General features: G+C 39.5%; 2 protein-coding genes and 1 long non-coding RNA gene across 8 annotated transcripts; 2 read left to right on the top strand and 1 right to left on the bottom strand.

Moving 5' to 3' along the window:
* Positions 1-14778: 14778 nt before the first annotated feature.
* Positions 14779-209517, bottom strand: GRM1 (glutamate metabotropic receptor 1). Of its 5 annotated transcripts, none has more exons than XM_039569370.1 (10): positions 209431-209517; positions 207015-207912; positions 171622-171871; positions 86053-86288; positions 60266-60512; positions 54161-54329; positions 52148-52274; positions 46235-47165; positions 29125-29205; positions 18455-18541 (listed from the first exon to the last, which is right to left on the bottom strand). In XM_039569370.1, the coding sequence occupies exons 2-9, from the start codon at positions 207775-207777 to the stop codon at positions 29145-29147; spliced, it is 2784 nt and encodes a 927-aa protein (XP_039425304.1). In that variant the 5' UTR covers positions 207778-207912; positions 209431-209517; the 3' UTR covers positions 18455-18541; positions 29125-29144. The 5 variants fall into 5 exon arrangements, with proteins under 5 accessions (XP_039425300.1, XP_039425301.1, XP_039425302.1 ...); XM_039569369.1 differs by having other exon boundaries at positions 18488-18576; XM_039569366.1 differs by lacking the exon at positions 29125-29205 and having other exon boundaries at positions 14779-18576.
* On the top strand, positions 33605-45383 carry LOC109145717. Its single transcript, XR_002047371.3, has 3 exons — positions 33605-34152; positions 34924-35046; positions 44790-45383. It is a non-coding gene; the product is annotated as an uncharacterized LOC109145717 (long non-coding RNA).
* Positions 209518-229143: 19626 nt separating the features above from the next.
* Positions 229144-280288, top strand: SHPRH (SNF2 histone linker PHD RING helicase). 2 transcript variants are annotated; one of them, XM_039567997.1, is made up of 30 exons: positions 229144-229227; positions 231606-232275; positions 232667-232796; positions 239426-239644; positions 239966-240044; positions 240828-240978; positions 242283-242388; positions 242898-243154; positions 244526-245221; positions 247728-247979; positions 248775-248853; positions 250729-250892; positions 250982-251238; positions 253978-254099; positions 256607-256695; positions 258473-258562; positions 260009-260116; positions 261098-261240; positions 264128-264301; positions 264620-264682; positions 265722-265947; positions 266816-266959; positions 268222-268323; positions 269166-269237; positions 270931-271119; positions 274557-274649; positions 275199-275285; positions 275743-275921; positions 277997-278077; positions 279297-280288. In XM_039567997.1, the coding sequence occupies exons 2-30, from the start codon at positions 231637-231639 to the stop codon at positions 279391-279393; spliced, it is 5088 nt and encodes a 1695-aa protein (XP_039423931.1). In that variant the 5' UTR covers positions 229144-229227; positions 231606-231636; the 3' UTR covers positions 279394-280288. The 2 variants fall into 2 exon arrangements, with proteins under 2 accessions (XP_039423931.1, XP_010397590.2); XM_010399288.4 differs by lacking the exon at positions 229144-229227 and adding an exon at positions 229436-229920.
* Positions 280289-288358: the final 8070 nt, after the last annotated feature.

A 288358-nucleotide genomic window follows, 5' to 3' on the forward strand; every position in this document is an offset into this window, starting at 1 on the left:
TAAATTTTTTCATTTCTTAAGTTTGTCGATCTTAAGCCAACCAGTTCCAAGGACTAAGGAACTCCATGAGCTGAGCTGTTTGTATTTTTTCTTATGAAAGAAAAACTAAGGAAGATGCCATCTTGGTTTTTGGTACATGCCTGTGAGGAGTTCCCCAAGCAGTTCCTCCGTGTTGGTCAAACACCAGCATGGGACAGGAGCCATCCCCAAACGTAATCCAAGTATGACAAGCCTATGTTGAAGAATAAGGAATTTTAACTGCTGATATTCAAACTGTGCTGTTCCAGTATGATTCAGGGCCAGATACTAGATCTGATTTATTCTCTTTAGCATTCCTGTAGCCACTGGGGCTCCTGCATACAGCAGCACACGTTGAGGTGGAGTTGAAGAAGCCTTGCCCCTTCCTGCTGCCGCCTGATACTCGAACCCGACAATTGTCCTTGTCACATTTGCTGTGTTCTACAAACAGCCTAATTGCAGCCTCTGTACTCAGAACACCTCTGACCTGCTCCACGTGGAGTGAATTTGAAAGGTCATACAGTACCAGGCACCCAGAAAGCAAATTCCCTGGTATTGGTAAACTTTGTGCACTTGGGAGGAAGCAAGACGAAACCCACAGCAATGTCTCAACCTCCCATCAGAGAGGCTGGTCTGCAAGGAGAGCTCTGTAATGCCAAGCTGCCTTCTCACCTGCAAAAGCCTTTATCCTTACTGGAATGTTGGTGTGATTCTGAAAAGCCAGCTTCCAAACTCAAGAAGAAATTGTCCTTTGGGGTAATATAGATGGAAGAAACATCATTAAGAATATTAGCATGGACAAAGTCAGACTGGGGATTCCTCCAAATACTCTTAAGAAAGCAGATTGTGTGCAAAAGCTAATGGCCTTCTTTCTATTAATGAAAAAATTGTGATTTACCACCCTGTGCTTTTTAAATCACGTCTTAAATTATTCCTGTGCCTATGTTTGGAATTGCTTTTCAAAGAATACTGATGCCATTAATAAAAATGGCAGTTCAAATGTCACTGTTAATTGTATACTTTGATCTGTGACCTTTGCATTTTAATATTGCAGTCTGTTGAATTGACATCGGGAGGACAAAAGCTTTTGACAGCTGATTTTGCTCAGCTTAGATTCAAATGATATTGTGCTTTATAAATAACCCAGTGACATCTTTGCCTTTGTCAATCTTTCTGTGAAATATTGTCTATCTAACAGAAGCTCATTTCTGACTTATTTTTTGTTTGTTTTGTTTTGTGGTTTTTTGTTTGATTTGTTGGGGTTTTTTGGTTGTTTGTTTTCATCTAAACACCAAAATAGTGGAGTGTCTGAATTAAAAACTGAGTGATTGAATTGTGGTTCAAATTACAGCACATAATTAAAGCACACTTGCCTTCACTTATTCTAGCATTAAAATATGTAGTGGTAATAATAACTTCTTTTTTTTACTGAAAGAGTTTTTGAATTATTTTGTCCAAATGATAGCAGTAATTTTAAAGTTCACTTTTTCCACTTAAAAGAGAATGAAAAATGTATTTCTTTCTACAATTATGCAATCTGTAGACTCAGTATCCCACCATCAGGTTCACATAGCAATTTGGATATACAATGAACAGTAGCTGGGTGTTTCAGCAGTTCTAAGCTAATCTCCAAAAGCAGTAACATCAACCCTCATTTTTGCAATACCCTCCTCTTTAGTCTAGACTGGTCATTTGTCTTGCTCTCAATAGGTGTTTTGGCTAATACCCGGTCAATTGTGTTATTATAAATCCCAATTTCCAAATGTTTACACAAAGATTATAAACATCTTACAGTTTCTTATGTCTCATAGTTTTTTTCAGAATGTTTCCTTCTACAAAATCTATACAACCACCCTGACCTCAGCACCAGCAGTGCAATCGTAAACGTATAAATAGGAAGCTGCTGCTGCAGATGGTGAGAGATGTGCATCAGATGCTGCCTTTCCTCTGATGGAAAATGTGGAGAAAGGAAGCCATGGAATAATGGAAAGATACAGGGCTTGGTACAAGGCTTTGCCTACTGATGATAAATAAAACTCAAAGCTTTCAAACTATAGCTTTCATCAGGCACAGGCAGATGCAGATTAGCAGCCAAACCACTCTAAAAAAAACACTCTTGTAGTTTCTTCATGCAAAATGATGATAGCTCCTCAGTACTGAGGAATATTCCATATGAACTGTTTTAAATGTGCTTAATGTTCATCTTCCTCAAATTAAGCAAGATGCACAGTTCTGAGCAGTTTTACCTGGACATTTTAATGGAGCAGCTGGTGCACTACTTGGCCTGGAGGCACGGAGAATTCTCTTGTTTACTTATCCTTAAGTTACGATGTGTCCTGTGGTATAAAAAGGTAGTAATGTAAGACATTAAAGACATGAAAGACACTTAACTACTTAATAGATATTTCCTCCCTATCTGATCCTGACTTACAAGTGGCTGACTGGCATGGAGCTTTTAATGAAGTACTTATTCAGGAGGAAAAGATATTGCTTTGTCAGTTCCAGGTCCCACCTGTCTTCATTAAACCCCTGTTCTCTCTCCTAGGTTCAGAAGAAAGACATTTAATAAACACTAAGGAGGTGTGAAGTTTATGGTCATGACCACGTGACCACTTGCAAAGCTTCTGGGCTCATTGCATGTTGTGGTCAAAGACTGATTTTATTAGTTTCCACATTTACAGTCACACTTGCTATTTAGCTTCTTGTTTACCAAGAGAAGAACCATTAGAACCTTATAACTTTAGAACTGTGCCTTTAGATAGTGTTCCTTTGCCAGGAAAGTGGTAAAAGCAACAGTTGCCTTCAGAACAAACTTAGCAAATAAATATTAATTAATAAATGAACTCACAGCAAGTTTCAAGAATTATTAAAAGCCATTAGCTGAAAAATATGTTCACCTGTGTTTGTAGTCTCCCTGTTAGTGTGGGAGATAATGTGTTGCAGGGTACATGGTGCCCTAAATTTTGGAAGAAGCTGTAAGTCTTTTTGGAAGAGATGCCTCCTGTGCTGTGGCAGTAAGGCAGGAGATGTGCTTGGAGCTTGGCTTTTTATAGAATCTCACTCTGGCAAAGTTTCTGTGGACAGGGGATTGCCATATTCTCTGCAGGCTTCATGCTTGTGCCAGTTTGAATCATTTAATATTATTTGAATAGGTGTTTAGATGTATATTGAATGTGTGTGTGTGTGTGTGTGTACGAACAGATATTTTTATCTTATTGGAGACTTAATACTTTGGCAGTCAGCTCTCAAGTGCTTGGGAGTGCAGCCAAGATAATACTTTCTGAAATCTTTTTGAAGTTTTTCTATTTTGAACCGTGAAAATGCTTCATTTTTTTTCACCTCAGACTACTTTTTTTTTAAGAGGATACTGCCAGCTTTGTCAGCCTCACATTATGTATCACCAGCCACGCTTTGTGAATAACCCCAGATGAAAGGAGGTCTGGAATTCAACTGTATGTGTACATTGGTGTCCTGCAGAGAGAATGTGCTCAAGGACTCCCTGTGGATGTCTGGAGTCTCAATGCATCACTGTGGAATAATAAAAGACTACCTTCTTAGTGATGTTATGAGACCACAGTCTCTGATCAATGACCTTTTTAGGAATTCCACTGAATATCAATGATGTACCTGTATGACTGGTATCCCACTGACCCTGTAGGTTGGATACAGCAGTCAAAATGGATTAGTGCAAAAAGCTCTGCTTTTCTACCTTCCAATAACAGAAACCTTACTTATTTATTCAGGAATAATGAGCTCTGCATTAATGGAGTCCAAAAATGTGCCAGGTTCTCCATCTATAGAATAAAATTTGCAATTCAGAGAGAATTATAAAATAAAAGAAGACGGGAAGGAGCATCCAAGCAAAAAGATAAAACCACATCTACTGTTTCTTGCTGGTTACCCCCAGTGCCACTTGCTGTGTACTTGCAAATTACATAAAATGCCATTTTATTTATTTATCTATTTATTTATTTCTTATTTTCCTATTGGTTGATATATACATTTCTTTTAAGTTCAGGTGAGTGAAGGGGGGAAGAGATGGAATCTTTTGAAGCTGACGAAAGGTTTAAGTAAAATATTAAAAATTCTGAGCTTTTTGTCCCTTACTTCTGATATGTTGCTAAAGCTATAAGGAAATTGCCTAAGTAACCAAAATTTACAGCATTTTCTCTTTTTTCTCTCCCTGTTTTTCTTCACTGAGATGCTTGTCTGTCTTAATGAACATGGGATATCTTTTATCCCATTTTTGAACCATAATACTATTTGATTTTTAGTTCTTTTTAGATTACAGTTAGTAATCTAAACTAAACTACAGTTTAGTTCAGTTTAGATTACAGTTTTTCCTTGCCATGGAGAAGCTCACTGACTTTTATTTCTAGAAAAGAAGAAGTTGGCAGTGCCAATTATTTGTCACTTGTAAATTATCCATTAGAGGCTGTTATATCATGTTACATCTATCTGCACTAGGTAACTAGCATTCTCACAAATAGTGTGTATTATGAAGTAATATATTAGCACTTCCTGGTGTTCTCATAAATCTGCCATTTATTTCACTGAAACAGAGACACCAGAGACCTGATGGCTCCTCTGTGGCTTCTTACATCATTCCCCAGCAGCTCATGCTCCCTTCCACTGAAAGGATCTGATGAAACACCAGGGCCCCACTGCACATACACATAACTAGACCAAAGGGAAATGGATGGGAATGCTGTCAGGTGGAACAGACTGGGTGTCCATGGCTGCCAGTGTCTGTACGTGTAACTAGCTATGGGAAAAAAGGAGCTTTATCGGTCTTTGCTGCATTTTTTACATCCTTCATTTTGTGTCTTGCCCATTAACTCTGAGTGTGTGACACTATTGAACAAATAGAATCCTTCTTGCTAAACTGATAAAAACTGGCCTTATAATGGGACGGAACATCAAAACTAGCACTACTTAGCAAAGGAAGTTGCCAGATTTCTTAAATGAACTGTAACATAGGCAAAAAAAGAAAACAAACCACCAAACTGACTGCTTCTCACTTGATTAATTGTAGTGGCAACAAAAGCTCAAAATAGCACCATTTATCTTGTCAAGTGATTCCCAGATGAATAACTTTTCTTTCATCTTAATAGCACACTGTCACAATAAACGTCAGGGGATAATGAATGCATCTAGATTTTCAACCAGAAAGACTGCTTGATGGTAGTTTGGGACTGCAAAAAATATGCCATTGAACAGGAATTAGAGCAGCAAAGGTGCTTTCCTTTACTTCTGAATTTGGCTGATGGTCTGCTCCAACATGTGTTGCTGAAGAATGCTGCTTGGCATTGCCTTAAAGCTTTAGATTATCTCCTGCTGTAAGATTTTGCTTGAAGCTGTTTGAAACATCGTTAAATTATTTGGGCTGTGATTTTCCAACAGTTCAACCAATCTCATATTTTAAGAGTTCAAATAGAAGACTTCCTTTTGTCACTTAAAAGAAAAGACATCCAACATTTTCTTTAACAAGCACTGAAATTCAGTCTGAATTTACTGTGGGGAGTGGGCCTATACTGTGTCTGCCAAAGGGGTATGAGGTACTGGGCACAGAGACTGGGACCCTCTCCCTGGAGCAGAGAAGTTCTAGGAGAACAGTGGAGAAGCAGACACATCTGACACAAAGATCACTTCTCCCAGAGTGAGCCAGAGATCCCAGCACATGCTGTAAACTCCCTGGCAAAAGCACCCCACCATCCTGTAGCAGTGGGCTGTGGTGGGGGTGAGGATCCCTTGTTGCCACTCAGGCACTGCAAGGACTGAGCTATGAATCGGCACAGCCCAAACCGTGAGCAGCAGCCACAAGGGTGCTGCTGCTCTGCTGCTGAGTGCAAACCCAGGCCGTGATACAGCTTGAAAAAGATGGTCAATATTCCCCATATGAACATATTAACATGTTTAAAAACCATAACCTTGTTTTGTTCCTTTTGTATAGAGAAGTGAAGAGAGCTTTTAAAGACAGGAGCAAACACCATTCTTCTATGGGCTATTTTCCTATTCAATAATGGGATTAACTTGTTTTAGGAATTAATGAGGTTTATGTAGTAAATGAAAAGTATGCGGTAAATGAAAATCATGTAATAAATGAAGAGGGGGATTGAAAGACATCGGACAACTGTCTTTCATCGAGTTAAAACGTTAGGCTTTATTTCTGGCTCTGGGCAGTTATATGTGGTGCCAAAGTAGCAAAGCTGTAATCTTATGGATGACTTATATATAATATTATAATTTTATGTAAATTGTAGTAGCTTGGTCAAAATGAGGACCCACAGTTAACGGTGTAACCCTTCTCTCCCTGTCTCAGTTTTATATACATCTTTTTGTGAATAAGCCCCTTGTCTCACAGGAGAATTATAACATAAAATTAGTGTGATTAATTTGAAAAAATTTGAATAAAGAAAGCTTGCTTGCCTTCTCATCAGTGGAAACCAGTAAAGCATTGGGAAGCTACTCACTCTCTCAGCACATTCCCTATCTCAGCACTGCAAGAGAGGAAGAGCTCCTGTAAACGGAAGATGGTCATGTGGTGACATAATTGAAGACTTTGACCTAAGGAATGTCAAAAAAGAAATCTGAACTACAGATGAATAATCAGTCTTGCTTTGGGCATGCCCTATTCCAGAATGCCGGGTCTGGGGCTAGATCATACCAAGGGATATTAGTGCAGGCTTTCATGTTCAATATGAGTATTGATAAATAATTGTAGGGTAGAAAGAGAAGAATCTCTTCTCTTTCTGCTCACTGCCATGAGTTCTCATTTGTGCTAGAGAATCCTTGCCTTGGAGCAATAGTTTGAAACATTTTTCCAGAAGAATACCTAAAACCATTAGAAGTGAGCACAACAGCTCACATTTTATATATGTGTGCTTAATATCTGTAGCTGCCATTAATTTCAGGAGAAGACGAGAACTGAAACAGGCTATTTTTTTTTTTTCTTTAAATGTCAAAGTAAGAACTTAGTGCTTAGCTTTAGGAAAATATTTGCAAATGTTGGTGTTAGTATACGATGTGTCAGCCTCCTCACCTGCCAAATGGGGAGGACAGTGCTACTTCCCACCCAAACATGCTACATTACAGAGAGACTGAATCTGTAACTATTTTATGCTCTGTAAAGCTCTAGGAAAGGAGTGCTCATAGCCTTCCAGAAGTCTTTGAAGACCTGGAGTGTCTTGTACTGGGATGAATAATGACATGAATATCAGAGGCGGAAAGGACTTGGGGCTAAGCTGCTCAAGCTGCTCAAACACATATTCTGCAAGATGCCATGACATCTGTTTAAAAAATCTTAGAGGTACTTGTGACAGAGAATGCAGATGTTCATGAGGCTTAAATCTCTCTTGACTAACTTCAGTGTTTCAGTAGGCATGAGAAGGTAAATTTGTTTACTGTCTGTTTTTCAATTAAAGTGCTGTTTATTGACAATTCAAAGGGGGAGTCATGTCTCTTAATTATTAGATTTAAATCAGTGAGTACCTTTTCATCATGGTTTGATGTGATTGTCAATGATGAAGACAAGTGTAGTTCAATCTTTTGTTGAAAAACACCTAATTATGTCTTTCTAGAGAAAGATATGGTGCAAAGTGTAATTTCTTTATGGTTTTATGCAGGGCTTTCCTCTCAAAATAAAGGAAGTAAATGAAACCCAGCCTTCTGTTAAGGACTCTTTTTCTTAACCTTGGTAACTACATGTTCGCCACTCATGGCAGGTATGAGTTCTCTGCAAGAGAGAGAGCTTTTGGAAAAGTTAGCACAACTGGCCTGCCTGGATGACTAGCATCAGGCTTTAACTGAACACATCATGTGTTAGGCAACATGGAAGGCCTGCATACTGAATCTTTATATGTAGTTGTTTTTTTAGAGAAGAAAACATGACCAAGTGCCTCAGGAAAAATCCTTGTAATTGGAGAATCCTCTCCCTTTCCTTCTTTCAGTAAGGTAGGACTTAACTTGCCCCCTGGCTGATGTGAGAGCTGTGATACAATTTCTATGTAGACCCAATGGTTTGCAGGAGGCTTATTTTTTACAATATGGTAAACTAAATAATAACATTAATATTTCACTGCTTGAGTGAACCTTTCCTGGTAGGAAATTATACAAGTTTCCTTTTAATTATTACACAGATGCAGTTATACTTTCAAATATGGATTAAAGAAGAAAAAGACATTTTACCACTGTATTCTGTAACTCTTATATTAGAGGCTGGATCCTTATTCCTCTGTCCTGGTCACTTGACATTAGCCATCCTTGTGAAACTTGGGTGTTAGAGTACCACTTAAAAATTTTTTTAAAAGGTTCAGATTTTCTTGGAAAAGCAGAAGATGGAGAAATCCTTGCCATGGTGTTATTACAACAGAACTATGACTCTTCTCATTTCTTGATACTCTGCTAAGCATTACTCCTAGCCTTTGGCTGGACTGAGCCTAACACATTAGTAGAAGAATCCTGAAATAACTTGTAACATCTCAGCTATTAAGTCAGTAGCTCTTTCAAGAATTAGCTCTTCTTGCTGAGACATGCACTCGTTGCCTAATGGGGCTCCTTCTCTTCTGTGTTTTCCTTCTGTTGTCTTTGCCAGTGTGATCCACTGGGACAGTAAGTAGAGACTCAGAGAGAATTCACAGCTGACAGGGATGTCTGAGCTTGGTCCATAAGGAAAAACACATAAAGGTCTAATGGACAGCATGCACCACTTCTCTCATCCAGCCCAGTCAGAACTCTGGATTTTCATGACTTAGACAGGATTTCATAGACATCAGAGTGAAACAACTCACAGAGGCCTTTCATGCAGCTTGTCTCCCTTTGTTTCTATCACTGTGTGCTGTGTGTGCGGTACCCAGATGGTTGGGTATTGGCACCATTGTTCTCCCTTCCCAGCCAGGACAGGGACAGCAGACCACCCACTGGCTCCTGTGCCTGCAGGAACAAACAGTGGCTCCCATTTCAGCTTGCATTTTGCTTAGAAGCCAGATGAAAATGCATCAGCAGAGACCTCTGGAGCAAGCAAAAAAAGCAGCCAGAATCTTGCAACCCCCTGCAGGCATCTTCCCCTGGGGAAGGAGAGAAACCTCTGTGCAGAGCCAGGGCTGGAGCTCAGGAGGGTCTGAAGGTGAAGGGATGCTGAGGCTTGGTGGGCTGTAGGCTGTCCCAGACACAAGTGTCTATGTGAGTGAGCAGCAAGTCCTACACTCACACAGACACTATGACCTGAGTCCCTTGGAGGAGAATGTCAAGGGGGAACTTCCCATCCTTGCCCTTTTCAAAGCTCTTTGTCCCAAACTGGTCACATATACATCTTGATTGCATTGGTGAACAGCACCTGTGAAATTCCCTGTGGTCTCAAAGAACCTGAGAGGGCTCCATCTGCCCTACCTGACATCCTCAGCCAGTGTGGCAGTGTGGGCACCTTGTCTCCTGTGCACACAGGGGACTCTGCTGTGGGATGCGCCTGGCCTCTGTAAATCAGCGTTCCCAGGGCTACCTGTGTTTAGTACCAAGAGGTCTTTGCACAGAAAAGTGTCTGTCTCCCCTGTTTCTTCATTCAGGCTTGCTCCTTTGTGTCACAGGTGACAAGCTGTTTGTGACAGGAAGATGGGGCACATAGGTAAGGGAAAGTCCTAGCAACTGAGCTGTGGAACTGAGGTCAAAAAGTAAATACTGCTTGCTGTGGTGTTTTTGCCAGCTGTGTGTTGTTCATGCCGCTATGAACAGAGGTGCTGAGCCTCACAGAGCTCTAAATGCAGAAGGAAAGCACAACACAAATGTGGATACAAAAATGCTGTTAGCAAGGAATTTTCCTGCTTCTTTCTAAGCCGTGGGATATTTTTCTCTCTCATGGAAGATAGTAGCAGAGTTCTATGAATTGTGAACCCCTGCGACCTTGCAAAGCCTTGTTTATAGTACAGTAGAAAAATATTTTGACAATGGATGTTTAGGATTTCTAGCCAATCACCCCAAGGGGTTTCTGATCCTTTGTTCAATTAGACTATGAAGAAAAAAGTCTATAAAAGAGTTTGTAAAATAATTAAATAAATCAATCTTGCCACACAAATCCTGCCTGCTGGATCTTCTCTCCTCTCCTCCCTACGGCTGTGGGATACAGTAATACACAAATGTCTAAAAGCAGTGCACTGTGCAAGAAAGCTTTTGCTACCCAGGTCCTGATCCTGCTCCAGCACTGCCCCATGCCTAGTCTGCTGTGGGCAGGGTATGCCTCGCACTGAAGTTGATGACACCTATCTTAAAAAACAGCATTAAGGAGAGAAAGGCTTGGAATGTTTTGTAAGTGATGGGGAAACATCTGTCCAGTAAAGATGATGATAGCTATCTTAAATAAACAACCCAGCAATAAGTAGAAGAAGGGTCTGAGTGTTTTGCAAATGATGGTATTGCAATCTGGCAAACATCATTGTTCTGAAGCTGAGGCTCAAAGCCTGGACCTTGCTGGGAAAATTAGTTCTCCTTAGACCTGCTGGCTTTTCTGTCCTCCTCAGGGTTAACTGTGCTGTGGACTGTGGTCTTATTTGATGATTTATATGGCTGCAGCACCTGAGCTTGTCCCAGCTGATGTGACTGTTGTGCCTTCTCATTGTGTGATCTTTTTATTCCACAAGCGTTGACAGACATCCCAAATATTCCTTTAACACTGATCATGAGGTTACTGGAAATAAGGAAAATGAGGGATCCAAGACTAAATTATTGCACTGGATGGTGCCACTTCCACAGCTATGCAATATATTCGATAAAAAGAGGCTGGGTAAGAATGAGCAGGAGTGAACTGGCTTTGAGATCAAGGTGAGAAAGAGAATAAAAGGGCTGTGAAAATCTTCCTTTATTTATACACCCCTCTCTTGTGTCCAGACCTGAGTTGGAAGGAAAGACCGGCTGAGTTTTTAAAGGTATCTAAAGGATTTCTAAGCCCAGGTTTCGCTTGTGTCCATCGTAAATTGTCACCCAGCTCCGTTATACGGGTTTGAAACACCCCTTGGCAGATGAATGTCCTGAAGTCACTAAAAGGATCAAGAGCTGAACTGGGGACTCAGGTGAGGGCTGGGCTATGATGCACCAAGTTCATGCCCAACAGTGTGACTTGTGCCACACTGCCCTGTAGGAGCGCTGGATACACACACCTGGGAAAATGCTGATGTCAGGGACAACAGGAGGGCAAAACTTTATCATTTTGTTGTTTTTAAAGTGAACAACCATATTACCCAAGCACAAGCAGCACGCTGGAGAGCAGGCCATGCAGCATAACCACTTCTCAAAAAGGGAAATGGAGCTCAGAAGGAAAATCTCTTGGCACTATTGGGGAACTGCAGCCAGACAGGCACTTCCCCCTGCAATTGTGCCAAGGCTGGTGCAAAGGCATCGCATCAAATCGTAAGAACAATGAGCAACAGCACCCTCAGAAAGAGAGATAAGAACAGGATCCTCACAACTGTGAAATGGAGCTTGGGGTGGGAAATGAATCTTTAGGAAAGTCAAAAGTTAATAGCATAGGTACTCAGCCAGCTTCTCAAGGAAAATGACATAATTCAGGACTTAACACTGATTCACACACATTGAGGATCTCGGCACTTAGAGGCTTCAGTTTCTAAATTAGCATCACGCAGATGCACATGAAAATCCTGGCACAGTTAATAATCTTGCTAAGTATTATAGGCATTATTTTTAAGCAGAAAAGAAAAAAAATCAACCCAACCACCCCCAAACAGCAAAAAAACCTGAATAATTACCAAGGTACCTGCCAAATTAAAATACAGTGTAATTGTTCTGTGTAAGTGTTCAAACAAAACGTATAACACCTCCCAGGAAAACACACTCATTCTTGCTTCCTTCCCCAAATAAAAAGACATCCATTTGTCAGTGCATTTTTAAGTCTAAAAGACATATTAAAAAACTCCTGTACCATACAGTTTTGAAAACATTGCTCAGATTCAAGCTTCCATGAGACACATCACTCCCAGTGGTGGTACTTAAGCATTTTGCCTTGATAATTTTGCAGTTTGCCTATTTTAGTGTTACCTAACAAGAGTAGCTAAAGAATGAAGGGCCAACTCTTTGTGTCTGTGGAAATACAAATCAGAGCAGCTGTCAGGACTTTGTCAGAAGCCATAAGGGATACACTGCTGGCTCCACAGCACAATCCTGCCTGCCTTTCTTGCAAGAGAGATAAAGGCAAGTTGTTGTCTTCCTTTTGCTCTTCCTCTTTCTCTGTGCCATTAAGAACAGTGAAGACCACAGCGAGCCCTCAGTGCCTTAGACCTCTGAGCACCAGCAGCTCAGGGAGCAACAGTGTGAAGTTTTCAGCAAGCACGTGCTCAGGGCTGTACGTGCACTGTTGGCATTTGGCAGCATGGGCTGCTGGGCATTCCATAAAGCAACAGCTCATCATCCCCTGGATTATGCCTGTAGGACTGACAGGTCTGTTCAGCTGTAGTGGAGAATGCCTCACCATGGGCTGTTGGAGGGAAGCTGGGGAAACAGCTCCTTTTCAACTGTTGACTTATTTCGAGGCACTACACAGCACTGAAATCCCTCATCTGTAGGTGATGCTTGCAAGGAAAATACATTCTCAGTGCATTGCAAAGACACCCTGTGTTAGGAAAACAGGGAGTTAGAGGGGCCTGACCAAAGACTCACCCTCCCTGAGCCAGTCCTCCAGGTACACCATCTTTCCAGGATCTGTCTTGCAGATCTGTTCCTGGTTCAGCCTCAGAGCAGCACGGGGAGGTAGGAGTCCCACACACCATACCGTGGAGTGGGTGGGGGAATGGATCTCATGGCACCTACACATTGCACGGTGTGCAATAAATAAAGTGGGTGGATTAAATGTCATAGATACATACCACTCCTAAACTCTTATCTGTCTGCACTGGTATCTGTGCCAGCTGCTTCTCCACCTACCTAGAGGCCTTTTGGTTATGGAAACCCACAACTCACAACGATATTTCACTTCTGTAGAGATACATTGCTTACACCCACCTTGAAACCAAGTGGAAAACAAGTGCTCTTACTTGATACCAAAGAGTGACCTGCTCTCTCAGGTGGGGAGCAGTCCCCTTTTGTGTGATTTACTGAGACCTGGAAGTTGAATTATCAAAGGCAAAGAATAGCTTGCTTGTTTCTCAGTTGGATACATTTTACCTGTAGCACTGGAAATGCATCAAGTCACTTCTGCTCTCTTCTACTATCTCTGCTTGGGAGCTGGCAGGGTTTGCCAAAATGTGAGTCCAGGTCCAGATATGGGGCCTGTGGTAGTACTACGCACTTGGCTGCATGGCACTTGTTATCTTCTTTTTTGCTAATATCCCTGTTGGGAATCTTACACAGATAAAAATAGCCTACAGTGTCTGCTTCTCCTTCCCAATGATTTGCAGACAGATACTTGCCAAGTGTCTAGTGACTCATTTATTTGGGAAAAAAAACGACCACAACAATGCAATCTGCAAACCCACATTTTCCCACTCCCATATAAGAAGCATTTTTAACGGTTACTCAGACCTTGTGTAGAACAGATATTAGCAACCTGCTCCTCTGTTTTGCTCTAAAGAGTGATGGAGAGAACTCCAAATTTCCATTGCCTTTTTCTTTTGGTAGCCATTTACTCCATGCAAAGCATACATGACACCAGTCTGGAGACCCAAGCTATTGAGCAGAGCTTGGGTGGACAGTCATGGACTGAGCTGGTGGAGCTGCCAACACTCTGTCCTTGGCAGGAAGCTGAAGACTAAATCTCAAGTATGCTTTGCTGCTCTATGGTTCTGGTCCAGTCATCCATTCACCCACTGAAAAGTTGCTTTAGATGTTTTTTTCAGCAGCTTGTGCAACATTGCACTGGGTACTCTGGAGGGGAGTTAAGTGCTGTGTTTCTATGAGGATGTTTTTGTAATTGAATTGTTCAGCAGAACCTTTACTAAGACAGAGATGGAAAAGGTTTTGAAAACAAAAATATAAGGGGATAAGAAAGAAAACCTCTATGAACCAAGAGACCAAACTTTTGACACTTACCACTGAATGCAATGCCATTGTCTGTACTCCTGCATTGCAGTAGTTGGAGGTGGACTGACTCCTCAGGCATGGGCTCTTGCAAGGCCAGATCCAAGCAAAGGAGCCACAAACCTATTCATAAGTGTAAAGACAAAAATATCTAGATTTTCTATGTTTTGTGCCACTCATGTCTGAAATGCAGCACTCCAAAAAACATCTTGCTGGGGCGCAGAGCAGTTCAGGAGTCACCAAAAAGCCACAGTGTTTGTGAGCTGCAGAGAAGAGTCATGAGTCCCTGTAGTTTGCTCTATACAGAAGCAGTAAAGGTAGGACACAAAATGCTGGGATGGATCAATGCCTATCATTTATAGCTGTCAAGAAAGCATATTTCAGTTTCCCGGATGGGAGAAGCAGACATCTCAAAGACTATTTTCAGAGAAGGGCTGGTGTTTTCCCATGTCCTTGGGAAGCAAAATTTCCTGTCATTTCCCATTGAATTCCCTTCTACAACTTGTCTGCCTGAATGCATCGTTACAGTTCTTCTGAATTTTATTAGGAAGCCAAAAAGCTGGGGGTTTTTATCCAAGCACAAACCCTCCACCCCTCCACCATCTCACCTCTGTGACACAATTCAATTGATACCTACCTCCATTTAAATATCCCACCATCTCTTATTCATGATGCTGAAAAGCCCTGGAACAATGAACATGACTATTTTCTACTCAAGAAACAAGAATTTTAAAATTTTGGCATTCCATTTTTAAATAATAAATAGAAAATATTTATTTTACAGCATTTTCAAGATCATTTTGACAAAAAGGCAGTTTTCATCAAGCATTTGACAGATCAAAAAAAAAAACTTCTACAGAAAGCTTCGTAGCTCATACAGCTGCATACACAAGGTGAGTTCTTGCTCTTTAGATATATTTACGTATGTGTATGTTTCCAGTTTTAACAGTTACGAACTAAAAGCTAATATACTGAATTTCAAGAAAACTCCTACTCATGATATAATTACATTGCAGTAATAAAATCAGTGCTTAATATGTTCAAAACAGACAGATATGAAAACAGTATAGTACCTTGCCACATAGCCATCTCCTTTCCTATGCAAATCTGTTCTATTTCTTTTTCTTATCTCAGGTCTTCAAAGACTGGCTTCTTAGTATCAGCTCTGTGCTACTGACAACGTATGTTTTTGGAAACAGCACAGCAGATCTTATACTACAATTATTAGAAGATAGAATTCATTGCCAGTGCAGTGATCAGCAAAGAAGATACAGCATTTTCCTCACTGCTTTAATGAGTAATCAGCATTTTAAATAAAAGAAACAGCAACAAAAAATATCCCCCTAAAAGCCCCAAGTGGAAAAAAAAATCAACCAACTAACCCTCAGGTGTCTTCAATTCATCATAGAGACATCAATATGCTAACAAAAATGTGTCTTTGGGCAAAGTTGTTTCATGCTTTGCACATCAGCATGATGATAGCATTGGCCACGAGTAATATTGAAAGGAGCAAAGATTGTGAAAAGAAAATGAGGTAAAAAGACTCTATCTGGTTTTGAGCATAAGCCAGACCTTCCAATACCAATGCTACATAATTAAGGGAAAAACTATGGGATTTGGATCTTCAGAGAAGGATTGATAAACGAGCAGGACTTCTTAAAATTGAAGTGAAAAGAAAGAAAAAGAATAGAATTATGATAATTCAGAAAAACTCTGATAGAATATTCAAAAGAAGCATGGTTAAAATCAGGGTTTGTAACTATACTAACAGGAAGAAATTCCTATAAAATATTTTTCTAAATGAAGTGTAGAACTGTGGGACAGGTCCTCATCCTCAGCTGAATTCAGCAGCCCAAAGATCATAGCAGCTAAAATCCTGACCTGTGTATGTATAATAAGCACATTTATAAATAGGGTAATGATCATTACAGTTAAGTTCAGGCCACAGCAATTGGACCTGGACTTTGACCATGCCAGTCATTAGGGAGCTTTGGATTAGGCCCATCTCTAGGAAACACATGAAAGATAGAGGAGGAGGAGGAGGAATAAATGACAGAACTACAACCGCCTAGAAGCGACCTTTAAGATGCTATATTGTATATTAAATACAAGAAGTGAAAGCATAGGGAAAGAACATGCAACTAAAGATGATAAAGTGTTTAAAAGAACTGTTAATAGCAAAACCTGGGAATTTAGGCACACATTAAGCACTGATGAAATTTCCTGTCCTGATGTGATTTCATTTTAAATTATCTGAAGCAGTGAAATAGCTGAATTACTTTTCCTGTCTCTCACCTGCAAGATTTCTAAAACAGACCCTTTTCTTTTTGTTTTGTCTTTTTTTTTTTTTTTTTTTTTTGTTAACCACACTTGCTCAAAACATGTAAAATAGCAAGTTCTCAATGCACTGGTTATTAACACCATATGTGTACTTCATAAAATATCTGCAAAACAAAACAAAACCCTATTCTAAGGGTAACGACTGTCTCAGCTTGTATATGAAAAAAGGATGTGTTAGCACAGCATACAAACCTTCAAAGATCTATTGAATATTCGTAACAATGCCATATAAAAACATGATTTAAACATAAAAATATTCATAGTATATAAGACAATCTTCCAGTGGTAGTTATTGGACATTACTCTTCACACATACCGTACCCACACATACAGATACACAAACGTACGCTCCCTCTCTTGCCTGGGGCCTCCGTAGCCCCCAGTGTGGAATTGCCTTTCTTCCAGATTAACAGTTGTTGCTCTAGGTAAACAGCTGTTTCTCAATGCATTTGATTCCAAAGTAACACAAAGGAATGATTCAATGGCATGGCAAAATATGTTGTTTTTTGAAAAGATAGTCAATAAATATTGTTCTGCTACAGGAAATGTTGTGTACAGTTTAGCCACATGGTTTGCAACCTTATACAAAAGGGCAGTTTTTCTAAGTCCTTATCTCATTACAAGTACTATGGCAAGGCTTTCTTCAGAAGCCTCTTTAGTCTTAACTTGATCATATTTCTCACTCTGTTCACAATCAGCATTAAAAGAAGCCCAAATCCCCCAAAAAGTAGCCCAGGATGAAGAACAAGTCATTCAGATAGGAGTCAGTAAGAGCCATGTGCTTTCACATTATCTCATCTCCTCACCCCCAAACAACATTCCACAGTTTTGCCACCTGTGGAAACCAGGAAAAAAATATTTATGCATATATGTCTCATATACAAGTATCTTTGTTCCCCTTCACCACACTCTGCCCTTCCATCTCCTGGGTGTGTTACTCCCGTAGCAGACAGACAGCAGTCATGAGGTGTGCTAATGACATCTCCAGGTCACACTTCCCAGAGTCCTTTTCAAGCATTGCCAAGAGAGGGTGTGACTAAGTGTGATTATATTTTTTTTTCCTGCGCGTTTATTCTTTTTTTTTTTTGCTATAGAAGTTGTCCCTTTAGTTTGTGCTTTGTTATGGTTTCCTAACATTTTCCCAAAGTACAATATTTTTATTTTGAACAGATAGACAATCTTGAGCCCTCAGAATGGATTTTTTATTTTCTTTCTGTTTCATTTTAGTTATTTAAGTGCAGGATGAAATTTTTGCCCTGTCATTTGTCACTTTGTTCTCTGCTCTCTCTCCCCACAGCCCTGGGAGACTTGTCTCTGCAAGTCCTCCCAGTGGGCAGCTGCCAAAGTCCTTCCCATCTTGTCTCTTGCAGCATCTACAGGGTGGACGAGCTTTGCTTATAATCCCTCAGGATGACAGAGGCATAGGTCACATCTGGCGGTGTGCAGAGCACTGACTCCGACACAGGGGAGCTGGGCACGGAGCTGCCTGAAGCCACTGAATCCCGGAAAGGGGACGGGGGCGTCAGTGCCGGAGAGTCTTCTAGAGTCATTTTGCTGGTTGCCGGCTCCTCGTCCTCCTCCTCTGTGTTCTTTTCATAAACATATCCCTGAATGAGCTTCACCTTCTCGCTCTCTGCTTCCTCAGCCGGGGGAGACAGGGGCTCCTCATTGAAGGCAGCCACCTGGAAAGGCTGCAGGGCCGGCTGCTGCAGTGGCGGGGGCGGGTAGGGGGTCCGCACACCATTCCCTGAGCCAGGAGGGGGGAGGGCAGCGTTGAAGTCAGGGATGCTGGGGGCAAATTTGTTGACCACTCCTTGCAGCTGGTCCATGAGAGACTGTGGCTGCAGGGGCAGGGTCTTGGGGGACTGCTCAGGCAAGAAGAGTTGGGTTTCCTCTGCTGTGGCCTGCAGCGGGGGGGTCATTGCGACCCGCCTGTGCACCACCATGGAAGGGCTGCTGGACTGGTTGAGGCGAACGGGCTCTCTATCTTCTTCCTCCACCACATTGTACAGAGTCTTACTGCTGATGTCGGTAAAAGTCAGACTTTGGCCGTGGTAGTCTTTAGTGAGGGGTTTGATCACCGCTGTCTGATTGCACCCTGTCTCCTGGTTCTTCACATGCACTGAGAGTCTGTGCCACGTATGTTCCCCCTTTGGATCTTGTCTTCCACCTGGTTCAGACCATGACACAGACTTTCCATTAGAACTATGAATAAAATAAAGATGGGTTTATTTGCATTTACATTACAAAGACACAGGCAGTATAACAAACAAGCCTACAAAAATACTGATTGCTTTGCCTCATCAGTAAGCCTCCCCCCTCCAGTTTTTCATGTCCTCCCAGAAATACTACATGAGAAAACAACACTGTGATTTTCATCCAAAAGTGATTACTTCCTGTTGGTTATCCATCCTACAGCCAACCTGGAAAGGCTAGCCTGCGGGAAGGGCTCCGGGAGAGCCATCTGTGGTTTGAGGACTTGAGCTGTCATTTGGTATCTAGGTTTGCTCACCATTTTGCAGGGGGAAGAAAAAAAACAGGAAAAAAGTCACAGGAAAGCTTTAATTAAGCCTGATTTGCAGCTTATAGGAAATATTTTCAAGCTGTTGGAAGAAAAACAACCCCATAGTCATAGCCTTTGGCAAACTGGGTAGAGAGAGAAATTGTTGCTAACCCCTCCTTTCCCTCTTATTCCCTCTCCCCCTTTTTGCACTTAGAAACAGATTAGCTATCAGAGAAATGAAGGGCTCCCAGGGCTTCTATGAGGTAGGAGGCAAATGCACTTCTTCCTGGGTGGCTGTTATTTACGAACCAGGCTAAAATGCTGGGACGAAAACAGCTGGTTTGTGTGGGAGGCGGAACAAGCAGCAGCATGACCATGGTGAGTCAAACCTTCTGACTCCTCGTACGGGCTAGGTCCCATCGAAACTCTGGGCAGTTTGGCTGAGTGAGGATCTGAGGGTCAGGTCTGACACTGAGGAACTGTAGGTTTTTGCATTTCCCTGTACCCTTGAAAGGAGCAGCACTCAAAGCTGAGTGGCAGCTTGTTAGCAGCTGGTGGGACAGGGAGCTGAGCAGTGCTTTAGAGGACCAATAAACTGTTTAATTGCAGGTCAGGCAGTACAGACAGTTCACAAATCATAAAATACATCACCTGGGTGGAAACCAGAGACGGAGAGAAATTCTGAGATGATTTATTCGAAGCAGCCTTGTCTCAGGGTTTCATCCCTCAGGGACCAGAGGCAAACAAAGAATTAAAATTTCAGACTGTGTGATTGTGGTGCAGATGGGAGACAAAGTGAGTAGGAGGCTGGCAAAGCAGCCTCACCTCCTGCTACTGCACACACCAGGGGAGATCCCTTCCCTTACAGTATTGCAGTATTTTTCTAAGCATTTCGCTTTCCTTGCTCAGACTCATGGTTCTCCTTTTTAAGGAGTAAATAATTGCCACTTGAATTTTATAAAAAAACCCCATATTGACTGACTTTTTCATAGCTGGAAGAGACTGGTACAACACAGATAGTGTTGTAAATCTGTCAAAACAGAAAAGAAATGTACATGACAATGTGTCACTTTTCTGCTGAGCAGTAAGTACTCCTGGAGAAAAAAAAAAAAGAATTTAGGTGGATCCAAGCTGGGAAACTCATCTCCAACTCCAGACTCCAAATGCTGGACCTGTGACTCACCACCTCTGTGGGAACTGGGGCACATGAAAGGGCCAATCTAAAAAATTCATAACTCCCCAAAGCAGGTAGTTGGTATGACCTGGAGCTGTTTGGATTTAGAGTTTTAACCTAGAGAATAAAAAAGCCAAGTTCCCAGCTGAAGAAACAAACGTCTATATTATAGTGATCAATGAAAAGATAAGAATGAAGGTTTAGAAGCATTCCTGTTTTGGTTAAAATGAACTGTGGATGGCTTTTTTTTTTTAAGTGCTATAGAGATAAGCAAATGAATATAACTCTGGAGTGTGAAAGATTTTTGAAGTAATGTTTTAACATGCCAAGAACTGCAAACTCTTCACACAGAAACACATTTGGTCTACTTTAACTTCAAAACAAGTCTCTTCTTGTAGAGAGAAAAATAAGTCAAGTGCTCTCGTATTTTGCTGATGTTATAGCTTATAAATACTGCAAAGGGCTTTTCTAAAAAAATATGATGGTTATCTGCTGCCTTTTATGCTAAGTCCACTTCTGCATCATTTGTTTCTTCATATCTAGTTCTGGTGCATCGTCTCACTTTTGATTCCCTCCTCACACCATCTGTTTAGTCTCTATCTCATTTTATTTCCAAGATTTTGTATTTTACATCAAAGGCAAGCACAGCTATTTTAAGGAACTCACTACCTCTGTCTTCAAGTCTTGCTCCTCTTTAGTTCATTTCCCTCTCCCTCACTCTCAAATTCTGCTCCTCTCACTTCTTTCTTCTGTAGCACACTCCATAGTCCCAAGTCAATGGCCATGCTTAAGCTGTGCTAGGACTGCAATATCCAAATATGAGCAAACCATTTCATCAGGATATGTCTGGTACCAACTTACTCTTCAGGGAGAGCTGCTGCTGCTGACAGACCTTGCCTCTTGCTTGCCAGACCTTAATGCTCATGGCTCCAACGGCCTCATGACAAAGAGTTTTAGGGCTGCAGTGGCTCTCTGTCGGATCCATTTGGTGACATCCACTGATTATTCACCTCAGACTGTTGTTTCAGCTCTTTGCCTCTACTTTCTCTGTTTGCTATGTCCAAGCACTGCTAGCCTGTTAATGAGTCACATTTTGAGATGGAGTCTCAAGACTGCCACAGAAATACCTGGGCTCTGTCTTGCTGGATGGCTGGCAGGGAGTCACACCGAGATTGACACATTCAGGCAGAATTCATAATTAACATGCAAGAAAAGCACTTGTTATGCTGGAATGAAGAGCAGCCATCTTGAATATCATTAATTGACATTTAGACAAAAAGCAAAGAGGGGTCTCCAAAAGCTCAGACCTGAACTGAATCTCAGTGAGAGAAGGAGTTGTCTCACTTGTGCAAAGCAATGATGACAATCCTGACTATGTGGTGACCCTTCGCTAAGTGATTGTCATCCCCTCTTTTGAAGGAAGCACCCCTTGGAGAAGGTCAAGATCAAAATAATCTGCCTGGCATAATGGGAGAAGGGATGGTTTTCCACACAAAGGCAAGAGAGGGCACCAAGCTGCCAAGTTGGGGTATTGAAAACCTGATGTTCAATTGCACAGCAACGAGATGGCACCAAGTGGTGGTTTCTTCATTTTATCAATAGGATGATTATCCAGTTCATGTCCACCAGGTATTTATTTGTCTTTCCTATCTCTGTCCTTTCTCCTGTTAATTTCTCATAGGATTTAGTCTTCACAATTTCTGCATAGAAGTGAACTTCTTGGAGTCTCAAGGGATCTTAAGGTTTGTACTTGAGCATACCCAGTGTAACACTCCAAGTACTATTTCTTCAAATCCTCCCATCTAGTCCGCATGTTCAGACAGATTCCTGGATATCCTATCAGCACATAGGATGGGTTTGCTTTTGCTTATAAGCAAGAGCATACATTGAGTTTAGATGTTTTTTCTCAACTTTCACCACAGCTTTATCTATGGGCTTTGTATTTTGGGGAAAATAGAAGTATATTTTTTGTGTGAGTTTTTATTAGTTTCATGAGCAGAGCTGTTGCTATTTTTGGTAATTCAAAATTTTGCTTTTAATTCATGCATTGATCTTTATAACATACTCTCTGCATGACTCTGGGGCAGTCATTTTGAGGCACTTTCAGCTGTTTATTATAGACACTAAACAAAATGGAAAACAACTTCAGATCATAATAGTTACTTGCTGAAAACCTTTAAAAGAACTGATGCGCATAATTCTGAGACTGTGGTTCAAAATATGCCTGCCCACCTGTAGGACATGCCTATAACCTGTCAGATGGCTCACTGTTCATTGTTAAGTATCTCCAGATGCTCAGAATCTGGCTCCTCCTTGTCACCAGGAGTTCCCCAGACTCAAGTCCAGTTTCAGACCAAGAACAGAGGCCTGCTCTTGCCAGTTCCTGCAGGATCTGACCTTGCTGGTTTCCTCGGAGCAGTGTCAAGTCTGAGTACCCCACAACAGTTGGTTCCTCTTCACATTGCAGGAGTGTGAAGATGCCTTACTTTAGACATTGGATAGAAAAGGTTCCTTTACATTTTAGGGGCTGAATGCTTCTGAAGTGAAAAATTATTGTCCCATTGGTCTAAGGTAAGTTAGTCTGTGCAACTCTCTGATCCTTTCACCAGGGAAGTTTTAACCTGAGATCCAGAGCACAGAGAATTAAATCACCTTTGAGTCCTGTGTGCTTGCAACTTTGCCTTTTTTTTTTTTGCCTTGAATATTTTATGTGTAACAATCCCTAATTGATAGCATATGAAATTGTTAAGCAGACTGATATGTGTTCTGATGAGGTTAACTCCAGGAACCCAGAAATTGGAAAATGGCTTCAGACGCAGTCCGGCAAAGCGCTTGAGAAAGAGCCCTTCCTGTTAAAACAGGAAGGGACATTCCTTGATCTATTAAGAGTTCATCCCCTGTTTCATCCTTTTAGGGTGCCAGAGTGGTGGTCTTCTCCAAGTGGCCACGAGCTGAGGGAGAATCTTAAGCTTGCTGAGATGAGTGATACAGCCATTTGAGCCAGCTTGGTGGTGTTAGACAAGACATAGAGTACAGATTTAATGTATAAGGCTGTTTTTTTAAAAGCAACAATGGCAATTAACCAGATGAAAAGTTATAGGAGAAATAATAAATGTTACCTGTCTTTTGTTGCCAGACCAATGATTTGGCCCAACCTACCTCCTTGTAGTCACTACAGTAACTGAAATGCCACAGCCAGTAGAAAGCACTGGGATAACCTGGCAGTCCCTTCTATGACAATAAAATCTTAGGAATGAACATAAAATGCAAACTGAGAGGCTTATCAACTTTGTCAGCAAAAATTAACTCTGAAACAAACCTTGAACTATCTTACTAGCAACCAGAGGAGGTCAGTGTCAGGTACTGCCCAGTCATCCAATGCTGCTCCTCCCTTCAAAGAGCAGGGCACATTTACAGCCACCCAACAGCTGGCTCCAGAGCACAGCACATGTGGGGCTGTCCCTGAGCACTGACACAGAGGTGACCAGCCTTTGGAGGCAGTGGGACACAGGGCAAAAGGAAATGTCCTGTTCAACAGCTGTGCGTTGGACAAAACCTTTCTCATCCCCACACAGCATTTGCTGATGGATGCCATCCTAGGGAAGCCAGTGGAGGAATTCCTGCCCTGCCCACAGAGAGGCAGTCAGTCAACTACAAGCTTTCTCCAGCCCTGAAGTCACGTAAGTGGTAATGAGCCTGAGTAAAACTCTGTCCCACTGCGCCTCACTGTTCCCAGAGACCAAGCTAACAAGCCTAAAATTTAAGGCTAATACCTGCACTGCAGCACACTGCAGGTGCTTTGCTGGTATCCCCAAGGTCTCTTCCATTATTGTTTCCATTTCAGTAAGGCCACCGGGGCATGAAATTTGATTAAGGGAGTGAGCAGATTTTAATCCAGGGTAGTGATAGCTCCCTGCACTGAGCAGTCTGTCCTCTCAGAGCTTCAACAGCCAGCCCTGATGCTCATTAGCAAAGCAAGCCATGCTGGTCTGCGTGTTTCTGCAAGCCTAGCTTCTGAACACTGGTTCTAGGGACTCATCTCTTAAACCTGGGTTGGTAAAACTCCTCTGCACTCTCTCACAAGTGAGGGAGCCATCATCAACCGCAGTCCCTATCTGGTGTATGCTGAGGATTTTTGCCTGACATAATCACCTAAATGAAAAACAGAATCACAAACCAATTTCAGCCTTAGTTTGTTTACACTATAATCTCTATCTTGGTGATAAGAAACAGTTCTCACAGCATGGCTCCAATACTTTTGTTAGTGCTGTATAATTAGAGCAAAGTTTAACCTCCCACTTGTGTTTCTGGAAATTTAAATTACTTAACTAACTTTTCCTTGTTGCTCCCCTCCCTTTTTTTTTTTTTTTTTTGGACAAAATTGCCTTGGGCATTGGGTGCATTACTCTATGTGAATTAGAGCACTACTTTAAATGTATGATGAAAACTGCTTACACAAAATACAGGAAAACATAATGCTGTTACACTGTCTTGCCAGGGCAAAACCTGATAATACTTAGGGGTATTGTGAGTGAGCTCAAGTCCAGAGCTGCCTTTCCAACTCTCTGTCTTGCCACTGGTTTATGTTAAATAAATGTAACATACTCATTTCCTTCATAAGTTACTCTAATGCAGAAGTTAAGTATCTATCTGAGTTACACATAAGCTTTCTAATGTATATTGACCCTATTGATAATTGGGGTATTTTTCTCTTTTTTTTAATTGAAATCTTAGTATTATACAGTCTGTAATGTGGATGCAGTAGCTATGTCTAGACTGAGTACCCTAGTGATGAGATCCTGGTTTCCATCCACAGGGTCTCCAGGTTGGGGTCAGACCCTTGGGCAGGATCAGAGGTTGGCAACCCCCCTCACGTCTCTGCTGTGGTCACCCAGATGGGGAAAGCTGGAACCACGACTGGGGTCACTCACTTTACGTTTGTGCAACCATGGAACAGGGTTGCTGCTAAGCTCATACCTGGCCGTAGGGGCAGGGAATTATTTCCAAATCCAACAGCTCAGATATAGCCAAATATCCCCAAATCAGCAGATTTATTCTACATACACTTTTATGTACATAAGCGCTTTTATACGGCTGTGAATTTGGGGCCACTAGGGGGTGGTGAGAGAAATGGTCGGTGCATTGCTTCAGTGTTGTTGAAGTCCCACAGCTTCAGCATGTACCACAGATCTAACCTACCTAGCTCAACAGAGGTGGCAGGATATTACACTGATAATGTGTATGAAGGTCTGACCACTAATTATAATTACTACCAGAAATCTGTAGTCTCTGAAATACAGAAGCTGAGTCACATTTCAGTCATCTAATTATTAGTGAAAAGATTTGGTTCACCTGTGTGTTCATTAGGTATTTTGAAAAAGTTATCAAATAACTATGAAAATGTTGCTTTGAGAAAACAATCTAATAAATAATACGAAGTTCAGGATAATAAACAATTTGTCAGAAACAGCAATAAAATTCATCCAGTGTTCAAGAAATGAAGATGAGAAACCTGCAAATCAAAGTGAAATTAAAAAGTGCTCTTAAGCTTTTGAATCTGTTTATTTTGTTCTTATTAATAAGTAAACCCCACCAAATATTCAGAATGACTTCATCCTACTGAATCACTTTTGTAATTATTTTAAGGACAATAAAGATAATGCATGGGAAAAGCGCGGTGTAAATCATCATAGACTCTCTGTAATCAATGAAGAGGCACATTTGTGTTATCTGAAGGTGTTTCTCATGCTACACATTCAGATAAAGGTATATGACAGTGCAGCCAGTGCCAATGCCTGACCTGAAGCATTTATTCTGACAGGCTCAGAAGGGAGCACAGTTGATAGAACCTGAAAACTGAAAAGTGCAAGGTTTTGAGCAAAGTACAAAGTACAATGTTTTGAGCAAAGGAACCTGGAAAGCTTAGGAACATAGGAAGAAAATGCTAGAATTAAATTCACGTACAAAAAAATGGAGGTGGTTGCAACGAAGGCAAAATAGTCTGTAGGACTGGGAGGCTGTGAAGATCAACAACCTTCAAAAACCATTGCATCAAAAGAAATGCCATGGAGTTGCTGTTGAATAAGAAACACTCATTAATGAACTTTGAATATAATAAAACCACAAAAATTGCCCATGAGTTCTGTGTTCCCCACTCAAAAGCACCACACCATGGTGCAAGTAGGTCTTTCCTATGAATGCAGTTTGGTAGTAATTAAGACAGTTGGAGGTTTTTCCTTGCTTTCTGTAATCCTGTGTGGTTCTGATGAAAAATTATTTGGGCCACCATGTTTTTTGCCAAAAAATATATTGACAAACTGAAAGCTGTATAGTGAGCAGCAATAAAAAAGCACTGGGGACATAGAATAGAGAGCATGAGATAAAACTAAAATATCTGAATATATTCAGTTTTTTTTCAAGCATCTCAAAGGCATTAGCACCAAGACTAAAAGGTATTTCACATGGCATAGAGATGCCCAACTGAGACCCCTAAATGAAGCTATGAAAGGGCCAAGTTATACTGCACACCCAGAATATTTCCTAGTCAGTAGCTGTATCAGAGCAGGAATAAATTCCTAATGAACAGAAAAGCCTGTTGCCCTGGATATTTTCTGCCAAAAAGTGTGGAACCCTTGCAGGGGTAGCAGTCAATGAGGTCCTTCTCCCACTATAACTTGTCAGATTCTCTGGTATGCTTGAGAATAAAATAAACTCCCAATGGTTTAAACAGGGCTTAAAGAGCCATCAGACTTGCCTTAGCATGCCAACATTTTGAGTGTTCCACCCTGTGGCAAACTTAACCAAGTTTCAACAGGAAGTTTGGTCATGAGGCCTCTTGTCTGTAATGTATGGCTCTCCCTAATATGCTGCAGCACACAGAGCAGCCTATAAAGCCTGTGGGTTTTTTGGGTGTATCCAAAAGTTTCCATGGTAACGAATGTGCAGCTTCAGAAGAAAAGAGCCCTGAAACTCAGAGCTGATGCTTCTGGGGTTTTTTTTACATGATAATAAAATTTTATGATTCTATATTTTGATGATTCTGAATTTCTAACCATCTCCAGGACTGTACAGAAAATGGAGATGAACATTAGTGAAAAACACGCTGCTAAGTATTATATGCATCAAAACACAAGACAGTTTCAAGACTCTACATCTACTTGCTTGTAACTGGGAGCTGAGGGAAACCATAGCATGCATGGTGATTTCTAGCATGTTGGGGTGGTGAAGCAGGGCCTCCTAAGGAAAATCTGGACTTGCAAATTGCTGCAGTTCTGGTGAGTGAGACTGAGGCTTGAGACAAGGTGGTGCTGATGGACAGCTGATGATATGATAGACACTTATCTACTGCTCAGACTAGGCTTTGTGGCCACAGGGAGCTCAGGCAGTCAGTTGCTGATGGAGGACATGCCCTTCCCTGGGTCACAGTGCAACACTGCCAGGCCTCTGAACACATCCGCCCTGGCTGGAGGGAGAGGGAAGCCTGAGGGGAAGGGATGGGCAGAGAAGCCAAAATAGCAAGCTTCATGCTCAGCAGGTCTGAAAAACTCCACTGTTTCTTAAAGCCTTTCTTATCTGGGCAGCTGCCACAAGCATTTGGAGACCCGCTGACAGGTTGGAGCCCCACCAGAAGTGTTTCTCAGGAGCTCATGTGGATAAGGATTCTTTTTTTTCCAAATTGAAAAAAAAATCCCAAGCATTGTCATGCAAAAAGCAGGAGCTTCAGCCTTCCCTGTGGTCAGGAGTTTCACAGCCTGTGCCCATGCTTTTTTTAATAGAATCCATTGTTGCATTTGCTTTTACCTCCTAATAGTATGCCTGTGTTAGACTCCCGTTTGAATTTCCAGACAAACAATCGGTGATCTGTACCCTGAGAATCTGCAGCACTTGTTCCAGTTCAGAAAAGAGGGGCATATTGTTCTGATTAGAAGATAGTAACAATATGTTTGATCTGCTCCTTACACTGCCTGTGCACAGTTTGCCTTTCAGGGTGCCAAATCTGGTTGCTGCACAAGCCCTGTAAAGCCATTGCTACTGCTCCAAATGCATATATGATGCATTTTGGGGATTTCTTCTGATCTGCAAATAAGAGGGGCAGGTTGGATTGAATTAACATAATTGCTACATGCCCACAAATTGCATAGACTCTCAGAGTCATACACAGAGCTAGAATGCTTTGCACTGCTTGGAGCAGTGCAACAGCATCTCTGGTTGCAGCAAGCAGCACTGCTCAAAATGCTGTGTCAGTGGACCACAAGCATCTTTCCACCGAGTCACTCTACAATCTTCCCTCGGGCAGGGAATGGGACTGTTTCACATCTGCTGCTTATCAGATGGAAATGATCTGGATCTGGAAGAAAGGAGGTGAAGCCTTTCTGGTTTTGCAACAGCTTACGTGTTTTCTCCACCGTGTTTGTGTTTGCTCAGAGATGGCAGTATTTGCACTTCTTGCATCTGAATAGCTGAACTTCGCTATTGTTTGCTGAATGCAGAATTATGCAGAATCTGAATGTCTTTCAGAAATTATAACAGAAAAATAATTCACTGCTATTGAGATGCTGTTTGTTCCTATGCCAAATCCTGCTGGTTTTATTTACACGTGCCTTCTTGTGATTTCCCTGTTTTCTGTAAATCCCACCAAACAAGTGTTTTCTGTGTTCCCTCTACTGGGTCTGCAGCCACAGTTTGCTAACAAACACAGGTAGCAAGAGCTGTGCACAGCAAAGGTGTCTCGCCATGTAAAGCACACAGGAAAATGTCATCTCTATGAAAAACTATAAAAAAGAGAAAAAATGTTGGCTGAATGGAAAAAGAAGGTAAAATTAGTACCAAAAAGAGGACATATTTGCAAAGTTGTAGACATTTAGAAATAAAAAAGTAAAAGCTGCAAAAAAATTATTCAGTGTCCTCTTCATCACATCTGGACAATGTTTAAAGTATTGTGTGAAACAAGGGGACATAAGCAAATTTCCCATCTTTAATGGCATGCATCACATTTGTCCCATCATTAGACATGATAAACCAATGAGAAAGAGAAAGCAAGGGGTAAAACCACTCTTTGTCATGCAGCTTCTCTTACACATTCACTGCAGGGATTTTTCAAAGCTGCACGTGTGCCGACGGACACTGGCTGGTGGGCGAGAACTCTGGCTGCCTCTTCCTGAAGATTGAAAAGAAAAACACACCCAGTGAGTGGTTATACACATGTGCACACATGGTGGCTATACCACTCAATAGGTGCCTGTCTCTGACCTATGTCTGTGGGCTTTCCCATCTTTCCTCCTCTTGTCACCTTAACTTCCACATAGATTTCTCTTTGGCTCCAGCACAATACTGTTTAAAATAGGTTTTCATGATGTTCATTCTGCTTCCTGTGCTGAGCCTTGATGCACTTTACATACCAGATGGCAAGGGCTGCTGTGCATCTAGCTGTCAGAGGAGCTTCGCCCCTGGTATTCTCAACACAGGATGAAATGATGAAAAAAGGAGCATCTGCCTTTCATATCTTATTTACAAAAGCATCACCAAAAGTTGTTGCTGGTGGAGTTTTTAATATATACTCAGCTTCTGCTTTTCCCTTTGTCTCTCTTCCCCTAATCTGTTTTTCTAAATGTTTCTTTTACTTTTGGAGCTCTGGCTGAATAGTCACTATCTTTCATTATATGTGATTTCACTACTGTGCTTCTTTTCTTTTAAGGGAAGCATTGGGCTTATTGAGATAGACACAAAATGAATAGTCTCTTAAGCGCTCTATCTGCAATGGTAATTCAATATGGAATTGCAAATTGCAGTTTGGGTCATTAACACAGGGCAATTTCCACTTCATTTTTCTTTTCTTCCTTGCCCTATCAAGCAGATGCAAATTCTCATTTGTCTTCCCTATTATCAATAAAAATAATATACACACACGCGCGTGCTTTGACAAAAATCTCAGGTATTTTTGGACATGGAATGTATCACTGAATTTCTGCAAAAAAAAAAAAATCATCATTGTATTGCAAATAAAATGCAAATCAAAATTCAGCATTTTCCCCCATCGAACAGTCATAGTGCATGCTTGCCAGACTTCTGTGTACCTCAAAACAACAGATTCATGGATGGTGTGTGCATGTACTACATACTCAGTACATGAGCCAAACAAGCCATTCCTCTCACTACATACTAAAGCATGACATACATGGAAAACATGCATACCCATTTTGGAGCGGTAAATGCCTTGAGATGACTTCTGAACTATTATGAATAAAACACAAATAAGACATTCTGCTGAGCAATTTTCCCAACCTGATCACCTTGAAGCCTCTAGAAAAATTAAATTCCTTACCAGGTGTAATGAGATTGCTGAGATTTGAAAATTTAAAAGTGATCATGACTAGGAACTAAGCTACCATGCTCTCTCCTCCACCCTATTAAAATTACAGGGATTATTAGGCTTCTGATTAGACAGAATATTCAGCATTTCTACAGTCTTCCAGTTTTCTTAATCAATTGAGAGAATAAGAGCTTTCTACTTCCTGTACTTTTTGTTCAGTCACAGGAGCTAATTTTACAAAACAAGTAGCAATATGCTGTTGATTATATGAGATAAAAATCCAGAGCTAAATGTATTTCACACACATGTAGTTCTGTACACTCAACTGAGGGCACACAGCCACAGACAGCCCTGCTTAGGGACTGTGGAAAAAGTGAAAGACTTTTCTTTCAGAGCACTGCTTGGAACTTGGATCTTTCTGAGTCAACAGGCTTTGCCAGCCATCATTCCTCGGCTGCTGCAGTTTGCTGTCACTTATGGCTTGCTTAGCAGCACCCTCTCTGTATTTCTTCTTATTCATACATGTCTCTGTAGTGAGTTCAGAGCATTTTGCTCTCCAGGCTTTGAGCATTTGTAGGTCTTGTTATGAAATCTTCCTAAGTGAAAGAAAAAAAGAAAGAAGCCTGCTTCCTCAAGCAGTTCAAAAGGCCTCAAAACATGTTCAAAATACAGCAAACTCCTCTCTTACTGTGACCACAGTTGTGCTCCTCAGCCAATAGATATTAATCTAATAGCATATGCAACCCCCAAATGCCTGGCCAGGTTTCTGTTCTGGAGGAGGTTGTTGTTGTTAAAGTGATGCTAAGCTCCATCAAAGCAGTTGTCCACCTTTTGGTCAAGGTCAAGGGTGATCCCCACATGGCGATGCACAGCTTGTACTCTACAGAAATCACCTAAATCTCAAGGTTCATGCTTCAATAGAATTTGAATTTATAGTGAAATCTAGATTTATAGTTACAGGAAATGTAGTGCATGTGTTGACTGTATTTCAGTGAATTATTTTCCAATTTTGAAATTATGAAATCAATGTTAACTGCATAAATAATAATAAACACTTTTGCATTGAATATTAAGTATCCTTGCAGGCTTTCTTTTATCTTCCTAGTAGTGTGTGCTAATACTGCAGAGCTGTGATTCAGAGTTAATGCCCAGATCTCTATACCCTTCTTTTTTTTCTTTTATTTTTAATGATGACAGTGTATCCCCACTTCTTTCTCCCAGCCTTGCAGGCAGTAATGGCACTTCACATACATTTCTCTGGTTATAAAACATTAGATACTCTGCCCATCTTTACAATATGAGGATTAATGAGTCATTTTGGGGGCAGTCTTCTCAAGGGTAATTCCTGCTGAGTGGTTATTTGTATCCTGAGCCCAGAGGCACGATGGATCTTCTGTGCATTTGAACAAGGAGCTGGCATGCCATCATGAAAGTGTCTGAGTTGCTTTATAACTAACCCCTGGGTGCAATAACAGGGAGTCTGGCAGAGGAAGCAGGGAGGCAGTGCAGAGGGTTCCTGAAAGAAGTGGATTAATTGCTTTACTTTATGTTCTTTGAAGCAGAAAAATGCTTCTGGCTAGTCATTCAGAACAGGGTAGGTAACAAGCCTGTTGAAATTTGCAGTGAGGAATATGAGGATACAAGGGAAGTGTCACTCTTGCTACCATTTTTTCTCTTAAGTGTAAATGAATCATCCCATGAGGCAAACAGCTGTGTCAGGATTATAGGAAGTGTAAATTGCTATCTGCAATGTTTTATATCTGAACAGCTGTGAAACTAGAAACATTCACCTTCTGCTCTGGAATTATTCTCTCTGCTCAATCAGACTTCCCAAACAGATGCATACTGAATGAATCTGTCTGGTGCCCAAGAAAACTGAGGTGCAGTACACTGTGCTACTTATCATTTGAAGTCATGGTCAGAGATCCTCCTCACTAGATGTAGTCCAAGCTGTAAAAAAATCTTTCACATTCCCCATGTGAAAAAAGTACAGAATAGCACATCACCAGAATTTGTACAATCTCATTTGAAACAACTGACCATCAATAACATTAGGAATAAAGTAAAATGGGGAGGATATTCAAGGAAAGTTAAGTGATAGCCCTGAATCAGCTTCTCATTTTAAAGAACTTATTTAATACAGGAAAGCAGAAGTCTTGTACCATGTGCCCTTGGCACACTGCCTCACATTCAAGAGCAGTTCCTGCTCCAACACTCAGACTGGCTGCCTCTGCACTCCCAAGGAATAGCTCAGCAACACCACAAACTTTCTGGCCTGCTTTTCATCTCCTCAGTGCTCTAGCAATCTGCAAGGTGACTGGGAAGGTAAGCACCCCTCATGTGCAGAACCAGACCAGTAAAGTGTTCAACTCAACTCTCACCCCAAATCCTCTTGCCTCTCCAGTTCTAGCATCTTCCTAGGAAGAAGCATGTTCCTCTTCAGATGTTTGTGTCCTTGAAAGGTCAGGTTTTATGTATGGTTGTCATGGCTGCATCAAAAGATATCTACACAAAAAGAAGCAAGGGCATGTCGTTTTCCTGTAGGATGGGGAGCTGAATTTTCAATGCCTTTCATATGAGCTAGGACCTGATAGAAGATTTCTAAGCCAATAGATGAAGTTGGGAAGATGGACAGATTCTTGGTACAAATTAATTTTTAAAACACAAGTACTGAAATCCTGTCTAAGTGATGTCTGGAAATAATTGCTCTGGGCTTTAAGTTAATTATGCTAATCAACAGCACAGCGACAGGTTTTGGAGAGAAATTAAGAGCCGTGGTGCAAAGAGCAGTACAAGTAGAAAGGAGTCTATAGGGTTATTCACCCTTGCCCAGCAGAGTGAGGCATTTGGATAATTATCACCCACAGAGGACTGAGAAGCAGGAGTGATTTCTGTCAAGGTGTGAGCATCTGCTGAAGAGGACAGAAGGGTCAAGGTAACCAAAGAGAACATAATCCCAGAAGGATGCCCAGAAAGACCTTGCACTGAGCTGGAGAGTGAATATGGAGCAAAGGCTGTGTGTACTTCAGGTCACCCCAGGGCAGCAGGAGCCAGATGTGTGCTGGGGGAGCGCCCTGGCACTCCCCAGTTGCTCCCTTCTGCTGCTCCACCTTCCCCTCTGTGTCAGCACAACCCTTGGTGCAATTATTCAATCATCTGGCAGGGAATGACAGGGACAACTAATCTGGGTCACAACTATGCCAGAAAAAGAAAGGGAAAAAAGCCCCTTTTGTTTCCCAATTTGAGTTCACAGCAGATTCTTGTCCCTGCGTACACGAAGTGATGGCATGGGGTAAAGGAAGGCTTTGAGTGTCACTTCTGGCTTAGGGCAGCTTAAAGCATTTGTGGATTGACAGGCTATGATAGCCCAAAGTAGCTGCAGGAAAATCTCCTGGCTGTCTGGGATGGTGGCCGGAGAGATTTTTGAGATAATTTACGGAACACTAAGGATTAAGAAATGTTTATAGCCTTATGTTTCAGAGGATATGGGAAAGTAAAGGAGGAAGGACTGCTCACTGACTGGGGAGCACAGAGATGCCTGGGGCCACACTTTGTGACCCCCAGAGCCTTTACTGCCCAGGCACCCAAGCTCCGACTGCACACCCACGCAATCCCGCGCTCCACCCCGTGAGCCCACGAATGAACCTGCCAGCTGGGAACAAGAGCCGCGGCTCAGCGGGGCTGATGCCACCCCCACGCCTCGTCTGCTCTCTGGGCACTTGCTGCGGCTGGCTGCGCTGCTGTGGCTGCGCTTTCAGGCATAGCTCCCTATCAGTCCTTGTCAGTCTGCTCAAGGTAGATAATCCCTCGGGGGGCTCCACAGACTACGGGATTTGCTTTTTTTGGTTTGATTGGTTGTTTCCTGGGTATGTTGGCTATCTGGTTAGTTAACTTGTTTGGGGGGTTTGAGATGCAAAAAATTAGTAATGTGGAATAAGTCCCAATTTCCAGACAATCTTTTCTCCGGGAATGCAAGGCTTGCAAGCCAGCCAAAATAGGCTGAATGGAACTATCTGAAGATTTAGGTTGTGCCAGGAAAAGAAATGGCCAGAAAATAACATTAAAAAAAAAAAAAATCATTCAAGTAGAGGGGAAGACCAACAAGAACTCTAAATAAGAAAGCGTGAACATTCTTGGCTTTAATACACCAAGAATGAGGAAAGATTAATAGTGTTGGGTAAAGGGAAGGAAGATATACTAAAGAGAAGGTGGCTTGTAGATGGTTATTTAAACTGAACCTGTGATTCTCTGGGGCTGATCAGACTGAAATTGCAAACACCAGCAAATAATCTACTAGTGAGGGGTTGCTATAATCAGATCAAGGGGCCCTTGTTTTGATAGAGTTTATGATAAGCTTTGACATCTCTGGCTGTGGTGCTGCAGCACAGCTGTGCTAAACTAATAATTTTCTGCTGAAAGGGACAACTCTCACCCCTGTTCCCCAAACCATGGACATTAGGGACAGTTTGTCTTGTGCTGACATTAGTGTTTATCTGACCTTGAAATCTGGCTCAAGGAATCCAGAAGACAGTAATTCATTTTCTTTTCTTTTTTTCTCTTTTTAAGGTTAATTTTATAGGGTGGAAGAAAGCCACATCTTGCACACCACAAAAAAAAAAACCAAACCCAGAGAGCAGAGAAGGGGAAACAGCTTAAGAAGAGATAAACTGAAGCAGTAAACTAGAAATGGTAAATTGTCTATAACGCACTAACAAAAAACTTGGAGTTTTTAGTTTTCAAGTGGGCTTTAAAGTAACAAATTGTGTGATTACTTTCAGCCTGCACAATTGTTTGCAGTTTTCAGTGATAATGACTTTTAACCTATGCTTGTCAGGTGTGGGAGGCTGAATGCCAGAGCACATATACACTCTGAAGAATTAGTTGACTTGTTATTTCAAAATTAAATAGTCTCTAACAACTTTAATGTGGAGGCAGATGTTTTATTGATACAATATACTTTCAACCCACGCTTAAAGTGGTTTCTTAGAGTTCCTTTGGCACAGCAGAGAACCCAATTTCTCATGCTGGCCATGTTTATTAGTGAGTCTTTGACAGTGTATGTCTTCTGTGTGTGGAGTCTGTTCTACAGATGCACCTTGGTCTGAAAACCCTAAAAAAAGATCTGACAATGACAAATTTGCCCATTCAGAGTCTTTGGGGTACAGAGCTAAGAACAGGGAGAACAGAGAGGAATGTTGTCACACCTCTGCTCCGGATGGGAATAGTTTTCAGTGTGTTTGGGACAGATGAAAAACAGAATCAGAAGACAAGTGCAAAAAGCATCACACTATACTAACGAAAAAAAAAAAAATCTAATTCAAGTAGAAAGCCAAGAAAGAGATTTTTAAATTCCTTACTCTTACAAACTCTTAAATAACCAAGAACAAAAATATAAGAAAGCAAATTGCTCTGTTACACACATCTGAGGGATGGACATTTAGCAAAAACTACATCCCGATTTTGGACTCAGCAGTGCAGCAGAAGTTAGCCTCTGCTTTGCCATATCCATCATATCCTTATACAGGTATTTGTAAATGAACATGTCTTGATTCTGCAGATTTAATTTCTAAGAGGGTAGAGAACCATACCCACCTACATTCCCTTAGCAGAGATGGACCATCTTCTCTCTCAGGGGGTAGGATTCATTTGTGAATTACAGAGTCTGGCTAAAAATCAGATGCTTTGTCAGCATGTGATCATAGCATCTGCAGTTTGTCTTGTGGTGTTTTGTTTTGTGAGTGTCTTGGGGTGACTTAATGATGTGCATCCCCTATCACCTGCTCTGTGCCAAGACATTAATCCTGTGCTTTCCTGCGCTTTTAAAACTGGGTCCGAGAGAAAGAAAAAAAAGCCAGGCCAACTTTTCAAAGCGGTTTTTTAGTCAAGGACACAGATACACACTCCCCTGCGTTCTGCTGTGGCAGCAAGAGGGAGGAAGCGCCCTTCCTGCTTTTAGCCTGCCCTCGGCTCCTTTTCTCAGGAGAGAGACAACCTGCTAGCAGAGGCATACTGTCTTTTCCCTGGAACTTCAGTTTCTTCTTCTACTCTTCTGGACTGTTCAGCAAAACCAGAACATCATCTGGGAGGCCCGGAGGGGCCCACGCCCAACCCCAGCTCCGGAGAGGAGTGAGAGAGACCATACCCAAAGAAAGGACTGAAATTTACCAGGTTCTCTCCACAGCGAGAGGTCTTATTATTTAGCATTATTCTTTCCCCGTGCCTGAGTGCATTGTGTTTGTTAAATAAATAGGTTTGTTTCCTTTCACTTCCCTCCGAGGAAAATTTTTCCCGAACCTGGTGGGGGAGGGATGGCTGTAACCTGCCTTCTATCAGAGGACATCCATTTTGGACGTTCCTCCGAACTTGTCTCAAACCGGGACAGTGAGGCACCCCTGAGCAAAGGAGAGTGCTCATCACAAGTAGGGATAAGCTTGTGAACAAGCCAGAATGCAAAATGCTTTTCACATCAGTGAAAGAGATTTGTCCCCTTCTTAGGCTCTTATGTGCCTCTTATGTGTCCCTAAGCAAGGAAAAGGATTGAATAAATAAGCAGTAGTTCTTCATTTCACATTAGTAACTTTGCATTAAATTGTTGGTATGAATCAAAAGTATTTTTCAGATGTCTTCATTTGAGGGAAAAAACTGTATACAGATGTGAATACTACTTTTGCTGTTTTATAGCCTTGACCTTCCATAAAGAATATTAGAGATCCACATGATATCCTTCAGTACCCAAATTTTTTCACCTCCAAATTAGCTCAAAGATGTATGAAATCAAAAGGTGGCTCAGAGACCCCTGCAGAATAAATGCTTGCAGAAAGAACACCCTGCATGTTTATTCTAGCAAGTATTTGTACATGAATTAACATATGTTTTTGAAATGTCACGGCTCTCTTTGTTTCTGCTGAGGTGAGGTGAACAACAGTGGCATGGCTGAAACATCACACTTTGAGAACAGAAGGGAGGTAAATTGCATTCTTGACTTTAAAAATGTTAGTGACCTCTAGAAGACTTGTATTTTAGTTCTTTATTCCATTTCCATTTTCTATTTCAGAGCACTACACAGAGAACATAGGTTTGGGGATTGTTTTGTTTCCTGAGAATGTGCTTATGAGAGTTGGAATCTGATTTCTACATGTAATGGTCAGAAACATCCAGGGGTTTAGGTGCTTAACTGGATGTAACCACCTTCAACACCTACTTATGTACCCGACACTCTTAAAAAGTGATGTTTTCTTCCTTATTTTTCTCACAGAGACAATTGTAACCAAACCAATGTGAGAGTATGGTGCTAAGCAGATAAACAACACTTGCTTATCCCTACATGTGAACGCAGTTGTTTGTATCACTCACTATTGAGTTGGTGCACTTTTGCAGCGTCCTAACTGGATGTGAATAATGTATATAAATACCAAAATACAAGGAAATGTAATAAGTGATCCAGTCAAGCAAGAAATTAAATTACAAGTGGTGTCCTCATTCCTGTGGTTTATGCCAAGAAAGATACTAGCTTTCCCCAGGATTTCTGTAGTGCTGCCTTTACTTCCCCTCAGTCAGGAAGCAGAGGTTATGGTACATAACTGTAAAGCTCCCCTCTAATGTGACTGTGTATCTATTTGTCATTGTGCTTAAGTACTGAGAGTTATTAACAAAGCTACAGCAGTGCCCCCAAGCAGAAAAACATTTTTTGATTCAGCATCCTGAGAGCTGCAAAACAAGAAAAGGAGTAGTAAGGTGAGGTTCTCCAGCAGTCCTTGGGCAAGAACCAGGCTGGACTCAGAGACCATGCCTTAGATTTTTATCCTGTCAAAATCTCCTGGGAGAATGAAGTTGTGAGTGCCCATGAAAGGAAAATGGCAAAACTGCCATGGACTGGAAACTTCTGAGAAAGAGAGGAAATTGCACAAAACCTTACACAACAGCCCTCTCATCTAAAGGGACCATGCACATAAAACGTGGCTCTGACTGGTGATAAAGAAGCAGAAGTCTGGATGGGAGGGCAGGGTGCAGGCAATGTATCCTGTAAACTTACTCAATATAACCTGGGTTTTGCCTGGGAGGGGGGTGGTTTATCATCACTACTCTTACTGAGAGGCCACTGCAGAACCTCATAGCTTTTCTAAGTTATTTCTCCCAAATGTAATCTCAGGCAGCCTCTGTTTGGCCATGGAAGCAAACCCGGAGGACTGAGCTTAAACTGACTGAGCCAGGCCTTTTGGTTTGTGCTTGATCACAAACATCCCAATTATGGTGTGTATCTGTCCCCACTCCTCCTCATCTTGCCTTAGGAATGGCATGTGATCAGTTATGCATAAGCTGGGACTCCCTTTAGTTGGTATAATTTGCAAGGAAAACTTATGTTGCCTTATGCAGCTATGCCCCTTATTTCTCATTAGAAGGATGAAAAAATCCACTATCACCAGACTGGTTATTTTGCACATATACACACAGATAGACAATTTGGTATATAATTTGATATATGCATATGCCATGCCTGATTTTTAAATAAATATGGGTTTTAGTAGTTATTTAATTGAGAAGAAATGTAGGTGTGGAAGTGATATCTGAAAATCTTTTATCTCCTATTCTGTATTTAGTTTTTGGTCTATGGGCCAGAACTACAATATATGTGCATCACAAGCGAATGCAAATTCAAGGCTATGGAAGACAATATTAGATATAATTACATAGATCAAATTTAATAGACAACCCTGCAGCAGAGCTAGAAGAGATTACCATTGGATTGTTCAGTTTCACACTCCCCTGTTATTTTGTGTTTCTTCCCAGTTCTTTAACATTGGTTCTAAGAGTCTCTTTGGAACCATGTAACTGTCTTCTGAGAGTTTCAAATATTCACTTAAATCAATATACTGACATGGACTGAACAGCTTGACTGGGTTTGTTGTATTTTCTTACATGAAATTCACATCACATCCACAAGAGAACAGGGTAAGAGCTGCAACATGTCACAGCACTATGTGTCTGCAAAATCATTCATGGTTTAAGACCAGTAAACAGCCCAGCAAAGCCAGCAAACATACCAGCTGCTGAGAGAGAGACGTTTGGCATTAACACCTTCAGCTGTCCTTTGTGAGCATGCAAGAGGCTTTCCCAAAAAGCCACTGCAATCTCAGAAAAGGGTGAAAGACTACACTGAATACAGAAGCTGGGTAAATGTCAGGGAGGGCTGCAATACAAAGATGAATCAGGCCAGACCAGGGTGCTACCTGCCTTCCCTGTGACAGCTGTGTCACCAGGAGCCTTTCTAGAGGTGCCATATCTGCATCAACCTGTGAAGGAAGCAGACTCCTCCATGACATGCCCTGGGTGTGATGTAAGGGTGAACCAAATATCCAGTGGTTTTGGAGCCTCATGCCCTGATGGGGATCTGGGAGCCTCAAAGCCACGGACCAGCGCACCACCTTGTGCCCCACGGTGCCACTGCCCTAGAGAGTCAGCCCCAAAACCAGAGTGTGGGTGTCAGCATTTTATTGGAGGTTAATGAAAAGATCAGATATACAGCAACAAATTGTTTAAATAAACAACCGAATCTGTCCTGTACAATTTTGCCAATTTTTTTTCTTTTCAATCTCTGTATAATTTTTCCCACTGGCAGAAGCTCACATCCTTTCTGCTGTTCCAAAATTGTCTTTCATAATATGCCATTTCCCCCGGGGTAAGCTTCAGTAGGATGGCTGTGCAGGTGAGGAAGGTGTAAGGGTGTTCTTGAAAATACCTTGGAATGTGGTATTTTCCAAGGTCTGTAATGGTAAAAATGAAGGTCTTTCTTATTGTGTCTGCAATACTACTGCAGGACATGAGAAGTTTACCCACTGCATCAGTTTTCTAAATTGCAAAGCAAGGTAGTCTATAATTTCCTGTTGGATTCAGCAATCATCTCTATACTGGTTTGGCACTGCTGTATGAAGGTAAAACTACACCAGATGTTAATCTATATAAGAAGCATTTAAAGATAATTCTTGTGTGCTGCAGGCTAGATGACACACTTTAGACCAAAGAAAATACTTCTCACGTTGGTGTTGTGTCCTGAAGCACAGGATTTAATATATTTCTTTTACAGGAGAAGGTACAATGGTGACCAGTTTTTTTTAATCCTCCTCGCATTTTCCACTAAATTGACTTGTTTCAGGTGTTTTGATGCATTTCAGTCAGACAGAGGGAAATATTCCCTGTGTGGCTGTGCCAGGTTGAGATGGATTGGTTTGGTTCAATTTCACCTACTTTAGCCTGCAGAGATCAGGACAAAAGGCATTGTTTTACATCAAAAGTGCTTTCACATCTTTTGTTCAAACTTTTCTCCCTCCCTCTTGCCTCCATAACCCCTGTTTAAAGATAGAACATTGACTCCACAAAGTAATAACATAACTGGAGTTATGTTATTAGTACATGGAGTACTCCTGAGCACCTATTCCTATGACAGGGCAGTCAGGTTGGATCAAGTGACAGGCTGTAACAGATCTACATTTGAACAACTGCAACTGAGCAGGCTGAACATTTACTCTCTGTTTCTGGAAGCTCCAAGTCTTGCCATGCTGCACTGTGCATTTGCCTCCTCCCACCACCACGAAAACCAGTGAAACAAAATCTTCTGGACATACTTGTGCTAAGATTCCCCTCACTGTGTGTCTGTGGGAGGCTTGGAAAAAGAGGCGAAGAGCCCAAAAGCCTTTGTGGACTGTGAGTGGCCAAGGGAAATGAGTCCAGAAAAGCACGACTTGTCAGTACAGCTTGCTCAAGATGAAATGCCAACTCAGCAAGTCAGTTCAAAGAGAAACACTAACTTAAGAATAACTGGAGATAATTTTATAACTGGCAAGACGAAAAGGCAGGTAGTTCCCTAAGCCATGCTAAGGGAACAGACATGGTACTAGAGGTTACTGAGAACCCTGATTCCCAGTTAAAAAACTGTACGTAGGGATCCAGAACAGAGGGAGAAAGGACAAAGAGAAGCAGGAAGAAGTTACTAAGGGATGTTGTGTTGTCTGGAAATTTTTATTGGAATAAAAGAAACCAAATTTTAGAGATCCATGGGCCAGGTGACTGCCTGGACACTGCTTAGAGTGGATGCCTGTGACAGCAGTTTAGAGGCATGGACTGCCGAAATGTGTTAAAAAGATAAATTACATGTTTGGAAGTACTTTAAATCAGCTATTCATTTCTAAGGGCAGACAGCTGGATGAAAAATAATTGGATGTAAATATACTAAAATTACAAAGGGAAAGCAGGTGGCCTATGCATTAATGTGGAGTCTTGGCCATTCACTGAGTCTTGCTAGTTGGCTTCCTATTAACTCAGATTTTGCTACACAGTGTATATTGACAAATAAATCCTTACTTACTGCAATAAAATGGTGTCCAGACCTGGGTTCTCAACCATAAATTTAAAATAATTTATACGTGGAGACTGAGGGAGCACATAAGCATCACTGCCAAACCTGGAGCTAATTACCCAATGATAAAAAATGAACTTTCTCCCTGCAGTCACTCCTGCAGCACTGATCCCTTCCAGGCTACTGCAACCCACAAGAAGCATGATAGAAAAGGTGAGCCTTGCTGTGTGGCTCAACTCTATTTGAATTGTGTGTGTACCACAGAAAAGCAACACAACAGACCTGCAGACTGCAGGCCTGACTTCAGTCTCCTGCACACTGAGTAGGGTCCTTTTGAAGCAGTGGCTGGAGAGGGTACTTCCTGAAACCTCATCAGAATCAGTATCTGAAGTGTCACTGGCTATTTTTTCTGCATGTAGTACAGAAGGGAGCATTTCTTCTCCAGGGAAGGGATCATACAGGCACTGTACACACGTCCTTCTTATTGACCCTCATAGACTAAAGTAACATTTGTGGCCAAGAACAAGGCTAAAGATCACAGCAAGATCCATACACAAAAGTTTTCATCTTGCATCTGGAAAAAATAAAAAATAGATGCAAAAGGCTCTCCTAATAAAAGCTGCTAGGCCATCATCCTATAACAGCCAGGATCTTGTAATACCATCAAGTAGCAAACTAACAATAAATGTCCCCACAAAGCTTCAATACAAGCAGCAGATAACAGTCTCTCTTCATCTCTCCTGATGGAGTTGCTCCATTTTTTATACATATTTAAGTATTCATTTGACAAGACGGTAAGACTGACAGTTGCTTGGTACTGAAGACATTCATGAGGGATCTCTCAGACCCAGATTCAAGCTCTCTCACAGAATAATACAAAGTATTTCCCTAGTGTATGCATTACAATGTTTTTTCTCTGTTCCAAAATGCTACTGGACAGACAAGGACATAGAGAAAGGAGGCTTGCCCTGGGACAGTGCATAATCCAGTTATAGAGCATCCACCTGGGAAATAAAGGAGATGCTCTTAGCCTAAGTGAGTGCTTTAACTTTTGTGGTAAGATTCCCTCATGATTTTCCAATGTCTTCTCTCCATGGGAAAAAAGGAAGTCCCTCTGGACCAGGGAAAATCCTTACCAGCAAAGCCCGATTTGATGAAACATTTTGAGAGGCCAGAATTTTCTGGAAACACATATATTCCACTGGAAAATTCCCAACCAGCTCTATGGAAAATAATTCTGGCTGTAATTGCTCATAGTTTAACTCAGCCAAAGTAAGAGAGAGTTCAAATCCTCAAGGCCGCACGTACCATCTTCAGAGTGCAACAGATCAGTAAAAGCAGTGTGCTTTATTTTTTAAGTGAAGACCAGTGTTACTAAGCAATTTATTTTCACTGAAAATCTGCGGCAATGCAACTGAGACAGACATTTTTCAAGATGATGTTTCTGACCTCTAGATCAGCACCAGAGGTAGCTGAAGGTTTTGAATTGACTAATAAATCCTGTGTTAATAGACTTCTCTGGTTAATTATTTTGCTTTACTTGAGGAAGGAGAAAGGAAGAGTGCCTTGGCTTGCTCTAATCCCCAAGTTATACTAGTTAAACTAACAGCACAACATTGCATGAAAATGCTTTATGAAGGCTTATATAAGTTTGATTTGCCCTTGTAAATGTAAAAAAATGTCCATTTTTAAAACTAATTCAATTTAACCCTATATCTCCCCACCAATTTAATTTAGATGGATGCCACTATTCTGTTTAGAAACTGGAATTCAATGGATTAAGCACAGAAGAGATTTGATACAGAGAGCAAAAGAGATGAAAATTGAAAAGCAGAAAAACAAAAGCAAACTAGGAAGAGAGAGAAGGTATAACAAGAAAATAGATGAACACACCTAGAAGAGAAATCTTTTGAGTTCAGAACTGCTGGCCACCTATAGACAGAAAAACATGGCCATGGGGAGAGACTATTGAAGACTCTAAAACAGAGCAACATACTTACAGGGATTAGAATTACTGAAAATGTGGCAAATAAATCCCAGGTTTTGATAGGGAATTAAAACAAAAAAACCAACCAAATCAAATTTTAAAAAATCCACCCAAAACCAAAACCAAAAAATAAAACAAAACAAAGCCCCCACAAAAAACCCCATAGAAAATCAGTCTGGAAGTCATTCCTGTGGGCACTGAGCACGTACCAGTAGCTTTAAGTCCTGTTTCAGGAAGGACCTGACTACACATTTGAGTTATCTAGGTGCTTCAAAAGCTGCAGCAAATTCTACTTTTTCTTTCTTGATTTCCCCAGTGACTCACTTTTTTATCTGTGTTGTCACAATGTCCTCAGAAATTTTGCAATGGACTCAGCTAGGAGCTAAGGAAACCCTCCAAAGCCCTGAAATTACTTTTTGTTTTGCCTTGTGACTTTATTTCCAAGGCTTCATGTTTCTGTATTAAACTTCTTTCAGATCTTCATGCCTATGAACAGAGAGATAGGCTGTCCTTTTCCATCAGCAATCCCAGTGTGCCTCTGCACCTGTGCTGGTTTGGGTGAAGAACATGCAGTAACTGTACAAGAGGTTTAGGCCAGGGGTGGGAATTTGGCTGTATAAAAGGCAGGGATGCTTAACTTGAGGAAAAAAGGCATATTAACTAGGTATTGAGCTTTTAGTTTAGAAAAGCAACTTAAAACTCTGTAGAGCTTTTTTGCTTCATAACACTCACACAGGCTTAACAGGGAGGTCAAGAAAATCTTACTAAAATTGTGTAACAAACAAATTGCTAAAAAGCTCAGGTAAGCCTTATTGTATTTTAAAGGTGACAGTGATGAGGGGGAAGCTCAACTTTTGAATGGGATGAAATATTCTCTCATATTAAGAACTGTGTTCTAAGTATATTGCATATCTAAGTATATCTAAGTGTATTTTAATATTTTAATAATTTTTAATAATAATTTTAATAATAATTTTTGATATTTTAATATTACTTTTTTTTTAAATAAAAGTAGAAGAAGAACAAGCAGAACAAAGAATTAGTTATTAAGTTTCTCATGACCTAAAATACTTAAAAGTCCTCTTTTTTTGACAGACAACATCTTAAAGAAACCAACAGCGTTAGCCTGAGACCACGCTGCAGGGACACCACACTAGTTTCTTACAGATGCCTGAGTCCCCATCCAACTACCACAGAGTCAGAGGAAGTCTCCATCTTTCTATTTGCATGGAACTCAAGCTCTTGGGCTACGGAGATTTTTGGCCATCTCCCTGGAGGTGGTGGCTGCTAGGACTGCTTGCCACTCCCTGCTCCTTCTCCGTCTAGCCCAGGAGCTGGCAGCCTTGATGTGGCCTCTGTGGCACACTGAGCTGTGTATTTGGGTCACTTTGGTCTCCATTCCCTTCCCTTCTGACCCCCCGTCAAGCAAAAAAATAAAATGTATTGAAGTAGCATAAAGACAAAATTGATCACAGCATGGGTTTTCTACAGTATTACCTCCATCACCAGGACAGATGAAAATGGTTCTTATGCAAACTGAATCAAAACCAACTTGAATGACTCACAGAAACCTACAGATCCCAAAAAACTGGAAATTAACTCAGTTTCAATTCCATTGGGAAGCTCAGAAATGTAGGTTTCACTGGTGCTTTATTTATTTTTTTTTTAATTGGGACAAAAATCATCTAAGCTCATATCTAGCCCTGTGGTGCTTCTTTAAAGATTAAAAAGCAATAAGATAATAAAGAATGCAAATTTTCAGACAGCTTCTCACAGGGAGTTGCTGTTTGAAGTAACAGTTCTCTCTCCCGCTCTGCTGCATCTGGGTTGCTTTTAATTATTAGCAAGGAAAATAACAGGTTCAATAGATGTGAATGCAAGTTCATTTTCACCATCAGTTGACTTCTGCAACTTTCACACCAACGCTGAGTTTGGGAACATGGAGAGATTGACACGAATGATGAGTAAGAGTATTGCTCATAATGCTGAGTATTAAATAGAGCATAGGGATAGCATGGAGAGTGCTTTTGAATCACAATCATGAGGGCTGTCACAATACACTCCTTAAAAACTAATGTTCAGTCCCCAGCTTTCACACACATTCCAGTGGCCTTAGGCAAGTACGTGTGATTTACAATCACTCAGACAGAGATTTCTTTTCTAAAAGGCTACAGTAGCACCTCAGTTTGAACATAATGCAGAGCAACTGCACATCAGGGCACGAGATCCCTGTCATAGGCACATGTGACGGAGATGCAAGAAGCTGCAGATGGAGGTGGTTACTCTGCCACTGCCTGACTTGCCCCAGTGGTACAGGGAGCTGTGCAAAGGGCTGACTTCAGAGTAGGAGAGAAGATAATAAGGAACATGTCAATATCCATCTTAGGCTTGGAACTAAAGGGTCATTTCCACCTTCTCTGCTACACATGAGATGAAAAACTGTTACATACCTTACTATTCAGCAGACTAGTCAACCAAGAGAGAATGGCAAAGAGAGGAACATATACAGATAGATGTGTACCTGCAGTCAATCCACTTACTTTGGATTTCCAGCCCCTGGCTTCTTTCTCCGGAATATGTTGAGGAAAGTGTTGGACTTGCAAGGTGCCTTGCCATCCCCGACATGCATACGCACCACATCCGAGGTGGTGAAGGCACTGCGGACGTTCCTCTCAGGCTTGGCTATAATGATGTACATCTTAGGAGTGAACATGCACCCCAGAGCCACTGTCACGCTCAGACTCACTGCGAAACAGGTGGTGATGATCTTGTAGTTGCTCCCAAAATAGATGGGCACGAAGGCCAGCCAGATGATACAAGTGGTGTACATAGTGAATGCAATGTACTTGGCCTCATTGAAGTTGGCGGGCACATTGCGAGTCTTGAAGGCATAGTATGTGCAGCTCATGATGAGGAGTCCATTGTAGCCCACGGGAGCCACGACGCCCAGGTTGCTGGTGTTGCAGATAAGGTAAACTTCCTTAATGCTGGGGTAGGAGAGGATGGGCATGGGGGGCTCCAGGATGATCAGTGTGATCACCAGTGTCAGCTGCACGCTGATCAGAATGGAGGCGATGACCACCTGGGCCCAGGCGCTCATGAAGCGGGGCTTGCGGGTACAGATCTTCTTCTTGCTGCCCGCCAGGATGCGCGCGATGCGGTTTGTTTTGGTCACGAGGGCGGAATAGCACATGGCGGAGGAGAGGCCCACCAGAAGGCGCTGGAGGTAGCAGGATGTCGTGGTGGGTTTAGCTATGAGGGTGAAAGGGCAGACGTAACCCAGAAAGATGCCAGCCAGGATAATATAGCAGAGCTCGCGGCTGGAGGACTTGACAACAGGGGTGTCTCTGTAGAGCACAAAGATAAGGGTGACAAACATGGTGACCAGGATTCCCAGGCAGGAAAAGACCACAGCCACAATAGACTCTATATTGCTCCACTGGAGGTACTTTACAGGGATGGGTTCGCAGCCTGCAGTGTACAGAAGAGAAACAGAGAGTTAGAAAGGCAGCTCCTGGAAGAACCCTCTTTTCTGTATCTCAATATAATACAAACATTAGCATATGGCTATGTAACATGGATTATTAAAAACATTTTACAAAGAAATGATCTGCAGCATGGAAAAGTTCACATGAAATATGTTCAAAAATCAGCCATCCATTTTGGGTGTCCCAAACATTTTTTCATGATCCTACAAGAGGAAATTAGATTTGGAAATACCTGCTTTTGGAGATACCTGATTACAAGCCCAGCATATCAAAGGCACAGCTGGGAACAGAACACAGACAAACTCAGCATCATCTCTTCATTTCAGCAGTGAAAGCATTGTTGCAAATCAGAATGGGTAGGTTTTTTACCTCCTCAGATTAACTTATTTGATCATTACCACAATCATTATCGTTGGATCTACTACATTCTTTTGAGAGTGATTTTATAAATAATATAAATTAATTAGAGGTCTACGGACAGAAAAATGGTAATAAATCCAAAATTTTAATGGAACTGTATCATAGATACCATACCGTCTTAGTACATTTCCTTTTTTCTCTTCACATTACCTTATTCTTATTTTGTCAAACCCTCCCTGCTCTTTGTTTTTCCACTAAAAAATATAATTTAATTCCCTTGGAAAAGCCAAACCCACAGAATATGCATGCCTTCAAACAAAAACTGGAAAGACTCTCCTTTCTGACTAGTACAGATGTGCAAACATAGGTATCTGTTAAGATGGTGCTTAACTGCTCTCTCCCACGCTCAAGTTTAAGGAATCTCTGGGTATCTTCCTCACTGTGCTGAAGAAGTAATACCAGCAATAAACATTACAGAGAAAATAAAATCATTTGTGTTAATAAGATGTTATGGTTGTGAAGCTGTTATGGAAAACCTTCATTCTGGCATTTTCTAATTTCTGTTCTTCACTTAGTAGTTCCAAAATGCTTTTAAAATGTTTCTTTATCCCAAGGGAAGTATCCATGGCCTCTTCTACTTCTTGTTTCTGTCCTCCTCCAGTTTCCCTAGGACACAGCTCACCTTTTCTGCCTTTCCCCCACCTCTCAAGTATCTTTCCTGCCAGTCCCTCATCATCACTGCCTCAGTTCCCCTTACAGTTCAGTTTTTTCTAGCCACCTCTCCACCCAGATGTCTTCATCAAAACCGCTGGTCCAGATTTTCTCATCCTGGCCTGGCTGCTCATAAACTCTGCCTATCTGAGTTGTTGGACATGCCTGAAAAGAACAGGGAGGAGATGGTAATGTCAGCAAGCTTGTGAGAGAGGCATTTTTTCCTCTCAGTTTTGCTGCTAAATCTTAACAAGGGCCCTGATGTTGTGATGGGCTAAAGTCATGCTCAGTCCCTTCCTCCTCAGTGTGGAGTATATCTGCAGAAACCACCTATGAACTAAAAGCTTCTGAGTCCCATCGTTTTGCCTAATTTATATGCATCTTCCATGGGGTGACACAAAACTACCAACAGATACCTCTGCTGTAATGTAGGTACCTGTACTGTAATGTAAAGTCCTTCCTTCCAAATAATAGAGAAGTAAGCCAAGGTATGGATCGGGGTTGAACAGTTTTACTGTAACCTCATTTTGAGAAACAGAAGGAGAAAAAATGGTTTTTGTTGAAATTAAAAAAAAAAAAAATCAGCCCAAGGCAAAGTCCTGACATGGAAAATTTCTGCTTGAACTTTTAATATCTGCCAATGTCATATGAACTGAAAGAAGGTCTTATGATTCTGTACACTTTGTCTCAAAGAATGCCAAGCTGACTTAAGTACAGGTGGTGTTGTTACACATGCTTGTAACATCAAAAACAGTAGAAATTGTAGCCGTAGCACCAGAGGTCTTATTTTATAAAGAAAATATAATAAAATACAAAGAAAACTTTATAAAGAAAATTATAAATTAAGAAAATTATAAATTATAAAGTGGCCTCTGGAACCACATTGAGACTGAAGGAGGATACCCAGGAAATTGTGCACACATTAAAAAACAAAACAAAACAAAACAAAACAAAGAGAAAAAAAAAAAAAAAAAGCCCCCACAGCAACTAACCCAAACCTCAAAAAAATCAGAGCAAAAGCTTCACAGTTAAATTTTCTGGTAAAAATATGTCTGGTAGTTTTCATGCACTATTTTCCCTGCATTTAACGATGAATAATTCCCAAGATCAAAAGGCTAATAATTTTTTTTATTTTTATATTCATAGTGCAAAGCTAATAAGAGAATCTGTTATGTTTTCTGGGGTCATTAGCACATCCCAGGTAACTGACGGCCCCAAAACCTTATGATTATTTTCATAAGTCTGTAAAACTTCTTATCCTATCTTGTATTATTGCTTATTTAAGGTGTTTTTTGTAAATTGAGTTTACTAGCTTGACATTCATCCTTTTTACATTATATTCTGGTACTATAAAAAATTTCTCTTGGCACAAGGTCTAAGGTACTGGCTTGAGTGACTATTTCTCAGGTAAGATTTTCATCATCTGTGATGAGAAATCCTTTGTGTCTGCTGAGTCCACTTCACTGAATTCATATGTAGGGGAAGCCAACTAAAAAAAATTGTGTACATTTAAAAATAAAATTAAAATGTCAAGAAGTGATTGCTGAGCAACAGAGACTGTTTTCAAATGGAGAAAATGAGCACCTTGAAGTGCATGTCTTACAAAATAGTTTAGTATGTGCTTCACGTTTCTTGAAGGGATTAAGGATTTTAGAGCCTCCATCTGTAATGGAAAATGAGTCTAAAACCACATACATGTTTAGCATTTAAGATTTAAGGCAAAGGGAAAAACAATCTGCACTGTGAGATGTTACCGTCTGTGTCTAGATGCTATGGTGACTGTCAGGGTATGAATACAACACATAAAATAAGCTATAAAAACATGTTTGACAGGAGTCCTGGCAAGAAGAGAGAATTCCAAATTAAATCATACCAATGGTGACTCCCACAAAGTTCAAGAGACAGAGTTTATCTAGATAAATCACCCTCTTCTAAAGATTAGGATGGCATCAGCTTCCCTTCACAGCTTTGGACTTTGTAGTATAGTTCAAGTAAATCAATTTTAGGGGTTAAAAAAAGAAGGTTTTTTCTTCAATAAGACAGACTGAAGAAGCTGTGCAGGAGCAGACTGCCATTTCAATGTTCTCTAGGAAATAAGTTGATGGCTATGCTGTCATTTGGCTGACGTTACTGTGATTTTAGAACAGCAGCAGTCCAGTCTCCTTGCTGAGAAGAAACACAAATCAGCAGGTCATCTACTGATTTCATTAAAAGTTAATAGATTGCAACATGCCCCGGAGATTTTTTCCAGCACTGATTCTTTCCGCAACTCTTTTCAGCAGTGCCTGTCATTTCGACATGACCCCTTTTGAGCCACTTTAAGCAGCTGGTAGCACTGAACCATATTACCTCAAGTGCATATTGATCTCTCACCAGGTTCTTGTTCTGGCTTCTTTTTAATCGCTAAGTTCTCTTTTCTTCCCTGAAGAGAAGATATGAACAATTCTGTGAACCTCCAAGATCAGCAAAAGCTGGTTGTCTATGGATATCTGCTTTAAAATTAGCAGACACTGGTGTCCTAGGGGCAGGAATTAAATATGAGCTTTTCCAATGGTCAGGACACTTATGAAGGGTTCTGTGGATTTTTTGGTTTCTATTATTACCAGATGTTTTTCTGTAATTTGGGCCCTTACAGAATGTATTTTTCATTAACTCCTCTCCCTACAACCCACTGACATGAAACTTGAAGGGTCTGAATGATCACTGAGATTTCTGTATCCTGGCAAGTCTGTTTGTAGGTTCAGCTGCACACCAGAGCAGGGTCAGGGCAGGGTGGTGGGAGTGGGAGGTACGGGATATAGACATTTACACATACATTTTGGGCCATAACCATAACTTATTTTCCATAGAAAAGCAAGACAGACAATGGGTCATGTTTCCCAGTCTCCTGTGATTAAGAGAATATTTTTACCCAGAGAAGTGGCTAGCTTTCACTCTCAAAATGCATCCTCTGAGAGCTCATTTGGCTTCAGTGACTAGCTTGAAGTATCTCATAGAACAATTTAATCAAACTTTGAGGATTTTGTCTACGTGCTAAATGTTGCAGCAACATCTAGCTGCCAGCCAGTCATGGTAAATGACAAAGATGTGATAAGTTGCATATTTGATCTTTGGCTAGGGTGATCAGGTTGTTTCTCTGATTGCTGGCATCCAAGATTTGCAGAGGTGACATGGGGCAGAGGTGCCTCTAGTCATTCACAGTGATACAAAGCAAATGCTAAGGTCAGGGTGATGCTTCTCAATGTGTTGTAGCTATTTTTTGGGGGTAATGGTTGCTTCGAAGCTCAGAGCAGGTGTGGAAGTTGACCTTCACAAGTAAAAAATAAACAGAAGGATGCCACAGCGTGCAACTCATCCAAAGCATATACACAAGGGAGACCAATTCTAACCCTTTCTAGGCAACTTTTCTCAGGATTTTGTTGAAATTCCTCTTGCTGATGGGTGCAGTGAGAATGGTCTTTACACCAAACAAGAGTCCAGTAATCGGTTACTGAAGGTCCTGAAATCCCAGGTAAAGTGCTACTAACTGCATGGTAAAATGATCAGAAAAGCATACCAAATCAATATGACAAGAATGAACTGAACACTTGATAGTCACTGCTAAATTGCAGCAAATGCTGCTGAGTTCATTAGCAGTCTTAGCAGCTTTATTAATACTTGTGCTAAATGAAGGAAAGGAACAGACAGACTATAACATTTCTTCTTGGCAGAAATTTTGCTGTATGTATTGTCTCTGCTGTTGCACTAATCCGAAAGACACCCTAAACTGCACTGGAACATTTGTCCAAGTATGTACCTTTAATATGTCTGCACGCTGCCATCTTACTGTCCTGCACACGGCGTTCTCCTTGTGCCCTGTAGAAAGGGAATGTGTTTGGAGGGACACATCCCTACCTGTCAGGTCAGCATTCGGCCACCAGCCAAGCTCACAGGCTTTACACGTGAATTCATCCTGAACAAATTCATTCTCCTTGCAAGCAGTGCAAATCCAGCAGCAGCTCACTTCTCCTTTCCTGATCACCTGCAATCCAAAATACATCCTCAGTTCTGATCCTCTATCAGACAACAAAGAAGCACACACCACCACCCCCCAGCAAACACATAACACATACAACTGTTTAAAATATGACAGGATTCCTGTGTATGGCACATTTCAAACAGCTAGAAAACATGAATAATGATTTTGTATCTATTCCTGCATGTTAAAATTTGTGCTTAGGAGTTCAAGGATAACCTCTGGGGATGATTTTATTTTGTTTTGGGGAAAGCAGTTCTGAGTTGAAAGTACAAAACCATTTTCCCTCTGGTACAGAGGCAGGGTGAATGTCATATTTTCAATCAAACGTCAGGTTTTCTCTGTGAGATGGCAGAGGTCAGGACAAGTAGCTCAGCCCATGCTTAATATATATTGCATAGTAAAAAGCAGTAAACAAAGTCAAAGTTTAGAATAAAGAGTAATTCATGCATATAAATACATATATATATATATACACGTGTACACACAAGCACAATCACATACACATAAATTCCAATTTATGTTGAAGTCTCTTTAGGGCTCTTTACACAAGCGTAAATAGAAATTCAGACAAGAGCAGATTACAAAGCATCCTGCTAAACGAAAGTATTGGGTTCTAGCAGAAAAAAAACATTAAGCAGTGACCAACCTCATGCTTCACAACAGCTTTTTTAAGGACAAATGTCCCTGAAAATGTTCTTTCTTTGCTGTGAGGGCTGCTAAATGTAATGATCCAATGCTGAGAAGATTATTTCCTTGTCTTGATTCCTAGTTTCATTACCCTGAGGCTGAAAGGAAGATTAAGGATATCTCCAGTTTCTAAGGCTCTGACAAAGACTCTGGCCTTGTTTGCCAGGAAGGAGGAATCCAGCCTTCTCTTCCAGATCTTCCTATCCATCTATATGCAGAGAGAAGTACAGTAGTGAAATGCAAATGTTTGTTTTATTGAATACTGGCTTTGTGGGCTTTTTTTTGTTAACATTTCCTCCTGCAGTCTGTGGAGAGAGTCCAATAGACTTCAAAGAGAGCTGAAGCTGGCATTTTGTATGCATGGTGTTTACATATACACATATACACAAACTGCACAATCTCAAAAACAGGGAAAAGATGTTTGGGAGGGTAGTAAATACCAATAATGTTTCTCCTCCAAGTTTGTTGAGTATGTCACTGTGCCTTTGCCAAATCATCAATCGCTTATTGCTTAGAGTAGCAAAATAGAAATAAAAAGCTGCAAATGTGCTTATTAAATGTAAACAGAAAAGAGGTCTGCTCTAATGAGATTTTGCTGAATGGGCTTCTTGCCATTTTAAACTTAATGCATCCATACCATTTTGATAGTAGTGAAACATGTCTATATGTCATCCAGACATGACTGGTAGCAAATTATTCATAGCCTGATGCAAGTGCTACTCTTTGGTGAACATAGAGTGATTTCATTTGTGTTTCCATTCCTCCTGTTGTGAACATGAGATACAAACAGGCGTGGGGGGGTTTTATTTTTTTTTCAACTTTTCCTTGCAGGTGTTATTGCTGGAACAAAATACTGGATTCCCGTGGGTCACGATATTTTCAAGATCAGCCCCCAAGTGAATCACAGCTACTGAATGTTGTAGGCAATGACTAAGTGAAAATCTTTCTCACATAAGGTGAAATTCAAATTCTGTCACATTAGAAGATTCTGCATCCCTACAAAGAGTAATTTTAGAAAACATGGGCCTGGATATGGTATCATTAAAGAAAGATGTTAATTTAGGAGTCTTTCTACAGTTTTGGCTTTCCTGAACGAAAGGAAGTCCTACCAATTGGCTTGAAAGAAGCTTGCTTGGGTTTAGGGAAAAACACTGACTAGATATTCATATTTCTATAGCAGAAAGTAATTGTCTGAGGCACACCTTAATCTGGCCCTTCAGGCAAGGCTCGCTGCACACCGATCGGACCATTCCGCTCTTATTCATCTGAATTCTGTAGTCGTCAATGTTGAGCACGCCCTCGTGCCAGGTCCCAATGAGGACGTAGTCGTAGCGGTTGGGCTCTATGTACTGCAGGTTCATGATGTCATACCTGAAAGGAAAAAAGAGTGAGTCACTCTCCTGCAACATAAAGGACAAAAATTTACCTCACTCTTCTCCTTCTGCTCTAAATATTCATGTTATCTCTTAATACCAGGGACTTGGTTTTCACAAAAACCCCAGATCCTGTAGGATTTGCAGCAGAATCACAGGAAATGTCAGCTCTGATTGACACACAACTGCTGATTGCCTGCCTTGCATAAAACTGTGGGAAAAATTTTGTGTGTCCAGGAAGAACTGCACACCAAAGACAGTAAACTCTGCTAAAGATGCACATGTAGGCAATATCTGGATGCCGTGTTTTCAAAAAATTTGTCAATAGGTCTTTAACCTTCACTTGGTGTCTCCACGCAGGCTGGTTGTAGTATAGCCCTTGCTGGATGCTCTTAAGTAGAAATGCTCAAACCAACTGAACTGGTTTGCCGTAAGTTAACTGTAAGCTCTAAGTTCAACCATTCATATTATGTAGCCCAGTGATTCTGTCAGGAAAAATTAGCACCTCAGTCACTACAGTAACTTCCTCACCTAGGCAAGCAGGAGAGCACTTCCCAAGGCTAAGGTAAGGGAAGCATAAAGAACTGCTACAATAAACATCCGGCCTCTACCATTGCCTTCAGTGTGTTGGACCTGGTGTGTGCACATCCCTTATTGATAATTATTCTATTCATTCTTTTACTCCACAGAATGTGGCTTGTTTCTTAGTATGAAATAAGCAAGAATGAAAGAATGAATGTTGGAGCACACAGAGGAAGAACAAAAAATGAGGCTAAACCTACAGCCTGGTCTCTTAAGATGAGAAGGGGGAGGACTTTGTTTAATAAATGACCGGAGAAAGAGCATGGAGAACAAGGAATCAGCATTGGAACTGAAAATAACAAAGCATCTTCTATTTTCCAAGCCTGGGATTTACTGCCTTGCTCTTCTGTAATGGATTGCCTCAGTCTCTGGAGATAAAAATCTTTTGTTTATAATGGGTGTTGCTAATCTGTGCATTAAGAATGCTTTAAGAATGAAAGGTAAGGTAAGCAAATTATGAGCCATAAATAAAATTGGGATGTTTGGTTGTGAGCAAAGAGAGACATCTATTTCTTTCTTTTCCATTTTGAGGTTCAAACATGCAAAATTTCAACTCTCTCTGCACTTCACAGAGGGAAGAGGTGCCAGAATTATTCTCTAGGGTAGAGCAGAGTAATTTTCTTAACTAAGTCTTTGGGTTTCTCTAGTTAAAGATGATTTACAGAAATGCATATTTACAGCTGTAATTAGACCTCAGTGTTGCAAATATGCATGCTCAGTTAATGCCAGTGCCACTGCAGAGCTCCACTGGTTCACATGTGAAAACGGATCCCTGCCACTGAGTTCAATGGAGCTCCAAGCAGGAGGCAGCTCCATTGGTTGGCAATTGGCCACTAATCAAGGCATTGCTTAGGAAAAGGGCAAATTTCAAATTCATTAGTGAACAATTACTTCTCATATCCCAGTTCTTCTAAAGGAAGTGCCTAAAAAAAGAAATTCTGTTTCCAGGCTTGTGAAGAATTAAGATAGCAAGAAGCAGTGAGAGTCAGGCATTTCATAATGGATACTCAACAGACAGGAGTAAAACTCAGCAGAAATGTACATGCCTCTTCCTAGCAAGGAAAATGTACTTGGATTTTAGTTTGACCATATATTAGACTGATACAAAATCAGTTACTCTGGGCTGGAAAATTAATTCAGGAAGGGGAATAGAAGATTACTAAAACCTCATATTCCCTTAATGGAATTTTTGAGCCTGCACACACTGTTTTCATTTTTACAAAAATACATTATGAGGCACAGAGTGACATTAATGCAATATCAATTAAGAGTTTCTTCTGTGTTCTTGTAACACTATTCTCCTTCCTATAGGTTACCTGTCAAAGAATAAAGTAGGTAGATTAAAAGCTCTTACACAGTCTTGCATTATGACAAGTTGTAGTACAATGTTTGCAGCTTTGATATGCAGCTTGAATTTTAAGTGGAAAAATGTGGTCTATCAAATACACTTGGTATATGGAGATGTGCTTAAGTTCTTTATCCTTTCCTTCTTAATGAAAAATCTGTGCTTAGAGCAAGGAAAAGTTCAGTGCTGGAATACCTCCTCCCATCCCCTTGCTCACATATGTACAACTTTAATAATTTTGAGCTGTGTCCATGCTAAAAATTATGATCCCAAAAGAAGTGGGTTTGATGAGAGTTGTGAAGCTCTCAGAGAGTGAGACTTCTTGGAGGCAGTTGTATTTGACACACACATGGCAGAATTTAAAGAAGCCATTAAAATATTCTGCAGGTAAGAAAATTAATCCTTTTAATAGAAATGCAAGCTCTCTGGTGTATTGGGAAATGATGTGACCCAATAGGTAGTGTCATATGAACAAGTTACTTGTAAGGCAAGCCAGAATATTAGTCAGCTGGTCACAGGAACACTCTTACTCTAGTTAATCTGAGACAGCTGAAGTTACCTTTTTCCAAAGCCATAATACCAGACTGGTACTGATGTTTGCTATCCTGGAAGTCAGGGTGTAAAAGAGCAATGCTGAGCAATGCTGGGATGTAAATGAAAGAAAAAAACACCCATGAATTCAAACTCCAAAACAGAAATGCATATTTGAAAAAAAAAGAGATCATTTACGTTCAAGTTTTAAGGCTTTGCATAAGGCAAAATTTGATTACTTACTCAAAGCATTGGCATTGGTAGCATTGGCAGCATTGTCATGACTGAAGCCAGAACAGTTACTGGAAATTTTGAACTAAATAAACTTACATGGTTCTAAGCACAAGTCTAGTTAAGACAAAATGTTAGTTAGGTGAAATATTCCTCTTAGTTTGTGAACTTCAGCATTTCTCCACATATCAAAGGTCCATTGTAGGGACTGAAATTTCTCCTGCGTATTGTCAAAAAGCATTTTATGGTCAGAGGTGTATGCAAATCGTTGTTCTAGAGAGGTAAGGGTCTTCATACCAGCCACAAGGTAAAAGGAGGCAATTATCTAGAATAGACCAGAGCTAAAAAGGTATCTCTGTATCCCAGAGAAGGATGTTGTGTTGACTATTGCATCCTTCACATCTTCTCCAGCCATTTCTGGAAATTTGAGTGATATGATTGCTACAGAGAAAGGAAATGGGAGCTACTCAATGAAAGTAAAAAGTGCAGCAAATTTACTAGCATGTTCTTAATGACAGTATAGCAAGCACATACAGTTGTGTTTCCAGAGTTACATCCACGTCATTTTTTCCCAGAGGCAGCACAGTCAGCTAAATGACTGCATTTGTGCCCTTCCAATAAAAGTTTGCTTCATATTTCTGCATAAGAGATCTTCAAAGAAAAGTTTCTTCACAGAAGAAATACACCTTTGACAACATGCTTTGTGTCTTCTAATCTCATTTTGATAAAACCTTGAAACGATTAATTGAGCCTGAGAGAGAAAAAGAATTGTATCTAAACAAATGGTTAAGGTTTCCTGAAGCTGCAAGGGTTTCAAAACAGGAGATTATGGGAGTGCCAGACAAACATAACTACAGGTAACTCTATCTGCTCCACCCATGATTGCAATTAGGAGTTTGTGAGAGTCAGCTCCTTGAAGAACCTCACAGATTTTGAAAATTATGAGAAAGGTTGCTGTCTTCTAAGAAGGAATATTATCCCACCTTTTGAAGTTGCTTTGTTCACATGATTCGAGGGCAGGATATCTAAAAACTTTTTACACATATGTGTGACATTCTTGCGCTGGCATAGAAAAGCCAAAAACTAGGAAATTTCATAGCAGGCTGACCTTGGTATATTTAGGTGTTTCTGTGGTGTTTATCTTTCCATTTTGCTGAGATTCAAAAACTCTTTTGAGCATTGACACAGTGCTATGGACTGTTCACTGATCCACAAAGAGACTTTCCACAAGAAGCTGTGGAAACACTACAGCCAATCTGAAGCTACAGACAATTCTGTTAAACTACTGCTGGCATACAATGATCTGGCAGACTGCAGATCAAATTTCATGTACACATAACCATTCTCTGATATGATATTGCCCATGTCATAAATGCCACAGATTGATCCAACGATTACAGAATGAATAACAAAAAGGTTAATTGAATTTCCTTGCCCAAACTTGCTAGCTCCAGCTGTGAAAATATAAATGAGGAACAACAACCAAAAAAACCCCCTACCTAAAATAACCTATCAAATTCTAGGTAGGCCAGGGAATCAAGAAAAATGAACCTTGCTGTAGACCAAAATGATGGATGGAATAAATTCTATCATTCTGGCATACTCAGAGAAATATCCTGATATAAACTCTCATATGTTTTGAATTCAGCAGCTGTTCAATCTAATTCTATGCTTGGTACTGATGAGAGTTGTGAAAATGCTCTTGGGTGACAAAATAATAACTAAGAAATAGGCTAAAATTAGAAAATTACATCTAAATATCAAACCAAATAGCTAACAGACAGAAAATGCAGATATGCAAAGTTGGAGTAATGCTTTTATGGACACAAATAGTGTGCAAAAAGCATAAAGCTACACTAAGCAGTAATTTCTCTGTATTATCTAAATTATATGTGCAAAGACTTGATTTATGCATTTGTGTCGATAAGTATGGGTTCGAATGTAAGCGAATTGCTTGCTTCTGCTTTCAAAGGCTGACCAAACTGATCTGTATCTTTGACTAAAAGAATCAACACTGACTAGCTTTTTATTACTAATTAAATGTAATGAACTGTTTAAATGTATATACTGTTAAAATATGACAATAGGAAAAATATAACACTATAGAAAATGGTAAAACATTGGCCGCTTTTGCTAATAAAGCCTAGTAATAGAGATAAGAGTTGCTTTAAGACCTCTGTGTCTTATGAATACTCTTTGGAGGCAGGAAAAGACATGAAAACTCCTGTTTGGTCCAGAGCCCTCACTTTGTGTGGTGTTGGCACTCAGATGCACTTATGCAATAAGCCCAAAGATGGAGTGAGAGAGTCTTTTATAACACTCTAATAACTCAGTAGGAAAACAAAATTCAGTGAAGCAATCCTTGAGTAGGTTTCAATTCATAATGAATTTTGTACTTTGGCAGCTGAATTAAATGTATTTATAAAACAGAAAACAAACAAACAAACAAAAAAATCCACGTGTTAAAATAGTTTAACAGAACCCACAAAACTAAATGAAAGGACAGCTCTCTGTCAGTTTGCTCCCATAAGAGAAACAAAGGTGACATCCAAGTCCACAAAGGTGCTGCCTTACCTACTGCTTGGGTACATCCTGAGTCTGCTAGAGGGGCTAGACAACAGCAGCTGCCACAGCTGGGACCAGACCCCAGATGAGTGAAACACAGAAACTTCTACCAACCCCCCCCCCATCATTTGTCCTGCTCTACACAGACCTATCTTTAAATTCTGGGACTGGTCTGATTGTATTTGGAGTGAAACAAGTTAAGGAGATCATACAGGAGCTTACCAATCAACACTAAATAGTCTCTGGCAAGGTTTCAGCAGAGCTCCAATTGGAAAAGGATGTGCTCCTCCCTTTAAAACCATGGCAGGTAAATGCTTCATTAAATTCCAATAATTTGTAATAGGCTTTATACATACTAAAACCCTGGTGCTGAGCCCCAGTAGTACCTTGCACACCAGAAGTCTGTGAGTTACAAGGTCATCTCCTTTTACAAGGATTGATTACAAGATTGATTTTACAAGGTTTGTCATCTCCTAAAACACTAGAAATTTATAGGCTATACTGTAGTTCCTGTCCCAATATAAGATACCATGTGTTACCAGTGTTATTTCTGGCTGTGGGAAAGACTGGTCCATGCTTTATGTTTCAGCAAAACAGCCAAAGAAATCTACACCACCAAATGCAGTAACATTCCCACTTCCCACCCTCTGGTTTAATTAGTAGAGAAGAGACCTCTTTACCTTCCAGGAGCATCTCCCTTTTCATCAAACCAAACTTCTTCTCCAGAAACACCAATGAATGAGGATTTGAGGAGGAACTCCAAGAGCTTGCTGCCGTCAATTGGCTTCATAGCATCACACAGTCCAACATGTCCAGGGCAAAGGGAATGATGCATATTTTGTAGCCCGTAAGCCATAGCGTATATAGCATTGATGACAAATCCCATTTTACTGTCCTGCACATAATTTTCTTCTAGGCTCTCATTGCCTACAACAGTAAGAAAAAAAGTGCTGTTAGAAACAAAGACGAAATGACATGAAAATATGAAAAAGCAATGACACATAAAAAGAGATTTCCTTATTTCTCTGATAAAGCTTTAGAGGCATAAGCAAGGTTCCAGTCAGGGATTTAAAATAAATAAATAAATAAATCACTTCCCCACCACTACCCCAGAAATCTTGAATTCATTGAAAGTTAAATGCTCCATGAGAAAGCACCCATTTAATCACGTTGTCATCGTTCGTTTGTTATTTTTTGATTTTTTGCTTGTCATTCCACAATATTCTTTATTTTAGGGAAGGTTAATCAAGATAGATTTCAGCTGGAAGTATTTATAAAAGTGATTTCCTTGCAAATTTGACTTTTTTTACATTTGAAGTTTTTTTTTTTTAAATCTCATGTTTTTGAGGATCAAGATAGCAATGTCCCTTTCAGTGTTAACAAGTAAACAATGTAAATCAGCATCACTTCTCGAGTTATCAGAAAGAGTAATTTTAGTTAAAAGTAGCAGTAGATACACAACTGCTACAGAAAGTCAGCCCAAGTTTGTTGTACTGAGTTTTTGTGTAACTGCAGCCTGAGCGGACATTGAAGTCTCCTCCTTTGATCAGAAACAATGTGGCAGTGAAGGTTTTCTCTACACGTAGGTTTTCCCTCTGACCTGCAGGTGGGCTGGCAATGTCATGGGTGCTGTTTTTCGTCTGCACTTCCCATCAGACCCCGCTGGGTCCTGGGCTGCGCCCTGCTTGCCATCTGCCAGCCAAACTGCTGCAGAACACTGCCAGCGCCGTCCCCAAGGCACTGCAGACCTGTGCTGCATAGTCCTGAGGCAGCTGGAGGTAAGGAACCTCCTTATCTTCTGTCTTTCCCCTAGTCATTCAGTCACAATGTACTCCAAACTGCAAGTCGCTTTTATCTGGAGGCCTCCCACGTTACTTGATGTTTAGCAGGCAATTGCAATCCAGTCTCTGTTATTTTGTCTCAGTAACACCTTGTGTATACCAGGAAAGTAGGATGTGTGAGAGACTAGGTGTTAACTGACACTCCTTGAATCCAGGTTGAAGAAGATATTTGTTATTTTAATATGATGAAAGGAGGTAAAAATCTACAAGTTCACCAAAACTTTCAAGTTAAAAAATAGTTCCTTACCCTAATGTAGATATGATATGGCTTTCAAACCAAACCATGAAGACTGTCCTTACATTTATCATTGGAAAAGGCTCTAATTTGGTAGGTCTTCTCAGTTTCTTCGCCCTAAAACTCAGAAATTTCAGCTGGGAATTCACTGAATTCTCTGACAGCAGAGATCCCAAATGCAGGGATGTCTATCTTGCTTTCTCTGGGTTGCATTGCAGCTGGGCAAGAAAATTTTGCCTCAGTAACTATTTTGCAGATGAGCTGAACATAGCAAACAGATGTGTTGGTGAATTTAAAATGCTTTGTGAATATAGCATAATCTGACTGAATGAGTTCATGTGCTTCTCACTGCTATATATTCACCACCAGCACCACCAAGCAAGGAGCAGCTGAAGAAATTCTTTCCAGAGGCAAGGTATCTGCCTCTTTCTTTGTGAGAGAAGGTTCACAGCTCCCATTCAAATCACCAACCACCAATCATGAAACCAACACCTTTCAGATTCATGCTGAGAAACACAGAAAGAATAAAAACCTTATATGCAAGATGACAGAACATTTACCCAGGGAAGCAGAAAGTGTGCCTGTGCATGTGCACCCTCACTTGTGTACAGCATAGCCTAGACATCTGTATGCCTGTATATGTTAATATATAGCCTCAAAGTATCTGTTGGTGTGTTTTATCAGCTGATTTGTCCCATAGAATTAGCACACTGTGAATTTATCACTGATTCTGCTTTCTTGTAGCTAGAAAATGAAATTGTTCTCGGTCCCTAAGTGAATGAAAGACAGAAAGAACCTGGGCTTGGCACAGCAGTCCTCTCTTGAGAAGCTTCTGGGCAGTGGGTTGCGGAAGAGATCACAAAAACAGATAGTGCACAGCACTCACAGTCTACTCTTTTGAACCTGAAAGTTTATCTCAGATCTTCCTTTTTAATTAGTTAAAAAAAAGGAGCATAAACATCAGTAAGGCTTGCAGGAGAAAAGGATAGCATCTGTGTGTTTCCTGAGGCAAGCCTTCATGTGGCTGCTGGAGGTAGAAAATGAAATGTAACAGCGCTTGCCAATGTTTAAAAAGAAGCCATTTCCCTTAAGTATGTATTCACTCAGCAAAACATGCTTTGGATTATCATATTTCAATATAATATGCATACTTCCAAAGAGAATAAGTATTTGATGGTGGAAGGATTTGCTTTTGACTATTTTGGTATGAACACCTAAATTAAGGTTGCAAGCATATAGTTCCACACTGCAGAGGTGACTGCCTTAATGTCACCTCTAGAAATAATTGTATTGTAGTGGATAGCAACATGAGAATTGTCTGAATGAATTGTCTCCCAATCAGCAATATAAAAATCCCTATATGTAAATAAGATATTTTCCGGTAAATCCAGAATGAGAAGTCATTCTTTCCCTAAACATGACTTCCTAGAGTCAGAATCCACTTATTTCATTTTCATTGTTATGTCATCAATACATTATGCATTTGAATTTGTAAAATTCACTCAAGACAATCAGTAAGAAATGTGTATGTTTTTAAAACAAAAGAAACCACGTAATTGCATTCAGCCACAGACAAAACAATGTTCACTTAGGTTTCAATAAGGCAAGTTTTCGATAAATGCAAGAATTTTACTATATTTGTCATGGGGCTTCTCTATGAGTTGTATTTTGCCTCAGTAAGTCTTTGAAATGTAATAAAGAGTGAAGCAGAACTCGGAACAGTGAAGCTTTTATTTTTTCTTTGTCTCTCAGCCCTTGGAAGAAAATATCATTGATCTACAAAGACTAATAGAAAAATATTTTGTTAGCTTTCTTCCTTCTTCCTTTTTTTTTTTTTTTATTTTTTTAAATTTTTTTTGAGACCTTAGCTTTTACTAAGCAAAGAAAAATTGTAAGCCTTAAGTCATATGAGTGACTCAAATTAGAACATTAATTTTTGGATGACCTTGAAGAATTCAGGTGTCCTAAATATCAAACTTACTTAATTTTGTATTGGGTGTAATGCAGATCTTCCTTTAATAATTCAAGTTTAACAGCTTCTCAGTAGTCTGGGTCATTTTTTTTTATCACAGTTTTGATTTTAGCCTTTGTTCCTGTCAGTACATCTTGGAGGATGAGGGCATATACACACATACACTACAAATTGGAAAGGAAAAGAAGAAAAAAACAACAAACAAAACCCAACAAAAAATCAGACATCACATCCTGGCTGCACACGACTGAAAAATGCTCCCAAGAGTGCTAAAAGTGATACCACAGTACAGGGGGAAGGAAGGAAGAGAAAACAGTCCAAATTTTCACGAAACTCACTGTTAATCTTTCCATTTACTATTATGCACCTCACAGCTAACTAATACTAGCTTCAGCTAAGTCCTTAGAAGGATCTGAGTGTGAAGCAGCCATGACTTTAGTTTAGTGCTTTTGCTGTGAAATCAACTCTTGAGAGCAGAGAGCGTATTTTGCAAATCCCACTTGACAAACTGAAATAAAGAAAAAATATGCTATTGGAATTATGGCAAGACAAGAGTTACCTTTCCTGTAAAAGTAAAGTTAGGAGATGTCTCTTCATATTCAGTAGAAAACTCACCACCAAGGATTACTTGTTTGCAGTCCTTAGAAAGGTTAGGCCAGGAGAGAATTTGTGATGGAAAGAAATGTAAAAACATTTTCGTTGGGGAATCTGATGAATACCTAGCCAGTTGGCAAATTTTGAGCAAACACAGACATTTGATAAAGAACACAGTCTGTTCACAGATGACTCTTGAGTAGCTTAAAAAGCCAAAATCTCTTCAGCAATATTGTTATAAAGGGTAATATTTCATGTGGAATAGGCAGACAGTTTTATGATTTCCTACGGTCACCTGCTGAATATTTAGGGTCACATAAAAAGTTAGCAACTGTATGAAAACTATCTTCTTTTCAGGTGGTCCTGACAGAGGTATGAAGGTATTAAAATTTGTATATATTGCCTTCTTTATTTGTAGTGGTCCTTTCCAGAATTGCCATGCTTCATGGGTAGGCCAAACGAGATTTTATCTTTGTTGCAAGTTACAACATGGGTGATGATTGCATTCAATGGTGATGGTTGGTAACTTATGCAAAAAAAAAAAAATTCTGGAAGGACAATTGGGGCAAAATTTCGTTGGGAAAATGAAATGAAATAAAATTAATCTCCCTTACTTGGGTTGCATATGCCAAGGAGTAAATAGGGCTCCCCCCAAAAAATGCCATGTATGAACTGGTAGAGCAGTACCCAGGCTCATAGCAAATGTCCATATGTGTTGGACAAATTGTGGAGGCAGGTTTCTTATGCTCCCCTTTAGTCCCAACATACACTGTCTATACCACAGGGTGGCCAAACACTGGAAGAGGCTGCCTAGAGAGCTGGTCAATGTTTCAAGCCTGTCAGCAGTTGGAACCATTTGGACAAAGCCCTTAACAACCTGCTTTAACTCTGGTTCAGGCCCAACGAAACTGAATTAAGAAAACTCCAATGAAACAAAAGAATCCCCAGCAGCTCTGAGAAAATTTCCACATCTTCCTCTGTGCAGGTTTGTGTTGAAATGTGCTGGTGTCATAGCATGTCCTTGCAAAACAATGGAAGTCACATATCTTACAGTGTCTCATGCTAGAGAAGACCTGCAAACTTCAACCACAGCAAATTTGTGTCATAGGATCTTGCAAGAAGCAGGGCAGGATGTCAGCATTTTTGAACTGATCAGTCATTTTAAATCTGGGACCCTAAAGGTAAGAAATAAAGATTATTCTGGAAACTAAATGACACATTAATGGTGATGAACAAACTTAGTTAATGGTGATTTTTGTAAACTTTTAGGATATATGGCTATTAGAAAAATTGGAGCAGTTTTAGTTAGACAGTTAAGTATTTAGTTATGGTTTTATCTTTGTGTACATAGGAGAGAAAATGTAACCAATTCTACATTTCTGTGTTGTCACCAATCCCTTGAAAAATTTTAATTTTTAATTTTATTTAGAACTATAGAATAATTTAGGTTTAAAAAGAATTTTAAGATCATTGAGCCCAACCATTAACCTGACACTGCCAAGTCCACCACTAAACCCTTTAATATCTTTTATGATAGCTAGATTGGGTTCTAGTTGGGCTTTGGCGCTTCTAATTTTCTCCCTGCATAACCTCATGAAATCCTTGTAGTCCTTTTGAGTTGCTTGCCCCTTCACTCAAACACCATAAACTCTCCGGTTTTGACCTGGGTTCCAGCCAAAGATCTCTGTTCAGACAGGTCAGTCTTCTTCCCTGGCTTATCTCTCCGCACATGGTAACATTCAATGATGGCTAATCCTCTGAGAACCATGCCAAACTATGATTGTATAAAATAATTTTTGCAAAGAGGTTCATTTGTTTTAACTCATTTGGCATTATTGATTCAGATGTTTTAGAAATATTGCCAGTTCACTCCCTCTTATATTCTATTTATAGCATCTTTTTACATTATCTAACTTCAAAGATAACAATAAAATTATTTAACAAATTTCACTTCAAGGCACTGAAAAATGAGTAACAGAGATTATAATGTCTCTAAGTGTGATAAGTACAACGATGGTGTGTTTAAAACCTGTGCATCTTTTGTTTTTTTCTCTCCATGTCACTTGTTTGTTAACAAAAACATTCTGATAATTAATATTGTATGGCTGAATGAAATGTGCACATCTTGGGGGTAAAAAGTGAACTTTTGTTCATGCTACTGTACTCATTATGTCCAAAAATAAGTCACAGGCAAAAAGTAATTTATTCTATATGAAAACATCCAAAAACCTCTTCCAGCCCACAATCAAATATACAGTAATAAGAAATTCTGAAGTTTTATTTTCTTATGTAACTGCCTGTTTTCAAAGGCAATTCAAGCTGTAGCTGTCTTCCTATGAGGCAAAGGCCAGGAGATATTATTTGGTGACCAAAACAAGCAGTTGTGGATGAGGGCCACAGGTTCCGCTTGTCGTGGGCTGTCTCAATGACTTTGCTGTCTCTATGTGCATGCTAATGTGACCACCAACAATCTGTGGAAAAATTATCTGGGGGCGAAGCATATTTTCCAAGCCAAAAGATGATCAGAAAAAACAAGGCTTTGCTTCATTCTCAATTAAAAAAACATTTACAATTTTTGTGAGAGAGAATTGATAGGCTTAAAAATTTCTCACAGACCATAATAAATGTTTCATTCAACCTACAACAAATGATCCCATCATGGTAAATTACTGTTTCTTTTATGGCTTCTGCTCCCAGGAAACCAGTTACTAGACTGTTTTCAACCAGAACAGGATACGTGCAATTCACTTCCTACTTTGATGTCTGTATCTTTGCAGCAGGGAGGCAAGTCCAAGAGGCAGCTAAATACGGTGAAAGAGAGGAAAGATCCCTTACAGGGGTCACATATATGGAGGATAGAGCTGTCAAAAAGGCACAAGATGAAACAGCTAACTAAATTCCCACTGTATGTGAACTTTTTGTTTGACTATTTGTTGGACAGAGCTCCTTTATTTGTAAGGTAAGGCTGAGGAAGGATGTATTATTTTTATATAAGAAAAGAGATATTTCCTTAACTTCCCCCTGAGCATCATTTCACCACTCTATAGGAAATAATGCATTTCTCTATCTAGAACTGCAAGTTTCTCCACTTTTTGACAAGAAGAGAGGAAGCAGAGCTTTCACAGGAGCAGCGAAAAGGAAGGAATAGCTTATAATATGTGGGTTCTACACCAGATTTTAAAACATGCTGATAAACATTTGACATCTTACAGTACTCATGAAGCAATAAACGGAGTTCACAGGGTTTCAGACTTTGTTTTCAGGATGTCATTAAATCAAAAAGGTTTTGCTTCCATTCTTCAAATGGTTTTTATTTCCCCAAGCAAAGAGATTCAATTCATGCAATTACATTTGATGTATTTTTCCCTGAAAAGCTAGGATACAATTACAGTTACCAGTGAGATACCCTGCTATTTTCTTTCTGAGCATGGTAAAATCTGAAAGACTCTCAGATACTCCTGCTTTGTTACATCTGGTGAATGTTGTTTTTAACTGGGATTAGTGTACTTCTATCCTTGTATGAAACTAGAGAGAAGAGAAACACCCATTTGAAAGCTGGATGTTCAGCAAAAGCTCTTCAAAAATTTGCACTAGAATTCTCTAAGGCATTAACAGGATGACAGACATTGATTGCAGCAATGTTTGTATACAAGGGGTTATTTTTTATCACTAGCAAATTTAGTCAAATCACTGATGAAATTTCTTCTCTTGGAATAAAGTTTATATTGAATTTAAAAGGATTTGGGTTTTTTAACTTATTTTTACCACCATATATTTTATAGATGCCAACTCCATGGCTAAAAGAAACCAGAAAGTGTGAATTCAGCCATCAAAGTACAGGTTCTCCCTCATTTCAGATATCTAACACCTAAACCTTGGAAGATTAGTTCCCATTTTATATATACTATACACACACCACCAGTGTCTTCGGTTTCCTTGTCTGCTTTTGTGAGTATGCCACATTATTCCCCAGTGTTCAAAAAGAAGAGTCTTTCTTTTGTCTCTCCCTATGTGTCAGAAGCAGTGAGGAAAGATTTTAATTAAATTTACTTTCTTGGTTCTCCACATCATGTTATGTAAGCACATTAGGGCTTTAAGAGCTTAGTATCAAAGACTCTGGAATAAGTCTGGCATACACAAATACAAGAGTGCCACAGTGAAGCTGAAACATTATGAGGAGAAATGACTGTACAAGTCGATGACTCACTCATTAATGTAGAGGGAGTGTCAAAGTCTCTAAGTACAGGGCAGGAGAAAGTGGACTCAGCAGTGCTGTCAGCCCTATGCCAAGTCTGAACTCATGGGTACAACCCATACACCACACAACTTGGGAGCAAAGCAAAAGGAAACTGACCTAACTCCTCCTTCATTTCCCAGTTTGCAGACTTTGCTAAACAGATACAAGAGTCTGAAGCTTGCTCCCCCCTCTACCCTCTCTGCCTCTTCCCATGGACATTCCAGACTCTCACATAACTATATGACTCCAGGAGGGGCAACAAGTGACAATGCACATAACTCATGCTTACACTATGGGGGATGATAAAGACGTGTTCGAATGTGTCTTTGTCCAAGAGAGCAGAGAAAGATTTCCTCTTGCATCTCCTTTCTGTGACCCAGAGAAGCTAAGCAGGGGATGAGAAGACTGTCAATTTTCCTAGGGCTGGCTGCAACCTTAAGTGATTGTGAAGATTGTGTGCCTGATGCCACACAATAATGCAGGGGTGAGCAGGCAGGGCACATCTGGGTGAGATATGGCACACTGTCATAGGTTAGCAAGCACAGTCCCGGAAGGGATGTCCTTGCTAAGGGGTGCTTACAGTTTCCTCTGGGACCCGACAGAACCTATCAGCTGGCCAGTTTGAATATGGACAATTCTCTAAGCCACTTAAAGTTGTGACCACCTCTGTGATCCACATTTAAGAATAGGCAAACTCTCCCCCAAGCTCTCTCTCGTTTCCGGCGCTGGGACAGGTGGCTGCGGGCCCCGAGTGGGGGCCAGAGGGCCCAGCCAGGCCCTGCTTGGGCCAGGCCAGGCTGGGCCACGGCCATCCTGGAGCTGATGGACCTGTTCCAGCCATGGAACCCCCCCCACTGCCTTGCCGTGGGCAGCCGGAGCGGCTCGGCTCTCCCCCCTCTCCACTGCGATAAGAAAAATTCAACATTCCAGCTGCAAAGCTGCAAGGCCGAGGTGAGATTAACCCTTTTATTGCTGTGAAGAGCTGAAAACCTGAGGGAAGAGAGAGAGGAGATGCTTAAAGCTGAAATTCTGTTGTGAAGCTATGATATATCAGAGTATCCTGTTGTAATTTCATGAAGATATGGGGGGGGAGTGTTCAACTGATAAGCAAAAGCACCTGCGCTGAGATAGGCAGATGCTGACGCAGCTGTAATTTCATGAGAAGTTTGGACAGGGAGAGATGGAAGTGATGAGGACTTTTGCTCCAAACGGGAAAGGAGAAAACCTCAGTTCCTAGAGATGCTCCCAGAGATAGTCCTAACGATGAAGATGATGAAGACCCTTTGCTCCCAGGGAAGGAGAAGGGCCTCTGTTTTTGTTTCTGAACGGCTCAACCTTAAAATTGTACCCCAAAAAACTTCAAGAGTGGACCCTCGAAAGCAGTTGCGGGAAAAGCTGCAAGTCGGGGGAAAGGACTCACACACAGGCAGAGAGATTCCTCTTCCTAAATGGACTGAACGTATTTGGAAGTGGGTGGCTGTCTCGTTGTGATAATGTTTTCATAGCATGAGCAAGAAGAGACTTCTCTTTCTAAATGGACTGAACAAGGTTATTATGGAAGTGGTAACAGACTGAACATCCTTAAGGGTTGTCTTTGACATTGTCAGTGGGAGAAGGGAGGAAGGTGGGGGGAGGAGGAGAGTTCTGAAGGTGGTATAATTTTTTTTTCCTTCTTTTAGGTCTGTTAATAAACTTCTTTATATTCTTTCAAGTTTGGTGCCTGCTTTGCATTTCTCCTAATTCTTATCTCACAGAAGATAAACAGTAATGAGTATTTTAGACCAAACCACTACACACATTCAGCAGCCCTCCCAGCTGATGTGCAGTGCTGCAACCCCTGTCTGCCTTCAGAAGAGGCTGGAGGAAGGCTGGAGGCCTTTGCAGCAATTGCCAGCATGGCTTTGCCAGAATTGCATCACTGGAGTGGGAGGCAGGTGAGGAAAAAACAGGCCTGTGTTGGAAAAAAAGTTCCTTTTCCCCTTCTCCATAAATCTGCATTGCCTGCTCTGTCTCTTGAGTTGTTTAGCAGCAAAAGAAAGGACTTGAAGGGAATATAATGCATCACCTAAGGGCCATGCTAACAGCACAGCTGTCTGTATGCCAGGAACCCCAGGAGAGGAACCCCAGGAACCTTCATTAGGCTGCCCCTGGCAAGGCGTAGCTCTCCACCAACAGAGGTTTTGCGATCTACACAGATTGTTCCCATGTATTTATAACTCCTGTCACTGAGAGCTGAAAGAAACTGATCACAGAGTTGAAAAGTTGCAATATATGTCCACAAAACTACGTATAGCAACAGGAAAAGGAGCAAGAAACTGGATAACAAGCTGCGAGATTCCACAAGAAGTTCATCTACAGGGGGACATGCTGTTAAATGCAGGTCTGGAGAAATCTACTTAGAGCAGATGGCTTGACAGAAGCTCATCAACCTAATAAAGCTTCTGTAGGGGATGACATTACAGCCTGAAGCCTCTGTGTTTCTTCCCACTAGGCTAAAATTCCTCATAAGAAATTTTTTTTACAAAAAATCCTAGGATTTATGGCCCTATGAGGATGACATGCTGAGATTCTTTCCCTTCTAAACAAGCCTGCAAGCCAGCATTTGAAACCTCTTCTGTACACAACCACTGCTATGAACTGTTAAAGGCTTGGCAGGAAATTTTAGTATTGCATCCCCTTGTTCCTAGCTTTTAGTGGAATGATCTTGATGAAATAGCTCTGCAGTGAAGCCTGGTTTTTAATGAAAAAGAAATGGAAGGATCTACAAAGTATAGCTCAGTGCAAGGTGAAAAAACTCAACCCACTTCAAAGCATAAAAAAGAAAGATTTGTACCCGTGATATTTGTATGTGTACTTCAATGAAATCAGCTTGAGAAGTACAATTCACAGAACATTCAACAATGAAGCAACATAACAAAAAAAATGGCCAAAAATTCTAAGTTTTAAGGTTATTGATTGCCTCATTTTGGCTATTATCTTAATTCCTGTTCTTTGGAATTAACAGACTGGAAAACAACAGAAGAAAATAACTGCCCCTATTTGAAACAAATTACTTTCTGGATCTTGTACTCTCAAGTAAGCATCAGTTCAAATGGTTTGAAAAGAAACATGACTTTGTATTTATTTTTATGGCTGCAGTCATGTGCCAAAAAACAGAAGTATACTTAAAAATGCCATAATGCAATAAAATGATGAACATTCATTTTTATGCATGCTCTAACAAAAATGTTTGGAATTAACTCCATTGTGAAGCATGCAAGCTGTAAAGATATTTCATCTACTTTCTGATCATAAAAATAATCAATATTTGGCCATTCTAGCTTATGGAAGTTCATCCCTGATTAAAATACTGTGATCATGTATTGGAAGGCTAATGGAACTGACCAGGAAATCACATGGAAATAGAGTGGCTTATTATGGTCAAATACTCAAACATGATATGCAAGGCTTTAGACTGGGAATCAATAAAACTTTGGTAGTGATTCTGAACTTGGGAATCTATCAAGTCAGAAACAGTTTAGGCTTAAAAGAAATCTACGCTAATTCAGAGAGTTAGGACGTAACATTAAATTATGTGTTCATTCTAGAAACAAACAACGTAGAAGACAATGTGAGGTGATTCTAGCATCTTTTTTTGAAACAGAGAGTAATTATTATGAGAGCTTGACAAATAATTACTGTGATTAATTTTTTTTCCTTAAATGCTGGACCGTGTGCAGTCTGCCTGCAAAATGACCACAACATGTTCTTTTACTTATTTGAAATTATTATTTACCTTCTGTAGCAACATATTATCTCCCAGATCCTATTTTATTTAGAAATTAGTATTGCATCCTATAATCAGGAATAAAATATGCCAGATGATTTTTTTCTTTGATTGAATAGTTTGCATATGTAATCAGCAAAGACACTGATTTCAAATCCTAATATACCATTTGAAATCCATCTTATTATTTCATTAGCTAACTAAGATTTAATGCCAACAAAGGCATTTGAACGGTCAGGCTCAGTCTTTGTGCAATTATCTCAGTCTCAGTCAGCAGCACAGTTATTTTAATGGAAGATTCACAAACAGGGGAATGGAATGGAATGGAATGGAATGGAACGGAGTGGAATGGAATGGAATGGAATGGAATGGAGTGGAGTGGAATGGAATGGCTTTTGATCTGTCTCAGCCTGATAAGAGGCCATATTCTCATCTGGCATCATGATACCCCAGTCCCAATTTATTCTTTGACTGATTCTTTGGAATTTCTTTTTGGGGCTTAGGATGGGTTTTGTTGGGGGGTTATTTTTGGGGAGTGGTGGTATTATTATTATTATTATTGTTGTTATTGTTATTTTCTCTTCTTCTGTCCCCTTTCTTGGGAATATGACAGCAGGGAATTTAATTTGTTGCTGTTACTGTGTCTCACATAGCTTCTTCTGTCAGTTAGAGCTCAACAATAAACTGTCTCTAAGCCTCTATCAGACACAGGGTCCAACAAGTGTCCTTACTCCCAAGGCCTCATGGAACCATTTTAATCTGATTATTATTTAATGTGGTTATTATTGCAGAGACTTTGGGTCTGCCTTCGTCTCTTGCTTTCTTTACAGCCTTCTCCCAGTGCCATGTGGATCCTCACCAAGATTCTCTAAGGACCGGATTCCACAGAGACAATTTTCTACATGACCTGAACTCCTGGGGAGAAACAATTAAAAAGAAAGAAACCCCAACCTTCAGCTTTCCCCTCGCCCTCAGGTAGCAATTTAATCTTGCAGCCTTACTCGTACACTCAATTAAAGACATATTTAGAACTACTATTCTTAACAGATCAGTTATTTGGAACAAGTCTAGCAGATAATAAGTTGCTGCTACTCTTACATGAGACAGGAATGAACACACTTAAAATCAAATTCCTTTACAAATGTAAAGACATGTATGCAGATTTTATGCTATTTGGCTAGTTTTAATGAAGCTTTTCACTCTTAATAAAAAGAAAAAAAGTCAGGCCAGATACCCTTGTAGATGTCCTATTGTAACACACTATGGTAGAAAAATGGAAAGTTCAGGAAATAGGACTGATTATGTTTCAGGTGTCACGCTTTTCATATGAAGCCTGAGACCTTATCTGAAAGAAAGAGATGGAACTCAGTAATTGTGCTGCAGCTTTCAGAACATTAACCACCTTACAATACTTAAATTAGTAACCTGAATACATATTCAGGCACCTAATTAATTGACTTGATTAATGCCTGAACTTCTCTAGCTGCTGTTGACTTTCATGGAAATTATGGGATATCAGTACCCTTAAAAATCAGGCCAATTTATCTAGGTCTCAGAGCATGCACTGGAGGAGCCTAATTTTGAGCATTTTCATCAGAAAATACTGGTTCAGAGTTGAAAATAAGCAATTTCATATTGACCACAGAATGTATTATCACCAGATAGGGCAAAGGAATTAACAAGAAATCCATTCTCAGTGTATGTTAAATATTTGACAGCAGCGCAACACCCAAAACAAAAAGTCCACGTGGAAAAATATGATGATGGTAATAAAAGACACATATTCATCTGTGCTCCTGTCTGGCATGGAGACAGAAAATGGAACAAATGACAAACTCTCTTCCCTCCATTGAGCTAGATTTGTAAACGACTAAGTAGTGGCAGTGGTTGTCAGTGTACAGGCATGAGATTCTGAGGACATCAAAGGTATGAGTCAAAATCTCATATTAACAGACCACATACTCCCCGCATGGTAGGACATAGACTAGCTGGCATAACTGGTCTTTGCCTATCTTAAATTCCAGTGGTTCTACATGAGTATGAAAAACAGCCATGAAAGATATCTAATATTTATTGCGCTTTAAATCACTATTGCTTTCAGAGGGGCTTCAGAATTCTTGCCTGACAGTGTACCACCCATCAGCCAGTACTACTGCTTTTCTCTTTCTCTTTCTTTTCTTTTTTTCTTTTTTATTATTCTAAGAGAACAAACCACTTCTTCCTCACTCCTGTTCTTAATGCTAAGGTGGTATTAAAACCACCAGGATTAGCTGTCAGAATACAAATCCATAGGAACACCAATGTGCCTTACTTCTGCAGAAATATAACTTACTCCAAATTTCTCCTTTGCCAAGTTTGCTGTTGGTTTTTGGATTTTGTTTTGTTTTTAATAGTCTGTATCCTCACACAAGACAGCCTCTGTCTGAAGGACTGGCTTCCTGGAGCCACATGTCTGCAGCTGATGGGATAGATATCCCATGTGCAAGGCCCAGGCTACACAGCAGCCCTGCAGCCATGCAGTTGCTTCCAGAAAAACTCCTGGCTTCCCAGGACCAAAGCCAGATGCTGCAGCTGCTCTGGAGCTGAGGAGCTAAGTGGTCTTGGCCACCCTAACAAGCTGGGCCATGTTATAATTTAACAGAGTACACTCACAGTTTTTGGTGAAATTAAGCATAATTTTCAAATGATTGTTAGGACGATCCAAATACTCCCTGTAACCCTTGTGATATGCAGTAATTTAATCACAAATATGCAGATCACAAAGACCTACTTTATTTTCCCTTTAACTGGACATCTGTCCAGAGCTGTGTTCAGTATGACAGAAATTATCCTTCTTAAAGCTAAGCTAAGATTAGGAGTTTCTGAACAATGTCTCCACGAGGACAATGCATCACTGATTAGCAGCAAACTAGAGCTAAGCAAATCAGAAGATAAAGTAAGTGGTCCTAATCTGTATTCACATGTTAAATTCAACAGAAAAACAGAAGCAGAATTCTTTCTGATCTGAAAGAATTTTAAAAGCATTCATTTTAGCCCACCTCTTTTTTTCCTGGGCATAGCCAAATGTGACAATGCAGAAAACACTGAAGTACTTGAGATCGCTCAAGAAAATGGGCCTTCATGATGTGAATTTTTAGACAAAATAAGCCTAGAAAAAGGAGCAGAGTAAGCTGGCCTTTGCAGAAAGTAGACAGTTCACTGAATAGCATGATGTGTACAGTCCTACTGCTTTAAAGAGAACAGCCCTGCTTTTTCATTCCTGTAGAGCTGAGCCTCAGTGCAGAGCTAAATTGAAGCTTTGAACTAGCGGGTTCCTCCAAAGCTATTTTTTACTGTATGAATCTCAAAAATCTCTGAAGGAAACCTTTTGAAATCATCTGGTCTAGTACTTTGCTGTGCTACAATGGATTTCTGGCTCAGCCAGCAACCCAGTTTAGCTGCAGTACCTTGTTGCTGCCTGTTCTGAGCTTCCCCTCCCCCTCCCCAAGACACTTGCCTCTGCCATGTGCTCTGAACCCCTTTGTTCTAAGCGCGGGCAAAACCAAATGTAACTCAAGCTCTTTAGCAGTGTCTCATTGGCCGGTCACCCCGGGGTCCGCCCCCAGTCCTCCCCCTTTCCCCTTCTCCGAATAAAAGAGATGGTCGAGGGAGGCCCCGCCTCTCTGGCTTTGCAACTCTTTCTGCGAACATCTCTTGTTGTCTGTTTCTTTTTGAAAGCTGCTAACTGCGGCTTATCTATTCTAACTTAGGCGAATCGAGAGCTATATTTCTCCCTCTTTTGCTTCTGCTGGTGGTATTAGCTTTGCAGCTGATACAGTTACCGATTTTAGAGCTACTAAAATGCTAGATTGCCTGTGCTACCTCTCTAGGCTGCTCGAGGCTTTCTAAGGCATTGAACTACAAGTGCTAGCCAGTAAAAAAGCTGAAAAGATACCTCCTCAGTATCTCACCATTTTTCCCTAGCTCTCTCTACACAAGCAGACTTCTGCGCTTCCCCAGACACCCCAGTATGAGTGGGAAAACAGAGATTTATTCTAGCAGCACTACTCTTCAGAGCACACACCTTCCATCAGATTATTCTCCCTGTGTATACCAATACAGCATATTCTGACTAGGAAATTCTGTGGCTTTCATGGTTTAGGTTTTACCACTCAGGCTCATAATTTATTGTTCTTTATGCCACTGCTTGCCCACAGTCTTTTAAGAGGAACCCATTTATTTTAAGAACTCTGCTGGCTATTTTTCAGAAAATATCCTTGTGTACAAAGAGCATCTCTGGGCTGCAGCTAGACATGTGTGAGTGTGTGGGTCTGTGCCTACATGTGTTAGCCTCCACTGCATCTCCTTTGCACCTGTATTTATGGGGTAATGCTGCCAGTAATGACAATCTGTAAAATTGCAAGCTGACTTAAAACTTTCCACCTACAGGTAAATGAGGAGAGGGAAGATATCATCTAATAAAAGACATGGGGTGCTGACAGAAGGCAGTTTGCCTCGTGTTCAGATCAGATACTTGTGTTATTTCGTCTGACTGACTTACTGGTTTGGTTAAATGTTATCTCTCTGCTAATTGTTTTGATGCACAACCTGCACAATTGATTTCTAGGAACAAGACAATTTATTTTAATTGTGTGCTTTTGTCCTCACCATGCTCCTGATAAAAGTTAAAATCATCTATGGCAATCTGAACAGTCAGGAGTGCCCTGTCTCTCTCTAGGCACAGGAGACAGGAGCCCTAAGGAGGCACAAGGGAGCATGATTCAGGTGTCCTCTTCCTTAGCAGCACCATCAGTTTACCCCTGTAATGGAGAAGGGTGAATGTCACAAACCTACCTGAGGATTTTTTTAATACCAGAAGCGCAAACTTCTACTGTTAAAATCCAAAATGGAAAATGCAGGCGTAGATTCAGAAAACTTTTGTCATATGCTGCTATAATATGCATGGTTCTGCAAATTGTCTTCTATGCTGTTTACAAAGGCACATGTATATTGCTCCTCTCCTTTATTTCATGATGATCTCATTTTTTGTTATGGATCCCCAAAGAAGAAAGATATTTTTTTTATTGTATATTGATAGACAGCCTGGTTTAAAAGTATTTTTGGAAATAAAAAATGTAAGCTTAATATAGCTGCTTTTTTCCAAACGTGGAAACAAAAAGCTAGAACTAAATGAACAAAAACCTGGCCATAATGTCTTCTCCAAATAATTAATATGATTTATCACAGATAAGCACATTATTAATCCTCCTCATCTTCAAGCCTTAAAAGCTTCCTGTAGCATTGCCTGGGAAATAAAATGAGACTACAGCTCTCCCATCTTATCTGCTGTAAAAAAGCCTTGACTAAGAAAGGTAGCAACTAGAATATTTTCAGACAAGTTGTCCTCCATGGGCTTCATTCTAGGTGCCCATTAAATTGAGATCAGTTTTGAGCACTGCTGTGATCACTAGGATCTTCTGCCTAATGCTGAGGAAAAAGAGTGTGATACAGCACCTAAGTATGTAATGAGAATGCAAAGCAGAGGAGAGCAAGGACAAGTCACAGGATACTTACTGTAAATACATATTTAAAAGAAATTATGGCATGTCAGTAGCTTAATTCCTTCTTCAAAAGCTTAAAAATATGTCTCCTATATATCACAAAGGTGATTGACAAGCAGTGGCTGACTTGGCAGAGTGCACACCAGGCTGTTGCCTTATAATTAGTTTTTCTGAATTATTGCAGTGGCAGTGCTTCCTACTGTAGGTGCTTCTGCTGATAAAAAGTCTCATGGGACAGGTGCTTCATGGGGGAGCCCAGCAGATGTTGAGATTAAAAAAATGTTCTCAGAGAAACACCTACATGCTTGTTTGACACAGCAGGATGAGCCCTAATAATGTCTGCTGGGTCTAATTTATCCGACTCTGAAAACAACTCAGATCAACTCTCACTGGAAATGCATTCACTCCTTCAGAAAAGTGTAGAAAAATCAAGTAGACATCCTGGAGTGCATTGTCCACTGAGATGAGAAAAGGAAAACCCCATGTCATCTCATATAGATTCATCAAAATTGGGTGGGTCTTGAGAAGAAGTTCAGAGAACCTCTGAACTACATTACTGGTGGCCTGGATGTAATCTGAAAGATGCATTGGCCAAGTATAGCTGTGTCTCAGGATGGGAATAGGCAGCCATCAGTCTTCTATCTTCCCATCTGGTGCAGTAAGTGCAATCAAGGAGAACTTCACAAACAAAAACAGAAAAACAATCATGACAGGCATGAGCAGAGGCCCTGTAGATCTCCTAAAAAGATGTTATTATCCTTGCCCTTGTTTCAGCCAAAATCAGTGGAATGGGCTGTAGCCAAGACTGTAATGTTATTTGATACCATCTTACATCATTGCCAAGGTGAGGGAAAGGGCCTTGTTCTTACATTCCCCTCCCGTGGGAGAAAAGGTGGTGTGGTGGGGAAGAGTTGGTCGGTATTTGTTGCAGTTTTCCATGTAAACCATCTCTTTGTTTCTTTGTCTTATACTTTTCATTCTTGTTGTTCTGCTATTGTTCACTTTCTTATTTAATTTTTATTTCCAGTAAATTTTTCTTATCTTAACCCCCTTTCACCTTCTGTGCCTCTAATTCTCTACTCCATTCCTGGACTGGGAAGGGGTGGGGGGGAAAGTGGGTGAGTGAGTGAGTCGCATCAGGTTTGGGAGAGTCTTGGTTGAGGCACTGAATTGGGGAGTACCATTTCTAAACCACAGATATCCTATGTCAGAAAACCCCAAACCTTTCACTAAAATTATACGAACTGCATGTCTGGATGGGATAAAACCAGTCACTTTTTAATGAGTGGGTGATTATGGTGGCAAACACTTAGGGATGCTTTTCAGAGAAATCTTAACTAGAGGCAAACAACTCCACCTGACATCAGAACCACTTGTTGAAATGAGTCGATTTCAAAGTTTGGGTATAATATTCCACAGACATAAATACACTATTCCTGTACTTGAACTGGTATTTTCATGTAACACTGCACAGATTTTTGTATTGCTGTATGGGTCTCTAATATTTAAACCACCTTTGCACAGGGCTCCACATCTCTTTCAGAGTATGGCTATACCAAATGTAGTCCAGTGACAAAATAATGTATATTCCCTGACATTTTCATCTCAAGAAGTATGAGTCTGCATTATTTATACCAAAGCATAAATGCCTCTTCTGGAATATTTAGCCTTCTTCCCAAGATTCCTCTGCTATCATTATGTTCTGCCCATGATTTGATATGTTAGGAGGATTTATGGTGGTCATCCAGAACTGGTTAGGTGTGATGAAAATTTATGTCTGCTGCAGAAAGGAGATGGGAAAAGATACATCTTCCTAGGACCAAATTTGACACAAGAATAGGGTGGACGTACAGATCCTTGGTAGGAATGATGGCAAGCAGCATCCTGTAAGCAGGAAGGTAACAACAGCACAACCAGTGACTGAGGCATGTGGTTACCTAACCACTACCACCATCCTTTACTTGGCATGCATCAGGCTGCATCTAGAACACTGCACATGGTTTGTGAATCCCTAATAAAAAAAGACACTGATAACCTGGAGTGCATGCAGCAGAGGGCCATCAAGATGATCTGGAGCTGCATTCCTTGCCTTTGAGGACAGACTGAAGGATCTGAGCTTGTTCAGCCTGCAGGGGAACCTTACAACAGCCCCTCATACCTATGGGGTGGTTATGAAGAAGAGAGGGACAGGTTTTTAATAGTGAAGCCTGGTGGAAGAATAAGAGATGATGGGCGCATCTTGAAACAAGAGAAGTTTAGACCGGATATGAGGCCAGACTTTTTCACATTCAAGCAGTGGAACAGGTTGCCCAGACACACTGTGCAACCTCCCAGACATGCTGTGCAGCCCTGGAGGTTTACAAGGCCTGATCAACCTGGTCTGAACTGATAACTTACACTGCTTTGACAGGGAGTTGGACTACAGTCTTCCAGAGCTACCTTCTAGACAGTGATCCTGTGATCCTTGTGACTCTGGATGCACTCAGACTGATTGCTTGCAGTTCTCTTGGACCAAGACAGGAATTAGCAGATAAAGCAATCCTTATGGCATGACCAAAGTATGAGTAAGCATCCTAAAGGGAACTTGGACTATGACCTCCTTTGGAACAAAAAATATCTACATTTCTTGTTCTTGTCTGCAACAAATACATTCACTGACAAATAACCCTTCTTCACAAAGATCAATTGAATCAATGAATGAATCATGAATTGCCCACTTTGTTCCACTTTGCTCTATTGAAAAATGTTTGTGCTCATTGCCTGCCAATGTATTTTGTTGTCCCAGCAGATGAAATGCTGTGAGCATAATCTGTTATTTGCATCAGTTCCATTACCAATTTCATAACTGTCTCTTGTGGTGCAGAGGAGGACTCATCCCACCTGGTTTACATAAACTCCAGCCATTGTATTATCTGCCAGGAGGAAAATAAGGCATTCTGTAAAAAAGCAGTTAGACATCCCTACAAGTGTTTGCACTGCACTGAGTTTTACACCATTTCTGTGTGAGTATGACTTGCATTTAATTTTGGTCAACGTGGGCTCACCATGTACAACAGAAAGATTTGCCAGTGAAATTTTGTGTGAAAAAAACACTTCCCTTACATTTGAGCTATCCCATCAGGGAGAAAACGTCCTACAAATTTATTAGAAAAATATTTGAACTCTATTACCTCACATAGACAGTCTATCATCTAACCTTGCTGTCAGTGTACAATCTGCAAAATGTGGAAAGGGCTGAGTTTTCTAATGAACTGAGACAAGTAGTGACTGTTCCTTGGGGCAGTGCCTGAGGCTGTGTGCTAAGGGAACCTTCTGTCAGGTCAGTCCTGAGTCAGATAGTGTCTCAGTACCTCAAATTCAGAAACAGCCTTTTTTGTTCCTGTTAAAACACTTTGTTCTGTTCTGACTTTTCATCTGAAGGGCATGAGGAATGATGTGAACTTCTGAATTCCACTATGAATAAGGGGTCCATGCAGAGCTGTAGGACATGCTTTGTTTCCTACGGACTGTAGCAGCTACATGGGATACATTAAAAGTACCTTAGTGGCACAGGCAATTTAAGAACAACTCTGTACTGGAAGTGGTTTTGGCCTGCTAGATATCCAGGAAACTCTAGGAGAATATCCATATACAAATATGTGTTCTCTACTGTGGTAAGTTGACTTCAACTGGCTGGCAGGTGCCCACCAAGCCACTCTCTCACTCCTCCTCCTCAGCAGGACATGGGAGAAAAATATATAAAAAAATTTTAAAACCCTTGGGTCAGGTTAAAGGCAGCTTGATTAAAAAAACAATGACCATGTATAGAAGAAAAGGAGAATGTATTCTCTAACTCTGTCAGCAGATGATGTCCAGTTGCTTCCTGGGAAATAGGGCCTCAGTATGTTGCTTTGCAAGACACATGCCTTAATAACAAATGCTCTCCCACCTTCTCATCCTTTCTCTCGTCTTTTATTGCTGACCATGACACCATATAGTGTGGAACCTTTCGTCAGTTTGGGTCAACTGTCCCAGTTATGTCCCCTCCTGACCTCTTGTTCGCTCCCAGCCTACCAGCCTTTGAGGGTGGGGATATGGGGTGGGAGAGAGCTTCAATGCAGCATGAAAGCTGCTCAGCAGTACCCTAAAAAACTGGTGTGTTACCAACCATTTTCTAGCTACCAATACAAAGTACAGCACTATGAGGGCTGCTGTGGGGAAAGTTAACCCCATCTCAGCCAGATCCAATGCATCTACATATAAGAAAGTTTCTATATTTGAGCCCTACTGAGGAAGAACATCTCCTATAGCAGCTGGAGAAAGAGGGAAGGAAAGAGAGAGGGATAGGAAAAGTCATTCCCTTACAAGAGCCACTTGGCTTAAACATTGCAAAGAATGAGTCAAAAATAGCTCCCACTCATTTGGCTGCCACCCAAGTGGGAAAAGTAAGTTGTTTAATTTTTGCAAGAAGGGATGATCCAAAAGAGCAGTAATTGCAACAGTCTTGATGGATTTCTTCTCTTCCCAAGAATTTGTTGCTACTACAACATAGTTCTAGTAATCCAGACGAGCTATTTTGAAAATGTGGCAAACTGTTAGGCATCCTACAGCCTACACAGAATAAAACACACTTGGACTTTCTTCCTTCCAATAATGCTTAGACCAGATAGACCTTTTTTCCCCAAAACATGCATGTACATTCAGAGCTCAGTGTAACATGAGAGTTTCTGAAGGACACCACCAGTCTTCTCAGAGACTGAATGAGGGAATTCAAGCAGTAATTCCTCTCATCTCAGAGAACGGAGATTTCTAGGAACTAGCTTTCTCTTGCTTGGTAGAGAGTATGCAATACCACAGTACTGCTGAGTCAACAGTAACAGGGTGTGAGAAATTGCAAATGCAGCAGCTGTAATTACTTGAGGAGAAGTCCTTGCCTATCCATGAATGATAAAAATTGAACTTCACATGCCAGTGGCAATTCTAAATAAATCACTCAGTAAACTGATTAGATTGTATATAAGTAAATTATAATGGGCAGGCAGTAACTGAAGATTCTCAATAAATACAAACTTTGCTATTAATCTCCTTTTTAAAACAGATAGGTTCAAATATTGTGAATATTTTTTAATAAGGTATTCAAAGAACAATGCTGTCTTGTGGGTTTTTTTTGTTTGTTTGTTTCTGGCTGCTCCTAGCAGCCTCTTGATGGGTAAATACAATTACACTATGCTTGCCTATCACAAGAACTTTTGTACATGGTTTTCTTTTTCATTATACAGTTTCCCGAGAAGTTAACTCTCCAGACATGGAAAATGAACTTGAGCAGTATGGCCTTTGATAAGTGCTGTCTATGCTAAAGTATGGGTGTGCTTTGTTCTCAGTAAGGACTAGCAGTGCACTTCTGTAATACAAAAGAGACCATGACCCAGAGACAGTCACAACACATGCTAATAATATGCAAGGACTCCTGGGACCACAGGGGACTCAGCTTTTTCCATGGTGCAGGGCCCTGTGTGCCTTTTCACAGGAATATTGAGGGTATACTTGAGGTAGGAGTAAAAGCTCTTAGATATACTGGAATTGATACCAGTACTGGATACTGATTATTTTCCTAGGGTGATATAGGTGTGGCAGCAGTACTTAAATCTGTAGTACCACAAAAAGTCAGAACATCATCTATTGGCACTTTTAATGGGTTTCAAATATTAGTGCTTATTATTTATTGAGCAGCATGCATTTTCTCCTTCAAATTTGTGTATGGAGATACTTTGTGAAGGAGGAAAGAGGCAATCCAGACTCATTTTATTAACAGAGAGTTTGTGAAAAGGCCTGCCTCCAAATCTGTGAGAAGTAAAGAACGTGGTTTCTTGGCACTTTCATACTAGACTTTCTTGGAGAGAAAGTCTCCACCAAACAGCTTTGAAGCTGCTAGTATTTAAAGTGACATTCTTAACCTTCCAGAAATGTCAGATAAAGACATATGCACAGAAAGCTCTGGAGGTGACAGAAAGTCAGCAGTCAGATCTGTGTAGTTAAAGAAAAATAAATATTTTATTGCCCCCAGATTTGCTGGGGACACGTAGATCTCTTGATTCTGTAGGTATGTCATTATTGGGAAAGATACCTTGTGATGCTTCCCTTTGGTGATTTGAGACATTTATGAACTTTTTAGTTGTGTGTGATAAGTCTGAGGGTTATCAGTGGTACACCACCAAATTTAAGACCTGATTGCTTTCCAGCAACGACTAAGAAGTACCACATATTTTGAGGTTTCATGCAAAAATTTACAGCTTTCTAGAGGAGGGAAAGATGTCTGAATGCCTGACTTGACACTGATAACTGTTAGAGTCTACCAATGTAGACAAATGATTTTGTGTTTCACTAGTATTATCAGAATGTAGTGGTCCCTGACACCTTGAGAAGCCCAGAACACTAGGCAGGCATGTAATGATACCTCTTCAGACCCTCTGCAATGTCCAGTGACTTCAAACCTGGGACATCCTGAAAAGTTTGGGGTGGGGTATTTTTTAATAAAGCAGCTCCCATTTGTTTTCTTCTGTGAATTTTTTTTTTTTTTTTGCTTAAGTACAATTTTAGAATCTACAGCGATTGCTGTCTGAAAACTCACCTACACATTCTATGCAGAAGTGCCCCATGTTGGCCATTTTGAACTCACCACGTGGTGAGTTCTCTTGCCTTTGATCCACCAGATGAAGGGTGACTATGCCGGTTCAGACTCAAGTTTTTAGTTTCATAACCAAAGAGAGGCTGGATAAAAAACTACCCATGTTTATAACAGCTGCTGAGATGCCTGAAAATTAAGCCTTTTCTCATCAGCATGAAATTTATTTGTGTAAATGGAATGAACGGAACAGTGCAATTTTAAGCTTCTTTTCTCACAAAAGAAGGTTGTGTATTTGCACTGTGCATCAATCACTCAACTCTCCTTAGCAATTTTTGCCCTTGTTGGCCTATATTAACTCCTTTGTCTGAGTTGAAGCATTCCTAAAGCCGATTAAATATTTACACCAAAAATCAACATTTTGGTAAAGTCCAAAGTTAGTAACTCCTTTCAGGAAAAATTATCAACACGGATTTAGCCTGTCTGGCTTGCCATTAGTCCCGCAGCACCCAGACTGGCCAGCCTGCCTGCTGGTCAGCACATCAACCCAGTTTTAAGTCAGTGACAGTATTTGATAATGTGCCTCAACGGTGAATAAGGGAACTGGGGAGAAACAAAAGGTACTGTGGAAGTTTTTATTAGGAAGTATTACTGATGGAGAAGGAAAGAACTAGAAACTGTGGGAATGCAGCTCAGGAAGCATGTGAAGACCAACTGAGATTACTGCTAGGGGATAGAAGAGGTCAAAATGTAAAGAATATGACTGAAATAGACAGGAAGCAAGGCTTCATTAGTTTTGTTTCTAATGAAATAACTTCCTTAATATCAAGTATACCCTTTTGACTAGAAATTAAGCATTTACAAACTACAACCAAAATATATGCAAAAATCATTCAGCAAGGATTTCATAGAAATGTAATCATCACTCAATTTACTAATAAATTTAATCTTACTGAAACATTTCAGTTTATTTTCTTGGATTTTGAATGAAAGAGAAAACCTGTCTATGCACAGGTACACTTCCCTTGCTATGAGGTAAGAGTTACTTCCATGTGTACGATGTGTTTTTTATGTGAATGCTACATAGTAGAAGCAAACTGTGTATGTTTTACTGGGTTAAGAAAAAAAAAGATAAAGCAGATTACTGGCCAAGTTTAAGACTCATCAATTTTCCTTAAAATTGGTTTTCTGCTGTAATATTGTCTGTGAAATTCCTGATCACTCAGTTGATCAGAAAAGCTGACTTTGAGGAAAAAAAGCATAAATTTGTTCTTATTTTTGTTAAAATTTCATGGTTCTTTATTTTTTACAAGCCATACTACAAACTTAGGCACTCCTGTCAGCCTTAGCATAGCCCTAAAACAAGAAAAGGGGGTAAGTCACTCTATAACAGAGCAGAACTAAATTGAGAGGAGGCTGTGCAACCAACACCAGACATACTCCCACCAGGGCTGGGATTATTATCTGTACAATTTGAGGTCATCATCTTTCTTTGCATATAAACAAACAAAAATAAACAACAACAAGCATTTAATTAAAAACAAACAAGCAAACCAAAAAAATCAAACAAAAAGCCAACAAAACAATCACAAGAAAAACCCAAACCAGAACCAAGGACAATTTTTTGCCAGGGCACAGATTCAAAAACTGGAAAAAAAATTTAAAATATTTGACAGGTTACCAGTGCAATTCTTCTGGAAGTTAGGATTCTCTTGAGGGTGCCCTGGAATGCGGCACTGAAATCTGTGCTGCCAGAACTCAGGGAACCAGGGGTTGCGCGTGTTGGTGTCCAGACGCAGCTTCAGGTAGTAGTCATCAAACGCCAGCACCTCAGGAGACTGCAGTTTGATAGTAATGCCTCCATTTGCTTCGGGTTCATAACCTTCAATGACTTCATCTCTGTCTGCCCAACCGTCACTGAAAAGAGGCAAAAATACCCTTATTACACAAAGACAGAAAGCTTGTTTTGAAAAAGTGACCAGCCAAAGGCAGGCTGGCACCCTTGGAAGAAAGTGTTTAATGGGGAATCTAAAGATGTAAAATTCAGGCAGAGAAAGCAGAGTGATAGCAACTTGTAATGAGCAGTCTGACTGATTTCATGCAGAGTCCTCATTAACTCATCCAGAATAATGAGGATTTATCCTTGTCCTTCTGGAAAGGTTATTTTGGCATAGCTTGTGCTGTGATGTCTCTGTGACTGAAGAGATTCTGCCTAATTTCTGCTGTTCTGTAAGAGGTGGAAACTGAGAAAATTAATGTTGATGAAAAGGAAAACGAGCCAGGAGCCTGGATGTTTTTCAAAATAGACCTCAGCGTGCATGGATTATACAGCTGGAAGAGCAATTCAAATCAAACATGAAGTGAGAAATGCATTCTGTTGGAAGAGAATTGAGTAAGACTACTCGACCAAACTAAAAAGAAAACAACATGCTATTCTCACACTGCATGGGATTTGTTACAACATGCTTTTTTCCCTCTCCTCCTTCTTTTTCTTTCTTTTCTTTTTGGTTTAATTAACAAACAACAGCTTTCTACTTCTCTGTTCATATATGAGATACTTTTGAAAATCGGAAGATAAAACTCTTGACAACATTATTTTGTGGAAAGTCTATCTTAACAGGTTTGAACAAAGTCCATTGGGCTTAGCATCTGAGCTTTAGTTTAGTTCTTAGTTCTTTTTCTCTTTCTTTAGGAGTCCATTGATTTAGTGTCATTCTCCAGTTCTTATTAGGGTCCCCTAAGAACAGTGCTTTTACAGTCTAATTTAAGTGCAAATAAAAGTCAGCCATTGCTTAATCTTAAAATGCTGGGCATGTAATGAGAGAAATAGATTATTCTGGCACCTCAGGTCTAGGAATATTGCACTCAGAATCAAATCAGCTGCACTGCTTCTGTGAATACCAGACAGATGAAGCACTTCCAGCAGCAAAGAGCTCAAGAGGAAAAATGCAATTGACCACTGAGATAAGTCTCAGAGTCACCCAAAAGAAGATTGCATCCTGAATTACAAACAGACTGAAACAATGTCCTTGTTAGAAGCCTCTTACACACAGCCTTGAGAAGAGTGTTGTGGTGCAGACCATTACCAGCTGAAGGCATTTATGAGACACTCAGCATACAGGTGCCTGGGAATCCACAAAGGAAAATAGACATGATTTGAAGTAGCAAGCTCTGGCACAGTCCTAGTCAAACAGCTGTAAGGTGACTATGCACTGGGCATGTGTGAGCCTCTGGTCCTCGGCCACAAGACTAAATAGATGCATGGTTTAGTTGGCTTTCATACTAACTTCTGTATCTGTCTGTGCTCTAAGCACCTGGAAAGAAAATGGCATTTCTCCATGAAAATACAGGAAAACCCATGTGTAGTGGGTTGAACCTGAGCTGATGGACAGGTTTTTAGACTAATGACGCTTCTCACAATTTACATATTTAAACCACATGGAAAGGCAGGAATTGTCTTTCGTTCAAGCTGGTCTGCCAGAAGGTGGGGGGGCCTTGGAGCCTCCGGGCCCCGCCGGGCCAGGGCCCCTGCACCCCCTCCTTTCCCAACGCCGCGGCACAGAGCCTGTGTCACTGCTGGGGGGGAACTGTCCCAGAGCCGCAGGCAGCTAAAGCCAGCCATGGACTGCTCACAGCTAAACCCATCTGGCATGGCTTCCTGGGACCGGCGGATCCCTCTCCTCCATGCGGAGCCGGCGGAGCCAACGGGAGCTGGCGGAGCCTCCTGTCTGCAGCCAGCACACTTCGTGCTGAACTGAAGAGGACACCACGCAGCCAGCAGCACAAAGGGAGCGAGGCTTTCCCCACCGTAAAGCCTGAACAAGAACACTCTTCAAGATGGCGGTGTCAGAGTCAGAGAGAAAGAGAAGTGAGTCACGTGGGACGGAGCTGAGCATGGCGACGGGAGAAAAGAGGGCGGTGTCGCGATTCTCGCGCGTAGCTTAAAAAACTTCTTGCATGCTGTGGTAAGAAACTGTAATATCACAAACTGTCTCTTTAATCCATTTGGAGTACATGGAGGGATGAAAAGTTCACGTGTGGCCTGTGAAAATTGTGAAGAGTGCCTACACCAGGCTATACAGAATTATTGAGAGGCTTTTTAGAGACTTATGGCGAAAAAAAGCCTTTGTGTTCAGGCCAAAGTAATTCATCCTTAACAAGATTAATAACCCCATGCGATGGCCCATGTGTGTCAGTGTGTAGGAACTGTGAGATTTTCATGGAAGAGATGTTTTACACCACAGCAGATTGTTTCTTTGCAGGCGGGTCTGCAGTTTGGGAACCATGTGCAGCTGAAGAAAACCCTTTTTTCCTTAAGCATATGAAAGAGACTTATCAAGAACTGCAACACTGACTAAAATCCCATGTTCTGTTACCCTTTGTGTGAGTTGGGTAAAAGGAAGAAAGTGCTGGAAAGGGGGAGGGGGTTTGCTTTAATTTCTTGTTATTTCTCTTTACTTTTAATTCTATTAGTAATAAAACTCTTTCTTTGTACTGCAACTGTTTAAGGTTTCTTAATGCTTTCTCCTAATTCTTATCTCACAGAAGGAAAATAAGTAATGCATAGATATTTTGAACCAAACCACTACACCATGTACTAAATTCTTTCCACATGGCAAACAAAATGCCAACCTCTGTTATGGAAGTTATTTAAGCCATGGACATATGGCAGTGCAGAGTGATCAACATATTCCTTTCAACCTAGTCTCAGGAACTCACAAATCTGTACTTTAGCATGGCACCTTCAAGGCAGGATTTCCTCTCTGTTTCCCCCTTTGCCAAGGCCTTGCAGTAAAACTGCCCAGAATTTCCGAGTTTACAAACTGTTGACCAATATCTTCATGCAGCATGAGATACAAGTATGTGCATGTTGTATTTCGTGTATAAAAGCGGAGAGCTGGGGGAGATACAGGGTGTAGGTCACAGGAGGGAGACAGTGATTTTGGAAGTATCCCAAAGGGACTCTCTCTGTCAAGGTGAACAGAAGCTGCTGGTCATTTCTTCCAACAGCCTGGGGTGCAGGTTACATAGTATTTTGTACTAATACAGCCCAAGTGATACCCACCTGGTTCAGCCTTGGCCTGACAGCTGCACTTGAATTGCTACAGGGGTGCACAGAGTCAAAAACCTACAATTTTACAGTCCATCCCTGCTCCCTGCCCCAGCAGACTGCCTGAAATTCTGGAGAGGGAAAGAAACCGCAGTTCAACATCTCTGCATCCGCTGACTCTTCACTTGTCCGTATGCTGAGGACAAATAATAAAATGTACCATGCACCCCTGACCACTTCATGACAGACCACAGTCTAGATAATCCTGGTCTAGATAACCTTACAAAGGTAAAACCATGAAAACTAACTTTCTAACATAATTCAAGATGGAAATTTTCACTAGAGAGGACAAAAAGACACAATACTTATTTTTTCTTATGTGGAGGAAATGTAGGAAAGAGATCAGTCTTACAGAATGAGTAATTGAGTCCTAATTGCATAATTACCTCATAATGTGTCACAATGTTTTTGGCTTTCAAACTATAGACTCAAGCAGAAACATTAGGAAGTCAAAAAGATTAAGTAAATTGAGCCATTTTTTACAAGAACTTCTTGAAATGAGGTAGTTTCACTACTGCTTGGATTCCTACCAGCCAAAGAATAATTATTTATTTTTCCTCCCCCCTTCCCCAAGATGTTTAGCTTGGAAAATTGCCACATACACTCTGAAGGCAAAACAGAGCAAATCTGCAAAGACAAAAGAAAGTGTACTTTGAGTCCTCTGAGGACAGCTCATTGAAGAGTCCCCCTAAACTGGAACACAGATTTTCACCTAATGTTTGTCTCTTTCTGGCCCCAAATATTTTTTATTCTAAATTGTTAAATATGTCTGATAAGTTTTATCTTCAGCAAAATGGGAATAAAAAGCACTGGAATCAGAGAAAAAAAAGTTCCTATGTATTGGAGCTCACATGGGAGCTTTACTCTATTTTCAGTAAAGTCAAGGAAGCAAAGAGGAGTCCTCTGGTTTCTTAGGGGATCTGTGCCATCCTGGCAGCTACAGGGTGACTGAGCTGAAATGTGCCCTAGGGGGATGTGCAGCCCTACCACCAGCTGTGGGAAGATTACTAGAAACCTAAGATCCTGTTATAATACCTTTTTGTATTCCTTTTAGCTGTTTATATACATGTTAAAAAAAGATTGGCTGGAAGAATTGCACCCTTGGTGTCATATGAATAAATGGATAGTGGTCCAGAAGATGGTGGGGAAAAAAATGATGGTGTTTTGCTGGGCAACAGCACGATACTGATGTCCAGATGACAGTGAGAATGTCAGTGACAGAATCACGACCAATAGCTGAGTCAACATAAAAATGAAATTTCTTTTTAAAAAGGAAGCACATACTATTCTTTTGTTGTCAGAACAAGTACATTCCACCTACTATCCTTCTTTCATTCTTCTGAATAGCAAGCAGCACTACACATAGCACTTTTTGCTAGCCCATCTCTCTGTGTGCCTTTAATACAGATTTCAGGAGGTGGCCCAATATCCATTACCCGAACTGTCATCCCTGGTAAGTGTCCATGCGAGTGACTTTCCAGCCTTGAAATGTGCTGGGTGTCTTGTGCAACTGTTGATCTGAAGCTCTGTGAGGGGGCTTAAAATGTGATGACAGAAACAGTGAGGGAGGGAAAAGCATGTGGGTGTCAAACTAGCAACCACTCTTTTTGCTCTTAGGAGGGAAAGAACAGCTTTTGTTATGGTTTTGTGGTGTTTATCACAATCAAAATGGTCAGTGATACTCTGCAAGCTGCTCTTGGTCCAAGTCCCAGTCTGGTGGCTGACATTAATGATAGCAAATCCAAATTTCAATATTCATTCACAAACAAAAATTGGAGGAAAGGGAAAAAGCCCAAAGCTACCCCAGAGCACCGCAAGTCCTATTTCTCATTATCACAGATGCTATTTTTTTTTTCAGTCAATTTACTGTTCTGTTCATCTGTGACAACGGACATCAATGAATTGTGGTTCAAGCGTCTTAGCCTCCCTATATTTTCTGAACCACAGTCACATATATTCTTGTGACTGAAACACTGGGAGAAATGGAATGGATTTCCAATTTCCTCTCCTCTTCCAAACATGAATAATGTCAGCTGCTTTTCACAAGGGCTGATGAGACAACCAGCAATCAGCCTTTCTATTTTCATCTCTTCAGGGCTTAACTCTTAAATGATGCAGCAGCAGCTCTGCTCTGCTTCTCAGCACAGCCCTCAGAGAGTTACTGGTCCAGATGCTTTTTTCCAAACAGGCAAACCCACAAAAGTAAACATGCTTATGAGGATTGCTTGCCCTGTGACTATTGTGGGAGTTAGCACATTTCACAGGTAAAGAAAATGAAACACATTTGTTAGTCATGGATACTGACTGGCAATTTGATCCCTGCACCCTTGAACAGTTTGATCTGACTGACCAAAGCTGTAGAGGGCAATTGATTTTGACTCCTCTGACTGGAGAGCTGCAACTCCCTTTGCATTAGCTGAGGTAATGTTTTCTTAAGAAGTTTTCATTCATGATAAGATATTTTCTTTTTCTTTGGACAAGTTATAAAAATAAAAGAAATTAAGAGCAAGAAGCCCTTTTAAAATGCTAAATTAATTATTTCTGCAATAATCCTTCTGCCTACAGCAGATATTCTTGTCATTATAAAACCAAATAAATCAGTCATACTAACATGATTTCCATCTCTTTAGTTTCCAGTGTTAAACCTTCACAGAGGCTCCCTGCAGATATCCTATTCAAACAGGGTAGCAGGGAACTAGGTGACCATAATTGTCACACAAAAGGCTCAGAATCAACCTTCTTGCCTTGTCTCCTTTCCACAAAACTAAAGTCCATGTCAGTACACCTTCCCTGTCATGTTGATATTCATCCCTGCAGACCCCACTGCTGAATTCCTTCTTGCCACGCTCCCAAGGCTCCCAGCTGGCCTGCTGTTGTGTCAAACTTCTAATGCATTTACGTATGAGGACAGCACCACTCAGAGAATTCAACATTCAGTAAAGTGCCATGACATTTTTATGTGTCAATATCTGTATTTTTAAAGACAATTATTATATAAGGATTATATACATATATTTTTTTAAAGGCTGGACTATGTAATTGGAAGGTACTTTTTGCAAAACTGACTTTCTGTGTGGTAGTCAGACACTGATTTTGTAGAGGCTCAGACACTGCTTATGTAGAGGCATTTCAAAATGCTACAAAATCCAAAATAGTGGTAAGTGGCATTTAAATAATTTGTTATTTGATTCTGGAAAATGCCAGTGCTCTGGATTTCCAGAGCTGGTCAGACATGGAAGCCTGCAAATTTCACTTTCTCATTTTATAGAAGTTTTTTCTGACAGCACCCCACTGGAAAAGCCAGCACAGATTCTCCTGTCTGCATGCAAGAGTCATACAGCTGCGCTTTTTTACTGGCAGAATGGATGGAAACTCAGAGCTCAGCGTAAGACTAACCCAAAAAGTGCCACTGTGGCAAGTGGAATAATTTCATAGGCCAAAAAAAGAGAAAAAAATCAGTGTTGCCACATGCTATGATCACAGGTGGCAGAATCAGGCCCAGAGTTACTCATGAACAGCTCCGTAGCTGACTGCTCAGTTGCCTTCTTCTGGGAGTAGATTTTTTTAAAAATTCTTTATTTCACGCGCCTGATGTGAAGAATAAATACGATTACCTTATTGTGAAGGAGGATGGGCCTGTTCTCTGGCAATAAGGAACACTACCAAAGATATTCAGTGTCTGTGTAATACATGCCTTAAACAGAAGATGTCACGTAAAGAAAATTGAGACTGTCCAACACTCATAAGTCAGCAACTCATGAAGTGACTTTCCTCCTTAGGTATATGCATTTTCAGTCAATCCCAGCAGTCAGCAATGTCAGCTAAAGAGTGCTGATCATTATTCCTAGTGAGTATTGTTGCAAACATGATAAACAAAGGGCCATTTTTGCACTTACTCATTTAGCTAATTCATTAGTATTACACACTTGCATCGAAGGGTGGGAGAGCTTTCCTCAGTTGCCAACAAGGAATTTTTAAAAAGGGTAGTTTTACTTTTACCTGTGTTATAAGTCCTAGCAATATTAGGAGAATAATCCCACAGCTACAGATAAGCCTGTATGTCACTGCGGGCAGGAGCAGGCTGAACGGCTGTGTACTGTCTGTCATTCTGTAACCTGAGGCCTGCTGAGAACTGACTGACCTCCTCAAAACCAGAAGAATCAAGTTCACTAAATTTTCTCAGCTGAAAGGAAAACGAATAGGTGATAACATACAATCATAGAATGGCTTGGGTTGGAAGGGACCTTAGAAGTCAATTAGTTGCAATTCCCGTGCCATGGGGACACACTTTGCTAGACTAGGTCGCTCAAAGCCCCACCCACCCTGGCCTGGAACACTTCCAGGGAGGGGGCATCCCCAGAATCTCTGGGAAACCTGCTTCAGTGTCTCAACACTTTCACAAAAAATAATTTCTTCCTAACATCTAATCTAAACCTATCCTTTTTAAGTTTAAAACCATTTCTCCCTGTCCTATCACTGCATGCCCTTGTAAAAATTTCCTCTACATTGTCTTGTAGGCCCCCTTTAGGTACTGGAAGGTGCTGTAGCCTCTGAAGTCTTCACTTCTCCAGGTTTAATAACCCCAACTCTCTCAGCCTGTCTTCACAGGAGAGGTTCTCCATCCCTCTGATCATCTTGGTGGCCTCTTCTGAACTTGCTCCAACAGGTCCAAGCCCTTCTTATGTTGGGTACCCGGAGCTGGACTCAGTACTCCAGGTGGGGTCTCACAAAAGTGAATAGAGTTGAAAAATCGCCTCCTTCAATACAGGCCTCAGTTGAGGCCAGTAGTTTGGCTCCTACATGTATGGATGGAGGTAGGCAGGAGTTATCACCTTCCCGAGCTCCCGGTCTTTTTCAACCAGCATCACAAGGTACTGTGGGATTCCTATCTGTTTCCTTTTCCCACAAACTGTGCTGGGATCAAATGTACCCCGAATTCCAGCCTTTAGATTTCTCCAGTTTGCTCACCTCCACAGGTCAGTCTTGACTAAAATGAGCTGAAAGCATGGGAATATCAGTTCTGGACACTGGAAGCATGAGAGAAAACAACTGAAGGTCCTTCTGGGAAAGCTTTAGAAATTAAAAAGAAGACTGCTGCTCTGACGATCTCACACACACGCAAGAGAAGGTACAAGAGGAGCATTTGGTGCCAGACTGTGCAGATTTTAGACTGAGAACTCACACAGCGCTACTATGGCACTGTGGGCTGTAAACCACCCATGGACTATAGACTGAAGAGCGTGTCAAACCTGGGGATGGTTATCTCTCGAGAGGATCAGTGTGACTGAGGAAGAGACTGGTATGATTTACCAGTTAACCCTGCTCCATTTGAGACAGCTCTGTACCCATTATGGTTTCAACTCTAATGTCCTACAGGAGGTGCTATTTCCTGAGAGAAATTGACATATGATGTTTAAAAATAATTCCCAAGGCCACTTCCTGCAAGTGATTTGTCACATTTCTTGGTAAAATTTCTGTTCTTGTCAGGTTCTTCTTCATGACATTGCATACAACATCTTTCGCTTCCCATTCATGATTACTGAAAACTCTCAGTCACAGTAGCACATTAGTTATCATATTTCACACAAACAAAAAATGTTGGTAAGGGCTTGAAATTTTTATTTAGTCAATCAGGGATTTTTTTTGAATGAATGACACTCTGTAAAGAACCTAAAGTTGATAAATGATAGTTCACTGTTTCAAATTATTATCATTCACTTCTGTGTGAATGTTCAAAGTTTTTGCACTGTTCATTTAAAAATGTAGATTATAACCTTGTGGACCATGATGGATTGTATTTTGCAAATATGTATTTACAAAGGTTTTAATTATCATATGTGGTGCATATATTTGCATGCAATTTGCATAATGTAATTTATCATGCAGGCAGTATCTTGGAGAGTCTTTACTGTCAAAATTCTTGATACGTTTGGCATTTTTAAATGTAGTTCCTGCTTTTATGCAGGAAAGTTTTTACCATTCTCAAGGGTGTACAATGCTGCATATCTTGGAAAATCAGCAACCATACACATATTCTCTAAAGCAATGGCTGATTTTTCAAAAGGGATACACACATGCTTTCACCACAGACTGACAAGTGGATTAAATCCTTGCACTGCATGTTTGAAATTCATAACACAAGGCATCATGATGAAAGCACAGTATCTTTTCCAAATGGAAGCATGTGTGTAGAGAAGAGTATCTAATTTTGAACAAACACACACAAATAGGAAACTTTAATCTTAGCATTGTGCCTCATGTAAGGTGCTTCTGAGCTCCAATATCATGGAAATACAGAATCACAGAATCAGATGAATTGGAAGGGACCCACAAGGATCGTCAAAGTCCAACTCCTGGCCCTGCAAAGGACACCCCAAGAGTCACACCGTATGCCTGAGAGCATTGTCCAAATGCTTTTTTAACTCTGTCAGGCTTGGTGCTGTGACCAGTTCCCTGGGGAGCCTGTTCCAGTGCTCAACAACCCTCTGGGTGAAGAATCTTTTTCTGATATCCAACCTAAACCTCCCCTGACACAACTTCAGTCACATGGAGTCAAATCCAAGATTTTTAACATCTTATTAATACACATAAATTTGAAAATAGAAAGGTTTGGCTTTGCATCTCTGTACCAGTTCCAGGGGATTTTTTGCATCCCCTTGCTGCTGCTTTGCTTTGAAATATGTGCAAGAAGACTTCATTGAAGAATGAGTATGGATAGAAAGGATATGGTCATTCCTGCTATGAAGAGCCCAACTGTAATCCCTTTTCAGAAGGGATAATTAGGAAGGAATATTCCTGCTAAGACTTCCAACCTGTCTGAAAGCTAGAGACTGAGGTCTTTTCTGTGCAAGCATGTAAAGGCATGAAGGGGAATAGAATCCTTCCTACCTCTGCTCTGGCCAACTACAGTCTTCGAGTCAGACCTGAAGGACTGGAAAGACAGATAATATATGGAGGGGAAACAGTATGGAAATACATGGAAAGGTATATATATATATATATATGAATACAGGAGAGAGATGAGGTAAACACACATTCCTCTTTGCTCCATGCCACTCCAGCAGATCTTTCTGGATGCTTGGATATGAATTTTTTGCACTTATGAAAAGATTAATTTCTAGATGTCTTCCCTAACCACAAGCAGAAAAAGTGGAAGCGTAGTTCCTTTCTTCCCTCCTTGCATTGTTTGTTGAGGTCCTGCTGAGGAACAGGAAAACAGAAAAACATCTTAGAATCCCGTTTCCATTTCCATACAAACTGTGCTTTCAAAACCAGCATGAATTGCAGCCTTTAGATTTCTCCAAGATATTTCCTTATTTTCACAGGATAATCCAAAATTTCCCTTTAGGGTTTATATTTTTAGGTGATTCCCTCAAGCCATCCCTTACTGTAACCATCTCATATTACACGAGTTAAGAGAAATGCACAGCATTTATAGGCCTTTTCTCAATATAAATCAAATTTCAAATATGAAGACCTAAAGAGGACATCCCACATCTTGCATTAGCTTGCCATTCGTGGTTTGCATATAGACTATTTTTCATACCCGCACAAGGTTTCTGGAATGCCTTTTCCACACTCATGCTTGAAAACTGAACCTTTACACACATATTTGTTTAGGAACTGCTTTTTGCTTTGCTAGCCCTTTAATGAAGCTGTGTCTGCAGAGGAAGTGGCAGCTGCAGGTAAGAGTGCATTATCCATTCCATACCAATGCACACTAACAAGGGCTTTGAAAATCAGATTGAATAAAATGAAGAACAAAAATGAAGTATGATTGAACCCATGATAAAATCATAAAAATCATTGAGATATTAATCAAAGTTATCATATATTAGAAGAATATTTCCCTAAACAACTGCTTCCACCAAAACAATTTTAAATTTGTCCTTATTTGCCATTCTCTTTTTCACTTTCTGTGGATAATTGAACATTCAGATTACTATGAATGTTTATGAATAATATAATTTCCTCTCAAATATTTATGAGTCATTCATTTGAAATAACATATTGATATAGGAAATATCAAATTCATATTATGCTAATGAGTCTCCTAAGCACCTAAACTATTCCAGGGAGAGAATCAAGTAATACTTGAAGGCTTTCACAGAATAAATAAAACTGTTAAATTTCAGTAACCTACTAGCATAGCATTGTATTGTGTCAGTAAAGAAAAGCTCATGAACTGCTAGGAAACCAAGAAACCAATGAATAATTCCAATAACAAATTCACCTGAAAATTAGCCAATCTTTTAATGAACAATTGCTGAACATTACACAGGTGTAATACCTTGAATTTTTTTTTTATAAACCACTTTGTTCAGACAATTCTGTTATACTTGACCTGAAGCAAAATGCTAGAGAGCATTTAAAAATATATAAAGGTGTTACTGATTTATCCTTCTGCAATTACTGATGTCTTAAAGTCATGTTTATCCCTATAGCTATACACTTATTAAATGAGAAATTTAAGTACAGTCCTATTCTTGTCTAAACCAAATTTAGTTCAACACCACCTGGCTAACATCTACACCTTAAGAGTTTCTGCTGTAGCAAACAGAACTAGAGTAGGACAGTAGCAGCCTTTTTGGCATTTAGGTCTCAGGTATCTAGTCCATATTAAAACCAAATAGGTCCTGAATATAACTGGAAATTATCAGATATCTTGCTCACTGAAATGTGCCATCTTGTTTAAATGTACTTATTTAAAGATTAGATCATGAGTTTATCGTTCAGATTGTTCAAGTGTTATTTATTCCTTGCAGGTGTCATGCTTGCATCACTGAGAAAGCTAGGATGGCAGATACTTGCTGACATAAGGAAAGGTTCGCACAGGCTGCTGCTAGCATGCAGAACAATGTTACAATATTGCATCCCACAGTAACCTAATTTTGTAGCATGTGGGGCATGGAATAGCCATAGTGAGATGCATACTTAAATACTGAATTTGTATGCAGCAATACCTGCCTACCCTCCTGACTATCTAGGGATAGGAAAAAGCAGCTATTGAAGCCTTTTTCTTTTTAAAAAATGATTAATATGCAGACTTATCCAAGTGTAAACATAAGTGAGGATTTACTAAAAGAGATAGGCTTCATACTGAGTTATGCTAATCAGAAACATATATTGAAGATTTTATGAACAGAAAGAGATAAAACTCACTTATTGGTTATAAACATTAATAAAAACTGTGCACAGATGTACATTTAGAAAGAGTAGAATGATTTGCCAAAATCTTGCTCACACTACATGTATTCTTATAGATACTTGAAACATGCTTAAAATTGCAGGAGTAAAATAGCTCCACGTACTTTTTACAGGGACAAGCCAAGCTGAAATTAAGTAAATGGACATTGAGTAAACTACTGACATTTCATTAGACTAAATAAAATACCAAAATGCATCAAAGTCACAACTCAGAAGGCCTCCATTCTTCAAAATGTCTAATTTACCAAATCACCAAATTAATGTACAATATAATCAGATTAATTTCAAAATGGACAAAACAAATATTTATCCTAGCTAGTTCTGTACTGGAAATTGAGAAAGCATCTTTTTTCCTACTAAGCCCCAAGTTGTACGTGAATTGGAAGATTTCTTCCAGGCAATATGTATGAATATCTTATCTGATATCAGATATTTTCCGGATGGAAATTTGTCTTAATGATCATCTGTTCAAAAAAAATATGGAGCCTCTGCTTCTGATGCAGTCACGGAAAAATTCAAGTTGGAAGAGACCCCTGGAGATCTTACAGTTTAGCAAGATATATGGTCCATGCAATCTCCCTTTAAGTGATTTGTCTCATTCCTGTCATTTTCTTGGGATCATTAGAGAAAGTACGAGTCATGTAACTCGGGAGACAACACATCTGCTACTATAAATTAAGTTTTACACTTTTATTTAGGAAGGCAAAACTTCTTTTATATTTCATTAATCTATTGACCTCAGAGCAATCAAAGTGTTCCTAGGATCAAATTCTATTAATTAGTGATGATATTACAACTCACTAATGGAAAACTGAAGCAAGCTTTTTAAAAATAGAACCAGATTTTGTCTGGCTTTTAAACAAAGGCACAACTGTGAAACGCTAACTTGACTTTCCTCCTACATGATACAGTGAGACAGAATTCTTTCCTTTTCCTTTCATGAATCTAGCCAGAGAAGAAGAATGTGCATGGACCAACAGAAAACACATGCTGTCAATTGCTTCATGCAGTATTGGGATATGCAAAGAAAATCTGAAAGGCAATGTGCAGAAACTTGTCTTGAGTAAAAATGCTGCCTTTATGGACATAGAAAGGTGGAAGAGTAAAAGCCGAATGGAATCAACTAAAGCCTTCTGTCAGGATGCTGCATGGGCCAGCTACTCCTTGAGGGCCGGGGAACCAGGAACTGAGGGGAAACCCTGGGCAGGGCAGGACAGGGCCTTGCCAGACAGGGCTCAGTCCAGTGTGCCCAGGCCAGGTGAGCCAGGGACACCCAAGTGCCATGGCCAAGTTCAGTCAAGGGTTTAGGTCAGTGGGCTGAGTGTCAGTAGAAGAGCTGATTGATGCCACAACAGAAACATCCCTTCTGTTTTCAGCTTTTTGGATGATTTTTAAAATCTGTGAAATAGATTTAAAATCTCTGAAAATGGCATGGGGCCAGCCCGGCCCCAAGTAGTATCGGCACGGGACTGGCGGCTGCGCCAGGGAAAAGCCCCGGCCTGCCGAGGGTATCGGCAGCTCTGTGTGCTGCACGGCATAGAAACGGCGGCATAGCCTCCCCCATTTGCCACACTGCATGGACCAGAAGTGAAACAAACAGCAAACCAAAAAGATGCCATCCTAGCAGACTGAGCACAAGAAAGAACGTGGTAAGCTACAAAAGCAGCTACTGTGTGAGAACTCAACCAGTACCGATCTCCAAAGTCAACACCAACCAGCCGCCTCATCATTTTAAATTTAACTGTTTTGCATTGTTTTACCATTTTTTATGTTGTATAAAAATTATGCCCTTCCCTTTTCAATTTAATATGAAAGAGGGAAATGTGGTTATCTGTTTACCCACTGCTTTTCTGATCCCATATTGTTCCCCGCTGCTTTTCCTTATCCCTAGCCCTGGCCACTCCCTTGGGCTCTCCCTATTGGTTCCAGTACCCCAACTCCACCCATGTACCGCCCCTGAGCCCCTGACAAGACCCCCTGTGCCCGGATCACGAGGCGTCTCTGCCTCTGGGGATCGCTGGGACAAGACTAAAGATTAAAGATCTTCGGAAGCCTAATGAGGGACCCTTCTCTGCCTCTTTTGTCATCACTGTGTTGTAGAGCTGATAGCTGCCAGAGCAAAACTGAGGAGCCATCCAAAATGGACTACGGGAGGGCAAAATGGTCGCACTGCCCTAAGCAGCTCCGCTGAGCTCTCAGGGAAAGCTGCAGCTTGTTAAACTAAATCTAGCATTACAACAGGAAACACTGCCTTCTTAATGTTTCTGTCCCACAAATACAACTGCTATAGTCATCACAAATTTACAACATGTGCAGCCAGAAGAGACAACGACCCTCGTGACAACAAACTGGACCATTGCCATTTCCTGAAGGTAAGAAAGAAAAGGAAATTCAAAACCATTGAGAAGGTGACAAGTACACAGTAATGTTATTTCCTTTTACTCTATGGCTGGATTATATGCAAATCTCAAAGAAACCACTCACAAAAATCTACTCTACCTCTGTCAACAAGCTCTGAAAGCTGGGTTTTAAATCCATGTTTATATGTGAAAATCAGAGAAAAAACAGTTACTTCTGGGGAAGCATTCAAAATAAAAAATGCTTTCTTATCCGTTGAAATACTAACAAAACCTACAGAATTTAAGGTAAGTCACATGCAAGAGAAAAGAAAAAAGAAAGAAAAGAAAAGAAAAGAAAAGAAAAGAAAAGAAAAGAAAAGAAAAGAAAAGAAAAGAAAAGAAAGAAAAACCCAAAGAGAACAACAACGACAACAAGAATAACAAAACCCCAAACAGAAAAATGTGGGGAGAAAAAGGAAAATAGCCTTTTCAATAAAAGTAATCTTGTGGGATAAATGTAAGAACAGTAGTTTGAAATTTTGAATACCAGGACTGTTCCTCACAAAAAAGTAGAAAGGATAAAGGAAGACAAATTGTTGGAGGTGGAGAGAGCCAGATAAAGCACTCTAGATTTTCTGTATGTCCCGGGCTGACGTAATGAAGCCGCTTTATTCCTTACCCACCCGCTCATTGCCCAAGGACGCTGTGCCTTTAGGATGGACCCGGGGCGGGGCCGGAGCCAGGGCCCGAGGGGGCGGTTGAACGGTTCAGCCCAAGGGCTTCAGGCTCCGGGCAGGGCTCGGGAGGGAGCGCGCCGGGAGCGCTGTGCTGCTTTTTGGTTTCCTTTGGGTTCCAGCTAGCTGGGAAAAGGTTCTGTTGGGGTTTTTTCTTGTTCTTTTTTCCCTTTCCTTCCCCTTGCCTCACTGCCTCCCTTCCCTCCTTGCTGGTCTGGGGAGCCTGCCGGGTGGTCCCAGCTGGTCTGAGCCCGGGTGTCTGTTCCCTCTCTGGGAATTTGTTTTATTTTGAGGTTTTTTTTCCCCGTTCTACCCTGTTTTGTTTGTGTGTTAATAAACTGTTTGTTTTTTTCCACTCTCACTTGCTGTGACCCACTTGTCTCATTGGTGGAGGAAAAGGGGAGGCCTTTTCCTCCTGAAGTTTTGTCTCCAAAACCGAGACACTGTATTATGTCCTGTGAGCTGTAAGTAAAGGAAGATTGCACAGCTGGTACTACCTTGGGAGAAACCTGGGATGTGATTAAAAGCCAAACAGGCAGACTGCTTTCAGCTGCTTCCTGCCATCTTAGAAAGGACAAATGTTTGAGTTTTCCAAGTTTCCTTTAACCTTCTACTGGTGGCCACCTGTGCTTAGTCCTATACTTTCCTCTCTACCCGATTTCTGATGCATTAGAACTCCTTCTTTCCCATCCCAGTGAGAACTAAAGCATGGGGAATTTTAATGTGCCCAGTCAAGAGGAGTGGACACAAAGGACAGTCCTATAGAAGCCTGAGCCTTGAGGGACCAGCAATTCTACATGGAGCAAATTACTTATCCCTCATGAATACCGTGGAGTTGATTCTGGATCCTCTAACAATGGTCTGGTAACACCCACTTATCTGAGGGATACAAAAGGAAGTAAATGAGGTTGCTCAAGATTAGTAAACATTGGTCAGTTAGAGAAATGAAGGAATATGAGGATAGTATCAAGGTCACTTCCATCATGGTGCTTTTCAGAAAGTCCATAGCAGGCAGAGGACACAACTGTTGGGAAAGAATGCAGACGCAGTAAATTCCTACAGGACAGTCAATGTCATTTCATATATAAACAGTTCATAATCTATCCAATACATATTAATCCTATTTCCAGTTGTAAGAAAGGAAAAATATTTAACCTAATGGTCCATTTGACAATATTTAGGAAACAATGCTGATGGAAAGAACAGAAAAAAAATTGATACAGGATCTTTATGAAATAATGTTATGTTTTTATTTTAAATGGAGTAAAAATATAAGTATTCACCAAATTAAACATTATTTAAAATCAAAAATTGTTTACTAATTAACTAGAGTCATATATTTTTAAAAATTTGCAGTTAACTTCCCTCTGCAGTTTTGGGGGAAGAAGGAGGAGGTGGGAGAGCTGTGCAGATGTGAAACCTATGTATCATCTATGTAGCAACCACAGATAAAAGCTAAAAGGGAATTTACATGAATGGGAATTAACTCTATTTGCCAATCAATTTTCACTTTGTCATACCTGCCCTCTAAGTCTTCCTTGTTGTGATATAGGGCCATGCACTCTGTCCTGGGCAGTGACCCCCACTATGGCCAAGCAATTCTTTGCCACCCCATCCTTTTCTCTTTCCCATCTGCTTGTCTGTTATCTCCCCAGTTATTCTTCCTTTCTACACTACACAGCCTTCACCCTTTCACACTGTCTAGATACTGGGACTTCATTCCATGAAAGCCTCTAGATACTGCTCTAAGTGACACAGGAACATAAAACTTCTCAGCCACTATTTTGTTCATGAGAGTATCTCTGCATGCACAGTCAGCGACTGCACACTGAAAACTACATTTTAATCCCTACCGAAATACTACTAAGTAGAAGAATGCTGCATCAGTTAAAAATAATTAGCTGTGAAAGATTGGCATTGTATTAGTGGGAACTACATAGTTTTGGCAGAGGAAGAACAGAACTATCCCTGGAAGTTTGACCCAGTACAAAAAATGAAATGACTGCAACAATGTTACTTATTTCCATCAGCATCAGGTTTAATTGTACTATAACACACATAAACACCAATAAGATATAAATGCACGTCTGTGTTCTGAAAAACAATTTTTAAAAATTAAATACATCTGTTTAGCAAAATTAGAACTCAAGCCAGGATTTGTCACGGAGATGCTTGAACTAAAATGTAAGTGGTAGAACACAGTAACACTCTTACTGTGAATTCAGTTATGACTTGCAACCTATATTTTTGCACAGAAAATAGAAGGGAAACAGAAACTATGTCTTGATGATAGAAGTAAAGTATCACTCCCAAAAAAAGATAACATTCTGTCATATTCTAGTCATGTATATATATAATTGTTATATATGGTATATATGTGTGCCATTTAATTCTGCCAGCCAAGAAAACAGGAAGGCAACAAAGAATTATGGGGGAAAAGATAACTGAACTAATAGACAATGAAAGTAATATCTATTCGGTCAGTTTTTACTACCTTGGCAGGGATGTATTTGCATTAGGACTCAAAAGCTGTGGACATCAATGAATTCCAGCTTAGGACTGTGTTGTCTAATATCCAAAGAAAGCAGAGGAATGACTTTGTTATGTGCCTGTCTAATCAATGTCCAGAAATAGCAAGGATTATTTTTCAGGACAGGTTTGACAGAGAAGTGTGTGATGGGAATTGGTTTAACAAGACAACCTTTTAAAATGCCATATTCAGGAAATCCTTAAAGAAGCTTATACCAGTATTCATTTGACAACCTTCTCTGTAAAAAGCTTTTTTCTCTTAAAAGAAAATAAAAATAAAACTCATGAAGCTCAATAGGGACAGATTCAATTTCCTCTTTTTTTTTTTTCATGAAAACACAAGTCTAATTAACCAGGCCTGGAGTTTTTTGTTATATTGAAACAGAAGCTCATTTAAAGCCAATGAGCCCATTCAACAATAATGGAAATAGATACTGCTGCTCCGTTCTCCTTTCTGACACCATCTTTACCACATACCAACTCATCACCATAAACCAACTAACATTAGCCCACATCGGTCATTAGCTGCTTTGCAAAGAACTTTCTGTTTTCTCATTTATAAAGAGAAGAAATAATACCAAGAAAAATCAGCTCTTTTTACTGCCTCAGAAAAAGAGGTGAGGAAAACTGCCTATCGTACAACAGTAATTTCTTCTGTCCCCCAACTAAAGCACAGTACCCAAAACCAAGATACTTCATCCTCAGAAGTGTTGCAGTGTTAAAGCATTTATTGTTGACTGTTCACATCTTCTTCAAGTAGGTTGTCCCTGTGATTGTTACATTACCAATAAACCAAATAACTGATGATCACAGGCTATAAAATTGTAAGATGTGTAAAAATTAAGACATATTACAATACACAGTATTTTGAGAGACTTTTTAGAGCCTTCATTGCTTACATATTTCATTTATTGAGGCTTTCTTTGAAATTGTAGGAGTTAAGCAATTGCTTTATATTAAATGAAAATGAAGATTTTGTGTTGATGCATGCCTTCACTAACTAAAATTGAATAATAATACAAAAGAATTCAAAAATGAAAAAAAATTAAATTAAAAAAAAAAGGCTGCTCTTTCCCACCCCTCCAAGGACAGAGAAGCATATTTAGTAAGCTAAGTTCACACATGACACTAGGGCTAGGAGAAAACACCGTGTTTCATTCTACAGTTTGTTCAAGTTAATTTCTCAGAAAATCTATTCACAAATACTGGAAAATACTGGAAAATATTCATGCAAGATATACCTGCTACACAGTACTGCACTGGCAATATCACAGCATTCAAAATCCATCTTAACTTTACATCTTTATAGTACAAAGCTCCTTGAGTTCTTAGACTGGTCCTACAGACTCATGAGAGTTTTGTAGCCCAGAAAGACAGGACACTAGCTACTCCTTAGTGAGATACTAAATCCCTAATTATTCAACACTTTAATGTCTACTCCTTTGGGGAATGCATCTGAAACAGCCACTGCTATCCTGGTATTGCAGAAAGAAAACAGCTTCCAACATCCCAAGAATGTCTGGGATAGAGTTAAAAAAATAATAAAGAGTAAAATTATTTCTTTTCGGAAGTTGAAAAAAACCAAAGGGTTTATTTTGTCTTGATTCAAAAAGTCTTTGGGACCAAGAATACATCTGAGATCTGATATCTAAAATAAGACAGAAGAAAATAAAAGGAGATGGAAATATTACTAGTGATTGGATTTACACTTCAGGCTACTGGGACTTGCTTAATGCTGCATGATGGAAAGTTTATGCTGAAAATTTACTTCTAGTTTCAAACTTCCCATCTACATAGAAGTACACCCAGAATTCTTTTCATCCCCCCCCTTTTACATGCACTTTCCAGAATTTTATACATATGTCGCGGGTTCGGTTTTAACCGGGCAGAAACACCAATTTAGTGTAGTGGTTTGGTCCAAAATACTCATTACTGTTTATCAGCTGTGAGATAAGAATTAGGAGAAATGCAAAGCAGGCACCAAACTTGAAAGAATATAAAGAAGTTTATTAACAGACCTAAAAGAAGAAAAAAAATTATACCACCTTCAGAACTCTCCTCCTCCCCCCACCTTCCTCCCTTCTCCCACTGACAATGTTCAAAGACAACCCTTAAGATGTTCAGTCTGTTTACCACTTCCATAATAACCTTGTTCAGTCCATTTAGAAAGAGAAGTCTCTTCTTGCTCATGCTATGAAAACATTATCACAACGAGACAGCCACCCACTTCCAAATATTGTTCAGTCCATTTAGGAAGAGAAGTCTCTCTGCCTGCGTGTGAGTCCTTTCCCCCGACTTGCAGCTTTTCCCGCAACTGCTTTTGAGGGTCCACTCTTGAAGTTTTTTGGGGTACAACTTTAAGGTTGAGCCGTTCAGAAACAAAAACAGAGGCCCTTCTCCTTCCCTGGGAGCAAAGGGTCTTCATCATCTTCATCTTTAGGACTATTTCTGGGAGCATCTCTAGGAACTGAGGTTTTCTCCTTTCCCGTTTGGAGCAAAAGTCCTCATCTGGTTCATCTCTCCCTGTCCAAACTTCTCATGAAATTACAGCTGCGTCAGCATCTGCCTATCTCAGCGCAGGTGCTTTTGCTTACGAGTTGAACACTCCACCCCCCATATCTTCATGAAATTACAACAGGATACTCTGATATATCATAGCTTCACAAGAGAATTTCAGCTTTAAGCATCTCCTCTCTCTCTTCCCTCAGGTTTTCAGCTCTTCACAGCAGTAAAAGGGTTAATCTCACCTTGGCCTTGCAGCTTTGCAGCTGGAATGTTGAATTTTTCTTATCGCAGTGGAGAGGGGGGAGAGCCGAGCCGCTCCGGCTGCCCACGGCAAGGCAGTGGGGGGGGGTTCCACGGCTGGAACAGGTCCATGGCTTCAGGATGGCCGTGGCCCAGCCCGGCCTCCTGTCCCAGCGCCGGAAACGAGAGAGAGCTTGGAGGGGGAGTTTGCCTATTCTTAAATGTGGATCACAGAGGTGATCACAACTTTAAGTGGCTTAGAGAATTGTCCATATTCAAACTGGCCAGCTGATAGGTTCTATCAGTTCCCAGAGGAAACTGTAAGCACCCCTTAGCAAGGATGTCCCTTCCGGGACTATGCTTGCTAACCTATGACAACATATAACAATCTTCTTCAGTATGCTTTTAGACTAATTTCTTTACATGAAAAACATAAATTTGAATCTTTCTTCTGCCTGTTTACATCCTTGGCATTATTTTTTCTTTGTTCATTTCTATATTTGCTTTCTTTCTCTTATATCAGCAGCTGTATTTGCAATGTTGTTCAACACTTTTTAGATGCCTGTGTGCCTCATCTTCATTTGTCTTGAGAAAGAGTTAAGCAGCATCTAGTTTAGTAATTTTAAACTCATTATTTCCTATCTTTATTCATGAGTTTACTTCCTTCCTGCTATTTTTTTTTCTCATGGTATTGTATAAGCCTCTCCGATTTCTCTTAACAAACCAGCTATCTCCTTTTATATATGTTGTAATTTCTTTTCTTCACCATTGTTCTTGTTTGGCTTACTGTTATATCCTTCCACTTGGCAGAAAACAGGAATGCTCAAAGAGCCAGGCTGAAAAAAATCATATTCTTCATTATGCACAGCACCTTATTGATATGCATTACTTATATAAATTTTGAAAAAGTTGTAATTTATACTGCGAGTTCCTAGAAGAAAAAGAAAAAAAGACCTATCTTTGGAATTTCAGTATATAATTTGAAGTAATGCAAATCAGAAGCAGTGCTTCTAATACTTACCTGATTTGATCTTCAGGCATACATATATTACTTACTATTTGAGGGGATGAGAATCCTGAGCATGCAACAGTTGTAGAAGCATTGCTTGCTTTCAGTAACCAATTTTGTAAATCCATTTCAGCCTTTAGAGAACCTAACAATTTTCATATTGCTATTTCTCTATATGGTTATATATGTTTGAATACATATTCCTATGCACCTGTACTTAATGAAAAACATAAAAAACTGGTTACCTATTTACCGTAGTAATTTCTTTCCTTACAGACCCTGTGTTTCCCAGCTGCACAGAGACCTCACCACTCAACTCAGCTCTGCTCCTGTTAGCTTTCCCAGTACCTGTCTTGGACTTGGCAGGAAAAGTCACCATGTCTGAAGGAGTGCCAGCACACATGCTGCCATGCCTCTCCTGTGTTCAAATGGATTTGCTCTCATATGGGAGGTGGAAAGAGGAACTACAGGACATTATTTCTGGCAGTGCATTTCCAACACACAACATGCGACAGCCAAAGCTGTAGACTTCAACCCAGCTCAGTTCCCATCTCTGTCAATTCAAAATATATATTAACCTCTCACCATGAATACAGAAAGGTCTGGGTTCATAGGGGAATGGGTAGGGGAAGATGAAAAAGAGCTGAACTTTTGTATCTTAGAACTTTGGCATACCTGGTTGAAGACGTATTGCACATGGGAACTGGGAGATCACTACCTTAAACGGGGTTTGTGGATCCAGGTCATTGCTAGAGTTAATGGCCTCAAAAAATGATTTTGAATATTTCCGCTTCAGAACTTTGATCACAGAGATGAAAAGAACCCATTAGGGTAGTGCTGGGCTCAGGAGGAAGCCCAGACCTTCTCACTCACAGTCCATTTCTCTTTCCTGAGAGAGACGGAAAGCAAGGTGCGGGGTTTTGTGGGGTTGTCACCTACTTGGCCTTTTCACAGCATTTAGGCAGTGCAACTCAGAGGTTAGGAGAAATTGAGAGAAGGTCAGAAGGTAGTGCAAAGGGAGACAATCTTGGGCAAAGTGATTACCCAGATAAAGTCCATTCTTGTTTACCTTATCTCTAGCTAAGAGTTTGTGCCCTCATGCATGCCTGCCTATGGACAACACAGTCCCTTTATGAATGACAACAAAACCAGAGTACATCTGGCTGTTCTGGTTTCTGTTGTGAGGCAGGCAAGGTGACCAAGTAAGCAGCAGCCAGGTGTGATAGCTACCAAGATGTTATTGCAGCACTAAATATAGGGCACTGGTTACACTGACCTCCTATGACTGACCACTGGAATCTCCAGTTCTGCAGGGTTGGCTGCTAGGCAGATGTGTGTGCAGCAGGAGGCTAAATCAGTGGAACTCCAATACATTATAGGCCTAATCTACAGTGCCTTGTCAGTGTGTCTTTTGGAACATGTGCTGGTTATCTGATATGGCTTTTTCCTGCTGCTTTCTAAATTTGCACTTGTTCCCAAGGTCTGGGTAGGTAATCTTGAAGGTGCTTGTATGGACTTTGTAATGGGACAGAATCTTTGGGTCAGTTTGTAAGAGCAGAATATAAGGGGGACTCCAAACAGCTGAATCAGAAACAAAAATACATAGTGGAAAGTTCAGCACAATTGAGACCTTATAATGGGAAACTAAAGTAGAAGATTTCAATTGAAAACAAAAATTAAAACAATTCAATTAAAATCAGTGGGAACAAATATTTTGGCCCAAACTCAATTTAAAATGTGCTGCAGCCAGCGTGAGATGCAGAGGCTGTATGTCACAAAAGAATCCAGAAAGGGTAATGTAGGAGACCAGCTGTCCTTAATGGTATGTGTACACAGGCCATAGATCCTGATCATTTACAGATCTCTAAGCTTGAAACAGAAACTGAACCATTTAGTTAACAAGTGATGAGAGGTATTAGAAATGGCCTCTCAATTGAAACATTGAAAGAAAATCTGCATTATTGTTTGTGTTTAGATCTAAGAGAACTAAATAGATTGAAAAAAAGTTCCATGAAGTGATGCATTAATCTTTCACTAACTTAAATGTATATCTGCTTCGCTTTTACAAATCTCCCCAGATAAGAGGAATTCAAGGCAAGCCACTTCCAATGCACTGTACAGGAGGTAGTAGTTTCACGGGCGTCCTTTGGCTTAAAATATATTCCTGAGATTTTTCACTAAGTGCTACATATTTCTTGAAGGAGCTGAATCTATTGAAATGCACAGAGATGATCTGACTTTTGAGAGTACAGCAACAGAACATCATGAAAGACTAAAAAGTGCATTCGACAGGACTACGAAATAGGACCCAAATTATACAACAAATTTAAAGCTTCAGGCTCCAGAAATGTTTGAAAAAAGGCCTAAAGAAGGCAGTCAATTCCTAGCTATTCTAGACTTCAAAGATGAAAAGACAAATGAGTGTGCAAAGTGGGAGGGATGGTAAAATCTGTGGGAAAATTCATGCCAAGCTTGACAGTCTTTATTAGTAGCTGTCAAGCACTTAGAAAGAAGAGTGCACAATGGTATTCAAGCTTGGACAGAGACTTTCAAAGCTTACAGGGTTAATAAAGTTCCTATTAAGTATTTTGATAACAGTACAGAGACCTAGGCATTTTCAGGTGCTTTGAAAAATTGCTGAAGGATAGGATGCTTACAGAATAGGCTGAATACAGAGCACTTATGAAATCAGAATGTCCCTATGCTTTAGCAGAGGAAGAGGGTAGGTGAAAGAAGTTTTACATATTCACTTACAGAAAGTTGGCAATAGCAAGACATAATCACATAACATTTGTGCTCACAGCAAAGGTGTCACTGGTTAAGTGTAACTGCAAAATAAAATAGGGTTTTACCAATTGCAATTATACCATTTTAAAATACAGCATGAACCTGGAAACATACTGATAGAGACAAGATGAATTCTCAGAAATAAAGGTGTGTTATTGCACATGGGAACAGTAACAAAATAATCTCAGAAACTATATTGTTGGACTATTATTTGTGTTACTATAAGGCTACATGGAGAAATTTGTTTCAATTTTTTTCATGGGAAGAATTAAATCTGCATTTGCCTGATATATCCTAGAAATTGTTAGATCTTATCCTGGTCTACCACCTGATAGGCAGAACTGGATTATGGATTTCAACACCTAACCTGCCAAGTTCCAGACATCCTTAACTGAATGGGCTAGTGGAAAATGCCATTAAAACAGATAAAAGGTTATTCACAGGCAAGTCTAGAAGAGATGTATTCTTACTTCTGATGAATGTGTGAGCACTATCTCTAGAATTGTCTACCAGTAGCTGAAATTCAGTTTAACTCAAAAGTCAAGATCAGACCTCCTCAACTAGGAGGAAAATCAAAGAAAAAACTGTTTCTGAATATAAAATGATACAATGATAGTATGACAGGAGTTCTAAAATATTAAAGTTTTGGAAGCCTGGAGGTACAGACTGTATGCATAATGGCATTTAGTGGATGCAAGAGGACAGTGACTTGTGAAACGGTGCTTTGTTCATCTTATATTAACTTGGAAACATATTTTATGGGAAGCTTGAAGCCATTACAATGATTTTCTGATTAAAAAAAAGCATCAGGCCAGCCAGGCAAGGAAGGTGATTGTCCCACTCTACTGTGGATTTGTGTGGCCTCGCCTCGAGTCCTGGGGGCACCTTCGGCACCACAATACAAGAAAGATGTAGAGCTATTAGAGAGTGTCCAAAGGAGGGCCACAAGGATGATGAAGGGTTTGGAGGTGAAGCTGTATGAGAAGTGGCTGAGGTCACTTGGTCTGTTCAGCCTGGAGAAAAGGAGACTGAGGGGAGACCTTATTGCAATTACAACTTCCTCATGAGGAGAAGAGGAGGGGCAGACACTGATCTCTTCACTCTGGTGACCAGTGACAGGACATGAGGGAATGGCCTGAAGTTGTGTCAGGGGAGGTTTAGGTTGGATATTAGAAAAAGATTCTTCACCTAGAGGGTGTTTGGGGACTGGAACAAACTCCCCAGGGAAGTGGTCACTGCTCTAAGCCTGACAGAGTTCAAGAAGTGTTCAGACAATGCTCTCAGGCGCACGGTGTGACTCTTGGGGATGGTCCTGTGCAGGGCCAGGAATTGGACTTTGATGAGCCTTGTGGGTCCCTTCCAACTCAGCATATTCTGTGACTATGTATTAGTGATAGGGGAGAAAAGGAGAGAGAAACTCCTTTACCCTGAAAGCAAACTGGAAGCAGAATTGTATAAAGAACTAGAGGATTGCAGAATGGTGAAAAATGCACAAATTCTGAAGTGCTCTTAGAAGACCAATGAGAATATGTAGAGCACTACTAAAATGGTTTAATGGGGTTTTTATGACCCCTGTAAAGGAATATTTAGGGTGAGATCAACTTCGGTTTCTAAAAGAAAAGGAAAACCAAGGAATTTATGTACTGGCCCTTTGAGAGTAAAATAACAAAGTGTATGGTCTATAACCATTAAATTGAAACCATGAGTTCTGAGCATGTCAGTGTCAGAAAAGAGCAAATCTGGATCCCCCTCTCTTTATACTGTTTATACAGTGACATTTCATAGGAAAGAGTAGCTCTGATAGAGAAGAGGTGGCAAAGAAAAGTTTCATCAATTATCTTCTGGCTTTTAGTTGCCAACTGCCAGTTGAGCCTGATTTCTTCCCTAGTCCGGCACAAAGAGAAAGCGTAAACAACTCCCATTCTTTGGGAAGAAGAAGTTCAGCTGTGTTAAGGCAACAATGAAAATGGGAGGGATGGTTTAAGAACCTGTTTCTGCTGCTTCCCAGTGATGTCTCTGCTTGCCTGCTAAGTAATATACTTATCTAATGTCCTTATTAATATGGCCCATCCAAACACCAGGAGGGAAGAGGCTTGCCAGCGTGGGCTGAATATGTAATATAAGCATATAATTTTGTGTACAGCTATAGCTGCAGAGACACTTGGACCTTGGTTGCAAGTAGATGCCTTATCCCCAGCAGGTAAAACAATTGCCACCACATCAGCAATCTCCCCAGCATCCACGTACAACAGAGCTCCATTGGGTACATTGACCAAGCTTCATGGATGTGATGTAATCAACAGGGATCAGGCAGCTGTGGAAATGTGAATCCAGTTGGATTCAAACAACTTGCAATAATTACACAGTCAGTTCTCATTGAAAAATACTGGGAGATGAAAAATTCCCATGATCTGTGCAATCATTTTAACTTTGTATCCAACATGTAAGCTGATTTCTCACCTTGCTGAGAGTAGCGTCAATGAGAAGCAGCTGAAACTAATAGAGTTATAGTACCATGTACCAGAAGAAATTGTATCAGGACTTATATCTAAATACAAAATTGGATTTGTTTTAACTTTAGAGTTCCAAAAGCTTCTTGACATGAAGGTGAAACAATACACCAGGATGGTATTAGCTCCCAGCATACATCTGCACTCAGCATTAACCTGCTGTCTAGTCTGTCTCTGCTCAGGACAACCCAGAGCCAAGGGGTAGCACAATGCAGGAAATTGGTATTCGAAGACACTAAAGAGACACAGGGCTGGATTACGATGGCTACTGATAGTCTGCTGTTTGGGCCCGATCAAGCATTCAAAACTCCTTTCTTCCCCATGTGCATAAAATTTCCTTTGTGGAGAATATATGCTTAGGTTACCTAGGGGATACTGTGCTGAGGCAAATATGTGTAGAAGAGGAGAGATACAATGATATTATCTTGAGAAAATGTCTATCGCCATCCTGAAGAACTACATCAGTTCTTGAAGTAAAAAAAAGAATAAAACTGAGGTTATAAAACCAGCATGAAGTCTGAAGTTAGAATAATGTGTTGTCTTAAAAAGCCAAGAGAAGAATCCAGGTCAGTGTTACTTGTAGCATCATGAAAAATAGCAACCAGACACACAAAAAGGGAAAGAGAGGAATAAAGGTTTATTGGGCAGTGTCAGGATGATTAAATGTCAAAAAACCACCCAGTCTTCATAAAAGATCAGTGATAAAAATACCATCCCCTAAGGTTGAAAATAGCAGAATAACCTTACAGGAATAAGTGTCCCACTTTTATGAATGTGACCTGTAGGATGAGTTACTAAAAGCATATGTAACTGAAGATTAGAAAGACAGCATGTAGCTATAAGTGAGTATGTACTGGACTAATAACCTTAAAATACATGACTGAGGAAACTCACAGAATAAGCCATAATCCATTTTAAAAGCTTTAGATGTGAAAGGACAGCAGTAACAGGTAGAATATCCATAAAGTGATGCTAAAGATATATGACATATACAGCAAATTAGGAGAAAGTAACTCTCTTCCAGCATTTTTGTTCCCTTATGAAATAAAATTCAAAGACAGTTTGTGACACTTAGAGACATCCAGTGAAGGTTGTAACAGCATATGAAAGGAAGCAAACTAAAAAAAAGGACAAGTGAGGTAGTGGATCAAAACCAAATTAACTTAATTTCATGAATTCATCATTTGAGCTACTCCATAGCTGTACTTCCAGATCTTTCAAAGATGTGCATATTTCTTCTAATCCTAGGTTTTTATATTCCTCTAGAGTGAGCCAACCTAATCATTTGCATTCTCTCTTTCAGCTGGATCTTTCAAAGCTTATTTGTACATGAAAGAGCCTGCCTAATTTACTTCTGCTGCTTTTCAGGGGACAGTGCTGAATTCACTGTCTCAGAGGTGTCTGTGGTCCTATCAGAAAACCAAAATTTTTTCATGGAGGCTGTTAGGAGTTTGAAAAGACTAACCAAACTTCTAATTATTGTGTTAAGGAAGCAAAGCCTTGTGCTTTTAATCTGAAGAACAACAAAGACTAAATCCAGAATTAGGTAATTTAAACCTTGGTTTATTTAACTTTTCTCAGTGGGAATTCTAGGGACAGGAAGATAAAATACACCCTCTGAGAAGAGAAAAAATTGCAATATATAAGGATCTACTGTGCCCTGCCCAGACCTAAGAAACATTACATTATGTTATAAGGTACTGCATTGGTACTTAAATCTAGTCACTGAAATGTGAAATCAAATAGAAAGCATGCTTGAGAGGAAGAGATTCCTGAAAGAAACATTAAAACAGTCTGGAGTAAATACGGAATGTGTGCATGTTACCAGTTACATATGCTTAGTGAAATGAATTTAAAACACATAGATCACCCACACAAGTTTATCCAACATGCTGGGGCACCACATGATTATTCATTTACTCATCTTTAAACGGAACTAACTTCCCAGAAAGCAAAAGTGTGATATCTTGCTAGAGAGAGCTTTAGTGTTCCTTCTATCCCCTTCCTTCATTTATTCCCAGATACAATCTCACGCTGAACACTCTTCTGAAAAGCTGTAGTAATCACTTTGCTGAATGGTGCAGGGAACCACTGTGAGTTTCAAGACTGCACTAATTTACAGTCAAGGATAAATCCCTGTCTGACACATCAAGGATCAAGCAGAAAATAGCTGATATACATGGCAGTTCACTAAAATCTCTGTTAGCTGTATGAAAAAAAATAAGACCAAATTTTTGAAAAGTGCTAGCAGCAGAGTTTGAGGGTACAGTTATACAGTACTTCCTTGGATTAAAGTCTACCAAAATAATGTATATATTATAATCTGGGTATCAAAGCCCTACTGAAGGAAAAGGAACTTTCCAGAATCTATTCATATGTTTGATTGCAAATATAGCAAAATGAGTGCTCTTTTCTGACATGTTCATATTATAAGCAGATTTGCAGAAACATGCAAATAATTCATCAGTTAAACTTAATAACCACTTCCAATCTGAGAACGATGAAAATGCATAACAGTTTATTTAAACTGAACTACTTTACCAGCCACTACTCAAAAATCAACTACAAATGCATCTCTGAACTTCTTTTGTAGGAAAAAACCCCTCTCTGTATCTAAGATGATAATACAGCATGCCTGAAAAACTGTAATTTCTGAAAAAAAACCCCAAAAAACATAGAGAAAACTTACACAAGTCTAAGGTAATGAAGGCCAGTCAGCCATTTGGAGAACAACTACACAAGGCCTGTTTCTAGTATCTGTAAGTTTTTAAGGTGAATATGAGGTTCATATCAAGCCAAGGTAAAGATTTTTAAATGGTGCTAATGTGTTGAGACAGTCAAGTGTCACTGACATTTTTCAGATATTGCCATTTTTTATAAACAGGGTTTCATTAACAAGATAATCACAAAGACATATAAAGACAAAATTTCCTGGATCTTTCCTTTAAAAAACAGTGGTGTTAACTGACTCACAGTGTCATTTTTAACCACCAGGAATCTTGCTTTGCAACCCTACATATCACAGAGGTTAGTAAAACAGGACTGGTAGACCCAAGGTTACCAAATATAATTAGATTAATAACACGTAAAGAGGAAATCATGCATAGAGAGAGATGCTGGAGGAAAAGCCTCACATATATTTAAAGATTAGCAATGTTATTTCTGTTTTAATATTATAAAACTATGGGACATCCACAGCTTAACACAATGAAAGCTTGTCGTCCAAATCCATCATAATAAACGCATGATGTGACAGATTTAGAGAAATTGTGACATTACTGTTATTTTTAATGCTGCATAGCTGAACCTGATAGCATCATCACGAAGCAAAGGAGAGGGCCATACCAAAATATAGTGTTCTTGGCAAGATGCAAAATAGAACAGGGATCTCAGAATCTGAGACTCATCCAACCTATTTCAAGTACAAGAAACACAAAGGATGCAAATAAACAATAATAATAGTGGATTCTAAAAATAATGGTCTGTAGACATATCAAAAAGATATGAGCTGTGAACAGTGGAAAACAAGTAATTTAAGTAATTTTCCATCACATTAAGTATTAAGGGAAAAAAGAATCCAAAGAAAAACCATATTGTCCTTTCTAGACCATAAAAATGTATTTTCAATTTACAGAAAAATAACAAACATCCTTTGTACTTTGATGCTTTGTTTTTTTTGTCTTTGATGGTCATTTCAATAAGGGTTTATGAAAAAAAGTCTTCCCTGTTCACCATGCTTGCCTGGGGATTTCATGCGCTGTGGTGCGTGCATAGATACGCAGTAGCCATTATTTATGAAGATAACTAATGAGTGGAACATTATATAAGAACATTTATAAAAGTATTTACTGAATTTATCAAGCTGTAATGACAGCAAAGTTCCTGTGGTTACACATTTCAAATGGCTTCCTGACAGCACCTCCTAAAAATTCACCAGATCGTAAGTGTATTAGTATTAGGAACCACAGTTTACTTAACCCTTTGCTTTTTATTCAGACTCTCATTTCTGACACTTCTCTCCTGAACACCAAGTTCATTTTCTCTCTGAGTCATTGGTAATCTCCCCAGTCATCAAGGTCTCATTTTGACCAGGCCTAAATGAAAAATATGGCAAATTGTACAGATAATACACTGAATAAAAATGAGTAAATAAACCAAATATAAGAGACTAAGCTTAACATAAGAAAACCCTACTGAATTGGTCACCACTGAAGAATACAGATTGTTTGAATTATCTCAGACTTTTGAAACCCACTGGTAACAGCCTCCAATTAACATTTTTGCCTAGCTGGCACATCCCAAACATTTACTAAAACTTGGGTGGATGTTGCTGTTTATTACTAAAATTGCCTTTGACTTCCTAGGGTAAGATTTTGTTTACAGTAATTTGTAACTTGGAAAAATACCTGTCTCTTTGCCTACTGTTTACCTCAGGATCTTTTTTATTGATGTCTTTTTAAAATATCTAGAACAATTTTGTAATTTCTACTATCATAGCTGCAGCAAAAGACTGTTTTGCCTTTGTAAAGAATCTCTTGTGACCTTCTTTTGAAAAGTTCTTGCAAACTCCATCCTGAAATTTGTGAGGGCATACAGAATTTTTATTAGACTGTCTTTTGAAAATACATATTTAGTCAATGCTCATCCTATCTTTTAAGTGTTCAGGGCCCAGGGAAGGGCTCTTGCCCAACCTCCTGCTCAAAAGAGGATCAGCTCTGAGGTCAGACCAGGCTGAGCTCCATGGTAAAAAGTGTTGGAATCAGGGTCAGAGCAAGATCAAACAGGAGACTCCTGTGGCAGCTTGAAAATCTCTTTGGCCCAAACAGTTAGCCCCAAAAGTGCCACTATTATTTACCTAGACAGTATTGCTGCTTCTAGAGATTGCTGGTATAGATTCCTAAGACCTACACTTCCTTTTCCCAGGAAAATAATTATGAAAAGAACAGCCAAATCAAGGCGTCTAAAGACAGAATGGTGACTTTTCCAATGGTTAGGCACAAGCAACAATATTAATTTTTCAGTTGTGTCTAAACCTTAAAACTATATCATTCTCCTCTCTCAGATCTCAGATTTTTTAGGCTACCAAAAAGATCAAAAGTCTTATGTGAGGTCAACTTAAAATGCTGTTCAAATTCAAATAATTTGTTTCACTGTTAGGTTAACATTTTCATTCTTTTTCCTTTCTAACATGGTTCGTTTTTTAAATGCAAATTCCTCTCAGGTACAAAAGATAGAATTTTCATTTACAAGAATCTGAATTTTAATAATTCAGTATTTTAGAGAAAATATTTCAGCTAGAAAAGTCAAAAAATACTTTTATGTCTTCAAAACAAACACTATCTAATAGTGTTCACTCTCACAAATATCTATATAATTTTGGTTCCTTCAATATGCCAGCTAAGGTATTAAAAATTAGAAACAACCTTTTCGCCACCACACAGGCATTTTCTTGCATAGCTTCAGAATATGAATTTCTTAACAATGAATTTAACTTCAGAACACGCTTGCAAGATGGGGGAAGAGGGTTAGTTATTTCTTCTTCATAGAAGCTGAAATGAGACATGAGAGAAAACCAGTAAGTACAAACTAATTTGAAAGTCCAGTAAGGACACCTAGGACCCAGTCTTTCAGACTACCTAGAAATATTTTATTTAATTGATTCTGTATGTATTTTACATTAATTTTTATGACAGACACTTAGCAGTTTTGCAAATCATACTTCAAGGCTTCAAAGCTTGGCCACCTGCTAAATCTTACGCTAAATGACTTTGTCAGCATCACACAGAATGTGATGTAAGCGTGGTGTTGTGGCAGAGACAACACCACCGCAATTTTTTTTTAATTTATCATAAATGGTGATATTGAACTGTTTTAATAACAGACACATTCTCCTTAGGAAGGGGCCCATCAGGATCATCAAGTCCAACTCCTGGCCCCATACAGCACCATCCTCAAGACTCATACCATGTGTCTGAGACCACTGTCCAAACACATACTGAACTCAGGTTCAAGAACGCAGGACAGGCTGGTGCTGTGACCACTTCCCTGGGGAGCCTGTTCCAGTGCCCAAACATCCTCTGGTTTAAAAGCCTTTTCCTGATATCCAAGCTATACTTCCTTCCCTGACTCAGCTTCATGCCATTCCCTTGGGTCGTGTCACAGGTCACCATAGAGAAGAGATCAGTGCCTGCCCCTCCTCTTCCCCTCATGAGGAAGTTGCAGGCTGAATGAAGTCTCCCCCCAGTCTCCTCCAGGCTGAACAGACCAAGAGACCTCAGCCACTCCTCATATGGCTTCACCTCCAACCCTTCACCATCCTCATGGCCCTTTCTGGATGCTCCCCAATAGCTTAATATCTTTTATATGTTGTGGCACCCACAACTGCCCCCAGCACTCGAGGTGAGGCCGCCCCAGTGCAGAGCAGAGCGGGACAATCCCCTCCCTTGCCCGGCTGGTGATGCTGTGCCTGATGCCCCCTGGGACAAGTTGGCCCTCCAGGCTGCCAGGGCAGAGCTGACTCAGGTTCAACTTCCCATCAACCAGGACCCCCACGTCCCTTTCCACAGTGCTGCTCCCCAGCATCTCATTCCCCAGTCTGTACACACAACCAGGGTTGTTCCATCCCAGGTACAGAATCCAACACACACCCTTGTTAAATTACATATGGTTGATGATTGCCCAGCCCTCTAATTTTTTGAGGTCTCTCTGCCCTCAAGGCATTAAAAAAACTCCCAGTTTAGTGTCATCAGCAAACTTACCTAGTTTTCCTTCAAGTCCTTCATCCAAGTCATTAATGAAAAGAACTGAACCTTTTTGAAGCACACAGGAGCAAGGATGGAGCCCTGTGGAACCCCACTAGTGACGGGTCGCCAGTCTGATGTCACCCCATTCACAGTAACCCTTTGCACCTCACACATGATCCAGCTGTTCACCCACTGTGTAACCTGGTTAATCCAACTGTGTGCTGGATGTTTTGTCCAGAAGGATCCTGTGAGAGATTGTGTCAAAAACTTTACTGAAGTCCAAATAGATTATATCAAATGGCTTCCCTTGATCAACTAGGTGGGTTACTGTCTTGGGGTTACTTTATGATGTGTATCCCATATTGCTGCCCTATGCCCAGGAATTAATTTTGTGTTTTTCTATGCCTTTAAACTGAGCCTGAGAGGGGGGAGGAAACCCTAAGCAAAACTTCTTCAAAGCAGTTTGCAGCTTGTTCAAGGCCACACAGAGATAGTGACTTTTTTTCAGCTGCGGCAGGGGAGTGAGGAAGCACCCAGCTTGCTGCTTTCCAGTCAGCTTTTGGCCAGTTGTTCAGTTTCTTTTTCTCCAGAGAGAGACTGAGACTTGAACTTTTTTTCCTTCCCTGGAATTTCGGATTTTCTCCCTTTTCTGCTGGACTACTTCAATATCAGAGCACATCGGGAGGACTTTCCACCGGGCACAGAGGGCCTGGCCCTGGGCCAAGCCCCAGCTCCGAGGAGACCAAAGGGAGGACTCTGACACTTTCCCAGTTTTTTTCTCCACAGCGAGGGATTTTATTATTTGGCATTATTATCCTTTTCCCGTGTGTTTGTTAAAGAAATAGTTTTTATCTCCTTCACTTTCCTTCGAGGAAAATTTATTTTTCCTGAACCTGATGGGGGAGGGCTGGTTGTGACCTGCCTTCTCTCAGAGGATATATTTCTAAATTTGGCCAAACCGGAACAGTTACCCTGTTATAGAAGGAAATCAGGTTAAACAAGCAGGACTTTCCCCAAATGCAGGCATGCTTGTTGTGACCCTTGACTGAGTTGTCCTTCAGGTGTTTCCAGTACTTCCCGCAGTAATCCTTTCCATGATTTTAACAGCCACTGATGTGAGACTGACAGGCCTGTAGTTTCTGAGGTCCTCCTTCTTGCCCTTCTTGAAAACTGGGACAACATTCACCAGCTTCCAGCCTACTGGAACCTCTCTGGGTTCCCAAGACCACTCAAAAATCATTGAGAGAGGCTTGCGATGGCATTACCTAGGCACTAGAGGATTCTCTGATGAATCTTATCAGGCCCCATAACTTTGTAGGGATCCAGATGGAGCAGTAGATCTCAAACAAATTCAGGTTCAACTGGGAGTTGATCATTCTTACAGTCATGATCCTCCAGCTTGGTCCTTCTTGTCCTCTTGCCCTCTGATTTGTTTACTGCATGTGTGATATTTCAGTATTCCCTGAGGCAGAGTTATTCCAAGCAGCAGTTGCCTTCTGACACAGCCTTGCCTGTACCCAGAGGAGGTCTGCAGCATGTGCTGAATAAAGCAGTGTCTTATGAAGAAGGAACCTTGCAGTTAATTAATTAAGGAGTGCTTCATTGCATTCTTAAATGCCAAGTGATTTATTCATAACTTTAGGAATAATGTCAAGAAGTAGTTGTCTCTGTGTGTGTATGCATGTGCGCATCACAAATGTCCTCTTCTTCCAACTATTTCCTCTCTTTTTAAGAACTTATTTTCCTAGCAACCTCTTGCAACAGAATATAAGCTGTATGTTATCTCCTCTCGTGAAATTATATCAGGCAAAAAATAAATTAAGGATCTGAACACAAGTTTGACGATTCATGCATCTTTCTTTTCCTAACACAGTTATGTTCCAGATCCTTTTCATGCTATCATTTTTACACCAAAAAGTAAAGGTCCTCATAACAAGAAATTAGGCCAAGTATATGCAGGCCAGCATAAATAAGTATACAACATTGAATATGTAGATTTTGTCCCATATTTCATGGGGAATGCATTTGATCTGTACATATAATAATTTGGTGAAAAAGATGAGTTTGGCAGTTCAGAAAATTAAAATGGAAAGTCCATGTACAATTAAAATGTCTATCAGGATAGAATAATGATGATATCTGTTCTTTTCTCAAGTTTTTGCATGAATGAAATGCCTCCTGAAGTGCCGACAGGTACTGATATGCTTGGGGAAAGGTGTAGGGGGTAGCTATTCCCTACCCTTGACAGATAGCATCTGCCCACTGGCCAGCAAGTGGTCTTGGGTTTGGTTTCACTTTATTTTGGTATTTATTGAGCAGACAGCGTTCCATTCTAGCATGACTGACCAAGTATTCTTGTAGATAAGTGCATTAATTTGGTCTTGTGTAAAATGTTGTCATGTATTGCCTCATCAGGGTTCTTTCCAGCCTTGAATACACAGCCTGCCTACAGGTCCCTACAGGAAGACAGGTCCTATGTAAATGCAGGTTCTCTTAGTGCCCTCTTCATTGCTTCACCTCACTGAAAGGCATTTTTTAAGTCTTTGCTAACACGTGAGACACTTTCAAAGCTTTCAACACTACAGTGTGGAAGAAAAGTTCAGTGCTGACTGCCACAGATGACAAGAAAGAATAAGCTTGAAAGATATAAGTGAAATGAAATGGGAAAACAGTGCTGTGCAAAACCAAAATGCAGGTCTTAAGCTCAGGAGATTTAGTTTCATGTTCTGAGCTAGATATGAAATTCTCAAGGAAGCTTTTTTTTCCTGAAAATCTACCCAGTTTAAGAAAATGTTGGTTCTTATTATCCATGTGAGAAATACATTGTAAAGAAAGTATTGCTTAGGGTAGAGCAATTACAAAAAGAATTGCGTTGGGTTTTATTTTCTTCTTTTGACTTCCTTTTCATTGTTGAAATTTGATTATCATTTAAAAACATAAGCAAACTTTTTATTGAAAGTGCAGTAAGGGAGAAAAAAGGAAACACTATTTCAATCCTTTATGTAGCTTACAGGGTTTTTTAAATCACCTTAGAGTTGGCAGTGCAGTTGGGACCTATCTCATTCAGATGAAATCTGACTGCTGCAGATGCTAGCGAACAGATTCTCTTTTTTAATAGACCTTACCTATTGGAATAGACCATGGGATTAAGAAGTTTGCTTTCAGATTTTTCTCTACAGCATCTGCTGATACTCTACCCCTATTTTCTGCTGTTTTGTTTGTTCTTAATGAGTAATTTTGTCTATAAATGAGTAAAATATTTGCTTTAGTAAATGACTGCAAAATTGATACCATGCCTAGGCTGAAAAATTTGTATGATAATTTATAAAACTCATACCAAATAATTAATAATTAGCAATGTCCAGAAAGAATGTTCTGTTTCTTATATTGACTGCTACAGGCTGTTTGCATGACACTGTTGCTATGTACTTCCACCTCCTCAGCATAATTTTAAAGCTGCTGGGCTTGACTCAGTAATATTGTGAAAAGAATATCAAATTCCACAGCTGCTTTCCTCAATAGGGGGATATTTAGGGAAGGGATTTAACAGGAAATTACAACTGATAAATACACACCTTGGACTTGCTTATGGTTATGATAAAGAAACAGATTCTCAGGTGAGATGTGTGAGTGAAATCATTAAAACCCAGAGTATTTAATACTTTTTTTTCTGTTTGTTCTCAGCCAAAAAAAAAATCCAAACACTTTCTGCAAGTTAAATGGTAACTACATCAGTTTCCAGACGTGATATTCAGCTTCAAACTTTTTTCCTAAGCAAAAATATTGACACTATCCAACAGTACATTCCATACCTAACACTGACAATATTAATATATTTTTTATATATGTTTAGGAAACACTTGAAGTGGATAAAAGTCAGGGAAAGATATCAGGCTAAAATGCTTATGTTCCACTCAGAACAGAGTTTACGGTTTTTTTCCCCTTCACACTGATCTTTTCTTTTTCATATGGTAATGACCACAAACCCACTCCTGCTAACAAGAGTAACAATGTCCAGTAATTTGAACAGCCTATTTTCTAGCAAATAGGGTTTGTCTTATATTTACCATTCAGTCTACAGGGATGGATTTTCAAAAAAACACATAGAAAGTAAAGAGAAATTGAGCAATTGTACTTCAGTTAAAAGCAGAAGGAGTCAAGGAGCTAATACCTTGGGCACAGCTTTAAAAATGTTGGGATGAGCATCAATTGACTGGGCAGCACTGGTATCTGGCAAAGGATCTGGATTTCAAGGTTATTTATACAGCATGAATTCTTACAACACTAAATTAGAATGGGCAAAATTAGAGTTAACCCAGTGCAATGGCCATCCCACAAAATTAGTTCTTGGGATGACCCCCAGTATAAGAACTCTTTCCTCTATGACCCGCCCTTGCTGCTCAGCAATCAAATGACTGAATCACGTAACACTGTTATAGTCCCTGCAGTGGTCTTTGTGAGCCAGAATCAATTTATCAAATGGGATAAATGTACAGAATTGTCTAGCAGATGAAAATGATTTCTGGATAATACCAGCACAGAGAAATTCATTGCTAGCTATTCTTCTCTTTATCTGGGAAAAGACTAAAGTCCCTGGAACACTTACAGAGTGATTTCCAGGAGGACTTAGCCTTGCAATCTAGTGTTACATGAAAAACTGGGGATCACTTCTTTTTGTGAAGGAGAGAGAAGCCTGAATCATCTGCTTCTGCTTGAATTTGGACATCTTGAAAACTGATATGGTCCTACAGTTGTAGGGAGATTGCTCCTCCCTTGGAATGCTCTCACTGTATATGCTGGCAAACACTATAATGCACAAGGAATAAACAACAGTGAACAATAATTACACTCTAGAGCACATACAAAATACACCATACACAGGTTTGAAAACGTCATATGCCAAAAAAATAAATAATTCATCTGAGTGAAGTCCTGAGAATTATTATATAATTCTCAATTATATAACAGAGCATAATTATGCCCAACTACCTGCAGCACAAGGAACATCATCTATTAGCTGTTTTAAAACATTCATCATAGAAATGCTAGAATTTATGAAATATTTGACTTAAATAGCCATTTTCTAGACAACTTTCACTGAGAGAAAATTAGATATCTCTTTTGGACAGATGTTCTTCCCTACTTTATACAAGTCATGATTTTTTAAAAATTGATTAGCAATAACCTGCAGTACAGGAAATCTTAATTGGACAGTAACTTCTAATCAGGAGCAAACTTTAAAGAGCATGAAGATGTTGGATCAGATTCAAAATTCACATGACTTTTTTTATTCACTTGAGAGAGGTTTGGATCAACCTGAGAAGCAACCTAGAACTAATGAATGGAAAGTTATATTCAGATTACATAGCCACTGGTAAAGCACATGGAATGAAGTAAAAGGAAACAAAACCAAGGAAAGTTGTAAATTAGGGTAAAAATATCATCATCTACCAAAAACTGTAGCTAAAAGATAGACGCATTTATATCACATTCCATCTTTTAACAACTGTTGAATGCAAAAATAGAAGCTGAATACTAAAACCAAAAAGAGACTGGCTGAATGATGTGCCACAGCTGCAACTGGAATCCCATCTTACATCAACAAATTTAAGAGTTAGAAAAAATTAGAACACGTGTATATTTCTAAGGAGTCCAGTTGCAGAATTCTCTCCAAGTATAGCTTTTTATTATTACAGGAAATTTTAAACATATTTCAAATTATGAGTATTAAAACATCTTTGAATTTAATTTGAGGCTGAATACTTGTTACTCCTGATATTGATCTAATCCCGCAAATAACCTCCACAAAGACAGACTTTTATGGCACTTCAGAGTCTCGCTGATTTCAGTGGTTTCTCTGCGACCTGTTCAATAGATCACTACTGCATTACAAGTTCATGTCTGTGCTCAGCAGAATATTTAAGAGCACACTTAAATCCATACTTACTCAGCAGAGTACTCAACTATAGGCATGTACTCAAACCCCTGCAGAATCAATATGACTTAAATATTTTACTGACTATGAGTAGATATTTCAACTGGGACACTGGCTGTGTATGCCAGCCCATATACACCTCATTTCTCTAGCGAGGAATATGGAATATTTATTGTGACTCGCACTACTATTAAATTGTTGGATGTGGTTAAAAAATTGGCAAATTACATTTGACCTAACACATTTATATTTTTACCTTTGAAAAAGTTTGCTGGAACCATAAGTCTTATACAGCATTTCTGTGATATTTTTCAGAGGACTCAAGTATGATAAAGTTTATTATTGCATTGCTGTGTTGGACAAATTTGATAGAAACAGATGGAAAGACCCACCTATTTTCACTGCCCACTTCAAAACAAACACCAGCTCTCAAAAATTTTTGAGACAAATGTACATGTGTGCTAGTTTGGAAACAAATCAGTGGGAGGTTGCAAATCAGAATTATGATTTAATAGGAAAATTAAAATAAGTGCAATAGTACAAGAACACTGACAGAGACAGGACACAACCTGACACCCTGTCAGGGTGGTGGTAGCAGTCCAGATGAAGTGGTTCTGTTGAAGCAGTGATACTGTAGAAAAGGGTCTGGCCTTCACCTGAAGGTCCAGTGGTAGCTCTTGTCCTCTGGGAACCCAGTAGATAAGGTTGCTTGTGCTGTTCCAAACCCCAGATGATATCCAGATGGGAATGCTTGGCTTCTCCCCCTGGGCAGAGCATTTCACAATGGGATGATGTAATTCTATGAGTCATGCACTTGGTCCTTGATTGCCCATTAATAGAGATAGCACACGGAGGGAGTTATCAGGGACGAGTCATGGTAGGAACACTGCCCCACCTGCTTTAACAGCTTGTGAAGATAATAGAATACATACTTTTGATTACATCTTACATTGTAACCTAGCACTACATGGAAATAATTAAAAATTAATAAAAATCAGGATGTTTTAAGCTGATTTAATAGTGACTTATACTAGCTTTAAACTAGAGTAATTGTTCTGAGAACTGCAGAATACCTGGACCTGTAAATAGAGTACAGTTAGGATTGTTAGCCTGAAAGTGTTTCCTATGTCTTGATAGTTACTGAATTAAAAAAAGGTGAAATATTTCATTTTAATTTTTCACATGACTCCTTTTGAACAGACTGCTAGGTAAAACTTTACCCACAAATTGTCTTTCAAATAAGATTTGTGCCTCCAAATCTAGATGTTGAAAGAAGAGAGCGTTATTTCTCTTTGTAAGGGAACTGGAAGATACATAACATACTGCAAAATTTTCAAGACAAATAATCCACAAATCACAAAAAATGAAAGATAATATAATTCTGTTATAAATCAAAACCAACTGTAGAACAAAGTAAAATAACCATCCTTTGTGCATAATAAATGTCAAAAATAGTTATCATCTTGTATGCAATCTGATAGCTGCAGCCTCTAGAAAAATTAGTTGTGTCAGTCATAGCCCAAACCAAAGGCCAGTTTTATCTCTCTTTGCTCTAAATCCTTTCCAGTGAAAGGGTTGTCATTCCTAAAATCCAATTAGGCATTTCAATGCCTCTTTTTAACTCTGTACATTTAGAATTGTTAGTGTTCAGATTGTGTTTTGGTAGTATGTCAGCTGCAGTAGTATTTGCAGTAGCAAATTACACACAGAACTACAAGTTGTCTGATAGTCTTATGACACCGTATAAATACCTGGGACAGCTGAAATAGCTAGGAAAAGAAAAACATTTTGAAATAACTAAGGCCCATAACTAGTTAAAGCAGGTTGAAGGTTGTCATATTCTTGTGTCTACTGCTAGTGGTGTAACAAACTGGTGTGACAGTCACATCTGAGTGAGACACACAGGGTCCACACTGAAGGCACTTACCAGAAGACAGAAGGAAACCCCACCAGCAACTCGTATGTTGCTCTGAGGGTATCAGCAACTGCTGTTTCACCTTCCACAGAACAGAAGGGTAACTTTGGGTGAAATATTTACAGAATATTGTGATGTTAGCAAAAACCTTTTCCATTTTTCTTTTAGGTTAGTAGATTGTATTTATACATAAGGGCAGCACACTTTGCACTGTGTTTTCAGAACAAGAAGCATTATGCAGACTGCTAAGGATACAATCCCTGTGATTAGCCTCTTACCCCTGCAAGCTTCAGTGGAGCTAATAATCGGCTTTGCAGTCTGCAGGTAGAGTTGAAAAGTCATGAAGAAATCTGATATTCTAGCCAATATTATACTCACAGCAGAGGGGAAAAGCTTAGTTTACTTTAACCAACATTAATAGCAAAAGCAGTTTGAAGTTCAGGCTCTGTTCTCCAAAGCTGTAGCCAGGTGATTATGAGCTCCACCGAGGGTAAGAGGAATACACCAGTGCTTATGGCAGCCTTACCAGAATTGTAGAAAACCTAGCCAAAATAAAACACAGTTCAGCTGTTGAAAATTTGATAATAACATTTGGTTTAATTCTCAAAAAGACAGTCAAAGCTCCATATCCTCAAATTATTTTTAACATAGAACTGGCAACACTGGAAGCCTTTAAAAAACCACCAAACTAAAACACTGTTTAAATTTATTTTGAACTTTCTGTAAATGTATCATTATAGAAAAATTAATGTTATAGGCACAGAAGAGATATGTTTTTATAAAATTAATACTAATTTATTTGTCTTAACTATGCCACATAACTTCTCAGAAGACCCTTTTTTTTTTTTTAATAAGTATTATTAGAACATATAGGAAGAAACTAAACATTTGATAGAGGAAATTCTGAGAGGCTGTCCTTAATCCAAGCCTTTGCATTAGCAAGGCTGTATAGTTGTTAAAGGTGCCATTCAACAGTTTTTAATCACTGAGTTGTCCTCTTCACCACTGAGTTGTGCTACAAAAGATTCAACCAGCACTTACACAGGTTGCCTGGGGATGCTCTGGAGTCTCCATCATTGCAGATACTCAAAAGCCATCTGGATGGTCCTGGGCAACCAACCTTAAGTGGCCCTGCTTGAGTAAGGGATCTGGACCAAATGACCTCCAGAGGTCACTTCCAACCTCAGGCATTCTGTGATTCTGTGCTAACTCTGAATTTATTGTTTTTCCTCTTATCTTCTTTAACTTTGAATATTCCACTAAACTTTCCTGTAAAGTTCTTGGACAAAATCCTAGCCATACAATACAAATTCACTCTTTGGTTACTATTTTATGTCTTCCTTCTTCCCCTGAGCAAGAGGCTACCTAAGTCTACAGATACTATGAAGAATGTGGGACACTCAAACTCTTAAATGGCTTTTGTGGTGCTGACACCAAGAGGCAAGCGAGCACAGCTCTTCTGTGTGCTTGAAGGGAGCTCACTGACAGATTGCCAGGTAAGCTCAAATATTTTATCAGGCCCATGTCTTGATCCATCCCGTTGTTATTTGCCATGCATAGGAGAAGTCATTTGGAGAAGGCATCAGTGACAGGCTTGAAAGCTTTGTGCAAAATGCAGTTCAACTTGAAGTGACTGAGAAAACAAAAATCTTCCTGGTCCCTGACAGAAACAAAAGGAGACACCAATACAGAAATGTGCTTTTGCTTCTTGTATTTTACAGACAAAAAACTGTCTCAAAAAAGAAGAGTTCCGTGAACTATGTCCATCTGGTCCCTCTGGCCCAAGGTATTATTAATCTTAAAATATGCCAAATGGAGGCCATGAGCCTTAGCTTCAATGCTGAGCCACAAGGCAAAAGCGATCCAACAGAGCACTAAAATCTGTGCAGTTCTGTGTGCCTTTCTCTTGTGGGAAAGGAAGGAAAGAGGAAGCAAAGAGAATTAATAGTAAAATGAAATTAAGAAATTGGCACTCAACCGTCAAAGTCCCCTACAATATTTTTATTTAATTGTCTTTTTCCTGGCAGTATGAAGACTCAAGGCATTCAAAACCATTATCTTTGGAGAGCTCACTTCTCACTCAGCCCAGAATAGCTAAGAACTTGTCAGGAGCTGTAATAAACTCCCTCCCAACTGAAATGTACCTCTAGAATGCAACAGACAGTTTTGTACACAGAAGCATTATACAGCAGTTTAGAAGAGAAAACTAAGAAGGAAAATTACAATTAATGACAAAATTCCAAAGGCGTATTATAGTTACACAAAATGTTGTGATTCACACAGAGGTTCAAAGAAGAGTTTGAGCTCTGAGCTCTGTACAGGCTTATTCCACTCTGCGTGGAATAACAGAGAAATGGTAGATCAGGTCATAAATCTATGAGACTTAAAGCCCTACCTGAACTCCAAGGTCCTGAAATGTCTTCAAATTCCAGGGCTCAGGTAAATGTTCTCCTTGTGGCTGACTCTGCAGTGGGGATAATGCCTAGAATTGACCTTAACAACTCTTCTTAGTCCTTCTGATCTGGCTCTTGGAAAAGCAAAATCCCACATACTAACATCTGTTGCTCATATTGTGATGTTTCAGTGATGTACAGATTTGAATCACTAGAATTAAAAGACTGGATACAGGAATTTTGTGTGTACATGCACCTCCATCTTGACAATTTTTGTGTTAGGGTACATGGGTTCATTGGCACTTCCTCAGCCTGACACTTCTCTCACATTATTCGCATATCTGTTTGTATTTCCATCTAAAACTTCACTAAAAAATTTCACATGCCAAAAAACCAAGTGAAACAGTGGGAGAAGCAGTTCCCTACCACAAGTGACTTCCAGCCATCTCCCTTGTAGCACCCTAGAACATGCAAGGTGCTTAGATTGGCTCTCGGGGAAAAATGTGTGCACCTATACCTTACTGAAACAGTCGTGATCCACAGCATTCCTTGGGGATTGGTGTGAAATTTCCTTCTGAGTGTTTGATTGGAAAATTATCAACAGTTTTTCTGCATTCCCTCTCAAACTTGTGGTAAACAAGTGCATTTTGGAATAAAAAATAATCCTCCTTCATTGACCTGAATGTGTTGTTCCAAAACACTAGCAGGTTACTTCACTCCGAATATCACTACAAAAAAGACACTTTGTGGTACCAAAAACCTGTTGAGCACTAGAATAGGGGGTCTTCTGTATGCCTGTCATCTCAATTTTATTTTATTTTGGGGGCTGGATAGGGAGGGTTCTTTGCTGTTCAGAGTTTAGTGTAAAACTGTAAATGTAGGTTGCTTGGCAACTGCTTTTAAAGAGTCCTATTTGCTCTCAAAGAGACAAGCTGTTATTTCTTGCCTTTTAAAACAAAAACATAAAAGAAGAAAAAATGGAACAAAAAAAAAAGAGAAAGAAAAAAGGTAATTACTACACCATCTATTAATGTAAATGGCTCCTTTATATGCATACAGTGGTGATATGCAAGGTCTCCTCATCCCCACCATATGATTTCCAACAGAGAACCTGTAGCAAAGAAGTGGTTTTCTACAAGAAGTACAGCCAAATGGAACTGACATCTCATACCAACTCAGAAAAATAAATTATATGCAAGACAATGCATCTCACAGGGGAAAAAAGCTGTTAGAGACCAAGGTCAAAACAGCTCAAAATTTTCTTTTTTAGAAGTGCTTGCTAGCAGCCTCTTGGGGAAAAACTGTAACAACCTGTCTGCATATCCCCCCAACCCAGCTGCTTAATCCTCTGTTTAGAAGAGGCTGTGAAGGGGCAGAGTCTCAGCAACACCAAGCCCACAGAGCTCACAGAGCAGAATTTGGGAGACCGAGCTGTAAGAGACAGGACCACTGGGCTCCCCGAGGAGGACATCCCCCATCTGGAAAGCTTTCACACCTTTTCAAGAATTGAAGTCCAGAAAAACAAGCTAGCAATGACTGCTCAAGACAAAAATACAGTGGGTCCATAGATTCCACCACTTGCACCTGCCTCCCTTTTCTTCCTTATCAAGTATTCAAAATCTTAAAACTGCTTTTGCTGAATTTTGCATGTTTTGGTTTTGTGAAGACAATGAGTATTATGTTGCATCATTAATATCAGCTATTACTTAGCTGCAAAAAGACAGATAGATTACAAAATCCAGGCACACTGAAAAATCCATAAAGTGATTAAAATTTATTTGGTATGTGCAGTTTGGGTTGCAACTTGGCATGACAGAATGTGTGGTTTATAAAACAAGCATACTTACTTCTCTTGGAGGAAAATTTATGCAGGGCAGCGATCCAATTCAGACTACAGAGGCTAAACATTTCAAAAGAAAGCACTTAAGGTACATGTATGTCCTCAACTGGCCTTCAGCTCAAAGATACATATGTATATACATTTTGTCTACTCTAAGCAAGTAAGTCAACTATCTCAGAGGTAAGAGTCAACTACATGAATGTCTCTGCAGAACAAATAGAAAGGAGAAAACTTGGTAATAAAAATTAATCTGAGTAAATACAGTAGCGAACTTTAAAACTCCAGGCCATGGATCAAATATACTAGCAAGAAGATGGACAATGCAGTGGTTTAATATTCTTCTGATACTGACAGATGAACAGAAGTTAATAATAATCTGGTTTCTGTCAAGAATACCTTGCAGATGGTGAAGATTCCCAAGCCAAAACAAAACAACTAATCTTCTGAACGATTAAGTCTCTTGAAACCACTGTATGGCTAGAGTTAGCAGGTTTCATTTAATCTTCCTGGAAAGCTTTGTACAGAGTGAATTTTAGTATCTGCTAGCTGGCAAAAACAAAAAGAAAAAAAAATGAAGACATATGTATAAGTCAATAAAGAGGCCAAACCTCATCAATTAGGTCTGAATAGTTTGCATCCTTAAGTATACCAATTGTGTTGCACCAGAAAAAATTTGTGTTCAAGTGATGGATCTATATCTCTTTCAAGTCCAAGCCCGAGCTAGAGCAGCACAAGACACTTCGACTGCATGTGGATTGAATTTTTCTTATCTTTTTTTTAAGTAATTTTCCTGTGGAAAACTTCAGTAAAAAAAATAGCAGTTCTAGCTATAATTGCTTAAGCATTTTGCAGTTTCTTTGATGGCCGCCAAAACAGAGCCTGATTTCAGTATCTTATATTCTCATTTTGAGATGACATTTTAGGATAAAATTTGCTTCTGAAGAGGGGAACTAAGATATATTCACCTCAGAAAATGGATTATGTGAAATGCCTTTCCTGGTGTGGTTCCAGCTCTAAAAGAAGAAACATCTTTTCTTATATACATTAAAAACAGTTCTTAAATGAATGGCCCTAGGGGTCTGTCTCTACATTTTGTTTGAAAAAATAAAAGGAATGCCTAACAGCACTAGCAAAAAGAAGCACATGTAAAACATGCAATTTTATTCCAAAAGGGCGGAAATGATTTTTTCCTTTGCTTGTCATTCAGAAATCACTTTCTGTAACTCACTGTATAGACAAGTGTCTCGTGACTACAAGAGAGAGCAACAAAGCTAAATGCATGGCGTTCTACAGCTGTGATCCTATACAGTTTTGTCATAACCCCAGCAGTGGAACCAGTGGTAGTGGCACTAGAAAAAACTTTTCATTGACCCTGTTAACAGCACAGAATGTGTAATCATCTCAGCCAACTTTTAATTTGTTGGGGTGTTTTGCAAGACCTTAATGATTGTAGGAGACATTAAGAAAATGGGGTGGCAGATACACATTAGACGGCAACTGAGGAGCTGGGCACTGCCAGACCTCTCAACACAGCAATGGAAAAGTTGCAACCATGTCTCAACTCAATTTTCTTTTAATCTAAAACAATATACAAGGGAATATGGTGAGAAGTAATGAGCTGGTATTGCTTCCGTAGAAGTCATAATTGAGTCCAATAAAGCCCACAATGTGGTCCTAGAGTCAGCCAATTGTGTATCAGGCACCTTAGTCCCCAGACATGCATTTTCCCCCTAAAACTGTCAATACCATTAGGAAGCATGTAATATGTGCAGTGGTTACTTTTTCAGAAAGCAATCTATTGACTTATTTCAGACTGCAATTATTGCCAGAATCAGCTTGAACAATTTAAAGATTTTTCCCAGAGCTGGAATTAGAGTAAATATGCATCTCTTCAGACTGCTCAGCCCTTTATAGCACATGTGCAACATAGTAAGTGCCAGATTCAGAGCAATGATAGTGGTCATTCAAATTCTGTACTGCAGAAGAGAAGATAAAAGGTGTGAAAACCATCAACAGACTGATTTTGACTTCTAAAGTTAGTATCTGAACATTATCAGCTGTGGTGTAACCATCCCTATTGGGCGGTTGAAGGTGCTTAGCCATTAGATCAGGAACGGACAATCTGGTCTTCTCAGAGGGCACCTACTTTGGGCCTCTCAAGGCAGGCAGCAGGCACTTGGATGGCAGCACCTGATTAAGCAGGGGCATTGCTCACTTTGCACATTAACTTACTGGTAAAGCTGTTCCCACAGCCAGAAACTTGGGTTTACATTCTTTGTTTAAGCAATTTGAAAGGCCCATATTCCTTCTCAGGTGTCTCAAGGCATTGGTGAATTTTAAGGGCAGTCTCAATTTTTGTAGCCCCAGTCAGGCTAAAGTGTGGAAAAGAAGCTGAAAAGCAAAGCATGCAGTGGAGTTCATTTCCGTAGCCTGGAAGTAGGCTACAAGGTCAGGGGCAAAATTTGTAGCTTTCACTCACTGTTTCCTGGATTGTTTACACATTTTGCAAGAATCTTTTTTCTTTCTTTTTCTGTTTTTTTTCCAAACAAAAAATTAAACAAGCCAGGAAATTCTTAATTAGAACCATTCAGCATGGTACATTCCAATTGCATATTCACTGAAGTGGAACAAGAAAATCAGAAAAATTATGGAACTCTCCATACCATGGGACACCTTTTTAGGAGGTAGAAAATATATCTGGATGTAAGATTCTTTTTTTGTCAGAACTTTAACAGAGAAAAATTACAGAATGGTAGTCACTTGGTTTTCCATAACAGGTGTGAACTCTGGTTTGGGGTTTTTTGCATTCTCACTGAGGGAGCATTTTTTGTCTGCTTAAAAATCTGCAATTACCCCTCAAACTGCATCACCAATCAACATTTGGGGCTTCCCTAGTTCTAAGGATTGCAGCTAAATTGTAGCAGTAAAATTACAAAAGACCATTTTTGACATTATAATAAGACCTCAATATGTACTACATGTCAAAACATTAACATTCATATAAAATTATTAATTACTATTAGTTAACTTAGTCTTCTTACAATCTGAGGCCCATCTATTAGCAAACACATTCTGCACTACCTCAGCAATTCCATCTGAGGTTTAAATAAAGAACTTGTGTTTTGATACTCTTTTGATATTTGGATAACATTCTGACTTTTTATTAGAGAATTTTTAGTGAAGTGCCATCCTTGACTGTAAGCTGGCAGTTAAATTTATCATTCCAGTAACAGCCTATACTGAACACAGATTTATAGTTCAGTATAAACTAAAAGGTTGGAATTAGCATTATCTGTTGATAATGAAAATTACATGTGCTGAAAAAAGATGCTTGAGTCAACATGATGAATGAGTAAAGCAGTGGGGAGGGAGAGGCCTGAGCTGATCTGACCCATTGAAATGGGCCAGCTCTCTTGTGTTTGTCTATAAAACATAAGCCAAAAAAAAGCTGTTTCCAGCCTCCAAGGTTAGTATTTCATCAGACAACAGCAGGATACTGGCATAGCAACACTGCCTCCACAACAGATAGGACTTCTAAGTGCTGGACCAGACTGGGAAACACCCCTAGAGGAAATTTTCCTTCTTGCTATCTCTTTCATGGACGTTTTTTCTTTTCTGTAGTCCTCCTTTCTACATCAGAAACTTGTACCAGTTTTCTAACATGAAATAAGCTGTGTGAACCCTCTCCAGCCTTCCTATAGTAAAGTGGACAACAGCATGATTGATTAATAGCACCTAGATTTGGAAAGTTTCTTTAAAGACATTTAAATCAAAATTAAAAACTTGGCAAAGTACTAGCCTTTGACCAGCCTGATGCATCTTTCACAGAAAACAGTTAATGCCATTTTTCTATCCTTGCCTGGAAAATGTTGCTGAAGTGCTTCAAGAAACAGAATTTCTCTTGTTTCAGCCCCCCCCGTAAAGTTAATTGCTTGAAACACTGTTAGATGATACAGCAAAAGGACCATACAGGTTTTTCTTTACTGTATTTTTTGCCTTTGCAGGATGAGCCATTAGAAAACATCTTACTTCTGTTTCTCTTTTCAAGGATTTCTCCTGTTGACAGGAACATTTACATGAGAATACAGAACAGGCACTGACTGATACTGTGTTGAAGCTTATAAAACTATCAAATTATGTTAGGTTAGAATAAATGTCACTGGCATACAGGAACATAGCATGCTTACTAAAACTTCTGCATTATTAAGTTTGAATATTTACTGAAAACTAATTAAAGATAGTCTGTTCAAAATTAGGGAGTTTGGTTGGAGCTTTTTGTGTAGGGAAAGGGAAACTACAATTTATTTAAACTACTGAAACAGGTGATACCTGATCAGTTTTGCCACATCTCACATTTCTAATGGAGACAGGTTTGAGATTAAGCTGAAAAATGTATTCCAGTAATGAGGGAGTTATTTCCCATTCTGTGTTATTTCATTGTGTAAACAAATACACTCATGTATATGGACATTATAATGTGAGTAAAAAATAACGGCTCAAGAGCTAATAAAAATCTCTTTTTTTTTTTTTAAACTACTTATAGTCAAGATGTAGCATGGCCGAAACTCAAAACCTGTTACAGGAATGATCTGCAAATCTCACTGCAACAAACAATTCCTATTTCTGGCCAGGCTGAGAACGGTATGTAAAATTCAAAATGCACTGAGAGAAAGAACTGTCCAATATTTTGCATAGATATAAAAGGATCTGGAACAATACAGATACAGCCTAACAACTACAAACCATTTGAACAAAATATAGTGGCTGAGACACTCTTTGAGGGTGAAGGCAAAGGTATCGGTAGTATTCTTTCCCTGGGAAAGTGGATGAAGTCACTCAGCAAATGACATTTTAAAGTTGTTTCCATCTAAAAATGAAGAATTTTTTGAGAATGCAGGGATATAAACTTGGGACCAAGCATTCATGAACTGATACAGAGCACTCTAACAACACAAAGAAGGAACAAGAGCTGCCTCTCTCATCGAATGACCCCCAGTCAATTCAGGGAACAGGGAGGTGTATCAGCAAGGGGATGTAATGCACAGATGTGTGGGAAAAGTGCCATTTGCTGAGAGAGACAGCATCAAACACAAAATGGCAAAACCTTCTGGTGCTGTGGAAACTGGGAAAAACCAGATAAATGGCAGGTGTCAAATATGGAAATATAATGAGGAGTACAGATATGAAGGGATAAAAATGAAAATTTAAAAAAAAAAGGATAAAGAAACATAAAGGTTATACAGGCCCATTTGAAGGAAGATTAAGACCATTATTTAAACAGCAAAAGAGAACAAATAAATGATGTGGCATCTAATACTTTTCTGGCCTCTGCCTTCAGTAAAGGATAAATCAGTGCTGACCACAATTTTCTAACAAAAGGAAAAAAGAAAAGGAGAGAAACTTTTGGACTTGTAAGATAAACTATGGGTATCCCTTTTACCAGGTGTGATGAAATTACACTTTAGTACTAAGAAATGGATGGACGCACTGTTAAGAGTTGTCTTGAAAACCCCTTGAAAGACTGCAGAACTGGAGAACAATGGGGAGAATTGGAGGGGTGGAGGAAAATCCACAACTGGGTTTGGGTTTTTTGAAATATCCTTCATCCTTACTTCTTTTGTCCAGTTGTAAACAATGTAGATGCATATTACTTCTTCATCCTTTCTCTATAATTTTTGATCAAAATTGTGTTTCCACTATAAATTGCTCTGGATGTTGTAAGCAGCAAGCTTTCACTTTGTATCGTTAAATATCTTAAGTCAAGAGAATTTCTGGAAAAAGAAGGAATTACAGGATCTTGCTGCTGGTTATGAGTTACCGGGCACATAATTTTCAGCTTTTTTTCATTTAAGAACTTATGGGAAATGTCATATATTATGGGCATTTGATGTGCATGGCTTTTCATTTCTTTAGATTCTTATGGGAGCAGAATAAGAAAGTTTACCTGAAAAAACAAAATCTTCATGCAATACAGACCATAACAATAAAATATCATATCAATATTCCTGTAAGTGTTTTGACTCAAAATACTGAAACATTCATTAGCTAAAGCAATTAACATTGGTAGAATCATTCTCAATTTACCAACTGGGTTAACTCTGCTCCAAGTTAGAACAACACTGATGTATCTGACTGCACAGAGAAAATTCTGGCACAGGTCAGCAAGCCCAATCTCTAGATGATCTATTTTTCTTCACAGCAGGGTGGACTTGTGAGATATTCATGTGAAAATTTCCAAGTACACAAACTTATATAATTTGAATTTGTGCTCTGATCCATAAAACCTTTGAACTGGGATTTCTAGTATAACATGCCACTTGAAGGAAGATAAAGGTTCAGGATCTCAAGCATAGATATCCACAGTGAGGGAAAATATACATCAGTGTCTCCCTTTGTATCTCATAGAGATAAATGCACAAAGCATCTGACAATATTTTTAGCTGAAACAGTAAAAACTATACAGTCAATTCAAGCTTTGGCTATCTAATACTGAAGACATGTTCAGCTTTATCCTCAAATTCACAGTTCTCCTAAAGCTGGCTCTGACATGTAGGCAGAGGAACGTTTGTTTAGCTTGCTGAAGCAATTATGAGGACCAAATTAAAATATCAGTACTAGGAATAATATGCCTCTTACCTATTTTCTTCTTAAGGTAAGAGCAACTGCATTGGATTATGTCTAGGGAAAACACCCATTTTCGAATAAAAACTATATGGAAGAAAATAGAAGATGTGAGATGTACTGTAAGGGGTGAAATACTAATGGCATTTGAGCAGGCTGATCTAGAAGTTGTTGGGAGGAGGTAGCAGGAGAGATTGGATGAGATAATATTTACAGTTCCCTTCCAGCCCAAACCATGCTATGATTCTACGATTACATTTTATTCTGTGATTTGGTCAGGGACATGCTGTAAGCAGCAGTTCTTGGGACTTTGAGAACTGAAGCAATGCTATAATTTAGATTGTGAGAACATAAGATATTTAGTATTTCAACATTTCTTTTCTGCCCTGGTTGCTTGAAAATGGAGGCCTGCAGATATCCAGTCCAGTGGAAGCCTTATCAGGCAGCAAGATATAACTAACAGTGAAACCTATGACTTGGGGAGAGAAGGTAGAATTTCTACCAAAAGTGTTATTCACCTCTTCTATACAAATTCAACAGAAAAATATTCAATCAACTTGATGATAAATTAATAAAGCATGATAAACACTGCTTGAATTTTGACTGATTTTTTTACTTGTCCATTGACTTTTGGAGAATAATTAAAGGAAAATGATAGTTCCTTCCAAAATTTGGAGATGCACCAAGTCCTTTCTTTCAAGCCTAGCCAGCAGAGAAGAATATCAAGCAGCAACTATTGTATCCTGGTTTTGGCTTGTACATCATGCAGAGAGCTCCACTCTACAGTGTCAGCCAGGTACAGGTATGCCAATGACTCAGTTTGACAAAGATGTACAAGTATCTCCCAAAATTTATAACTGGTATCACAAAGTTTTTCAAGTTTACTACAAACACAAAGAAATATTATCAGTAATTTTCTGCATTGTACATGCTTGAAAAGAACAGAGTTTGGCAACAAAGACTCTTTTCTTTATTCCTTCCCCCTCTTTCAAATTATTCTGTGTGGTTCCTATTTTGACCAGTCAGGTATGAGTTATTTTCTTCTTTGTTAGCAAATTGTTAAAGAAGGTAGCAAAATTATCCATACTAGCAATTAGATGACTCAATGTTTATCCAGTGTTTGCAGTAAGATGATATGCATTTTAGCTGGTTGTTGGGTGATGACATCATTACTGTCCCATTGCAGTTGCTATAGAAACACAACTGGGCTTTTTGCAAGCCAGGCAACAGAAAAGCTGCAGATATTTGCTTGTTTCTGGTTTTGATACATGACTTGTCAGCCAAAGGGTAAGACCTTATAATCTTGTACCTGACGGAGAACAGAAGTATCAAAGTTCATCTATATCCTAAAAAGAGTAGATTTAATAAGGTCATTACTAAATGATAGTTTTTTCTGCAGTTCAACCCATATTAAACAGATCATGATGCCAGCTAGGGAAGGACTTACTATGAAGTGAACTGAGTACATCTGAGTATCCTCACACTGGCTTGTAGTAGCAAGTCTGGGTTGTAGTATTTATACCTCTCCATCACATTTACATTTAGATGCTGTCAGCTGCATGCATACTTTCCAATTCCTTATAAAACCCCAAGCAAGCATTCAAGGCAGATAGACTCCTGTTTAAATCTCACGTGAAAGTGAAAATACTTAAGAGATCTTTGTGGATTTGAGTCTGCACTAGACCCTGCATTTCTGTAAAACTCACATTGCATATTCTCTGGGGTTATACTCCTTAAGCACGCCACATATTCTGAGTGTGCAATGTTTGGTATTTGCAGTTCAGGAGGGAAGACACAATAAAGATACTACAAGACCAGGGTTTACCCCTTCTAAAATATGTTCATAAATGAAATCACACTTTATGTTTGCATGTTTTGGTGTAGAAATTTTCATCACAGTTGTGAAAGAAGACAATCACACAGATTTCAGAATTTGGTTTTGACTTATGTAGATTTGCAATTTAGAAACACAAAAGTTCTCTTTCAATGAAAACAATCCTGTAAAAATCATTTGTGTGGTTTTTGGTTTGGTATTTCGTATGAAACAGTTATTTAAAGATTATTTTGGAAAGAGAAACTAAGACTCCATGCTTTCATAGAAGGTCTGAAAAGTGTCACTTCACCACTGTCAGTGTCAAAAAAATCTTTCAAAAATACTTCTATTAAAATCAATGCAAAATAAATGCCACACATTGCACAAGATGCTACATGATCTTAAAACTGATAAACCAGTTACGATTCAGACTCAGAGCATGAAACCTTAATTTCTTTGCATACATGGAGGCATGTTTACTTACATGCCTATGAGTTAGGAGCCAAAGTTGCAATTACAAAGAAAACATAATCAAATGCAGGCAACAGAGACTAGATGGTGTTTGAGGCAGCATGAGTCTGTTTCAGGGGACTGGACTGGTTTAAAGATTGTCTTGACTTGCTCTGTAACTGTAGTGAGATCTCAGTCATATAACACACTTAAGACACCTAAACTGAGACACTTTACTTAAGATGTCTTAATTTGTAGATAAATCTCAACCATGTATCTGAAAAGTAGAGTATAATCATTACACATTAGAATAACATAATAAAGGGGGCAGTTGTAAGGGCAGTAGGAGCAAAGACAAGTGCTGTGTTTGGGTACTATTCTTCTCTTCCATAGTAAGGCAGCATGTTTTCATCTGGAAGCCCAAAACTTGGCTTTGAGTATATGAAACTCCAGGCTCATACAGAAAAGTAGGTAAAAGAGTCTTGGTGTGGTCTCCTACAAAGGAATGAACCTTATCTCAGGGGTGGATTTACTTGGCAAAATATCCAAATCAACTCTGCTATTAAAGAAATATTTGTCATGCAATAAATCATCTATTGGAGAGACTTCCTGTCCTTACACCCTTCTCTAATAGCACAGACCAGCTTAGCTCAACCTCAGGCATACTCATAGAAACACAGGAACATAGAACATGGTCAGTTAGAAGGGATCCATCAGGATCATCAAGTCCAACTCCTGGCCCATACAGAACACCCCGAGAATCACACCATGTGCCCGAGAATGCTGTCCAAACGCTCCTTGAACTCTCTCAGGCTTGGTGCTGTGACCACTTCCCTGAGGAACCTGTTCCAGTGCACAACAGCCCTCTCAGTTAAAAGCCTTTTCCTGATATCCAGCCTAAACTTCCCCTGACAGCTTCATCCCATTTTCTTGCATGCTGTCATTGATCACCAGAGCGAACAGATCAGTACCTGCCCCTCCTCTTCCCCTCATGAGGAAGTTGCAGGCTGAATGAAGTCTCCCACCAGTCTCCTCCAGGCTGAACAGACCAAGTGACCTCAGCCACTCCTCATATGGCTTCACCTCCAACCCTTCACCATCCTCATGGCCCTTTCTGGATGCTCCCCAATAGCTTAATATCTTTTATATGTTGTGGCACCCCACAACTGCCCCCAGCACTCGAGGTGAGGCCGCCCCAGTGCAGAGCAGAGCGGGACAATCCCCTCCCTTGCCCGGCTGGTGATGCTGTGCCTGATGCCCCCTGGGACAAGTTGGCCCTCCAGGCTGCCAGGGCAGAGCTGACTCAGGTTCAACTTCCCATCAACCAGGACCCCCACGTCCCTTTCCACAGTGCTGCTCCCCAGCATCTCATTCCCCAGTCTGTACACACAACCAGGGTTGTTCCATCCCAGGTACAGAATCAGGCCCTTGCCCTTGTTAAATTTCATGTATGTCCATAGCTTAATTCAGTTTAAAAAGGAGCAACAGTGGGGAAAAAAAAGCACAATGCATTTTAAACTTTACCATAACAATATTCAAATGTACTTTTTCCTAGAACAAAAATTAAACAGGTTTTTCCAAGTGCATTTTTCTTTTTTAAGGAAGAAACACAGCTCCAAAGCAGACACTGCTTTTTATCTCTGTTTTTATCTGACTCTTTTTATCAGAAATGTATCCAAAACCCACAGGAAACATTCATTAATTGCACACAACAACAAACCTAGCACATCTGCACTATCTTTTTTTATCTCAGCAGTGTTGAAAGGCAACATTTCCTACTGTAGTACCAGGCTGAACTACTCCACTTTGAGAGTGAGCAAGCAGCATTACATTTTTTTAACCACTGAGTTACTAGAAAGAGACTTATCAGTATTTTTAAACAAAAAATATATTATTGTATGATTTGCATGCATGTATACTAGTCTGTAATAAATTATTAAGACTTAAGCCATTCTGCAAAGTGAATCAGGTAATTATTTCCCTTGTTAAGGAGTATATGTGAGCTTTTATTCAAATAAATGCAAATAACAATATCCTATATTTTATTGGTGATGTGTTTTTGCACTGGTGAACAGTTACATGAATGTTTCCACTGAAGTCATCCTGCCAACTTCAGCAATGAAGTGTTCAGCTAGATGAGTAAGAGACAGACTGTGTAATTTAATTTTCCTTTCTTTTTTACATCAATACAAGTAAAATCTGTTGGCTAATAGTCTAGTATACTCTCCTATGATGAAAATTAACAATATAAGCAGTTTTGGTTAGACACCGAAAGTGATAAATTTTGTAAAATGAAAATATTTTTGGAAATCCTAAGTGACTACCGAAGAAGGATTTAGAGAAAATTCCAACTCACACATAATTGCAGTGGTACCATCTCTGTGCAACCATGTATTTACTATAGCATTTAAGCAATGCTATCTCTCAAAATTAATGGCACTGAATGACTTAGCAGGACACAGTGAAAAATAATTCATTCTCCTCTAAAAACCTTTTGCAAAACATATTTCCTCTCCAGTTTAATTAAAACCATCTAAATCTCAGTCATTCCTTTTTATTTGCTCACATTATTTATTTAATGCTGAAATCTTTTATTTATATGGGATTGTGCAGGTAATTTATTTATAACATAAGTTATTTAACTGAACTAGCAGTGAATTGTGCATGAGATCACCTGTGCCCATAGAGAACTCAACCGAAGTGATTCAGATCCCATCGAAATGCAATCAGCCTTCGAGCCATGGCCTTAGTCACAGCACTTAGATTTTCCCTTTTATAAAGGGTTAGAAGAAGGTTCCAGTGCAGAGAGGATGCCACCAATTATAGCATGTTCTCTAGATGTGTGTGCCCATTTGTGGTTTGGAAGGTAAGTATTTGTTAATTCTCATCAGTTACACAAAGAATTTTGTTAAGGGCAAAAGGAACACACCTCATATGCAAACCCAAGAATTTATTGGCAGCTTAATTAGTCTTAGCAATCTGATCCATTATTTTTAACCTACTTGCAAATAAAATTTTATTACATACATAATATGGTATAAAATGTAGTACGATGTATTACATACGTATATTATACACAATTCAAATTATATATATCCAAACCTTCATGTTTTTGATGTTTTATTGACCTTCTTAAGGTCAAACACTTGGTGGGGTGCAGAGGGGGGGAAATGAAGGGACACAGAGGAGAGGAGGAAAGAAGGGGAGTCTGCTGTATGAAGAGAATTTTTCCAGGAGGATAGCAGTGTGGACTGCTATCGTCCTCACTTAGAGTAATTTTAAGGTTTGATAACATGTTCTACACACCTTGTTTTTTCTTCATTGTTCAGCAAGACCACATGTGAGGGATTGGTTACGTGAAAAGGGACATATAGATTCTTTGCAGCTTACTGATCTGAGAAGCTGGCTACGTGAGAACGGCACATAGACCCTTGCAGCTAGCTGAGCAAGGTCTCATAAGACAATACACCACACATCCTGTGTAACAACTGAAGTTACAGAATATTACATGTATCTTGCTCAGTAACTGAACCACCATTGAGTCTTACTGCTGAGCTATGGGTTTATTTGCAGAGCCAGCAAGGTTAGGTTTTGGCAGTATAAACAATAGACATCTGTGGTTAGAAGGCCAGGGAAAAAAGCAGAACTGCTGACCACAAAAGGGGAACTAAGGAGGGGTTTAGGATCAGCTTAGTAGACGTGAACCACTTAGAATGCGCCTTTAGGAAAATACATGAAGCCTATTATTGTTAGTATATAAGGAGCTTTGGTACAATCAATAAATCAGATTCCTGTTGATCACTCACATTGAGCGTCCGGGTTTTTCCTCTATCGTGACAACCACAGAGCAAGTCAATTCTCTGGGTTGTTTTGTTTTCTTTTTTTTAACTGCTTTTGGTAAATCTGTTTCTGATATAACAAACTTGCCATGATACAACAAACTTGCCAAGGTTTCATTCCTTTGCTGGTGACTGGAGAGCCACTTAACAGCCCAGAGTCTCCAGAATAAATCTATGCCTGTGTTTTTAAGACCTGTGTCTGTCACCCCATGCCTTTACTTCTCTGTGCTGCAGCTCATTGTAGCCTTACAGGGAATTAATTCCACACACAATTAACACTATTTATTGTGTACTAGTTGCAGAAAAAGCAATAATCATCACAACCACACAATCATAGAGAGTCAAACAAACACCAAAAAAAGTAGGTGATAGTCACCTGGCCATTAGGTAAGTAGTGCTGCAACTTAAATCTCCAGGAAGGCCAAGATGGAGCCTAGGGGAAGATCTGTGGCCTATTACAAGCAAAACTGTCCCCAAATTCACTGGACTACAAGGTTACATATGTCGTTTGAAGAGACAAAAATAAACTTAGCTGGTGGTTTCTAGGACAGAAAAAAAATCAGTGACAGATTTCTACAGCAAAAGTGCATCTGCAATCTACCTCTGAACACCGTATGTGAGATAAAGCTGAGGGTAACATGCTTGAAGTTAAGTCTATTGTGGTTGAATTACGCATCCATGCAAGATCCAGGAAATTAGGTAAGTCACCTACAAACTGATATACACAAGGATGTATTTGTATGTCCAGTTGACTAGATTATACTTCAGAGTAACAAGATGCACATGTGTAATATTTTCAAGCACATGCCAGTCTTTCCCTAACCCTTTTGATCCATCTGCTCATATGAAAAATCCAACAGACCAAATCCCAAAAGAAAAACCTAAAAAAGAATTTTGAACCCTGGCTTCAGAAGTCTCAAACTCTTTTAATCTTCTATTTGGTACCTTACAGACCAGTTCATTTCACAGCAAGATGCCACTTGAATGACACATGACTTTTCATGTGTCATGGTGCTGTGCAGGGCCAGAAGTTGGACTCAGTCATCCTTGTGGGTCCCTCCCAACTCAGCTGACTCTGTGATTTTGTGATTCTGCAGTGTGACAGGCAAAATCTACAATTTTTCATGCAAAGCTTTTCTTATCTTGATTGCTACACATTGACACCATCATGTGATTTCTTCCATATGAGTACTTCTTTCCTGCTGTTTTAACTACCGTCCATCTACATCCATATCTATTTTCATTGTTTACTTATAAAATTTTAACAAGCCCACACTGTGCTAGGACTGGGATTAAAATATTTATGGATGTTGCATAGGTATCATGGAAACCAAAAAAGGAAGCTGTGATTAGTATATCCACCAGGTTGCTAAGCAAAGAAGCATCTTTTCCTTTACAGACTGGATGACTGCAGGAGATTTAGGGAAAATGCAATCCTTATAGAAAGGAAACCCACAGGTCATCAGGTAAGAATAACATAAAGTAAGTTTCACGAAAGCTTTCAGTTTGAATGTAGGGGAGGTCTGGGTAAAAAAAAATAAAATTGTTCATTACAACCCCCCCAACTCATTATTATATCAAATTGTTCCTTACTTTATTCAAATTTGTTCCTTCCTTTATTCATACCACATGAAAGAATCAGTTTATTTTCACATTATTATATTGCCCTTCATAATACAGAATTTCACAAGAGTTTTATCCTATAAAAAGTGAAAAGGAAGCCAAAATTATTGAAAGGAAAAGTCCTTCACACCCAAGACAGACATGTCTAGCAGATTTCAGCTTCCAGCCAAACTGTTGGTATGGCAACAAAAGACATTCATAGTTCAAAGACAGAATTGATAGTGTGAGATATATTGTGTATTCACGTTCAAAAATACATTTTGAAGTTCTGTTATTTGATTAGTTTTAAAGGCGGATGCTCTTTGGTATATGTTTTCCAAGTCAAACAGATCTGATAAAATTCTTACAAAAATTATTATAAATAATTACCACTCCCTCAAAAGCAGTAAGAAAAGAGGTAGTTTTCTGATCAGTCCCACATCATTTAAGTTACTCATGTTTGTGAACAGAATTTATATACTGTTTTGCTTCTCTGTCTGACACAGTTTCTGAAATTTCACTGTGGGGGATTCTGACATTAAAGTAACAATGTATCAGGTACAACAAAAACACTGATACCTTGTAAGTGCAAATATATAATTTCAAGTATCAAATAAGAATTGTATTAGTGAAAACCACCCCTTACCTCAAAATAGGATCTGTTATAGCCTGGCATGCAAAATCCTTTTTATATAATAAAGCAAGAGGCTCATCTAGATGTTCTGAGATAAATGATACATAGGGCAGTCATCTCCAGGCTCCATTCATCTATCTTACTCATTCTGCCTTAAACATACTGAACAACAATTTGTCAAAAATGTCATCAAGGCATCATTTGGGCCTCTGACATTGAAGAACATTGAGTATTTTGTTGCTTGTAGCTGTACCAAGAGCACATACTGACAGATGCTAGGACGTTTGGCTCATTTTCACCATACAAAATTAAAAGGCATATCTGTGATGCACTCCACATGTTGATCTTAGCCCACAGCACCCATCAGTCCTGAGCAGAGGACATCCATCACCCTGCTTGGCTGGAACTATACTGTCCCATTTTTAAAAATTTTCCAAAAGGCTGGTGCTACATGGGTCACTATCTTTTCTTGTTGATACATGAGAGCAGCTGGAGACATAAAATACCAAATACAACATCTGAGCTCTGCTGATAAAATGGCCAGACAATTAAATCTGTTAGATGCATCTATCATGTCCTTGTATGCTGGTAAAAAGAATCCCAAAATTGTCAACTACACTCTTTGTTGAAGCAACTAAACACCCATGCATTGTTTTTTTACTGGAAGCTACTTTTACTTTTTACATCTGTATTATTAGTGCCATAAAAGGTAACCTCATGCTAATCACACTATGCCCTCTCCAACTTGTATTTGTGCAATGTGAAGATGTCTTCACAGATAAGTTACTAAAGCATATTAAATCAAACAGTCAATGTGAATTTGCTTGGTAGGTTACTCTACTAATGGAAACACACCAAGAAAACTGGCAAAAGATGTAATTTGTGGTACTTGGCAAGATAACACAGTGTGTGAAGGCAATGCATCTTCAGAGAAAACAAACAAAACAACAGCCTTTTCATCACTTTCAGAATTCATTAGCTCAAAGGAATTTAATTTCAATTCCTGTACAGCCTTAGTATATGCCAAATGTGTGCATGCATGTGTATGTTCCACCAGCTTTCTGGTATATTCACTTGGCACTACACTCTGCAATTCAGGCAAAAGCTTAACTAAAATTCTCTGATACAAGATCTCCTTCTTTATTAAATCATGTTTTAATTTTATTATGCCACAGCACGTGGATACAATTTCTGAGCAGCCAACAAATCTCATTTGTTTTGGCAAAAGTAATAATTTTATTTTACTTTGGCCAAGGCTGTTACTGTATTTGACTTCACTTTGTATCAGTCCTTATGTCCAGAAACCAATCTTGTTCAGATTTCAGAGGTCTTACTAAGGACTTTAAATACTAACTGTAAAAAGAAAGAAATATCTAACTTTTTGTAAGAGTTAAAAGTGTTTTCAACCGTGTTTACTTGTTTGAGTGCAAATACAATGCTGGAAAGCTGAAGGAATAGTAAACTCCATGTGCAATGCTAATTGTCTTATATTAAAGAACAGTATCACTTATATGTTTTCTTACGTCCTTCTTACACCAGAACTCAGCATTTTTCATTTCACTGTAATGAATTCTTTTCTAATAGATATTCAGCACTAAGTCATTTATACCAATTTGTTTCAGTAACAAATGAATTCCAGAAGTACCACAACTAAGAAAGCACTGATTCACTACCTAGTTGGTTTCTGCATTTCTACACAGACCCCCAGTGAATAACCACAGACCCTCAACTTGGCACTTCCTTTCTTTGACCTCAGACTCAGCAGGAGTCCCTCTGGCCCTGTCCATGCTGACTGCAGGAAGCAGAAGACTTCACTTTAGCTCTTGCGGATCTAAAGAACACTGCTTTGGGGTTTCCCCTCTGCACAGATGTCAGTTGTGGTAAGACTGATAGGAACTTTAATTCTGAAGAACTTTACTTGTCTGCCAAATCTATTTGAAATTGGCCAAGAGTCTTAATACTTAATCTTTTTTACACTTTTTTTTTTCTGTAGAGGCTAGGGTGAGGGAAAGTGAATTTTGACCAGATTCATTCCCTTTCATATTCATTTTCAACACTAAAATTTTAATAACTAAGAATTCAGATGTTCAGCTCTTCCAGATTTAGCCTTGCCAGTAGAAAGTTATACTACATTATTAAAGAGTGCGCTCAGAAGTTTTTTCCTATTTTTTCCCCCTTATTTTTTTTCCCTTGTGAAAGCAAACTGTATGTTAAGCTTAAAAGCATTCCAGCAAGACTGTGAAATAAGAACTTCAGCAAGCTTAGAAATGTAATCATTCTTGCAAATGAAATGTCCCAGATTCTTAAGCTTCCCCAGGACACAGCCAACTCCTATTAATATTATTAGTAGTAGTAATATTTAAAGACAACTGGATGATAGACCTCTTTTCTTTTTGCATCTCTCACCATTATCCAGAACTGTAGCCTTTATTAGAATTTTTTTACATTATATTTCTTATTACTGACTGATGGTACATTTCTTGCCAATAGCAGATACTTCAAATTCAGAACCAACTTGTATATCTATACTTTTTTCTTCAGTTCCACACTTTTTTCCTTTGATGAGAGGGATTTTTAAATTAAAATAAACAAACAAAAAACCCACATAACAGCTGACAAACACTTACATGTTTATGTTAAAGACAGTCATCTCAGTGCTTTCAAATAATTTATTTTTTTAAAAATCAATATCTATAAGAACTGGATAGTTTATAGAACAGGTAATGAGATGTGAAGACTTCTATCAGTATTTAGGTCCAGCCATAAAACTGAAAATAAAGAATTACTGAGATCACCATACCAGTGAGCATCTGTTATTGACCGTTTACTGATGAGAATCCAGTTTCTCATGAGAAAGAGCAGTCACATCAGAACACAAATGTAGCTGACATATCGCTTGGTATCACTATTCAGGAGACAAAGACAGTTGTCCTCTTTCATTTGGAGCATTATATTTTTGGGTGTTGCACTAGATCTGTTCAGCCTGTAAAGGAGGTATATTTCTGCCATTTTCCCTCTAATATGCTATACAAAAACTAACTTCCCCTTTTTGCCCCAAAATAATTTTAAAAATTAATAATATATTCCAGTTAGATGGTACACATTTGTCCCTTGTTATCTTCCTTATATAACCACAGTACCATTTGACTTCTAGCATGTTTTTACCTCGGGACAACTGAGGGAAATATACATTCAAAATCAGTATTCCTAGATAACACCTGGATACACAGATCTTCTAAACTATAAAACAACAGCAAAGCATCAACACGTTAATTTTCAAAACCCTCCTGCAGAGAAACAAAGACAAGAAAGCATTACAATGTTCATTTCACAGAGTACAAAAAGACCAGATGTTTGCAGGGGTCATCTGTTCAGGGTAACAAAGCATAAATAATAGTGATAAATCAGCATTTTCTTGCTATCAAGCTTTAGATAAAGATTACAATTTCCCTTCTTTAAGCTGAAAACAACAAATACTCCTCTGTTTACTCTCAGAAAAATTAGTCAACGAGAAGTAGCAGTACAATCCTTACAACTCTGAGTTAAAAACAGGCCAATAATGTAGCCCATGGCTTGATATAACTAGAGTCATTGAACCTTATTATTTCAAAGCATGCTGGAAAAAACAAAGAACAGATGTTTGTGTTGATGGGAATAAGGATGAAATACAACACTTGTTTCTGTTCTCTTAGTAACTCCTACTTCATGATTTTTGGTGACCAATCTTAATTTACTCTAAATCTTCCAAAAATCAGCTGTATTAGAAAGGTCAAGCAGTGATTCAAAAACATTCAGTACTAATTCAGCAGCAGCTGACCAAAACCACAAAATTCAGGATTCATATAGTTTGTCTCAGTTCTCAGTCTGATCTGAAGTAACAGAAATCACAGTTGCCACAGACTTTTAACCTTTTAAGCAAGTACAAGGCACAGTGTGTGAACATAACCCAAAAAACAGTCTCTAAAGAATGTGCATCCTGACACATTAGAAGGCCAAAAAAAGTCATTTGATTGCATGTGTTGTCCACTACCTAAGTGCTCCACCCTGCCATAAACAAAACACTTCCCGGACTGCAAGGCATAAATATACTTTCTTTATGAATCTAACATGCATTTAGCAAGGCCTGATCATGGCAGTAGTTGTTCCTGAAATTTGGTCAGCAAAGCATGGTAAGTAGCCATTACTTTGATGCCATGAAGATTTTTGCTTTTTCTTTTTTACCCCTGTTATACCTTTTTACAGCTTCTGTATTCTTAGTGCTTTTTGCCTACATTCTTGGACTTGTTTGTTAAGCTAAGAGACTAAACATTTTTAGAAGCTTCGTAGCTAGGGGATCAGTGTGCCCCAGACCCCAAGTCCTCTCCAGAACATATTCTGTAAACCAAGATAGAACCATCCAGGGGAAGGTTCCTTGGGGAGGGGGGGCTCACTTAAACCTCTCATTGGGGAATCTTTGATAGATATGCTAATTAGTAAAGCCTATAATGTTATACCCAATGTTGGGGGGGACACACGGAAGAAGAGACACAGAGACACAGGGAAAGACTCGGTGGGGTGCATCTCGATGCATATGACCTGGACGTGTACACCTAAGGATCCTTAAGAATAAATACCAAGGTAAAATCCCTTTTCCCCTTCTAACTGTGTATGCCTCTTGATTTTAAGACCAGGAAAAGGCATCAACTTCACCATAACCTACTGTGACAAGTCTGTGTCTGTATCTCCAGCACAGCATTGCAACCCCTCCCTCACCACATACACTGAGACACCAAACAGATTCTCTGGGCTCAGCAAGCCTTGGATCAGGTCCTGCTACTACCTTATGGTCTGGTGAAAAGGGAAAGGTAGGGAACAACTGATGCAGAATAATTGCAACTGCAAAAGAAACCAATAGTTATGTAAACCTCGGTGCCTGAGACTCCGACAGGCTCACTCTGTTATTAGAACATGTTAATTAGCGTATGTTCTCTCTGCTCCTTTTCTCGGCACATAGGGAAAAGAACACGAAAATAAGTGTTAATTCACCTTATAAATTAACATGTACCCAACGGGGGAGGCATTGTTTGAATATTTTTGGGTTGAGTAACCTCATAGTACATAAACCTAATCCTAGCCTTGTAGCTATACTAAATAACCAACCAATAAGAATCTTGTATCAAATATCAATTGTAATATGTTGATGAACAGGGTTATTCATCTTGATACAGCTGTGGAGCATGGCAGCTGGTAAGAAAGTGCTCAGCAAGATTTTCTTACTTGCACTGAATTCCAACAAAGACAGGAGCTGTCTGATGAGAGATCAAGAAGGAAGAAGATGGAAGAAAAGAAATTTAGTAGATAGAGAAGTCTTGAGCTGAGAACACGGAGAAAAAATCCTGTCTCTAGGGATGTTGAGCAGTTCAGAAAGCTCTCCTGCACCACTAAAATCCAGACTAGTACAACCTAGTGTGACACTGATTAAATGGAAAAAGAAGAAATAGTGCTGGCTTCCCTTCTCAGGGTAGAAGAGGATTATTCAGAAGTATTTGTGAGCCAGCCATAGGTACCCACCAAATATATCTTTTGGCTCTAGCAGTGAAAAAAGGACTGTGCATTAGTCCTGCAGAGAAACCCAAAACAGAGACAGGATACCTCGCTTGTGAGATGTGGGACCTGGAAAGGCTCTACCTGACACCTCAGCCTCTGATACTTAAAATGGCATCAGCAGATTTAATGCAGATGGCAGCCTAGAATACACAACTGACCATTGAGAGAATTTTTCTATTAAAAAAAGGAAAACAAAAGCAAATGTTCAGTGTTCTACAGATCTTAAATGGTAAAATTTGTAACATTGAGGGACCCTTCAGAAGCAGGTGTTGTTAACTACAGAGAGATGATGACACTGATAGCATGCTGCCTTTTTTGTACATATCACCCTTTGTTCCACAAAACACAGGGCTGCTATTTACATGTTGCAGCCAAGGCTCCATTTCTCTTGTAGGTCAGAGCAGATTACTTAATTACATATTTCTGTGAAAGAGAATCACCAATTCACATCTCTGTTTTAAAATTTATCCCCCTTTCATCCAGCTGTATCAATTGCATTATGTATGCCTAGTCTGAGGGCTGGTGTAAATGAAAAGTACATAATCTAACTTTGCAATACAAACAATAGATTTGGGAAATTAGTCTTATTTTAAGCTGAAAACTTAGGACTCTGTTCTGCTTAATTTGCAGTTTGTATTTATACCAAACTGATTGTGGATGTAAAGCCAAATTGCTATTCTATTATCACAAATATGATACAGTCCTGAACTTCAATATAGATAAAAACCCAATCATAAATCTAGGTCCTGTTTTCTCTCTAAAATAGCCCAAAAATACCCTCTGACATTCATTCCCTTTGAGAAACTCTAAATACTAATTTTTAGAAGCCAGTATAAAGTGCCTAACACTTAAAAGTATAAAATTTTTAATTGAGGAAAAGTTCAATGCACTACATAAGTGACAGGTTCTATCTCTACAGGCTGTAAAGCTTCAAGAGAAATCTAGTTTTCAACATAAGAGAAATCTGATGTTTTGTGCCACTTAACAGAAACCACAAACCAAAAAGGAGTCCAGATGTATCAAAGCAGTTGACCAAGGACCCAGAGACAGACCACGCTCCCAAGAGATTCCCCTTCTTGAGGTTCTGTGAGAACAAAAGAGCCTCCAGCACTGCTGGCCCTAGCTATGAACCATAGCTTTCTGAATCACCACCCTGAGGTCAAGTAGTCCCCACCCCAACAGTACCAAAAAGACTGGAGACAACTTCAGGCCTTTCTCTCCCTAAAAAGGGAAACCACGAAGACTCTTCAAGTTCTTAGTTGAAGAGCCCCATCTTCAACTAGTTTTTCAGGAATTGTCAAGTACAGGTCCACGTCCATGAGACTCTAGTCCCATCTCACAACTAAATGGAAAGTTACCCAGAACAAAAATGCCTCAACACCACTGTTGGGGTTTTAGTTTAGTCTTAGTTTTTTTTCCCTGTTAAAGGAATTTTCTCCCATATGCATGTTGCTAGGGGACAAATAGCTGTACTTAAGAAAGACAAAAAGGGGAGTGGGGCGGGCCTGGCTACTCCTTTGTCTACACCTGGGTGTGGGGGTCAGTTGGCTCTGAGCGTCCGGAGAGAGAAGCTGCAGAGAAAGGAGCTGCTGCTTCTTTCTTTTTGGCCGTTCTTTCTTCCAGCTGGAAACAGCGCCGGGACCCCAAAAGCCGCTTTCCCTGCCCTGCTGGAGACCGAGCTGTGGCTGCCCTGCCCCGCTGCTGCTTCGAGCTTTTGCTGCGTTGTAGCCCTGCTCTCCCTGCCTGCCTGGGCCTCCGTGGGGTTCTCCCATCTGGATACATCTCGCCTGCCACCCGGGATTTGCGTTCGTCCCTGCTGTTTCAGCCTGCTGTTCCTGAGAGTCCGGGATCAGCTGCCCAGGGGTTTGTGAAGCCTTTGTCCCATCCCTTCCCAGGATCCCAGGGCACCGGTGCCGCGTGCTCCCCGAGCTCGCTCCGGAGCGCCCCCTGCAGCCGCGGGGGAACCATCGCACCTGCCCTGCTCACCGGGAGCCGCCAGCGCCCCTGCCGGCTGCGAGCGGAACTGCACCCGAGGGGAAAGGGCCCGACAGCCGAGAAGGTTGGGACTGGGTTTGTGATTGCTGTTACTGCCATAGTTGTTGTTGTTTTGTTTGACTGGTTATATACATATATATATATAGTAAAGAACTGTTATTCCTATTTCCCACATCTTCGCCTAAAGGCTCTTGATTTCAAAATATAATAACTTGGAGGGAAAAGGGGTTATATCTGCCACTTCAAGGGGGGCCTCTGCCTTCCTTAGCAGAAACCTGTCTTTCAAAACCGAGACAACCACAAATGTACCTTCTTTTTATGTATGAGCAAAGAGTTTGGATGCTACTTCTAACAAAGAAATGCATGTAAATTGTATAAGCATGTATTCTCCAACCTTTAACTTATTTTGTGAAAGGGCATGAAAATCTAGACAATAGGAAGTATATGACTCGAGAAGTGGCAAGGAAGCACCTACTAAATGGCCCTTTCTCACTTCTGAATGTTTGGCTGGGTATTCTATTGACACAAATTTATCTGCTGGTTAAGAAATATTTTGGTGTATAGACATGCCTTTGTCCTCTCAAAACATCAAGAGCTTTTTTGGCTACCAGATATGCTCCAGAGAGACTGTAATGGTTCAATTAAAGATTAGTTCTTAGAGCATGAGACAAAAAAAATTAAAGAAAACATCAAATATAGCATAGAGTGAGTAAATAAATAACAGTAAGATACAACAGACTCTTACAACAAGGAAATCACGTATGTCAGTGGTTATACAGACAATATAAGATAAAGATTAGAGCAAGAACATATTCTGTCTTGAAAATCACAAATAGATGGCCTATTTATTAGAAAGAACTGTTATCTCAATTACACTGAATTCAGAAACAAAATTACAAATAAAATCTTACTGCACTCCCAGACAAGGAACAAGGCACAAATGCAGGCAACAAAAGCACAAAGAATGCTGGTTTTCAGTGTCTTTAACACTTTATCACTGCTATAAAATTATGTCACTCTCCTCCATGACTGCATCTAACATCATTTTATTCTATACAATGCTTATAAATACATCTGTTGGCTTTTTAGTCAAGTTGCTTTTCTGACTTACATGACTGCAAGTCTCATCTTGTTTCTGAATCCTCTTCTGTGTTGTAGCCATTTTAATTAGCATGATTAGAGTCAAGCTAAAGATATATTGACAATAACTATGCTCGTTCTTTGCTATTAAATGTTATTCTGTGTCACTTCTTAAGCTGCAATAGAATCTTACTGCTTACATTTTATACTAGTAAATAGCTATTTAGTAGTCCAGAATAAAATGTTAAATTATAAGCACATACTGTTGGAATAATAATTTAAAGCCAGAGCCTAATTCATGTTTACTGCCTTTTTTAAGCAAATCTATGCAGAACAAAACATTGTCCCTGCCCTTGCCCATACAACCTCACTAAGAAACATGAGGACTAAAGTGGGAAGCCTACATGGGAAGAACAACCTCATATCCCAGAGGACCAAAGTAATCTAAGATATAAAAAACCCTAGACCAAAAGGTGACCTACAGCTCTCATTTACTTTCACAGGGACCTCTATATTAACCAGGGGTAACAGAAATGAGATTATTGTCTCTTTACTGACAAAATTCCCTCCTTTCTCCACAACAGAAGGGATGGTGCCAGCACAGGATCATTTTCTGTCCTGAAAGGCAGAAGTGTTTCACAAAAAAACCCTTTGTTTCTTTCTGTATACATGCTTCCTCACCTCCTTACCTGATGCTGGAATTCCTGGATTTCCCTTGCATGACTTTGCATTTATCTTATCCCTGTAGCCAATGAAACAGGGGAGGAGGGAGACAGGGGGATGGACAGACAGAGAGGTGCCTTTAGAAGTCAACTTGGCCATGTGTAGACAGCTCAGAATGACTGCTCTCCTTGCTCTGGTACTGCAGGAAGATCCTAACCTTTAAAAAGAGGACTGTGAAGCTGGACTCCTCTTTGGGTCTCTCCTCCTTTTGCTGATAGAGCATTGCATGCATCATGGAGCTTCTCTGTTGCAGTGCATGTTTGCAGCTATTTTCTAGGGAGCAGTTTAGAGAGTGTTCTTTCTGCGTTCTCATGCATATATTTTTATGAGTATTGATAAGAGAAACCAGCAGCTAAGCTGCATACCTTATACTCTATCTCCTAAGGTCAGTCTCAGACAGAAGTTTTGTATTTTCACAGCACTGCTTCATGCTATTACAGAACACTCCCTTTTGGCATTTTGGCCAAATACATCTTCTAAATAGCTTTTTCAAATATCCATACTTTCCTTAAGGATGAAAGGAAAGCTGGCATTACACAAGGATTTTGAAGCCAAGCCATTCTATGGGGAGCCAAAAAAACAGATGATGGTTATCAGGAACAGGGTATTCCATGATTCTGAGAAGGCATGTAGCACTGGCCCATGCTCCTAAGGACTTGAGTCTACATAGCTTACATTGCGTTTGTGCAGTTCACAGAGAAAAAAAAAAAAAGGAGGCTTGTATTATTATCATTATCCATAAGAGCAGAATGAAGTCTCAGACTAGTGAAAAGAGCAGTAGATTTTGATTTGTGGAGTAGCTATCAGCTGGGATTTCAAAAGCATTAGTAAAACTTTAAAAAATGGATGAATAATACAGCTGCTAGAAATTACATTTGTGGGGAGATCAAAATTATTCACCAATTTGGAAATGATGGAGGGTTAAATGTTATGATAATTTATTTTGACATTTTCTAGAAGAAATAGTTTCAACATTTTCAAAATAGGAGCATTCTGACTTTCTATTTTGAAATAGCATATTTGTTTTGAAATTGACACAAAATTGCTCTACATTTAACAAAAATGTTTGTGTTGGCAAAGACAATGCTTTCCTGCTGAGAAAAGAAAACAAACTATTAAAGTCATTAAAAGTTGTTTCAGGTTGTTATAAGCATTGCCTCCCAAATGTTTAGTTCAGCCACTTAACTTTCAAAAAGATGATAAAATGGATCATTTGTACAGATCTTTGAAAAAACAGCAGGGTGAAAAGCAACTGGAGATTCATACCTTTCAAAGACCAAGGACCAGAGGTTTGTTTTTCCTTGGCTACCTGCCACTGCAGCATAAATTGACTTCCTATGTTATAAACCCAAGAAAACAGATACATATCATTTGGAGCACTGTACATCTGTTTCTCTGCCTGTACATCTGCCCCTATCATTTAGCTCTCCATATACTCCATAAGGATCAGTAGACCTGACTCCTTCAAGAGGTATGCAAATCACTCCCTACCTCAAGGGGATACTTAAGTACACAGCAAGGCTCCTTCTGCTTCTCAGTCTGAAAATTTCTGGCAGTTTCATTTAAATGGATCCCAGAGCTTCATATTAAGTTACATACAACATGTAACAACACAACCAATACAACAGTTGATGTCTTATTTTCATGTTAAATTCAATTTATTCTTGCAGTGTCTCCACTATTTCAGCTTTCACTGTGTTGCAGCTTTAGGCATTAACAATGTATGAAGTTCATTTTAGAGGCTGCCAGGAGCAGAGAGCTGGAGAATTTGGGTAGGTAAGGAGTAGCTATATGAAGGTCTGTTTGTTTGGGGATTCAAAGTGATTTGAGGTTAACTGGAAAAGAAAACTTTAATCTGGTAAAACACCTGTCAATGAAACAGCCACGTTCTTCAGTGGAAACTACAATCTCAATCAAGGAACTCTGAATATTACAAGGGGTTCACAAATCCAGTTTTCTCTAATCCAAGGACTTTGGCTTAAGGAAAGCTTCGACCTTTAAAAGATGAAGAACTAGATTTGGTACTACAACTTTCATTGCCTCAAGCCAGGAAAAGGAGGAGTATGACTTTAGGTAGGTCTCCATCGCCTTGCAGACTCTGTTTCTGGATCTTTGTCAGAGAACTGAAGCTTTTATCAGTGTGCCTATACAGTTAAAAAACACTTTCTTCTCCAGGCTCCCTATCAACCTCTTTCCATGGTTATCAGGACACATGGCACAGCTGCTCATGCTGATGGCTGAACACTTCCACTTAAGCAGTGGGGCCATGACACTCATGCAACATCAAAATAACATTTTCATAAGTACATACAAATTATCTCTCTCTTCCGCTTGGTGTTTGGCCTTTCCTATACATTCTTTCCTAAAACATTTTTATTCAGTTTTAAATATTGTTACTTTTTGCATGAGTTGCAGTAGTGATCAGAAAACTCAGTTATGAACCAAGGTTACCCTTCTTCATATGGCACTTCACAGACCTAAAATACTGTCCCTTCCCCAAAGCATTTATAGCATGCAGAACCTTAAAAACAGTGCACTTAGTTAGAAAATGACATGAGGACAAACATGATGCTATGTTTAACATAAATGATGAAAATGAATCCAGGTAGACTCATATTCCCCATTCCATTAGAAAGACTTGATTCAATTAAAAGCCAGCAAATGTAAAGTACAAAGACATTCTCTTATATTCAGACTAGTGTTGGGAACTCACAGACACCACTTAGTTTTTCTCAAAGTAAAAAGCTTAGGAAGCTCTAAACAAGCACAACATATGGAATTTCTATACCAAGCATGAAAATTACAGGAAATTTCAATCATCTTATCATCTTGCTTGAAAACAAAATAGCCAGACAGCATTCTAGGAGATACATTGCTTCACGGGGGGGGGGGGGGGAAGTGGAAGTAAAAGATCTTTATTTGAATCACAGGCACTGGATGTTCACCACTGACCAACATGATCCTAGAACATATTATTTCTCTTTTTTACGGGTAAGCACTTCATATCAGAAAGACATTCTTATTTCACACTTGTTTTAAGAGCACTGTTGTCCAGAATGTCACTCATGATTCACAGCAGCATGAAAACAGAATTCAGACCTTGATATTTTACTGGAAAGGTTTCGTTCAAAAAAAGCATTCTTGTATGGAAGCGTGATGGGCTAGCAGTCCACCACTTTTTCAGTTTGGAGTCACAGTTCTGCTTTTTCATGTATCAAAACATACCTTAGTCTAGACCTGAAAAACATAATCATTACCTGTAACCAAAACTCTATCACTCTCCACCTCTATCTTACATACAGACTCTTACAACTCATCCTCTCCCACTTCCACATTCTATTTGCTTTCCTATAATGGATGTTTTTCTTTTTTGCATTTTAGCACTACCTCTTCTCCTTTCTTAGCCTTTTATCTTTTCTCCTTCTTAATTCTGCCTACATCTCTCTACAACTGCAATTTTTACCCTGCTGGAATAGCTGGTTGTGCAATTACTTAAGTCTTCCCATCTAAGAGGTTTTCCCATAAACATAATGGCAAACAGATAAAAGAAATCAGTCATACTTGGACATAGACCTCTCGAGAAACATTGTTCTCTATCATCCTCCATTTTTACTAAACTTAGAGACAGTGGAGAGTGTGTTGTAAATTCTTCAAAACTCCCGACTGCCATTCAAGGTTCTTTCAACATACAGTGTAATCACCCTGCTGAGACAAATTCCTTTGAGATGCATGCAGATCAACACCTAGTTTTGTACTCTAGGTGTTCCACTGGAAATCAGTCTGGGCGCCGGCCTTAGCAGTGGTACTTTCAATAGACTATGGCATTTAGTTTGTTTGCTACATTATGCTACCTCTTAGTGAGTCCTCACAGGTACTCAGTTTGCAAATCTGAAAGTGCTCAACTGCCAACCTCCAAAGTCAGAACACTGGCCTAGTTTTTCTCCCTTGTACCATTGCCTCTTCTCAGAACTTAGTTTTAAAATACTGGGGATAGCATGTGAGACCAGATTACCTTTACAGTATTTCAGGTCTGTAAGGCAACAGTGGTTAATATGATAAAAAATACTCCATCCTGTATTTTTTCAAGGGCAACAATAATGCAAAGTCCAATCAAGAACTGTTGAAAACAACAAAAGGACCAGTATTACACAGCTGCATAGCTACTTTTGATGGGGAGGGCCTTTTTTCTTTGACTGCTTGTTGCACATCCACAAACAAAAAGAGGATACATCATGCCTAAATTGGTAGGTTTACTTAATTATGGCTTTAGGTGTAAGGTGTTCATCTGCCTAACACAAAAGAAGCAAAAGGATGATGCAGAAGAGTCATGAAATAACCTGTTCCTCAAGCATCTCCTTCACATGAGTAAGATTTTCAACAGCAAGTTTTGCTTATCTCCATTTCTGATTAAGGAAATGCTAAAACTCTTCATGACTTAACAGAAAGGAAATTACACCTGCACTGCAGACTTTTTACTACAAAAAAATAGCAAGTGCTGAAGAGTTCAAGAAAGCCCAGACTCAGGTAAATGGGGCAGAAAGACCGAGATAGGATGGGTGAAGATACAAGGAACAAAATGTAGTATGTAAGGAACTGAAGAATGCAAGTAATATATAACAAAAAGGAAGCAGCTAAAAGTATATATTCAGAGATACACTAAAGGAAGAGTAGAGAAATGGTATAGATTATAAATGGCAACTCACAATGTTTCAACCTGCTGTGAGAAATAAGCAGAAACCACAACTGGAGTCACATTCTCATTCTTATTTCTGCATACAGAATTGCTTAAATCTGACCTATTATGCAGTTTTCCTGATCCTCACGTTGACATGCAAGAGATGATTCTTAGAAATGAAACCAAAGAATTTAGTTTTATTCTGCAAAGCAGAAAAAAATAACTCACTCCATTTCTATTAAGCTAAACACCAGTAGTATATTTTTCTTTCTAGCTCTGACTTGCATTGCATCCTTCCAGTATAACCTCAAAGAGGGCCAGGAGGAAAAAAACCTTAAAACTGACTCCCCACAGAATGAATGAATACAGCCAAATCACCAGCATGGAAAATAACTGTGTGAGCCCTAGGTATCAAAGCTTACCCACAAATAGCTCATAGTGAATAATGCATATGGTTTAAAGTCAGTTAAAATAAGTGCCAGGTCACTTATCAGGCAGCAGTGAATTTGCAAGGCTTTGAAACAAAATTCTTCTTTTGATTCTCCCTCTCTGAGATACAACTAACTGAACTAAGATGCAGGTAAGTAATGACTGGCACGAAATGTGGTCAAGAGCTTGCCAGTTCCACAGTCTTTTTGTCCTACACCAGAACAGACTAGTGGTGCTGAAGAGGCAATAGTGAAACAGAAAGAGCCAGCTTTGACTTTGTGAAACAAGTTCCTGACACCACTGGGTCCTAAAGCACTACTATGCCTCAGAAATTGAAAGGATTTCTCTTGGCTGAAAAATTCAGCAGAAAACCAACAGACTGATAATCTACCAACATGGGCCAAATGCGTTTAGTCCAGTTTAATTTCTGCTTTTGAGACATTATGTATTTGGCTGCCAGATTACAGCATGTACACGTTCATACAGATGCTTCAGGGCTAGCCTCCCTTCAGATGAATTCAGCTCCTCAGACTGCTAAAAGTTTTTCACATTTTCTAGCCCTGGAAATGTACCAGGGTTCTCCAGCAAAGGCCATTAGACTGAAGGCATTTGCAAAAAGAAAGAAAAAAATTAATGAAAATCAGGCAGTATATGAAAATACATGGCCTTTCTCCACAGTATCCTACCTTCTTTGCTCAATGAGCCAAAGGTTTAAACAAGCACTAAGTTTCTGCACTGAAAGTGCAGCCAACTGACTATTCACAGGAGCTCTAAAGCTTTTCATTCCCTCATTTCCAGGATGCAGTAGAAAGGTGCTTTAATTGCAACTTAAATTATTTTCCCCTTGATGTGCTTGTCCCTGTCAAAATAAGTGTTGTTTGTATGGGCACAGCTCAGACAATTACATTAACTTCAGTCAATAACTTAACCCTATTATCAATGTTTTTCTAGTGATCCAAAGACTGGAACTGTTACTAACAGTTGATGATATGTATTCCAATACTGCAAGAGGAAAATCTATTTTTATATCAAGATGTGGCAGGAAACATGAAAATAATTACTCTTAAATAATAATGAATAATAATAATAATTACTATTCCAGGAAAGATTATTCTTCAATTTCTGGTTTTTTCTCTTTAAAAAAAAGTTATTAATTTGCTGCTTAGAATTAAGAAAATAAACCTGACAAAAAATGATAGAGTTTTATATTTTGAGGGAGGGTTTTGTTCATGTTTTAACCAGAACTTCTTTAAGTTTCATTTCTATTTGAGCACTAAAAGGAACCGGAAGTAAACTGCAGAAATTTGAAAGGTCAGAGTATTAGGGTCTTATTTTAACTGTTGTGAGACAAACATAAACATTGCTTTGGTTCTTAACCCTTTATAAAGAATCCCAGCCTCACAGAGACACGCCTGAAAAAAACCTGGCACTACATAAATTATGCAAAGACCCTTGAAATAACATCATTCAATATGATTCATTCACATAAAAGTACAGCATCATCTTCCAGGCGAGCAGCAGCCATCCAGCACCTTGTTTCTACAGGGGCATGATAAAACATATCCTGCCTAACAAATAATCCATTAACAACACACAGCACTACTTAATAACTCAATTATCTAACATCCCTGTTATAATGTTCATAGACAACAAGCAGATCTCGAACTTTTGCACATTTACAGTGTTGGAAAACTTTGCAAAAAACTTAAAGGTAAATTATTTCTGTCCAGGTTGGTCCTTCCTTGAATTCACATGGACATTACTAGCTTAGATAACTCTTCCTGCAGAGCCCATGCCAAGACAATTTGAAAACACTGAACCAAGTGTTTTCAAATTTCAACTGAACTCAGCTTTCCTTGCTATGTAAGGAGCATAAACTGCCTTAGAATCCAGAAGATTTTAAGAAATCTAGAAATGTGAGGGTTTTTTCCCCACAACTTTTACCACCATAAAGTTCAAGCATCACATTTTGTAATGCTTTTAAGACACTAGTTGTATGCATTTGTTCCCTCTCCTATTCCAGTGACTTAAGCAAGTGATAATTGATAATCAATTGCACTACACGTTCAGAAACACTAGTCCATTACCTCCTCTCGCTTATGAAAAAGGTACACTAATGGCTACCATTAAAAAGTGTATATTGCTTTAAAACATGTTTTCACATCCTGTTTGTTAAACCACTGAGCTTTCATATCACTTTGAAAAATTGAGTAAGCATTTACTTTATTAAAACATCCTAATTTATAAGTCTGTATTTTAATAATCAATGCTGCTTCCACTTTAGTCTCATATATGTATTCCGGTTTTGGTAAAATGTCATATTTATTTTTTGTAATACGTGACATCTAGTCTTCTGAACAATAGCCTGGATATTGCTTTTTCTTCCAAGCTTCTGTATAGACCCCAGAGTGATGTACGACCCTTGTCCAAGAACAAAAGCCACTTTTAATCTAAACATTATATTCTATTTCTTACCACAGGTAGTCTGCAAGCATTCAAGTACAGTTTAAACACACCATTTCACATCTGCCTACAACCTTAAATCCCTACAAACATTCTTTCAAGAAGTCTTTGGATACATTGGAACCTGAAGACAGAGAATTGTAAAGATCATAAGGAAAAGCCAACACAGAAAGATGGTGATGAATAGTTTGGGCTTTTTCCTATGTCTTCAAGCTATTGGAGACCTAGTATTTTATGTCTGTCAGTATGGGACCTCTCTTGGAAGTGTGGGCAGGAATGTACATGGACTTGATAGAACAGTCTCACACTTGTTGGTGATGTGATCTCTTCCCTCTGAAGTGGATTCACTTTAGTAAGCATCATACTGAAAATTGCGTGTTAGAGTCTTCTGTGAAGAACTAGGAATAGCACAGAGATACCTGGGCTGAAATTTACTATTCTGTACCTGTTTTTATTGCATTAAGCAGAAATTCTCATTTCGAGCTACAAAAAACCAAAAAAAACCCCAACCCCCCCCAAAAAGGCAGCTTTTTAAAAAACTGAGTAATATTTACAAAAGCACCAGTATCTCACCTACAACCTCTGTAAATTTCATCCTCATTTAAAGCACTGAGTGCATACACAGAAAGCTAAGGGTTAATACATGTTTTTAAAACTAATTCTGGATGCTCATATGAAAGAGGTTTGATTACATACAAAACTTAGTTTAACTCGTATCACATAGCAGCAAGTGAAAAGACAAAAGAACACCCCCATATTTAAAAAATTGCCCACTGTAATACATAAACCCCATTTAACATAAAAAATACGTACCTTTCTTGTATTTTCTCATCTCTGCAAAAGTGAACATTGCTCAAAATGCAGTTCTGCTCAAATATATTGCTGTTTAATTGGCACTTAATATGCAATCACATTTTTACGTGGATTGATGTTATTGTAGGTTAGCAGGTGAACAAAATATGCTTGCTCAGTGTTCTTGCATCATATAATTCTGTTTTCATCCACACAGATTATAAATTCCTGTCACAGTAAACAGGTGATAGACTACAACTAAAAACTGAACCATTAATAAGGTATAAAATTTCCTGAGGTTCTGAGGTTTCAGACTTTAAAGTTAGCAGTGGATCCTATTACACACCTTGATAATGTTCAAGAAATGGTCTGATGTTGGCAGGTGGGACTATCTTAATTGATAATACTTTGCTTAAATGTCAACTTCAGTTAGACTCTGAAAGCATTTGAAAAATCATAATGAATTATTTCAGCATTTCACAGAATCTACCTCAATTTTAATCCAGGAATTTGAATCCAAACCCAGCTAAACCTCTGATTACATCTAAACACTTATTTAAACACAGTCTTCCACTAACTTGGAGTGTCAAAAACAACAGAAATATTAAAAGTAGTCATTCTAAACATCTTTGGTCATGGAGGTACCAGAAAGAAAAAATGGTTCTCTTTCTGCAGTAAAATGCATGGAAAGTAAACTTTTGGATCTTAAACTACTATTTTTCTTTTTATTTTCAGCATGCCAATAATGTTGTCATCTTTACTTTATACCTTTGAACCACTGAGTTTTACCACTCAGACTGCCCTCTCAAAAAACAGCACATGGAATATGAATTTGGGTTCAATCATATACATTTAGCAGTGCTGGATTACTACCAGTTTTCTTAACACATTCCCATTCATAGAAAGCTGGGATAAAACAGTATCATGAGCAACACTGTGCCATATCTACTATTTTTGTCAGTTTTATAAGGCCCAAACCTATCCTAGATAATCTGTGCTAGCACAAGGCAGTGTTTTTTCCCCCATTGACAACATATTGTTGGTTCTTACTGATTTCTTTGTAATCTCTTAAGTAGCTAAAAATAGCTATTTTTTTCTCAATGGAATTAAACACATTGGCCCTGCAATACATTTCAGCTCTTTTGGAAGAATGTGGATATTTGTCATTGATTTTTTTGTAAATATGGGGCAGCCATATAAATATGGGGCAGACAAATGAAGACATTGTGCATAGGAGAGCAGAGCACAGCATCTTTCTTTCAGCTAGTCAAACTTAAAAGAACTGCCATATCTTCTAATGGTCATCTCCTTTATGAAGAACTTCCCATCAACAGTACAATATTCTGTCATTTTGTAAGAAATGCATGAGCCACTGGCACCAGGGACTCACCAGGGAGCAAGAGGCAGGCAGTCTTGTTAGCCACATATGTGAGGTGGTATTTGTGATACTCTTATTTATGCCATTTGTGATGTCAGAGCTGAATAAAAGAGAAATACATAACATCATGCTTTTGGCAGTGTAAACTATGTCATCTGTAGCCTTGGTCAGCAGCCAAATGCTCACCCAGCCACCTGCCAGCTACAACTCTGAACAGGACAAAGGTAGAAAATAGGGAGAAAAAAAATCTCACGAGTTAACATAAGGGGAGGTTGCTTAACAGATACCATTACAGGCAACAGACTCAACTTGGGGCAAACTAAAACAATTTATTGCCAATTAAGATAGATTCAAATAGTGAGAAACTTCTGTCACTTCCTTCTCCCGCTTCCTTGCTGAAAGACCAGCTTCCTTGACCAGATTCTTCTTCCCCCCTCACTAAATGATGTTATGGACCTGTCAATTTCTGCTACTACTTTCTGCCAACTGGGATATAATTATAATTTTTATTGTACGATTTGGTGTGGTGGCCAGTGAGCCAGTGGTACAAGGGACAAAGAAAGTCCAGTGGTGAGACAGGCCCTGGTATCAGGGATCCTCCCCAGGTTAGGGTGAACAGAAAAGGCTTTCCCTGGCATGCATTGTTCTGCTATGTTAATGTACCCCAGTTTCGCTTTCCTGGTTGGCCTGTGGCCCCTCCACTACACCTTAGTGTAGGGCTCCCCCCTTGCTACCTTATATGTTCCATGCCCTAGAAAGTTCTTCACTCCAGGTTCCCCCTATTGGCCCTTGTCCCTTGCCACTCCCCCAGAGCTTCCCCATTGGCTCCCATACCCTAGTTCCACCTGCGTACCGCCCCATGCCCTCAGATCATTGGTCTCTGATGCTTGCCCCGCTCCTGTACTTAAACCTGGACCCTCCATTGTCTTTGGTCTTTGTCACTGGACTCCTTCATGGTGCGGCTGCAAGAAACCTTCATCCGTGGAACTCTACATGGAGACCCTTCCTCCCTCTTTGCTGTCGACCCATATTGCTGAAGCTATCAGTGCGTTTGTGCGTGCCCATGTGTGTGAGCGTGAGGTGGTCCTGCCGAGTGGCTTCGCTAAGGAGACACTTTTGGAAGATCGCAGCACCTCAACACTATGTCACAGAAGGCGCAGTGCCTGACGTAGCGATAGTTTGGGTCCCTGCCTTAGGCATGGCGGTCTGAAGTGCAGAGGCCCTCCTTCCTCTGCTGTGATGGAGCTGAAAAAGGATCAGTAGTCTCAGTGCTAAGGAACTGATGGGTCTGATTGGGGTAGGCAAAGCATTCTTCTGCCAAGTGCTGTACCAATTCAATGGGATTACATGTCTGTTCCGCCATAAAATCCCAGGCTTTGGAAGGTGATAACTGCCCTAGTCACCTGCCAAAATCCTCCCATAAACTGTGCTGCCCAGGGATTGACCAAACCAGGTTGCATTTCTCTGTCAACTTGCCAACAAGTTGTTCACTCTTGCACTTGGATGCAATCACGTTCCACCTATCCAGCCACGTCAGAACAGGACCAAACAGCTTACAGTGATAACGCCTTGTCAATATTTTAGAAAGTGTGAATTTAAATGCCAAAAACCATTACTAATATTGGCTTCTGGAGGGAGGGCAGTCAGAAAAATTTTCACCACAGTATACATCCTGAAAGCTCTGTCATCCTATGCTAAATGAGTTTTATTATATACATAGAAAGAACGGACTTGCTCTCTGTAATGTCCTGGGTTGACAGCAGAGAATCCGACCATACCTTCACTGCCAAGCATTCAAACTTTCAGGAGAGATCACTGTACTGACACTTAAAATTTACAGTTCTACAACAGCCCATATAGCAGCATTAATGGAGGCTATAAAGCATCAGAAAACCTACAGAAGTGAAGCATTACCTAGTCTGTTACAAAGGGCTGTGCTGAAAAACAGCATGTGCTCCATCCCCTAGTATATCCCTTGCTTCATAAAGTTCCTCATACTTTCACACAAACCATTGAGTGTAGGAGTTTAAGAGAACAAATTGGGAAAGAGCATTTTGATTTCCAACTATTTATCTAAAAATTTCTCTTCTCCAATGACCTCAGAGTATCTCTTAAAATCAGTTATTTCATTTGTTTTTAATCTGTGTTGCATTACCCATACAGATGCTGAAAAGTCAAATTGCATGCCTTTTCTTGATGCATTCTCTCAGGGGATATATAAGAGATTCATCCATCTTGCAAGATTCTCACAAAATCTAATTGATGCTTATTAAGTAATATAAAACCCAGTGGCCTGCATAAACATGATTAGACACATGAGGTTGAGCATCTTCCTACATAATCTTTTCACATTGAAACTAATATCTGCTAAAAGAGCTATCACCTGAACTCCCTTAAGAGTACAGTTAAATTTTTAGCATAATTTTTGCCTTTGCTTACTCCAATTCTATTCTAGTATTTCTTTTTATACAAAAAGCCGTGATCAAGTTTTGCCTTTTTTCCCTTTCATTATCAGTCCCTTTTAAGATTTATCATCATAATTTCATAGTTTAAGAAATTTTCTCACTGATTCTCCACTACGTTTCAACACTATAGATTTCAGAGTATCTGCCATTCTGCCTCAGGCAGGATTGTAACCTCATCTATTGTACTGTCTTAATTCCAGCTTCTCTCCAGATTCAGAAAGAGGAATTCCCTTCTCACTAAGATAACAGTCTCCCAGTAGTAAAGGAGACTGAATTTCGGATTAAACAGAAGTCAAATTTAGTTCCCAGCTCTCTTTCTGATAGCATGAATTTAGTTAAGCTAAGCTGTTCCTGTCTGATTTGATAAAAGCAATACTGGGGATGTAGCAAAAAGAGAACTATTTAGCCAGGTGTTCCTTTGCAAAGGCTTCCGCTTTACAGTGAGTCAGAGCAGAGAATGAGGTTGATAACATGTGGCTGATAATAAATCGGTGGGAAAACTAAAGGCTTTGTTTAGCTCATTATTGCAAAAAAAAAAAAATCTTGATTTCACATTCACTCCCACTTCCCTCAATTAAAAGAATGTTCTTAAAAGGCTCTTAGCTTTTTGCTTAGCTGGGTACTTGAATAAAAAAGACTAAATAGCACATCAAAGTAACATTAATGTGTGCCTTGGTTCCTGTTTGTAGATAGATGACCAAATTCATAGCTCTGCAGTTCCACTGCAACTTACTTATTCACAAGTTTGCTAAATTTGCCATTTTTTAAAATCACTTAATTAGGACAATTCAAAGAAAATGTCTTTTCTTTTAGTTCTGCAAGCATAAAAGAATATATGCAAGCCCTATAATACTTTTTATTTCAACCAGCTGTTGTGCACAATCCAGACTATGCAAAGCAATAAGCAGCCTGTTTTACAATTGACAGAACCCACTCAGCCCTAAAAAGGAGTATCCCATACTCAATTACCAGCATGAAGGAAGGGTATGTAAAAATCTGCCTGAAAAATATATAGTGATTTCCAAAGAAATCCCATTATTAGCATTTAATAGGTGAGCATTTCTGCCAAAAAGCTCAGAACTACACTGTTGGACAAATTAACAAGTGAACTTCATGGACTAGTGTAATGTTTGGTAAGGGCTTGAAATCAATTTTAAGCTGAAATGTTCCACACATCCAAGGAGTAGGGGATGGAGTATGTGGTCTAATAGGAAACTGAGGTTTGTGGCTTAAGGTAGCAGGGTTAATTTCTTTGGTTCTCTGTATGGACAGCATCAAGAGGGAGCACCAAAATCAGTGTACAATGAAACACTGCTACAGTGACAATACATGAAGAAAGCATAGCATTGCCTAAAGCTTTACTAAAACACATGGGATGATGTCACTGAGACTAATTTTATTATATTCAGTTCCTTCTACTCACTGAAAACCCATACTTAAAACATGTCATTCCTGAAGCCTTCCACTATTCATTTCAATTGATGCAAACTAAATGATGCGTGTGAACCGCAAGGTGCATGATCTAGAACATACCATTTTCAATACAGCCTTACTCTTTATTTCATTTTAGTGCTGATGGTTCTCCAAATGTGCTATGTCTTATCTTCACAACCTTCTAGAGATACAACCTCAGCTTCAAATAGATTACAAACAAAGACTGCAACAAAAAAATAATGAGAGTGACTGATTGCTTTCAGTCTATTCCTTAGGCCAGATTAGCTGTCTGACTTGTAGAAATCCTAACTGTGGGGTTTGAGGAGCAATATAGTCAGGGGAAGACAATACCATAGCACAGACCAAAAGGAGAGGATCCCAGTCGCAACAATGTCAGGCACAAAGACTTTAGGGAAAGAATGGGACAAAAAGAAGTCTGATAAGATCAGGTGACAACAGAAGCTAAGTAGGCATGGAAACAACTGTCAAAGGCCTTGAAGGAATTAATTTAAACATTCCTTCAGGGAATGTTAAGATTACAAATAAGAAAGGGAGTAAATAGAAGGATTAAAGCAGACATCAGTCTAACAGAGAAGACAGAAAATATCCATCCTCATCATCTGAGCAAGGTCCATAAAGACAGAAAAATGGACAAAGACATTGCAGAAATCAAGGTGAAAGTCAAAGAAGCCTCAAAATAAGAATTATCACAAAAAGGGAAAGGTGGATAAAGCATGTGGTAGAACTAAAATGAACATATATCAGTGAATACCTATGAAGATAAACTCTAGTAGAACAAAACAACCATTCTCATTTTGATAAAAACAGCCTTTTTCTATCCAACACACATCTGCACTGTTACTCTGGTGATACAAAAACATACATACATACTCATTTAGCCATCAGCAAGTTTGATGCTTTAAAAACAAGCCAACTTGCATTATATCAGTGCCCCAGCTTTCAACAGCAAAGATCACAGTAAAATACAGTGTACAACTGAGAATGCCAGGTTGTAATCATAACACTGGAAAAAAGTTCCAGTATTCAAAAACACTTGGTTATTTGGGGTTTCAAATTATGAGGGGCCATCTTTAGTTAAACACATGAAACTCTGTCACATGTCACAGATCACATGCTGAAACTAGAATTCTTCACTCCCTACTCAAGTCTAAAAATCTGCCCATGAAACGTCCCTCTAAAGTGGGCAAAAGCACAAAACCAGTAATGTTATATACTCTCATAAAATAGTAATTAACATTTACTTCAGCAAAAGCTATCACCATTGATCGAGTTGGCATACATCTTCATATCTCCTTCCTGAGAGTCTGCTCTACCATCTTGCCACTTCTTTTTGGTCCTTAGATGAGTAACTGTGGAAATTACCGGTAGCCTGAACTGCACAGCTCTGAAATCAAAGGCCTACCTACAGGGTGAGAGGGAGAGGAAAGGCAGAGAAATCACACTCAGAGCCTTACCTTCCAATTAACAGGAACTCCCCAAGCACTCCCAGGCGCCTCATGGCAATGAGGATTCCCCTCACTGTCATTCCCTCGCAGAAGCAAACCACCACTCTAGCCTTGGGTAACCTTTCTCGCAGCTTGCGGAGCAGGCGATCAAAGCTCTTTTCCCCAGCATTGCTGTAGATCTTGTCAGAGTGAGCAATGCAGAGACCTTCTTGGGCAGCCAGCTCTTTGAAGGCTTCCATTCCACTTTCCCCATAATTTCCTGTTTAAAAAAAAAAAAAAAAAAGATTGTATCATGCATTTAACCAGTTGGATGGTGATGGCAAAGTGATAGATTTCTCCCCACAAAGTCAAGTAGCATCAGCACATTAGCAGAAGGAAGAGCAAAGGAGATCCATCAAAGTGAGCATGCTCAGAGTTCAGTGGAGCAAAAGGATATCCAAGTATCAGTAGGTCTTAACAGAACTGGAGACTGCAAGTTTCTTTTCTTACATTGACTTAACAATGGATAGTAAAGGGCATATTGTACAAGGGTTGGATAGGAAGAAAAGGGGACAGATCAGACAGCAAGAATGAAGTTTTACCAACATTTCTATGGCAAAAACCGCAGTTGAGCTACTTTAGGAAAACAGCCATCGGAAAGAGAAAAGGGGATTTAATTCCAAGCTGTCTGTATCACATGCAGCCCATGTCCACAAAAGTGAATGAAAGATGGATGTAAATTTAAAACACACTGATCTGGTAACATTTTCAAAATCACTTATACTAATTTGACCAAGCAGTGTTCATGACAGCTAAAATTTAGGATTGATGATGTCTCTCTTAGAATAGGAGACTTCCTTTCTGAAAGAACTTCGGAAGTAACCCTTTCCAAGACAGAAATATTTGAACCGTATGGTCCAAACTATATACAAACTACATATAGAAACTGATTCTCAAATTTGCTTCTGTTTATACATTATGCAAGCCAAAACAACAGTTTTACAAAACTCAAATTGCCTTCTGCTATGGAGACAGGTGAAACCCCAAGTTTTCTTTGAATATTTTATGCCTGACATGAGCACAGAACTTATGAACACCCATCACACAAGAGGAACAGATGGATTAAAAAAAACCTGTATCTATTAACAGTAGCAAGAAATGGTTCAAAACAAGAATCATTAATTTGAGGCTATCCATATCAATGATGTTTCCCCAATTTAATGAGGGACTAAAATCAGATATGCTGATCACTTCTAGACCCAGACCTTTTCAAGCAAGGGGTGACTGAAGAGGTCCTGTTCCCTGTTTCCAGCAACAGTTTGAAACAGCAAATTGCAAAGAGGAAGACCTCTGAATCAGCCTAAATTTCTTCACAGAAAAAAAAATTTAAACTCCTCAAAAGTTAGCCATCAGAAAGAAAATGCAGCAAGAGACAGTTTAGGCACTCTGTGCAAATCCAGTAGAATGGAGTGCATTTTTCCAGAAACATGGATCATTTGCCACAGATCAACACTATGCAGACACACTATGACAGTCACTGTCATACTAAGTTGCAGACAAACCTGACAAGTCCAGTGTCAAACACAAAACTGAAATTCCCCAGCCCTTTGCACTGAACTGCCCTAGTTTCTCATAGATTTGAAGTGCAGCAGAATGGCCTCTTTTCTAGCCTGTGACTCAACATCATATTCAGCAATTAGGTCAATTCTGCTTTTTTTTCTGAGAGCCAGACATACTCTGGAACAGCAGTCCTGCATGGCTGTGGGGAGGAGAGAAGAGAGGAAGATCTGTGCCTGGTGGGAACTTGCCACCAAGAAGCCCACCCTGTAGGCTCAGCACTGCAGCCCCATCCCACAACCCTGTACTTGGGTAAACACTGTGGCCTTGTCATATGCAGAGAATGACACAGATGGAGGCATTTCCAGGTATTTATAGGCCAGGACCTGCAGTCACCAAGAGCCTTATTCCAAAGCAGTACAGTTTGAGCCATACTGCTTTGATTGCTTGCCTCAGGTCCCAGACTGAGGCAGGACAACCTCATTACTGACTTGCCATTAGAAGCACTTAGTGCTTTGGAAGGATATATTTCCCAATTTCATGTGGAACTTTGTTCAACACAGACTTCTTTTAAACCAGTAGGATTATTCTTAAAGTCTTACCTAAGGAGGGACAGGAGACTAAACTGAATCCTATTAGATATTTAGGCAATGGATATTAAAAAACATATTGGGTTTCTTACCCAAATTTTAAGGAAGGATTTTGTCATACATCAGTACAGCACTAATTCTGCTGTACTTCAAGTAAATGGTTGCAAGAAATGAAAAATTAAATCCATTTGGAATGATTTTTCTCAGCTTTAATTTTGATGAAATAACAATTATCTCAAACACAGTCAAACCCGTACTAACAGTACAACAGCCTACCAAAACATATGCTAAGAGAAAGATTGGTGTCTATAAATTCAGTAAGTGTGATAGAGAGTCTAGAAGGAAAAAAGCTAATTAAGATCAAGATCAACAAGGACACAAGATGGAATAGGCAAAAAACAAGGCAGAAAATCTGCAGCTCAAAATGAAAGATTTCCAATCCTTATACGAAAGTAGCATAACAGCTCTCCAGTAGCAGCACAAAGAAGTCTGAAGTTTGACTGGAGCTTTCTCAGCTCACAAGAGCATTATATAAAGTAGGTTTCTGCAACAGCCAGAGATGAGACTTGGTGACCCAGGAGGTTCTCTTAATACCTGTTTGCCATGCTCCCAGAGCACGACTACATGCTGCACATCCTTCCCCTCCAGGGAAAACGATCAGGGAGAAAAAGAACATGTGAGATATGTTACATAGAACATTCAATGCACTCAGATACTGGGGTATGTACAATGTAAGGGCATATATGGAATAGAAAACACCAGTTAAGTCTGTGCAACAGCCAAGAACATAGCCATCTGTACCAGCTTGGTGGGTACATCCATTTCAATCCACACACAGACAACAACTGAGAGGGGAAACATGTAATGAAAGAAATCTCTGCATGATTGTAGTCAGTGAAGAGTTACGCCAGGGCCCCAGGCTAGGACCTTTTCTTCCTTTGAAAGAGCCATTAAATAAAAGATCTAATCTTGTCTGAAACTGCCTTTTGCCACCAGGATCAGCTGTGAAAGGCAAAATAATTATTATTGTGATTTTCTTTCTGACCTCTACCCAAAAGTAGGTGAGCCAGTAACATACTTTGAGCCCTGCAATACCTTTCGGTTTTTTAACTTTTTTTAAGGTCTCTTCAACTATCTATTCAAAAAAACAGATATTTTCCTTTTATCTGTGTAGTCTGTACAGCAGTATAAAAGTAAATTCTAAACCTATCATGACTGCAATTTTACCAAGAGGATTTTCATAATACTTTTCTCTCAGTTCCAAAGGAAGCTTTGCTACACCACTGCAAAAATTCCAGATAAGGCAATTTCTGACAGGGATCTGCATATCTAAATATGCTGCTGAGGGTTATATATAGTGGCAATTATTCTCACTCTGCATTCCATACGTTAAATATCTTAACAAAAACATGAAGATGCTGTAGTAAAAGTCAAGGATGTTATCTTGATCAACAGAAGACATACAAAAGAAGAAACTAACAAAAATTCAGCCTCATAAATTGCCCCTGTGAGCCAGTCAGTATTATATTTGTGCCACAGCTATATTGAAATTAGCACTACTTGCTTGTATTAACACACTAGTAGTGTGGGGAGCAGAACCCATGAGCTCCATCTAAAAGGTTTATTTATTTTTTTTTTATTATTACAGCTGTTTTGCAAATTTTTCCCCATTCTCTTTATCAAGAGTTTTTCATTTATGAAATGGAGCAGAAGCGGCTCAGCAATGAGGTGCTTATGAGAATCCTGGAGATTGTTTTCTTAAGGGATGCATAGAATGTCTGTGTGGGTCTTCCCAAGGCACATAACAGTGTGTTTTCAGGGGGCTTAAAAACAAAAGTGTGTGTCCCACATAATTTCTATCTTTGAATTAAATCAGTCATTGATTTATTTGTGCAATAACTTAAGGAAATATGAATCATTCATATTTGAGCTGGGCAGAACATTTCCTTGAAATATAGGCTAACAACTGTCTAAAAAAAAAAACATCTTAAAGACCATAATGCTGAAGAGAAAGACTGAGACTGTTCTTTCTCACTCTGCTTTCAATGTCAATAGGAAATACCAACTACTCTTTTAAGACACATTTGGAGAAACACCTACAAAACCAACAAAACCCACAGCAGAGAACTCTGCCTGGAAGAATGCTCCAATGCACTTAAAATGACAAAATTTAGGGAGCAAGAGTTACTACACCTACCTGGGCCATTAGTAATCTCTTCAGGTGAGGTCACCTATTGTTCACCACTAGGGCCTTATTTGCTGCATTTATTCCTCTAAACCACGGCAACCACAACCTGGATCAAAAGCGAACACACAAAAAATCCCATATACCTTGCAAGGTCACAACAAAGGTAATGCACCAAAAAAGACAACCACAAAATCCAGTTTCACCTCAGGGTACTATAGAGGCAAGTCATATTGCAAGAAAGTTCCCCTTTTCAAATTAACAAGTGAGAAACTGTTTTTTTTGTCCTCTTCTTTCCTCTCTCAACATTATGATCTGTTTGCTCATCTCTCCAAAGCTTCTAAACACATTGCTGGAGGTATGAAGTCTGTTTCGGTGTTCAGTATTGATTCACAGCAAGACATCTCTTTTATTCAGCTAATTAACTGCTTTCTGGGAGAGAAAATAAGATGAGAACAGGAGGACTGCATGACATAACAGCAAGGAATAATTCTTTAAAATCTTCGCTACTGCAAAAGCAAATTATTTGGGAAGAGGAGAGCAAGGACATGATCTGATTATCAAGCTAGTTCCTGACACATTGCAATAAATAATTTGTAAAAACTAGTAATAATATTAAATGAGACAGTAACTTTCCAGTTGTCAAATACAAGTCTGAGAAGACGGGAAAATTTTGGACCACTTGAACAGAAAAAAAAAAGGCAAAAAGAGCATCAGTTTTCTCTCCTATAATATGGTATGCTTCCCTACACCACAGGAGTATCTTTGAATAGGGTCAGTAAACAAGGGGAAAAAATTAAGTTCTCTAATTTTAGTGTATTTCTTATGAATTTAATAACCATATAAAATAATCATGTGTATACTCTTAGTTAATTACAAACTAGAGAAGTTCATCCATCAGATTTAAACTAGTACATTAGCAACAATTGGGAGTACATACAGAATCAGCTAATGTATCCGAAATGACAAGCAGTCACTTTCTAAGCTGTAATAATTCAACCACTTACACCTATTTGTCCACACCTTTGATTGAGAAAAATTTGTCCTCACCTTTGACAAATAAAAGTCAAAGTCCATATTTATTCCCTGAAGGTAGAAGACTAAAAAAAAAAAAAAAAAAAAGTTGCAGAAATGGTTCTGCCAACGCATGTTATTTTGGTCTATCCCAAACATAAATGTTCATAGAAAGCAGCCCTGCTGGCACACAGCTTCCAGGGCCGTTGAACTGACACCATGCAGCCCCTGCCAGACTTCTTTGTTGCTGGGAAAAGGGCAAGGATCTAACACTTCCATGTTTCCCCAGAATATCTTTTTCAAGGCTATCGCACTGATGTCAGGAGAAGCTACGTTTTACCAGTTATCAGTTACACCAAACAGGATTTGTTTTTTCTTTTTCAGTGAACTCTCTACACTTAATGCTGACTTTGCTACCTACTTTGCTGGTCTTTACCACAAAATTTCTTTTCAGAGTTCAGATAGAAAATTACATTGAGAAAGTTTCCTTCACTTAGTAAATCTCACCTCAGGTGTTTTTAAGGGACAGCTTTAAATTAGGCGGGTTAGACGATGAGAGCACTTCACAAACGCTAAAGTACTAGCTACTTTACAATAAGTAGAATTCTGCATGGTCATGGGCTCCGAATCTGTTACCAGTCAGGACAAAACAGCAGAGAAAACATCCAAATTACAAACTTCACTAGACCTAAAACCCCAATAAAACTGAAAAGTTAAAGGAAAACCTCTTATTTCATTCTAAGTGGTTTACAGAGGAAGAAACAAACCAAAAACTGCTTTAAAAAGAATGCTCAAGTGGCTATTTCAATTTCTCAAAGTACAGTGGCTTTGAAGAGAGAAATGAGTCCTGCAAACATTGGCCCCTAAGGACATTTTAATAGAGGTTGAACATTACTACTACTCACTAGAGGCCTTCCTCTCCTGAAGATCAACTGGGTTAGTCACTGCTTCTTGCTGCTTAGACTGGGTCCAGCTACCCAGCTCCTCAGTTCTAAAGCTGCTTTTAGCCTGCTACCACACACAGGTATCCAAGTCCTCCTTACCACCATCCCTTGTCTTCCAGACCAACCCATGGCTCTCAGCATGAAGTCAGCATTTCCCTTACATTTCCCTAGCTGTTTTTCTTTGACATTGTCAAAAAGATCTTGTATTGGATGGAGGCCTCACCATCCTTTAGCTGTGGAGAAGGAAGCTCATTACTAGAAATTGAATCTACACTGTAAGCACTCTGTCTTCATTCAAGCTTAGCGAAGGTTTCTGGATTCATCCGTGATTTCCAAGCAACTGCACACTAGCCTTACAAAGGCCAGAAGGATATATTAGATGAATGACAGGAATCATCTTTGGTACACTACAGATCTCAGCCATCTGTGCTTACAGCCTGTTTTGTTCAGGTCCTTCTAGAAAGGCAGAAAGTGAGCTGTTAAGGCCAGACTAATCTTTTGTTCATTTTCTAGTGTTAAGCAAAATTGAGTACAAGGAAAAATATTTTTTAAAAAGCTGAAATGCTGAATTAGATGATTATTACATCCATTAAACAATACACCGTGCCTAACGCAATTAGAGAAATGAGATTATATTTCAAACAAGAAAACTCACATAGTTTTATTAAATGCTAGGTTACTTCTTGTCATTAACTACCAAGTAAGTACATCATACTAACAGCTCACCATAGTGATGTGTTACCTTGGTAAAGAGGACACAGTAAAAGGTAAAATTCTGCCACTTAGTAAAGTGGTTGTATTTAAGCCTTCATCCTGAAAGCAGCAGGTGCAATATCTTGAACAACTCATTGATATTCTTGTCAGAAATACAGCCACAGGTGAAGTCAGTCTGAAGTAATGAGACTACTAGTGCTAAACGACACTTCCCTAATAAGAAAAATGCCAAAATGTGGTATCATGCCATTTTTTTCCCTAAATATATTCAAAGCATACACCCAGTGATTATTTATTATGTATCTAATGAGGAGTTTGAGAGGTTTATATTCTAATGAAACTATTTCATCTCCAAATCTAGCTGACATACAGTACTTGTAACAAATTTGCTTGCTGAACTTCATCTTTCTGATCATGACTTATCAGCAAGGAACTTCCAGTTTTCTTCAGAAAGTATTAAAATTAATCTAGTAATGCCTAACATTAACTGTTGGTTGCTTCTCTTGGTTGGCATAGGTAGAAAAAATTCTTGCACATTTTTTTATGCTTCGTGATGAGTCTGGGGAAAGTAAACGTAAGAATAAAGTTTCATAATAATCTCTTTTTGGTTTAAGCTTTCTGTGAATATTGCAGTTAGTAAAATCATTTGCAAAGGTAGTTACAGCAAGGATACCCAGAAGTGACATCAAAGTAGGAGAACAATATTCCGCTTTTTTTTTTTAATATGAGCAGACATTTCAAGAAGGAAAGAAGTATATCCTTGGTTCTGCTCATGCTTTGGCAGTCTTCCAATTAGGTTAGCTCACATTCAAGCACAAGATTTAAAACCTTGAGGAATCAAAAATCATGCATACAAGTATCCTACCATGAGGATTTAAACATAATGGAATTAATGAAAATTTAAAAACATATTTCTACTGGTTATCTGCTTTCTGAACCTGAGGACATACAATAATCAGTTTCTGACCTTTCCTTACAATTTTGAGAGTTAAAGATGGCTATTTTATTTTAGTGACTCAAGATAATCACAAATTGTATGTTTTCATGGGCTGGCACTTAGAAGGCCAAACATCATGAAATGCTCTATAAAGAGTCAGCCATACTATGACCACTTCCCAATAACCTGCACTCTCAATGGCTTCAGGAGGTATCTGGAAAGTATGTTAGAAATGAGATTACTTTCTGAGGAGTATTTTGTACTCATTTTCTTATGAAAGAGGAGCTAGGGCTTGGACCTACTCCTGCTGAAGTGCAATTTCAGAGGCTAAACTGTCAGATGTTTATTAAGTTTCAAGAGAGACAAAATAACTATTAAATTTTATTCTTTACTGGCTGTTATCACACACCATCGAAAAAAAAATCTAAAAAGCTACTGAACTGAAGTACAACCCCAGACTTAAATGTTCATGACCTTTAAGGGAGTTTTAGCTTATATACGATTGTTACACACTGATACATTCCATTTGTGAGAGTCACAGCTCTAGATGTGAATTATACTGCATCTTGAATAACATCTAAGTAATAAATCTTAGTCCTTTTACTAAAAAATTACACCTAATCCTGTCTTATCCATCACAACAGAAACTGTCCATCTAATTGGAATAAATCCTACAGTTTTTCGCAAATCAGAAGATAAACTTTTTGATGTATGCTTTAGCAAATCCCTGAATACTGTAGAGTTATTATTCAAAAGAATATTATAATATTTTAGAAATAATTGTAGTTTAATTTAAATATGTTTAAGAAAAACAGTGGGTGCCTTCCTTACCTGCGCATTAAAGGTTTTGATGAAAATGAATATAATTTCACAATATTATCTGAAAAAAATTCAAAACAAAAACCAAATTCAAATCCTAAGTTTGAAAGGCTGTCTCAGTAATAAAGTTGAGGAGAGATGCTCATTCCAGCATTTCCAATTGAGTTCATAACTGCAAAGATTAACACAATATAATTGTTTGAGTTATACAATGTTAAATGTCATGTCTGCTGCTGAATGGTGAAACAGTTGAAATACCTTTTCCCAAAGGCTACTGTAGTATCTGCATATGAAAAGGTGACTTAATGTTGAGAATCCAGGCAGAGCTAGTACAGGAAATTAATGTAAAAGCTGAATTACTACAAGTAACGAACAAATTCGTAGTTTACTTTAAATGGATCCCACAGAGGTAATACAGAAGAATAAACTCTTGAAGGACAGGCTTGAGAGCTAGAAAAAAATGGCCAAATTCAAGTAGGAGAAAGTGATAAGCCTGAACATGTGAGATAGTGAGATATTGCACACAGGTCTGAATCTGTGCAGCTTTGTGAGGCTTCACCCCAGGGATGACACCTCAGACAGGCTGAGCCCTCCCAAACCCTCACCCATGTCCACATTCAGGAATGCTCCCAGGTCACCTCCTGTGCTCCTGGACCTAATGGGGGAGGCCTTAGGACTTGGCAGGAGGCCCTTGCAGCACTCCTGATGCAGTTCTTAAAGCATTGTGCATCCTTGAGGAGATGTGGGCAGTGCTGCTAGGCAGGCCTGTAAAATTGCTCATTGGAGGGAAAACAGAAGGGCCCTTTGCTGGGTTAAGAAATAGAAAAAAAGACAATTCATGGAGAAAGACAAAAATATCGGGGTTTTTTTCCCAAATAGTGCAGACATTGAAGTTTTGCCTCCTCTACAGCCAGGTCTTACAGACACCTCCTGAGGAATGGCTTCTGGGTACTCACAAATTGTAATCTCATCCAGAAGGTCCCAGCAGCCTTCTCTTCCCAGCTCAAAACAATCTGAACCCAAGCATGCCATTCCATTGTGGCTTCAGCTGCTCTGTCCTCAAATAAATGTTCCTGGAAAGATGCACTGAGGGCAAGGAGTGGCTCTCTGTCAAAGGCCCACAAAATAACCACAGGCCCCTGCATGTCCCAGGGAAGCTGGGCACAGCTCCCACCATATTGTCTTTTTCCAAATCGCGCCTCTGAGGACCAAAGCTCTCAGAGAAACTGGGCACCAGCAAAGTGGCCAAGGGGAGAGGGCATCAGTGCCATGCCCGGGGCACAGGGCAGAGCTGGCAGAGCAGCCATGCTGGCCCAGGGTGGGGTTGCTGGCAGCCTGGCAGCTGTGCAGCCCTGGCTCCCAGGGGAGGCTGATGGCGGGGCAGGCTCCTCTGCCACACCGTGTCCCAATTATTGAGAGGGAAACCCAGGATGAGAAGGAGAAGGAGAGCAAAGGGAGGCGGGTGACCACAGATGTCGGAGTGGCAGGTGTGACATGGAGGGAGAGAGGCCAAGGCTGTGCATCCCCTGAGCACATCCAAAAGCAGCAGCCATGGAGGGCAAGGCAGCCGTGCTTGCACAGTTGGCTGCGTACGAGCTCTCCAGGAGCCCTGTACTAACTACCGCCAAAGCGGGCTGTGAGGTGGCAGAGCGTGAGGTAGATTTCGGTGGCCTGCTGGACTCAGCTTTGGCACTTCACTGACAGTGAAGAAGCAAAGCTTTCGGCCTTGACAGAGGCCAAAAGGGCAGCATTGTCATGGCTGGCTCTGATCTCACAGCTCAGAGCCAGGAAGAAATCCATCTGCAGCTGTGCAGATGTGATCTTCTTGGCAAAAACATTATGGGGGACTCCTCAGCCAGTCTGTGTGGTTGCTTCAGCACTGGGAAACAGCACAGCCCGCCACGTGCAAGGAGTTTTGATGAACATATTCATCTAGGAGCAATTTTCAGTGTGTTCAATGTTTCTGCCAATAAATGATTGACATAGATGCCTCTTGGTCTTATGACAACGTGTGGTAGGTCTGATCTGCACGCTAAAGTATTCCATATAGTATTCCATATAAGCAACAAACCTATTTTTGACAAGAAGGAATGGAGCAGTTCAACAGATGTACTTCTGCCACTGGGAGTGTCAGAAAATTCATCCTTAAAGCTGACTGGGCACCATGGGATGGTTATATAAAAGACTTAAAAACCATAATTGCCTTAAACACTATTAAGATGACCAAAGGACTTTGGGCAAACTGTAGTAAGAGGCTGCTACCATCAAAGTCCACCTTCTCACCATCACTGTCACCACCATCCCACTCCAAATATGCCCCCTGGATTTTGGGAATTTGGACTGTGAATTAAGTCACCTGATGGGATCTTGAGATAAAATAAAGGTGGCACTATTGTTCAATTATCTCAGGTCTAAGGAGAACTAAACAAGGCTGAAGGAGAAGAATGTATCCACAAGGAAAGCCAAACCCAGCAGCTGTGCTGAAAATCATCTCTGGCTGGGTTTGGGGCAGGGAGGCCTGCCCCAAGCCCAGCCAGACTCATTTGCTGAAGTCAGGTTTGCACACTCTCCCCACCAACCAAGGAGGAGGAGAAGAGTTTTTATGTGTATGATGGCAAAACTTCTGGTACAGAGGGGTTGAACACCCATCACCAGAGGCTACAAGCCAGATAAGAAGCAGACCCTACAAAGAGTCCTCCGTCACACAAACTGGCTCAGTTGTAAAACTCCTCCAACCCCTGGGAATGTCACATTCACACAGGACATTCACATAAGAGGCAGGTGTCTTGTTTTAAAAAGGGTCATAAACCATCAAAGACCCCTGAAACGTCCTCCAGACTCATTCCTAAGGCCTTCCACCTGATCCACAAGTATTGCAACAGATCCAGAGTGTGTTGAAAAAGACAGTGTAAAACTCCCCAGCACAGGGGAGGTGCTTGGCACGTTCCCACAGATAGCTGAATGTACTTTATTCCACTGAACTGTATGTTTTTTTGGTACCCCCACCACCAAAACCAGAAGAAGAGGACAAACAGGACACTGCTGGATCCACAAGGGTGGTGAATATCTTTCTACTTAATCTGTCTCTCTGTCACTTTTTTCTTTCTCTCCCCCACCTTCCTTCTCTTCTTCCTGTTTCTTTCTCTCTCTGATCCAAAAGCACAAGACACTACAATTCCATTTTGACATTGTATAACCTGACATCACTAACATGCCTTTGGTATGAAATAACATAATGTTCTGTGACAAGATGTAAGCAACAATGAGTGAGAAGATACTGAACGTTTCAGATGCAAAGAATGTTTTCAGGCCATATATCATCGTCTTCTTGTATCTAATCCAAATATAAATGAGTGAATTGGTGCTGATAGCAAAACACATGTGAGATCAAAAAATAAACAATTTTCCAGTTTCTATTATATTGGACACTTTATAATTTCTTTTCTTGTTCCTTTCTTTCCTTTTTTTTAATTCCAGAAAAAAAATTCACTTTCTCTTTTATTTAATGTAATTACCATTAACCTTCAGAAACACAAATTTAAGCAGAGGTGTTAAGTTGGCCAAGTGTTAAAAGAAAAGAAAACCAAAAAAACAGAGAGAGTCTTTATGACAGCAAGCTCATAAAAGGTTCATTAAAATGTTAAATAGATGCAGAGGAAAAATGGGTCTTCTTAGAGAAAAAATCTGCAGTGCAAAGGCCACTGCAAATTCTGTATACCACTGAGGTTTCACACAAAGTCTTTCTCTCTCCAACAAAGCATTTCTGGCACTTAAAATAAGATCTGTTAGTCTTTTATAGAAGTCTTACATAATCTCCTCTCCTCCGTAATATTTGTTAGATTTGATGATTGTTAGTACAGAACCAAGATTTCATCAAAATAGCATAGAAAATACCAATGCTTCACCTGCTCTTGTAGAAAGAAAATAATGATTCTTAAGATGTAACTAAGAGATATACAAGTCATATACTACTTTGGGTGGCACTGATATGCCCCTTTTATTAATTGTAAATGTTTTCTTTTTCATGCAATTGAATAGTTTGTTTCTATGGTTTGCATGCACTTATCTTTTGAGAAGCTTATCATGATACAGTGATCTTACAGGACACCTTTAAATGAGGTTTGCCTTACCCTATTTTGAAGAGCACTCTCCTGTTAGACTCTATGATTAAATTGGATTAAAAGGGTGATATTTCTGTATGTAGTTGTATAAGGAAACAAACTCACAGCTGCTTGGAATAGGGAATTTCGGGGCATCTGTGAGTCTGCACTACGTGAGAGCAGTGATGCTCAAGGACTGGGCATATCCCACTTACATGACAGGGATTCCCGTAGATGATGCAGAACACATTAAGCTGTGTCCTTATCAGCAGTATTTCTCTGTTTCTGAAATGCTGGTATATTTTTCACCATCCCTGTGTTCAAAAAATAGTGGTTTTGAATAGTGTTTTTGTTTAAAATGTGGTCTGAATGCAAATTTTTCTCTATCTCCTTTGAGACTGTTTGAGCCTCAGAAGGTAATATGGAAATCAGCCACTGTTCATTTCCTTTGGTGCCATCAGGATCCAGCTCAAGACTTCCTGATTGCACAGATAAAACATCAATGGGGAAGGGAGGGAGAAAAGACTGTCAGTCTTTTATATAAAACCATACACAAATTGTTGTCACAGATTTCAGCCTATTTTCTTCATGGATTCATCCTAAACCCCTCTAGGATGCTTACCCAGAGGAATAAGGAGATAAGAAACTCCCTCTTGTATTCAATATGCACTAATTCCATGAGCAGTGCAAAGCAGCTCATTCCAAGCTGTTGCTCTCCCATATGGAGTGCGAAAGATGCTCACCAAAGACTGTCTGGACTGCCTATTTGGGTAATGCAATGGCCTCTCTCCCACTATCACTGCAGCCCCTTACCGGGGGCAGGGCTTAGGGGAGGGTGTGAATGTGTTTTTGGTTCGTCTGAGAGGGTGGGTACAAATGCAGAAGGCTGCTCTTGAAATGTCAGCCTGATGACAGAAATTACTGCCACAACCATGAGCAAGCCCTTTCCTGCAAAATCACTGGCAACAATGAACCTAAAAATTATGGACAGAATTTGTATTAACTTAAAATACATTTGTTAGACTTTTCTATAATCCTCCCTCCTACATAACAACAATTAGGTTTTGTATTTTATGTGTATGAGATTTTGTGTCTAAGATTAGCTTTATCCTCAAAAATATATTTTACATTGCTATGGTATTTCCAAATGAACTACAATCTTATCATATACATCTGTCCAGGTTTTAATATAATCAGAAAAGCATATGGTTATGCATATTAAGATATTATGAGAAGGAGATGCGCTAGGCAGACCTCAATTTTCAGCTTTGATAACATGACTATTTATAAAATGTTGGAAAGCATATGAAATGACAGAGTGAAGACAAAAAAACTACTGTTTTGAGGATGCAGATTTCACTGATTGAATCTGGGGTTACATGCATATACAAGTGCAAAAACAGAACAGGGAGTTGGGGCTTATATTTCTGACAATTTTACAAATGCTGTTGCAATTTGGTGCAAAGGAAGGCCAAAGGGTGAAGGTTGTGTAAGTTTGGAGATTTTAATAAATATCAGCAACACTTGTCTTCTCACTTTTGCCTTTCTTGGTTCCAACATTCCTCTATATATTCCTTGGGTGCCTGTTGTCTGTACAGATGCGAGGGGACTGTATTTCCAGGATAGATAGAAGAGTACAGCAGGGCCATGTTAAGCACAAAGGCATACTTGACAAGGCCCACTTAAAGGCTTTTGGGAACCTAAGAGATAAACCAATTATCTTCTGAGATTAATTAAAAGAACCCTCAGTGTACTGAGTGGAAAAATCTAAGAGGAATATAAGAAAACCCCAGAAATTGTTACTGAACTCTGGAAAACCATCAAATGCATCTTATTTATGAGTGAAAGAGCCAAGGCAAGATTACCAAAGAATCAGAAAAGTCAAATGATCCTGCAAAAAGCTTTTGAAGTTGCTAAAGGTCAGCTGAAGTGAAAGATATAGCAATGTATTAATATTTCTGACCCGTGTATGGGCCTTTCACTCAAGAGTTGGGCAATCCTTGTGAGTGCCTTCCAACTCAGAATATTCTGTGATTCTGTGAAAAAGCTTTACTCTGTAACAATAATAAAGGCTGATGATTACAGGCATGGCATTTTTGCATAAGGATTTCCATTTTTACTTAAATAGTTTGTCTGCCTTAATCTTAGGTTAGTGCTTTCTGAGAAATTTCAAGCTCTTATTAAACTGAAAACAAACTTTTCCATTGTGCACCTTTTAAAAAAGTCTAAAATTATCTGGACTGAATATCTATTGATTTTATTTTTCAAAAACGGAGTCTCAAGCAAATGATTGCTGAAAAAAATGAGGGTTGCAGGCTTATACAATGCCTCTGAGAATTCTTACAATATAGAATGACAGTATTTCCAAACTGTCTTATTGCATCTTCCTTAGCTAACAAAGAGGGCATATCAGACTAATAAGACAAGCTAAAAACAAAATTAAGAGATTAGGGAGGGAACAAAATAGGATATGATAAAAAATTTAAATCACCAGAACTCTGCTAGGGGTAAGATAACTTCTTATTTAATGACGATATTTAAAGATAGTACTTTCAATGCATCATCTGACACTTTACTGCAGTTATTTAAAAAAGGAAAAACAGGCAAACTTTACTTACTGAATTCACATACAGGAACCTTCTGAAATAATCTATTGCATAGCAGTTTGCAGCCAAAGGAACTGTATCTGATTATCCTTTTTGTCCTGTCTGTTCACTAAGACTTTTTCATTGTTCAGTTGTGGAGGAAAAGCAAACACTCTCAGAAAGACAACTGAGTAGCTACTTTCTCAGAGGCACTGGGACCAAGTTCGGTGGAACACTCCAAGTACACCTGCCCAGGGAGAATTACCTCTCTTCATGTAAGCAATAATCGACCTCTGAACTAGTGCACTGGCCTGGCAGCTTTGTGCCCTGTACTGCTTGCTGAAAGTAGTTGTGTGTGATGCTTTCCTTGCAACCACTTCCACTCAGTGAGCATTAGAGAAGCCTCATCATAGCATCTAAAGAAAAGCTCAGGAACAGCAGAGCCTTTGTCTGGACTAAAACCCTGGTGTGATGAGTTTCACTTGGCATCTCTCAGCTGAAGATTAGAGTTTACCTCAATGACTAGCAAACAATCATGAGTAATAATTATATCTGAAATACCTCTGCAGTATCTTGTTGGAACACTCACTGCCAGCCTTGCTTTCAACCCTACACCCTAAAGAGAGCTGTAACTGAAGTTTTATAGAAAAGTGACTTGCAAGAGTTACCCCCACAGCACTCGATCTTCTCTTAAGTCTCATCAGCATGTATAATAAAATAATGTTTGCATTTCCAATGAAAAAATCCAACCTGAGACAGGAAAGGCTGTTAACAATATCATAATTTAAAATGTTATCACACACATTGCCTAGGAATAGAGGTTAGATGTGACAGTTTTCCTTAGCAATATTAATCAGACTAATTACTTCATTTTTCTTACAATCTAAGAAACTAATGATTTTGCTATTTTTGTAAGGAGATGTCTGCCTATAACAAAACGTATTGATGATTGAAGATAAATGGATTTAAGACGAAAGAAATCCAACTCTGAATTATCTACTACTTTGACATCACAGTGCTAGGAAAAAAAAATGAAACATCACTTCCTGAATTGCATCCACTTTAGTCACATTTTGTTACAGATGTCAGTTCTGTCAGAATATCATCTGTCAAAATGAATTAGTGCAAAATTTAGTAGTTCACTTTTAACCAGGAGTAAGGTTGTAATAGCATTTCAATTTTCCTTCATCCTCTTGTTAGGACTTGATAAATGCACTCTCACAAGCACTGCTGCTCATCCGACATGATGCTTGCACTCTGATTTAACAAATCTGAAGAAAATGCAAGGGCAGAAAGCTTTCTGGTTTCCTTAATGTTTCTCAAGATCTCTGCAAACCATTTTTTTCTTGACAACTTAATTTGAGTGGATTAGTAAGGGTTCTTTCTCACCTAAGCAATGTTTTATTCTGAGTGGATATTCATATTAACAGATGTTGATGAACATAAAACACAGTGTCAATGAAAAACATCTGGAGCACTTCTGTATGTTCGTGTATGTATAAAGAGCAAGAGACAGATGAACTGATTTTGTCTCTTACGGATGGGATGCTATGAAGTTGGTTTTTTTAACCACAAATGACCATTTTTTCTTTCTTTTCTCATAGAGTTATGTCAGAACACTACACTTGGAATAGACACTTCCCCTGAGAAAACTGCTGTGCTTACCATCCTTGGGAAACAAATGCCATTGCTTCTCCAATGCAAAACCCAACTGTAGGCACAACTAAAGGCACAACAATGACTCAAGTGGCCAAATGTTGACTGGGTAATCTTTCTGAGCAACCCTATTAGAGATTTTCCATCTTCTGAACGCACAGCACCACCAGCCATCTGCTACACAGGGAGCTCTGTAACTGGAGCCGGCTCAAAGTTAGTCAAAAACATTAGTGGATGGGAGGAAGGGCCCTGGGATTCAGGGCAGGGTGAAAGCTTTGGGGCAGCAGGTTGATTGCCCCTGGCAGATCCTAAAATGTGGATGCCAGCAGCCCTGACCACTACTCTCAGGAGCTGTCATTCCCACAGCAGCAGCTACTGCCTCTTGTGTCATCTCCTGCCCTTAATGACATCAATCAGCTTTGCCTGCCAGAATAAGCATAGTCAAACTGGGCAACAGAGCTGGGCCTTCCTCTGCGTCTCCCAGTAATCCCTCCCAGCCACCTTCTTTGCTTAGATCTGAACTGGCCTTCCTCTTATGGAAAAAATGAAATTATGCCATTTTGTTGGTGATATTGCAGTCCAAAAGGTAACAGAGAAACTTTAGAAGCTGGGAATTTCAGAAAAGAAAGAAAGAAAAAGAAAGGATCATGATGATGGATCAGTGCTAGAAGGGATTCTGCAGAACAGAAAGAATCATTTAATAAGTTTTTTTTTCTGTACTTTGGGAAAGAGACAGATAATGTATACATACCAGAAGATGATGACGGTGTTGATGGGGATGATGAATGGCAATTTCCCTTCCCAACTCAGAAGGAAATCAAGTGGCAGCTCCAAAAGGCAGGCATTTTTAAATGGATGTGTTCAGGTAACTTCTGACAGAAGTTGCTGACGAGCCTCTGAACTACTAGAAACTATTTTCAATAGCTGTTGGAAGTTGTGAAGTGCCAGAGCACTGCAACAAAAAGTGTTGTGCAATATTTAAAAGGATAAGTGAGCTAACCTGAGTAATTACAGGTCTGTCAGCCTGACATCCATCTTGGACAAAAAACCAGGTTATTTTGTCAGCTGACATGGAATTTGTCTACAAAAAAAAATTAAGGCAATGGGTCAATGTAAGAGTTGCCAATCACTATGTGTATGTGGAAATTAGGTGTTTCCAATACAATTATTCAAATCATCTTTCCTCACTGGATTTATAGTCTTGGTTATCAAAAGTAATATTGGCAATGCAATACAGTTCAGTTTCCACAGTACATCTACCTTCATTTTGCATGACATCTTGGCTATGAACCTGGAATGACAAGAATCAGTACTGCAGATATAAAACAGATTAAAGTCTGGCTGGTAGGTTTCAACATATACTTGCAGTAAAGGAACACTAATTGAGTGGGTGTCTCTTTATTGTGTCCCATAAGGATCTGTTCTTAGATTTTACAGGTTAACATTAATCAGTGACCTGGAAAAACAAAAATACAAAAGCATTACCAATAACATTTGCAAATGACAGAAAGATTGGGAGACAAGTTATAAATGCAGCCTGATCTAGGTTAATCAGTAAACTGGACGTAGACAAAGAAATGCACAGTTAAATACACACATAAATTTAAACTTTCAGGAACTACAAATGCTGCACATATGGGATCTGAAGTCCATCATGGGATGCAATAACTGGCTTGGTAATTATAATAGATAAGCACTAAAGGTGATGCTGTGGCTAAAAAACCAATAGAATTGGGGTTTAGTTATGTAAATGAATATAGTACTGTAGTAACAGAGAGACTATACTACCTTAACTCTATTTCACAGTATTACAACTGCCTCTGCACTGATATCCAGCATTACAAGATAATGGAACAATAGTGAAATCTCAAAGAGTAGCTATCAAGATCATGAGAGACAGGAAGATGTGACTTTAAGTGAGCTATACAAGGGCAGAGTCTCCTTCTCAGATCAAAACCAAACAAACTCCATAGCAACATTCAAAAGTAAAGTATTAAGCAGCTTTTAATTGTAAAAGGAATTAAATTCTAGAACTGCATTTCAAGAGAACTATTGGTATTAAGGAACTTACCAGGCATTATTTCAAAGTGCATTAAGTTGCACACATACAACTGTACAATGTAAGGAAACCTTGAAGAAGATGCTTGGAGAACTGTGTGATTTTTGAGTTGGACTGTGTCTTGGGAAACTTCTGCTCAAGTGGCACTAAGGCTATACCTCTGTCTCTACTCTGCATTCCTAAAATACGTCTCCTATTTCAAAGCAGTTGAAGTTCTCATAACACCACAACTTCTACAATGCTTGGGAACATCTTAAAAAATGGAGAAACTTTGCAACTGAAGTGTATGAAATGTCATTTATCAGTAATATATTCCTATATCTCATCAGCACAGTTGGTCACACAGGTATCCAGGCTCCTTAAGCACAAAGCATGCAATGTAGGAATTGTCCATACGAGTGCTCTAGGCTGTAAATCAAGATTAAATAATTTTACACTTCTAAGTCCTTGAGTGGCTGGAGTTTGAAATGCTAATGCCATTATCTCTAGGGTATCAGTTGTGAAAGTTTCAGTGCGATGTTACAAACTCAATGAGGCCTCTGCAGACATAAAAGTTCAAATCAAGCAGTTCAGCATTTAGAGCACTCATCAGAGAAGTGGGCAATATAGCTTCAATTTCAACATGAGAGGGTAAAAAAAATACATCACTGAATAAGGTGTTTCTTGAGCTGGACTCTACTGGATCTGGCTGCTTTCCTCATAGCAGCCTGTATGGGCTGTGTTTTGGATTTGCAGCTGTTTGGATTCACTCTAGTTCTACCTATTATCTCCCCTTGTCCCCTTGGTACAGAGGGGGAGGAGGGAGTAAGTGACTGTGTGGGTGGTTGGCCACTGCTCAGGGTCAATCCTCCACTTGGAATAACAAACACAGAATTAGTTCCTGCAAAATACAGCAGTGTCACATTTGACAGTAATGCTTCAAAAAACGGTATTCTCATCTTCTCAGGGTAAAGTTGATCCAGAACCTCTTCAGTTAATGTGATGTGAGTTAACATTTATAATAAGAACCCCTATTATGTGTCCTTCCTTGCCTCTTGAGAGTGCCCCAGGATAAAACATTTTCTTAATGTTGAAATAATTTCAGTTGTCCGAAGCACTTTTCCATAATAAATACATGAATGAATCATTTATCTCTACAGCTAAGGTGCAGACAGTCACCATTTCAAGGTGTGTTAGGCTTAAGGTAAAACACTTCTTGTTTTGTTTTGTTCTCTTCATGTAACTGTGACACATATTTAGATCCCTCTTTTCTACTGGGTCTCCTCCTAATTAGCAGTGAAGCAGAACTTCTTGCTACGGACAGAACTTAAATGCTCTGAATAAAATCAAAGTTGCAGAAATTAAGGGTAAGGCATCTGTGCTTGCACATGTGCTCCACCCCTTTCCTCTTTTTATCAAAATGTATGCTTTTGCCTATTGGTGCTCCTGAGTACAGTATAGAGAGCACCCTTTTCCCTTTATTCTAAGTAACAATGGCCTTTGTCATCACAAAGATCATTAGTAGCAGCATAAAGTTTCCCTGACATTCAAATTCAAATATACATTACGATAGAGCAATTCTTTATAAAGATTTACATTTTTAGGATGTATCCCTGAAGACTTTCTCCACAAGAATAAGGCAAATTGAAGTAATACTGTTTCTATTAGTAAGATGCACAGACCTTCCCTCAGGTTTTGTGTTTTATAACCCTCTCTCCTCATATACATGTACATTTCACTTATATGCATGTATATTTGCCTTGAAATTGTATAATAATTAAAACATAACTTCTTCCTACAGAAATCAGTGGCAAATCTTCAATGGACATCAACGAAATCAGATTGAAAGGTAATTTTATTCTTATATTAAAATAACACAGAGAAATAAAAAGCTAATTATGATCTAATTGTAATGACTACAAAGCTTTTTTCAAATTCTTTGCCTGTCTGGAAACTAATCTTGCAGGTCAGCTCAGGCATTTAGTTTTTTTCAGTCTAAAGAAAATGCACTTGCCATTGGCTTACGGAATGATTCTGTGTGGTTCAGAGATGCTTATGCCTAGTTTTTCAAACTGGTGGATTATGTTAAAAACATGAAAAGAACAGCACTGAAGATGAGTGATTTTGCAGTACTTGTGTGCTTTTCTAGAAGCACTACCTTCTGAAAACAATGAAAAGTCAACTGAGATTTTGAGAGACTGTCCTAAGTTTCAGTATAGATTCTGAGACACAGGCCTGGGAGAGGAAGTTGTAGGAAAGACTAGGAGGCAATATACAGAAAGGTACAGGCTATGAGTATTATGGGATGGGATGATGAGACCAGGAGTCAGAGCTAGAGCCAGTTAGAAGATGCCTATAGGATATTTTCCTTTTTCTAAGGTGCTGATTCAGCAACACCAAATGATTCAACAAAAATCCTTCATATCCACAGATTTCTCCCCAAAACAAGGCAGCCCAGTGCCTTTTCACGGTAGCTCCCAGTCACCTTCTGCATGCTGCTGGCTAGAAAATGAAACCTGCCTACTAAGAAATGAAGCACACACAGTGCTTATTCTAAATACGATCTATATATATTTTTTAAAATTTCTGTTTCGCAAAACATTGTGTGTTCTGAGTTTTAAATTCATATATGTTAGAGGCTAGACAATTTAAGATAGTATCCTTGGAAGTCAATGTTCGTACAAATAAAAGAAGCCTGGCAACACCAAAAAGCCAGTAGCCTTTTATGTCAGAAGTCTTTGTGTGACGGAGACACAGAAATAGTTTCTTTCTTCTTCTGCTTTGTGTGTTATTTTCCTGCATGTATTATGATAAAAGAGCTGTCTAAAGTCAAAAATTTAAGCACATACAAATTAGCACTCTAAAATTATTCATTATAAAAGAGAGAGGAAAAAAATCCAGGTGGCATTTACCATAGTGTAATCCAGTATAGCAAATGAGTAATTAGAGCAAAACAAACAAAATACTTTAAAATAAATCGTAGTTTTTTTTGCATGGTTAAATACAATTAAGTTTCAACACTCAGTTGGCTGCCTACTTACCTTGATCTTCTACTCATAAAATTAGAAAATAATTAGAAATTAGAAAGCCAAGCTAATCAGTTATTTCGGCACTCCACTTTAAATTAAGAAAGACAGCAGCAACTAACTGTCACTTCAAAACAGCACATCCAAAATCCTGCCCTTTTTCTCTAGTGGGTTGCAGCCTGTCTTTATTTAGCCCACTCATCAGTTTTCATAATCCCTTGATATGCACAGTACTAAGGCTCTTTGGTTTCCCCCTAGACTAACCCACTGCAGAGTCCCTTACAAGGCTTATAAATGTCTGCTTTATCAGCAGAAAGCCTGTCTTTAATGTGAGATAAGCACACCAGGCCTCATCTTGTAAAGCACTGGGCACTATTGCAATGCCAGCTACCCCCAGAAACTGTATTGTCTAAGTGTGTGGTTAATTCTTGCCCTCCATAATTCAAGTGCTTAAAGTTAAGATAACATTCACATGCCATTTGGGATCAAGCAAGAGCATTCTGCACCTTACAGGATCATCACACAGCATCATCACAGCTAAATTTCAGTCAATAGCTCCTATTGACTTCGTTAAAGCCAAACCATAGTTCTGAATACAGATGTTTTACCAGAACTTTGAAGACACTCCTAGTATTCAGATGTCCTCAGGATATGAACTATAAAAAGCAGTGATGTGACTTTGGATATTCATGGTACCAGTACATTTCTGTTTCTCACTTCACAGACAACAACACATCTATGATAAATGTAGAATGCATTATTTCACATATATTTGGACTCAGTAGAAGAGTCAGAAGTAGATGTGACAAGGACAAAGGATTTTACAAACATGGCTAGACTCTAAGTTGCCTTGTAAAAGGACATTAAGATGTTCATTGCATGAAGGGATTGTGTTATAACATGTTGGTTGGGATCTGAAACAACCAGAAAATATTTATGTTCATATTATATCTGTTAAAATTAAAACAGATATTCAGAAATTCAACACTGAATTAATTTCTAGAAAAACTGCTGGGTAAAAATGTTAATTAACCTAGCTATCAATTTCCTGTTTTCTTTCACAGTGGTTTTTTTCTTTTTTCATTTACTTTGCATGGGCTGTCACATGAATTAAATCATTTTAGGTACAAAGCAGTATTCTAATTAGTGAGACCACTGGAAAATGTCATTGCATCCTTTTAGAAAACTTACTGTTTTCTTCAGTCACAGGGGCCAACATCTATGTCACAAGTAAGAGAATAAGTGAAGTATAAATTCCACATGGAAATGGAAATTTCCCCCAAGCAAACAAAACCAATAGGAGCTGGGGCTCTGTAGTCTAAGGGCAAAATGCATTACAGGCACCAACTGCTGATGAGAGGACAAATACTAACTTCAAATACTGCATGTAAACTGAAATAGTGGTCTGAATTTGAATTATGGGATTATTTTGTCCTGAGTGTCTCTTCCACTACAATCAGTATCCACAGCACATGATACTTTGGATGTTCCTAGGCAGCTGAATAAGCCCAATATTAAGCTACTCTTTAAATAAAACATTTTTCTCACCTCCTTGCATAATTAAAACTATCCACAAATGACCAAGATTTAACGACAAAAGAATTGTCAGCTCTTATTATCTGACCACCAATCAAATCCCAGCCCATACATTCGTTCCAGATGCAACTGCACTGTGTCCAGCGAGATGCATTTCAAATAAAACTGTTCTGGAATACCTGCAGCTAAATTTGATTAGACAACATCAAAAGTTTGAACTTTCCTCAATCATTTATCTCAGTGGTTAATCACCAGCACGAGTGAAAACACAGGTCTTTTTTCTAATTGGAATTTGTTGGCTTACCAGCAATAGGTGCTTGCTTTGCATGTAGCCATTAGGATGAAGAGCCCTGTAGTTCCCAGTGGCTTTGTTTGCTTGGAGGAAATGAGGCATTTTTGATAAATCAAGTTGTATCTCCTTTTGAAAAACCAGACAGATGAAGCTGATTTAGCTTCCTGCTACTAAGCACTTTTTTCAGCCCTCAAATCATTCCGTTTTATCCCTATCTCTTTTCAATATTTTAATATTGGTTTTTAAAAGTTGACAACAGAACTGAACAAATACCAAAATTAAAAGTAATTATCCTTAGATTGAGGTTCCCACTTTCTCAAGGATGGCATTAGCTTTTATGGGAAATTAGGGAAATTTTTATGTAGTTCCTCTATAATCATAAAGTGTACTTAGGACTTCTTTCAAGGACACAATTCTCCTATGTAAGCTGCACATGTGCTTTATTCTGTATTTATGGTTGACATTTGACTGCATTGGAATGCATTTTCCCAGACTGGGCCTACCTTGCCAAGAGATTTGAATCTTCCCTTCTCTCACCATTAATTGCCATTTCACAAATCTGTATGTCTTGTCAGCAATTATGCTCAGTATATCATTGATGAAGACGGTGAGGTATTAGACTCTTTGTGAAGCTCTCTGCATAATCTTATTTGATGATCACCCTTTACTTCCTGAGATCAATGTGTGGAGTTTAAATTTATGGGACATCTGTTTTTCTGACATTGCACAGTGCTTTTTTAATAAAAATATTCTGTAATACTGATTCAGTGCCTGAAAAGAAATCTAAGATACTTCATCTGCACTTTCAATCTGTAGCTACCAAGTTTGCATTTTCATCAGGGAATAAAATCAGGTTTGTTTGAGAAGAGCTATTCTTCACAGTGTCACACTGATTGGTTTTAATTTAATTACAAGTTTTTGTCAGCTGAAGTCTGCATCACCATCTTGTTATTTTTCTGGGGATTGCTGTCCTGGTAGCCAGAGCTGTCTGGCATAGCTCATTTATCTTTCGTGTTTGGATTTTTGGCATAACTCAACACTGTCCATTTTTGGCTGTTCTGTAATATATTGAAATCAATATTCGTTGACTCACTCAACTTCACAGCATCAGCTTTGCACATTACTGTCTCAACACCATTTTTACTACATTCTTCTCCTACCCTTTTTCAGGATGCCAACATTGAAGGACATGATTGGGCCATGGTTATGGGCATATGTTTAATAGAGTATTGTTTACCTCTTTCTGAGTTTGGTGACAAATCCATAAGGAACTCCTGGAGAACTTTCCTGTTATTGTAATCTCATTTGCAGGTTGGCATTGTGTGGGAAGGGAAGGAATTCTGGCTCTAGGTGACACACACTGGCACCGTGTCACTTAGTATGCCAAGACTGAGCTGTCAGATGTTGGTGCGCAAACTTGACAGCGGACAAAGAATGGTTTGAGTTGTGCAGGTATCCACCCAAAAGAGGAAGGCTAAGCCTATTTAACAGGGAATGCAGTGACACTTAAGAGCCACAAGTGTAGTGCCTTGAGGGTGGAAAGGAACAAGAAAGGACTAAGTGATACCCAGTCTGTCAGGGCTGCTGTCAGGGCTGATGTCTGGCTCATTCCCCGTTCTCAAAATCTTCAACACTTTTGTTCCAGTGGAGCAACTGTCCCAGCTCAGCACTTTGCTTCATACAGCTGATAGCTGTAGAGTTTTTAATTCGATCCTGAATTATCCTCCTAGGAAATATGGCCTGGCAACCAAGAGCATCCTCCAAAAGAATGCTGTCAGCCTGCTACTGTAACCCTTTCTGAATAGTTCAATAGGAGTGGATTTTTACTTTCCAGTCTCTCAAATAATCCTACAGTTTTCCAGTGCTCATAATACAGCATTTCTTAACAGTACTACCAATATTCATTTTCACATATTTGCTGTTCTGGCAAGAGACTGAGATGTACTCATGCGCAGCTTGCAGTCAGAGAAATATGTTCTCATTAGGAGGATCACCAATTTCAATACCCAGCACGAACTTCTACATGCCAAATTTCCATTTGCTGAAGCCGCTCCATAACACCAGGTGGGTAAGAAAGGCTTATAAACAAGCTTGAAAGGTTTTCTCACTTCCTGGCAATTAATTGCAAATTTATCTTTTATATTCTACTCCACCTTTTTCTACCTGAAAAGATATTCAATGTTCAATGGAGCCTGGCCAAACATTTTAAGAGAGTATTTATGGACACTTATTCACATTTCCAATAGTTGTCATTTCAGCAATATTCATGTCTGGTTCTTATTGCTGTTTTCCAGGATGAGTTTTGTTTGAATAAATTTTTGAGAAATTACCAGCTTGTACAAACCCATCTGTATCCACAGATTAATAAGGATGAAAGTTGCTGGTGAAACAACTGCATTTAAGAAAATGAAGGTTTGTTCCTCAAACATTTTGCAAAGGGAAGCAAGTGTTAAATTTTCTGGGGAACTTGTATGGGAAGAACTAGATTCAACCTTCTTCTAGCTGGAAGGAAAAAATTATGTATCTGAATATCCTCTAATATCTATGCAAATCCAATAAACACAGTTTGTTTTCGCACAATTTTACACTACTTTCAATTAATTATGGCACACACCTAGATGTGGGATTCACAGCCCCTGTGGATTTTTATGGCTTTCTGAGAAATTTCAGCTCAATAACCTGAAAAGACAACATCTGATGTCCGTGCTGAGCCCCATTCAGGATCCATTGGACTCAACAGAGGGCCACCAATTAATTTCAATGGGTATTGGATCAGGAGCCTTACAGCTACACTTGCTCTCTGCACCAGCACGGGACATGATCTTCTCTGCTTTGTCTACAAGAACTGCCAAATGCCCATGCTTACAACATTACTGCCAAATTCCCAAGGGACTTATAAATCATTGATGGCTGTTAACATAATTCAAATATCCTTTAAGAAATACATTTGTTTATAAAAATATTCAAGAGAGATTATGAATAAAAATTGTTCGAACAAAGGACCGCAACACCACAGATAACAATACGACTTTTCAGTAAAATGAAATATCTGTCACCTTGGTTTTTGATAGACAGAAGACACTAGGCAGTGGCTCAGCAGAAGAGGAAAAGATGGCTTGTGATGCACAATACCCATGCCACAAAATGTTACTAAGACACTCTGGCTCTGTAGGTAGCACTGCCAGACTGTAGGTTAGACAATGGAAAATGAAGGCAAATCTTACATACTGTGTATTGATTTCTTTTTCATGTGTTTCATGTGTTACTCATTTGCTCATTGAACTCACAAAGGAAGAAGCAACTCTTGATTTAGTCTTAAGCCATACAAAAATTGTTAAGACCTAACTATCCAAAAAGTAGTCTGCGATTTTGACTATACTTTAGTGATATCTGGACAGAAAAAAGCTGCATGTGACATAAAAAAACCCCAGTAAAAGTAATGTTTAATTCAAAGTAAAATAAATTATATCAGAATGAGAAAGCTAATTTCAAGGACATTAAAAGAAGTAGGCAAAAGAGTGAAATATGAACAAATCCCATGAAGACTAGTCAGGAGTGTATGAGAGGCTGAGAGCCAAAGTTCCAAAAAGATCAAAAAAACTGGCATGATAAAGCAAAAAAGTAAATTTCATCATGCTATTAAAATAAACAAGACAAAATAAATAAAACAAATACTTCGAAAAGTCTAAGTTGTGTCCTAATGAGGGAAAGAGAATAGAGTATACCTTGACTATTGAAATATAAAACCACAAAAAACCAAGATGAAACAATACTGAGACATAAAGGAATAGAATTTAGTAACCCACCATTCTTCAAATATTCAAGAAATGGGAAACTTGCCTGATATTCAGTGATAACTAATTATATAAAGAGAGCACTCAGGGAAGATAAAACCACAACAGAAAAGTTAAATTAATTCTCTCAGTCTGCACTGCCTGAAAAGGCGGATAGGACAGTTCTCACACAAAGGTCATTCCATATGTAGGATAGAAATGAACCATTGTCTCAGAGTGTCAATAGAATGTATTTTAGAACAAATCCAAATTCATAAGGTGGACTTCAACAAATTTCCAATGCCAGCTAATTTTCTACTGTGGCATGTTAACACCAGTAAAAGGGGCCTTAGCACAAAAACAAGCGGTAAAGTAGAAAAAGCAATTTTACATATTCACGTATCAGTTTTCATTTTTAACTGAATTTATGGAGAGTAGAGAGGCATAGCATGTAATCCAGTGAACAACAGACATGGTATTTCTGCAGACTTTAGATATTTCTTCACAAAGCTAATTGGCAGGAACAACAACAAAACAGTATTAAGGTACAAATAAATAAATATGCCATATCAGGGAAAAATTAACATAACTTTTCAGAAAAAACCACATACCTCAGAAGCTAATTAGACTTCTGTTTTGGAGCAGGTAACCCTGTGAATAATACAATCACTATAGAGTACTTAGGATTTAAGAAAGCTTTTGGTGAGGTCTCTTATTAAAGTCTCTGACAGAAATAGAGGTAATATGAGATACAACAGAAGGTCCTGGATTAATAATTGGCTAACAGATAGGAATCAAAGTGTAGGAAATAAAATTTGTGTTAATAAATTAAGGGTAACACATGTGAGGATAACCCTCTGTGTGATGGCCTCTGAAGTAAGTCTTACCATTTAAGAACAAGGTTTTGTGGTAATTTTAAGATATTTTCTGACAACATCCATTCAGTGCATGGTGGTAATTAAAAAAGTAGTGGACTACTGGAAGTTTATCAGGAAAGGTCTGAGAGCAATACTGAAATTGTTACCTCACAAGGGAGTTTAACTGTGGTGTACCCCCATCCCGAATACTGAATAGCTCTGCTTGCCCACATTTCATACTGGAATTAGAAGTACAGAATAATGATCAGGATTAACAAATGATGAACAGTTTTGTATGAACTTCTGAAGGTAATGCAGTTATCAAAGAATAGTTTTAAGTGAATAGCAGGAAACTTCTGTTCACACAAGATACTTATTAATTTATAAGATTGAGGGAGAACTTTACTGTGAGTGTTACTGAGCATGGGAACACGCTGAGAGATTGTGGAATCTCCTCCCCAGGAGATATTCAAAAGCCATATGGACAAAATCCTGAGCAACACGCTTTAGTGGACCCTGTTTGAGCAGGGAGGCTGGATGAGATGACTTCCGGTGGTCTTTTCCAATCTTAATTATTCTGTAATTCTGTGATGCTCTAGAGACCAAATTATAAATGATACAAAATGGGATTGGACAAACTTCTAAAGGTAACCTTTGCTGGTGGCTGGTAGACCTAGGACTTGGGAACTTGCTACAGACTGGAACTGTGGAGGTATGCTCTGTCCTGCTCTTGTTTCTTTTCATATTCAGCCTCTCTCTCAACAGCCAACTTTCTGATGGCAAACCAGATTTAGAAATTGTTAAGATGTACATTAATAGTAATAACAGTGTTTGAGGAAACACTATTGAAAAACTAGACTGCAAACCTGAGCTGGTTACCCGCTGGATGGCATTTGTCCCTTGCACACCTCTCTCCAACCATCTCTGGCGATAACCCTTAGCATCCCTTGGATACCCACAGGTGACAGGACAATTCTTTAGGTGCAATCAGGTCCCGTCAGTTCCTGGCCCTCCAGTTCAGACTCCAGGCACAGGTGTTAATTACTGCCATCTGTGACAGTGGCTAATGCAGCAAGCACACCTGCCACCCAGAAGATAAACTGAAATCCCTGTATTGCTTTGTGTGAGCACCAGTTAGTAACAACTTTGATCAGCATTTTTCTGGGCTGCATGTGGCAGGTGCAATACTTCTGGGCTCTCACTGCAGCTCCCAGCTCACTGATATATCAGACCCCTAAAGAATGTTTCTCAATGGATGACACTGCTTCTAGTTATATTTTTACTCCAGCTTTCTGTTTTCTGTTTGAGAAACCTTAGTGCAAGCACCTCCATGTTATGAACCACAGGTTTGAAAGTATATTTTAGAGGCATTTTCTCGTAGCTTTTTGAGAAAGCTAAGTTCATTTAAGATTTTTAAAAGTCTTCAGTGAGACAAGAAACTTGCCAGAGTTAACAAGGATTATAGGACATAGAAATCTGATAGCAAGGACATAATGTAGAAAAAAATGAAAGTAAAGCACAAATGAACCCATTGTGCTGACTGATAAATATGAACTCTAGCAGTATTGCTGAGAAGGCAGGCACAGGAGTTCGATGAACCTTTTGAGATTATTTAACTCATGCAGCTGCCAGTTGTGTAGTTGAAAAGTTATGCTATTTGTGAATTTAGGAGTAATGCAAAGCAATATATCTTCAAGAAGGAATTTCTCTTGGTCTCTACAGTGTTTGTCACCAACCATAATTTTTTCAACTTTAATCTATGTAAATGATTCTCCCAGCACCTTCTAATTAATACAATTAATGCATCCAATGTATAGAGACTTGTTTTGAAACTAATTTCTGCTTTTCTTGGGACATATGCCTCTCCCTTTTTTCTTGTCACAAAGCCTTTGAAGATGGTTAGTGAACCAACTTAAACACAGAAAAAAATAGATTGAAATATGCATCTATGAACACACATCTCAGCACAATTCATACCACTACATGAACTTAACCTTTAAGAGCATTTTTGTAATTGTTGGTGTCTATAGAAATATTGGCACACTCTAAAATTTCAAGCATTTGAACTGGAATTCCTTATCTCTCTTGCCTGACAATATTTTTACCAAAAAGTATTAATCACTGAGTGACACCATAGAATTAATAATAGAACATCGTTAGAAACACCTTCTGAGAAATTAAACACAATTTTATGAAAATCATTCCTTTGAGCAATTTGATCAATATAGCCCCACTTACCTTTAAAAAGAAGCATTATCTTCCAGCATATCTAAAGCTACTTTAGTGGGTTCTACTGAATGAATTTATTTCTCGTGAGATTTGCAATAAAGTGCAGGACTCGCTCCTTTCCACCCTCTTTCCAACATATATAACCATGTTTATGAGTTTCCTGTACAATGGACAGTATGCAGCAGTCAGGTTATCAAAAATCATTGTGAATATAATATACTTAGCATCTACTTTGATGTGAAAGTCTTTACAGTTGTGCCATCTGCTTCATCATAGTTCATTTTAAGCCTTATACTCAAGAAGAAGGAACAGCCTGGCAATACGAATCTGATAAAATTTAATCAAGTCCAGAAACATCTCACTTTTCTCCAAAATTAATTTCTAATCAGTCCAAATTTGGTGCAACTTAATCATTCAATTTCCAAAGCTGCCTCTGCGAAGTCTGCATGTCAATCTGTTGGAATGGAAATTTTGTTTATAAAGGGGTATTTGTACAATAAAGAGTAAGCATGGTCCATACATTGCAAACAGCATTCAAAGGAATCTGTGCTGTACATTTAGATTTTGTTTTCACAGAATCAAAAATCTCACATACTTTTTATGTGGCCAACAGGCAGGTAATGATTTAAATGAAAAGCCAGGTACAGGTGCCTAGTATTTCTATTTGCTTATCCAGAAGTGGTGTACTTAGAAGAAGAGGTGATAAAAGGACTACTTACACCGTCATCTCTCCTGCTCCATGTACAAGAGGAACAGGTAAAAGTGAGGGATTTGGTGGAGACTTCATGCTGATCACTAGCCAGGGTGCAGGTGTCTTGTGGGTTCTGGAAGTCAGCATAACCTACATCAATCTCATAACCATTCTGCATTTTCTGGGAGCAACCCCATTAACTTCTGTGCCTTCAGCATGAAAGCAGCACAGCAGTGGTGCTTGCTATCTCTTGCCTTGTTCCGCAGGCAGCCCGGGGGCTCTTCTCCAGGAAGAAAGTGTCCCCTGTAATTCTTCACCAAATCACCAGTGGCTGCCTGGTTTGAGAATAATACCTGACTCTGAAGTTATCTTGCAAAAGACCAGAATATCTCACTTGGAAAGTTACCCTTAGCAAGCATAGATCCTTCTGCCCTTATCACACTAAGGATTGTGCCCAGCTTAAGATATGTGCTTTCTGATGCCTTTGATTTCCTTAGGAAGCTTTGGCTCAAAGTTAAGCATCCACTTACGTGCATTTCAAGATAAGAATGATTTTCAAGCCTAAAACCTGAGATGTAGACACACCAAGAACTCCAACATTGAAATACCTTTGAAGAAAACTTAAAAAAATAATAGCCTTGAAAATGCTTTGCAACTACTATATGGTCATACAGCCTTCCACTGACAGATGCACAGATTTGTTACAGCATTTAATGACTGTTGCCCACTCTGGAAAACACTGACTCTCATAATGGGCAACTATGCTCACCTGAGATACATAATAAAATAACCAAACACAGTAACTCCTTTCTTTCTTCTTTAATGTGGAGTTTTATGTGTCAATTTTTATGTACAAGGAGCACCATGCTATGTGGACCTTTGAAAACAGGTTTTATTCACTCGCTGAGAAATTTTTACCCAGGTGCAATGTTTATACATCTTAAACCACTGTGTAAAAACCCCAACAGGTCTGGCACATCTCCGTGCAGCTTCATGTACCAAAGTGTAGAGACTGAGTGTCATCACTAATTAATTACCATATTGACACAGGAAGAATAAACTTACATGTCAAATGAAAACTACTTAAAGACATCCTCCTATATGGATGACTTCTTTGTGTTCATTCTTATGGCACGTGTAGGCTTCATGTTTAGAAACTTGGGAAACAAATTGTGTGGTATTCATTTGTGATTTTCATTAAAGCTGTAATTGTGTACCCAGGTATTGGTTTGGGCATTCAGCCAACTTGAGTTAGGTTGCAGGAGTAGAGGAAGGGTAAGCAGAGGAGTTAGATGGTTCAGGCTGGGAAAGGGCTCATCTCTCTGGGCAGTTTCAGTGGCCCTACGCCGGGTCAGTGAGGACTGAGGAGCGTGGCTCGCTGACACAGGCGGTCAGTCAGCTCAGTGGTCTCACTGCAACCCCTTGTGGCTGGGCGCCTGCAAGAGCTGAGCATTGTCCATCCCCATGAGAACCAGAGGTCAGGGCAGAACTAAGCAGCTTTTCTCTCTGGAGAGGGGGCCAAACTGGATCTGGAGCACCAGGAAGGGGAAGGAATTAACTTCTTCACAGTGACAACCTATGCATTTCCTAGAAACATACCCCTTCCTCACAGTCCTTGTTGAAGAGATTCTCCAACCAGTGATGCCCTAGAATTCCTCCCAGAACATTTTGCAGCCCACCGTAAAGACAGTGTAGAGGCCTATGAGTAATTGTGGAGGAGGAATGTTTCTGACTACATTTTATCCCTGTATTTCCAAACATAGCGTGGATGGAGCAGCTCTGCTCACACAGATTATTATTCGGAGTGGCTTTGTGTTGTCTGCAAAGAATGATTTCACCTTTAACAGTACAGTGAATGCACGGGGTTTGAAACAACAGAAATGCAACCATTTACACTGATTTTCATTAATACTAATTTCACTTTAAATAGAAGAGAAAAAATAATCTTTGGAATCTACTGAACAGCAATTGGGTGGGGGTCAATGACTTGTCTTTCTGGAAAGAAATGCAAAAGTTTAAGCTTGTTACATATTTTCAGTGACATTTTTGGCTTGAATTTAACAATAAGGGAATGACAGACAGAGATTAATTAAAAAAAAAGTAAATCTGAATCTCAAGCTGCATGATCTGCAAAATCCTTGTGACCTTTCCTAAGAGAAGAGTGCTGCCTTGTGGGCTATCCCTATTTTCAGAAGTATCACTTCAAAATCTTGCAACAATTATTTTTCATCAGTCAGTAACATTCATAAAAATAGGTATCTAATTAAAATTGCTCACAAGAAATGACTGAGGTTGCTACTTTTACTGATCTTTTTTTAAAAATGAACCTTCAGAAGATGTTCTCTTTTCCAAAAGAGGTAAGGCCCACTAATGTTAACAGGAGTGGGACAGAGAGGCAGCCAGTCCCTCGAGGCAACTCCTTAGGCACAGTGAGTTAGCAGAGCTCCCCAGAGTGCCTTGAAGGGAGTGATGGCTATTTAAATCAACAAAGAATTTACCCCTTCCATGTTTATTCGTCATCCTGGCCTTCCACAGGATCTAATCATATCTCTCAACAATAGAGAATCTTAATAGCTTATGTTGGAGTCTTACTAGCAGCTCATTTTCTTATCTGAACAGGGCATAAATTAACTGCAAATGTCAGGTCATTGCTTCATGCTCTCACTTGTCCCCCAGCTCCCTCAAATTGCAGTACTTTCTGGTTTTGGTGTCCAAATCAATCCAGTTCCCTTCTGAATGATGTAAATATGGAACTCTTCCTGGAGATTTATTTTTTCGTCACAATATATATTTTTACCTCATTTTACTTAGTCATCTCTGTGAGAATGCAAGGTGTGGAGTCAGCTCAGCAAGCAGAGGGAAACATAAATCAAATCTATACAAGAGATACACTCAGATAAACAGAATAGTTGCAAAGCTATAGCAATAATGTGGTCAGATTTGCATTTTTATACTTAAAAATCCCATTTTGAGGACCACAACTGGACTACAGGAATATCACAGTAATATATCACAAGAGTTTGTTTTCTATCAAATGCAATTACTGCTGCAATTTATGTTGGTCCACCTAGCCTGGCCATAAACCAATGTCTCCTCTTTAAAATAACCTTACTCTTGCTATTTTTCTTCTGATATTTAAAATGAAGAAGACCTGTTGACTATGAACAGATTGCGCAGAGCGATAGCTTTGACTATTGCTCAAGCTGCATGCAAGCACACTTGCCCAGACTTCCTGGCAGGTGAGCCTCTGCCTGCCCTTTCCCACAGCACCTGGTTTTGCAGGGGCTACCTGGACTGGGGAGGGATTTTCAGGTTTCTTTCCTCTCTGTTCGCAGACCCAGAAAATCAGTTCACATGCAGCAAAGCCAGCAGCTTATCCCGGAGTCCCTGCCGACCCCTGATTCCGTTTTGCCAAACTCCCCCGCGAGATGAAGCCCCACGGACTGACCGGCCCCACGGAGCCGCCGGGGCCCAGCCGGAGGGGAGCGGCTGCCCGCCCCAGATCCATCTGCTCACATCTGTTAACTTTTATTTAGAAACACAAGAACCACTCTGTGTGCAAATGCGGACAGGGCCGGAACCGCCGGGGAGACGCCCGATCTCTTGTGGGCATTGCTGCGCCGCCGAGCCCCGCTCCCGCTGCCCGCAGCCGGGGGCCCCTCCGCGCCGCCGGAACGGCCCCCCCCTCACCCCCCGCTTTTCCACGTTCGCTTCACGGTCTCCGCGGGTGGCAGCGGCCGGCGCTTTCCCGGGGCGGAGCCGCAGCCCCGGCCCCGGGTCCCGGCGGATGACCCGGCACAAGCGCGTCCTTGCGGAGCCGCCGCGGAGGGCGCAGCGCCCCGGGGCCGGGCCGGGGAGGCGAGGGCTGCCCCATACCCACCTTCCGTGTGGACGGCGGAGACGTAGGTCCAGTTGTAACGCTTGACGATGTCAAGCATGGCCCTGGCTTGCAGCGTGTCGGAGGGGACCACCCTGAGGAAGTACTTGTACAGCGTTTTGTCGCTCAGGTCGATGCTGGTGGCGGAGTAAGCGATCTGGGGGATGTCGAAGAGCTGGAGTAGATTTTGGACTTGGATAGCAACTGAGCTGGAGCCGGGGCCGATGACCCCCGCGATGGGCTTTTTCACTCTGGTCTGGGGCTGGGTCTGTGAGTCGGAAATGCAGCGGGTGCCTCCGTCCCTGTCGTCCCTGATGGAGATGAGAGAGTCCCGTATGAACTCGATGCTCTGCTCCAGTGCCACGGAGGAGTGCCAGCAGGAGTCTCGGATCTCGCTGCCCAGAGTGATGTTAGGTAGCAGGACCGGGTCTGCGTTAATTTTATCCAAAGTGTGAAACATGGCTTCTACTCTCTGGATGCCGTATTGCTCCCGGATTTCCCCGCACTTCCTCTCAGGCACTTTCTCAGCCGGCGGCTGGTGATGGACAGAGAAGAGGGCCCCGATGATGACATCCCCGTCCATCCGAGCCACCGACCGCTGTGAGGAGGCTGCAGAGAGAAGAACCCTCCGACCACCACTCCTGGGCAGCACGTCCATCTCCAGGAGCAGAGCAGGGAAAAAGACCAGCAGCACACCAATCATTTTGTTGCACGATGTCATCCAGACCCAGGTTACGAATTTCATGGGCTCCCCTTGCCTGCACATGGTTTAAGGACATGTAGGAAATGGCATCTGCTTCTCCCTGACGACGGCCAAGTTGCTTCAAGTACCATCACAGCGAAGCCTCACAGCATCACTCTTGAAGATGCCAAGACAGCCATCATCCTAGTGACTTTTAACCTGGTGGCATAGAAATAGGGGATAAAACGGGCTAACCGGGAAATAGATGTCAAACCTGAGCTCGATAAAGCAATCTCGCACAGAGATGGCTGCTTCGCAAATGCCCAGGGCAATTTGCTTCGATAAACCTCTCAACAAGAAGTTTCAAGAGGGATTAAAACATGTATTTATTTGCCTTGATATACGATCAGGCATACTCACATATGCTGAGTTTCTACAATCCTTTTTGCGTCTGCTTTTCAAGCCAAGGCGGCTACTTCCCGCACCTCCAGCCAGCACACACACCCCCTCTGCCCCCGGGAAGTTTTAAAAGTTTCAGGAGGTAGGTAGCTCGTTGGAGAAGAGCCCTAGCCCGGCCCCAGCGGCCCCAGCCCTGAAAGCAGGTGACAAGACCTTCTTCCTTTGCGTTCTGATTACCTGAAGGCATCTTTCTCCGTTTAGACATTTCCTTTCTCCATCCATAATGTGAGTAAAAAGAGAAAGCGAGCAGTCTGCCCTGCCAGCCACGGAAAATGTCATTTAAAGGTCAGCGAACGGACGAAGAAAGGAAGCACTCTACAGTTTAGATTAACTTTTCCGTGTGTAGGGGGAAAAACTGTACAGTCAGGTACACACACATGAAATCAGGGGAAAATACATATTAGTTACTAAGGCAACCGCGGGCAAAAGCCCCGATGTGCCTTACCGGCACGCCTGCCGTGCAGACAGGCTTCGGGCGGGGAGCGGCGGCGAGCCCGGCGACAGGGCTTGTCGGCTTGAAACGCCGCGCTGGGAGGGGAGATGCGGCCGCCGCCGCCCGGGAGCGCGGTCGGGCTGCGTCCCTGTTGCACGAGGAGCCGTCAGCACCCGAGACAGCGCCCGGCAGCCGAGGCAGTGACGGACCGCGGGCCCCAGCCCCGCTGCCCCCCCGGCCGCTATCTCCCTGTCCCGTTGCCCCTGCCTGCAGCCTCCTGTCGCGCTGTCCCGGCACCCCGCTGCCTCGGTGCTCCAGTGTCCTGCTGTCCCGGCCCCGCCACCGCCGGTTCGGCCGCCCGCCAGCACTGCGGGGCGCTTCCCCAAAACTTCTGCCCCCCGCCAGGCGCTGCTGCCGCGGTGTCCCCGCACGCACAAGCACCGTGGCTCTCTCTCTCACACACACATACGGCTCGCACACACACACTCACACACACGCACGCCCCTCCCGGGGCTCGCAGACCGCCGCGGCACGCACCGCCCCGGGCTGGCCGCCGCTTCCGTCCCTCCCTGCCGGCGGGCAGAGGTGCCGGGGCCGGCGGGGCTGCGTGTCCGCCGAGCGGCGCGGGGCGCTGGAGACGGTCCCGAGGAAGGCGACGCTCCGAGGGGAGCCGCTGTCCTGGCTGCGCGTCCGCACCCGCAGGCAGGCAGAGCCGCCCGAAGCAGGCTGCCGCGGGCAGCCCCGCAACCCGTCTCCCCAGTGCCATCTGCCTGCCCTGCCCGCCCCGCCGGCAGTCCCGCGACTGAACCCCGCGGTCCGCTCGGAGGGTCACCCCGGAGACGTACCTGGCCGGGTGAGGCAGTGGCTCCCTGCCTGCTGGGAGCGGGCATTGGCGGCTCTCCGGCCGCCCCGAGCTGGCGCGCTGGCGGCGGGGCGACGGCTGTGGGCTGGGCGCGGGTGCCCTCTGTCTTCAGCACCGCTCCACCGCAAGGAAAAAAACAGGTCATCCCGGGCTCATCCATTATCTCATACAGAAGGATCAGTCATTTTCTCCCCCTCCTTAATTTTTTCGGCTATTGTCTTGTAAACTAGTAAGGAAACATCACCCGGAGCACGGTGCGACTGCAGGGGAGGTGTTTGCTCTCACCTCCCGTGGCTCTTACTTCATATTCTTCCTGCCTCAATTAGCAAGAGGGAGAGTTAAAGCAAGAGGCTGCTGATAGAAGGGGACCCAGACCAACCTCGGAAGACCCGAGACAATGAAATGTGCCGGTCTGCCTCATGGGCAGGGCTTCACTACTGAAATAAATATTTATGTTTGGAGAAAAAAAAACCCAAAAAATAAAAAAATACACTGCAATAAGATTAAACACCTGTAAGGATAAAGGCATAAAAGGCATTGAGATTGCAGTTTTCAGGTCAAGATGAACCTAAATGAAGCACGTGAGAGGCATGCCAGATTAAAATAATACCAGATTGAATAATCATAATTCAGACGACCTGCTTGCATCCCTAACACAGGTCTCGGGTGTTTTACTTGACTGTATGAAAGTTAAAGTTAGATTACCTCCCCGCTGGGAACTCTATAGATATTTGCCCTACTTTTGAAAGAAAGAGGCAAGGACAAACATTTAACTATTGCTCATTCAGAGATGGGTTTGCAGTAAGTGCTGCCTCAGGGGTGTCTTCTCCTTGTGCCAATATCTGAGCTGTTTTCACTGTCACACACCTAGTTATTTGTCTGCACTGTGTTTATCCATGAACTGGGTTTATTATGAAGGACCCAGCCCAGGGGGTTGCTGGTGCCCCCTTTCCCTGCAGGTAATGTTTCCCAAGGAGGGAACCAGGGTCAGATGGGCTGCCTGTCCTCTGCCTGTGGTCATGAAGCTTCCCCAAGGCCAGCCTAGGGCAGTTCTGCCAGGGCCAGATGTGGAGAGACATTCAGATGTGCACAAAAAGGGGGAACAAATTCCCCTTCACCCACGTTTTAATGATTAAACTTCAGTTTCTGCCCTTGACACAATGAACCTGCAGCACGACAGCAAATTACTCCAATGGTTAAGTTTGGGGTTGCTTCTCTGGCTTTGGCAGGGAAAGCATTTGCAAATTGGTTCTTCCCAACATATAGCACCCCATAGCCTTCATCCCCTCTAACCTGGCACTCACAAAGACAGCTGGTTTTTATGCTGAGGCTCATGCAGAGCTGTCACACAGAGCTGTTCTCCCTCTGTGATGGTCTGAGTTTTGCTGAGATGGGAAAGCAGGTCACTGGGTCCTGATGCCCAGCCATGGCTGCAAATGCTGCCTCTCCAACCCCTGCAGCAGCAGGTGGGAGCAGGTGGAAATGGACAAAATCTGGGGCTCATATGAAGACACCTGGGATATCAAGAGGCTTTAGGAAAGGCTAGGGAAAGACAGCACTGGGGCTGCAGTGGCTTGTATCTTCCCTGACCATCATGGGGGAAGAAAAGGGTTTCCCCACCGGGAAATAGCACCGCTAGCACTGCTGTCTTTGTCTCACCAAAGAGGCCAGAGTCATCCCACTGCCTTTTGTCCCTGACTCCTACACATCCTGATCCTGCTGTGGCTCACAGATCTAATATTTCTTCTCTCAGAAACAGCCCACCTCCCCAGTCCTACCACCTTCACAAATTTCTTACCATATGGTACCTTTATCATCTGGTAACCATCCTTGAGGCACTCCATGGGACTGCATTTTTTGCAGAGATATGAGCTGCCATCAAGCAGGGAATCAGGGCAAAAGCAGAGCAGGGCTGGAGCTGTCTTGTAAGCAGTGGTTGCTTTCTAAGGGAAATTGCCTGCTGTTGAATAATTTTTCTTTCTGAAATGAAGGACAAGTGAATAATTTTTCATATTCCCATGTTACACAGTTTAAAAATCACTTGGAGGTTGATTGAAATATTCTGTTTTGATGGCATCCAAAGTGTTGTGCTCTGTTTTCTTTTTAAACATTTTATACAATGCCAAACAGTATTTACTTCAGATAAAATCAATCATTAACATAAAATGGATGTTCCAGTATTTCTTAAAATAAAATTCTTTTTTTCTACTCCTATTTCATCAGAATTACCTCTTTCCAGTAGAAGATTTTCTACTGGAAAAGTTCTGTTCAGTTCTTATAAAAAAGGCCAGTATATTGTAGAAAATGGTTTGAAATGGGTTTTTTTTTGGATTAGCAATGGTTGAAGCCTGTAAACCTGGTTTGTTGAAATTCCACTTTTGGTTTCCCTAACACGGCTACTCCCTCATCTGCTTCCTGCCAAGAGAGACAGGTCAGATTGACTGTCTAGTTGTGCAGACTCTCCAGCTAAATTACTGGGGAGATATAAAGCTATTCTGCAAGGATCAATGCTGCCAAAATTATACAATTTTATTCTGCCTTGGAAACAAATAGAAAGCTCATGTGTTCCTGTCTGAAGTAAGTTGAAACACATAGCAGCTATTTGATAAATTGTCTCCAGTCCTTTTTATTCTGCTCACTCAGCTGCTTTCCTTTCATGATTTACAAAAGCCACCTGCTATAAACAGTGTGCATGCAAAACATGCATAGGTAGCCCACAGTTATAGACAGTGAACAGTTTGCTTGTGAACAAAGATTTAGAATCATCATCATCATCTATCAGGCTTGTTCAGATAAAACAGGGATTTAATCTTACTAATATATTCAACATATTTTCTCCTTTGCTTTTAGCAAAGTAAACATTTCTCATAGGTTTTTGTTTAAAACGTGCCAGCTACAGCGTTGTTTTAACCTCCTTTCTTGTATTTAAGCTTTCAAGTTGCCCTATCTGTAAGAAACAAAGCAACAGCATTTTTAAGTTTTGATTGCTTACACTTATTTGCTGCAACTGCTAAGAAATGAACATAAATGGATCGATGTCTGTATATATGGAGCTTTGTAAAGGTCTGATTGCTCAGCTCTTCCTTGCACTAGTAGAGCCATTAAAATTAAATAGGATTAACTCATGAAATTTAGGACTCACTTCTGAGATACTTAGAAACTCGCAATAGCTTCTACACAAACCAATGACTATATGGGGTTACTTCCTCTCTGCTTTTTTTTTTTTTTTTGGACAGGAATAGACACTCCTCAAACCCAAGGATTCCCAGAAATTTGAAAGCTAGCATTGGTAGTCATCCAACACCCTCTTGTCCACTGTCTCCAGTCACAGTATCATCAGCATATTTTACAGATTTAGGTGATTTTACATCCTTTTAAAAAAAGTTCCTCCTCCGAGGCTTTCTCAGGAGGAAAGTGTCTGCCTGGTTATGATTTCAGATGTCTTTCAAACAAATGTGAGATCCAAGTCAATGCAAAATTCAGTATTGAGGGATGTCTTGTAAATGTTTTACACTCTCTGAGGATTATAGACTCCATGAATTGATGAATAGAGCAGATTTATTCAGACATTCAGCAGTTTTCATCTCTGGCTAGCAAAACTGTTAATAAGCTAAGAGTAATTCTTTCTACATTTAAAAACAAGTAACTGATTGATTTTATAATTCAGTATTAAAAAAACTTTCAGCAGAAGTGTTTTGTGCCAACTGCTAAGGAGAGAGACTGGAAGAACATGGTCCAGAAGACAATGATCCTGGTCTCTCCTCAGGGGAAACTCATCTCACAAATGGTTTCCTTGCCACAAGCCTGTGCCCTCCAAGTAATGGCATGCAATAGTCAAAGGCAACTGGTTTCCATTCCCTACAGAGAGGGCACATGTCTCAAATCTTGAAGGTTTCCTGGGCACCTGCTCTTGTGAAACCCAGTGACAAATTTTGGTGGTCTGAGTGCAATGGGGATGCTCCCAAAGAGCGAATGAGATGTCAGCTGAATGTCTTCTTTGCTAAACAACATGACTGTTCAGTCCTGGATAATGTTTAAAATCATTCCTGTATTTATTTCTTAACCTCAAAAATGTACTTAGGGTGCCCCCTAGGCCAAGATACTACACAATGTTTACAACATCTGCTTACACCAATTCTATCCAGTTCAATTAATTTTGGTAAAACTCCCTTGCCCTGAAATCCCCTGGTTTCCCTGAAATTATCCCCTGAGAAACAACATGACTAAATAGATAAATCTGTGCTGGGACTTGCATACCAACAAGCTTATACTACATCAGGCCAAAAAGAAAAGTGCATTGCAAAGTCAAAGGTCCGCAGTTCCCCAGCTTCAGACCCTCCATTTAAAATCCACAGACTTCTAATTTAATTTGGAAATGTCAGTCTGAATCATTCTGGCTGAACTCACCAGACAGGGACTTATATAAGTGTGAAAGGAGAGATAGTACCTGGAATATATGGGATTTAATACAGATTAATGAGACAGGTCTACTTAATTAGATTGTAACTAACAGGACAAGGAATTTAACAAGAAGTCACCATACCTTATGGAGACAGATTTGGTACTCTGTGGGAAATATGGCAGCTGAAGCATCTGCTAGCCAAATTTTCTAGTGATTTTCAAGGATGGCTCTGTGTAAAGCCATCTGCAGGAATCCAGTCTGGTACCACAGAAAACTGGAAACACCTACATATGGAAAGGAAGTCCTTGCTGTGTAGATGAGGGAAAGGTGTTCCTGCACTCTCCTGCCATCTCAGCTTTCAGGCTGCAGCCGTGGGTGAGAAAGACCTCATGCTGGAGATTGCAGTTACGAAAGGAACTTGTGAAGATCAAAAGTTTACTCAAACTGTACAATGTAACAACACATCTCTGCACTGCTCTGAGAGAACCTGCACGCAGCTAGTAATTTCTGAAATTTTCCCCATGACTACAGTCAGCGCTGAAGAAAACAGCTCTGAGTTTACTGGCTGTTATTTGTGTCCTTCATTTCTCCACATAGAGCCCTTACAGACATTTTGTAAAACAAAAAGCAGAAAAAAAATTATTAAAAATCACAAATATCGGAGATGGAAAAGGCTAGTAGTCTTTTCAAAATGAGAAGCTTTTACACATGACTAAAGAATCAAAGGAAGTCTTACAAATACAAGTTTAGCAATCAAACAATGTGTGACAAACATCTGACATACTTTAAAGAACCCTTCCAGTGCTCAAAAAAAAGAAAAAGAAAAAAAGAAATAGAAAAAATCCCAAATGAACATGCTGAATACCTCTGAATGTTAATTTTCCCATTTGAAGTCTAGTATTTTTTATGTAACACTGTATACAGGATACTTTATCAGCTTCCCTAAATACCTATTTTTGAAGTCTTCAATAGCAAATAAAAAAAAGGAGGAATGGAATACCTTAAACACTAGTAGGATTTTGTGGTGACCTTTAGCTGAAATGATCTCATTTTCTACGCTGCACCTTCTTTATGCAATTGTTCAGGATGGATGGAAAGGATGCCTTAAAATCACTGCCGGCAGACTGGTCAGCTTTTATTCACTTTTTTCTTGCTACACCTGGCTGTAAATGAACTGAAGTGCTGTCAATAAGGGGAACTTCAAGCCTATTGTTCCAGTTTCACAATCATTATTTTCATTATTTTTTCTAAATGTAGGTAATGGGACAGAACAGCACATCATTGTGTAGTTACTCAATAAAATAATGTAAATTTGTGCTGGTTTGGGCTGGAATAGAGTTAATTTCCTTCACAGTAGCTGGTGCAGAGCTGTGGTTTGGATTTGTGCTGGAAACAATGCTGGTAACACAAGAGATGTCTTCGTTACTGCTGATCAGGGCTTACACAGAGCCAAAGCCTTTTCTGCCTCTCATCCCTGCCCACCAGTGAGGAGACTGGGGGTGCACAAGGATTTTGGAGGGGACACAGCTGGGACAGCTGACACCAACTGACCACAGGGATATTCCAAACCATACAGCATCATGCTCAGCATATAGAGCTGGGGCAAGAAGGAGAAAGGAGGGGACATTTGGAGCAATGTTGTTTTTCTTCCCAAGTGACCATTACACGTGATGGAGCCCTGCTTTCCCAGGGGTGGCTGGACACCCATCTGCCCATGGGAGCAGGGAATGAATTCCTTATTTTGCTTTGCTTCCGTGCGTGGCTTTTACCTTCCCTAATAAATTATCTTCATCTTAACCCATGAATTTTCTCATAAAATACCAATAATAGCATATTTATTTGTAATATATAGTTATTACTTAAAGCAAGACATACACAACAAGAATCTGATACCCAGAAATAGAATGAGGATATGTGTTGCAGCAGGGATTTCTGCAACGTGTATAGGACAGCAAGGCCTGTGGAAAAAATTAGGGACTGATTCTTGATAGATGTTTTAGAGATCTTTATTCTCCAGCCGCATGGCCGGGATCTGCCAAAGAACTGAGCAATCACAGGACCAGCAGGGTCCTTTCCCGCGCAGGGGAACACAAAACAACCAATGGGGAACGAGCTTGACCAGGGAGTAGGGAAACCCTGTGCCTCTACTCCAGGATCCCCTCCCCCTGAACCGCACGCCAGGGGGGTGGAACCCCAACAGATATGGTAGTACAAACTACACTCCTCCAGCTATTTGCAAATTACTTGATGTATTTGTTCAAAAAGATGATGCAGAAAAGCACCAATCTTACAAAATGAGAGGATAGTCCACAGCATTACAAAAAATAGATCTCACTAAGTGCTTACACATCTTCTGACATCTTCTGTGCTATAACAACAAAAAGAACAGTATCAGATGACATATGTTTCTTTAAATACTTATTTATAGTCATCATAAGGAGTTGTCTTGATAACAGAAATGGCACAAACTTTATCATTTTGACTTTCTATCCAAGCAATGCACTTCTGGAAGCATTTCATTACTTCAGGATCTATTAGAATTGTTGTAGATCTCTTTCCTCTCATTTCCCTGAAAGTATGGTGTTGTGGCTTTGATGACACATTAATTGCTTTTTCTCTGTGATTTCCTTCTGGTGAAGTGGCTGCACTCTCTCACTGGCCACCTGCCATTGCAGAGATGTCAAGACCTTGATCCTCACTGGGTTGCCTGACTCCTCAGCTAGTTGCTCTAACTGCTTGATCCTTGGGGTGTTTCAAATCCCAGCATCCCACTTCCTCCAGAATCACACATTCTCGGTCTTGTCCACCAATGCAACTCTATTTGACTTAATATTGGATTTATCACAAAAATTGCCTTTATAAGGCAGGAAAACAAACGTCAAGTGTAACACGACCAGGGGTGATAAAATGGCTGAGGTCCAGCTGATCCAGCAGCTTGAATTCATTGACTGTAAATGCCTGTCCTCAGTAAGTACATTCAAATGCTTTTTATCTTGAATTTCGATCAGCTAGTTGCCTTTTGTCATCCTTTCTCTAAGTAGGCAATATTTCATTTATATCTCCAGTCCATTTATGATTAATTGCTCATGTTTGGTTCATGGATTAGATCACAGAGCTCCAAACATCATACTTGGATGTTTGCTCTCCTGCATATCTTCCTTAACCACTATTATAATTTTTTGGCTCTACCTGAGCAAAACATGCTTACGAGGCATTAACAGATTTTCTACAAACATCGAAGTAACAATGTTCTGAAATACCAGACCCTATCATATGCTTTGAATAGGACGTTAAGAATGTGTCTAAAATCATTAGTTTCTTTAAAAAATCTTACTTACTAACTGTAGCCATAGGGCTGAATTGAAAATTATCAGAAAGGAAGGCCAGCAGCAGTGAAGACAACTCAAAGAGAAGAACCTCACTCAGTGAAAGAACACTTTTATCTGCTTTGTCTAAGGAAATAAAGCTAGCATGTTAACTGTGCCTACTGCCTCCGCAGCCCTTCCTGACAAAATACCAAAAATAGTCAGTAAGTCAGTAATGCGATTGGGGAAAAAATTCACTGAAATTTGAAAAGGTCTCAAAGGTAAATACATTTGTTCAAATTTTTGAATGTCGGTAGTCAACTAGAAGAAGTAGACTGACATAAATACCCACTCTGGGAAAGAGACAGGTAAAATTCTTCACTCTGGGGGAAGTGAGGCACAGGTACAGGTTGTCCAGAGAAGCTGTGGATGCCCCATCCCAGGAAATGTTTAAGACTGAGTTGAATGGGGCTTTGAGCAACCTGGTCTAGTGGAAGATGTCCCAGCCTAGGGCAGGGGACTTGGAACTAGATGGTCTTTAAGGTCCCTTCCAACCCAAACCATCCTATGATTCTATGAAAAAAACAGCAGTTGCAACCAGGTACCCAGTCAGCACAGCTCTGGGCCAGCTGCAGAATGGGGTGTCTCTGTCCTGGGGAGGTACAACTGAGTCCTCACAAGAGATGACTTTCAGGGGTGGAGGATGGAGCAATCACTAGGCAGGCTGATGATATGTGCCTCATTACTAGGTTTGTGTAGGAAAGTGGGGTCCTCATGGAACCACTATTCCGCTCATGTATGTAAATCATGAGTAGATTATCAATTTTAACTCACAAAGTGAATCTTGAAACCTGTTTATCAATGAGCAGATGAAGGGACAGAAAGAATACATGGCTGATGTGCTGCCTCAGGTATTGTCATACTGTAAATAATGGTCATAGGTAATCAACCTTTGCTTCAATAAATTAAGAGAACTCACTAAAGAGAAAATTTCTAAATACCAGTTAGTTGCCTTGTTTAGAGAATGTCCACACATACATGATGATTCTATGTAAACAGTGTATCCTTGTGGTTTGCAAATTTTCTGAATAAGTCTGTTGTGTAAGTACATACTAATATCATGGCATAGCCTTTATTTTCATTCTAGAGGATATTTTCTCAATAACTAAAGTACGTGTTTGTTTTCATAGCATATGCGTGTTTTTCTTTCCTCTTTTCTTAGCAACAGCTTCTTAAAAGACTCTTTTCATCACCACTGCACTTTTAATTTAGCTGCAAACCATAAGCCCCCAATAAATTAACCCAAACCAGCTCAACCAATTTGGCAGCTGCTGTCACTGCAGTAACAGACAGCTATTGATTTCCATGTCTTGATTTAAATTCAACTGATACTTGCTTGTGCTGCATATAAACATCGTAATTCCTATTGTGTTTCTGATTTCTAAATGATACCTGCACTTAGTTTATCTTTTCTTTAGCTGGCTCTTATTTTTCTCTAAATTCCAAACACTGTCAACAGGGGATGCAAATCTGCACATCATTCTTTCTTCTTGCTCTCCTTTACCAGACAATTTAATATAAACCACTCAAATTATACATTTTTAACCTATTCTCTAAATCATCCTAAAATTTGATTCTTCAGCCTAAATATACATGAAAAGTCTTCGTGTGCTTTCATTTTGTGGCTACACGTAAATAGACTGATGACACATGTATGGAACTTAATCCCAAAGAATATTTGGACATATGCTTAACTCCACTGTCATTTAACACAGCTTTTAAGTTTGTGCCCTCATTTTTCTTTTTAGAAATTGAGGAGGAGGGTAAGGAGCGGAATCTGGGGATATGTGGTGAGAAGACTGCCTTCAGCTTTGATTGTGTAGTCCGTTTTTAATTTTTGTTTATTCACTTCTAATAAAGTAAAATTAAAAACTACAGTAAAATTTAAAAAAAAAAAAGTCTGCCCAGTAAAACTTCAGAGGAAGTACTATCCTATGAAGCGAGGACCACATGTGTTTTCCCTGCATCACGGCTATGCCTTCCACCTGTGCATATACTTTCTAGTTCAAAACTCTCACAGCTGAAGAGACAGAAATCTTGGCCCATTTGCTGTTATAAGGAAGACCTGATGCTGTAAGACCAGAGTTCACAGCGGCTCCTTGAGGTTGCAGGGTGCGTGTGAGAGTGTGGCAGATCTCTAAGTAGTGTTAAAAAAAGAGTCTCTTAACGCTTCACAGTTGTAAATTGTACTTTTTAGAATGCTGAGATTAAACTGCTTTATCTCTTTTTCCAATTTAAATATCTTGGTTGAAGATATGAAATATGGGTGAGAGGAAGATGTTATGCAGTTGGATGCTATTTTTAATTTCATAGTGTAGATAATGTATTCAGAAACCTTTGCTTTGAAGGCAATCTGCATTCAATGCTGGTAAAGAGTATCAAATCTTTACGCAGTTTATGGGATAATTTTGATTAGATGCAGTTCTTGCTCTGCGGACAGAAGCATACAATACCTACAATAATTATGGTAATTGTGCATTGGAGGTCAGCTCTTAAGGAGAAAGCTATCTGTTTAGCTTAGGCCTGTGAGATAGGGAAGTATCTTCAGTCGAAGGACAAACAATAAAGACTGCTTGAGAGCAGGTTGTCCTTATGTTACTTCACTTTATACGTATCTTAAAGATCTCTCAAATTGAAGCTTTCTTGCCCCAAACAACACTAACTTCACCAGAATCCCTCAGAAATGCAAGGCATGAATGGGGAACAATGAGCTTGGCTCCTCAGGAAACCACCTTGCCTGTGCAGAAGCAGATGTGAAAAGGGCGTATTGTCGGCGAAAGGTGGCACCAAAAAGTCAAACCACACCAAACTCTCACCAGGCAAACCAAACCCAAGCTGGAAAAATTTTGGCTGGGTGCAATCAGGCCAAACTGGGCAAGCTCTCAAGTCACAAGAAGCTGAAACAAGAATTCTGTAAGTGTTTGCTTGGTGTAGATGCTGCCTCTATTTCCCTTCTCAAATGATGCTGGGTTTTTGGCTTAAGAAAAAGGAGCAGAAATTTTGAAACAAGAAGTTATTATTGCAGCATCTGCAAAAATTCTTCTGAAGTTACCAGTGTGGCAAAGCAAAACACAACTTGGCATCCATGGTTACTTTCGGTGGATAACTCATAAATAGTGGTGAGTGGCTGGTTGTCTGCAAATAACCTAACCTTTCTGCATTACCAGAGATGTGTCTTCAGGTCTTCTGCCATCGCACTCATCAACAATGCCCTGATCTGTGCCCAGAGTAGGACCAACCCTAGGGTGGCAGCAAGCGCAGGGAGCTCATTGGACTCTTTTCCTTTCTAGGATGCCATCAGCAGCTGCACACAGCACTGCCATACTTGCAGTCATTTGGGTTAAAACTTGATAATGCAGCTATTTCCCACCAGGTTTTCTGGGAGGCTTCCTGACAAACGTGAAATGTGGTTTCCATGTACGGGTGAAAGGAAAAGCCACCCTTGGCCTTGGCACTCTCGTTGCTCTCCTTGTGGATCAGATATTGTAGGGCTCCAGGGGACTGGTGGTGGTGGGAGATCCCAATAGCTGTCTGTCACACAGTCTGTCTGTCTGGCAGCCAGGGCCCATCCCATCTCCCCAGCCCGGGAGGAGTGACCAGGAAGGGTCAGTCAGGGCTGGTGGTGGCCCCATGGCCCTGGCAGCAACATGCCAACTTGTGCTTTGGGCAAGAGCCAGAACTGTTGCAAAATTGATCAGCCATAAACAAGATGCTTACCAAGCCAGCAGATAAGCATTCCTTGTTTTGCTTATATCTCTACATACAACATTGTAGTATTGTTATTTATGTCCTATAACATCTTAATCATTTATCCCTCTCCATCTGTGCTGCAGACCCAGGACTTCATCAGCTAGGAACATCTGCAGGTCCATAAGCATCCCAGGAGAATATTTTTGCAAAATTTTTGTATTATGTTCCTATCGCCTAGAGAAACAAACAATAGTTAATGAAAAGTAATACTTTGTTAGAAAAAAGGGAAAATATTTATTTTGTTCTGACCCCATTACTTTCTCTCACAATCATTTTTCAAATAAAAGCCTGTTCTCTCATCTCTTGGTAGCTTCCAGTTACCTCCTCAATTAAAAAGGTTTATTTTTACTCAAGCAGGGTCATGAGATGTAATATTTCATTGTTTCATTGTGTGACAAGGTAGGGTTTCTTTCCCTGAGACTGTGCTCAGTGATGCACAGTCATTTCTGCTGACTCATTTCCCCAGTCAGAGAACGTGGATGCTACCCAGCCCAGCTAGGAGGCAGAACAGTCCTGTGGTACACAGATGGGGCACCCTGTAGGAAAATGCCTTAGAACAAAACAAGTCAAAAAGAAAAGCCCCAGAGCACTGAAAGCAGGAAAGACCTGGACTGAAGCATGGTTTATTATTGACATTTGTGTACAAGCTTTGGAACTGTAGAGCTACATAACAGGTTATGCATCTACCCTAGTGAGAGCACAGTAGACACAGAATTTTTCTTTGTTATTGTTTTACAGCTAGAATACAATCCATACATCTGGGTTTGGTTGGATGGGGAAAGGCAAAGTAGAGAGTAGTAACAGGAAAATATCTACAGTTGCTGGAAATTAAAGAAAAATATAAACTCTATTACAAATTTCTGTGATTTGAAGTGGCAAATATGTACAGAAGTACCAAAATACTTAAATTGCTTGCACCACGTGTGCTGGTGATAAGCCACAAAACGAGCTGCTCATTCACGTGGGCCATTCCATCAGTCCCCCACTAGGCTGGGCTCCCTGTGGTACCATGTAGGAAAACAAAACAAAACATACATTTGAAGCCCCAAACTAACTTCTCATTGCTCGATGCTCATTGCATTTCTAAATTTTAGGCCAAAGACATGCAAAAATATAGTTTGATTAATAAGCCTAAGTGTATGTATATTTAGAAATACAATAACATTTATATCCAGAGAAAACATCCTTTCTCATTAGTTAAGGTTGTTGCCTTAGTGAGTTAATGCCCCAGGCCAAAGTAAAATCTCAACTCAGGGATGATTCAGGCACCTTTCTACTACAGACTTGCTCCAGGGACCCACAGTGCCCCACACGACAAGGGGTCTAGAGGCTTCTGCTGTCTGAACACTTCTCCCTGAACAGCAGCGTCAACCTTGTACCACCACACTCGAGCCTCTCCTGTTCCAGATTTACTGCACCTTTCAGGGAATAGTTATAAGGGACCAGGTCCCAACAGCAGCAGAAAGCAGCCAGTTCTGCAGCACAGCTGAGAACTGCCTGGCTGTAATTCCCCTGTGGCTTAGTGTCGCATCGTATTCACCTCCCTTGCATCCTGCAGAGAGAAATATCCCTATGTCTTCCATCAGAAAAGCTGCCTGGCACTAACAACATCCAGGTAAGGCGTAGCTCCCCCGAAGCACCGGGCAGTTTGCTGACAGCTCTGTGGCATCTCCTCGGCTCTTCCGTGCCCTGTGCAGTCCGTGAGTCAGCACTGCCTGCTCCTGCAGCCCAGAGCCAGAGGAAATGCTGGGCGGTGCTCAGCCTCCCCCTCTGAAACCTGCTGCTTTCTCTGACTCAGGTAATCACCCAAGCGGGCTCGAAGGTGAATTTCGGACAGATAATTTAATATAATACTCCTCTGAAGAGAATGATTATTAATGCCCTGCAATGAAGCTACATCAATCTTTATGTACTTATTTTAACACCAAACCTTGGTAAACTCAAAGAAAACATCTGTGGAGGCAGATTTTCATCTGTGTGAAATAAATACATTGATTTCTGGCTTGAGAACTGCAGATCTTTCTATACTTCTAAGTTGATAAATCAAAGAAATAACAACCCTGATGAAGTTCGTATTTTCTTTGACAGAAACTACCAAGACTGCTTATCACTTATTTATGAGGAAAGAAGCCAAAATAAAATTGTTCCAAAAGACTGCACATTTTAGTTTCAAATTCGATTTGATTTGCCTTTTTATCCACAGTATAAAACATAGATAAGAATTCTGCAAGCAGTTTGGGTTTGCTTAATTTTTATATTACAGAGCAAGTTATGAATTCAAATCCTCTCTTGCCAGAGTGTGAAAATCAGCATTTTCCACTGCCAAGAAATATATCTCTAATAGATAAAGTCTGAAATATCTCTTTGTTGTAAGCATCCTTCAGCTTTCTTCCAAACCACTGTGCCCTGTATTATGTTACAAACATCTATATTTTGAGCCTAAATTTCCAAATGCTTTTACTGATTTTATTATAAACATTTTATTTACTTAATTCCAGTTTTATTAGAAGGTTTGTTTTTCTCAGAAACTGCAAACTTTTCCTTTATGCCTTTTTGTCACATTAAAAAAAAAAAAGGCTTATAAAAAGAGTATTAAAGCAATGAAAACACCTTATTTAGGTATATATTTAAATTACTCCAAGAACTGGATTCCAAATCCTACATAGTAACTCTAGACAATGTCCTAGATGCAATGACATGGTTATTTTTTTCCTGCTCTATATTTAGATAGTCTTTTTAACCGTCCTTTTCTCTTGGAAAAGGGAGATGGGCTTAACTCCCACCAGTGACAGATCAGCTGCTGCTGTCAGTCCTGAGGTCAGGTGTATCACCTGGTGTTCACAAAACCAGCACATAGCTCAGCTGAGTGGCAGATGGACAAGGGTGTACAAGAATTGTGCATACACTTGAGCTGAGACAGATGGCCTGAAGTGTGTTATTCTGTGGGGTGCAGGTAGATTCCCCCAGGAGATGCTATGCTAAGAGGCAGAAGGGCACGAGTGATATGTTGAACTTCTCTGATTTGAGGAAACAGAACACAGTGGAAGCCCTGAAGAAGTGAAAACGAGGACGCTTGCCATCATAGCTCTATGGTATTTTTTGCATGCTGGGTTCTTAGCTTACTGGCTTACATGATTACTGGCACACAATAACATTCTGCTCTTTGTAGCTCTCCAAAAAATATTTAAATCCTCCACTCTTTTGCCCAAAGCAGCATTATGCACTGTGGATGGTAGCAATTATATGACAACACTTTCAAAGTCCCACTATGATAGTTAAATTATTTTCTATTACATACACCAAACACTATGGAAGTTGGGCAAGAGCTTAACCTATGAAAATAATTTCCTACCAGTGTACAGAATACTGCTTACAATTTTATTAATCTAGAATAGACTGGAATGATAGTATGCCTCCACCGGGGTCCATCTTTCCATTTCTGTCACATGGTGATTTTTATCAAAGGAGCTCAATAGATTTTTCCTGCTAGTTAACTACCCGGGTAACACATGAGTTTGCTGAGGCACAGCATCACATGCAATCATTGTAGTGCAGGGAATATAGTCTATCTTCCCTCAGTTTTATTCATTTGCTACAAACATTCACATTTCCTGCCAGAACCAATCTGGAGACAAATACAATTTTGATTTTCTGTAGAAGATTTCTGCTTGCCTTTGCAACTAAAAAAGGGATTTAAAATACCACAACAACTAACATGCTGTTTTCTCCATCCTTCCTCAAAAAAGAAACCCTTTGAAAAGTAGCACATCTCCTGACTTTATTTGCTTACTCTTTCTGGGCTTTAAGAGTTGCTACTGAAAGCACAGGGGAGTTTTTATTCATAGGCAAGGGAGGCTATGTTCTCAAGTGTGGTCAAAAAAATTACATGGTCTTATTTTATGTCATATTCTCTTCTCTTTATACTGTTTCTTTTTATTTTGTTAGATCAAATGGCAATTATCTTCTTTCATGCACTGAAGTTCTTTAGAACAGGAGAGAAATTACTGGGTGCTAATCGCTAGGATCCTTAGTCATTAGCTGCTGAATAGAAACAGGAATTTTTCCACCTGATCTCAACCCTTATTTCAAAGTATAGGTTTGTAAGTGGCTAGACAGAAAATCAAAACTCCTTCAGACAAAGGATGGACACAGTGGGTGGAGACCCTTTTTTATCCTTCCAGGAAATGTGTCAAACACTACTATGGAGCCACAACAGGCAAGGTAACAGTCAGGTGTTCCATGAGATATGCCATGAGATATGTAGCTAAGAGATTTCCATGAGATGTGTGAACTGTAAGCTGAGGGGAAGATGACCCTTATCACTGTAGTCAGGTGGATGAGGGAGTAATGCTAAGGTGTTATGGCTCTGTTCCGCCCTTCCACTACACCCACAGTCTTTGTAATTCCTCGCTTTGTTCCTCTAGGTATAAATTGTTCCTTTTACATATAAACTGGTTGCCCTGCCCCCACTTATGATGGCAGCACAGTCTCACCTCCACTTCTTCCAAAAGTATAAACTGGCATTTGAAATCCTTCATGACAGAGGCTGAGAATACAATCACCTTACAGGCAAATCAACAGGCTTGCTCCCCTTTCTTCCGCAAAGCAGGGACACCTCTTTGGTAAGATTTGTGCTTCTGACTGTGTCGGAGTATACTCAAGAATTTTAGACGAGTGCTCCTGACACACCAAAGATCTCCATTATTTGGCTCTATGCTGGATCCAGGACCAATGATCTCTCTCTCTTCACCCCTCTTTTTTCCTTCCTCTCTCTACTTCTTTCCCACCCTCCTCTTCTCATATGACATTGCAAGGTTTACCAATACAGCCTTTTGCTAACCACGTGCCTTCATCTTTGCATTAACAAATGTGAATTTTTCTTCAAAGAAAATCGTTACTTGTTAAAGGACCTCTAGTGCTGTGTCACTACACCTTTACCCAGAAGTCCTAAGGGGTACCGAGTCTTGACCCAATAAGTGGGCAGGGAGAGCTTCTCAGCTTTAAGCCAGGGGGGTTTGAGCAGTGCCAAGACAATGGCTACCTGGGAAAGGCCAGAGCTTGACTGTTAAGCTGTTTGGAGTTACCTCCTCCTTCCCTCGGCAGGAGGACTCTGACAAGGTTGTTTATCCTGAGAACTAAGAAAGATATTTCTTACCAAATGAGGGTGAGAAAAAAAGAGAGGCTCATATAGGTATTGTCATGACCCTCTTGGGGCCATTGTGCTTTCCCCTTCTTCTGAAAGCAGAAGTGTTCCTTTCTTGCTTACTAGTTTTCATGACATACAGATGAGAAAATAAAGTTCTGTTTCACAAATGCTTTATATTATAACTCTTTAAAGACCATCATCCCTACCAAAGAAAACAAAAATCTCAACCCAGGAGAGGAAATTTTTAATAGAAGACATGGACAATATAGAAATAGAAAAGCTAACTAAAGGACAGGGACTCATTAAGAGATTCATGGCCCTGTGAACAGCCCTGTAAATGAGCCTGTGACCAGAGACATGAACTATTGTCTGCTATTTCTATAAGCGTTCTGGAAGTATATGATTTTCTTTCCTGTTTCCCATTGCTGGTGGAGTCCACCAAGTGGAGGAGGGTGAGCAGCAGTCACTTGTGGGACTTTCTCACAGCATCAGGGCATCAACAGCAGGTGCAGGACACTTGCATGAGGAGTCACATCTTTGAGGTCCCATGTGGGGGGACTCTACGCTGCCCCAGACTTGGCAGCATGCCCCCGTCACCTCAGTAACTGTGATGGAAGTTGTCCTCTGGCTGCCCTGACTCCTGCCATCAAGAAAGCCGGTTCAGAATGGGAAAACTTGATATTCATATCTTGCAACATAAACCTGGATGTCCTTTCTCTGAAGGAGCTGCCTACCCAGGTATATGGATGCATACCAGTAGTAGGAAGTGAAACAAGGTAGCTTCACAAATTCCTAGTAAAGCACATCACTTCAGCTGCTCACTATCTTACAGATTGAATCAATAGGCATCCTGGCCTGTATCAGCAACAGAGCAGCCAGCAGGAACAGGGAGGTGATTCTCTCCCTCTACTTGCCACTGGTGAGGCCACACCTCGAGCTCCGTGTTCAGTTCTGGGCCCCTCACTTCAAGAGGGACATTGAGGTGCTGGAGCATGTCCAGAGAAGGCCAACAGAGATGGGGAAGGGTCTGGAGCACAAATCTTATGAGGAGGAGCTGAGGGAGCTGGGGGTGCTGAGACTGGAGAAAAAGGGGCTCAGGGAGGATCTTACTGCTGTCTGCAACTCCCTGAAAGAAGACTGTAGCCATGTGGGGATCGGCCTCTTCTCCCAGGCAACCAACAACAGGATGAGAGGACATAGCCTCAAGCTGCACCAGGGGAGGTTCAGGTTGGACATTAGGAGGAATTTCTTCACAAAAAGGGTGATTAAACACCAGAATGGACTGCTCACAGGAAGGTGGTGGAGTCACTGTCCCTGGAGGTGTTTAAAGGGAAGACTGGATGTGGCACTTAGTGTCATGATCTAATTGACAAGGTGATCAGTTAGAGGCTGGACTTGATCTCAGAGGTCTTTTTCAACCTAAATGATTCTATGTGATTGTGTCTACCCTTCCATCTCTGTTCGGCAGAAATTTCCTGTTGTAACATGGGACCAAGAGATGCTTTTTAAGCTAATTTTAATCTAGGAATGTGAAATTAAACACTGCAAATTAAAACAGCCAAATCACCACGGCATAAGGACCAACACTCCAAAGGTACTGCACAGCATGGTTTTGAGCAGTTCTTTTGAGCCCACAGGGGCTTTATCCTTTCAGAAGGGCTGAAAATGGTAGAAAATCAACCCGGGCAAGTAAGGAATTAATCTGTAAAAACTAATACTAAAAAATGGTTGAAAGAATTGTTATAAAAGAGAACCCCGCCTTCTTGCTGTAAAGGGTTTTCTATTTGTGTATTTACAGCTGTCTCCAAGTGTCAATCTGTGCATTTCACAGAATCACTTAGGCTGGAAAAGACCTCAGGTCATCGAGTACAACCTCGGACCGAACACCACCTTGTCACCTATACCATGGCACTAAGTGCCATGTCCAGTCATTTTCTGAGCACCTCCAGGCACAGGTGACTCCACCACCTCCCCGGGCAGCCCATTTCAATGTTAAATTACTCTTTCTGTGAAAAAATTACGCCCAATGTCCAACCTAAACCTCCCTTGGCACAGCTTGAGGTTATGTCCTCTCATGCTGTCACTGGTTCCTGCGAGAAGAGGTCTGGCTACACCCTCCTTTCAGGGAGCTGTAGAGCGATAAGGTCCCCCCGTGACTCTTTTTCTCCAGGCTAAACAACCCCGACTCCCTGAGCCACTCCTCGTAGGACTTGTGCTTCAGACCCTTCAGCAACTTCACCAGCTTCTTTCCGTGGTTTTTACTGAAGTGATATTTGTTGTTTAAAATTAATTGGCCTGATTTTGCCTTTTCACAGTGCTAACAGCCCGGAAACTCGCTCTTTTAATCGCTTTTGTCAGATGCCTGAACAGTCCTCTCTCTTCTGCCAAGTGTTTCAGGCACAAAATCACAGAGTGGGTGAGGCTGGAAGGGACCACAGGGGGTCATCTGGTCCAACCTCCCTGCTCAGGCGGGATCATCCTGGAGCACGTGGCACGGGATTGCGACCAGACGGTCCTGGAGCATCTCCAGTGAGGGAGACACCACGGCCCCTCCGGACAATGGGTTCCAGTGCACGGCCACCTGCCCAGTGAAGCACTTCCCCACGCTGAGGTGGAACTTCCCGTGCATCCCCGGACCGCACCAGGTTCCCACGCCCCCCGCCCCAGCGCCCACCTCTCGGCGCCACCCTGCCCGCGCGCCGCGCGGCCACGCCCGCCGACATGACGTCACAGCGCCGCGCTCGCCCCGCCCCCAGCCCCGCCCCGCTGCGGGCACGGCCGCTTTCCCCGCCCCCTCGCTGGGGGCGCACCCAACTGCGCCTGCGCTGTCCCCGCCCCTCGTGTCTCTTTGTTCCGCTGACGTAAGGAGAGGGGCGGGGCAAATGCCGCGGCTCCCGGAGCCCATTGGCTGCCGCTTGGGCCAGCGCGGATGCGCGCGGCCCTCGTGCCCGCCCCCCCACCCCCCTTCCCCTCAGCCCGGGGGCTCCGTCCGGCGCTGCCAGGGGCAGCGCGGTCTCGCGCCCCCCCCTCCCCCCCCCCCCCGCCGCCGGCGCGCGGGGGGGCCCCGCCTGAGCCGGGAGGAGCCGCGGCCGCCGGGGCAGCAGCGTCACCGCTCCGGTACGTCCGCGGCTCCGCGCCCCCCTCCCCTCGCCGGGGCCGCCCCTCGCTCTCCGCTACGGCCGTGAGCGGCCGCTCCGCCTGCGCCGCTCGCCCTGCGCGTCGGGGCGGCCGTGCCGCGGGCGGCGGCGGCGGGGCCTGGCGGCCCGGGGCCTGTGCGAGTGGCCCCAGGAATGCCGCGGGCCGATTGCACGGTGACCGGGGGTCACCGCAGCCGCGCAGACCCCGCCGGTGGCAGGTGTCGCGGTGGTACATTGCCGACTGCCGAGGGTATCGCATCCCCCTGCTGGACTCGCCTTCCCGAGCTTCTAGTCACTTTCCTGCGAGACAATGAGAGCTGTCCGCGTCCCTGCGGCGGAGTGCGGTGCGGGAGGCCCCGGCCCCGGGGGCGGCGAGCGCTCGGTGCGGCGGTGAAGCCGCGGAGCTGCCTGTGCGGACAGCTCCGGCCGCTTCATCTGCCCCGTGTGCGGCTGCCGCTTCGCCTTGTAGGCACGGGCGTCTGCTGGTCGCGGGAGCTGTAAGCAGACCCCACTCACACAGAGCTGTTCCCTCCCGTTTGTCTCTGAGAGTGCGATGCCCAAGCTGGTGTGCACGTGTAGGCCGGGATGCCGCGGGGACCCTTCTGCCTCTGGGTTAAATGCAGTGTTTGCTCGCCGTCGGGATTTGCTTCGAGTGCTGTCAGCATCGCTCCGTGTGCGTGAGCATTATTTTGGAAAACTCGCCCTTCCTTCCCTTAATTCTGTTGTGTAATTATGAGAGAGTTGCTCTCTATAACTGCCTGAAAGAGGCTGTAGCCAGGTGGGGGTCGGCCTCTTCTCTCGGACAGCTGTGACAGGATGAGAAGAAACGGCCTTAAATTGCGCCAGGGAATGTTTAGGTTAAACCTTTGGAAGAATTTCTTCACAGAAAGGGTGATTAGGCATTGGAACGGGCTGCCCAGGGAGGTGGTAGAGTCACTGTCCCTGGCAGTGTTTAAGGTGAGATGGGAGGTGGCACTGAGTGCCATGATCTAGTAGTTGACAAGGTGGTATTCAGTCACTGGTTGGACTCAATGATCACAGAGGACTTTTCCGACCTAATTGATTTTGTGATTCTGTGTTTGAAATTCAAACACAGCAAGATTTGTGTATTCCAGGATATTTCCTTCGGCTTTCATGAATTATCAGTTAGTGTTTGTTTGTTATGGTTTGTGTCTGTTTTTTTTTTCCCCAAGACCCTTCTAAAATTATTCAGTAATAGGAATTCTGTTTGTTCCAGCATAAGCCGCTTTAACATTAGGGTATGGCATACTAGGTTCAGTAGCTTGGAATGAGCTTCCTCTCATCTTCCTAGCTTCCTTTAGCAGTTGTATGCACAAGCTGAGTTGACACCAATATCTATACTGACAAAATGTAAAATGAGGTCATAGATTTATTGCTGTGTTCAAACTCCTTGTAAAAAATCTTTTATTGAAAAAAAGTTACTACTTGTTTGAGTATTTCATTAAGAGCGTGTGGTTTTGACTATGTAGTTATTAGTTTCCCAGATTGGTCTAATATTCTATAATTTGCTTCTTCATATATACCGTTTAGCAGGTGTACTTTATTTTCTGGTATTTTATCCACAGAATTAGTTTTGTGCCCAGGTTCAGTTAAGGAGTTGGATGTCCATCTTGACTTAGGTTTGCAGTTAGTCGGAATCAGTACGACTTTGCATTTAGTTTTGTGATTGGTTCCCCTCAAATGTACAGTAGATAACTAAGGGCTCTTCTGCAAGCAGTTTGTATATCCAGGGCCCAGGATGCACAGTTTCCTGGGAAAATTATTCAATATTAGTAGGAAGGTCACTGGGGGCTTTGAAGGACAGAACTTCATAGCCTGGGCTCTAAACCATATCTTATGTAGTGGCAGCTTCAGACTAGCCCTGTGTCAAGTTTGCTTTAAGTTTCAGTTCTATGTAGGCTTTGAAAGGAAAAAGGAATTTTATGTGTGTTTACCCCACACCCATCCCCAAATCTCCTGTACTTCCTTCACTTTTGTTTTCTGTTTGTTTTGGGTTTTTTTGCTGTCTCCCTCCACCCCCAACTGTGAAGGATTCCACTGTTTTTTGGTTTATATCTGTCCCACAAGATTGTGAGTAATATCTCTGAAATGAAGCACTCTTGTTGATCTTTGTCTGTAGCTGTCTGGCAAAATTAGAAAATCTCATACAAGACTGTGCTTCATGTCCAGCTTTGTGTGATGGTGCAGGAACAGGAGAGGCCCTCTAAAGCTAATACTTCTGAACAGTTTGACTGCATAGTACTTATGTTTGTGTTCCAGAATTTTGCAGAGTGAAATTCTAGTGTGGGCATTTGATTTTGCAGTGCCTGTTGTTGACTGATTTACTTCACCTTGCAGATACTGAAAATACCATTGAGAAAACGGCAAAATGAGTAGTCGTCGAAAACGTGCACCTCCATCCAAAGTGGATGAGGAGAAGAAGAAAAAGCTCTGCTGGAATATGCATGAAGACCGGAGAAATGAGATGGTGACATTAGATGATGAACTAACGAATGAGGACCATATTCCAGTTCCAAGCACTTCTGCATCTTTCATTGTTATAAACGATGATAGCATTGATGAAGATCTTGTACAGAAAGAAGGCAGTGGCTCAAAATCTGTGAAGTTTTTGACAGTTAATGATGAAGAAGACTCTTATTCCATCTTGACTCCTGTGTCTGTACAGCTAAATATTATAGTCTTGCCATACCATGCAGATAGGTCCTGGGAGGCTTTGTTGGGAGAATTTGCTCTTCATCTGCCTTCTGAGCAAATTCTAGCTGATGAATTCCGTGACAGGAGCTTTACTTTAATGAGAGGAGACTCTGATGATGAGCTGCAGGTCTGTGTTCATGAAAGAAGTGAAGAAGAGTACAGTAATGAAACAAAAGAATACCTGGGCACTTACGAACAACGTATTTTGGTGAAAGCAACTTTAAGTGGTGAAATATTGGAAGGCTTGAGATGGTTGCAAAAGAAAAAGATAATTGGACTTTATCAAAGACCTGGAGAGGCTCAGGCTTTAAAGGTATGCATTCATTATACTTGTTTTGCATTTTGAAAGTTTTTTTGTTTGTTTGTTTGAAATACAAGATAAAAACATCTGAACAACAAGGTTTGGCAGCTACTATATATTTATAATGAAATGAAAATGTATAGTTTCTAAATGCTTTTGTAATGTTTTCGGTGTGTTTCTTCCTAGAAATGTTTTCTTTTTCACCATTAGCAATGTATTACCTGAAGGAATCACAGAAGCTTTTAGCTGTAATTCCTCTACATGTTTGTTTTAGTAGATTTATTATATCTGTCTGTACCTGCTAATGTTCAAACCATTGTTGTTATTTTCATGCTCTTCCGTTTATAATTTTCTTGTCAATTTAACAGTTAATTAAAATGTTAGCTGTATAACCTTTTCACAGGTTGGGATTTACCTTCTTGAAGCTGGGCTAAGTAAACCTGAGTTTCTCAGTGACGGAGGTGGAAGACCCAAAAAAGCTAATCAGATGATTCAAAAACTCATGGAAAAGTTCTACAGTTTTTTAATTCCAGGTAATGCCATAAAGTTGATTGTTGATGAACAGGAACATTTTTTGTTGTTAGAGCTTGTCTTGTGTAGTAGTTGAAAATGTAAGGGAAAATAGTAGTTCCTGCCATACAGAGCAACTCTTATTTTCCAGGCAATGTTGTTAGGTAATTCACTCAATACTATTATCTGACCATTAATCATTTGCTAATTTGTTTATGCTGAAATTAGAGATGATAATTCTTCTCTACAGATAAGGTACTGAAGCACAGAAATGTTTTGTGTCCTTACTTTTTTGGGAGTAAATGCAGTTTTCACCAGTTCATGTGTGTTTTTTGAACAGATCTACAGTATCTTGTCCGAATTATACAGGATCAGTTTAAAAGAACCAGGAATTAAATTTGGAAAATTTGTTCCCAGGTTGGTGCCTGTCACACAACTGCAGTGATAGCTTTCGGTTTGGTTTATACTGTAAAGAAGTTACAATGTAAAATACTACAGAATGCAGCTCTATGACAGTTTTGAGAATATACCACTGCAGATTGACAAACATGGGCCTATGGAGTGATAAACAATGACTTTATGTTGTGATGTCTTAGGAAACTTGAGGACAAAAAAACCCCCAACCAAGCAACCTAACCAACCTTTGTTTCGTTCCTGAGTATAGAATTGATTCAAAATGTTGGCTGAAGACTGATTCAGTGACTGTAGTATAGTGAGTGTGTGTTCTTGCAACAGAAGCCTAGCACCCCCCCCAAACATAACTGCAGTTAATTAGAAAAGGCAGAGTTGTATAAAAAATCAGGCAACATTGCTAAAGAGAAGCTAAAAGGAAGAGCTAACAGAATAAAATCTGAACATCCTTACCTGCTGCAAAGAACAGATGTGCAACTGTAAGGAAAGATTTGAGGCATATCAAGTGATGGGCCAGGATAACTCAGTAAGTGGGGAAGATACTGCACGTAAGAAATCATCCTTCCAAAAACTGAAGTCTGACTGACACAGATATGTCAGTTTAGGTTTGAAAGCACAATAAAGCAGATTCAAGAAGAGGTCTGAAGAATAAATAGTTTAAGGTCTAGAAATGAATAGTAATGGTTTTAAATCCATTAGGAGAAATACATTATCATAAATGTATTAGAAGCAGAATAGTTGCCAGAGAATTTGTAGACTTGAGATGTCTAAGGCATATGATAGAGTGCTGAAATGAAAGTAATGCTATAGCAGACAGCACAGTTTTCTTCTCTGCATATCTTCTCATTGTGGAAAAGTTGGGGGAAAGAGTTTGTGAAGAAAATGACTGGTGACTTATTTTGGGATCCAGAGTAATTTTCTGCTGAAACCTGGGGCATTTGTCTTCAGTACACTAAAGGGGTGTTTATTTGTTCTACCTGGTTCAGTGTAGCTTACAGGTGTAGAGGCACTTTTTGAAAGGGAAGACATGCCCCTCAAAGTTACTGGAGCAAGAATGTAGACCTGAGCAGTTGGGTTGTCATGCCTTAGCTTTTCAGAAGCCATGCAACCAGCTCAGGTTCATAAAGGGCCTACATTGCCAGCTGGTAAAGATTCTGACCATTTTTCAGCATGTGCATTTTTATGTGCTGTAAAATAATAATAGAGTCTTGATTTCATGCCAGTGAATTACATGTAAATGACAAAGTAAAATAGCTGACATGGAGAACAGAAATAAATGATTGCTAATACCAGTCAAGTCCTACAAAGACATGTGCAGCTTAATTTATTACTAATGCTTTGAGAAAAAGAATGAATGATTGGTGAAATGGTATCAACATGTTTAAATGTATTATTCAACATAACAGATGAAGAACAGCTAAAAGCTTGCAAGCAGACTAGGCAGTGGAGTTTCAGTAGAAGTTCAATAGATGAATATAAAACAGCGCAGAAGAAAAAAATGTTATCTTCTTTGCTAACTGTTGCAAGTAGGGCTGTAGTTCAGTAGGTAGGTGTATAGCTCAGTAAATGCATCAACTTTAATGTTCAGTGTTAGTGAAACCAAATGAAAGGTAAAGAATTATCCTGAAAGTGTTAGAGAACAAAACATGGTCACTAAACCACTGTGTAAGTCCATAGTGTGCATTATGTTCTGCTCTGAATTCAGAAAAAGCATGTCACAGAAGTAAAAAATACTTGTGAGGGAAAACCCCAGGTGACTATGCACTGTGAAACTAGTTTCATTTCTTAACAGTTTCTGAGCACCTACTTACTGATGTTGCACAAAATAATACAGCCTTCATTCTGTGCTGATGAATGCATTCCTCTTAAACGTTTCTAACAACTTAGTCTTTGTTTAAATTCCACCTGTTTTTAAACAGAATTAGTCGAGCTTTTTGTAAAATTACACCTAAGTATGTATTTTAACACTTGTCAATATCTAAAGTGAAATCTATCCAATAACATTCCAAAATGAAGCTTCTTGTTCCCCCCCACTGATGAGCAAATTCTAATGCTGATGGAGTTGTGTACAAGCGTTTACACAAATAAAGGATATGACCTCTCTATTGCTACATTTAATTTTTATATATTTGTTTTCCTCATTGTACTCTGTTAATTCTGTTAATATTCTTCTAGATGGTTTTGAGACTTTGTGGCCAGAAGTTTGTCTATTTTATGGCAAGAATAGCATAGATGCATTAAGTAATCTGAAAAAAAAAAAGATAAAATATTTAATATTGAATCATTGAATCATTTTGGTTTTAACCCAGCACTGCCAAGTCACTCAGCCATGTCCCTAAGTGCCACGTTTACATATCTTTTAAATATTTCTGGTGATGGTGACTCAACCATTTCCCTGGGCAGCCTGTTCTTATGCTTGACAACCCTTTGTGGGAAGAAATTTTTCCCTGTTACCCAATCTAACCTTCCCTTGGTGCGACTTGAGGTTATTTCTTCGTGTTCAGTTACTTGGGAGAAGAGACCGACCCCCACCTCACTACAACCTCCTTTCAGGTAGCTGTAGAGAGTCTAAGGTCCCCCCCCCCCCCAACCCCCCATCTACTTTTTCTCCAGGCTAAATGACCCCAGCTCCCCCAGCTGCTCCTCATAGCAGTTGTCTTCCAGATCCATTACCAGCTTCGTTGCTCTGCTCTGGACATGCTCCAGCGCTTCCATGTCTTTCTTGCAGTGAGGGACCCAAAATTGAATACAGTAACCTCACAACATGCTTGTAGTACTCCTGAACTGCCAGGCCTTTCTTCCAAAGGTCATAAACTCTCTCTTTTCCCTGAGCTTCAGCCAAAGCTCCCTGTTCAGCCAGATGTTCTCTGCCATCTTTTCTTTTGGCACATGGGGCTAGCCTGCTCCTGTACCTTTAAGATTTCATTCTTGAGGAATGTCCAGCCCCTTTGCCCTTCAGGACTGCCTTCCATGGGACTCTGTCAGACAGACTCCTAAATGGCCAAAGTCTGTGCTCTGGAAGTCCAAGGTAGCAGTTCTGCTGGCACCCCACCTTACTTCTCCAAGAATCAAAAACATACCATTTTGTGATTGCCATACTCAAGACAGCCTCCAGCCAACACATCACCTGCCAGCCCTTCTTTCTTTGCAGACATAGACAATGCATCCAGCAGGACACCTTCCCTACTGGCTCGATAATGGTGCACATTATGGAGAAGCTGCGTGAATTTCAAAAACTGCTTGCAGAGTTAACCCCCTTTTTGAGAAAATTGTTTGTAGACATTTATTTTGTTTGTTTTAATAAGTTGCTGGTTTTATAATAGCTTGTATCTTCTGTATAGTATTACATGCCGCTTCTTGTAGCTTCAGTGAACACACGGGCATAAATTGCTTACAGATACAGCAAAATGTTTTCTTAGTATGAAAAAACCCATAGTCTTTATAATTAAAATTTAAAAAAAAAAAAGATTAAAAAGTCTGTTGAATTGTCTGTTCCAGTGAATGATAAATGGCTCAGATTTTGTTTTCCCATAATGTCATGGAGCAAGGTAGCTGGCAATGGTATGTATTGTATACCATTTGCCTTCAGTTTTCTTAAGAAGAATACATTCTTTGTACAATGATGTTTTTGGTATTTGCATTATTTACTACCACATGTGATGCAACGAGTATTCATCTAGGCTTTTTTCATTAATGTAGATAGTGTTATACAGCAATCTGGAGAAGGAAAGATCCTACTGTCGATGCAATAGCAGAACTGTAGTTCAGTCATTGAAGGAATTAAATCAGTACTTGAAAAGCATCAAAGAAACTGAATTTTTAGATAATACAATACCATCTGTTTCTCAAATGTAAAAAAGATTTAAGATGAGACCTCTGTAATTGAATTACATTTTGAAATGGTTGAAAGCATAATTAAATATTCACTGTTTAATAAATAACTGAAAGAGGGGTAAACTTCCCTAGCATCCTTTTCAAAATCCCTGTGGTACATAGAACCATTTAATCATGAAAAAGAAATCTCTGAAAGAATGAACGAAACAAGAGAGGTATGTACAAAAAAATCCAATTGTATTAAAAAAAAATTTGCTTTAAATTATATTTTGGTCTTTGTTCCCCTCTAAAATTCTGGATAGACCGAGTTTATATAGAAGCCAATTTATTATGCTTAAAAATGTGAGATTGGAAGACTATTATTTTAGCAAATATGATGATAGGTGTCATTATATATCAAATTCATTGATCAAAGTTATACTTTGCAAATACTCTAATTTTCTGTTCTTTTCCTAAAGTGAGGGATGTGTGTTACAGGCTCCCTTTGAATGGCTTCTTTAATATATAAAGTGGAGTGCTTTGCTTGGTGCTTTTCATTTGGCTGGCTCATTAATAACTCTGATTGCCTTCTTCACATTACAAGTCATATGTAAAGTTTTCATGAATATATATAAATTTAATGTCTTTCCATATTCTTGTTTCTCTTGTGAAGCACTGAAAGTGTTCCTTTTGATTTAAAAGCATTTTGGGGGGGGGGCACTGATGGCTGCCATATATAGGCATATAATTTCCTGCTTTTGTTTTGGAAATCATTCTTTACCTTAGCCACCCATTCGAGTGAAAGAAAGCTTTTGCTTTTCATGAAAGAGAGTCCCAATAGCAGCTCCTGAACCTTATCTTAAGATTAAGCTTTCTGGTTTTTGCCAGGTATATCTCTTCTTGTTAGCCTGAGGTATCAGAATTAAAATTTAAGTGTGCCAGCCATTAGCTGTTTAATTAGAATGTCAAATATACTTTAACATGCTGAAAACGATGGCCTTGACTTGCTTCCAATTTTTTTTTTTTTTTAAATCAAAATTCTGCAGGGTGAATTTATCTCCAGTGCTAGCTAGGGTTAGAATTGGTCTGTATTTTTTTGATACTGATGTTTTAATTTTAGGCCTAAAACATTGTCAAAACTTGTCCTCCAAGTCTTTCATTCTCTCATATCTGTTTTCTAGAATGCCAATACTTGAATTTTTCATGAATTTTTGTTCTATGTTGTTTAAGTTCTGTGTCTGCCCATATATCCAAATTATGTGAAAAATACATAAGCACAAGGCCTTCTTTCCTACAGTATAGAAAAGACAGATAGGCCTTCTGTCCTGAAGGGTGCACACTTCTCTTGAGGAGTGTTTTTAATTTTGAAAGTATGCCTTGTCTGAATTTTTGCAGTGATGCAAGTGGTGAGAATTGCATGTTGTCCTGCTGCTACAATTTTCTTATCCAGATGAAAAAAATTAAAGTTAACTTGAAAGGTCTCTGAAGAGACTCTCCTGTATTGTTTTTTTAAATGTGTAATTTTTTAAAGAAAGGCTTTATTGCATGAAAAATGTGCAAATCCTTGGGAACCCACTATATTTTTTTCCTTTCTATAAGGTCATTGACCCATATTAATACTTAAATCAGAAACATGAGATACTTGAGATTCTGTACCGATTGGAAATTTTTAGTGGAAGGTCTTTATTAAATAAATAAGATCTGGTCATTCTATACCTACATTCTAAAGAACGAGCTTTCCTGATTATGTATACATCTGTGATCACCACAGCATGTTAACTTTTAGGTGTCCTGGTTCCAGCTGGGATAGAGTTAATTTTCTTCTTAGTAGCTGATCCTGTGCCATGTGTTTGGGTTCAGTGTGACAATAATGTTTGTAACACAATGAGGTGCTACTCCTTGCTGAGTGGTGCTTACCCCAAGTCAAGGACTTTTCAGTCCTTGATCTGCTGGTGAGCAGGTGCACGAGAAGGAAGGGAGCATGGCCAGGATAGCCAAAGGGATATTTCTCAGTTTATAAACTGAGGAATAACGATATCCTCAGTTTATAAACTGGTGGGTGTTGGCTGGAAGCCATCAGCTGACACTTGGGAATGGGCTGCGAATTGATCAGTGATAGATAAGCAATTGTATTGTGCATCACTTTTTTCTTGGGTTTTCCTAATCTCTCTCTTTTTCCTTTTCATTGCTATTACTGTTATTATTACTGTTGTTGTTATTATTACAATGTTTTACTTTATTTCAAGTATTAAACTGCTTATTGTTTGCTACTGCTGCTAGCTGAGTCAGAGGCAGTCATGGCATATGTTTAGATGACATTTTGCTTTGCTTGTTTTCATATGTGCAAACTAAATATGTTGCAGAAAAATTTACTGAAAAGTTGTCCCAAGTTGATTGATAATGCGTGTCTTGAATTACTTGTATGCAGATGAGCTGGAGGAAGATGGGGAAGAATCTGACATGGAACTAGAGCGACAAAATATTGAAGAGCTTTATGACTTTGTAAGGCACACTCATCAGCAGGATATCCAATTACTGAGAAAGGACGTGCAGCATCCTGCACTAATTCCCATTCTGAGGCCATACCAAAGTGAGGCTGTCAATTGGATGCTTCACAGAGAGAACCACACAAGTACTCCAAGTAGTGGCAAGTATATGGATCTGAAAAACTTGCATAATGAAGGGAAGTGCAATTGTATTGTCAGCAGTAATGTTTCCTTGCTGTTTGATTAGAAGTTCTGTGAATTATTGCATTAATAGTTTCGTAAAAGCCCCTGTTTGGGTAGTATGCTAAATTATAAACTAGGTCTTGCTGAACAGCAGTTGATGTATCATGTTGGTCATGAAGCTCTGTGGAGGTGGACTTCAGCTTTTTGTCTCTTAATGTCACAAAAAGGCTGAATAATTCTAAGGAGTATGCTGTTAATAGAGAAACCTCATCATAGTAACATGAACGCTTTCTCCATAGAAAACGCGCTGCACTTCTTATGGCGGGAGGTGATCACTCTGGATGGAGTGAAAATCTACTATAATCCGTTCACTGGCTGGTACGTTTTTATAGTTACTCTTGCTGAGGACACCTCAGGGTTGTGCTTTGTGAAAACCATAGAGGTAGCTTTATCCCGTATGGTGTAAGATATTCCATTACTTGTTTTTCAGTTAGCAACTGAAGAATTAGAACAGGGATACCTTTAATTTCAAAAAAAGCACAAACTGGAGTATGTAATGCACAGGTAGATATGTAGATCTCAAGTTGAAGATGTAACTATTGAAGTTTTTTTTAAAACAATGTCAATAGTGGTTTAATATTAACAATTTTTTAACTTAGAGTATTGGAGACTTTGACCTTCTGATCCAATGTTTTTAAAGTCCAAAGGAAGGGGGAAGTATAATGCTTTTTATTAATGCTAGGTATTGCATTACTAGATCTGTTTCTCTTTTCTCATTAATTTGGTTAGAATAGAACCTTTTGATTGCTAGTTTGCTTTTTATTTTTCCCTATATAACTTTCTGATCTTTGTCACATGTGAATATAAAAATACCTCAAAGTTTTCGAGACTAATGCTATGATATGCTAAGGTTAGCAGGGAAAGGCCTATTAGGAGGTGAAAAAATTCTAAAAATTCTGCCATACATATTTGTCTTGGTCAGGTTCATACACCCAAAAAGCTTGCTAGTTTTTGTTAATCTCAGTTTAACTGGCAAAAGATAATGCCTCACCTTACAAACTTTGCCTAGCTGAAGTTATGCTGTGTGTCCCTGAACTCATGCTTCTCTGTCACACCATCCTGTAGTTACTGACTTTCACTGGGAATGTACTTGAATTTTAGTATTATCCGTGAATATCCAACTGCTGGACCCCAGTGGCCTGGAGGTATTTTGGCAGATGAGATGGGTCTTGGAAAAACAGTAGAAGTGTTGGCTCTTATTCTGAATCATACCGGACCAGACATTAAACAAGATGATCTGACATTACCTGAGGTGAGGAAACCAGGGTGAGAGTTACTATGAAGAAAATGCTTTTCAGAATTAATGCAAGTGCACTTCTTTAATTTATTGATTTCTGGTTTATAGAAGTCCATATGTAAAGCTGTTTTACTGTGAAAGTTTTCCTCTTTGTAGGACATGATACTTGGCAGCATAAATGGTGGAATAGTTTGCACAAGAAGCTGTTGATCCTTTGCCATTGTTCAATGGTTTTATCAGGCAACTGCACTGTTAATATAGTTTGCACATGCTTCAGGAGTGTATAAATACATAATTTAATTTACTATGTTGGAGGTCATTCTCCACTTCATTGTATTGATGGATGTCAAACATCCGTTAGACATGTGTTCTGTCCTAAAATAGGGACAGCTTGTGTTCTGAATAAAGATTTCTACTCTCCCTCTATTTCATATAATAAATGAGCTTATTTAGCAACAGTTTTTCATCTTTTCACTTTCCTCATCATGCATACTGTGAAAACTTGGCACATCCACTAAACCCAAAAATTCTTTCTGAAGGGAAAGAACCATTATTCTTAAGTAAACTCTTATCACTTTGTGAATTCCATCTCTTGGAAATCATGGCAGTCAGTTTCATTGTACATTTATCAGAGTGATCTGCCTGCTTGTAATTTTATCACTTAAAAGGACTCAAATCTTAGAGAGAATAAGATGATTCTTAAATGTATAAGAGGATCAGCACCAAGGAGTGCGAAGAGGGGAGTATAAGCACTAAAGTGCCTGGATGCCGACTGACAACAATAGCTAGAGACCAGAGCTTTTGGAGAGCTGGAGTTAGTGAAACTGTTTCAATGTGTAAGTGGTTGGGACAGACATCTTAGCTAATATATTACTCTAATAATTGAGTAAAATTTTGGGAGGCAATCCCTAAAAAGAAACATACTTTTTATACAGCTAGCTAGGACTCTTCATCTATATTGCTTACCTCCTTTTGTGTTTCTAGCTATATATTAAATATATATTTTTCTCTCACCTCAGTAACCTAGATCACTTACAGCTGTAGATTGCTACAGCTTAATGCTGAAGCAGTGGAGGACCCAAGAGGCTTTCAGGGCTGCTCTTGGTGTTTCAGTTAGGGTGCTGAACACTGTTTGCCAAGAAACTGAACTGAATGATGTGTCGCTGTACATTAAAAATGAGCTATCTGAGCAAATTAGTGGGATCAGAACATACATCTGTATCAGCTCATGCTTATTTTCAAATGTGAAAAGATTAATGAAGGTCAGAGTGACTGTGAAGAGACATGAGCTAATAACTATTTAATGTTGTCTGCATTAGGGTAAGCTTGTGAACTTCTTTGTTCCACCTCAACCTTTAGAGGGAAGTAAAAAGAAAAAACCAAAGGAAATGGAGCCTAAATTAAAGGAAAAAATACAGTATCCCAGTAAGTATTTCCAATAACTTTTAAAATACATTTTGCTTTTAGCATTGTCTTATATTGGCTACTGACTATGAGTTCAAAGCTACTCTTCACTTCTTCAGAATGAAATAAATTCTTTTGCTGAGCACTGCCATGTAAGGTTGCCTTCTACAAACAAGTGACTCACAGTTAAAAGTAAAGTTACCAACTCAGAACTCTGTGCTACAGAGCTCCATGTAACTAGGAGGTCTTTGTAAAGAGTTTATGCATTTAAATGAAATAAGCTGCCTTTTTTATGCCTCAGTAAGAAAATTGAGTGACTTATTTCTATTGCTATCCAATGTTGTTTCAGAATCACTGCAAAATAGCAATCTGTAGAGCTACCTCAAGCAAAAGCTTGTCAAAACTGCTGCCTGTCTGTTTTGCATTTTTTAGATGAGCGCTATGTTTAGAGTTCCCTTAGTACGCATTCTGTCAGGTAACTTTCATTTTATCTAAAGCTGTAAGTTGTTTTGTTTTGATTCTTCATACAGGCTTAAGAGTAATGATATTAGCAGCTGTAAAGGAAATGAATGTGAAGAAAGGAGCATCCATTATTGCAATATTTAAGTACATCAGTTCTATATATAGGTACGACACACAGAGAAATAGACGGCTTCTCAAAAGAACTCTAGAAAAGCTAATTGCAGAACAGGTGGTAGAGCAAGTTAAAGGACATGGTCTGGCTGGGTCTTTCAAGCTGGGAAAGAATTACAAGGAACAGAAGAAGCGAGAAAGAACCAAAGAGCAGGTAAAACATGCTGCCATAGTTATTTCAGAAGACTGTTTCAAAGGCTGTTCTTTTTTCTTCAAATTGTGTGCTACCCTCTGCTGTACTGTCTGTGTGCACTAGTTCAGTGACACTGACTTAGTGGTAAAAATGAAGAAAACTGCAGCAATTGCTTTGACATTCATAAATAAAGAAGCAGGAATCATAAGTAGATCAAATTTGGAGCTAAAATATTAACTACATCTATCATAAGTCTTTTAAAATAGTGTCACTGGGAGTTGCGCTGTTCTTCCTGTGAAGCTGGTTTTTAAACACTGGTAAACATTAACCAAATCCTCAAACTGGAAATTTATATAAACCCTTAATATCTATGTATAGATATGTTTATATGTTCATTAAAAAGAAAAAGGTGAGGAGAAAGTTGTTTGTGTTGGAAGGGACTTTAAAAATCATCTAATTCCAAACTCTTTGCCATGGGAACACCTTCCGATAGACCAGGTTGCTCAAAGCCCCATCCAGCCTGACTTTGAACACTTCCAGGGTTGAGGCATCCTCAGTGTTTCTGGGCAACCTGTTCCAGTGTCTCACCATGCTTACAGTGAAGAATTTCTTCCTAATATCTCATGGAAACCTACTCTCTTTCATTTAAAAACTATTCCCCTTGTCCTGTCACTACGTACTCTTGTAAATAGACCCTTTGCAGCTTCTTGTAGCCTTCCCTCAGGTACTGGAAGGCCATAATTAGCTCACCCTGAAGCCTTCTCTTCTCCAGGCTGAACAATCCCCACTGTCTTAGCCTTTCCTCACAGGGGAGATGTTCCAGCCCTCTGATCATCTTAATGGCCTTCCTCTGGACTTAATCCAGCAGGTCCACATCCTCCTTATGTTGGGGGTCCCAGAGCTCGATTGCAGTACTCCAGGTGGGGTCTCACAAGAGTAAGTAGATAGGCAGGATCCCCTCCCTGGCCCTGCTGGCAATGCTGCTTTGGATGCAGCCCAGGACATGTTTGGCTTTCTGGGCTGCAGGCGCGCTTTGCTGGGTCATGTCCAGCCTCTCACCCACCAGCACCCCCAAGTCCTTCTCAGCAGGGCTGCTTTCAATCTGTTCATCCTCCAATCCAGTTGCAGCACCTTGCACTTGGTCTTGTTAAACTGCATGAGATTCCCAGGGACCCTCTTCTCAAGTTTGTCCAGGTCCCTCTGGACGGTATCCCATCCTTCAAGTGTGGCAGCTGCACCACTCAACTTGTCATGTGCAAATTTACTGAGGGTGCACTCAATTCCCCTGGTTATGTCATTAATGAAGACATTAAGTAGCACTGGTAGATGTTAAATGTCACTGGACAAGTCTGAACGTAAAGTCTGAAATTCCTGGTTAATTTTACTTTGTAGGGAACAAGGACTTCAGAAAACATTCAGAAGAAGCAATTGATTGATGCTAAAACTCAAACCAAAGAATCAAGAAACAGTGATGTAACATCTGAAAATGTCTTTAAAACTGCTTCACATGAGAATATTGCCATGGAAGAACATGATTATTGTACAACTAGTAAAAATAACAGGAAATCTGAAGCAGATCATGAGAACTCTGTAGAAGAGAAGAATGTTAAGCTGGAAACTGTGGTCCCAAAGTCTCCTGATTTGCACAGCAGCCTCCTTGTCTCCAGAGATGTGAGCAGTCATCCTGATGTTGATGTTTCTAAAACTACAGCTGATGTCCAGCAGGAAATCCCAAAAGTCCAGTCCTCACATTCCCAAGAACATGCTGGCAATAGCGGACAGCACACCAGTTCTGTATTTCCATTTAATACCTCTGAATATCGTTTTGAATGCATCTGTGGTGAGCTCGGATTGGCTGACTACAAAGCTCGTGTGCAGTGCCTGAAATGTTACCTGTGGCAGCATGCAGAATGTGTAAACTACAAAGAGGAAAACCTGAAGAGCAGGCCCTTCTACTGTCCCCATTGCCTTGTGGCAATGAAGCCAGTTCCCACAGGAGCGACTCTGATCATTTCTCCGAGTTCTATTTGTCACCAGTGGGTAGATGAGATCAACAGGCATGTAAGATCATCATCTCTTCGAGTTCTGGTAAGATTATATAGCTTCATATTCTGGAGAGTTATTTTATCAAGGCTCAGGGCTTCCTGTCTGACATTCTGCATCACTCAAAGTTCAGAGGTCTTTGTCCTCTGTGTCAGAATTCGACATTCCTTGCTGCTAGACCAATGCTTTGGCATTATATGGTGCATCAGTGTCCCAGAAAGACAGTCTGCAATTAATTTTCTTTTTTTTTCGATTTTGGTTGGTCACTGGGAGATAAATCAGTGGATGAGATTGTATAGCAACTGGAAACAAATTTTGAGCAGTTGGAACATCACATGATTTCTGAGAGGGAAGGCTGTTTGGGAGACTACCAAGGAGCTTAAAAAGGCCTATAGGTGTTTTGAGTGTTGTCTCACTGTACACTTGCACTTTAGCAGGTCTCTGACGGTTGCTCCTCATTTCATTCTAGATAAAAAATATTTCAGTAGGTAAACCCTGTAGTTTTGCGTTTCTGGTTCTCAGGCTTTAAAAAAAGAAGTCTTGGGCGTCGGTGATTACTGAAAACAATACTGTTACAATTTGGGCAGTCTCTATAACATCTGCCATATTTGTTAGGATGTTAGTTATTTGGAGACCATGTATTGTCCTTTTACTTGATTTCTAATAACCCTGTCACTAGAGTAAACCTAATTATACTTGTAGTAAAAATGGCTTTACAGGAATTTTTAAAATACAGTTATCACTGTATTCAAGAGTCTTTTATTACCAATGCTGTCAAGTTTTGTCCTTCATATTTTTAGCAGTCAAGAACCTTTGTAATGATCAAGAGCTTTGAAAACCATCAATCACTTGTATTTTGAACAAAGTAGTAGCAGGTTGATATAACTTTGTATTCAGGGATATATCTAGTACCTTCAGCTATTACACATAGTTGTCCAATGTGTAAATGAATTCTAGGCCTCCAGTGCTATTTGTGTGAGCAGTCTAATTTGATTTAATGCAGGAAATAACAAATGTGTAAAACTCGCATGGTTTTCCTAGGGCCCAGTCCAAGTTAATTACCAGCTTTGATTAATGATGAAAATTACCAGAAATAGATTTACATAGTAACAGTAAAATAGTTTAAATACTGAATGTCAGTACTTTAAACTGTGTGACATCTTCCATTCTACATTTTCTTTTAGCTGTCAACGGTGAGACTTGTTTTCAGTGTTGCTTCAAAATGAAAATTTGATGTTTTATTTTCTGTAAATGTAAAATGAAAGTAGTGGAGATTGTTTCAAAGAATCAGTTTCCCATGTTAACAACTTCTGCATTGCATGTGAACTGTGTTTTTTACTCTTCAACTGCTTACAACCCATGGGAAATTCTAATGGTTTTATGTAATAGATCAAGAAATTAAAATTTATCAGTAAGTCTTGCTTTGTGGCAGATTGTCTTTTCCCGCTGCTGTGAAAACAACCAAAACTTGACCAAGTTATAAATCTCCAGAAAAACTATTCATAAATACTTGAAGAAATCATTAAGACTTCTACAGCTGTTTATTTCTTCTTGTTTGCTTCAGAGAGCATGCTCTTTTTTCGTTAATTTGTTTCTTTTTTCTTCCCCTTCCAAGCCCCACTTCTCTTTTTTGTTTCATGTGCAATGACCTGGTTGCTCTGTTGTGCCACTCTGGGGCTGAACAGAAAGAAATTATCCGCAGGTGTTTCTTTCAGTTGACAGAAACACTGTTGCCATATGCACAAATGTAGAGGAAGATTATTACTGGGAGAAAAAGTAGGGTTAAGAGTGACGTTAACAGTGAAATCATGTGCTGATCATCAAGGTGTAAAGAGCAGTTATTTTAACTTCTGTATGTTTCTAAAAGGATTTGGCTTAACACTATGAGGGTGATAAGAAAAGTACTTCTGATAATAGAACAAATGTCAACATGAAAGGTTTCTGTTAGTGCACAGGGATTGTTTCTTACCTAGGGTATTTTTTTTCATCTCCTAAATCTCTGTAGAAATCCTTGTGTAGTTAGAACTTTACTCAGAGTATAATTTCTGGATTTTTATATATATTGATGCATATTTCTGTCTTTGCCTAATCATCTATTAAATTTTAGTGAGTAAAATTTTTGGGAGAAAAGTAATACATCTACAGTAAAGGAGAGGAGAAGACTGGATGTGTAACAATGACTTACATAGTGCTGTTCCATAAAACCTTACAGAGTACTTAATCTTCAAACAACTGTTACAACAAATAACTGTTGTAGAAAATAATGAAGTGCTATCTTTTTCAAAGGAGGAAGTAAATGTTTTGCAAAGTTACAAGAATTTATACCTATAAATTTCACATCAATGATTATTGTATTCGTTATTAGGTTGCTTAGATGAATTTCCCACCATACCACTATATGAATACAGATTTTATAAATGTTTTCTTTTTATATGAGGAACACTGCTAAAAGTATGCGCATATTAAGCTGTAATGGTATTTTGGCATTTTTATCAAAGTGTCTCTTACGTTCCTTCTTTGCCATTGTGCTGTTGAATATAAATCTCTGTAGGTGTATCAAGGTGTGAAGAAGCATGGCTTTTTGCAGCCCCACATGCTGGCAGAGCAGGAGGTGGTTATCACCACATACGACGTCCTGCGCACTGAACTGAACTATGTAGACATTCCCCACAGTAACAGTGAGGATGGGCGCCGCTTCAGGAACCAGAAGCGCTACATGGCCATACCAAGCCCCTTAGTAGCAGTGGAGTGGTGGAGGATCTGCCTTGATGAAGCACAAATGGTTGAATGCACTACTGCAAAGGTATGACATTCCTGGTCATGCATTCACTTAACTTGAAAATGTTTTGACAAGTTTCTTGTAAATAATAGTCTTTCCTCTACCCCTCTTAATGTTCAGAGTACACTCATATAATTTGCCCTTGTCCCATGTTCTTTAGAAGTGAATGTTCTGTTGGAGATACTTACTATTAAATGGTTCTCCTGTTGGAATTTTGGCAGTGAAATATATCCAGCTCAAAAAATACTTAACATAATCTATACTGACAGTTTAAAGAACTAGGTCATTTTGTTGTATATGGTGTTTGATAGTTTCAAACAAGACACTAGCCTGTTCAGTGATGTGGTTCAGAGGCATAGATATGTCCTTTGGGTCTAGAAGCTAAAATAGTCAGCAGTCTGTCTGCAAACTTGAGGGATACAGTCTGCAGGGGGGATTATTTTACTTAGTGTTTGTCCAGTCTTTTTGCCCAAGACAGGAAGACAAAAATGCTACTTACATAATGGTGTACAGGCTTTAATGTTTAATTCTTTTTAACCTACAATTTATTTTGCTATTTGTTTGCCTTCTGTGAGCCCTTAATTGCACTTGATTACTTGGAAGATGATGTGGCTTTTATCAGCTTTCAGTTACCTTCTAAAAAGATAAAAAATTTTCTATATGTTTTTATAATATATTGTACCAATGCTGCTTCTAGGTCTGCTAGTGGTACATACTGAAAAGATGTTCAGACTTCTCAAAAATGAGGTCCACATGTCGTCAGACTGTGTTCTGTTCTGTTTTTCCTTCCCTACCTTTGGCTCTATGTCCTTTTGTTAGGCTGCTGAAATGGCACTCCGTTTGAGTGGAATCAATCGCTGGTGTGTCAGTGGCACTCCTGTGCAGCGAGGATTAGAAGGTGAGGTTTGATGTAATCTGTGGGATTTCCTTATCCTGATGATTAGATAGGGCTTTGAAGCAGTTAAAGTGTCTGCTAGTTCTGTTCTGAATTCATTAGGTGCTCTAACTTTGTAAGCCATAAACTTTAAGCATGGTAATAAAGCCATCAATACATGTATCAATATAAAAATTGAAGAGCTGAAATCTTTTTGTCTCCCTGAGTTAGACAAATACTCTGGGGAGCAGAGAAGCTGTATATCTAATAGCTGTCTCAAGTCTGCTCTTCAGTTTTCACTTAGCATAGTGGATAAGTATTAACCCATCTCTATTGCAGCTATAGTTAGTCTGCTCTGGTTACAGAATCCTTTGAACTGTCAAATACAGCAAAGCTGTATTTTCTTTTTGCATAGCTCTGTATGAACTACTGTGGGCATCCACTGCCATGAATATAAATTGTAAATACTGTGCTAAAGCTTATAAAACTGTCTCAAGTCCTTATGTAAGGACTTAATGAATTGAGATGTGTGGAATAGGTACCTGTGTGTTAGCAGGTGTCATTTATCTTGTCTCTTTTTGTGTGGTACTCAGTTTCTGTAGAAAGGTTTCAGACAGAGATAGAATAAAAGAAGGGAACTAACTGCTTTGTCTCCCTTGTGTTCTCTGATGGGTTTTGGAATATATGGTATACATTGGGGCAATGAGTTTGAAAGTGGGTAAATCAGTGTAAGCATTTGTGGACTGTTGTTTGGATACTAAGTTGTAAAAATCAATATTTTAGATTCACTCATTTTGGAATTGTGAATTAAATTTATAAATACAGTTGATAGTTGCGAGAATGCATAGTTAATAAAGCAAAGCTGTAGAAAGAAGTGATTGGTTTTAGTGTCATGATTAACTTCTTCAAGGCCCTGTGTGTGACAGTGTTGATTTAATGCATATCTGAAATGTCACATAGTTCATAATACATGTTGACAAACTCTCGGGCTATACAAAGGCAGCCCTCACCACGTCAGGGATGAAAACTGCTGACTCATTTCAATCTGTGCCACTGCTGCTGTAATGCAGTGGGATAGGACTTCTGGGTAAGCAATTGCTTCTTCCATAGAAATGATTCCCAAGATTTTTCTTCCTCTGGTCTATGCTGTATTTGGTGAAGTTCTTGATGCTTTCAGCTGATTACTGAGTTACCATAAAGCTAACAGAATAAGGAATGTAGCCACCAGATTTTTAGGAACTATAAGATATTATCACATATCTCAGTTTCTGCAATATCCACATGCAGCATTTAAATGTGTACTTCTGTATTTTTCCAGTAAGATTTCGACAGAAGTTTAAAGTCAGTATGTCCTTAAATTTCATTACAAAATTCTGAATTAGGCAGAATTAGCAAGATGTATTCTCTCAATTTGCAAGAAAACAATTTAAGTGTCTTTTGTTAATTTCTTATGCATTAGTAGAGAAGTGAAAATTCTTCTGAATTGCAGCCCCTTCTAGGGTTGTGGGCAGCAGACAGTTGGTGCACAGCAGGCTCTGAAGTAATGCTGCTGAGCAATATTGGTTTAGAAAAACCTGGCAAGCCCAGTTAACCATATGCAATCATGTAATTTCTGCCTCTTGCCTCTGCTCTGAATAGGTTTGAATTCTTTGCTCTCTTCTGCTAAACTTGAAATTAGGAAAGTCTCACAAATAGCTATACTCTCACAAGAGAACCACCACCTTCCATGAACCAGTCCCCTGCTTCAAGTATTTTGCTGAGGTAGTGGCTGGAAAACAAGTGGAAAAGATAATGGCCAGAATGTTGATACTTTATGCTTAATAGCCTTTGTATGAAACTTGATTTCTTTTGAGGCATATTGTGAAGTAGTAAAACATAAACACTTTCTTTTCTTGGCAGATTTGTATGGATTAGTCCTTTTTCTTGGAGTTGACCCTTACTGGGTCAAACATTGGTGGGACCAACTTTTATATCGACCTTATTGTAGAAAAAATCCGCGGCCTCTCTACAGTCTAATTGCGAAGATAATGTGGAGATCAGCAAAGAAGGATGTGATTGACCAAGTAAATAAAAGTTTTGAATTTTAGAATTCCTGAACTTCATTTATCAATAGTTTTATTTGCAAATTGCTTACTTACTTTTTTAATTTCAGATTCAAATCCCCCCTCAGACAGAAAATATACACTGGCTTCACTTCTCTCCTGTGGAGAGACACTTCTATCATCGCCAGCATGAGGTGTGCTGCCAGGATGCATTGGCAAAACTCAGGAAGATTTCGGACTGGACTCTCAAGCTTAGCAGCCTAGATAGAAGGACTGTGACTTCTATTCTGTACCCTTTGCTACGGCTGAGGCAGGCCTGCTGTCACCCACAAGCTGTTCGGGGAGAGTTCTTGCCACTACAGAAAAGGTGAATTTCTGTCATTTCTTAAATGGCCTACTTTATTCAAAGCAAAACTGACTGTCCCCAGCAGTGCGAGTTCTTGTACAGTCCTCAAATAAGCCTAATTTTAAGCTTCTTTAGTTAAATGTGCGACTCTGGCACACCAAGGTAATCTGACCTCAGAGGCTGAACATGGCACAGTGGGGTCGTTAGTGTAATTCTTATGTTAAAGAACATAGTACTGAAGGCATTTGATTCTCCAGTGGCATTCTAACCTTAACATGACTGGGGTGTTGCAGGTGACAGATTAAATAAACCAGATTCTTTTTTTTTTGGCTCTTAAAAGACTCATGTTCATGAATGAGAACAATGAACAAACTGAATCAACAGAATGGAATAATTCTTTAGTTCAAAGAAAATGTTAATGTGAGGTTGCAGAATTTGTAAATGTAAATTGAAACTTGAAAGCTGTTAAATGCTTTTTTTTTTTGCATGCTTTCAAGATCATCTTCCCTCACAAGTGCACTGCAAGTAGCAGTTTGGTCTCAGCACTTGTTAGACCAAAAGCATGTTGTCACTAGTGCGAAATGTAGCTGCTACTTTTTCAATCAGTTAGAAGGAGGTTGTGAAGGAATAGGCTGTTTCCATTTCAGACTCTCACAGCGCTGTGTTTCTTTTTCAAGCTGCAGGTAGGAAAGAACTTCAACTTTCAACACTGCCAGTGTTACTGCTGCTGTTTCCTAGTCCATCCATTCTATTCACTTTCTTTCAATCCTTGACAGAAGTTTTGTGTCCTACTCCTTGCTCTTTGTTATACAGGGCACTTGAAGTGCCTAAGCAGCTGAAGCTGACTTTGCACCTACTTGAGCAGACCAGTAGTTAGACGCAGTGCTGCAGCACTTTCTGTAGCAGTCTGCTAATGTGGAAGCAAGGACTGAAACGTAAGAGAAATCAATATTTCCACCCATCATACAAGATTATTTGCGTTAACATGAGCCAGTGTAGTATAAATGAAATGTGTAAACTGAGCAGAGTATGGTGGGAACAGCTTTGTACTGTGTTGATTTTGGTAGAATGGTTGCACAGTGACAGCTGCATAGTAATTATAAATTTTCATTGCTAGAAAAACCAGCAATGAAAATTAAATCTTTCTTGAAACCACACGTACAAAGAAAAGTCATTTCCCAGCACTGTTTGTGTACACTTTTTTGTGAACCAAATTCGACTGCAGCAGTGGACATTCCCAGAATTGAGAGAAGATTTGGTCCCTGTCTTTGGTTATATGTAGGAGAATAATGAAGAAATTCACTGCTAGGACCTTTGATGAACAAGAGAAATTTACTGAAACAAGAAAGTTGATGCTGGAGCATATAGATAAGAGACATGGGCCTGGAATAAAAACCTGACTTTGAAGCATATTCTATGATAGATTACTTTTTTCCCCACATAGTGAAGGCAGTAAATGTGGTCTACTCAGCAAAAAAAAAAAAAAAAAAAGCCCTTAAAAGAGATTTTTCTAGGTTCCTCTAGTTTAACTGAGTAAAAACCCCTTCTTTTTGCCTTAATTGGTAGTCTCAGGCTGTGTATCAAATTGCGTATTTTATATGTACATCCTTTTGCTGTTATAATTTTTCTTGGAACTGCTGATAGTTTTGAAAATAAAAGGTAAGTAGCAATGGTGGAAGTATCAGCATATGCAGGTGCTATGTGTATTTACCATTGCCTTTTTAGAATTCAGTAATTATGAATAGTGATTATATTGATTTAAAGCTCACTCTGGTGTAACACTGTACTATAAAACCAAGAATCAGTTGCTGCAACTGGAACAATGTTGCAAGGAGGGTAAAATAAAGGTCTAGGCAAGGGGTATCCTTCCAGCATAATTTGAGCCCAGTCTGTGCAAGAGTTATGTCACCTCTTACTCTGTTCCACAGTGCTAAACACCAAATAGTAAATGCTCCTCCTGAAGGTGAGTGAGGCTGAGGAACAGGGTTTCAGGGGACGTGGGTGGTGTCTGGTCTAACAGCAGCCTCAGGTCAGCCGTTGTTGGCTGTTGTTACTGTTTACTCTCCTGTCTCTTCATATCAGTCCTCTGATTCTTTAACCTGTGGCCTTACTCCAAGGTATCCTTCAAGCTTCTTTCTTGCATCCTCCTCATTTATGTTTCTGCTTCTCTCTCTTTTTCCTCTCAATTTCTGGTATTTCTATGTTAAGCTAATGCTCTTCTGGTGAAATCCCTCTCATAATTTGCAAATATGACAAATGTAGAAAAAGAAGTTTAGAATTATTTTTGCTGTCTCCTCTGTTCTGATTTCACACATTTTCCTCTTTACATTGACACTTCATGTGTTTTGTGTTTAGATTGGTAGCAGAGGGTAGAAGTGTAGTCTATCATAGCTGTTTTCATCTGAACAGCTCTTGACAAAATGAGGTCTATTTTGCTTGTTTCCAGTTCACCACTAAGAGAAGGAGAAAAATATTTTGCCCCATGAAGGGTTATTTTACCAAGTTCTAATTTTCTTCTTGCTTCTTGCTTCTTTGTGTTCCAGGAGATGTCAACTTCTGGACACACTCAAGTTAGGGTAAATCTCTAGCAGGAAGAAAATCTGACAGCTAGAGGTTTTTTAATAAGTAAAGAAATCTCAAAAAAACATTTGCAGTATGTTGGATGCATGTAATGATCTGCTATGCTTCTTAGCATGACTCTCTTACTTTTCTGGTACTGTGATTTGGTTTCAAATTTGAGCCATTTGGTCTCCTTTTCAGCACTATGACCATGGAGGAGCTGTTGGCATCTCTGCAAAAGAAATGTCGAACAGAGTGTGAAGAAGCTCACCGACAGCTGGTGTGTGCTCTTAATGGCTTAGCTGGTATCCATATCATTAAAGGTGAGACCGAAGGGCTGTAGCATATTCTTTACTCCTTTCAGTACAGGAGTAAAGAATATGCTCCATCTCTGTGTACTGGGAGGATAAAAGAAGTCGTACTTGTGTAATTGTTCTTAACCTGCTTTTGTTTAATCAGTACTGCTTTCTGGGCTTCCCTTGTGCCCCTGGCCGTGCAAACTGCTGTGCTGACTGTGGATTCCTTTTGCTGCTCCTGCTAGACAGCTCTGTCAATGTAGATTTTTTCTGAATTATAAGGAAAAAAAAAGCTTTGAATGAGAAACAAAAATAAATACATGAATCTTGAGTGTCCCCCTAAACAAAATAAAAATAAATTTAAATTGCTTAGTTATGAATGTGTAAAAATGCCTCTTTTCCAAGTTCTTCTAAAGTTGACAAGCTGTTACTTATTTTTCTAGCTCATGTCAAAGTCTTCCTTCAAAGAGAACAGGCAAACTGCCTTTTCTCTTACTTGCCTCACAGAAAGACTATATTCAGATTCTTTAATCTGTAGTTAGTAGGGTTGAAATACTTTGTTATGATTGCAGCATGGAAATACGTGTTTCTGATAAAGTGCTTAAAAAGAGTTACATACAGATGTAGTGCTTCTAAAATACACTAGTAGTGTATGGCCTGTTTTGAAAACCAGATTGATAAAAATTTCATCTGGTGAGAAACAAAAGCAGGACAAAAGAGGCAGAGCTGTAGTCTGTAACTCCCCCCCAGTATTACCCTTACACTCAGTTTTCTTTATCAGGAAGGGGGAAGCACACCTTACATAAAAGCGAGGCCATGAATTCATTCATACTGTAATTGAAAACTTACAGGTCTAATTATTATTAGTCCAAGTTTAATTGCTACAGGCAAAGAAAAGAGTAATAATCACACTTGTTTCTACTGCTTGTCCTGCTTTTATGCTCACTTTTCTACTTAGGCCCATCTGTATCCTGAGGTCAGTGGTTTCATAGATGTGGTGGCAGTGCAATGGCCCGTTGTCACTACCTTCATCAGGAGGAATTAGATGTTTATGTTGATGGTTTCTTTCTCACACAAGAATCCAATGAGGGTCATTTTTATGTTTGCTAGCATGTTTGCATCTTTCTCTTTCTTCATTGGTCTGCAGCTCCATGAAAACACCAAATTTAGTGTACATGATGCCTTTTATGAATGTTACATACTCTTTCTTTGTTCTCTTTGTTGCCCCTAAAACCAGTTTTGTCCAGCTCTAAGTCTGCATTTCTTTGACTGTGGGTGAGTTGTTTATAGCCATGGCTTTCTTATTCACTGCCAAGCCTGTGCACCATCTCTCAGCATCCCATGGCTGTACTCTACACTGCATCCTATATCTTTACTTGTCAATAGCCTCTGCTACTGTTACTAGGCCTATATTTCCCTACGCTACATCATTGTGGTAGTTGTAAATATCTCATTCTACACGGAATAACTGCTTGTAACTGCTATCTATATAAAGCTGTGTTTGTACCACACAAAGATAAACAAAAGTTTAAAAAAATACTGAAAATTAGCCATAGACACCTAGTGAATTACAGAAATTGCTCTCACAGCTAAGCCAAGGATAAGGTCCAGGCAGGTCAAGAAAAATTCAAGGAAGGCCTGAAGCTTCAAGCTTGAGGGAGGCCTTGCAAATTCAGCACATAGCTTTTGGCCAGTACTAGCAATGGCAATCCTGTACTGCAGGACTACACCCTTACAACTGCAACTCTTTCAGTGTAAGAAGCAGCAAATCTTGTTGACATAGAATTGTTACACTTCCATATAGACGGGATGATGGTTTTTGTTGTACTCTGCTATCTGTCTTTGTGCATTTCTTGTCCCTGTACTTCTCTTTGTTTTAAGAGTCTCTAAGGCTATTATTGGCTAAGTAAGTTTCCATCAGTTGAGGAAAGAAAATTAAAATGGATTTTTTCACTGCTTTTCCATACACAACTTCAATTTTGTATTTCTTTTTAATTTATATAGGCTATTTTCTGAGAAGTGATTGTGATGTTGGCAGTTTACATCAATAGTTATGCTCCCTGCATGTACCTAATCATTTCTGCATTTCTGAAGTATGACACAACTTTCATGGTTTTCACTGGGAGAGTGAATAATGTATTTACAGTGCAAATTTAGAAATGCATCACTGCAGTGAGTTGTAGATGATTTTTTTTAAGTGCAACATAAGATTTTTTTGGATTTATGCAAGCATGAATACCTATTTTAAGATTAAGAGGTTTACAGATCTTACAGTCACAGAAGATATTTAATTTGTAAACTGCTTTATTCTTTGTAGAATATCATATTCTGTCTTTTAACAGTTTTTTTGGGGGGAGGCATGGAATGACTAGGAAAGAATTGCTTGAAGACAGGCACGCACTATACAGGCTCTCTGAGAACATCTTAGTATGTTACAAGTAATGTTTAACACTTGTAAGGTCAGTCATGGCTGCCGGTATATTTAAAAACCAACACAATATGTCTGGTTTTTTGCTGCTCTTTTTTTAATTCAGGAGAATATGCACTGGCTGTGGAGCTGTACAGAGAAGTATTAAGATCATCTGAAGAGCACAAAGAAAAGCTCAAAACAGATTCCTTGCAAGTGAGTGAGCATTGAAATGTAAAGAGACATAGTTAAGAACTGGAATACTTTAGATTTAATTTAACAGGTCAGTCTTTTCTTCCTCCCAGTGATGTGCTGAATTACTCTTTCAGCCTGATGTAATGATCACAATCTTTTGATCGCAATCTTTAGATAGGAATCTGTCCCATGACCTTCATGTTTCATTTTCTGGTTTTTGACAAAAAAAAAGCTGCTGTATTTCTAAAAGCTTGCGTGTGAGATTTCATGATGTCCCTGAAGCAGCATATGATCTCCACCTGCTGTTCTGCAGTAAACTTAACAAGCTGAATTCCTAGACTTGTGCATGTGACTTGGGACTGCTCACATTAACAGTGCTATATTACATCCTGCAATTACAGAATGCAGGGTTTGCACTGAGAGTGATATTAATGTGCCAAATGATAGAGAATAATAAAATAGTTGCGCTGCAGAAGGTAAAAGGCCATCAGAACATGGAAAAGAATCGAAGTGCCTTTTCTCTTTGTGCATTGGACTTTGTGCCTTTTGAATACTATATTAAAAATAAGAATATATTTTCCTGGTAAAAAAGTCATGGTTCTCTAAGTAACGTATTTATAGTTCTTAAAGAACTATCAGTTCTGAATTGACCAAAATTTTCTTCAGCATAACAAGAGATTTAAAATGTTAGTGACAGATAGATAAGATGTGATCAGTTGTCTGTTTCTGTACTTGCTTCTCTGAGTAAATTATTGTTTGATTATGTTGCATGTGGTCACCTGATGTCTCTGTTGTGCTTCTTTGATTCTTCCTTTTTGACTTTCTGGTGGATTTTTATCTTAGCATGGACATATTAGCATATACTTGTTAAGTTGCTCATGGTTGTTAATTAAATTGTTATACTGGATTATGCAATCCAATGAGGCTTTTTTTTCCCCCTCAAAATATATGCTGCCTAATATTGCCTTAGTTTAACAAAATTTGACTTTTGTTAAGTTTTTCTCAGTTGTGTAGGCTTAGCTCTTTGGAATAATGGCAAACCACTGCTGGCCAGTCCTCTTAAGTGGCTGAGATAGTAATAGAGCAAAGGTGAAGAGAGTCCAGGACGTGAGAAGGGCACCAGTTTATGAAAGTGGAGAGTATTAATATGAGTTTGTGGGAGCTTTGCAAGAAGCATAATATTATTGGTCTGGTTTGAGAAACAAAGGGTGAAGCCAGAGAAGAGGAGCAGAGTTTACTTATATTAACAATCAAATTTATTTTCCCTAAAAGGAAACAAAAAGGTCATGTGTTTTTAATATCTTTAATTTCACAGAGCTGAAAAATATGAAAAATTATTGAAGCTCTTGGTATCTAGTCTTTTCCTTATACTTTATTTTGCTTTAGATAGGCTAAATAAATTGTTTCCTTAGAACATTCTAAAAGACATTTACAAAAGAATGTGCTCTGAGATAAATGATTTGTTTTCCATAATAGTCAAGGGCTGTTCTAATTAGGAGGGTGAGTATGGTAGCGGATCTGATGACCTGGTATCACACGTGCCTGCTGATTTGCTTTTGAGCTGTTAAAGAAGGTCTTTTTAGTATTTCATTTCCTGTCATTTCCTATCCCAGTAAAATGCAGAAAGGAATCTTTCTTTTCTTTGGAAAATGCTTGCAGATCAATAGAGAAAGACAAAACTGATTTTAAATGCATGCTAATTTCTTGCTGTAAGCTTTCATTGGTGTTCAGGTTTTTCCTGTCACAGATGTTGCAAGGGATTTTTTTCATGATTGCTCTTGACCTTGTATATATTCAGAGACTTCATTCTACACACAATTTGATGGAATTGTTGGCAAAGCATCCAGGAATTCCCCCAACACTGCGTGATAGCCAACTTGCAGAAGAGGTAAAGATATTTTGTTTTTACATAAATACTGAAGAGCTTTTGAGTTAACTACATATATTTCCCTTAAACTTAGTAAAATCGAGAGTTGTTTATTGTGTGATGAGAGCAGAAATGTCCAGTAAAATACTGCTGTTCTCAGTGCTGGTGGCCTCTGTTATGTTGTGAGTGTGTTTTATGGAACTTTTAATAATTTTTGCCTCTAAAATGCTGTTTCCCCACCCCCGTGTTCCTGTGGAAATAACTTATATAGATGTTAGTGATAAAGAATGTGTCATCCTGAATTCTTCTGAGTTCTTTATTTCCTCACATTTTCTTTAGCTTTCCTCATTTTTAACTTCAAATAGTCAGAGTTTTCTGTAGGTGAAGTTTATTTTTCTTTGGCCAGAGGAGCAAGTCACTGTATATCCCTTTCTATATGCATAAGCTTAACTATATCCTTAATCTTAACTGGGCAAGTATCTGGCAAAATAGCTGGGATTACTCTTCCCCACTGGTTACTTGCAGTGGATGTAAGGACATTTGCAAAAGAATGTCATTATTGTGTCACTGTTTGGGCTGAAAGGGACCTGGGTCATCTCTAGCTGAACTTCCCCCTCAGAGCAGGGTCAGCGTGGATTTCTGTCCAGGTATCCCAGGGCTTTATCCAACTGGGCTTTTAAAACCTCCCAGGAAAGAGATTTCACAACTTAGCTGAGTAGCCTGTTGCAGTACTTCGTAATTCTCATAGCAGGGAGGTTCTGTGTGAATCTTTTTCCTGTTTCAATTTATAGCGGTTGTCCCTTGTTCACTTGCCATGTACTTCAGTGAAATGCCTGGGCTCCCAGTTTTGGTGATTTCCTTCTGCCTGCTGGAAGGCTGATGTTTAGTAATCTCTCTCCTTCAAGCTGTGCAGGCCCAGTTCTTACAGCCTCTCCTGTTTTGTGGTTGTGATGAGTATCTGTCTTATTATTTGGATATCTTCTGATATTTTATCATTTTTATGCAAATTGTACGTATGGGTATCAGATTTTTCTGTTTTAATGAGACTTGTTCTCCTATTATAAAGTTTGTACCTGCCTTACAGAAATTCTGTAGAAGTACTGCCTGGTTTTTATTGACCTGTAATTCTAGCAATTTTTAAATACCACATTATCCTGACATGATTATGGGTTAGATTCCAGTTCCCTTTTGTAATGCAGTGTATTTCTGTTGTTGTTTGGGCTTATCCAAAACCAAAGTTGCATAGTTAGCATCTTTGTAGTAAATTTTCTTCTCAAATGTTTTATTTTTGGCTTACTAATAAATGCTGGATTCTAGAGAAAAAAAAATGCTGCTTACAAGTGAAATTGGGTAGCAGATAAATAGGTAACCATTTAAAAACACTATGGTAGCTGGGGAGTTTTTACCTTTGCAATATTCCTCCCAGATATGACTTGTGCATAGTTTAAGCTCTTATTTCTTATACAGGCAGAACAACTTCGACAACATTATATGAGTAAATCCAACGCAGAAGTTGCAGAAGCACATCAGGCCTTACAGCCAGTCCTTCAAACCATTCGGGAGCTTCAAAGAAAGGCAGGTACCTCTTATATGTTTTGTCTCTGAATTTTGACATTTTAAAAAAATACTATTTTCATCTGTTTATCCAGAACTATAGCTGTTTATTATTTCTAACAGTTTTTGAAGCCGTGTTTGGGATGGGGCTTGGGCACACTCACCACAGGCCCAAAACATAATCTGTGTTCCCCACACACATGAACTTGATGAGCAGATGACTGAAAACATAAGTACATGGTAGGGGAATACGTCTAGTAAAGTTTAACACTGTTCTTGATTTTTTAAATTAACTGTGCTTCACCTGTAGTTTAGGTAAATAAGTTGTGGGGTTTGGCGTTTGAAACATTTCTGTGGCGTGTCAGATGGTATTTCAGTTACTTTGAAGGGAAATGTTTTTTAACATTCATTTAGTTAGTGTGCTTAAGGCTTAACTATGTTCAGTTAATGTGACAACTCAGATTTCATGGAATGTAGCAAACCCTTAATCAATTGATGAACACCTGAGTTGAAATGGTGCTTGTCACTTACATAATAGTAAAGAAATAATAAAAGGACAAATGGCACACGAGGAAGTAAACTTATGCAGCTTCTCTCGCCTGTTAAAATTACAAGGTCACTTCAGTGTTGCTCTGTTAATTTCACAGGGAGCTTTACTTTCTCTCATTAAATGATCATTTCCTCTCCTTTTGAGAGAGAGAGAAGGAAGAAACTTTGAGATCACAGTATCTCTATGTGGCTGTTCTGTGTAGATAGCCTTGGTGAATCTGACTCTGCTGAAGGAATATAAAGGTGTGGAGAATGTAGACAGTTTCTTAGTCATGTGTTTACACTTCAACAGAAAATGAGATATTTTTTAATCATACTCTCATCCTCCACTTTTCATGGAATTTTCCAGTCTGTGTTTGACCATGGCCTAAAGAGTGGTATATACCTCTGCTGCAATGAGTAGATTGGTTTTCTGTTGAATGTTCAAGGATAAATCTATTCTTTTTCATACAGATACATTCAGGTTCTCCTTGGTGGTTGGATGTCATCCAGACAGCAATACAGTATGCCATCGATGAGGAGCTTGTTCAGCGTGTGCAAAATGAAATAACCTGCAACTACAAACAGCAGACGAGTAAACTGTCCATGGCAGAGAAGTAAGAGAATAACTGAAATAGGCTGTAAATACAGTTAAATCTACTCAGGTCTTCTTACTAGCTTGTGCTAGCAGTTGCAATTAGATAGCAGACATTTTTGCTTCAGAGCATCTGGACCGCAATTATGTTTCAAAACTAGTCCCTGAAAAAAAGTGCAACTAAATAGAAGATTAGGTAAGAAAGTAGGAAAATTACTGTTTTCTCTTAGGCATTCTTTGAAATGTTCTTCTCTATTAACTGCTGTGGTTTTACGGTCTTCTGTACTCGTGAAACTGCTGAGTAAGAAGAATTTGAAATTTATTGCATTAAAATTGAGTAACCTCTGAAAGAAACTGACTTGCTTGAATGGAAAGTAGACAATATCAGAAGATCCTTTTGTAACACCATAAAATAGCATCACTCTTTTTCTGTGCAAAGAATTTGAGGTTATTTTCATGTTCAAGACAACGGTATACCACTTCTTTTTGGGTTCAATTACAGAATAATGAATTCAGAAGGAACTTTCAGAGGTCACATAGATCAACCCTCATCTTACAGATCCAGACCCATGCTCGTTCAATCCAGCAAGGTTGCACAGGATTTTGACCTGTTAGGTATCTCCAGGGAGGGAGATCTAATAGTCTCTATGTGAAGCCTGTTCCAGTATTTGGCCCACTTGGTGGAAAAATAAAAAAAGACATTAAAATCCTTTTACCTAGTCAATATTTCCTGTGTTGCATGTTATGTACACTGTCTTTTGTTCTTTCACCAGGTGCCTTTGAGAAAAGTTTGACTCAGTCTTCTCTGTACCTTGCAGTTAGATAAATATAGAAAGCAATAAGGTCTCCCCTGAATTTTAGGGTTGAATAGACCCTTTTCTCCTAACCTCCTCTTGTACATTCTGGCTGACCGTCTGTAAGTTCATCACAGAAAAGGGAGACATAGGAAGGACAGTGCTCTCATAGTTTAGCTTCAGGCAATTTTCTCAGATATATGAACTTATGCTCTTAAATACAGTCTATCTTAATCATGTTTTAGTCAAATACATTTTTATTATATTTATGATATATATAAATAGATGTGCATAAATGTATATACATCTGTGTATAAACATCTAATGTGCTTATAAAATGTGTATATGTGTATAAATTTAAATATTTAAGATACACACGTAATTTAGTTCCACATGTAAAGATATCCTCCACTCTGACTACTCTGCCATCATGATTCCAAAAGGTTGTAATTTCTTCTTGAAGTAAAGACTTTTCTGGAAGTAAACCTATCTTTTACTTTTCAGTATTTAACATAATTCTATTGAATAATCTAAATAAAGATACAAAACTTAACCTCTTTTTTCTTCAGCACAAGAGGCAATGGGCAAAAACTGAAACACAAGATGTTCCCTCTGAACATCAGGGAATGCTTTTGTACTGTGAGGGTGACTGAGCACTGGAACAGGTAGCCCAGAGAGATTGTGGGGTCTCCATCCTTGAGATACTCTAAAGTTGTCTGGGCGTGGTCCCGGGCAAGCAGCTCTAGGTGACCCTGCTTGAGGAGAGCATTTGAACAAGACAACACCCCAAGGCCCCTTCCAACCTCAACCAATGTGTGAGTCTGGATATAAACATTTAATGGTTATTTGAGAATGATAGCATCATATTCTGGTTCAAATAAATATGAAGAAAGGATTGTTTGCGTGTTCATGCAAAACTTTTATGCCTATGCATCTGTCTGTATGTTAGCTTGTGTCACACTGATTTTTTTTTTTTTTTCCACTTCAATTGAAATTAGGTATTTAGAAAGTATCTTCTGAAATTGCTGCTGCTTACAGATTGTGCAACTTTGGAAAAGCTATCTGTGACTAAATTTTCTTTTATAACACAGGGATAAAACTTACTTCCATTTCAATTTATTTTAGCATATGAGATAAAACTTAAAGAACAGTGTCTTATCAAGTGCTACTTCGTCAGTGTTGGAAGCAACAAGTACTCTTAATGGAGTACTGGATATGATTAATCCATGGTATAGTGAGGGAGATTTTTATGAAGCTGATATTTTTTGGCAACTGATGGTATTAACAGCAGACTCGTGGTTGCAATTTACATTTATTTTCAGACTATCTGGTTAGGTAAACCTTGTCTATGTTATTTTAAAATGCACATCACTTAAGTGGGTCATATTAAATGCCAAGCTTTAGTACTGTTAAACCTGTGCTTTGCTCTCTGCACTTTACAAAATGGATGTTTTGGATCAAACTTTCCATATGGTGTAGAACCACAGTCTTGTACATCAATGTCAGACCTTGTAGGAATGGTGCACTTTCTTTCAGCAAGAGACTTCTGCTCACAGGAAAAACACAATGTGGAAAGTACTTAACTTGTGTTCATGTTTCTCCTCTAATCACGAAAGACAGCTAGGTTTTAGGAATACGGGTTACTGTTATGTCCACTTAATACATTTAACTTTGAAAGCTAACTTGCCAAATGAAGGGTATTTTTGCGATGGGTGCATGTGTCTCCTGTGAATTGCACAGGTGCATTGCAAATCACTTTGTTGGCAAACAGACACAAGTAAGACTGTAAGTATGTGCAGTACCTTTAGTAGATCTGCATTGTGGACCAGAATATTGCCAGTTGGTGTTCACTACTAGTGTTTGGTCACATCTCTCAAGTCATGGAATGAGTCCTTCTGTTCTAAAAATACCAGGCATTAGCTCTGGGGATACACTGGAGTGATTTCTGACAGCATTACATGTTACATGTAGTAGTAATAAGCATTTGCTTGTGGTACAAACATTGTATGTTGTCCTAGATTGCTATTTAGCTACTTCTCTTCTACTTTAAAATACTGAATCAAGTTTGGACTTAGTGTCTTGGTGTACAGTAATTTTCCTTTTTCTTTAAATCAGATTCCGTGACTGCAGAGGCCTTCAATTCCTACTTACAACCCAGCTGGATGAAGTGAAGAAGTTCCAGAAGATTGTAAGAGAAGCAGTGAAAAACTTAGAAGGGCCTCCTTCTAAGCAGGTCATTGAGGCTGCCACTATCTGCCATTTGCGACCCGTTAGACTTCCACTTAACAAGTGCGTCTTGAAAACAGAAAATATACCTTAGACATGTATTACTAAATTTTCCTTTATTTGAAATAACATTCTAAAATCTTTATTATGTACTCAGGAGCTGTATGCACACAGATGTCACAGATCCATTTGTTAGAATCATGACCTTTTGTTTTATTTTTATAAAATCTTCTCGTGTCAGCTATATTAGTGTATATATGACTCTTATTTTGTTGTTTTTTAAGAATTTTATGTAGCTTTATATGTTGGAATAGGGGCTTATGATAATTTGGTTTCTGATGAAATTCTGAGTGCATCTATTTTCAATTTCCTGTATTGCAGCTGTGTCTTTTGTAAGGCTGATGAATTGTTCACAGAATATGAGTCAAAGCTCTTTATGCATAGGTAAGTTCATAGCTTTATAAATTTATCACTGTTAGAAAATATGAGAGTTGGGTTGGTTTATGTTTTCTGAAATAGCTTTATGACCAAATGACAGCAGCTTCTTGCTAATGGCTTTGATAGCAATTCTATTAGGTTTAATTTTCTATGTAAGTTTCATTTGAATAAACTGTATCCAAGGAATGAATACATCCCACTTTCTATCAAGCTGCTATAATATGACCGTTTGAAATGAAGCATTGGCATGTTCAGAAAGCATGTGTATAAATACAAGTATGTTATTTTAACACATACTCCTATTTGTGCAAATACTTAGTTGCAGTCCAGCTGCAAGTGGTATAGTACCATCCTTATTCAATGTTACAGTGAGAGAAGAGGTCTCAGACAGGATGAAGCTGAAAGAAGGGTGACACCAGCACAGGTGTCAGAAAAGTATGCAAAGTGGGCAGTACTGAGAGACATAGATTACAACCCTCTGCATGCTTTCATTTGGACTTCTATCTCTCACTATGTCAAAATTGGATTGAAAAGTCTTGAGGACACTGAGAACATTTTGAGAAGTCTTTACCAGTAGGAGCTTGTTGCTTCACAACTGCTGGAATCAGGAAGCATCAATGTATTTCTAAATTAGCATTATTTGTCAAGGAGAGAACTGTGGAGCTGTACTGTTCTTACACAGTGCAATACACAGCAAATTTTGTATCAGTTTAACTGTAATTCTTGTTTATATAAAAAGTTAGAAATGAAAAATTTTTAATGAATGTGACATTAGTAACTACTGAAAGATGATTTAGATGTGTAAGCCTTTACAAAAGCTATTGATGATTTTGAGCTGACAAAATGGCCTGAGGATTGGTACCGAGGTCACTTGTGTTCAAAGCAAGCTTTTGATACATTAGGTAATAAAACAGCTGTTTATATTTGCTTGGTTTGCATTATCCTTTAATCATATATAAGAAGGCTGAAATAGATGATGAATAAGTACAGATGGATGTAGAAGTACAAAATCAGTGCTAAGTGCTGTGTTGGGTTTGTTTTGAAGTGTTAAAGGCCAAATGGCAATCTTTGAGGAGATGATAGAAGACCAAGAAGGGCTTGTCGATGATCGTTTGCCCACCACAAGCAGAGGGCTCTGGGCGACCAGTGAAACGGAACGTGCCTTGAAAGCTCTTCTCTCCTTTGCCAAAGCTCATCGAATGGATGCTAGGCTAACTGAAGAAGGAAGCATATTCCTGGAGCTCTTTGAAGCATGGAAAAAGGAATATAAGGTACAGTAAATTACATGGTGATGAAACAGTTGTGTGGTCCATTTAATTTATTATAAACAAATTGAAACTGAATATTAGCACATCTAAGTTGTATTCCTGAAATTAGGCTTTGCCTACACCAACCTTTTCCACAGTGCTTATTACAGGATTTGATTTTAAATGATTTATATATGATTTAAGAGTTTCTAAAAGCTATACTGGTGACTAATCAAATTACTAAGCAATGTAATTGCATCTATTAAGACAGTATAAGGATGCAATTATATGTGTTCATCTGTTTAGTTAAATCAGAATGTAGCAAGGCTCAACAAATCCAAATGGTCCCTTCTGTAATTCAGTTTCCCTTCAGTCTTGTGAAGAAGGAGCACAGTTTTTCATGTGCCTTTGTTAGGAAACAAAAGGTGGGACTAATATGCCAATGAGAATGAAGACAGTGTTATGGATTCCATCTGTTGTGACTTGGAAATACTGATTCAGTGGTCTGTACTACTCTAATCTACATTGAGCTACAAGGATGATACCCATGAAATAACTCTTATTTTATTCAGCCTTTGTTTAGTTTTGCAAGGCATTTGGTTTCTGAATTTTTAGTTGCATTAGTTATTGTAATACTAATAGTTGTAGAAGAAATAAGAGCCAGCTATTTATTGTTGTTTATACAAAGAGGCTGGAAAAGAGAGCAGGAAAAATGATGTCTATACTGCTTGTTTTCCTTTGTAATTTGTTGTTGTTGTGGCTGAATAGTGTAAAGAAATATTAACCCTTCCTCCAAAAAGATTCTCACATTTTATTTTACATTGTATGGCAGAGTCATGTAAGTGTAACTCAATTCAGTTCTGCTGTTCATTTGTTTGGGGTTTTCTTACAGTTACTTCATGAGTATTGGATGGTCCTTAGGGATCACGTGTCTGCTATTGATGAACTGGCAATGGCGACAGAACGACTGAGAGTGCGTCATCCTGATGAGCCAAAACCAAATCCACCAGTTCTCCACATTATAGAACCACATGAGGTAAAGTACTGGGCAGGAAAGAATGGTTTCTTTCTGAAGGAACCTGCCTCCTACAAAAATAAAATCTGCATCTGGATCTATGTATAAGGTCTCTATTATGTCTCTGTTTCCATTTCAGAAAGGCTTGGCAGAGTATAGAATTCTTACCTATTTCTGCATTCAGTACATGGGCCATTTTGAGCTTGTAACTGTTATTTTGATATATTTTTTTAGCCTTCTGACAGAGTGGCATGTTTCCAAAATACTGCTGTCCTTTCAGCAGCTGCAACTTCCTTCCTTTCTCTACAATTTCCCAGTTTGCCAAGCTGGTGGAAAATTAAGTTGACCTGATTCCTTACCCATATTGATACTTTCCACAAACGCCTATATAAAACAGAAGGAGCAGCTAAAAGACGAATCTTCTTTTCAGTATTTTGAAATTTCTGAGCTACCCCTGAGAGACTTTGTTTATGGTGATAGAGAAAAAACTTTTTTTTTTTTTTTTACCGGTAGAAGTATATTTTCTATAGACACAATTTCTGGGGTTTTTTTCAGTGAGATTCAGTTAGATAAAAGTGCTTCTTTCTATAAGGAAATAAATTTTATCTCTGTATTGAAACAATTTTTTAAAGGAGCACTTTGCTTAACGAATGCCTGACAAAATCTTAAGATTTATGTACGTATATGCAGCCATAAAAGAAACACCCATTACTTTGGCCTTTATCCTTCAGGTGCCTGCCTCTTCTTCAGTATTAATAGCTTCTCCACTATCAGCTGTAATTTATCTAAAAAAAAAGTCAGCTTAATGTTTCTGTCTTTGTATAGGTTAAATGAAAAGTGTAAATTTCTTAGAAATGTAAAGAAAATACTTGTTTCTTACACACTGTTTTTGGAACTAGCAGTTGAGTCTAGGATGTATATACATGAATGTAAGAAAATAGATGATAAATTGAATGAAGTCCAAAAGAAACTTCTAAAAACTTGGGTTATTTTAATTTTGTTTCTGTAAAGAACCAATAATGCAAATAAAACAACAGAAAACAATTTTGTGTACCTTCTGTGTCTCAGCCCATTCGCAGTGCTATGTTCATACTGGGTATGGAAAAGGAATAGATAATCAATTTTGCTTGGGGAAAAGCACATCTTAAATTTCCAGCATGAGCTGTTTGTCTGTCTGTCCCCAGTAAATTACTCAGCTGAATTTCACAAAAAAATTTAATTCAAGCCTTATTGTAAAACTTTTTTTTTCCTGTTTTAATACATATTTAATTTTGTTTTCATAGGTAGAGCAAAATCGAGTTAAACTTCTGAATGACAAGGCAGTTGCCAAATCACAGCTTCAAAAGAAATTAGGACAACTTCTGTACCTCACTAATCTGGAGAAAGTAAGATTAATGGTTCCTTGGTCTTTACTAAGTGATGTACTCTGTTTACCTAGTGGAAGAAACCTACCATTATTTTTATTTAAAACTTCTATCTTAAAGAAATTGTATTTTCTGTGAAGATTCATTACATTTTGAAATTCATTGTGCTGTTCTTTGTGTTAGTGTATGCTCATGAAATTATTTATTGCATTATATATTTTAGTTACTTGCTTAATTACATGCTTATTAAACTATGAAGTAGTTTTAAATGCTTAAAGTTTTCAATAAAACTAACTGGGCCATGTTTAGTAGAAGCCTTATAAAATTATGTTCGTCTCTGCATACCTTTGGTATTTTACAAAGAGCTTACCTTAAACAGAAGGACAATCATGTCTGGAGATTAAGTAAGTGTTAAAAAAATACCCAAAAAAACCCCAAAACAGACAATCCCCATGTATTAAATGTTATTTTAATCATAGTGTTTAAGTGCAATTATGTTAAAGTAAGCATAGTTAAGCAAAATTTAAGTGTTTTTACAACAATGTGAAGCTGATAGAAAATATTAGGAATTTCTTGTTTGAAGCTTGTATTTTACCAGGATTTTTCAGGGCTGTCGTAGAGCTGCAGATGCCATCTGAAGGACTGCAGTATGAAAAGTGCTCCCTTTGCTTACCATAAATTACATATTTTTTAACTCCTCAAGATGGACTTAAGTAGATGAATATGTTTTTAATTTGCTGACACAGTGTTTTGGTTTGATTTGGTTTCTTTTAAGGGCTTCAATATTCATTTTTTCTAGAAGCTTGTTTTAAATATAGAATAACAAAACACAGAGCTTATATATATTCTTTTCTAATTTATAGTCTCAGGATAAAACTACTGGAGGAGTTAACCCAGAACCATGTCCAATCTGTGCACGCCAGCTGGGAAGACAGGTAAGATACTTATTCAATAGGTTTTAGTTTTAGAACGTCTTTAGCTAGAGCTGAGCCAGTTGTGTGTGAAATTGTCAAGATCTGATTTTAAATGAATGTTGTATTGAAATGGGGGAAATGAGGTGTTTCCTGTAATGTACCAATCAGCTTCTCCCCTGAAACAACATCTTTCTCGAATGCAAGCACCTCTACTGCTTTAGCTTTTGACATCAGTGCTTAGGTGTTCCAAAAATGTGTGTTCATGATTGTTTTGTAACTCTGAAGTTATACTTTTGTCAGGAACATTTATTTCCCATTTATAAGCTAACAGAACTAAGTAGGTAAATATCTTTTGTATACTATTGTATTTTACTGTAATTGTTCTTATTGATAGTATTGTTTTCTTCTAAAGAAAAGGATATTACTTATGTAAACATAGCAAAATCCAATAGAATAAATACTGGCAATGAGGATTTCTTTCCCCTCCACTTCCCTTCTGAACTGCAGGAGTTGAAATTCAAGTGAGACTTAATCTATGTCATAAAGTACAAAGCCATAGGTTAAACTTGACTTATGATGCATTAGGGAAAAACATGAAAGGACTCCTTTTCAGTCGCACTAAATTGTCTTTTTTTTTTAGGGTAGTTATTTCAAGGAGGTTTAGCTTCTCTTTGCTTTATAAACGTGTAAACGTGAACTGCTGCCCTGCCATGTTTCCAAAATCCCCTCTGTGCCCTTCTTCCAAGGGTAATACAGGTTTTTACAGAGAATAGCTGTTAGTCCTGTTAACTGCCATTATGCTTTATCTCAAAGCTGGAGGAGCTCACTGAAAGGGAAAATAATCTCTTAACTTTCTTTATCTTTTCTTAACAGCAAGACTGCTGCTTTGGATGATAGCAGCTTTCAAGTTGCAAAGAACTTTTAAAATACTTTGCATCCTTACAAAGCCTAAAAGACCTTCTGCTTGGTTTAGTCAATTCCTTTTGCTACTTGGTCCCATGAAAACTTTTAGTTTTCCCTCTTGGAATGGCCTATAGAACAGACTAGTACAGCAAAAGATACTATTTTGAGTTTCAAAACCACTGATCTACAAATTGCTTCTCTATTACGGAAGGTTATGGCTGATGTGTAGATATTCTAGGCTCACAAAGGAGAATGGCTTCTGCAATGCAATCTTTTGTTTCATACACATTCTGTCAAAAAGAGATTAAGACACTGTGTACAAAATCTTTCTTCTTAAGTCCAAAGATGTTGCGTAGGACTTAACAGTAGGGAAAAACTAAAGCATTTTTTCTGTCACTTATTAAATAAGACCAATCTAGTATGAATGCAGAGATAAAGAATTTTGCAAAAGGCAAATACAAACATTTTTGTATTTTTTTAATTATGTAAATACTTAATCTGTGTTTATGTAAAGCATTAAGAATCATCTTTCATAGAAGTGAAAGTCTTTCCTGAAGTTCAAAACTGAGAAAATGCAAAAATGAACAAAAAATGCAAAGACTTTATTTAGATCATGAATGTCTCTGTACTGGAAAACTTGGAAATTCAGACTTTTTAGGAACTGGAGTGCAACAATTCTAAAATTCTTCTTTAATCTGATGAGTATCATGAAAATAAGGTAGTTTATCATAGATTAGTACACTGTTTTTCTTTTGCATTGATCCAAAATTGAAACTGTGTTGTGTTTGGGTTTTTTTCATTTCCTGCATAGTGGGCAGTGCTGACATGTGGACACTGTTTTTGTAATGAGTGCATAGCAATCATCATCCAGCAGTACAGCGTTGGCACCCGCCGCAGCTCAATTAAATGTGCCATTTGCAGGCAGACAACATCTCATAAAGAAATATCTTATGTCTTCACTGCAGAAGCTGCAAATCAGGAGGACGATATTCCTGTCAAGGTGAGTTGTTTGCAGGAGCTCTGTGGTCCAAACTTTCAGCAGGGTATATTTGTTGTGTTTTGTTGCATACTGCATTTAGACAGACAAGTGTACTATATAGTTTTATAAATAGTTTGTCCTAATGGCGTTCCTAATGGATTTCAGTCCTGATTGCACTGTTGTATCTACTTTCTTAGTAGTGGAAGGTTTTCATTGGGTTGAAGGCAGGGCTGGAGGAAGAGACAGCATCTCTATGAGTCTTTAGCAATACTGACATATGCATAGTGCATAGGTACGTGTTTGCTCTGCATGAATGAGTTGTAGAAACAAAAAACCTGTGTTTATTGCAGTTGTGGAAAAAATAGAGGATTCTGGGCTAAAATGCAAAGGTAAAAGACATTGATAATATTTTGGTTTAGATTATACTGCTGTCTTCCATTAAAATATGATTATAATACGGCTGGACATAACTTACAATAATTTGATTAGTATAGTTAAAACTAAAAACTAGTTGTGCTGACAGACTGATATCTGTGCAAGTCTCCTTGAGCCTTGCACAATTTCTAGGGTTGCTGCCCTGTGTTGAAGACAATGCTACCACATTTGCACTAGTTATTTCAACCTCCCTGGACAAATGGAATTCCATTTTATGAGTAGGTGATCCCTAACTCGAATTATGAAAGTAGTTGACAGTATGTGGCACCAGGGGGAGTAAATAGGCTGTGTTTTTCAAATGGTACTTCTTCAAACATCACTACATGCAGGGCTTTTTACAGATTAATTCCGTATACAGTTTAGAGATACCACCCTCTTTCTAACAAAATTTCAAATATGTTTCATAAATTACATAAAAAAATAACTAGAATAAGCAAATTTCTTAAATAAGACACTGAAAGAACATGTCATCTGCTGTTCTGTGTAAAGAGTTGTAGTGTTTTCTTGAAGTATTTCTGTGTCAAAACTTTGAACAAAGCAAAAATAAAGCAAAAATATGAATTCTGTGTGAATTTGCTTGAGCAAATCTCATTCTTAGTTCATGAAAAATTAAAAAATTACACTGTAGCTTCACTGTACTTACTATCTAAACGAGCAACATTGTTAAAAAAATTAAAATTTCTGCCTCATATTCCTTTAAAAGACAGTTAACAAAGAATAACAAACTTACTATGGTTACTATGGAGTACCGAGTTTAAGATCAGTATCTTTCAGTATAGATATGAAAATTGTGTGATTTATTCAGTGTTTGTTTTAATCTGATCTTTCTCAATCCCTCCAGTCTCTTAAAAGTATTCACTACCTCTCTTTCTTTCTATCTATCTTACTCTTTATTGTACCAACACTAACCATCTTAAGGTAATGCCTTAGATGCAAAAGGACTACTGTAAATGGAAGCATTTTATACTGAGAGAGATTACTGGCATCCGTGCATGTTTTGGTTTTGTAAAAGCTTCCTGTGTCTGGTCAGTATTGCAGTGGGTGTTGCCAGCCTGTCATCTGAGACAGAAATTGTTAGAGGGTAGTTTTGGTTCTAATGTTTACTGTTCCATAATTCATTGGAACTAGCCAATTTCTTTATAAATAGTCATCTGAATATTCAGCAAAATGACTCATGGTGTAGGGGTAATGAGTGGGGTAACATTTCTTAATACAGACTGAATGTCAGTTCATCTCCATAAATACTCAGAACAAAATTGAATTTTTTTTGTGTGCTGTAAGCCAAAGTTTTAGTCACTTGTAAATTCAGTAAGTCTAATATAGTTTAATGTAATGTAGACAAAGGGATGAAGAACTTTACACACTTAGTTATCTTGTGTAAAAAATAGAGCAAAAAGACTGTGACCACTTTGAGCGTTGTGCTGTTCTTTTCTCTGCCATAGATCCTCTTACTGATCTTGCACGAAGTCACCTTTGTGACACCTGAGTCACAGGAATCTGAAGTGTGGAAAAATCAACAACAGTGGCTAAAGTTACTATCTGTTATAGCAGGTTAAAATAGAACCTGTGATAAGGTCTAAAAACAGTTTCTGAGGAAAAGACAGAGCAGATTTTCCAGGATTGTCATCACTGAATCAGAGATGAATGGTACTGGAAAAGCACATATGTGACCCTGGAATTATGTAGGAAGTACTAAAAGCTAGTCTTGGATCTCCTAGTGTAGGTGTTTATGATTGGGAGGCAGCTGCCATAGGGCTGCAAATGTGTCATCCTTTCAGATAAACATTTTTAATTGTCCATCTGACTTTGCAAACAGTCTCAATGTCTATCAGGTGCAGCAGAAATGACATGGAAGAAAGGTGGTTAATTTCTGTGGCTGTGACATTGCAGAGTTGGAATCACTGGGGAGGACCCTGAGTAATAAAATGGTACTGTTTACTGCAGCCTTTGGTAAAACAGTCTGCAGAAGTCTTTTACATGTTGGCTATTTAATGTGTGAATGATCAAGCAGCCCAGCATTGGTTCCCAGCTTGTGCTGAGACTGCTGACATCCTTCCCAGCCAATTCTGCAAGCAGCATGACTTGAGTAAATTTGATCTGTCATTGTAGTGAGCCAACATAGTTAATTCAATGTTCAAAAGACAGGTGCAGACAGAAATAAAACAGTATTTGTCCAGCTGAATCTAACACAGCTTGAAATCACTGTACATGTAGCAACTTGTAAGAAAGTAAAGGCTTCTTTAAGAAAGACATCAGGTAATATTGCTGTAATACAAAGTACATACTGAAGGAGATGGAAAAAAGAATTACTTCTCATGGTATCCTCTTGCTGACCTAAGGTGAAAGGGAAGAGTACAAAAACCAAAATGGACAAGAAGTAGACTATAGTGTTGGATTCATTAAGCACTGAAATACTTCTGAATGCAGAATATGAAGATGTTTTCATTGCAGCTCACCATCATTCAAAAATTAATTTAATTATATTTACAATTTCCTTACTGTTTTAAATATAATTAACAAGATTCATAGTACTGAATGTAAGTTTGATGTTGCCAGAATGAGAAACAAAAGCAACAGAACAGGATTCAGGTAGGTTTTTTTTCTTGGTCCATTTTCAAGAGGTGTGAAGGTAGGGAAATTTTAAAGTGCATTTGGAAGATTCTCTAAAGACTGTGCCGCAAAGTTAAACTGCAGGAGGCCTAATGGGCATGTTTGGTGATGCCACTGTACTGCTTGGGCCATATTTTGCTTCATGCAGATCTAGATGGTGTGTCTAAATGGCACTTCATTCTTCCATGTGCTGCACATGCTGTTACACACTACTGATCCTAATGCAGTGCATTTTAAGGGAGAGGTAAAAGTAGTTCAGTGCTACTTAACCTGCTCTTCCTCAAGGCTGATAATTTTAAACTTTGTGTAAGATATGTAAGAGACCTAATATACCATCATTTAATTAAGCAATGATTGTGGAAGGAGTGTTTTACTATCCTGCTTTACTAATGTGCTTCTTTGCCTTTTCAAAGGGAAGTCACTCCACCAAAGTGGAAGCTGTGGTCCGAACACTGAAGAGAATTCAATTTAAAGATCCAGGGGCTAAATCCTTAGTTTTCTCAACGGTATTAATCACCATTTTCTGTCTTGTCTTTGCGTGTGTGTTTTGAGTTTAAGGCGTTCATAATATTTTCAGGAACTAGTTTAGCTACCAAAATGTTGAATCATTCTGTACAACCACTTGATTGTTTTCAGGATTTGTAGGGCAAGTCCTGTAATGGGAACAAGAATAATGATCATAGTCAGCAGATGTAAAAGCTTTCCTTTAAAGGGCAAACACTTAGATTTGTATGGAAGCAGTAGAAATTCTAGGTATTTTTAAATGTAGTGTCCAAATGGTTTTGATACATTGTAAAACTCTTTTTGCAGTGGCTACCAGTTTCTTTTATTCAAGCTGATCTTTCTAAATTACCTGTCTTACTTAGTTTTATGAAAGATTTGGTTTCTAGCTCACTGTTGTTTTTTTTTTTAATTGCAAGTGCTAGCATTTTGAAAAGCATTTTAATCTACTCTTTGTTAGGGAAGTTAATTAATAGTTTTTAGTTGTCATTGCTGTTTGTAATGTTGAGTTACTTTTATTGTGTTGTGTGGTTTTGTTTTGTTTTTTTTTACAGTGGCAAGATGTGTTGGATATAATTTCAAAAGCTTTGTATGACAACAACATGATTTTTTCTCAGATCAATGGAATTAGTAAATTTCAGGTACATAAAGGATATTTTTCTTAAATTATTTTCAGTGGGAAAATCGTAGTTCATAGAAGTTAATCTGATCCTTTTACTTTGTTGCTTCATTTCAGAAACTAAAAGAGCAGCAAATTTGTTTGGCAGAAACTTTGATCTCTAACTCATTAATTCTAAAAATCATAATCTCGAAAAGCCCCAGTTTAAAGCGTTCGGAGATAAGCAGTACATGCGCTTTTGAGAAAGATGCGTTGGCGTGGAGGCTAAGGATAAGACACACTGATCAGTGTTGCAAGAAGTTCATGCCTTCCTGAAACTGTCATGTATCTGTTCTGAGATGCCAGGTCTTGGATCAGACCTGCAAGATTGTCACTCTGGAGCCTGTGTTAGCTGTTACAATTTGTTGAAAATGTAGTCCCGTCCCCCACACTTCTTGTTGAGGAACTTGTGTCACACTGCTGTGATGTTTGCCTTTTAGGAAAACCTGTCTGCATTTAAATATGATCCCAACATCAATATTTTGCTGCTGCCTCTTCACACTGGTTCCAATGGACTAAACATCATCGAAGCAACTCATGTTCTGCTCGTGGAGCCCATTCTGAATCCGGCACATGAGCTACAGGCTATTGGCAGAGTACATCGTATTGGCCAAACAAAGTAAGATTTACAGCTGTGTTCAATGGTTTAGATATGGTCCAGAATAGATCTGCATACTCTAAATTAGAATAACTCTAGTCCACTGAACTCCCCAATTTTGGAGATGAGGGTGTTCATAGGAATCCTGGTTTTAAAGATGATCATGTAAGGGACAGAAAGATTAAAATAAAAAAAGACTGAATAATCACATTGTGTATTTTAGAGAGTTCTTTTGTGCTACGGGGGTAAGATGCAAAAATAAATTGCATTTGGGCATTTAGGAAGAGTATAGGCTCTTGAGTCTAAAATTCTGAAAAACCTTGTTCAGCTGCTGCTCTCTATTTTATGTGTGTGCCATTGATGCCTTAGTTTTTAACCTTGGAGTTCTGCTTGCAAAAATGTCCAGAAATGTCTTAGCTTTGCAGGTCCGAGCAACTCATTGTTTGTCATGTAGGGCTAAATTCAGGCATGGTCTGTCTGAGTTTCCTTGAGAGGCTCCTTTTAACTGGTCATTCTCAGGTCCAGGTTAGAAGCTGCATAAGTTGTTGAGAGTTTTTTGTTTCCTTGTTTTGGGGCTTTTTTTTGTTTGGTTTTTTTTCCAAGAAAAAAGCTATAGCACACTCTCTTTAGAACTGATACGTTTTTAAATCACAGTTCTGCCCTCACTGCTGTCTAGATCGTTTTGAAGACATTAATGAGTTTGCATGTCTCTTGTTTGTTTCAGTGTTGTTGCTCTGACAGTGGTAGTACTGAACACTTAACAAACTTTTTAGGAAGTTTGTCCTCAACATATGAGATGTATATGTTTTTCCTAAGGTCTCATGTCACTTGAGAAAAAAATTAAAAGCCCAGTACATGAAGAAGAAAAACAGCTACAGTCAATTCTGGAATAATAATACTGTAGAATAATAGTGGGGTTTGTGTTCTGGAAATGAAAGCAAAGAGAGAGCACATGAAGGAGCATGTATGTGAAAGAATGCTTATGAACAGGTGGATATTGGTGTGTGTTGGTAAATATTTTGAATTAACTGTGAGGGCATAGGAAAGACTGATTGCAACAGCCCATGGTGTAATTTTACATGATGCTGGCACAAGAGGTCTGGCAAAAACCTTGCAGTAAAACCACCTAGATACATTGTACTTTTTAAGAATTAAGGCTTCAGCAAGGCTTATTTGAAAAAAGGGCTGTATTCCACATACACTGAGCATTACTCCATTTAGTGTCACTGGTGCAACTATTACCAGTTCAGTTCTTATTTACTTTCATTTTTTTGGGGTAGACCATTGCCTATGAATCTGAAAGTATTCCCCCTGCATTCTTCTGTGAAATCTTACCTGCCAAAGTTTCAGCCTAAGATCTGAAAACCGTCTAAGCATTTTCAAGGGTTCTTACCTTGAAAAATATTTATACTGGGGAGGATGGGGTGATTTTTCATTTTTATATTTGGATCTGACTCTTTTCCATTTCACTTTCTTGTGCCTGGCACTTTTCTCAATTACTGCTTTCTTTTTTGAAATTTTATTTCATAAGTGGAGTTTTCATTTTGTGTTACGTTTACTGACATTTTGCGTTTTATGTTTTACCAATGTTTACTGACAACAATTACTAACTTCTTTTAAAAAAATTATAATATTTTGCTGTCTTCAAAAATAATGTTATTAAAACTTTGGGTATTAGGTTTAATTATCCATCACATTGAGCCCTTGTCTCTTGGAATAATTTGTGACAAATAAGTATGAACATTGTATATAACCAGTGGGCAAAGCTCTTTTTTTTTTAGGCTCTGGAGAAATGTTTCTAGTAAGGACACAGGAAGCAGAACTTTGCCCAGTATCTACATTAGGATTTTAGCTAATACAGCTTACATTCATTTAGTATGTGATTGGTAGAGTGAAAGTGTGTTTACAGGGAGGCACTAAGCCCCCTGAAATGTCAGTGGAAGTTGCTAATTACTTATAACATTTATTTCTTAAAATACAGAGATATATTTTCAACACTTTTACAAGAATTAGTGTGAAATTATATAAACTTTGGCAATAACAGTATAACTTCTGCTCACTTATGGTGGTGTTTTCTTTTTTTTAAACACATTCAGATCTACAATTGTTCATAGATTCCTGATAAAAGCAACAATAGAAGAGAGAATGCAGACTATGCTGAAAACTGTAGATAGAAGGTATGTGTTGAATTTTTTTAAAAGATCATTATTGCACTGAAAATGAAAAGTTGGTTCTCCACCATACTTTTATTGTGGTTAGGTGTGTATATCTTACAGATAAACTTCAGCTGTTCTTCAAACTGTTCTGATGGGCAAAACAGTTTTAAGACTTCAAAAATTTTAACCTGGTTCCAGTAACTTGCAGCTTGAGGTATTTTAATTCTCTGGAAAATATTTTGGTAATGTTTTGTGTATTTTATTTCATAAAAGCCCAATTAATAAATTATGTGTTATGATATGATTTATCTTTTCAGTTTACCTATTTCCATTAGTATAAAAACATTGCAATTGATGGAGTAGTACTAAGCCTGCCACTAGAGCAACAGCATCTGCTATAAATTCTGATACAGAACATGGGTTCTTTCTTTTGTTATTTTTAAATCCTACAAACCCTGTCCAACAGTGCTGTGTCACCCTCCTTGGTTTCACAGTCCATGCAGGCATTACCCAGATGCTAAGTCATACATCAGGCTGGTGTGCAGACACAGAAAGCAGTTCTCACTGTATTTATGTTTCCAAAATCTATAAGCAGTGATGGATTGGAGTGAGACCAAAAATGCTATTTACATTCTTTTTGCAGACAGTGTAAGAGGTTTGTACTTTTTAACTAGATTGTATACACATGAGAAACCTAGGAGGAGGCCTTAGTTAATAAGGAAATTTTTCCTGTTACAGATAATGAAACTAAAAATTTACATGCACATCTTTGGCAGTAGTTATGAAAGATTTCAGTTTTAGTTCTTGAAGAATGATTTATTCTCCTTATCTGTGAAGTAGCACTACTTTTGCACATAAAATCTGGATGAATGTACAGTGGTTGAATGATCCCATGAGGGCTAATGTTTTGAAAGTAATATTTAACCTCATGCTTGGAAGCTGAAGCCAATCCCTTGAATGTTAAGAGGTCAAAGCAGATTATTCCATGTTCTGCTGCCTTTGCAGTGTTTGGTGTTGGCCACTGTTGGGGACAGTGGATGAACTTTGTATCTTACTTGGAATATGCAAGAGCAGTAGCTGATGAGTGTATGTGTTTTCCTGGACAGAAGGTGTGTTTTCCTGCTGAGCCTCAAAGCTGAGCGGGTATTGACTCTGAACTGTGTGGTCTGTCTTCAGTGCACACAGCTTGTTACTGACATTGATTCTTTCTCTGATGCCTGCATGCAATTTTTTCCCACAGCCACACGAGCTCTTCCATGAAACAGTCGGAAGCCTCAGTGTTGACAGTGGCAGATTTGGCTGACCTTTTTACAGAGGAAACTGAAGAACTTGAGTAGAAACATTGGTTTAATCTAATGAAATTGGAAAGTATCTGACCCCATAAGCACCAGGATATAATCCACTTGATCTGTCATTCCTGTAGACATCATCTAACATTTGTCCATAACAGAGCAGCTGGAAATTGAGAAGTCTTAATTGTTACTGATTTATTCTTTAGTGACATTCATAGCAGCACACACTTCTGATGGCACTGGATAAAAGTTGCACTTTGCACATTATACAAAAACATGGATTTTATTCCCAAAGAGCATTTGAGCTGGATGCTAAAACTGAGATCTTGGACCCTTGGTTGAGAGGATTTTTACCATCAGGTTTGATCGGCTAGTAGCTCAGTCTGAGAGCAAAACTATGCGGGTGGTTGGGTGGGAAAGGGAAGCAGAAAAATACAAATCTAATTTTTTTTACTGTACAAAGAGTTGTTAGAAAGAATGACTGTAAATTAATATTCTTCTAGAAAGGGCTTGTTAGATTTAATGCAGAGTTATTAAATGTCTTATTGTTAACACTTCAAATTACTAATCTTTACTAATAATTTGGATATTTGTATTAGGCTTTTAGATATTCATAAAGACTTTTGACAGTTAAATATTTCATTGTTAATGCTTACTCACTGCAAAAAGATGATAATTAAATTATGCTTTTTGTATGTGTGTTGGTCTGGTGATCAGTTAAAGACTTGCTGTACATGTTTTCACTTAAGCTGTGACTAATTTAGTGCTCTGGGTAAAAAAAAAAGCACTTGTTACAGAATTTTCAAAAATTAATTGGTTACACTGCTGATCACTTCATAATTATTTGGTGCTTCTGTGCATTTTCTCACCCTGATCTTTTTGTCTAGTTCTTCTCCTTAAAGATGCAGCAATCTAAATAAACAAAATACAAGAAATTATAGTAGGCAGTCTAGTTATTAGGTGCCTGGTCTAAGTTAGAAAAATAGTGGGGAGAAATGGAACTTTTGTGAAGCTTCATCTTTAGATATGCAAGATTACCCATCTCTGTTGATACTAGATAGTTTGGAAAACAAATCTAGGCTAACTTCTAGACTGCTGAAGGTAGGCAAGATAATTTTTAACCCTTTTGGCATAGGGTATGGATGTGCATTTACATAACATTAATTTCCAAAGGTATTACAGAAGCAAGCTCAATTATGCAGTTGGCATTAAACACAATTTTGTATTTATAGAGCAGGAAAATGGGTATGCTTAAGAAACAGGCTACTTCCCTCAAATTACAATATTTTGCTGTTACAGTAGACAATGATTTTTGTGTATTTCAAAAATCTTACTTGAGCCTGAAATTAAAATGAGTCCTTTAAGAAGTCTCATCTTAGAATTTTTAACCATGTCTGCTGAATAGATTTGCCATTAGTTATTGATCTATCTTCAGTCATATGTTTGAGTAGCGCTGGTCAGTTTATCCACATGGCAGACAAGTTTTCTGCTGCTGACAACAAATGGGAATAGAATTTGCACGAATAATACTATATTAAAAAGTATTTTTCTGGAATTCATATTCTGTTGGCCTTCTGGACCAATTGGATAATCTTGAGAAAAAAGTATTTGAGTAACTTTACAGAAAATGTATCTCTGTTTCCCGTATTTGTAATAGGTGTTAATCTTAGTTGGCTTAGCCCAGAAAGCCAACCACATCCTGGGCTGCATCAGAGGAAGTGTGACCAGGAGGATATGAGGGAGGGGATTCTGCCCCTCTGCTGTGCCCAGGTGAGGCCCCACCTGGAGTGGTGTGTCCAGTTCTGGGGTCCCCAGCACAGGAAGGACATTGACCTGTTGGATTAAGAGCAGAGGAGGAACACCAAGTTCATCACAGGGCTGGAGCACCTCTCCCATGAAGAATGGCTGAGGCAGTGGGGGTTGTTCAGCCTGGAGAAGAGAAGGCTCCAGGGAGACCTTGCAGCACCTTCCAGTACCTACAGGGGGGCTGCAAGAAAGCTGGAGAATGACTTTTGACAAGGGCCTGCAGTGACACGACAACAGGGAATGGCCATGAGACGAAGGAGGGCAAGTTTCGATTGAATATTGGGAAAAATTTCTCTACTAACAGGGTGGTGAGGCATTGGAACAGGTTGCTGAGAGAGATTGTGGACTCTCTCTGGCTGAGAGAGATTGTGGAATTGTTCAAGGCTAGGTTAGATGGGACCTTTGTCTAGTGGAAAGTGTCCCTACCCACAGCAGGGGGTTGCAGTGATTATCTTTAAGGTGCCTTCTCACCCAAACCATTCTATGATTCTCTATGTACATTTTATTTTGGAGAGGACTGATTTTTGTCTTTGCAGATTACAGTTTGCAGCAAGGGAAATGGAATAGATAGTAGACTCTTCTTTAGATAAGAATTGATCGAGCAGTTTACACAGAAACTGTGACATCTCCATCCTTGAATGTATTGGGAACTCAAACAACCCTGAGCAACCTGATCCACCTTTGAAGCTGGTCCTGCTATGTGTGGTGTGTTGGACCAGATGACCTCCATGGATCCCTTCCAGCCTAAATTATTTTACAGTGTGCTGGAGATCATGCTGTACAGATACTCCAGGAACTCTTGAGGGCAGCAACATTCCAATTTCCTCATCATATTCAGATAATTTTGATATTGTGCAACACAATATGACTGCACAAGAAGCTGCTATTCACTCTGAGAAATTATATATCTGTGCTAAAAACTGTGGAAGCACATAGTATTTACATTCATAGCTCCCATTTTAATTAACTAGATGTGGGAAGAATAGTTGTCAATGAATATGAAGACAGAGAGGCAAACTGTAAAATGTCAGCTATGAGAGGTTTCCCAACCTCTTCAAGTTTTGGCTTATTTATATAAACACGATGGTTTCATTGTTTATTTATAAACATGTGGCTTTTGAATTCCTAACCAAAAACACAGCTTCTCATCAAGCACTGCATGAGTCTTTAGTCCTGGCTTACCTTGTTTTATACTCACATAACAGCATGGAATGCCAGAAAATGTGGTTCTAGGTGCTCTCCTGACTGCCCTGGAGCACCAGCACCTAGAGCTCTGGAGATACTACACTAAAAGGTGGGCATGAGTTGTGTTAAAGCACCTCTTGAAATTGGAGGGTTGAACCACTGGAGTATATATATAGCCAGTGTCTGTTGTAATTCTTCAAGTTTCACATAATACTAAACACGGAGACCAAATTTAATGCTATTTTCCATTCTTTGCAACACTTAGTTTCTTTGACAAAGGTTTTTCTTTCAGACATTTCTCATGAAATGAATTCTTTCTTTTTTTTTCTTTTTTTTCCTGCTGAGGGTGCAGCTCGTACATCTGCAGTGCTTTTCTCTTATCAAAGAATAATAAGCTTGTTTTCATGGTGCTGTCATGGTTTTGCTCTCTACCAGAACACTTTTGAAAGACAGTATCTTAGCTGAAAACAGAGTCTGCCCTATCTTAAGACTTCCAATATACTCCTAGAAATGGCATTTTCCACAGAAGACAGACACTTACTGACTGAAGTGTTTGCAAACATTCACGTGGACATACCAGAGTCATGTACCAGATTCTTGTGTGTTCTCCTGCTCAAACATGTAAATGTGATCCAAGTTAACAGTACTACTTATCCAGTGAAGTCCGTCCCTTGAAAAATGATGTTTTACCAAAGACCTCAGTGCTGACTTTTTATCTCTTCCATTTCCATGACAAAGGATGTTAGGAGTTTTTTTGACTGTAGCTGGTGAGGATTTTGGGACAGGTTTTCTCCCTGTATATAAAGTTCAGTGCCTTATAGAACAGAGCTGTCATTTTGGTATCTGTAAAAGCTTGATGCAAATAGTGAACTTCCTTGAACCACACAATATGATCATCTTGGAAACTGAAGTGTTAAACTTCTGGTGTTAAATTGAGCTCTGTGAATGTCACTGAGGATATTTAAGAGAATTTATAAGTTAAGATTCCCTCTTGGTCTCTAAATCAGCCTGTGCCATCTTTAACCTGTTTACACCTTAACCTGTTAGGTAACTTTTTCACATACTAATGAAAGTCCAGGATATACTGCAATTTTCATGCAGGTCAGGTACCACAAAAGGAGATTTACCTCAATCTTCTCTTGCATGTTCAAGTTGCATATTAAGGACTGGACATAAGAGTTGATGATGCTTTTTGTGAGATAGGCCTTCCAAACCATGTCTTCCAAACAGCCAATGTGTGCAGATGTATTAGAGTAGTCTGTGAGTAGGATCCTACAGAAATAAAAAAAAAATAGTTGTATCTGGTTAAATCCATGATTAGATGTACATCCTCCTGTAAAATTCTGTCTGGACTAGTAGCTGGGCACCAGCTAACAGCTCTCTACCACTGTCTTTTTTGACACAAACAGTGCTGTCCTCTTTCCTTTCATTATTGCAGTCCTTATGACTACATTACCTTTTTCAGGAGTCACAGAATTATTTGTTCAGTTAAAACTGTGCTTCAGTAATTTGCAGGGAAAAAAAGTCTGTATTGATCAATCTTGCATTGACCAGTATAAGAAAAAAATTAACCTTGAAATGTATCGCTCTCCCAAGGTAAGCAATTAGATGAGTTTCTGAGGAAAACCTAGAAATCTAGGGTTTTTCTAGCTGTAAATAAAGCCTGTTTCTGAAGCTTAATCTAAAGACTTACTGCTTAAAATCTGTATGCTATGCTTTTCTTTAGGCTGAAAGGCAAGTTACAAAGCCATCGTGCCTGTGCTTTTTTTTCTTCCATTTTTGGTTGCCTGAAACAAGTGAGGTCTTTACAAGATTATATGCTAGAAATGTAAATTAAATGGATTTCATAATGGAGAAAAAAATAAGGTGCAAGACATCTGTCTTTCCCTCCGCCTGTGGTTTTTTTCTGTGTCAGTCATCTCGTTCCACCCTCCTCCTACCCCCAGCTTGCTCAGTTTATTACAAAGAATGCTTGTGTTTGGTCAGTGGAAGTAGAGTAAAAGAGTTATAATCCAAAAAATGGCTACAGTAAAACTAGCTTACTGCATCACAGGAAAACTATCTGAGGTAAAGGGAATTTTAGCCTGTTACAAATTCCTTTTTGTACCTATAATATTTTCATTTACCCCTCTTCTTCACCACTCTAGCAGCAGATACTGAATTTCAGTCTGGTAACTTTTATATATCTGGTTTTATGTCATACATCTGACATACAAAAAGGACCCCAGTAATCTATTTACTGAGTAAGCAGTGAGGCTTACAGGTTTTTCTTGCCAAGCCTATAGTTTCGGGATTCATAAAGTGCACCTGAAGCACTGTCACAAATCACAGTGTATCTACTGTCTTCTCTTCTTAAGGAAGAAGGAATAGGCAACTACTGATTCATGGTAGTACTGCATTCAAGTCCCAAGTAGGCACACTGTATTCTACAGTCATACACTGTGTAAAGAGGACAGTTAATTGAAATTGTAGCTTCCAAATGTTGTTAAGGAGTTAAGTCGCCTGGGGTAGAAGTAGATGACATAGGGTTTCTAAGTACTAGAATAATTCTTAGGCAATTGGATTGTGAGATACCTGTAAATCTCTGGTTTGGTTTTCTTCTATGTACAAGATATCAGCCTTCCAGGGCTAACTTCCAAGTTCCTTTGTTCTGTGTATTTATAGAGCTTACACAAGTAAGTGCCCAACCCCATTCACGGAACTGGACACAAACCAAATTTTATCAGTTTAGAAACAGGTGCCATTGTTTCCATGATGTAATACCTCTTGGTTTGATAGCAACCTTCATACTGGGTAGAAACTACCTTTCCAAATTCTACCAAGTATAAGGTCTGACTGCTTATAGAGTGTCTCAAAATGTAAATTGTTGGTTTAGGCTGGCTTAGATAGTTGTGAGGAGTTTTGTGCCGCTTTTCCTTCTATCCTGTCGAAGCAAGTGAGCTAATGGGATTCATGTTATGTTGCTAGGAATTGTCCCTTCTTTATGCTAATGGATGATCTATGTGTGTCAGACTTCCTCTTGACTATGTCATTTGGTTGAGGAAGAAAATCTAGACTGCCTTTCTTGTTACCTTGATGGAATTTTGCCTTGTCATTCTTGGAGTCTCCTGAGATGGAGTTTCATGAGTGTGGGAATGGTGACTTTGCATTTGTGCATGCTTAAATTTTAAGGGACTAGCTGTATTGGCTGAATGTTCACAAGTCCATAGGGCCTGATGGGATTTATCCCAACATTCTGAAGGAGCTGGTGTATGGTATGGAAGAACCCCTCTTGATCATCTACCAAAGGTGTGGGGAGCTCCCTGCTGACTGGAAGGTAGCTAATGCTGTTCCAGTTTACCAGAAGGACATGAGGGAAGACCCAGGAAACTACAGACTTCTAGTCTAACCTCAGTTATACTTATTATACCAAGTATTACTGAAAAACATATATATGTGTTGTTTCACTTCTAGTCTTCTACAAAATCTTAGTGCAGCAATGTAGGAGTTGTGGACATGATTACCCCGTGGTAACTGCTGCCCCCAATGTTAGATCTTGTAAGCAGATCTGGTTAAAAGACATTCTGTCCTACAGTTCCTGTAGGAACAGACATAGAAAGCCAGACATAGAAAGCCCAGAGCACTTCACCGCCAGCCAGAAAAGAGATGGAGGGGGATATCTCTGAGACCAGGCGATCCATTCATATCTGCTGCTGTTGTACATGCTGCAGTAGAGGTGGAATCTGTTCTAGATGGAGTTGGAGGAGATGGGAGGAGGTTGAAGGCAAAAAATGAAGAATAGTTGTAAAATGTGAGTGCCCTTCTGCTGATTTTTCTGTGGGAGGAATGAGTCACTGATACAAGCAATGAATAAACAAAGGGTGAAAGATTGTAAGTGTAGCCTATTCATTGGAGCTAAATGTTCATCTAAATGCAGTGGCACATTTTTGTGTTCCAGATTTGAGATGTTAGTCACTTTCTTACTGAAAGTTCTTGGGCTATGAGCATACAGGGCTGTGCAGTGGTTGAACAAATGGGAGTATTGAAAAGTTTTAGCCCCTAATGTGCACCTAAGTCATCGGACTTCCTAGTCAAATGCTGTGGATTTGTTAAGGATAACAGTTCAAACTTGTAAGATATATTTTTATAGATTAACCTTACTGAACCAAACAGGAAGGTTTTGCTTAATAGAGGCAAGGTGATTAATCACTTCTGCTGTAAATTTACCAAGTGTCTCTGAAGGGGCAAGACACTGGACTCAGTAATTGTCACTTGGGAAATTCTGCACCTCATGAACGTCCGTTTCTGCAGCACGGGTGAACGGCAGTAAGGCCAGCCCTCTTGTGCAGGGAAACAAGTGCTGAGAAATCTAGCCAAAGGTTTGAGCCTGCTGCGTCAAATGAGGGACATGTCATGGATATTTCTGGAGAATCTCTCCTTTTGTATAGTGTAATGTTCAAGCATTTGTAAGCATAGATTTTCTGTAAAGTTTCTAGAATTCTTAACATACGCTTCCTTCATCAACAAACTACTACTGTTTAGTAGGACTTTACTTTTTTCCCTGTGGAGTGTGTCTTTCTTTCCTGTTACTTGTTCTTAACAAAGGTGGGTGACCCTGAGTCATTTACAACGCTCATTAAAAGCCTCTAGAATAGAATTAAAGGACAAGAAACACCAAAGGGGTAGAAAAAGTGAATGAAGTGAATGAACTTCTGCTTACTAAAGGGCACACTGCTGCTCCTGTAACACAGAAGACAAATGTGAGAGTGGGGGAATGGTAGAGAGGAGTGTCCTGGGGGATTTGATTCTAAAATAGAGAGGAAAGGTTTTCTGAGTAAAGTTCCTGCTCACTCTGCACTTTAGGAATCCTACTGTTGGGCACAGGACGCCGTTTACCATTTTTTGAGGCACTTGATTCTGTGGAGAGGTTTTAAAGTCCAAAGCCACGACCCTGGACTTAAATCTATAATTACACACATTTTGATAGAAAATGTTTTCTTTCATATAACTGCATATTATAACAGATACTTTGCCAGGCATTTGCAAGCGATTTGATGTCGTGTAATTTAATTGTTCTAGTAACAGAACACTGAAACTAATCAGCTTTTGCAGCAGCAAGTTAATGACTTCTAGAAAGCACTCACAGGAGAGAAAAGAACATATTTCAATTGTGTTCCAAAACTGAAATTCCTGGATGATAAGCCAAGAAAAGTGTATTTTGATTACCTCTATGTTTCCTTGCTTTATATAGCTATTGTAATTTCAGTGAAATCATTTATTTAGAAAGTACCAAAGCTAAATTTTTATTTGAAAATTATCAGGTATGGATAAATGCACAACCTTATGTTCCCTTGGTGTCTGAGTAACTTAACATTTCCGTCAATAGCCTTTCTTTTGCACTCACAGTTTGTTCTCAAAATGACATCATAGGGTCTCTTGAGCTTTGCAGCTATTTCAAAGCCTTTGTGAATATAAATTTTTGTTTTAAATTATCCTGCTACTGAAATAATACTGACTGATGTAACATTCAATACCTTTTCTCTCCATCTTCCTGCTTTGTGGAAAAATAGCTGGTGCCTCTTCTGAGAGACAGCGCTTAATCATTTGTGTTCCTGTTCCTCATAATGTAACTGACTTGTCTGATAGATGTTACCTGTTTAATAGTATCAACTGATAGGAATGCTCTGCATGTGTAAATAAGTGTTATTCAAAACTGCAATTACAGTATGTGTAGAAGCACAGGGGTCCATAATTATTCTTTCCAGTGTTGTTGGTTGAAGCCAGCTCCAAAACTGCTGACTTTTGGAAACAGCTGACTCTTCCCTACAGCAATTCTTCATTACAGTCTCCTGCTCCATGGAGACCAGGCCTGTGACATCTCCTCGATAAAGTTATCTGTTGGATCAGTTGTGTCATATTTTCCTTCCTGGAACTGTAAATCAGCCCTGGTCAATCCCAATATATACAAACTATTTTTAAGAGAGTGGTATAATTAGGAGACCTCTTTGGCCCTCTGGTGTATTGCAGTTCATGTGTTACT

The sequence above is a fragment of the Corvus cornix genome, chromosome 3 (genome assembly GCF_000738735.6).
Source record: "Corvus cornix cornix isolate S_Up_H32 chromosome 3, ASM73873v5, whole genome shotgun sequence".
NCBI lineage: Eukaryota > Metazoa > Chordata > Aves > Passeriformes > Corvidae > Corvus > Corvus cornix.

What these genes read in the sequence shown, in the direction of transcription:
- GRM1 (XM_039569366.1), bottom strand. Translation starts at nt 207,777, where the DNA reads ATGTGCAGGCAAGGGGAGCCCATGAAATTCGTAACCTGGGTCTGGATG. An exon ending in CTCCGCCGTCCACACGGAAG is followed by an intron (nt 171,872 to 207,014) that starts GTGGGTATGGGG and finishes TTTTTTAAACAG; the next exon opens with GAAATTATGGGGAAAGTGGA. An exon ending in GCCGAATGCTGACCTGACAG is followed by an intron (nt 47,166 to 52,147) that starts GTAGGGATGTGT and finishes TGTACACTGCAG; the next exon opens with GCTGCGAACCCATCCCTGTA.
- SHPRH (XM_039567997.1), top strand. Translation starts at nt 231,637, where the DNA reads ATGAGTAGTCGTCGAAAACGTGCACCTCCATCCAAAGTGGATGAGGAG. An exon ending in CATCATCTCTTCGAGTTCTG is followed by an intron (nt 245,222 to 247,727) that starts GTAAGATTATAT and finishes AAATCTCTGTAG; the next exon opens with GTGTATCAAGGTGTGAAGAA. An exon ending in TCAAAACAGATTCCTTGCAA is followed by an intron (nt 256,696 to 258,472) that starts GTGAGTGAGCAT and finishes GTATATATTCAG; the next exon opens with AGACTTCATTCTACACACAA.